We start from the raw sequence: 288,358 nt of genomic DNA on the forward strand, positions 1-288,358 counted from the left end.
GGGCAGTCCCAGTTACGTTCTATTATGTTGTTGAGCTGGATGCTGCAGTCACTGCGCCCCAGTTACGTGCCTTGGCGTTTTATCAATATTACGTCCTTATTTTTGGCATATAATCTAACGTAAAAAGAGATAGAGATTGTCAGGCACTGAGCCATTGCGCCTACAAACCCATTCCAGCGATAAACTACAACTCCCAGAAGTCTTATCTACATGGGAGGAGCCTTTTCTTTATTACTCAGCGAGACGCCACAGGAAGTGCGCGTAATCCTGTTTGTTTTGATAGTCGGGAGGATTCCTGACATCTGATTCCTTCGTTGGAGTTTCTGTTCTCTTGATCCGGCATTGGGAGGAACACTGTAATTTTGGACATCCCGCGCGGGAATATGCGCTGTCATCCCGGTACCGCGCTGAGGTAAGTGCTGATACCAAGATCTCCGATGTCATTTGTAAAAGACGCTGTAACTGGAGAAACCGCGCTGAGAGAAGCGCCGAGGTTCGGAAAGCCGCGCTTGGGTTGGAGGCGGTTCCGGACACCTTAGACTTGCTGGCAGTATTGTGTTTAAGCTACGATTAGGGGGAACAATTTAGTAACAGGACTCTGTTCCCCGGATGTTATGTATTTAACCAGCCGCGCTGAAGGAAGCGCGAGTTTCGCTGGTCTCTACGTGCCTGTCTGACTATCTCGCTGATGGCAAGCGCTATTTGAACACTTTGGAGAAAGGAGGTTTTCTTCCACATTTCCCTGGAGTATTATTTCCCTGCCATTGGTCTCTCGGAGAGCTCTCATTTCAGGAACGGACCTTGAGTTTGTTATTTTTGTGTTCTCAACACTATTCTTCTCTGAAGCAAGAGAATTAGGGGGCAATTACCCTCCGACAGTTCCTGTTTCTACATTTCATGGGGGAGGAAGCACATATTGAATGCGGATCTGATGTTAACGTGTTTGTGATAGTTTCACGGGTATGTATGGTTATGTGTCATAAGTATTTACGAGTTGGTAGATGTGTGGATGGCATTCTAATATATTCTGGTTTCTTGTTATAGGTATGCATCTATATTTGGGAGAGAAGTATCTCTGAGTTTATTGGTATACTGAATAACACGGATCTTCCCCTGGCCAGTTTGCAGGTACTAGTTAGTCCTAGTGAGATAATATGAGAGTAGCATATACGTGTCACTGTATTCTTTTGTTGCAGGTTTCCCGCTCCCCGCTGTTCCCTCCCTAATACCTTTTTTCCCTCGCCTGACTGCCTTACTACCCTGTGTTATGTTATCCAGAGTTGGGGACGTCAGGAGGTGGACCCCTTTGTGCATCATCCGGAACCTAAGGAGTGGACGTGAATATTACTGAGATGGCACAAAGAGGAGCAAAATATACAATGCTGCGCATTGAAAAACTAGAAAAACTACCCTTTACTGTGGTTGAATCACCATCTACAGACTGGTTTATCCATGACCATATTACATTACCTATCACGACTTTTCGATTCCAGTATTGCCTTGAAATACAACAGGTAGGCTGATATGATGAAATGGGTAGAGAATACATCAAGGAATCATGGGATTCCCGAACAGATTGCCTATCTGGTCACGGTGAACACCAGGGTTACTTGCTGTATGCAAGTATTATTTCCCCCAACAAGTACAGTGAGGGAGGCGCCGTTATGGCCTTCGCTGAATGTTTCCTTTATACAGTTTGATACTTTGAGCAGAATGAAAGCCATGCTTTTGCAGCAAACCGTGCCCCTAACCTCTGCCCGGGAGACCTTTGATCTTTGATCTTCAAATTGCAAGGACCTGGGCTGAGATACAGGCACTCATATGTACAAACTGCCCCTTTCATTTCACAGAAATGGTGAGTCGTATCTTTAACCCCTTCCATGCTGCCGCGATTCTGCGCCTGTGTGGCAAAATCGCAAGTAGGCAGGTTTATGACGGCCCCCAGCCGTCATCAGCACACGAGCGCCGTAGTGCATGACGGCTGAAGGCCGTCATCAGCATGCAAGGGGTTAATATGCCTGATAGGAGTGGTATTGTGCACCTATTGAAGACCATAGGGTCAGGACTGTTAACACCTTTCAGACGGTCCCGAGTTATTCCAAACTTTATACACTCCTTATTTGGAAGCGTTTTTGGAGGTCTTCTGCTGATCCTGTTATTAATAGCAGAAATCCTGATTGTTATTTTTCTGCTACGCAATGGATGACCCGATCACCAACGAGATGCCAAAAGCTCTGTTGGAGCGCAAATACTGTACAACATCTGGGCACACCTTGCCTATGGGAAGGGAACGCCTCTTGGTTCCTGTCATTTAGACCAGTCTGGATGGACTGCATCTTACCTATTCTTCGATGCCTGTTTTGCAGAGAAGAATGCTTGTTGGACCTCTGTCCGACACTTCCATCAGCTACGCAAGTGGATATGAATACAAAGCTGGACCCCATGAGGGCCCATGCTCAGCTGTCTCCCCAGCGTATTCCTATATTGGGGGCTGCATTCCTCTAGAATCGACAGGTGCCCTTTGCTCCTGCTGGGTTAAGCGTCAGCTCCTCCACAAGCACTAAGGTTTCAAGTATAGCAGAAGCTGCAGAGGCACCAGCTATTGGCAGTTCTGAATATCATCTGTGCTCCATTGACGTACTATGGGAGGGGTTACAAGAATTGTCCTCTGCTGTGGCAAGCAGCAGCAATGTTGCATCTCCCAGCCATGTGCTGAGAAAGAATTCAACTTTTTCACTTTCTTCAAAAACGAAATTTGGAACATTTCCTTGACAACAAATTGACACTGTTGCTGAAAATATATGGCTTTCGGACGCTTGTAGTGGCTCAATTTATATCAACTGACTTATTAGGCTTAAGTGACAATTCCAGTATAAAATGTTAATTTTTAGACTATTTTTAGAATGGTTTTTAAAGAAGCTCATCGATAGACCTAGTAGGTTGCTCGCATGTATTATTGCTGAATGTTCGGAAGAGGAGTGAGTGTTATGTTTCATATAGGTACCCTAATATAGGCCCAAGTAACATCGTAACCTTCACCTATATCGATTCCCCTAAACTACACAATAACGAGCCTTTAGGATTGAACCTTTACGTAATTCCAGTTCTGGGTGCAGAAGGAGGGTTTTCCCCTGAACAATAGCCTCTTATAACATCATCGATAGACTCATACATTATACATGAGTATTCATGAGGGTTCTTGGAAACCAGGCAGAAGCTACATCACCTGCATAATATTTACGTACAAGGTTCATTCCAATACGTCATCCTCAGTTCGACAATGGCCCATACACAGGACAAGGGGAAATAGGAGCCCTAGATACTTTTTGGTATAAATATAACACATCCTACTGAGGTAAGATAGATGAGATCAGGACTTCCATGCCGACACACTGATGCGAGCCACTGAGGTTCCTGCAGGCAGACACTCCAACTCACAGTGGTCTGAACATACCTTGCGGGGTGTCCAACCCGAAACCAGAACGGGGGTCCCACAGTCTATTATTTCAGGTAATGGGGTTTGACTTACCCTAGGGGGATTCTTGGCTTAAAATATACACACATGCTAGGTACACTTAGGTACATCTAGTTAGGATTACATCGTAGGAGTACGCATTTTACTGTCATGTATTTTATATGCTTGTCTGCATTCATGATTTTAGCGGTATGATAGAAATCTATCATCTTTTTACCTTCCTAGTGCTTCTAATCATTTATATCCGGTACTGTCTATTGATTGTCTCAGCACACATCTTTTACACAAGAATAACGACTTCTAAATAAATACTTATTGAAAACGTCCAACCGTTTATTCTGTCTACTTCTCTGAGAACAAGTGAGCACGAGTGACCGAGCGAAAAGTAGTACATTGTTTCCACGATCCTGAGGCATCAGGGTTATCATGTCCGATGGTTGACAGGAACTATTTCCTCCTTCGTAAGAGGAGTTTCTAGTGGCACTGCGTGCTAGCTGGACTACAGGCTAACATATCCAATAGGGGTGTCCAGAATCAGTCTGACACCAATCCTATAGTCTAGGTTATCTAAAAGCGCAAAATCTATATAGATTGTATAGGAACTACACGACAGGGGTACACTGCCCCTTTAGCATAGCACTAGTGCTACATGTGCAGCAGCGCTATCTGTATCACAGAAGAGGCCGCACAAGTGTCTGCGGCCCCCTCTGTAAAATTAATGCGCTCCAGGGGCGCAAAAAGCATGCACACTCCCTAGTCCTACTGTAGGCAAAGACAATGGGCCCCATCACATAAACGATTACCTGCTGCTGGACGAAACCCCGGCAGGGGAGTCCAGGACAATAGGTTTCCTGTCACAGGGAGGTGTAACCACCTCCCAGGCAGGCTTACGTGGGTTGGGGCTGGATGGGAGCACTCCATGAGTGCTTTGAAGTAAGCACTGGGGGCACATTTGGTGTCCCTGTGCATAGCCCAGTTCAAACTGGTTGCAGGAGTTACCAGCCCAAGCTGTGGCGCGATACTGGACACAGGAAATGTGTGTAGCCACCCCTCTTTCCAAACCCTCCCATAGGTGGGTCCCCTGAGTTAGTTCAACCCCTTCCTTGGGTGTAAGAAAGGAACCCGTGACTACAGAACTTCAGATTACATCTGGACGAAACCTTCTACAGAAATCTTGGAACTTCGACGATCTACACGACTAGATGACTGAAGAATTTCCCTTGGAGTAAAGGAGTTACTCCCCTGCTTGGCAGGCACCAAAGACGCATCTAACCTGTCTGCATCTCCGAAGCTCCAGATGGACACCTAAGTAATTGCAGCCCAGTAGTTGGATATCCATACTTCTCCGAGGCCGACCTGAGTCCCCGGCAAAGCTGAGGCCCGCAGCCCTCGTGAGTACTGTGGAACCGGAACCCCTGGACTTTGTATGTGCATCAGCTTCTCGACGTCCCTGGAGGCTGTGTATTAGGTTACTGGTAGCCCAGACCCAAGCACCTTTTCCACCGAAGATTGCTGGCCTACACTCCACGAGTGTTCCGTGAGCCGGCCCTTTGTGTTTTCACTTGAGGTACCTTTGTGATCCCTGGTCTGTTGACTGGTGGGTCTGTGAGAAGGCAACTTTGACTTTCCTTGGGTTTTCCTGATTGCTCCAGACATGCCCTGACTCTCCACACTTGGTGAGTCCCCCGGACCTTGCTAGTCCGCACCAAAGCTTATTTTCTCTTCCTGCGTGGGTTGCCGTTGCCAAGGCTTGTTGGGTCCAATTCGGGCACCGACACCGCAATACTCGACATACTTCGTGGGACAGCTCGATTCCAGATCCTGGTTGTCCACGACACCTCCTGGTCCTCGTGGCTGCAGAGTTAAGCGTCACCTCTTCAACCTGAAATCACCCGACATCAGTGGGCATTTATCTATCGTGCCCCTGTTCAATGGCTAGTGACCCAAACTCTGTCTCCTCTGCATTCAGGTTCTTCTCATCTTCGATCCAGGCTTGGATCATCCTGCACTTTCCACTTCGACGGCAGCAGCACTTTGCAACAGATCGCCATTGAAATCAACAACGATTCCCGACACCAAAAGACACCTGTGCACCAGGCTTCCCTGGGTGAGGTAACACAAGTACTCTGGTGCTCCCGCGGGTGTTGGCCCTAGAACCCCTTAAGTCTAAAGGGGTTTGCTCCAATTCCTCCCTGAAGTGTCCCAAATCTTTGAATTTCCAACCGCAACTTTCCCCATAGAAGCTAACGGCGGTTCGCGGCTGTGTTCTCACACTGCACGCGTCCCCCGTGGGTCCCCTGAGTCACTACCTTGGGTGGTTCCTTGTGGCCCCAGCGATTCTACAGGCTCTAGGCCTTGTGTCTAGTCAAGTTGTGGTTCTTATACCACTTTCCTAATATATGGTTTGATATGCCCCTAGGGCTCAACGTATATTGTGCTAATTTACTGTGATATATTAAAAGTAAGGTATGTGCTTTGACCTCTAGCCTCATAAAGAGACTAGTAGGGCGTGCTTAAAATACATATATTTTATATATATATATATATATACCTGGTGTGGTTCTCCTTTCATTTGGTCATTCAAGAGATTATAGACGGGTAAAACAAGCTGCTTTACATTCCTTCAAGACTTAGCCCGAAGGCTGCTCTCCATAGCTACCACTAGGATAGCTTTCAAATAAGGTTGTCTTTAACCTATCACCTCTAAGGGGTTGTTTGGACTGGTGCAAGGTGCCCACTATAACTAGTGGACAGCATATGCCAGGCCAACGTCTCACAATGGGTCTTGCAGATGTGCCTCAACCTACTGAGCTACCTTAAAAATTAATGTCATGACACCAAAGCTGAAAGAGAACTCAGTTCCATATCTTACACAAGAGACAAGAAATACATCTAATCTTCATGAAGCAGAGACTCGGATATTAAGAAGCAAAACCCTCTAAAGGGAAGAAGAGGTGAAGCGTGTCACACATCATTACTGCTCTCCTAGGAGCAGCATTTAAACCCTGTAGCAAATTCATTCTGGCTTGTTTGTTCTGGTGTCAAACCCTCACTCCAAGTGACCCCTCCAACCTCTGACATTTTGTATCAACAGCACATTGCATTTTGAGACATGTAGTTTGTTGCTTTTGATTAAGTGCCTTATCATCTTAGTCCAGCCTGCACACCACATGATGTTGGCTTGAAAGGCAGACTTGCTTCTGAGTGTCACTCATCTAACTGTTGTTCTTAAAGGTTCATGACAAAAACAGATTCTGCTTTTAATTCAGGATGGCCTGTGTATACAAAATAACATCTGGAAAAAATGTGTAGATACAAGATAATTCTACTTAATAGGTCTGCACAACCTGGAAATGTTTATAGAGTCACGAAAGCTACTGCAGGAGGCTGATATTTTGTTGTATGTGTGCAGGAATATAATATTATTGTACATTGTTCACAAATAAAGGATCCTGTTTGAAAATGTTGCAGTCTACATGTCCTTGCACAGAGCACATTTTGTAAATTACAATTGTGGCTTATACAGCAGGGTAGATATTTCCCAAGAAAACATATTATACATGGCAGCCTGGAATTGTGATGAATTCTTACATTTTAGGCACTGCAATTGAAATAGTTCTGTATTGTGATATATTACACCGGCCTCACCATGCTTACTTGTTACAGAAATACTATCCACAGAAAGAAGTTTTAAACACTGGCAAAGAACTATCAGCCTAATTCACTGGTGATGGAACACACAGCATTAACATTTAAGGTAAAAAGGAGAGACAAATAGAAACCCATTTAGTAAAACCAGGACACCTGGATTAATCGCAGTTTCTACTGCGTAACCAAATTGTGTGACCGCAAGCAAATATTTGCCTTCTTTGTTCCTATATGTTCTTCAATATTGCATATGAAAGCACCTTCAAATCTGTGAAATAAATAAGATCAGTGGTACAAAACCCATTGTGTTTGATTTATTAGATTATATACGTGTTTTATCCAAGTTATGTCTGAACGCAGTGCTTCTCCCAGTTCAGCCCAGGTGCGGTTTCACTGGTCGCACTGTCCTCAATCTAACTCAGTACACTGTAAGCAGAGCCCCATTGCCAAACAACGCATACATCACAGAGACCCTGAGGAACGCGGCAGCGGGCAGAAGCTCCGAACTTTGGGACACAAGTCAGTGAGGTAATACATGGACAATGATTTATTAATAATGACATGTCACAGGGCTGGCTGATTATTGGGAGACACCATCTCTGTGACCATGTGAGCAATCCTGGTGGGGTGCTGTGCAGACTGCAGAGAAGCCCTTTAAAGCTGAAATAAACATCCTAATAACTGGGTCCTTCTCAAGAGATGTATCCCATTTTATTATTTGAAAGTGTCTCTGCTTGTGCTCCTGGTCACATTGATATCACTGCAGAAGGGGAGTGGGATGGAGGGAGGGACTGAAACTCCCTGCAGCTCTCACACCAGCCTCAGCTCCGCTCCTTTCCCAGGCAGGAAGTACGGGAAGAGCCTCTCTTTGAAGGGGGCCTGCGGGAAGGTATAGAGAAGCTCCATGGAATCAGCATTGTACAGGGACAGCCGCCCCCCCTCGTAGTCCAGATACACCCCCAGCTTCACGGGCTTCTCACCAGGGGGCAGAGGGATCCGAGGGGAGGTGAGAGCTGAGTACTGACCCTTCTTCCCACGCACAGCCCAAACTCCCTCCTCAGGTGAGCACGTGAAGTCTCCCTTCCTGTTCACAGATTCTGCTACAACCCCCACATACCAAACGATCCCCTCCTGCAGCAACTGCACCTCCCAGTAATGTCTGCCGGAGGTGAACCCCTTGCTCCCCAGCACACAGTAGAAGAAGGTGAATCTCTTGGGGGTGTCGGACAGGGGCTGTGCTGTGTCCATCCATCTCACACGTCTCTGCCCCTCAGACAGGAGAAGCCGGGGATTAGCTGTGTCAGGATCCAGAGTCACCATCACTGCAGGGAAGATATTCATAATTAGAGATTTAATTACACAAGTAAAGGCTGTAATTACTGCTATCTTTTTACATATGATTAATTTAAACCACATTTGGAAGGAGCACGCTGTGCTAGAGAGCTCACTGCACTAGACTGCTCACTACACTAAAGTGTGCTTTCATCTAGAGCACATACTACATAGACAGGACATTCCACCACACTGCAAAACGCAGTACCTAACACACACACACACCTCCTCCCCAGAACATAGCTACTAGGAGAAATACTGTACAGTCACTCCAAGGTATATTGTACTAGTTAGCACACTGCATTCTATGATACAGAGTGACAGAGCTACAAGAAGGTGTACAGTACTAGTCAGTACACTGCATCAGAGAGTGACAGAGCTACTAGAAGGTGTACTGGACTACTCAATACACTGCATTAATTGGTACAGAGTGATAGAGATACTCCAAGGTATACAGTACTAATCAGTACATTGGTTCTGATTAGAAGTGCTGTGGACGAAAGACATTTGGTTGTGACGTGAAGAAAGACGAGAGCCATCTCTTGGGATGTCCTATCTCTGGTCCATGTTTGAATTGCCCCTGTCTAGTCTTAGGAATGTCTGAGATGGAATAAATATTTCTACTGCAGGTCAGTACAGCTAGAGAGAGGATCATTTTAAGGTCCCAGGCCTGAGCTAAGCTCTAGTGAAGTTAAGACTACAGTGTTGTGTAGGAGGGCTTTCACTTTTACCATAAATTAATTTAAAAATCCCAGTATTTAGAAAAAATAAAGCACCCGACATCATTTGTGTGTTAGAAAGTGGGAACAAAGCAACATTAATATTTGGATGTCTGATTATTTACAAATAGCTTGAGGCTCAGGTATCCTGTAAAAACACTACAGGGGCTGAGCCAGAATATTCTATTGAAATCCACCGCCCTGTCAAAAGCCACAATCCAAAGACACCAGATTGACTAAAGATTTAACCCCCAGATGCATCAAGCCCATATTCTGCGAATTCTAAATTGCAAAAAATACCGAATCGCAATTTAGAATTCGCAGAATGGGATGCATCAAGAAAAGCGACTAAAAAAAGCGAATCGCAATCGGCCACAATTGCCAATAGCGATTTTCGCGAAATCACATAAAAATCACAGAATCGCCCGTTTTCCATGTTAAAATTGCGAACTCGCAATTAGCGAAATCGCAAATTGCGATCTCGCTAATTGCGAGATCGCAAAAACGGGAAGTTGCATTTTGAGCACAATGATGACATCACAACCAGGAAGTAGGCAGTTCCCTCCCTCATTCAGAACACAGAGCCTGAGAGTTGAAGAAGCACAGCCCAGAGCTCCACAATACACATCCTGCAGCACCACAACAGGACACAAACAACAAATTAAAATGTCCCAGGAAGCAGCAGGGAGCAGTGCACCAGGCAGAAAGAGAAAAATAAAATTCTCTGAACAGGAATTGGAGTACCTCATCGAGGGAGTATCGAAGGACCATGACAGGCTGTTTGGCAAGGAGTCCCGGAGGGTGCCTGAGGGCGACAAGAGGCGCATTTGGCTGCGCATCCGCTCAAAGGTGAACTCAGTTGGAGTGACCCAGCGCTCCATTGATGAGCTCAAAAAGAGGTGGTACGACCTCAGAGGTCGTGCCAAAGAACGCATCGCTGAGAGGCTGGGGGAGCAACATGCCGCCGGAGGAGGAGACCCCACAGTTGCACCCAGAACTCCACTTGAAGACCTGGTGGAGGACACCCTCAATCCTGCAGCCTGCTTGGGGGTCACCCGGCTGGACTCCCCCCGACCCACCCAATAATCCCAAGGTAAGTGCCATGCAACTGCGACCCCGTCCCCTAACAATGCCCATGACTCCAGAGCTAGCCATTTGATAACCCCAGTAATGCAGTCCATGCACACCTGAAATGCCCTATTGCATTGTGGGACCTGTAGTGTTACAACAACTCCCGGATAGCCACACACAGCCAGACCTGTCAAGTGAAAGATATCCCTAAAGCCAGTCAGGGAATGTAAGCCTGCATGCATGTAGCAACATCCCATGTGCAAGATACATATCATTAATCATGCACCCATTTACATCACAGGTGCGTCAGAACAACCCAGCACTGACAGCGAGGCCCTCCACATAGAGGAGAACCCTGAGGACACCGAGGGAGAGGGCCATCCTGCCCCACGACCCGGACCATCACAAACACCAGCAGCAGTACCACCACCTCCCCATGTGGACAGGGCCGCCCCTGCAGCCACAGGAGCACATCAATCACCCCATATGACACCCATGGCAGTGGTACAGGCCACACCACCACCACCCAGGAGGCAGACACGGCGCACAGCCACTGTGCGATCTCAGTCCAGCGGACTGATGAGGCAGCAGCGCAACGTCTCAACACGCGCTGGCAGGGGGGGGGGGGAACATGTCCGAGATCCTGGGCTGGACATAGAACGCCGGATGCTTGCTGTCCACCAGAAGCAGGCACGCCACTTGGCAGGCATCCACCGGCAGCTCAATAAGACAGCGCAAAACGTGAGCCAGTTCACGGAAAGCATGCAGGTCATGACCGCAGCTGTCAGGGAGAACAACCAGATCCTGGTGTCCCAGCAGGACTTCACCCGCCGCCGCCACCGCCAGCTGCTGACCCGCCTGTCAGCATACATAAGATCCAACCATCTGATTGGAAATGCCACCTCCCAACTTTCGCGCCGCTCTCTTGCGATGCAGATACAGATGGTTCAATGCTGCCAGGATGTCGCCAGGGCCTTGGAACAAGTCACAACAGCTGTGCAGAGTCTGCAGGCGTCTGGCCATGGCCAAGCAAGTGGGGGGGATGATGCCAGTGAGGGCACTTCAAGTCACAGCAGCCTGTCCTTGCCGTTGGTAACCACACGCCGCTGCAGCACCAAGCCCACTGCAGCATCACGGGCCAATAGTGTCGTGGAGGACGTGGAGAGGCGACTGGGTGCGTCCGGCCGGAGGCGCCAGTGACTCTATGAACTCTAGCAGCAGGGCCATGCTGATTAGACAAGCACGCCTGCTTCTCTATCATGGGGCTGTATGTGGAAATACAGTTATCATGTAATTAGAAAAAAACATTGAAAGACACATTATTGTGAAAAAAACAATAGGAATTTATGTCACACGTAAATCCGAATGATGTCATTATTACATTTGTCATGCATGAGTGCAGTGTTGTGTGAGGGTTATGGGTGCACTAGAAACAGTTCATTGTGATTTGGTTGCGGCGCCTGTGTCCTTCTGCAGGATTCTCCCCGCGTGCATGATGCACATGTGCAGGTGGGCAGTTGTCCTCTTCCGACTCACTGCCAGAGATCTCCACAGGTATCCTCCGCTTGGTAGCAATGTTGTGTAGTATTGCATACACGGCCACGATGCGGCAGCAGACCTCAGGCTGGTATTTGAGGGCCACACCAGTCTTGTGTAGGATGCGCAATCGGCTCTTTAACAGTCCAAATGTCCGCTCAATGCAATTTCTAGTGCGAACGTGTGCAGCATTGTAACGCCGTTGCTGTGGTGTGGCAGGGTTGAGGTATGGGGTGAGGAGGTACTCACGGAGGCCGTAGGCGCTGCCACCTGAATGAAAGGAGCAGAGGGTGAGTGCCTGTTATGCGCAGCTACATGGTCTCGATGTACTGTTTGTTGGCATGTGTACTTACCTAGGAGGTGTCCTTCGCCAAAGTCTCCCCTGGCCAGGCGTGTGTGCATGCCGCTGTGGCGGAATATGAAGGACTCATGCGTGCTCCCCTGGTATTGTGCCACTATGTCGGTGATGATTGTCTTTGCGTTGCAGACCATCTGGATGTTCAGTGAGTAGTAGAACTTGCGGTTCCGGTACATGTATTCTGTCTCAGCGGGTGGGCAGATGTGGATGTGGGTACAGTCAATGCATCCAATTACATGGGGGCACTGTGCAATGTTGTAAAATTGTAGCTTTGTTTGATTCAAGTCCTGTTGGGAATGTAATGCAATGGTGTAGCCGGGTCAGCATGGCGTCCAGGAAACTCCCTAGGCAGCGGGACAGTGTGCTCTGGGACATCCCCCCTGCAACTGCAACTATCCCCTGGAAGCTTCCGGAGGCCAGGAGGTGCAGGCAGCACAAGACCTGGACATGGGTGGGCACGGCATTGGTCCTCCTTGTTGGGTGCTGCATCAGGGGGTCAAGGTCCCGGATGAGCTTGGTAATCATTGCCCCATTCAGCCTGTACTTCGAGTAGATTTCTTCCTCAGTCTGGCCCAGGAGTGTGAACCGCTGCCGGAAAATTCGCTCCTGGAGCCTGCGTCTGTTCCTGGCTGCAGCCTGGAGCCTTCGCCGCCTTACCACCATGTAGAGTCCTGGCATAGTGAATGTCCTCATGCTCCTACTGTGTCTACTTAAGTGTGTTTGTTCAGCCCCGCACCTGTAGCTAGTTAGAATTTTTTTTTACTTTATGGTTACCACCTGGTTTGAGTTCTCCTTAAATTGCGCGTCGCAAATAGCGATTTTGAGGTTTTTCTCTAATTGCGATTTTTCATGCATTTGGTTTGCGATTATTTTGCGACTTTGCAAATGAAATCGCAGAATCATTGGAAATTCGCTATTTCAGAATCGCAAAGGGGTTTCCAGCTTGATTCTGCGATTTTATTTGCGAAGTCGCAAAATATATTTTGCGAATTCGCAATTTGGTTGTTTTTCTTTTCATGAATTGCGGTTCATGGAATTGCGATCGCAATAGCTGTTTCGCAACGATTGCGATCGCAATTTGTGTTGATGAATCTACCTGTAAGTTTCTGCCCAACTGGTATTCCAAGTGCTATAGTACTACCACATGCAGAATTACCACATGAATTATTACAACACGCAGTAAAACCACATGCAGTATAACCATGTGCAGTATTACCACGTGCAGTATTACCACGTGCAGTATTACCACGCGCAGTATTACCACGCGCAGTATTACCACGCGCAGTATTACCACGCGCAGTATTACCACGCGCAGTATTACCACGCGCAGTATTACCACGCGCAGTATTACCACGCGCAGTAATACCATGCACAGTATTACCATGCACAGTATTATCACATGCGGTCCCACTCCACCAGATATTACCGGGGACACATTCCGCTTTAACAAAAATGTGTGTTTTCCTATCTGCACGATTGACGATTGAGGGACATTGTGAAGTTTCGCCAAATGTAATGAAGAATGTATGCCAATTCAACTGATGGTACAAATGAAAACGGACGATTCGACAGCAGAAATTTATATATTGGATAAAAGAGAAAGCCACTTCCAAGGCGAAGTCCAAGCCTTCACAAACAACTAAAAGAAAAGACCACCGGAAATAAGGAATCAAACACGCATGAAAATACTCAGTACTCGCAAGCAAGCAACAGAAAGAATGTGCACAAAAGGAGCGAGTTAATTTTATGCACAGAGGGGGTTTGGAAGCGTCAGCTTTTTCGTTGCCAGTCTACGAGGGATTCATATTGAGTGGGACTCTTGTGAGGGTGTAAAAACAAGAAATATACCCCTAGAGAGAACAAAAAAAGATTTATTTCCCCGTAACGAGTCTGCTTTTATGCTTTGAAAAACAAAAAAGTGTAAATAATCTTAGCATAGGCAGGCTGTTTATTCACAAGTTTGACTGGTGTAACCGTGTGGAAATGTTTAAAAGGATTAATGCATTGATATGGTTTTAAAGCCTTTGTTATTATTTTTGCACATATTTATGATACTGTGAGAAGAGAATTATGTTTTGAAAAATGAAATGTGTAACCTTGAATGCATCAAATTTCAAAACTGTTGCATAAAGGTGATACCCAAATTTTGCCTATGCACACACAATCATTAGTTGTTAACATTCATATAGGTACATGAGCAATGCAAAATAGTAAAACCAAAGACAACAGTATTCATAGATTCCTTTGACACCAAGTTTTCAAGAGTTTAATCGTTCCACAACCAGCCGACACGTGTTTCGACGCGTTAGGAACAGAGTGTTTGCGACTCCTCAGGGCTTACGTATAAGGCGTGAACCCGGTATAGGTCGATCCACCGGTGATATTTCCGACCCGGCGGGGCCCGTGACCATCCGTAGTCGATAAAGGATAGATAAAAACTCACAAATGTAGAAATCACAGTTTTTCTGTGTCCTTATTGTAGACTGGAAAAAGTGGATGAATAATCTGTTGATCTGTAGTCTGGGGGGGACTAAAAGTGAATAGGCGCTCTTAAAACCGAGTTTTTCAATTGTGAAACCCAGGAAACCCCCCGTCCGGCTGGAGCGTATAACTCTCAGCAAAAACCAATTAGATTAAAGCTCTTCGTGAGCTGCGTCTTGGGTCCCCGGTTCACAGTGTTCCGTGTGCTTAGACCTATACCGGGTTCACGCTGTATACGTAAGCCCTGAGGAGTCGCGAACACTCTGTTCCTAACGCGACGAAACACGTGTCGGCTGGTTGTGGAATGATTAAACTCTTGAAAACTTGGTGTCAAAGGAATCTATGAATACTGTTGTCTTTGGCTTTACTATTTTGCATTGCTCATGTACCTATATGAATGTTAACAGCTAATGATTGTGTGTGCATAGGAAACATTTGGGTATTAGTTATTTGTGTGTCTGTTCTTATAGACATACTTTTGAGCGGTCATAGGGTTTTCCCGCTCGCCAGTTGCACCACATAGATGTTTTGGAATTACACACACTTTTGCGTACACTAGAGGCAGAGCGCCCTGTTACTTCTCTGAGGACTAATTAACCCTGTGTATCTAAGTATGTTCCTTAAAGGTGATTTGAATAGATTACAATTGATAAAGTAAGGTACAATGACTGAATGTATTGTATCCTAAATCTGCTGAATAAGCAAGCAGTATTGTGAATTGGAGGCCAGGTCATTTCTATTGTGTATAAGCTTTAACAGAAATGGAACTAATTGTAGCAGGAAAACAACAAAGGGAATTTAGGAATTATCTGCAGAAATCAGTGGATCAGTACTATACTGTTGCCTTGTGTTGTGTGTGTGATTGTGTGGTATGAGTGCAGATGTGCATGATGCGGAGGGCCTAGCTGTGAGGGCACAAGGTGAGTGTAGACGGTGAGGGAAGATCTTATGAGGTGAGTGTAGGTGCATGCGCTAGGTGAGTGTAGGTGCATGCACTAGGTGAGTGTAGGTGCATGCACTAGGTGAGTGTAGGTGCATGCGCTAGGTGAGTGTAGGTACATGGGATTGGTCAGTGTAGGTGCATGCACTAGGTGAGAGAAGGTGCATGCTCTAGGGCAGTGTAGATGCTTGAACTCTGGAACATAGAGTGTGTCATGCGGTAAATACTGAGTTCTGAGGGAATTTTACATTCATTCGTTAAAATCTCAGAATTCTGCAATAACAGAGTTGCCTGCAGTTGTCAATCCTAGCAGTATCATACATTTGAGGAGTGAAATTACCGCATGTGAATTTCCCAAAAACTTAGCATGAATATTCAAGGCGGAAAAATGATTTAAACCCTGTATGCAGTGTGTTCTGGTTTGGATGTGCAGCTTCTAGCGGAAGTGATGGTGCTCGACGGAGACGCTGCTTGCAGCAGGAGCAAGCTGAGCAGAGCTATAATCAGCGAGCTGCCCGTGGCATGAGAGGCAAGTGAGGCAAATGAACGGATGTGTGTGGGAGCCATTTGGGGAAGAACCGAGGGCAACGAGGCTAGTGCCGCTGTTTCCTCCCGGCCATAGGAAAGCGGCTGGGATTTGGTTGATGCGGCTTGCGCGAACGACAAGGGCCACCCCGCCCAGCCTGTTCTGCTGTGCCCACGCCCTGCTCCGACCATATTCACCTTCACGGGATGCAGACATCAGGAGTTGCAGGATTGTCCCGGTGGCATACTATCACCTGAACCCCCCCTAGTTGGGACAAAAGCAGAAATTACAACGTGACCTATAAGGCGCAGCTAGGGACTCTTGACCCTGCTCAGTGTAGAGAGCCACCCGGCCTCTCATCAACATTGTATCCACTATGGTCACGCATCCAGGCACCCTCGGGACGGGCACGCCCCGGGTATTAAATAAAAAGGCGGAAGACCGCTCGGGGTCTTTCCGGCGTACCTCTATCCCAAGTGTCCGTGTGTTCATTGCCGTCCCTGCACGACCACGTGTGAGGCCCCGACCTCGCACACCACACTGGCGACGAGGTCGGTACCGCCCCACGCGTGCCTGGCCGCCTGCCGGAGCTGTCCGCTCCCGTTTGCTGGTGTCCGCCCTCGTCGGCTGCCTGCTCGCTGAGACCCTGGCCGCGGAGCTCGTCCGCCTGGCCGGTGCCCCTGCTCGCTGCCTCGGAAGTGCTCCCTCGAACGCTCCTGCCCACGCGCCTCCCGCCGCGGAGCGTGTTCAGCTGGCGGGAGCAGTGCCTGTCTCTGCGGGCACGTGATCGGGTGAGTGAGCTCCACCGCGGCCCTGCCTGGGCCCCCCCGCGCTGCTCGCGTTGAGGCCTGGGCGTTGAGTCTGCACTCTGGCGCGTGACGCGCGCGCTACTCCGTGTGCGCTGCCCCGGAGGGGGAGGGGTGAAGAGGAGAGACGGTGCACGTCTGCTCCAGGCCCTCAATCACGCGGCGCCTCCTGCTTCCCGCCCTGCTCCCTCAACCCAGCTGGTGGGATTAAGACCGTCTGCAGTGAGGACACGGCAACGCGTGTCACAGGACTGTTCACTGGTGACCATAATCAAGCACTGGCAAAATCAACTGCTATTTGGAAAAAAAAAAAAGTAAAAGTTTCCCTGAGGACATATTGTAAGGACACTACCTACACACACACGATCAATACATCCTTTTCACCAGGTCGCCCACAGGCACAAGGAGGATACCATCTCCTCACTCCAGTAGCCCGGTGCAGAGAACAGGAGTTTCCACATTCTAGGCGCGAAGATGTCCGACAATGAGACAGGGGGCGCGGCAGCAGCGCCTGCCACCAACGCAGCACGACCAGGCCCTGCAGGCCCTGCAGGCCCACAGCAGCACCGCAACGCCGGCCCGCAGCTAGTCAGTCATGCCCACACGGGGATGGCACCCATTCCGCCCTTCAGTGAGACGGCTGACCCAGCGACCGCGGCTCCGCGGTGGAAAGCGTGGCTAGGGCGCCTGAACCTATATTTCAAGGGAACCAGGGAAACAGATGATACGGTGAGGAGATCGCTCCTGATCCTCTATGGGGGCCCGGAAATCTATGACCTCTTTGAGTCTCTCCCGAACACCGGTGAGGAAGATGACTACGACGCGGCGGTGAATGCGCTCAATGCCCATTTTGATCCCCAAGTCAACACTGACTATGAAAAGTTTAAATTCAAACGGGCATGGCAAACTGAGGCTGAGTCAGTTGACATGTACTACGCCAGACTGCGCCGGCTGGCCAGCAGCTGCCCATTCACCGACCCGCGTGAGGAGATAAGGGACCAAATCATCGTGGGTTGTAGGTTCAAACTGCTCAGGAAGCTCATCCTCAGACAACCGGGAATCACATTGGACGCCATCCTTGTCCTCGCTTGCTCTCATGAACTGTCGGACTCAAGAGCGGATGAGATGGAGTTGGCGCTCCGCTCCCCCATGGCCCCACCGGCTACACCCAAGATGGCGCACATCAAGGAAGAAACAATAGACGCAATACAGAGGAGGCCGACTGGTGGCCGCACGCGGCAGTGGCAATCCCGGGACACCCAATGTGCTTACTGCGGTGGAGACCATGCAGCGACAGCAGTATGTAACGCAAAAGGAAAGACTTGTTCAAAGTGTGGTAGACTCAATCATTTTGCCGCAGTGTGTCAAGGAGGGAGATACAGGCCTAATGCCCCCAGGTTGCGAGGCGGGTATGGGCCTCGGTCACTGACATCAAGGGTGAGACAACTATCGCTGGAGCCGGAACACCCACCTCCAGACACGCAAGCCCAAGACAGGAGGCCGCACTATGAAGATGAGGACGACGACGCAGTATATGTGATTTCGTACGTCAGCCGGGTCTCCACAAAGAAGAGACCACCCCCCATGTGTACGATATCAGTGGAAGGCTCGGAAATCAGAGCGCTCATCGACACCGGAGCCTCGGTGAATGTAATGGACTCCGATCAGTATGAACAGATGTCGCCCCGACCTCCACTCACCCCATCAAGCGCCCGAATATACACCTACGGGGGCACGGAACCCCTGCCGCTGTGCGGAGTCATCAGCACTACTATCATCAACGGAGAGTACACCACGGAGGCACGGTTCCACATTAGCGAGGGCAAGAAAGGCACGCTTCTCAGCTGTCACACTGCCGAAGATCTGGGACTGGTTTTCTTCGCCAACCAAGTTCACCAATCACACGTCGATAACATGCTACAAGAATTCCCCGAATTGTTCAGTGGCCTCGGAAAACTCAAAGGAAAGAAAGTCAAGCTACACATAGACACTTCCATACGTCCCGTCGCCCTGAGACACAGAAGGGTACCATTCAATCTCCGACCTCAGGTGGAGGCGGAGCTCAAGAGACTTGAAGATCTAGACGTCATCGAAAAGGTATCAGGGCCGACCCCCTGGGTGTGCCCCCTGGTAGTGGCACCCAAACCTAAGCAGCCTGGCGCATCAGGCTGTGTGTCGACATGAGATTACCAAACGCCGCCGTGAAAAGGGAGCGCCACATCACGCCCACAATGGACGATATCATCGCCGACCTCAACGGGGCGAAGTGTTTCTCCAAACTGGACCTCAACGCGGGATACCACCAGTTGGAGCTTGAACAAGAAAGCCGGTATATAACACCTTTTTCTACTCACGTCGGGCTCCGACGATACAAAAGGCTGAGCTTCGGAGTCTCATCAGCGGCCGAGGTATTTCAGAACGCGATCAGAGAAGTTCTGTCGGGCCTGAGCGGAGTAATTAACCTGAGCGATGACATCCTCATTTACTCAAACACGCTGGAGGAGCACCATGCCCATCTACGTGCCACCCTACAGAGACTCCAAGAACACGGATTAACCCTCCACAGGGCGAAATGCTCATTCTATCAAGAAGCCGTCGACTTCTTTGGCTACATGTTCACGCGGGAAGGGCTCAAGATTGACTTGAAGAAGGCAGAAGCCATCCGGAACGCAAGCACACCCCGGAACCCGTCTGAAGTCAGAAGCTTCCTCGGGATGGCCACATACTGTGGCCGATTCATACCCAATCTAGCAGATCTGGCGGAGCCACTCAGAGCACTCACAAGACAGGATCAGGAGTGGGAATGGACCTGCGCGGCGAATCAAGCATTCCAGGATGTCAAGACGGGTCTTCTGGACAAGGCCACGATGGCATATTTCCAACCGCGCAGAAGAACCGAACTAGTCGTAGACGCCAGCCCTGTAGGCCTCGGTGCAGTACTGCTCCAAGAATACGGCCGGGATGAGTGGAAACCTGTGGCGTACGCTAGCAAAGCCCTCACAGACACTGAGACTCGGCACGCCCAGGTCGAGCGAGAGGCGCTAGCCATCAAGTGGGCCTGCCACCATTTTCACTTATACCTATGCGGCCAAAAGTTCACCATCGTGACTGATCACAAACCACTCCTGCCACTATTCACTGGATCCTCCAGGCTAGCTCCCCCGCGAATCGAGCGGTGGGCGGTCCAGCTACAAGGATACAACTTTACTCTGGTCTTTCGGCCGGGCGCTCACAATCCGGCGGACTATCTGTCCCGACACCCTGATGTGACAAAGAAGGCGCTCCCGCTTGCAGATGGGCAGGTCGCGGAAGAGTTCGTACACATGATATCCATGGCAGCCTGCCCAGACACGCTAACCCTGCCGGAGATAGGCGAAGCCACCAATGCTGACGAAACACTGACCCGAGTCAAGAGAGCTCTTGAAAATGGAAGTTGGACTCGATTCCTTGACGGGGTGCAAGGGCTGCGACCAGAGGTGAGCCATGCACGGCAACAAATATGGCAGATCCGCAATGAGTTGAGCGTAGGAGACAAAGGAATCGCTCTGCGAGGACATCTCATCGTCGTGCCTGCAAGCCTCCAGCAACACATGCTCACAATAGCTCACGTGGGCCACCAAGGGATGGCCAAAACGAAGGCTCGACTGCGGAACAAAGTGTGGTTTCCGGCCATGGACCGCATGGTGGACGACATGGTGCGATCATGTCATGCCTGCACCATTACCGGTTCGGATCCAGCTCCGGCCCCGATCATCACGGAAGAGGCGGCGACAACCCCATGGACTCAGCTGAGTATCGATATCGGGAGCTTCCCGGATGGCAGACACACTTTAGTGGTACTGGACTCTTTTTCAAATTTCCCAGTTGTGGAGATACTCACCTCCACAGCATTCAGGCAAGTCAAGAAAGCGCTAGATCACATTTTCGCCACGATGGGGCTCCCGGAGGAAGTGAAATCAGACAACGGGCCGCCCTTTCGAAGGAAAGAGTATCAAGCTTATCTGGAAGGGCTACGGATAAAACACCGGAAAATCACACCTTTGTGGCTGCAAGCAAATGGCGAAGTAGAACGACTCATGCGGACCCTCAACAGGGCCCTCCGCATCGCTGTGGACAATGGAAGTGATCCGGAGGCCGCTCTAGATCAATTTCTAAGTGCATACAGACAAACCCCACATAGTACCACTAAATGTGCACCCGCGCATGTTCTGTTCAAAAGAGCTCCAAGGGGGAATATTCCAACGTCCTCCACATGGACACCTGAAACAAGGGACAGCGACGCGATCCAGTCACGCAGAACTGTGACCAATCAAAAGGCGAGTGAGGTGCGACATGCAAAACGACCTAGACTGATGGAAGGAGACACCGTGGTGGTCCAAGACCGACATCCTGGTTGGAAGTTTAGAACCCCGTTTGAACCGGAAAGATGGGTAGTTGAGAGGATTCGAGGAACTATGGTGACTGCCCGCCTGGGCAGCCAGACTGTCACCCGAAATGTATCCTGCTTTAAGAAAGTGGGAACGCCCGACGGCACTCCCGCGAACACCGAGGAAGCTGTTGGAGCAGAACCTGGCTGTCCGGACGAAGAGGGACTACGGGTTGAAAGCTCGGCACCCTGCCCGAACTCCGACCGGTCGGGCAAAAACATCAGTCAACCCAACAATCCTAGAGGCACGGAACCTGAACCTACGTCCTTAGCACAGGATGCCGAAGCAACCCCGGCCGGGGCTGCTGGCTCCCCTGCCCGTCGAAACCACCGGTATCACCTACGGCCTAACCCCGGCCCAAGTCAGAGACTACGAGACTTTGTGTGGGCGTCACCCTAAATGAAAAGAAAATCATCTCTGAAGCGGACTAAATTGAAGGAGGGATGTAGAGAGCCACCCGGCCTCTCATCAACATTGTATCCACTATGGTCACGCATCCAAGCACCCTCTGGACGGGCACGCCCCGAGGTATAAAATAAAAAGGCGGAAGACCGCTCGGGGTCTTTCCGGCGTACCTCTATCCCAAGTGTCCGTGTGTTCATTGCCGTCCCTGCACGACCACGTGTGAGGCCCCGACCTCGCACACCACACTCAGGACCAGGCAGTCAAGCCAGAAGGGTTCAGTCAGGCTGAACTTTTGGTCTGGTGCGGAGGCGCAGAGGTTAACGGCTAGAGGCTAGAGGCTCATGCCCAGCATGTGAGTGGCTTGCGGACGGCAGACGGCAGAGAGTAGACACCTGCGACTGTGATAAATCTGCTACAAAAGAACTAAAGGCTCTAAGATTTCTAGGGCAGCAGGCAGTATACAGCACACACTATGCAGCAGCCTGTACTACCTCTTTGTTTATACACATCGTTTGATGTCCCTTGCTCATGTATAGGAGGGTGATTTGGGCATAACCCCTGTTTTTTTCTAGTGCAGGAAATAGTGACACACAGTGGTAGTGTCACGTCCACCGCCACAAGCAATGAGATAGTGCTTTCAGGCTTATTTCAGAATAACACAGCGCACTTTAGCTTAAATCAGTAAAAGGAGGGCAAGTGCCTGATAATATACAGTGCAAAGAGCAATCACCTGGCAACCACGGGCAGTGGACTTTGCGCGGAGAGGAGGCGGCTCAAGCGCCTGTCTAGGTTCCTGCCTTTGAGTATCCGCCAGCAGTGCGGCCAGCCGCCCTAACAGGGAGGGGAGAACAACAACAGCTCTGGTTCCTGCTTTCAGGAACCAGAGCATAACAGCATAACCAGGGGGAACAGACCCTCGGAAACCCAGTAAGGCAAGGGGAGGGGTTTGCACACAGTGCAGAGGTGGATAGCTTGGCAGGAGATATATTTTTAAAGTCTAGAACGTGTGTAAAGTCTGTAAAATCTGAAAGCAGCCAAACAGACTGAATAATCACCTGATAATTACCCCCAGGTCCCTCCTGACCTCGTCCCATTCCTTAAAATATGGAGATAACCATCTCCATGACAGAAAAAAAGAAAAGGAGCATGCTGGGATACCCTACCTGCTCCCTCCCACTGGGAGTACATAAGCAGTACCAACCCAGCATGCAGCCTGTTCTTTTTTTCTGTCTCCGACAGAATGGATGTTCGAGTGTGCTGTGGAAAAGTAAATTTTGCCATGTTCTGTGTCCCTACGTGTCATTCATCATATGTTATGTGTGCATGATTAAATATGCATATGCATTCCCCATGTTCGATTAATGACGCAATTACAGTTGTGTCCACCTCTAGTATGTCAGTTTCCAGTCCTCGTGAATACTACGAATATCAGGCCTATGTAAAGCTACGTTGCCACGTTTCTCAGTGTGCACGTTATTCTATTATAAAGTCCCCGTTTCTAGGCCTCAGAAGGGCCTGGACACCAGATTCAGCTCCTGTCTCCTGAAGCCTCGCTGAGGAGCGATACAGCCCCCACCTGTATCCTCGACCCTTCACTTACTTCCTGCCTCGCAGTGCCCGGCCCAGCCTGGCTCAGTCTCTGAGTCTGCCAAGAATATGTTATGATTCCAGTTATCAGTTCAGTCCTCCTTCTCTGCATTCCTAAGCTACTGAACTGCATCAATAGTTTCCGTCATTGTCTAGCCTTCACGTCTCCACGTTAGAGAAATACTGCATTTAATGGTCATTTCATATTCTTCATATTCTTCATCACGCACTACATGTAGAATAATGCATGGTCCAGTCTTAGAATCAAGTTAGCCTTTCCCCTCCTAACTTCTAGTTCATATCAACATGTTCTCTAAACATCAGATACTAGATAGGGTTTAGGTACATGTCGCTCCGACCCTCCAGACTTCAGTCTCTGCTCCTAGCACAGAGTTCATAGCCCCCAGCTTCTCCTAGTGATACGTCATTGCCAGTTTGCGCGCACCATCAGGTTAGAGGTCCCGGCTCCTTAGGTAGCCCCCTCCATGGTTTCCGCCCCATTCATGACATATTCTGTTACGTCTGCACCACATGTCTATGTATACGCCCAGTTACACCTACTTTTGCCTTTATCTTTCGCGACTGCTACGCGTCACACCTTCTGCTCCACCCACTGCTACGCCTACTGCAATGTAATGCTATGTGTTTGCGTTATGTATATATGCTCATGTATTGTTATTAAAAGCCAGCGCGCTCATCCCAGATCCAGCCCCAGCAGCTGCTGGGCCCTGTCATCCTATTCCCATGCAGGTTGTCCTGTTCCTGTCCTTATGCTGTATTAAACCTGCAAAACTCCTACTACCTCGAATCTTGACTCTTATTTATTGAGCTATCTGTTATGATATATGTCTAGTCAAAAATAGGGTATTATTTATTTATTTACCACAGAATGGCGCCCGAATAGGGACTTGCCCTTTCCCCACGCGTCGGTGAAGCCACGCCGACCCCCTGACCCTCTGCAGTCGTGACGGAACTCTTCTGCGCAGTGGCAGATATTTCTGCTCAAGTATCCCTCAGGCCCACGGAGGAGACGGAGGAGGCGGTCCAGCATCCAGACGAGACGGTGGAGGAACGCGGCGAGTCCCGACCAGAGCCCAAGCCAAGAGTCCAAGGTCCGAGGTATCCGGAGGTCCACCCGTAACTGAAGTCCGAAGCCCGAAGTTCGTCGTCCGTCGTCGTAGCAGTCCAGTCCAGTCCGAGGTTTCCGTTCTTGCTGCCCGGTGAGTACCGTTACTGGGGTGGTATCTAGACAGGGTCAATTTAATTGACTCTGGTCTGTGGGTTGGTGGTACACAGTCCCACAAACGAAGTGTCCACTTCGGTGGATGCGGGTCCTGACGTGTCTCTTTATGAGACCGGTAAGTTTCGTACTGTTTCAGCAGTGCATCTAGTTTCTGTTCTAGTCAGTTTCTGTTCTCGAGAAAATTTATGTGTTCTGTTCTCAGTATTTCCAGGTAGTATTCTGTTCGAACTATTATTTTAAATGTTTGTCATGTATTTCAATGTCGTGGTATGAATGGGGAATAAGTATCGTGTTCATTGTGTATTGTATTGTGTCTAGATTACAGTTCAGTCATGCCCATATTTTCCAAGTTACGTCAGTTAAAAACTAGAAAGGGTCTGCTGGAAGCAGCAGTTCCCGTCCCGCCCAGGGACAGTCCAGGTCACTTTATGTATCAGAAACATGGCATAAGTGCCATATTGTATCTAGATTTATGGGTAGAGTATACCAAACAGTTAGAAGAAAAGTATAGATGGCCCGTATCGGGTACATGGGATGCCGAGTGCATCATGCGAGTAGAAGAAGCATTATGGAAAAAGAAAGCCAGACAGTCACAGAAAGATGCCATCGAGTTATGGCGCAAAGAAGCTCATAAAAGAACTGAAAAAGAAATCAGAAAGTCAGAATTAAGTAGAGAATCCTTAGAGCGAGCCCAAGAAAAAGAATTAATCGAGATAGGTGAACAAGTCAAAACTGAACAGCGAGACAGACAGAGGAATGCCCTTATTAAGGGTATGTATCCTCTTCTTGCCGAGGACTTGCCAAAAGCGACCCCGGAGGCATCCAGTAATTTCCCGCCACCATTAGTTCCGACCAAGCTACGTCACAAACAGACCGCAGCTGATATTTTTATTTCGTCCTATTTGGACGACACAGTCCCAGAATATGCAAATCCTGTTCGCGCTCCGCCAGTCCCTGTAAATCAGGCACATCCTGCTCCTCCAGACACCGGGGCACCCCATGCAGTACCTGCTACGGTACCCCCGGTCCAGCCAGCATTTCAATTTCCCGCTCCGCCACGAAGAATATCAGTCGACGATTCTAGTCTAGGGGCCGCAGGAGGAGGTCCTCCTCAAACCCCGCCGCCACGCAAGCGTTTATCAGCACTCGAATTACATGCTCAAGCATCACAGCGTACTCCCAAGAGTAATAAGTCTGTTGCAGAAATCAGGCAAGCCCTTGGCGAATGTGCCTATGACCCAGTCCCAGGCGAGAATAATATGGTTTTATATTCAGTACGCGTAAGGAGGGTGACCGAGTATCTAGTCACCCTACCCAATATGAAAGAAGATCTAGACAGAATATATCGTTTCATCCGTACAGGGGATGATCCAGAAAGTATTAGTGATGCCATGTCTCAAAGGAAAGCTGAGATCCAGCGTATGATATTAAAGTTTTTAATTAACTGTCTAATAAGAGAACAAGATTACCCGTCTAAAGATCAGGCCGAAATGAAAATCCTGACAAAGTGGAGTGATAATATAGCCGAGGGTAAGCACAATACCATTAGTGCCATGGAGAGTATGTACAAGAAAATCCGTAGAGAAATAATAAAGATACACGAACAACGTAAAGCAGCACAAGTAAGCGAGAAAGAAAGTAACTCTGATACTGAAGAGGTAGAGGACGAGAATACCGCCAGAATAGCGTATGTAGGAAAATCTAGATTTCCAGATCGCCATTTACGCCTAGAACACAAGTCAATTTTTCATCATTCAGCACCAGAACAAGGTTCCCTAGAACAAGTGTTCCAAGCTACCGATCACATTCTGAAATCACGAATCGGTTACAGTGAATTAAGTACCATGCATGAACAGGAACTAGCCCGATCAGCAGTCCGATGGATTACTGATTCTACCACTTTTCCAGACGAAATAGTGGCACAAATGTTTCTGAAATTGCCCCCAGCCGAGCAGCGACTGGTGGGTATGTATATGATCCAGCACCTCATTACTCTGTATGAGGGTCAACACTCTGATCCAGGTCCGTTACACGATATCCTGAACGAGTTACTCCAGTATAGATGGAGAGGTCTAGGTACCGATTTAATTAGTGTCATTCTAGAGCAGCGCCACAAATATAGAACGTTCCTGAATCCGCATTTTGTTCATGTCTCACCCCCAGAAAGTAAACCATTTTACATGGAAAGACAGAACCCGTTACGAGAAGTGCATCCAGTTAAGACAGAGGATGGTGAAATGCAACGAGTGTTTGTTTACACCCCGATTACAAAGATGGAACTCCTCGAAATGAAGAAATTAATTCCCTGTCATGACAAAGATCCAGCAGGGTTCCATAGAGAATTAAAAGACATGCTCCGTATGGGAGAATACACTTACCCAGATATCATTAAAATGTTAAAGGTCCTGTTGCCCGCAGGGGTGTATGAAAAGCTAAAGGAAAAAGAATGGGAGGTGGGAGAGAAAAAGATCGATTGGGCAGTTCTAGAAGCTGAGGACAAGGCACGAGTACCAGGTACTGGTCTAGGAGAGAAATGTAAAGAATTACCAGAATTATTGATTCAAGTTTTACCCAGATTATTGACAACTAGAAAAGAAGACTGGGATGCAATCTCAGCCTGTAAACAGAAACAAGAGGACGATATTAGTGATTTTTATTCTAGGTTTGAAAAATGCTTTAGCATCAATAGTGGCCTCAAGACAAGTAGTGAGTCATACCCTCACCTTTTTGTTACTAAATTAGTCGAGAATTCAAGCCCACAAGTTAAAAATCGAGTTTTGAAAGTCGAAAGCACCTGGCAAGCTAATACTCCGTCCCAGATGCTCCAGATGCTCCAGTACCACCAGAATAGAATCAGGGAAGAGCAAGAACACGAGAGAAAACGTATGAAAGATACGAAAATGAAAGTACTAGTTGCACAATCTGTTCCTCAAGACAGTCAGAAGAGGGGTCCGAATCAAGCCAGTCATCCTGCAGCTCCCGTTAAAGGGAACTGCAATTATTGTAAACAGCCAGGTCATTTTATAAACGAGTGTGCAGTTCTGAAACACAACATAGCTACTGGTAAGACTAAAGAAAGACCACGTCCGCCTAGACGAGAACAAGTTTCACAGATTCCTCAGCCACAGAATGCACCACAGACAGTTACAGCACCGCAGCCTATTGCTGCAACACAGCACGTTACATCGCAGATGTACCAGTATGCACAGTCTGAGTATCCAGAGTACCAGCAGTATTCATGAAACAGCCTAGAGAGGGAGGTAGGCTTGCCTCTCATCGAGATACCTGTAGATCAAGAAGGTCCCTATGTTCATAGTCAAGTATTAGGGAAAGACAGAAAGTTCTTAATTGATACAGGGGCAAGTAGGACCACAATTAGTCACGCCGAAGTTCCAGGGGCTCCGCTCTCAGGCTCAAGAAATGTTTCCCTTGGATTTTCAGGAAAACCTATCGTAAATGAGATTTCAAAGCCAGTTACTCTAGAAGTAGGTCCATTGTCCCGTACTACTGATCTGTTACTTACTAAGTCATGTCCAGAAAACCTATTGGGCATTAAAACACTGAAAGAGTTAGGTGCAGTTATATGCTGTTCCCCAGAGGGAATACGATTGTTCCTACGTGACTTTAAGGGTCACTATGTATTACGAGATTTTGATTCAAGACTGTCTAATGTTCCGCAGCATTTATGGGCGCAAGGTCCAACCGATGTAGGTTACATGCAAATCACACCCTATCGTGTGACTCTCAAGCCAGGTGTAGTGTTACCACGAATCAGACAGTACAGATTGCCACCTGAGGCTGTAGCAGCCTTATCCAAAATTATTGACGAGCTCATCGCTCAAGGAGTAGTTGTAGAAACTGACTCCAATGTATGTAATTCTCCGATCATTCCAGTCATGAAACGTACTGATCCAAATGCACCCCCAGTATATCGATTAGTGATCGACCTACGAGAGCTTAATAAATGTATTATTCCGCAGTACCCAGTTGTCCCAGACATCTCTTCCCTATTGACAGCCATTGATTCCGAAGCCACGTTCTTCACTGTCATAGACCTCAAGAACGCATTTTTCAGTGTTCCTATTCATCCAGACAGCCAGTTCCTTTTCGGATTCTGTTTAAATGGAAGGAGCTATATGTTCACACGCGCTCCTCAAGGTTTCACAGAAAGTCCTAGTATTTACAGTCAAGCACTCAAGAGACAACTAGACAACATTCACATGCCAACTGACACTGCCCTGCTCCAGTATGTCGATGATCTACTGATCACAGCCCGTTCTGAACGTGCTTGCGAGCGAGCATCCCTTACAGTTTTGTATTTCCTAGCCGAGATGGGGCACAAGGTGTCCCCTTCTAAACTTCAATTCTGTGTCCAGCAAGTGGTCTACTTAGGACACTTACTGTCCAAGAGGGGTAGGCAGTTGACACCAGACCGTATCCAGTTAATAGCGAGTCTTCCTCAGCCCAAGACCCAGAAGGAGGTACGTGCCTTTATCGGCCTTACTTCTTACTGTAGACAATGGATTCCTCAGTATGCATTTCTAGCCAAGCCACTGATACAGTTAACGACACAGGAGGCAGCCGCATCGACTGTCCTCCCTTGGACATCTGAACATACACTGAGTTTCAACGAGTTAAAGAAAGCTTTATGCCAAGTGTTGTAACTACATTTACAGCAGCTTAGCTAGTTTGCATGTGTCTGTGTGTATGGAACCTTAGAGTGCATGATGACAGCGTAGAATGTTGGTATGCCTGGGACTGGAAGAGTGACAGTTGGAATGAGTGGGTGAGCTATGAAGATCAGCTCCTGGTGGGGCCATGTACCAGCTTGAATATACCTTATATCATCTTGAATTGATCCTGTAACTAGCATGAATTGATCCTGTAACAACTTAATAAATCTCTACTTGGATCTACCTCGTGACTACCATTTATACTTCATTTCATTGGCGACGATCTGGCAAAGAAACCCTGCGAAGAAACCCCTTGCTGGCTACCTGAGGTATGAGACTGTTTATATTTTAAATAAGGAACTACATAAGGAACTACTTAAGGAAACCACTTAAAGAAAATAAACCTTAAAATAGGAGAAGAACGCCCACTTGCCCCACCAGTGTCCACTACCATCAGGACAGCCTGCTTAAGCGTTTTTTTTACTCCTTACATGCATTAACTTGACTGAAGAGATTAAAATTTTTTAAAGACAAACTGTTTGACAAACTTAAGAAGAGAGACATTGTTCAAATGGGACAACCTGTTTGCCTTAAATACTGTGAGCATACTGAGCATATCTGAGGCGGCTGTTTTCACTTCATTTATAAACCATTGAAGATAATTGGTGTTAGCCTGTGCCCTCAGTTAACAGCGTTTTGTGAAAACTCTCTGAACTGTGTCTGAAATGCCCTGCTTTCATTTGTGGATCCTCAGTTAATTACAATGTCCATTACCGGACAGCTCCTGTCTTTAAAGCCTTCAATTACACATGAAAGTAAGTGCTACACCGTGAAATGTTTGCAGTATATAACTAATCCATAAGTTATTGCCTTACACAGAGGTGTTAAAGTAGACTTGTTAGCAAGAGGCGATCAGCTCAGAGGCTGTGCATGAGTGGATGAGGCTGACAATACTTATGTGTCTAAGACATCCTGTACATTTCCTCTCTTCATTTGTGACACAAGTAAATACAGTCTGAAGCCTGTGCACCTTGGAGTTAAAAACTTTGCCACAACAAATGTCAGAAAAATCGTTTTTTTGTGCCTCAACCAAGTTTGTTCTTCAACAAGAAACATGGCAAAATGCTTGTATTAGCGATGCACTAATGTGTTATGAGTACATGGTCTATGTCAGCTTGAAAAGGGATGTGCGACTTCGTTTATTCAACAGTTGCCCGTTTTAATAACCATTTGTGAGTCTCGTTGAAGAAAAGAACTACTTCATAATCCTATTTAAGCTTCTTGAAATATATATAAATATACATTTTGCCCCATCATGAGGCCTGTTCAATTTGGCAGTTGCGCTATATTTCAAATGTAAACCAGTGCTCGCGCACCTTACCTGGTCCAGGGTTACACACGGAGCACCTCAGGAGCCACTTGTGACGTCTTTCGTGCTGCTTTGGACGCTCTGCAACTGGAGCGTACCGTGAGCCATCCGGCATTCACGTCTTTTGCGTGCCTCCCTTGATCTTTGACTTGCCTCATAAGATTTCTTGACTACAGTCCTCTACATAAAGTTACGCTACATCACGTATTCGGATACTCATCAGCTTCCTGGTATCTTGATCGTCTGGGAATATTGTCTTCTACTCAGCGTTTGGATGTTTATATATTTGGCAAGCGCTTTCATTTATTATAAAATGTTATCGTGTGAAAATGGGAAAAACGAGTTTTTTTTCTTTTGGAGAAACGACTGTTATTCTTGAAACATGAACAGTTTTACTATAGTCTAAATAAGACTATACTGCCATCTAATGGATGATGTTAGTACTCATTTTATAATTCTTCATTGAATGTTCCAAAATTTCCTAGAGCTATTACTTGTTTAAATAAGGCGGTACTCTCTGTTATAATTTATACAGTTATTTAAGTATACCTGATAATTTTGTAAGGATTTATGCAGCTATTTTAATAACACTGTTTCATTTATAATGATTCTTACAGCTGTTTTAGATAAGACCATACCATTTGCGATATGTTCAGGAATTGATATAATTCTGATATATTTTTATGAAATGGCAGCAATTTCAGTAACACTGTTATATTTTAACAAGCAGCAATTTTAATAAGACGGTGCTATTTGTGATAAGTCATGCTGAAATTTATTTAAGACTGTTATACACTTATATACATTTATACAGCAATTATAATAAGACTGTATATGAGACTGTTATACGTTAGGTAATTTAAATATGACAGCTATTTAAGTAAGACTGTTATTTGTTAGATGATATATATACAGCAATTTGAATAAGACTGTTGATATATACAGCAATTTGAGTAAGACTGTGTTGTGCAGCTATTTCAATAAGACTGCTATTCGTTGAATAATTTATACAGCAATTTTAGTGAGACTGTTTTATAGGTATTACAGCAATTTCAATTAGACTGTCATACGTTCAATTATTCCTGCAGGAATTTTATTAAACCTGCAATGCCTGGAATAATTCATTCAACCCTTATTTTTGGTTGTTCACACTTTAATTGTGTGTTACACTTTAATGGTGTGTTGCGTGGTACATATTTTGTGTGAGTTGTTTATTTTTCTTTTAGACCACCTTAGTTTTGCTGACACTCCAAGTTTATATGGTTGTTTCTTTTGTCGTAGGGTTGTAGTATTTATGAGCTGGTCTCTATACTCTTTAACTAGTCTGCAGTGTGGGTTGTGCGCACATCCTTTTCACTGTTTTCACCCTACCTATGTAAACTTGGTGTCTACTCTACTTTGTACTCACCTGTACCCGTTTCATGGTGTGTTTAGTTTAGATCTGCACACGTTATTTTTGTTACTCTCTGACTTTCTCTAATTTTTTTCTTTCATGATGTTCCCTAGGGAAGGGGTGGTGTCTCGCTACGTCTTCTTGGTGGCATCCTGTTTGCATCCATTCATTTTCATCCTTCCATTCAATTTCATCCTGTTCCTAGTATGGACTTTTCCTGCCTGTCTTTATCTTTGGCTTTCTGCTCTTTTCTTTACAAATTCGTTGTAACTATTTATTTATTTGTTCTCTTTGTCTCCTTAAGGAAAGAGGATATGTTGTAACTACATTTACAGCAGCTTAGCTAGTTTGCATGTGTCTGTGTGTATGGAACCTTAGAGTGCATGATGACAGCGTAGAATGTTGGTATGCCTGGGACTGGAAGAGTGACAGTTGGAATGAGTGGGTGAGCTATGAAGATCAGCTCCTGGTGGGGCCATGTACCAGCTTGAATATACCTTATATCATCTTGAATTGATCCTGTAACTAGCATGAATTGATCCTGTAACAACTTAATAAATCTCTACTTGGATCTACCTCGTGACTACCATTTATACTTCATTTCACCAAGCTCCAGTTCTAGCCACACCGAACTACAGTAAGCCTTTTACACTTTTCGTCACAGAACGTGAAGGTACAGCATTATCTGTTCTCACACAAGATCAAGCAGGACAATACAAGCCATGTGCTTATTTTTCGAGCACATTAGATCCAGTCGCCCAGGCGTTGCCTGCGTGCCTCAAGTCAGTTGCAGCCACAGCACTAGCTATCAGACAAAGTGATTCCATAGTCTTAGGACATACCTTGACAGTACAAGTTCCACATTCCGTGGAAGTTCTTTTAAACCGAACACAAACTCAGCACTTGACAATTGCACGTTTAACAGGTTATGAATTGACACTGTTCCAGCCACACATAGAAATCAGACGCTGCAACATCCTGAATCCTGCTACACTGTTACCATCAGTTACTTCAAATCCAGCCACACATGATTGCGTGGAAGTAGTTAACATTACGACAAAGCCAAGACAAGATCTGACAGACACTCCGTTACCAGACCCCGACCTGACACTTTATGTGGATGGTTCATGTATGAGAACTAGTACAGGAGAACTAGTAGCCGCGTATGCAGTGACTACTGACACCGAAGTTATTGAGACACACCGTATTGACACTCTGTCCGCTCAAGCAGCAGAGCTAGTTGCTCTGACACAAGCCTGCATACACGCCAAGAACCTGAAAGTTAATGTTTACACAGATTCACGTTACGCATTTGGAGTTGTACACGACTTCGGAGTGCTCTGGCAGGAGAGAGGTTTCATGACTTCTCATGGAACCAAGATTCAGCATGGTCTCCTTATTCAAGCTCTGTTAGATGCCATACACTTACCGACATCCATTGCCATCATGAAGTGCAAGGCACACACGAAAGTCACTGACATTATTTCCCAGGGTAACGATCTAGCAGATCGCACAGCCAAGCTTACAGCACAGACTCCAGACATTCCAGTTAACATGACACATGCTCCAGATCCGACTACATGCATGACAGTTAAGGACCCTACTCAAGATGTCATAGATATCCAGTTACATGCTACTCCCGATGAAATTAAGAAATGGTCCGAACAAGGAGGGGTCCAGACAGATCAAGGATGGTTAACGAAGGGTAGAGCCACATGGTTTCTCCCCGACTCTATGGTTCAAGTCATTATTAATACCGCACATAGTCCAGCACATTTAGGGGAAAAAGCCATGTTAGACAGTATCCAGAACATTTGGTTCAACAAGCATTTACGAGCTGCAGCTAAGCAGAAAGTCCGTACCTGTATGATATGTTGTCAGTTTAATCCAGGTAAAAGTGTCCCGGGGGAACAAGGTGGTTTCCAGCCCCCTGACCACCCTTTTGAAGTCCTCCAGATGGATTATATTCAGATGGAGTGATGTCGAGGTTTCAAGTATGTCCTTGTAGTTGTATGCGCTTTGTCCAGGTGGACAGAAGCATATCCAGTCCCAGATTACACAGCCGCGACCACTGCCAAGCAGTTGGTTCGTGAATTCTTCCCTCGTTATGGACTCCCTAGAGTCGTATATTCTGATAACGGCCAGCCATTCTCCTCAGAGTTAATGAAGCATGTTTCCCTTTTGTTAGGGTACCAGTGGAAGTTCCATTGTGTACGCCATCCTGAAGCAGCCGGTCTCGTAGAAAGACATAATCAGACTCTAAAAATCCGAATTGCAAAAATATGTAAAGAAAAAGGTGTGGACTGGCTAGTAGCTCTGCCAGTCGCTTTATTTTATATGCGCATGGTCGCACATTCCAGATCAGGTCTGTCCCCGTATGAGGTCGTTTTCGGCCGCCCCCCTAATATGTGGGGTACTCCTAGACCCCGAAGTATTACCGATGTTTCAAGTAATATGCTGACAGATTACCTAGCTTCCTTGATGTCTGCCCTCAACTCATGTCGTTCACAGGTTGCCGCCGCATTTCCAGACAATACCGAGGTGGCACCGCATGAAATCGTTCCAGGATCCATGGTGATGGTCCGCAACTTTGACAGATCAAGTCCGCTGGAGCCTCGTTGGAAAGAGCCCCGACAGGTCCTCCTCACTACCCGTACAGCCGTGAAGTTGGAAGGACGCAAAGGCTGGGTACACCTTTCTCATGTCAAACTTTTTAATGGACTGAAACCCGCCTTAAAGAACAATTCCCAGGATTCAAAGGATTGCCAGAATATTGTTCTCAAGGACTGTCCCGCAAATGACATTGTTACAACCCCTCCCCTGTTAGAGAAAACTCCGCAGCAGGAGTATAAACAGAAACTACGGTCTAGTAAATTAAGTCAGCCAGTTTGATTGTCTAAGTCCTCCCCTAGGTGAAACGGTTAGACTGTTTCTGACATGTATAAAATAGACCCCCATAGTGAGAGAGTTAGTCAAAACTCAATCCGATGTATCGTTTTTCTATGTTTCATATTGTTTTTCAGCCTTATGATTTCCTGCACCAGTTATGCATTTTTCCTGTATTTCCTAGTTCTTCATGTAAATAAGTCTGCTAATGCTACAGTAGAACACACGTTTAGTGATCTGCCCCCTCATGAACTGTCTTACCGCCTCGCTATGCGAAATAACTCATTTATCCGCATGTTACATTACTCACACCAGACCAGCAATGCCACTAATTGTTGGGTGTGTGGTCGACTCCCCCCTTTCCAGACACCGAAGGGAGTTCTGCCACTTTTTCCTTATCCATTTTCACATAATGGTTCGTGTGGAGCATGGTCCACGTTAACGTCATCCTCAACAGATATGTCTTTTCTTAACAGTACATGTTTCCCAGACAAGCAAGGTCTCCCCCACAGAACCGGGTTAGATCTAGAAAATGAAGTGTATAATTTAGGTAATTATTCTTCGAATTTTATGGTCCTGAATGTTCAGTCTGATACTACTCCAGACTTACCTGCTATTTCAGTACTACCAGTCAAAGGCGAATTATGTGTCCGAAATAATGGTTCCGTACATGTAGGACATAGTGATTGTACTACTATTGTCAAGTATAGTGACAGTGGGAAATCTATTTTCAAAGCTTCACGTCATTCATATTTTATTTGTGGTCAAACCGCATATATTCGTCTGCCCCTCGATTGGGAGGGAACCTGTTACATTGCCTTCCTACTGCCACCAGTTTTCCTAGCCCCACCTGATTATCATAGAAATACACATCTAGTACACATTAGACATAGAAGGGAGTCCCCGATTGTCGATTATACGGAAACTGCTCTAGAACAGTATACAGATTTCAACAGAGGTTTCTTTTTCTTTATAGGACCTATCCAGAATAGTAAGCTAATCCGTAGGTTAACCAGAACCCTCGAAGCTGTAGTAAATGAGACTGCCTCTGCTCTAGGTAACTTAACTGAAGAGCAATCTGCTATGAGATTTGTCGTTTTGCAAAATCGTCTCGTCCTTGACGTCATACTGGCCGATAGGGGCGGGGCCTGTAGAGTCATCGGATCTAGTTGCTGCATTTTCATTCCAAATAACGCGCCGTCTGTCTATTCAGCTATAACCAGACTCCATAAAATTGCCCATCTGATACACCAAGATCCAGGCACCTGGACATGGTCCGGTTGGTTCTGGAATATAATTTCCGCATGGGGATGGAAAATATTGTCCTTTCTAGGTATTGCAGTAGCGATCATATTCAGCTGCTGCCTCTGTATACAATGTGGCCCTGCGATTTGCGGCATGTGTGCTACATCCTGTATTCCTAGTATAACTCCTAGTCCCAAGTCCCGTTCTAAATCCCGTTCTAAGAGAATTCGAGATGAGCAAATGATACTGTATGAAATGATAGATGGTATCATGAATATTGATGTTTCCTGATGGAAACGTAGTGACAAGGAGGGAATGTGGAAAAGTAAATTTTGCCATGTTCTGTGTCCCTACGTGTCATTCATCATATGTTATGTGTGCATGATTAAATATGCATATGCATTCCCCATGTTCGATTAATGACGCAATTACAGTTGTGTCCACCTCTAGTATGTCAGTTTCCAGTCCTCGTGAATACTACGAATATCAGGCCTATGTAAAGCTACGTTGCCACGTTTCTCAGTGTGCACGTTATTCTATTATAAAGTCCCCGTTTCTAGGCCTCAGAAGGGCCTGGACACCAGATTCAGCTCCTGTCTCCTGAAGCCTCGCTGAGGAGCGATACAGCCCCCACCTGTATCCTCGACCCTTCACTTACTTCCTGCCTCGCAGTGCCCGGCCCAGCCTGGCTCAGTCTCTGAGTCTGCCAAGAATATGTTATGATTCCAGTTATCAGTTCAGTCCTCCTTCTCTGCATTCCTAAGCTACTGAACTGCATCAATAGTTTCCGTCATTGTCTAGCCTTCACGTCTCCACGTTAGAGAAATACTGCATTTAATGGTCATTTCATATTCTTCATATTCTTCATCACGCACTACATGTAGAATAATGCATGGTCCAGTCTTAGAATCAAGTTAGCCTTTCCCCTCCTAACTTCTAGTTCATATCAACATGTACCTAAACCCTATCTAGTATCTGATGTTTAGAGAACATGTCGCTCCGACCCTCCAGACTTCAGTCTCTGCTCCTAGCACAGAGTTCATAGCCCCCAGCTTCTCCTAGTGATACGTCATTGCCAGTTTGCGCGCACCATCAGGTTAGAGGTCCCGGCTCCTTAGGTAGCCCCCTCCATGGTTTCCGCCCCATTCATGACATATTCTGTTACGTCTGCACCACATGTCTATGTATACGCCCAGTTACACCTACTTTTGCCTTTATCTTTCGCGACTGCTACGCGTCACACCTTCTGCTCCACCCACTGCTACGCCTACTGCAATGTAATGCTATGTGTTTGCGTTATGTATATATGCTCATGTATTGTTATTAAAAGCCAGCGCGCTCATCCCAGATCCAGCCCCAGCAGCTGCTGGGCCCTGTCATCCTATTCCCATGCAGGTTGTCCTGTTCCTGTCCTTATGCTGTATTAAACCTGCAAAACTCCTACTACCTCGAATCTTGACTCTTATTTATTGAGCTATCTGTTATGATATATGTCTAGTCAAAAATAGGGTATTATTTATTTATTTACCACAGTGCTGTGGTGTATTTTACTTACTGGATTCTTCTTCCGGCCGGCGCCCGCTCCTGCTGGGCTGGGGTGGCGTGCTGGTCCTTCTCTGCTTCCCCTGCCCGGCTGCCTGGCTTCGCGGGCAGGGGTGCTGCTTCCTGGTGGTCTGCCTCCCGGCCTGCCTGGCTTGCTGGGTCGCGGGGCTTCTTCCTGGCTGCTTTCCGGTTTACCGGCCCTTTGCGGCTGGTGCGCCGTCATCCCGCTGTTCTTCCGGGTCGCCTGGGCGCGTCTCCCCGAGCTTGGCCGGGTGGAAGACGCGCTGCTCCTGTGGCTTGTAGGCGAGGCGCTGGATGGATTCTGGTGCCGGCTGAGTGTGTGGGGGCCTTGTTTCGTGGTGCTGAGGCCCCCCTCTGCGGGTGAGTCCCGCTTTGCTGTGTTTTGCTTTGTTCTTCCTTCACCGCTGCCCTCGAGCCCATTTCACGTTGGGCTATGACTGTGGATGTCTGCTTTGTCCTGTTTGCGATGCGGATGTCCACGCATTTGCTGGTTTTCTTGGGGGCGTTCTTCTGAGGTCAAGGGGTCCCTGGTTCAGTCCCGGGTTTCGGCTCCGTCGAGTGGTTCCTTGATTCTCGCATGTTGAGTCTTGGAATCGGCGGACTCTGCTCCTTGTTGGGCCAGTGCTTTCTGTTTGGCCTTCTGTGTCCTCTTCTGTGTCGGCCGCTGTGCCCCGATTGCGATGGGGGTGTTTGCCTGGCTGCCGCATGTCTTCCCCAGGTGTCTTCCCCTGCTGTCGCGGTGGTGTGGTCTGCTCTTCCTGGCGCTGCTGTCCTGGAGGGCGCCTGGGCTGTTTCTTGGGGGGCGTTGAGCTGTTGGGGCGCTCCTCCTGCCCTCCGGGTGAGTACCGCGTAGCGGTCATATGTTTCTTTCTTTTTTTGTCGGGCTTTCCTGCTGTCTTTCTTTTACAGGTAGTCCTTGGCTCCCTGCCTGTGGCCAGTGTGGATCTTGCCTTGGCCACGGCGGGGCGGTCTTCTCTGCCCGGCGCTGGTGTTCTGGTGGGCGCCTGGGCGGGTTTCTTGGGGGGCGATGAGCTGTTGGGGCGCTCCTCCTGCCCTCCTGGTGTGTTCCGCGTTGCGTATATACTGTCTTTCTTTTGCAGGTTCCTCCTTGGCCGGGTCCTCGGCTCCCTGCCTGTGGCCAGTGTGGATCTTGCTGTGGCCTCGGCGGGGCGGACTTCTCTGCCCGGCGCTGGTGTTCTGGTGGGCGCCTGGACGGTCTGTTGGGGGTGGGGGGGGGAGTGCTGTTGTGTCCCTCTTCCTGCCCCCCTGGTGAGTACCTTGTATCGGTAGTCCCTGTTTCTTTCCTGTTCACTGTCCTTGTGCGCTTTGTGGCGGTTGGGGCTGTGTATGGGTGGGTTGGCCTTGCTGGACTTGGTTCCGTCTTTTGCCTACTGTTGTCCGTGCCTGGTGCTGGTGGGTGTCGTCCTCTGGGCGTCCCTGCCGGTTGTGTGGGGTGTGTGCTGTTTTCCTGCACTGTTTCCTCCGCTCCTGTCCGCATGTCGCTTGGTCTCCTGTGCTGCCTTGGCTCTTCTGTTGCTGCCTTGGTTTGCCTTCCCTGTGCCTCCTCGGCTGCTTGTGTTCTGTTGCTCGGGGCGGTGGGCTGGTGCGTTTTTCCTGTCCCCTTGGAGTCCTTTTCTCCTCCTCTTGGGTTTCGCCTTTGGGGGGGTTCTGGTGTGTTTCTCCTGTGGTGAGGGCCTCCTGCTTCGTGTGTGTTGGCCCCCTCTTTTTGGCTCTCTCGGGCGTTTTCCTGCCTGTCTTTTTTGCTGCGGGGGGGGTCCCCTGTTGCTCAGGCCCTCCTGCTCTGCCCTTGTTGCACCCCTGGTGGGTGCGCTTGTGCCCTTGGAGGGGTGTACGTTCCCTCTCGCTTCCTGCCTACGCACTGGTTCCCTGTTTTTCCTTTTTGTGTTCTGGGGACGCTTCTGTTTTCCCCTGTGTGCCTTGGGCGTGCCTCTTTGGTTGGCCTGCCCTTGTCCCTTAGTTTGGGGTTTCTCTTCCTGTTCCCCTGGCCTGTGTCCTGTTTGGGGGTTCCGGTTGGGCCTTGCCGGGCTCCTGTTCTTTCATTCTCCGGCTGCTGCGGCTCCCTGTGCTTTCTGTTCTGGGGTTCTTGCTGGCTTTCTTTTCTGTTTCCATCCGGCCTCTCCCGCTGGTGCTTGCCACTTGGCTGGATTCGTTTGCTGCTTATGCTGTGCTCTGCGGCTGTGTTGCCCTGTGTCTGTGGCTTCTGGTCCTCCTGCTGCGTGGCCGTCCCTGGTGGGGTGTCTTCCTGCTGGGGCGTGGCTCGCTTTTGCGGCCTTCTGTCCTTCGGTTCCTGGCGTTCCTGTGGGTTCGGTCCGGGTTCGTGCCTGTGGGTTTCCTGAGGTATCCGCTCCTGGTCGCCTCTTGCTTCCTCTGTGGGTGCTTTGCTTGGGCCCTGCTCGGGGCTTCTGGCTTTCGGCGGGTTTCCTGTGTCCTGCCCTTGTTTCCTTGTTGGGGGGGGGCTGTTGGGCCCTTCCTCTGTCCTAGGGGCGCCTTGTGGCTGGGTCTTTGGCTCTGCCTTCGGTGGACGCTTGTTCTTCGTGGGCCTGGCTCCTGGGCCGCTCCCTGTCTGCCGTTCCTGGCTGTGCTGTACCCTTTCCCTGCTGGTGGGTTTTGGGTGTCGGTCTCCCCGGGTGTGTGGCCTCTCTGCGCTTTCCTTTCGCCCCTTGGTTCCTGCCCTTCTGTTGGTTTGCGCGGGGTGTGTGCCTGTCTGGGTGCCGGCCCTACCTGCCTGCCTGCCTTTTTCGCTGTTGGGCGCTTTTTGCTCCCTTCGGGTGCTTTTGCTTGCCCCGTGCTCGGGGAGCCTGCCTTCTGGTGGTGTCTCCCCCTGGTTTCCGGGGGGGGGGGGGGGGGGGGTTTGGGTTTGTTGTGCCCTTCCTCTGTGCTGGTGGGTCTTGGCTTTTTTGGTGGTGTTGGCTCGGGTTTCTCCTTGCCTGCTGCCCTGTTTCCCCTCTTGTGCCCTGTCCTGTTGGCCGTGCCTTTTTCGCTCCTTGTGGGGTTTGGATGTCTGCCTCCCCTGATGTGTGGCCGGGTTTCTGCTTCCCGCCTCTCTCGTTCTGCCTTGGGTTGCGGTTGGCTTTGCTTCCGTTTTGGGGCTTTGGGGGGCCTGGCGTTGGCCCTGTGCCCCCGCGCAGGCTGTTTTCAGCCTCTGCCCTTTGCTCTCTCGTTGGTGCTGGGGGGTCCCTTCCCGCTCCCTTGTTGAGTGGTGCCCCTTGGGCTTCTTTGGGCTCCTGTCCTTTGCTTTCGGGGAGGGGTTTTTCCCCCTGTGCTCTGGTGGCCGTGGCTCTGCCTTTGTTGGTTTTGCCTTTCCGGTCCCTGCTTTGGCTTCCTGTTCGCTTTGCGTTTGGGTGCCGGGCTTCCTCTGGCTCTCTTTTCCTTGGGGGGTCTGGCTGTGGTTGGCTGTTGTGCCTTTCCTGTGCCCCTTCCTGGTTGGGGGTTCCTTTTTGCCTCTCCCTCTGGGTCCGGGTGGTGCGGTGTTGTGTGCCTCCTGGCTGGCTGGCCCGCCTGTTCTACGGCGGGTTTCTTAGGGTTGGGCTGTGGGCCTTGTTGTGGGCCTTCTGCCTTTGGGGTTCCGCCTTCGGTGGTTCCGGGGTGTGTCCCTTTTTCCTCCTGGGGGTCGGTTCCTCCTGTCCGGTTCTGGGGTTTTGGTTTCCCTGGTTCCATGTGGGGCTGTGTTGTCTTTCTTGACTGCGCCCTCGTTTTTGCCCCGGCCTTGGTCGTTTTTGGGGCGCCGGGGTTTTCTCCCGGTTGGTTGTCCGTTTCGGGGCTGCTGCTCTGCGGCGTCTCTGCGGGGGTTGGCCTTTGGTTGGTCCTGCCCTGTGGCCGGGTTCCTCTGTGGTTCCCTGTTGCTGCCCTCTTTTTGGTTCTGCTGGAGGCTTCCCCTGCTGTTTTGGGGTTTATTTATTTATTTAAGGAATTTATAGAGCGCACGGCTACCCCCGAGGGGGTGTCCCGGCGTCTAGCGACTAAAAATTCAGAAAAAAAGAACAAAAAAATAGAATTATTGAGAGGAAAATAGCCAAGTTTTCAGTTTGCGGCGAAAGATGGGTTCAGTAGGAGCAAATCTTAAATCCAAGGGGAGGTTATTCCATAGTCTGGCAGTCAGGACTCCAAAAGCTCTACCGCCCATCCTTGAGAGACGGAAACGAGGAACGATCAGAAGACGTAGACTATTAGATCGTAGAGATCTAACGGATTATGATAGGACAAGCCGTTTTTTCAGATAACCTGGACCGGAATCGTTCAGAGCTCGGAAAGCGAGGGTCAAAATCTTAAATTGGATACGACAGGCAATAGGGAGCCAGTGCAGCTTTTTGCGGTAGGATGCTACAGACTGACGATAGGGAATGTTACCAATCAGTCTCGCCGCCGCATTCTGCACAATCTGCAAACGTTCAATTTGGTACAAAGGAGCACCGGCGTAGAGACTGTTGGCATAGTCCAAATGGGACATAATTAATGCCTGGACCACAGTTCTACGAGCATCTAACGGGAGGTATGGACGAATCTTTCTAATCATACACAGTTTTGCAAAGCATGCAGAAGTAGTCTTGTTAATTTGGGGAGTGCAGGAGAGGGTATTATCAAACTGGAAACCCAAATTGCGTAATGTTAGTGCTGGGATGGGCGGGGGGGTCGAGTACTGTCGGCCACCAAAGGCTAGAGGGAATAGCAGTTTTCTGATTAAAAAACAAAACCTCCGTCTTATCAGTGTTAAGCCTGAGATGGTTGGCAGTCATCCAGGAGCATATGTTGTTCAGACACTGGCGGAAGTTGGCAAAGCAGGAGTCAGAGTGATCTTTAAATGAGAACACCAACTGAGTGTCATCAGCATAAGAGACCACCCTGACTCCCCAAGATTCTACCACCAGGGGTTGTCCCTCTGCTTTCTTCCTTCCTGTTCCTTCGGCTCCTCCGCCCTGTGCGGGATGTTCTTTTCTGCCCTTTTTCCTTTGGGCTGGTTTGGCCTGTTGATCCCTGGTTGTTGGCGGCCTGGGTCCGGGGGCTTCGCCCTTGGGGGTTTCTCGCTGGTTGTTTGCCCTTTCCTGGCTCCGTTCTCTGTTGAGGCGCGTGCGCTTCTCCTGGGCTTCCTTTGTTCGTGGTGGGGGGGCCTGGGTTTTGGCTCCTCTGCTTGCTCCCTTGGGTGCTTGGCTGTGCTTCTGTGCCTCCCTTCTGCGTGGCGGTCCCCTTCTGGCCTTTGGGGTCTTGGTTCGGGCCTGTGGGGTGTTTTTTGTTTTTTTTGGTCTGGTGCCCTTGTTGTTGGTGGGTTTCCGGAAGGCCGGGTTCTCTGCTTTGGTATTCTCCATATTTTAAGGAATAGGACGAGGTCAGGAGGGACCTGGGGGTAATGTCCTATTACTTACCGGTAATCTTCATTACTCCTGGTCCCGTTGACCTCGTCCCATTCCTTACTTCCCTCCCTCCCTCCCTTGCGGCCGGCCTTCCTGTTGTTGGCTTGTTATTTTCAGGCTGCATGCTGGGTTGGTACTGCTTATGTACTCCCAGTGGGGGAGAGCAGGTAGGGTATCCCAGCATGCTCCTTTTCATTTTTTCTGTCATGGAGATGGTTATCTCCATATTTTAAGGAATGGGACGAGGTCAACGGGACCAGGAGTAATGAAGATTACCGGTAAGTAATAGGACATCACACTACAAAGTAAACTCATAACCTAATCCACAACTAGCAAACAAATCAATATCAATTTAAATATCCATATCAATATCAATAACAATTTTGAATGTAGCAACGGAATGGATTACAGCTAAGAAAGCCTAAGCTGGCCCAGCCCGACTGATAGAAGACTGTCCATCAAGACAGCAAGGATAAAATAACTGCAAACTACTCTATTATATTCAAGAATAGAAAAGGAGGTTGGAAAGACTCAGAAAACAATTGCTACAAAAAAACAACCAAGAAGACCAAGGGAACGCTAGAAACTGCAAATAAGTTAGGCCAGATAACGGCAAGCCCGTTAATATCACTACAACATTCGTTACTTGGAAAAATGAACACCAGCAAAAAATGTATGTTTCAATAAGATCCAACAATTGCTATCTATTCAGAGGACAGGGCAAGCAGAGGGCCTCCCGAACCACTAACACCACAAAAGTTGAACACAGATCGAAAACATTCAGAAAAATTGCCAAAATATTGATAATGTGGCTGGCACGGATCAGGTCAACTGCAGTCGGCTAGTGATTTAGGCACAAGTACATGCTTCGGATTGTCCACATTCCACACCAAAATCAGCATTAAATATGGGAACATTCAAACAAGCGTCAGAAGTCGATGGCATACAGTTCGACATCCCTGATAATCCCAGTCTCCAATTGTACAATCCAACAACTCGTGGTTTCACTCAATATCGTTAACAAGTAACATATTACAGGTGTTCGAGGTCAAAACTCTGAGATCAATCAGATAAATAGATGAATAAGGCAATCAGTGATACAACACAAGGAAATTTGCAGTTAATAATTGAGATATCCAGTATGCCGGAGCAGACCACTCAAAATTAGAATTGAAAGAGGTATAACCTGGATGAAAAAGCAAAACACCTCCTGACTCAATAGACGATCAAGGTAAATCTGAAAAATGCTTGCAAACTAAGAGACAGAAGAAACGAGCCAGGAAATTCAGAAAGAACAACCAATGTACAAGAGTGATACTAACACTGGGAAAAGATGGTTTCATATCTTTGAAACAAAAAAATCACAGTCTCGAAACTCCTGAGCAAAAAGACAGATCGAGTGATGATGAATGAGAACGAGAAAACTGAAGGACAACTTATTTCATGGAACACCTTAAATCATATTTCACGAACTGATGAATCGACGGACATAATACAGACAAACCAAGAAACAGTGCAGACACAAACGCCATGAACCAAAAATAACCTACCAGAATTGAAAATTAAAAATTATTTGTCGCAACTTAAACAAGATTCAGGGATTAAAAGAAAAGCTTTGCGCAAAGGTAAAAAAAAATCCAACAACAGCACAATTGCAAAACAGGCAACATGGTAAGTCCCAAACACAATCATAGATAGCACTCAAGAAAAAACTAAAGGGAGACAGAAAGAACATAAATGCACATTGGACCTGATAGTTGCAAAACGATCAAAAGATATAATGAACATTTCGGAGCAGGACAAGTGTGGCTTTGAGGAGGTTTCCCAGCGAAGCACAGAAAAAGAAGATGCCCAGAGGGAAAAGATTGTGATAAAGGTAAACTTGAATAAAGACGGGGGAGTTGGGACAAACCACAGAGAGGTATTGCAACAATCACCCTCTACATTAACAACATCAGATATAAACCAAACAGCCAGTCTGACTCTGAATAACCATATCATATTAACACCCCACTACATTTCACAGAGACTACAAGATCTCCTCAACAGAGGAAATATATTTTGATTATTTGCCGAAATCCCTACACTAAAACATCTCACTTCGGCAGACTTTCTGTCAATTAAATTAATTCCACAAGAGGAAAGGAACCGGATGGAAAATACCCTCTCGACCTGGAGAAATGATAAAATTGTGTCCTCAATCATGAATGCCCCACAACAATTTGAAAGTTTGGGGTATTACACTTGCAAAACCTTTAAGACCATGCTATCCATCACCTCTAACACAGCCACCTAGGAGTCACAGTATAGACGAAGAAAACGCCCCAGTTTACTTAGTATTACATAATGGAATAGGAAAAATGGGTGATGCCCAAAAAAAATAAGGAGCGGGCAAAAACTACATCAGGATACAGCAACTTGGAATTGGATGGCATCTACCCTCAATGCTCCGAAAAAAGAATGACTCCCTTTACAAAGAAAAAGCGCTGGCAACAATTCAGTAAAACTATTATCCTGGAACATTGCGGGAGCAAAAAGAGAAGTACAGGACAATGCACCACCTTCAAACTAAGAATTATGAGATGATTGCGTTGCAGGGGTCCTGGTTGATTGAGCAAAAGGAAATCGCCAATTACACACATCACTATTTAAAAGCAAATTGAACACATCGATATGGGAGACCAAAAGGCGGCCTAGCAGTATACGTCTCTGCGGCTTTGAACATCAAGTCGGAACAGCTTCCCAACACTACATCAGACCTACCAGTAATTTAGATGGATCAATGGTCCAACCACCCGGCAATAACATTAATATTAATAAATGTATATATGCATCCAAATCCGAAGAAAACAGAATTACAATATGAAAAACTTCGATAATAACTGCAATTAGATTTGAGAATCCTGCTTGGGAAATCTTAACTCAAATCTAATTTATACCCTGGACGAAGATGAGCAACTGGCAACAACCAATGAGTACTGGTCAGTTCAGCGACAATCATCGTCAGCAGCAAAACGACAGGATTCGAAGGGGCGAAAGGGGATTCTTGCCTTGGAACATCTAGGCCTCAGAGTAATAAACGGCAGAACCAAAGATGATACTCCCCCATGATGGACCTACCAGGGTGTGAATACTCAATCGATAATAGACTATACAATCCTAACGCTCTCACTATTGAACTATGAGGGGAAATATATCCTTAAGTATACAGCTCGAAGGGACCACTCAAACCAGTATCTGGAACTAAAAAATAAACCTTCCAAAACATCAGTTAGCCCCTATAGAGATGGGCCACCTGACCTCAGTAAATCTGAAACGCATCCAATGGTCAGCATATACTCTTCCAGATTTAACACGGCTAGCTAAAGAGATATAAGAAATAAACACAGCTCCGGAAAATAATCGAGTAGTGAATTGGACAACTTTCACTACAAACCTACTAAAACAGGCACCTAAAATCAATTATGCATGGAACACAAGCAATAAGCACATTTCAAGCCTCTCAAAAGAAGCCTATATGCTAAGAAAAAACTAAAAAAGGCAGTCAGAAAAAACAAGACTCCCAAATTCTCAAAACACGCTTGGGATCATATTAAAAATGTTCGGAAGCTACATAAAAAGCAACTATGGAATGTTCAAAAAACGAAACGTGAGCTGTTTTGGACAAAGTTACTTTTCTGTGCGAAACAAACCAATAACAGGCTATTTTGGGGGATAGTCAATGGAACAACCAGATCAACTCGATTTATAAATAATGCATGTGTGACCGAGCAAGCATGGGTAGCTTAGTTAAATTAAACACTCAAAGATGCTATTCCACTCATCAATAGTGAGATGGACACCACCATTAGGACAGATCATAAAAAAATAACTCAGCTCTACCCTTCTATCAACAACAGCCCGGGAACAACAATCCTACGCGGCAGAAAAGGTATCTAGAATAATAAAAGAGGGGTGTAGGGATTGAGCACCTGGGCCAAACAGCATCCCGCAGACTATCTTTAGAAATGACCCTGACCATTGGGCGATTCCGTTGTCGGCGCTGTTTAAGGAGATAGGTACAACTGATATCCTTCCCAAGTGTTGGAAAGGGTTAATAATCATTCTGATCCACAAAGGGGGGATAGATCTGACCCGAGAAATTATAGGCAAATTGCACTCATTGATGTAGAAGCCAAATATTACGCATCACTAATCCTTGAAGACCTGGTAGAATGGACAGACAAAAACAGCTTGATTCCATTCAACCAAACAGGATTTCACAAAGGGTGTGGCACTACTACAAACATTCTAACCCTAGCCTTAATAGCAAAGAAGTGCAAATGCTCACAAAGAAAATTACAACTCTGTTTTATAGACTTTAAAGCAGCGTTTGACCATTTAAATCGTGACTTGTTGTGGACAAAATTAAAGAAACTGGGTCTCCCTGAAAGAATACTACGAGCCATAATACAACTGTATACAGGCACGCGAGTCCGGGTAAAAGTAGCAAACGGCACAAGACTGTTAAGGGAAATACAAACAGAAATTGGTCTAAAGCAAGGCTGTGTATTAGCTTCTCACCTACTTAATTTATTCATTGAGGACTTCTCACCAAGATTGAATCAGGTTAATTCACACCCCCGCGCCTGGGCCCATTACCTATAACGCAACTTTCATATGCGGAAGTTATAGTTCTGCTCAGTATAACAAGAGTTGGCCTACATAGAGCACTCAAAGAGTTAACCACGTTCGCTAAGGCCAATGCCGTGGAAATTAATGTTACAAAAACAATGTCAATCATGAATCGCCCTGGACATTAACAGCCAATAAAGCTGGGACAAACTGCCTTAGAGGTAGTCAGTTTGTATAAGTATCTGGAGGTATTGATAGACCATCGATTGAACTTCCAATACCAAAAACAATATCTTGAAAAAAAAGGAAATGGACTTATCTATGCAGTTTGTGCCCTTGCAAAAAAAGTACAGGGCCCATCATTCAAGCCGACAGTGACAGTGATGGCTGCCAAGCTACTCCCGACGGTAACTTATGCAAGTTTAGCTTTAAATGGCAAGTATGCAAAACTTTTAGATACTCTACAAACGAAAACGTACAAAAAAGTCTTTGGCTTCCTCAAAATGCTTCTCCGGCTCAGATACGATTGGAATTTGGTCTCATCTAACAGGAGACTGGGAGAAAATATGCAGCACTCAAAACCTGGTACAAATTATGGCTAAATCGATCCAATGTGTTACATGACGGCCGGTGGCGGGCCCAGGCAGAAGATACAGGTTCATGCTACGGTAAATTCTTGAAAATAGCATTGAAGGAAAAAAATTCAACTGAACTCTGGGCTCAGAATTCATCCCTCCAAATCTTTTGTAGGGTGATAAACACATCAGCCAAACACCACTCATTGTTAGAAGACAAAAGAGCACTAACAAAGCTGGGTGATCCTTCAATCATATACAACATTACGTCCGGCAGAATACCTAAACTCAAAGTGCCCACGTTATCTGAAACGAAAGCTAATGGCCATCAGATTTGAGGCATTACCAAGTTTGGCAGACCAACCATCATGGAAGCTCAACGGACCCAGGACATGTCATGTATGTGGTGCAGAGACGCAAGATTTTATCCATCTGATCTGTGTGTGCCCTTTTTAAAAATGTATTAGGATTCTGTTACTGAAGAAATCCTTCAACGACAGGGGCATTCAAACCTAAAGATCAGCCATTATTTCCGGTCTAGACTCAACAGATTATCAATTGAACTGTAAGATGATGACATTCTTGATGATGTATGAAAAAACAATGCACCCCAAAGAATCCCTGGACTGCACTTAGAACTTTAAGCTAACTGCACAAATGCACTTTATATTGAGTACTGATGTGATAACAATATTGCTGACAAGTTTTATGATACTTTCTATTTTAGTTTGTTTTATGTGATATGAAATTGTCTTTTAAATAATTTAAATGCTGGTTAATTACCTTAATCTAATTTTTAGGATATTGTTATGGTCCTTATTCATTTAAACAATAAAGTATAAATTTGGATTTTATTTAAAGCCTGGAAATGTTGCAGCACATATACAGAATGGAGAGAAGTACAAATCTAGAAAAATTTGGAAAAGACAAAGTTTACTGACACAAATCAAGTAACTGTACCCTGACTTGAGTACACATTACAATTAAATACTATAATATACCATAGCAAATCATACCATACTATAACTTACCATCTGATCCTGTCCCATCCCATCCCATTCCTTCTTATTCCATATCTTACCATACCATACATGCTATCTCACACCATACTACACCATTTTCATGAACAGTAACATGCAGAGCTAATAATCACAATGATATTTACCTTTATAACTCTTCACCACCACCTCTGGACACTGAATCTTCACATTATTACACCTGTAATAACACATACATCATCTTTGCATTAAAGAGCAATAACAGCTACAGGAACAAAAAGGATGAACATCACATAAGACCTGTATTTGTAATAAATCAGTATTAAGAGCTGCGCCTGCGGACCAGTGCTCAGTGTGAGTGAAGCGCAAGAGAGGTATGTTTTTACTTCTCAAGTGGCATTACGTATGCAAAATGAAGCCTCTCCTACTGCAGTTAAATAAAGCAAGGGTTTTTTTCTTGGGGCAGGAAAACGTAGCGGTAAAAGAGAAGTGCATATAAGCTGCTATTAACCTGCTGCTTGAAGGGTGTCTCAGCTCCAGATGCATAGCATTGCGGGGGCAGCTGCAGCAGCTCAGGGTGAGTGCTGAATGACTTGAGCAGCGAACAGACTAGGAAGAGGCTCTGGAGGCCCAGCAGCAATGCTTAATTTGAGCAGGTGTTTTCAGGTGCTCAACACCGGCACTTCTTTAATAGCGCCGGGGCTACAATTTCTGACCCTGCAGGTGGTGGTCTCAATATTATTTGTTCAAATTCAAACTAAAAAGAATAACATACATTGCATGGTGACTGGCTGGTAAATGTTCATAGACAGGCCAACATACGCCTGTCCAGGCAGGCATGATTGTGTATCACCACGTTAGTGATGATGTCATCACGCTGATCACAAATCCAAGAAGTCATCGAAAAACTATGGCTTGTATTCTAGTCCCCGAGTCTGCTGCACCCTGCCACTGCCTGAGCCTAAGCCTCCCATTGGATAATTGTAGCTGGGGGCTGGCTCATGACGGAGTTGAGGCAAGGAAGCTGCGAGAGCGCATTTGGAACTTGGGAGTGAGGGCTCTTGAGGAAGAATATTTAAAGTAAGTGTGGAATTCCACTTGCTGTGTAGAAAGAGTAGCATATCCTGCAGCCCTGCATTGCTGCTATCCTCAATGTGCTCGATGCGGCTGTGGACCAACACAACTTTTGTGCGCCATGGCGTCACCTGTAGAATCTGTGTTCTGCACCGCAGCATGGTAATTGCTGAGCGTGCGTGAGTCCAGTAGGCACCACAACCATACTTACCGGCATTGGCAACATTACGGCTGGGGACAATGCCTGTGCTGTAGCAGGCAGGGTCACAGCAAGCTGAGCAGTGGACACCGATGCCGTCGCCATCCCTGAACCTACTAATTACAGGCAGCACTAGCCGTGACATCACCTGCAGTGTGCGAGCAGCTGTCTGTTCCGCAATAAACCCAGTCATACCGCACTGATTAATATAGGCAAAAAAGCATTTTCATTTGGTGTACATTTAGTTTTTGCACTCTGTGTAGGTAAGAAAGTACAACATTCCATCTTCCACTTCTTTAGGAATGACAACAGGAAAACGCAAAGTTCAAAATAGCAGGGACATCTACAGGTTGACGACAGGGGTCACAGGCAGCAGCAGTGTTATAGATGAGAAAGAGCAAAACCCAAGGGGATGATGGATGGCGTGTTGAACATTGCAAGCACTCACCCCCAGTCAACTGATCTGGGTTTCATCCATCATCATTCTTTAGCTCAGGATGCTTGTTTCCGGTCCAGGGAAGACTGATTTGCATATGGCCATGTCTGAACTGGGGTGGTGGAGTGAGCTAAACAATGACTTTGTTCGCCCTAAGTTGGCAGAGTATGCCCAGACGTGGGTCCCTGGCTCTTACTTTGCCACTGGATTCAAGCTAGTCTGGCTGATGACGGCTGATTAGCCAGAAACCGGTCCCAGGATGCTTGTTTCCGGTCCACGGAAGACATGACTTGGCAGTTCGGGCTGGACTGTTCCCATGAGGCACAGGGTCAGACTGATTTGCATATGGTCATGTCTGAACTGGGGTTGGTGGATTGAGCTAAAGAATGATGATGGATTATACCCAGATCAGTTTACTGGGGGTGAGTGCTTGCAATGTTCAACACCCCGTCCATCATCCCCTTTGGTTTTGCATAGATGAGAGAGAGAGCAGGAGTAAAGAGGAAAAAGAAACAACAGGAGAGGAGAGAGATAAGAAGGAGCTAAGTAGAAGAAAAGGAGAGCAAATCAGATACAAAGAGAAAGCAGCCATGATGTGAAGAAGAGAGCATTAAGAAGAGAGAAGATAGAATGAAAGGATGTAGAGGACAGGACAGAGGAAAAAAAAGCAGACAAATGATAAAATGGAAACACAGCTAATCACTGCTAGAAGAGTGATAGTAAAGAGCCAAGATCGAGGGGAGAGAGACCAGAGAATGGATAAAAGTGAAGAGGAAAAAGGGCAGGGCTAGAATGAATAAAGGGCAAATCAGAAATACAGGGAATAAGGTAACACACCTGGTGTGACAAAGATGATAGAAAATAATTAGAGATGTGAGAGGATAGACTCTTAGAGCAAAGACTTAGGGGACAGACAACAGATCAATTCAGAAGATAGAGACTGAGGCAGTGAGAGTGTTGAAAGTGGAGCTCACCGGAGGAAGAAGTGAGCTGTGGCCTCCTTGGCAACATTTTCAGCACCTGCACTTCTTTTTTTTTTTTTAATTAAGCACTGACTGGGGGTGAGTGTTTGATTTGCTCCAACGCTCCGTCCATCATCCCCTTTGGTATCGGGGAAGAATGAGGGGCAGTCAGTGTTGCAGGCATATATATTCAGGATACACAGTTCCTGCCTGTCCAGGGTACCAGGTATGATGACGTACCTCCCTACAGGGTCCGTTAGGTGGTGGAGATGTTAGAAGGGGACCCCGGGGGCCACCCATATGAGGGATCCCCGTGCATATGCCAAATAGCAGGTGGTGTAACATTGCTCTCTCCATGTCCAACGCAAACTGGGCAGTGAGTCACACCATACATGTGTCTCCTGCAGGCATGCAATTGCTACCTCATCTCAGATAAGCGAACACAAATCTGCATTTCTCAAACTGCACTATACTCTTGTCAATTCATGTGATCAATTTTGTTACGGAGAGGGCCATGAATTGAGATACTTCCCCTGCATCTTCTCTCCCTCCAGTCTTGGATCTGCTGTCACCCAGTGGGACCTTTTCCGCAATGCCATTCCTGCGGTTTGACATGGGAGTGACAGGATCCTGTCAGGGCCTGTGCCGGTCACCCAGTCACTCGATCCACACTATGTGACAAGGGGAGCCGGGGGGCGCACTGCTGCTTCAGGAAGCTGCCCTTGAGCCTCTAGGCGATCTGCCAGCAGTCAGATACCGGGTCCAGTCTCACTGTCTCCGCCCAGCCAGTCCCCACTCTTCGTCTAGGGGGCCAAGTCATCCAATACTCCAACAGGCGGGTAGTGGTGGGATCGGGACCCCACACATGATCAGCCCAGATTCAGCGATCAAGGTAACATGAATCTCCAAGATGGTGCCTCTGCCTCACCAGGTCACAGCCGCACTGGGGCTCAATCTATACCCCGGGTAGTCGTATCTGCCACTAAAGAACCCCGAAGCAAGTCTCGCCTATCCCTGGCGAGTACTCCGTTGGTTCTGAGAGGAAAGGCCGCTGGGTGTCTCAGGATAATGACAGATTCAGAGTTAGTCAGCAGGAGCACCGGCAAAGATGTCTACCTGGCCATCTTACTAGGCCACGCCCCAGCCCATACCTCTTTCTGCCCCGTGGGGAGATTCAAAGTTCTTACCTCTTGGCAACATGGGTCGGGTTGCCCTTTGAGGCATTGGGCCTAGTCCCTACCCACTCGTTGGTGGAAGATCGAAGGTGTTTTCCTCCCATCTTCCCCTAGCAGGTGGTTAAAAGCTCACTAGACCACCAGGAATTATATTTGGGGGGCAGAGCGGCCCCCATGGCAATGGGTAAAGTTCCCCGCATACCCACAGGCCCAAAAGTCGTTCTGCCCCCATGGGGGCATATTGAATGTTTTTATGTCCAATCTGCCTGGGGGAGGTGAGGGGGCAGAAATCCCACTAGACAACAGGGAGGATTTTTGGGGGGAGAAATGTTGGGATTGGCCGGCCTAGGCATTGAGCCTATCCCCACTCCTCAAATGAACTGCAACAGTCTTCCTGTCCAACCCAGGGAGCAGGTGAGAGGTATTTAGCTCCAATCCGCTCCATTGGGAAGGGCAGAAAGACCACTAGACACCAGGGAGCTTTCATATTGCTACAAGGTATGATGGTGGCCGGCCCACCCACCCATTCATTGTGCCTAGTCTCCACCTCTAATATGACCCCAACAGTCTTTCTGCCCCCTTGGGTACTAAAGCATCTCCATCTTTTTGACAAGAAAGGGAATTTTGATTTTGACAGACAGTTGTCAAGCAATGGTCATAGAAAGCAGATCATGTTTCAACAACCACAGATGCCCTGCCAAAGACTCAGAGCTGCCGACGATGCTTGGTCCATCTTCCTAAGGGCAGAATCTTCACAAAAACAAGAATGTGAAGAGTGGTCTCTGGTGGCCTGTGCCAGGAAGGCATCGACAGACATGAAACACTGCTACTCTCAGATGAAACGGGAGGCCATCGTCATCCATTGGGGATTCAGACATTCTCCACCTGCATGAACTATAAGCCACTTGATCCGTTGTGTCAGGGGTTGGCCTCCAATCCTCTCCCCAGGATTGAAAAGTGGATCCACCAGCTACAGGAGGATACTTTCTCAGTATTTTATCCACCAGGATCAAACAACCATGAGATTATTAGTCGAGACACCCAGGTTTGCAACCAATGAAGCAGAGGCATGTGCTTTGGACTCAGTGGAGTAGGTCATAATAGGTGATGGAATGATCATGTCCCTTCCGAATGTCCCTGGAAGACATTGTGACGGCCATGAACACCAACAATTACCTCCAGCTTGCTATCCAAGCCAACCAGACAAGCAAATAAACAAAACTCAGTGATAACCTTTCAACCACACTTCTCACATGTTAACACCATTATATAATGTACGGAATTACCTGATCTTCAGAAGGCTGCCTCCTTCAAGACAATCAGATTGTGATTTTGCAAGCATTGGTGATGCAAGAGTGCAACTGGTCCATGTGAACCAGCAAGAGATTGTGAGGTGACATGAAACAGGTCTTTCTTTTGTAGGTTTCAAAGCTCTTTTACCTTCCCAAAGAGTCTAGGCTCTGGGAAGGGGACAAGGATCTTGACATTGGCAACTGGTTTGAGAGGTCCCCATGATGCAGTGATCACCTGAATCCTGTCCCACAGCCAGGAGTTCCCCTGGCCCACAGTGTTCAGGCACCTGTTGCCGCTGAGGGCAGAGGAGAAGTGAACGAAATGGACCTGAACAATAAGATGACTGGGACCCCAAGACAACCAAATATACCGCCATCAAAAGTGCGATAAAAAAACAGGTTCGCCTCTGCTCTCGTACCTCAGACCTGAAGTCACTGGAAATCAGAGGGTTCCATGAAACCCAAAGTCTTCCACATACAGACCACAAGTCTAAACTCCATCTTACACAATCAGTGGGAAGACAAGCGCTACAAAGGATCATAGCGTTCAGGTTACATTCTCTCCCCCTTAAAGAACTTTATCCCTCAAAGTCGTTAAGGACGGGGCACCCGGAGTGTCGGCTATGCAAATATAAACAGGAGAGTTTGGCCCACATTTTACTTTGTTGCCCGGCCTTGGGCTTGGAGCGTAGACTGTACCTCAAGCCAATTTTATTACAACAAGGGATCAGAACAGTAAAGGAGGCTGTGCAACATCTGTACACACTGGAAACAGTGAAACACATGGCCACGTTTGGCAAATTTATTCAACAGACTCGACGGAAATTGATGGACTCTTCCAGCTAAATAATCAGGCCAGTTCTTGGACTGAGGTATTAGCCTGTCGAGACTGTTATGAGCAGGGAAGAGTGCGGGCTGAGAACAAACGGAATAATGATTTCTAGATTGTAATGACTCTTCTGTTAACATAGCCTATGGTTTTAACTACTTAATCTTTTATAATAATGGACTGTGTTCTCTTGTCCTATTTTAATGGTTTTGAGTAACCAGAAATACAATGTATTCATTCATTCATTCATTCAATAAGATGAGTGCCTCTCAGATGCGATCTGCTAAACACTGGTGCCATTTCCAGGTGAATCCAGTCCCTTCTCAGGCTATGATCTGCTACCTGGATTTACCCAAGATACAGATGATAGCACACACCAGTGCCTTCTTCGCTTCTTCTAGAGATAACCTACTTGGGGTATCAGTATTAACCTCGGACACACCCGTCCGTAAGTTCGCTCCCCTGCCAGCCCTCCAACCGGCAGGATGATTTGCCCAATACGGACCTTTATCCGCAACTACTCCAGTCCGCAGCCGGTTTTGAAAGGCCACTGGTCTGGCGTACCGTCTTGCCTACTCTTGAAAAACCTCAGCCGCGAAGAGTCACATCCCCCACACAGTGTGACGAAACACGTGTTGGCTGGTTTACTTTCATTTGTACTGATCAAGTGTGAATTATAAACATATTCTATTAGCAACCCTGGATTTCGACCTTCATTATGTTTTTTGCACGATCTTTAATTGACACTCTGGGTTCTAACACTAGAACCTGATATTTGATACGTGTGCACAGGAATTTGACTCATTGTATGGTGTGGGACTTGTCTTTCACCTATGCTGGTGTTGTTTCTTGCCTGGGTTTGTTGCCTCTGACCTGTTGGCACCGTGTATCTGAATTGCTTGACTACCTACAATCGCACCTGCTGGAGCGCCATCACTTCCTGTCCCTTAAGTCAAACCCAATCTCTTTATTTACACCTTCTCAGGCTATATAGACCATTTGAAACTATAGTCAGACAACGCTGGACTGGTGTTGCGGTTTGTTGTTAAAGTTTTGTAGGAATGTAATACTTATGGTGCAAATGTCTGTTGGCGGTACCATGGTTTAGGCGCTTTCAGATGCCTGTGGTCACCCTTGAATCTGGACCCTTTTGTTCAGTCCGGGGGGACATTGTTGATAAAATAAAAACTGCATGTATACTTGTATCTTATATACGTTCCATTCCAGTGCCACAATGCAACACAAGAACATCCATTGGGCTTCTCTCCAGAGGTTAGAGCAAGAAGTGTTGCACCTGGTGTGCGCCAAATACCCTTCCAGGTTGCAAGTAGTACAGGCTCACTGCAGCTTCCCAAAGCTTTTGCGTTACACAGAAGTAAAGTAGACCATGTGGCCGTGCAGTTATAATTACACTTGCACTCAAGAATGTTATGTTAGGATAAAAAAAATTCTTAAGCGTACGGCTGTCCCCAGAAGGGGGCTTCCCGGGGCTGGTCACAGGTAAGACGACAGCAGAAGAGGAAGGCACGCTAGGCTAAGGAGGAGAACAACCAGGTGATTAGTTGCTTCTGAAAACCTAAGTGCTTTAGAATCTTTCTTAGCAAAGAAAGCAAAGAGTTCCATAAGGCTGGGGCAAGGACACAAAAAGAACCTCTGCCCATTCAGGACAGATTTAAATCTGCTGAGCGCAAGTCTTTCAGAGCAGCAAGACTTGGAATCTCACTTCCCTACTAAAATCTCAAGGAGACACACTCACTCTATATTTTAAATCTAGCTCACATATAAATGTTGGTTAGTAGTAGACACTTTTTTTCTCATACACCGCTTGATCTTCCTTACTGTGCACCTTTTTGGGCAACAACACCCAAACATTCAGGCCGCACATTCCTTCTGAAACTGACTGGAACCTCAGTGTTGAAACCACGTGCAATTTTCTTGTTTTGTCCACCGCCATCTTGGATTACTTCATTAGGTGATCTAGAGGTTGTGTATCGATTATGCTACACAACCGAATCCATCATTGAAACATATGATGTCTAATTAAGCTCTGTTAATAATAAATTAGCACAACTAGCCAGTAAACAAGCAGTACATATGTGTATGTCACCTCAAGGTGAAAGTTTGCAAACTTATTTACAGGTTTATGGATTGAAATGATGCCCATGGAGGGATCCCTCAGGAATGGAGACACTCCACAGGAAAGTGAGATGTGAGGAGAAGTCTTTGCAGGTGAGGGAAATTAAGCTGAGATGGCTGGAGTCAGCCCCTCCCCCCACATCCCAAAGGAATGGAGACCTGTGTGGACAGACACCCTGGCCAATGGTGGGGCCGCGATGCAATAGTTGTAAAGAAATGTCTATCTTATTTCAGAATTGAAAAAATAGAATAAATTGATGCCCCGACCTATACCCCATGTTTCAATGATATACGACATCTGACTGATGAAGCTGGGTCACTGATGTTTATTGTTTGAATCTGTGTTGCTACCAAAAAATGATAATCAAAGACCTTGAAATAAAGAATCGAAATGGGGCTTCAGAAAACACAAGGAGGTCTCTGTGAACTTGAAGAAGGATGTGGTGCCTGGAATGAGTGGTCAGTGACCTGGGCAGAGGTTTGAGGGTTGAACTGAGGCTTTTAAAGACTCAAGAGGATGCTACGGGCTGGAGGGAGGTCACAGCAGACTGGAGAGAGATTTCTTAGGACTAGGAGCAGATCTGAGGATTACAATGAGGTTTATGAGAACTGGACGAGAAATCTTTTTATTGGAGGGAATTTACTAAAGAATGAGGCCTGAGTATGGCTTCAATGAAATTTGAATGAGGTTTGGAAGCACTGAAGGGATGTTTTGAAGATGGGCATCATAGTTAGGAAACCTTGAATGAGTTTTTGCACAACTCCAAATTGAGAAAAACCCGAGGGGAAGTTTCCAGACTGTGCTTGAGTTTTCTGTGTGTTCAGGGTACTTGTCTGAGGACTTCAGGTAAGTTTTATAGATACAAATATGTTTTGTGAGGACAGCAGCTAATTTCTGTAGCAATTATTTCAAGACTCAATGGATTTTTATGACGGCTCACAGAGATTTATGAACATTTACGAGATTTTCCTGATGACACAAGGGAGTTCTCCAATGAATTAAGTTTTCAGGGGAATCAAAGGTATTAAGGACTTAAGTTTTATTTGAGGATGCAAAGTGATTTTAAGAGGATACAAAGTTTTCTAGCACTTTGTGTGAGCTCAGTAGTGGCATTCACACTGCAGCAGTGAGACCTGCTCCTTACACACCGAGAGGAGGATAATAAACCAGCCTTACCTGCTCAGGGTGCTCCTGACATCCTGCAAAACAGAGAAACAAACGCAAAGAAGTCAGTTTTCACAGGAGATGTTATAGTTATGGCAGTAATATTAGGAGTAAAACTCTTCTATCTATCTATGGTTACAAAACAGTGACTGGGGTTACATAACACATGACTAAACACGGAATGTGATATTCTGAATGAGGTCACATGACAGCAGGAACTGATATTCTGAATGGTAATAACATAGCACAGTGTAATTCTGCATGGTGTCACAAAACACAGCACATTCTGATATTCTGAATGGAATCACCTGACACATTTTATGATGTTCTCATACATCACATTTTATGATGTTCTCATACATCACATTGAGGGATTATCATGGGTCGCAGCTGCGACTCCTGGCTTGCCACTTGTGACCCCTGGCACCTTTTTGTGCGACACCTGGCTTCAGAGGTAAGTAACAAAATCAATGCCAAGAACAAACAAACAGCTAGCCCTTTAGGGAGTCAGGCTCTGCCTTTGTTTACTGTCAATCTTTTATTACACTAATAGTGAATAATAGCTTAGTGGAAGTGAGGTTAAGTATGTTGGAGTCACAGTAAAAATTAGTGAGAGTAAGCTAGACTGAGTGAGAATAAATGAGTACTAGTAAGAATGAATGATTGAATGTAGTTGAGGAATGTAAGTAAATGTGAGTGAAAATGTGATGTTATGCTTGCTAGTCGCCATTGGCCCTTACATACTGAAGATAATTCGTGGCTTATAGTGGGACCCATGGAACAATTCTTCCGCTGTCATTTCGGAGACAATTAACAGGCACCTGTGAAAAATACTGGCACTGGCATGCTGGAAGAAATTCTTGGCATAATGGGAACCCATTAAAAAATACTGGCAAAGTGGAGAGAATTGTTGGAATGGGGGCAACCATGGCAAAATGCTGGCACTAGCTCATTGGAGATGCTTCTTAGCATAAGGGAGGAAAACCATGGCATACAGGAGGGGCAACCGCGACAAACTTATAGCCACGATTTACTAGTTGTAATTTGACCAAAGGGTTATCCAAGGTATGTGATGGCATTAATTGCAAAATACTGACACTGGGATTCTCTAGGTAATATGTGGCATAAAGGGACAGACATTGCATATAAGTGGCACCCCTGACAAAATGTAGGCCCTGGCACAATAGAGGTGATTTTTGACCTACAGGGGCATCCATAGCACATTACAAAAACAATGGGCTGAACCCCTTCAGAGGGTCAGGCTTCATTGGCTTGATGCACCTTGAAGGTACTGGAATATAAATGAGTGTCCTTTCAGAACCGCAGGCTTTTTAACATATTTATTTGAAAATTGTGTGTTTGAATACACTATTTGCTTTCATTTTTAAAAACAATAGTAAGTGGGAGAATGCTCCCCAGCCCCTCCCCCAAGTCTACGTGAAGAAATCTGGCTCACTAAGATTCAGGGTAAGTATTACATCCTACCACTTTCAAAGATCAGGTCACCACCCTAATATAGATTGTTACTAAAATGGTCATCGGTCTGTGTTGTGTAATACTTACAATGCAGTTATTACAGAACTTCAGTGATGTTAATTATCTTAATTTCTTCAGAGTTAAGGTCGTGTGACAACTTCTGGGAGACATTTAGGGTCAAAGGTCAAATGATATCACTTCCTGGGATGTCATTAAGGTTAAGGAGTGTGTGATGTCACTTCCACTACTGTTGGCGTTTTGGTGAATCAACGTCCTTGATCACATGACACAGCAGTGAGTAATATGAATGAGTTCACATGGCACAATCTGTAATATTCTGAATGGGGTCACATGACATCACATTGTCTGTTATATTCTAATCTGTGTCACATGACTCAGCACCTGACAAACTTCACATAATATTACAAATCATGAACTACTTCCACCCGCAGAGGAAACATTTTACAAGACCTACCTGTGATATCACCCACACTGAGAGCACAGCTGGAGTGACAAATGGACATTGGTTTCTACCCATGAACACTCTGTATGTCGCGCTTTGAATACAGGTATCTGGACCTCTGCAGTGACGTGAACCTTCCTAATTGAGTCTTATCCACTATAATCTTTCTTACAATGGATGTACTAGCTGTAATCTGTAGCGCCTGGACACCTACGGAGAGAGTACATGTTACATGAATGCCACATGTGGGGGTTAAGGTGAGCATGGAGTGTGTGTCTCTTGTGATTTAATGTATGGGGACAGGACTCCATTTTGGATCCTGTGTGTGAATAGTACATATGATGGAGGATGGAGGGATCCTGCCAGATAGGGAGGTAGATTGTGGAAGCCTTCCTGAGGTCTATGAAGTGGACCAGACGTCTGTGAAAGGAAAGGAATGAGGGAGACAAATGATGCTCTGAAGGACATTTGCTGCCCACTTCCTGCATCCTTCATCCCCAGTAGAGGTAATGCAGTTCTGTGCAGCAGATGCGTAGGAAGGCGTCTCTTCTGAGCCTTCGTCTCAGATTCCCCTGTCAAGGCACAACCAACTTCACTCTCAATTCCTGCCAAGACTGACTGACAAAGACTTTAACCCTACCAGTCAGTGGTAATAAATAACATTTCAGAATTGCCTGAAACCAGCTCCAGAGGAGGAGCTCTTGAATTTTAATCTACATCTAAAAAACACTATGACAAATATTAGTGAGAAACCCAGGTCACTTTGCCAAGATTCTCTTTGACCAGTGTCAAGACCCACAACGCACTGATGGAGATACATATATTAGTTCCAGAGCCAGGATACTTGACTGCCGCTACCTTACAGGTGAGGGAAACCTAGAAAGGACTCCTGCAAGGAGAGCTGTAGGCTGCCTATAGAAAAGAGGAGCTATCTGCTGGAGAGAGGTGGTTAGTGAAATGCAACCCCCAAGTGAGAAGCCGGCCTTGAGAAGCCATCAGCCCTTCTAATTAATGAGTAAGGAGCGGTGCAAAGGACTTGGGTCCTAACCTTGCTGAAGGAGCTGGATCTACCTTGGTGGAAGAGACCAACTCACTGAGAAGAAGGTACCAGTGGTGTAACGAAACTTGAGGGGGCCCCCCTGAAAAGCACATGGAGGCCCCCCCAGCAGGCCGACCCACCACATACCACTTTGCCCCATCGACAAAAATAAGCAGTCACCTAAAGCTGTATTTTCAGCACTTATCTGTGCATACTTCGAACAGCATATATAAATAGAAAGCACTTTTATTGTGTTCTAGGGCTATCTGAATGAGGAAATCCATGACAGATAATTAAAGGGAACAAAGACAGAAAAGTCACATTACAAATGAATACATACGTTTTTTATTTATAACCCTATTTAGTGCCAAGACAAGGTCTTTCCAGGCTCTGCTGCGCTGAACGTTCCGCGCTGGTGCAGAACGTTCTATTGCGCGGGCGGGGTCGCGACGTTCAACGGACGTGGCCAGCACTACCGATGTAGTGCACGCGACGTCCGTTGAACGTGGCCAGCACTCCAGGGGTTAAACACAAGGCTGGCATTTTTCTTTTGGCAACCCTACTTTATATTCCTTTTCATGAAATGCATTCTCACACTACAGCTGTAAATGTAAATTTCAAATGCAATGAATAGGCAGAGTGGGGGCCCAGTGGGTACTGGAACCAGAAAAAACTAAGCCTCGGTAACCAGGTTACAAAGGTATGTTGACAGTGCACCTCAGATCGAGCGTACAGCTGACTGTTGTGGTGCACTGTAGCACCCAACAACACTTTTTGATAATGCACATCACACGCAGACATGTAATAGCGCACGCTGGGTAGAGCTTATATAGCACATAGCTCTGAAATACCATATAGCTGGATGGCACTCAGCTCCAAAGAGCATTGTATGTAGTTTAAAACACACGCAAGCATCAAACAGAACGCACTGGACAGACCTTGCAAACCCCACATAGCGCAGATATACTATATAGCTGGCTGCAATGTGGCCATGAAGAGCACATTTTAATAGCATGGAACACACACAACCGTCCAACACAACACATTAAATAGAAAATTTACATCTAACTAAGCACAGACATGGCATTTGGGCCGTAGGCCATATTTTCCACAGATGCAGTATATAAACATAAATAACGTAACATAACATGTAATTGCTGCACCTGTAGTAGTGTAGCTCTATCTATAACTTGGTGATCAGAATGTGCTACAACAAATAGGATTATGCTGGGCTGGTAATCAGGCGAGAGGGCCAACCGATCTTTACTATTGAGAGGCTCAGAAGTGCACCATTTAATTTATGAGGCAGGCCGCCTTGCCGAAGGAGTGATATGAGGCAACCGGTGGACCCATGCTGCAGCTGCACACTACAACTACTGAGCTGAAGGCCCGAACTCTACACCACTCACTGTTGGCCAATTACTCAAAACCAATGCACTCTAAGCCACTGCACTCTATGCCACTCTACTCTTCACCACTGTACTTTATGCCACTTCATTCTAGGCCACTCTAATCCACTCTAGAACACTCCACTTTACGATACTCTAATCCACTCTATGCCAATCTGCGACACTACTCCACTCTACGATCCTGTATGCTACTCTCTATATGCCATTTCATGCCATTTTACTCCACTATATTCTACACTACACTCCAGTCTACCCCACTCCTTTACTCTATGCCACTACACTCCATGCCACTCTATGCTACTCCGCTCTACGACACTTCTCCATTCTATGCCATTTCATTCTACAGCAATCTACTCCGCTCCACACCAATCTACTCTATAACACTGCACTCCACTCTACGCAACACACTCTATGCCACTTCACTCTGCTCTACACCACTTCACAACACTCTATGCCACTCCACTCTATGAAACTCTACTTCAATCTACAATACTCAACTATATGACACTCTAATACACTCTACAACCTTCCAATCTGCGAGACTCTACTACCTCTATGACAATCCACAAAACTATGCCAGTCCACCCTATGCAACTCCATGACACTCCACTCAACTCTACTCTACACCACTCCATGACTCTACGCCACTCCATAACTGCCCACTCTACTCCACGACACTGTGCTTGACGACACTCCAGCAGAAAAGCAACTTGCGCCTTGTCTGTCTAAATGCCCCTCCCATGCTGTGTTACAAATGGGGAAGGGTCAAATGTGAACACATAATCTAATTAATCGAATCATTGGCTTAGTGATTTCTCATCAGGCAGTGCTGTCACCCCATTACCATTGGTGTGATCAAAGGGTATGCTATGTGTTTCTAAATTATCCCTACTGAATAAATATAAGCAACTGATAATGAGCCCTTAAATATCCATTCTGCTGTTAAAAATGAAATATCGAATCCAATGCTTAATTTGAACCTGTGGTTTCCGGTGCTCAGCACCAGAACTAAATTGTCAGCACCTGCACGTATGCCCACCTGCCCCTTGGCAGAGCAGGTGGCTGAAATAGGGATGACCATAACAGCAGCCGGCCATTAATTCAATATACGTTAACAATGATTAATAACTGCCACGCAAGCCATTCTTCGAGCTTTGGAGGCCGGGAATAGTATGAATTGTAATACCTGCAAAAGAGTGAGGGCTAGTAGTTGTCTTGGTACTGTCATTGGCAGCAACAATGGATAGTTTAAGTTGAGGTAGCCTTATGGCAAGGGCCCTGACACCTAATTGCTTACAAATTAAGCACCACATGTGAACCTTAACTATACGGGGCCAGGTGAGACCAAGCAGTACAGGAAGGCATACACCTGAAAACACACACTGCGCTGTACCCCAAATTTTGGGGAAAAGGCCACCTCGCACATTATAACTTCTTCATGATACTAAATAGTACCTGTAAACAAGTTCGTATTGCTTTATTCGTAGAATGACTTCCTGCTCTTTGTGTCCTCTAATTACTAATCAGGGATAATTGACTCAGATGTAGAAGCCCATGTAGAAGCCCTGTGAAAATGCTTTCCATTTGCATTTGCTGTTTGAAGTATGTGCAGATAATGCGGTCTTACTCCTCTAAGGTTTAAATCGGGGGTGGGGGTGTAGTCGCATGGGCTCCCTCCAAGTAAGCTGTCAGCCACAGAAAAATGCCTCGCCAGCCACAGGAAAACGCCTCGCAATGTGTTTCCTTTTAACTTCCTTATTTTCTCACCAAAACCCTCTCTTGCAATGAAAAACATTTAAAAACTTGCGAAGATTATTCCTTCACCAAACCATGAGTCTCTATGCTGTGGCCGAGCTTCTATCGGCTTTAATCTGAGAACAGAAGACAATCTAAAGGTGCGCTAGTGGCAACCAGCAGGTAATGATCATGCCCGAACACAAACAATGATAACAATGCATTATAGACAAAAGGGAAAACCTTTTAAACCAATGAAATTATGGGTTGGGTAATTACCCATAACAGCATGGTTAGCATTGGCATTAATTAAATGAAGGCTACACCAGTCCGTCCTGGGCCGCACGGTCCCTCTCAGCCGCCTCACACCTCAAGCACATTTTAAATTGAGCAAAGTGGCATGAGAATGACCAGCCGCACCATAGTATGCTCCACCCGAAGGGTAAAGACCATGCAGACGCGGCCGCACACCAGTCACCCCCAGTGGAAATCGCACATCTAATTGTCACTATTTCCAGAATTATGCGCCGTAATTTTTGCAAAGTGCTCTGCTAAAATAGAGTATAAACATAGCTGCCAAGTTTTCAGATTGCTTATGTGTGACATTTTCATAATTTTTGTGAAATTATGAGTGACATTCAATGACTATGAGTGACACTTTCTCGCGAGCAAAATCAGGCAATGAAGATTGGGAAACATTTAAGTATCAGCAATTACACCCATTTGAGCAGCGAGAAACTCTAAAATCTTAAAATTGATGCAAAGCACCAGTCCACAATGTAGTTTTCTTGAATTTCGTGGTTCTTATTTATACAACAGCACACTTTCCTTTCTGAGGCACTGCACAATGTTCAGCTTGTTCATTTCTGATGCGCACAGTCTGTCGTAGCTGCCAAGTTTTGCGATTGCTTATGTGTAACATTTCAATGGTTTCAATATAGTTATGAGTAACATTCAGCTGCCAAATATATGACACGTAGAGTGACACTTTCTCTCCATTAAAACCATGGAATGAAATGCATTGAAAGAGTGGAATATCAGACATTACAATATTTTGAAGAATGAGAAGCTCTAAAGATATCTTGAAACTAATAGAAAGCTCCTGAAATGGAATCTCACTAACCTACAACCTCTTTATAAGATGACCACACTGTAAAACAATTGCGGAAAAGCCTTTCATGGCAATGAGGACACATTAGAAGGAAGTTTGCAGGGGGCTGTGAGCCACTAGCTTAGCCTGACAAGACATCAATAGTGGATCAACACTATGTAGCAGGCACCTAGTAAATTTTGGAGGCCAGTCCCTCTGAAAATATGCTGAGATTAAGAAAAGCATGCCTCGGGCTCTCAGTACAATATGGTTAAAAAATGGAATGATGGCTTAGTAGGGTAATATGGGATGAAGAGCTGCAGACGGTCCAGTCCTGAGTTATCAGAGAGCTCACTTAGGATCTGTCAGTCAGACTGGAAAAGAGACACCCCCCACTCCAGGGCATCACTGGGACAGGAAATAAACCCTGGCCGTAGACTAAAAGTGCCCCCATTTAACAAACTAGAAAATTAAAATTGGCCCACCTTTGCAAATCAAAGCAGTTTTGAACTTGTCAAGACACGCTCTATAGTTTTTTGCAATGTATAGAAAAGAGTGCATGCATCTAGGCTTGCTGCAAGTAATCTTTGTTACATCACGAGGGAAATCAACAGTAATACCTGGTGCACTAGCCACAAACAGCCAAATGAAATTGGCCCACACACTGACTGGTCATATGATCTATCCTTCGGGGCCTGGTAGATGGTGCCTCAAGGAAAAAGAAAGCTGGTGCCCGCTAGCTCCACTGATTATCAAGATAGAGGCTCCCTCATTTAAGCTGCGGGCAAGGTTTGGTAATTACATGAGGGAGATAAACAGTAAAACCTTACGCTGCACAGCAGACCTAATAGGCCCTGAAACAGTCAAAGCTGGCGCAAACAAAATACTGGATACTACACAGACTACACTGGACACCAGCGGAACTAGAAACAGTGGGGGCGAGCGAAAGCACCGCCAAACACAAGGCAGCAAATCACACGGCTAGGAAGACATGTGGGAAGCCCTTGATCACCACCTGAAGCAGTAACCCCCCCCCCCTTTCCCTTCTCTCTTCTTTCTTCTCTCTCCGGCTCCACCAAGCCAATAGTACACATTGTCGGAATTGCCAAGAAATAAGACAAACGTTTTGGTTTTTTGTATATGTAAAATTTATTTTCAATAAAATATTTTGAAATAAAAAAAGAAAATCAGCACATATGAGGACCTGTGACAGTGACATGCATACTTTGGAAAAGCACTGCACTTGCAAAAGGCACACCAAAAAAAACAAATGGAGCAGCCAAAAGTCAACACTATAAAATCTTCCTTCCAAGAAAACATCCTCCCCTCTTTAAATTGGGTGCCGCCTCTTGTGCGCACGTGAATCAGCGCACTGCATGTAGACTTAGTTCCATGCACCCAAAAGACGGCCCATTTAGTCCGAATCACTTTTGCAGAAATGTGGCCTATACAATTATGCATCCCTCAGAATCGGCTGTTATTATTGGTGCAGAAAACAATTATGCTCAATTTTAACATCGCTATTCGAAGGCACAGTCTGTTATTTCCTAGCCAAGTGGATTCTCTGCACACTACGTGTAGATTATTACCTGCCCATCAATTGGCAAGGTACGTAATTGTGCCTAAGTAACATGAGGCTTAACCAAAAATAAAACACACAAGATGATGGACGGAATGTTGCACAATGGCAAAACATTCACCCCCAGTCACAGATCTGGGTTTAACCCATCGTTATTTTGCTCACCAAGCCACCCTAGTTCAGACATGGCCATATGCAAATCAGTCTTGACCCTGTGCCTCATGGGAACAGTCCAGCCCGAACTGCCAAGCCATGTCTTCCCTGAACTGGAGGCACAGGGTCAAGACTGATTTGCATATGGCCATGTCTGAACTGGGGTGGCTTGGTGAGCAAAATAACGATGGATTAAACCCAGATCTGTGACTGGGGGTGAATGTTTTGCCATTGCGCAACATTCCGTCCATCATCTTGTGTGGTTTGCTTAACCAAAAATGACATTGCCATGAAGTAAGTTTTAAGTGAGACATAATAGCTGCAGCCCTCTGGGCACTATGATACAAACCAGCAGGAGGTGTGAACTGCTTGGCTCATGCGTTCACACTATAGATATAATAATAGCATTAAATCTAAGACAATTGAAGCTCACCTGGCCTCGATGGACCAAGTCTTCCGGGGCCAGGCTTTGTTACGGTGCCAGCTATTCCACAAGAATGTGGCTGACTGTCTGGCAGCATGGTTGCTGGCCTTTGTATCTCACCAGCGCTGAGCATGAGTGTCCGTTGCAGCATAATAGTAGCAGCTGCAGCGGCTCCATGGGCAGGAGGACATCGGTCTCCAGAGTGACTACTAGACCAACGGCCTCGATAAGAAGCCTCCAAGTAGCCTGGTCCGGTCAGTCACAGCAGGGCACCATGATGAGAGGATAGGCGGTGGTGGGAGTATTGGCGGCTTCAAAAACGAAACTAACTTTCAAACATAACTTCTGCACCGCCCAGGATATGACTTAATTTTCTGGCTCGGGTGGAAAATGAACAATGTTGCAAACGCCCCAGTGACAGTGCAGCTGAGCCAGCCTGGCCGGTCGGAGCGCCCGGAGCCACCTCCTGGCAGATGATGGTGTATATTAAACACCAGAGCAGTGCAGTAGTTGCACTGCATAGTGAAGTAAGTAGTTGCTGGCTGCGAAGGGGGCCCTGGGCTGCGGGGGCCTGTGTTATGCCCCTGAGAAGTACTGGAAGTGTGCCCAGGAGGAGGAGGTATGAGTAGAAGAGGTACTGGAAGTGTGTCCAGGAGGAGGAGGTATGAGTAGAAGAGGTACTGGAAGTGTGCCAGGAGGAGGTACGAGCAGAAGAGGTAAGAGAAGAATGCCCTGCAGGAAGAAGAATGAACAGAACGGATACTAAAAGAGTGTTCTTCGGAAAAAGGAGGTACGAAGAGGTGGATTACTAGAACAATACCCTGACGGAGTAGTTAGGAGCCAAATGGGTAATAGGAGAGGGCCCTGCAGGAGGAGGTACAGGCAGAAGGAGAACTAGAAGAGAGCCTGCAGGAGGAGGTACAGGCAGAAGGAGAACTAGAAAAGTGCATGTAAATGGAATCCACCTAGGAAATTTAATCACAGCTGCCAAGGAAGGACAAAGAACTGTGACCACCTCTTGAGAAGTGATTGGCTTTTAAAGGATCTGCTTGTGTGAACCTCCCACCAATTACTGTATTTATTCATCCCAGAATGGAGTGAGCTGTTGGAGTGAAGAGGTTGAGATGGGAGACCCTATATAAAACTTTAAAGAATAACCAGACATCAGCAAAGGATTTCGAATACTGGAATACTGGACTCTTTATGATAATTCGCCTATGGCCGACATTTGGCATGGCTAAATGACAAGTTCATATCAGTATAAAGATTCAAGCATACTGTTTAGAGGGTGACACCAGGGTCACAGCTGGCAAATGGAAAGTGTCCTAATTAGAAATAGAGAATAACTCTAAAGAGTATGTAAACTATTAAATAACTAATTGGGAAGGATTTAGGGTTCTATGTTTACAACTGTGAAACACATGTTGACTGTAGAGGCTAAATTGATTCATAGCAAATATCTACACATTGATGACCACTCTCAGAGGACCATCATTTGTGATATAATACTCTGTGACATCAGAGCTATGAGGAAGAGCCGAACATGGGACTACTATTGTAATTCATGACCATAAATGGTTGAATGGGATTCAGAATGTGCCAATGATGAATATCTTTCTAATAAACATTGAATGTATTATATATTAGAAACCTTATTGTTTGTTATTCACGTTTCTCTGAAATTCTACCATCTTTGAAGGAACTGCTCCCCACAGCTGTGTATTGTCTGTTGCTGGGTTCTCCAACCTTTCCTGTAATAAGAGCCACTTATGACCAAAGAAAAGCACCCGAGATACTATTATTTGTGTTGCAATAGTGACCACGTCAGACAAGATTACAGAAGTGGTCGTCCCATGTACGATTACCAGCAATTTGAAATGCCTCTGCATGAGTAGTACATGACAGCCATAGATAGGTGCAATCCCCCTACCATGGTAATAATAATAATAATATTTCTCTCCAAAGCTGCATGATTTATCACTCAAATAACAGCTTTAAAAAAAATATATATTTCTTTTTATGAAACATTTTCGACATATAACACAGCAATTACAGTCAGGCCAATGACTACATCATTTTACATTAGTGACATTGAGGTTGCAACTACAATCAGGATTAACACGTTAAACAACTCAAGGGGATTCGAGAGTGTCAGTAGCAATCTGTCGATGTGGTGGGGCGCAAATATCACCTCTATATTGGTTCCATGTTCTCAACACCTTACTCCATTTCCCGGGTCATCCTCTGGCAACATATACCGACTTTCTCTATACATACTCCAGTCTAGATCCTCCTCCCATTTCTCTAGTTGGGGCAGTTGGAGTGCTCCCCACAGCTGTGCAATATTCCTTTTAGCGATCATGTATGCCAGGGTAACCCACAGCGTGGTATTAGTGTTCAGATCTGTGGGTTCCCAAACATTGAGGATACACCTTCGCGCCTCTGGTTGCAAGCTCACACCCAGCACTTCCCGCAGGGTCTCGTGTATGCGCCTCCAATATGCCCGTATGTATTGACAGACCCATAGTATGCTGAAGAAAGTCCCTGTCTCCCCACCCCCTCTTTTACACTCCGCACTCTCTATCTTCTCCATCTGGACCAGTCAAGGACCTGTCACGTATACTCTATGGAGTATTTTAAGTTGTATTAACCTCAATCTGGCCGGGATTGCTACCTCGCGAGGGGATGATATCACCACCTGCCAGTCCTCTTCATCAAGTTCCAACCCATCACCTTTCCATTTCCCCTTAAGGGCCTGCAGTGGGTCTGCCATGTTATTTATTAGCTTCTTGTATTTGAGGGAGATGGCCTTTTCGTGAGGTGACCATCTAGTATTCTATCCTCCAGAGGGGAGGCTTCCAAGAGCGTGGTATTTCTCGGTATCTGGTTAAGTAGGGCATGTCGTACCTGGAGATATCTAAAGTATTCAGTATCTGCCAAACCATATTGTTTTTTCTTTGAGGCAAAGGAAAGGACCGTACCCTCCCCCCAGATGTCTTTTCTTTGTGATCCCAATGATGTCCCACTTATCAAACCCCTAAAATGACAGAGGTTCCCCAATTTCTCAGACCCCCACAGCGAAGTGGCCAGAGTAAACTTATTTTCACAGTGCATATTCCGGTTAACTGCATGCCATACCTGGACGGCGTGAGCCGTGGGTCCTGTCAGGGGAAATCTACGAGGCTTGGCGTACAGAAGTCTGTTGTAGTCGCCTCCGGGGAGCAGCCACCTGTCCATTACATACCCTGGATAATCGGGTGGCAATAGATCCCATGATAAATAGCCGCGAGTTTGGAACGCCTAATAATATTTCCGGAGGTCGGGAAGGCTGATCCCCCCCCGTCGTACCAATAGAGAAACAGTTTTGAAAACGCTATACGAGGTCTACCCTCCCAAAGGAGTTGCCTTTGGAGGCTCTCCACCTCTTTGAAATAAGACGCCTATACCGGGTCCATTGCATTTTGGAGCACTTTTAAAAATCGGGGTAAGCCATAATTTTAAAGAGGACCGCTTTTCCCAAGAGAGACAGGGGAAGGAATCTCCAGTGCGTTACGTCTCTCTTAAAGCGTTGCATGGGTGGATCCAAATTTTGAGTGAATCGGAGCCTGGAATCCGTCACATGGATGCCAAGATATCGGAAGCCTTCGGGCGCAATTTGTATTGGGCAGTTCGACGGTATTTTGGTGGGGTCCCCGTGGATGACATAAATCACTGACTTGGACCAATTTACTGTAAACCCTGAGTATCTCCTAAATATAGCCAATATGTCCAGGAGACCGATCAACGATGTCCTGGGGGAAGTCACGTATAAAAGGATATCATCCGCATACAGAGATATCTTATCTTCCCACTCAAGCAACCGCCTCATTCCACGGATTACTTGGTCCTTTCTAATCCAGGCCACCAAGGGTCCAGGGCCAATGCAAAAAGAAGCGTGACAGGGGACATCCCTGTCGTGACCCTCTCTTAAGCTGAAAATCTGCGGATTTATGGTTTTTAACCACCACTCGGGCCATAGGGCCAGTGTACAAAAGACGAATCCAGCCTATAAGTTCCGGGCCAAACCCTAATTTATGTAATACTGCAAATAAGTAGGGCCACTCGACCATGTCAAACGCCATGGTGGCGTCTAACGATATCACCGCTGCCGGTTCCTGTATGGTGGGAGATCTGCTGAGCACTCCGTGCAGTCTACGCAGGTTAAGGGCCGGGTTTTGGTGAGGCTTAAAGCCCAACTGATCAGGGTGTACCAGGGTGTTGATGACTTTAATCAGGTGTGTAGCCAGCAACTTCGCTAGGACCTTGGGTTCTACATTCAATGAAGAGAGATCGGCTTGTATGAGGCACAGCTGGTCTTGGGTTTGCCCTCCTTATATATTACCACTATGTTGGCGACTCGTTGGTCATATGGTAGTATTCCTTTATCTTTACTTTCGAGCCACATAGCGCGGATATGGGGCACTAGCTTATTTGGGGTCAATTTGTATAGTTCAATGGGAATACCATTAGGTCCTGTTGCTTTCCCAGAATTTATCCCCCTAATTGCCTGGCCACCTCATCATCTGTAAGTGGGAATCCAAGTTTTGGACGTGTTCATCCGAGAGCGTGGGTAACCCTATGTCTCTGAGTAGCACGTCATTCTCATCCTCGGTGTATCTTCCTGCCGAGCTATATACCCCTTGATAGTAGGCCGCGAAAGCATCTGCAATTTCTTGCGGATCAGTTGTGGGATTAGAGTTTACTCCGTGTACTTCAGTCACCAACCGCGACGCCCACTCCCTCTTGTCTAGCCACGCAATAAGTTTTTCTGCTTTGTCCCCATTCTCAAAAATCCTACTTTGGACCTCCCTACTCTGTGCCCTGGCCCTATCCCTGGCAATACTGTTGAACTCATCTTGCCTTAGCTTTAGGAGGTGGAGCCTTTCAGGGGTCACTGTGTGGGCCAACTCTTCTTCCAGCCTCATCACCTACTCTTCCGCTTTCTCAAGGTCAGCCTGCTTTTCTTTCTTTTTCCCTGCAATCAGGTAGAGGGTTTCTCCTCGGATGACTGTTTTGTAGGCCTCCCACAGGGTTTGTGTGGAGTCCACTGTGCCCTCATTATCTCGAAAGTAGTTATCTGTGACTTTGACAATATTTTTCCTAGTAGGCGGGTCCTTGAAGTACCAGGGGTTGAGAAGGGCCAACCTACCAACACTCCTCTATTCTAGTCCTATTTTTAGCCACACTGGAGAATGGTCTGATATGCCCCGACCTAAGTGCCTGACTTACCGGATAGTCTGAGCCTGTATCGCCGGGACGAGGACACAGTCTATGCGAGAGAGACTGTCATGGATGCTTGACACATGGGTGTACTGTGCCCTAACTGGGTAATGTGTCCTCCACACGTCCACCAGCCCCATCGTCTCTATGAAATTCTTCAACCAGCTTTGAGCGGGCTTAAGTGTGCGCGGGGGGTGTCGGTCAAGCTCCCCTGACACTACTGCGTTGAAGTCCCCCCCAGTATCAAATGGCCTAGTGGGAATGAAAGAAAAATGGTGCTTATATCTTTGAAAGTGTCGGTCTGCAGGCCTGGTGGAACATAGACTGACAGGAATGTGGCTGTCCTCCCTTTCCATTGGCCCGACACCCCAAAGTATCTACATCTCTTATCTGCCCATGTCGCTTGTATAGTGAAGGGAAATTAGTTTGATCAATATGCCAACTCCTCGAGATCCCGAGGTGAATCCTGCATGAGCCACTAATTTATACCCTCCTCTATGCAAAGCCATACATTTGTCCCCCACTAAGCGTGTTTCCTTTAGGAGGATTACATCTGGGTCACGTCTCCTGATAAGTTGGTTGACCATGCCCCTTTTAATCTTGTCCCCCAAGCCATTCACATTCCAAGAAAGCACTCTGAACCCTAACTCGTGTTCAGTGCACATCAATGCCTCTCCTGCAGGGACGTAACCAAGCGACCAACTGCCACTGCGTATGAGAGGCTAGCCCTGCGCTGCTGTTAATCAGTGTCGAAAAGAACAAATAAACAAATACAACAAACTTCGATCCACAACTCAATACAATCCCTGCCCCCCTCCCAGCCTCCCTGCACACGGCGTACGCCCATCCCTAACTAGCAGAGTGCTTGTCGCCCTACACACAATACTACAAAGCTACTAAATGTAGTAAAAGGGGAGGATGTCGGCTTCCACCCCTCCAACCCCATATTCAATAAACACAATTGTCAGTCTGAGCTTGCAAGACTATGCACAGTTCTGAGCACTCCGGGAAGATCTTACTAGACCGTCGGCCGAGCGTCACCCCAATACCTGACAGTGTGAAAACCGCCCATGCGGTTATACCCGGAGTTAGTCCTGTTCTTCGGCTGCTTCCTCACCATCCTGACCTCGAGTCTCAGGGCCATCGGGGGACGGCTATCGATCCAGTCGGATACAACATCTGGGTTATCAAAAAAACATGCCCTTCCCCCCGCTTCCACCAACAGACGTGCCGGGAACATCATGGCATACTTGTATCCCCTCTCTCACAGATTTTTGTTGGCCGCTAGAAAATTCTGCCGTTGCTGCTGCACCAGTTGAGTAAAGTCTAGGAAGAAAGAGAGCGTGGCATTTTCATACCGTAGAGGTCCTCCCTGACGGGCCGCCTGCAGGATAGCGTCTCTGTCCCTGAAGTTCAGCACCCTGGCAATCATGGGGCGAGGGGGCGGTCCAGGTCTCAGTCGTCCGTCCGGAACTCTGTGCGCACGCTCAATAGTGAAGAACTTTCCGATCCCTTTGGGCTTGAGGTGTTGGAGGATTAATTCTTCCACAAACAGGTCAGAGGCTGGGCCTTCAGATTTGTCAGGCACCCCTAAGATGCGGATATTGTTGCACCGAGCCCTCCCTTCATATTCATCCAGCTTACGCTCCACTAGGCCGCGGGACGATTTGAGTGCACTCTCTTCCTGCTGTAGCTGCGCCACATCATCCACCAAACTAGCAGTCTTGATGTCCCGAGATTTAACCTTTTCATTAACTTTAGTGAGGTCTGATCATATGAGGTTAACCTCTATCAAGACAGGGTCAAGTTTAGTGTCCAGAGCCTCCAATTGTTGCCCAAGAGAGGATTTAATTCCTGCTATTGCCGCCATGACATGCGACGTCAAGTCCGTCCCAGTTTCCGCTGAGTCTCCTCCGCCCACTGCGCCGCACCCCGAGTCGGTCTTACTATATTCACCGGAGGAGGGGGTGGCAAAAGGGAACCAACCACAGCCCGTTTCTTTTCACATTGGCGCTTCCCCAGTGCAATATTCCTACTGGCCTGGGCCTCTTTACACTAGTCCACACGTTGCCCGAGGCCCCTAGAGCCGTCCAGAGGCCCCAGCATGGTATCCCGGTACACTGCCCCCGATCTGTCTCCTGGCTTTTTCACCCCTGCTCGCATTGGCAACGGCCGGGGGGGAGGAATTAGAACATTTCAATTGAGAGCTCCTCAGATCACTGATATATAGTTTTAGTTAAGTTTATCCACAGTCTGCAACGTGTGACTCTTTCCCCTCCCTTAATTCTCCTCTTTTAGAATGATCCTCTCTTTTCCACCGTTGTTGCTGTTGCTGTTGTCATTGGAGAAAATCATCTGCCTGATCCATTGAACTCAGTCCATGAAGACCACCATCCACCAGAATCTAATTTGGAATGCTGAACCAAGCCTCGTTTCCACTTGCCCCCGGTCCCCTCCCGGGGCACAGCACACCGGCACCTCAGGCTCTCCCCAGCCTCTTATTTCACTGCAGCGCCTCCAATGGGCTCCAGCTCACGCCCGGTCGCCTCCAGACAATAGCGCGAGGAGGGGCCATACCCCAACACAGTCGCCACTGCACACCCGCCCGCGCTCGCCTCCTCTGCCTCTTTCCGATGCTGTTTCTCATGGGCAGACCCGACCGGCCACTTCCTGTCTGGGCCCCCGCTGTTGCCGCACTTCGCGGCGGCTGCCTTCACACTCCTGGAGACAGCTGATAGGGTTTATAGTAATTACAGATACCCAGACGCTCTACCTAGAATCAACGTTACAATTCGTAGGAGAATGATGTCTATGATGTGGTGCGTGAAGAGCGAACGGAGTAACCCTAAACCGTTCCAAGAAAATCTAACAGACTTCCGCTAATGAGACAAGAGCAAAACTCTCGCAACCACAAAGCAGTGTGAATAAACAGTACAACAATAGTTTCAATAAAGTAGAACACAACAACAGATCTTCATATTCTTAAAGTTTTCCAGGACGTTTATTGGATCCACATTCAGCCGACACGTGTTTCGTCGTGTTCCCAAAAGTTGAGTCAACACGACTCTTCAGGGCTGGTAAATAGACCCAGGCATCTATGGGTCGATGCCACACGTAGGTAAATCGAGCGAATAATCCAAATCAAAGATTGACCAGTAGTCAGTCTCTATTCAATGCAAAAAGCCCTGGTTCCGGGTTCCAAGTGAATTGTGTATCGATTCTTGCGACGGAAGCGCTCAGTAAAGCGCATATGATACGAACAAACAAGGGAGACAAGACACGTGTAAGTGTCTATCTCTACCGGGAGGGGATCCCAATGCGACAGTAGCGGATGAGTTCCTGTTTCGTAACTGCAACACGAGTGTGCACTGTGATGCGGGATCCCTCCTCTGTGTATTCCCGGTCGCCGTGTTACCAGCCCTGAAGAGTCGTGTTGACTCAACTTTTGGGAACACGACGAAACACGTGTCGGCTGAATGTGGATCCAATAAACGTCCTGGAAAACTTTAAGAATATGAAGATCTGTTGTTGTGTTCTACTTTATTGAAACTATTGTTGTACTGTTTATTCACACTGCTTTGTGGTTGCGAGAGTTTTGCTCTTGCCTTCACACTCCTGTCCCCTGCTTCAGGCCCGGAGTAGGCCCGGAACTGCACTGACTGTATCCCCGGTTTGCGGCATCATCGGGGAGGCAGACCTGGCTCCCGGTGCACCGCGCACCTCCAGCGAGCTATTGCCACGTTCATTTGGCAGGATGTAAGTCAGGATAATAAGGCCGGGGAAAGGTCCCGGTGCCGCCCAGAGCTCACGCAGCCATCTTGATCAGGCGCGTAGCTCCTCCCCCTCAAATAACAGCTTTAAATATATTTTGGAAATCCATTTTTCCTCTAAACATCAGTTCATGAGTTCTGAAACAAAATACATCTTCATTTAAAATAATTGCTTCAGAATTTTAGTACACATAAAAAAAAAATATAAAACGTAAATCCGTATTTGTAAAGCGCAAACTACTCCCCTTATGGGTCTCAAGGCGCTGGGGGACGTCCTGGAAGTTAAGTGAGCTATTGCCCAGAGCCACATGGTGCTGAGCTAGACTGCCACCGGAGCCGGGGATCGAACCGTGAACCCTGTGCTCCAAAGTCAGCTGCCCTGGCCGCTGTACCACACCTCACCACATATATTAATTGAACCAAGCAAAAACATCTCAGTTATAGGCTGGGCTACACACATGAGAGCTACTTGCAGGTAGCTGTAGAGCTTCCAGTAGCTCACAAGCTACTTGTTGGAGAACCCTGGTTTATTGAAATTATAGATCAGTAGGTTTACTGACTTAGTGGGTGGTAGCACGCACAGAACCAGTATTATCATATAAATCAAACGCATAGGACCCTTTGAGGTTCATCAAAAGGTCGTGGGCCATCGTCCTAGATTGACACAAGAGGTTCATCAACAGCGCATGAGTCATCTTCCTGCAAATACAAGAGAAGTTACATCAGAGGTTCAAGGGAGAGCATCCTAAAATGAGATGCGAGGTCATATCAATGGGTCAGGGTCCACCATTCTAGCAGGAGGCAAGAGTGGTCCGCTCTTGTAAGAAGGATGAGCCTCCCTTGGATTGTAGGTCTTACTTATCCCATTTAATTTCTCAAAACTGACACAAAACTATAAGCTAAACCTTTAGCTACGTGTGTGATGGTGGGTTTGATTCCCACCATCAAGCAAGCCCGTCTGCGCCCGTCCCTGACCAACACCAGGAACCTTGGACCCACAACCTCACCCCGCTACAATAACGCTGCCCTCCTCGCACTCAACCCCGGAAGACTAAGAGACTGCCAACAGGCCTCGCCGACCTCGACCCATGGCCAATTCTCCTGCCACCACTGCCGTCAGACTTTCCTCCACACCCCGACTCCTGAAACCACTGACACCAGCTCCGACAACACCCTAAGATGCATCGTCCTCAACGTGCGCTCCTTACACTAACACGCCACAGAAATCTGGAACGTACTCGACTCTCTCTCGCCCGACATAGCCTTCTTCACGGAGACCTGGACCAACGCCGCCTCCGCCCCGGACATCAACACGCCATCCCGGACAGACACAAGATCCAGAGGAAGGACCGTCCCAACCACAGGGGAGGGGCGTCGCCATCACCCACAAGAGCACCCTCTGCCTCATCTACAGACCCCCCAGCCACCAGACACCCTTCGCCACCACCATCACTGACTTTATCGCACCCCACGCCATAGCATCCATGAACTACATACTCATCAGAGACCTCAACTTCCACCTCGACAACCCCAGCGACCCCAACTCAACCACCCTCCAGGACAACCTCACCGACATCGGACTCAACCAATTCGTCACCACACCCACACTCGGAGCAGGACACACCCTCGACCCCATCTTCGCTGCAGGCAACAGCGTCCGCTTTAACCACACAACGCAACCACCATGGACCGACCACAACTGCGTGCACTTCGCAGTCGACAAACCCAAGGCACCGAAACCACACCCACGCCCACCGCACAGAAACTCCGCCCACCGCAAAGGAACTGGAGCAAGGTCACCGACGAGTAACTAAACTCCACCCTGACCCGAGACGACCCCTCCTGGGCATCTGACGCAAACACTGCAGCCAGAAGACTCCACACCTGGATCTCCAACTGAGCGGACCAGCTCGCCCGCTACGCAACTCCGGCAAACAACGCCCCAGGAAAGCCACCTGGTTCACCACCAATCTCGAAGAAGCAAGACGCACCTGCAGATTCCTGAAGAAGACCTGGAGGAACACCAAGGCAACCGACAACTACTCTGCCTACAAGGACGCCATGACAGACTACCACAAACAAATCAGAACAACCAAAAGGAACTTCATCCACAACAAAATCCTCACCAACTCCAAGGAACTCTTCACTGTCATTCAGGAATTCACCAACCCATGCAGCGAAGCCACAGACATACCTTGTCCCAAGACCTCTGCGACAAGCTTGGGACCTACTTCCACCTTAAGATCAGAACACTCTACGACAACTTCGTCGACCACCCGCAAGACGCCACAACCAGCCCCACGCCGCACAGAGGCAACAGCCAGCCCACCATCACCGACTGGACTCCAATCACGACCGGGGACACCACCACAACCATGAAAGGAATCCATTCAGGCACCCCCACCAATCCCTGCCCCCCGCACATCTACCACAGAGCCACAGACTACAACGGACCATCAACTCCACCTTCAAAACAGGCACTTTCCCAGACAGCTGGAAGCATGCAGAAGTCAGTCCCCTGCTCAAGAAGCCTACGGCGGAACCCACCAACCTCAAGAACTACCGGATCATCTTGCTCCTCCCCTCCGCAGCCAAGGTAGCAGAGAAAGCAGTCAACAGGGAACTGACATGGTTCATCGAAGGAGAACGCTGTCCTCGACCCATCCCATTCCAGATTCCGGAGCAACCACAGCACCGAGACCGCCCTACTCGCCGCAACAGACGACACCCGCACACCCTCCTGGACCAAGGCCACTCCGCAGCCCTCATGCTCCTCAACCTGTCTGCAGCTTTCGACACTGTCTCTCACCGCACTCAAGTCTCCAGACTACACGAAGCTGGCATACGCGGAACCGCCCTGGGTTGGATCTGATTGTTTCTCACTGGAAGAAGACAAAGGATCAGACTGCCCCCTGACTGCCCCCTTCCTCTCCACCCCCACGGAAATCACCTGCGGAGTCCCTCAGGGGTCATCACTGAGCCCAACCCTCTTCAACATCTATGGCCCCCCCTCCCAGCCATTGTCCAACAACACGACCTCAACATCGTATCCTATGCTGGCGACAACCAGCTCATCCTCTCCCTCACCAGAGACCCCCACCATTGCAAAACTGAACTTCCAGAAAGGAATGCAAGACGTCGCAGTCTGGATGACCAACAGCTGCCTAAAACTCAATGCCGAGAAGACAGAAGTCCTCGTCCTCAGAACCACCCCTTCAGCATGGGGCAACATCTGGTGGACCACCACCCTCGGAAGCCCACCTACATCCTCAGACACACCAAAAACCGAGGCATCGTACTCGACTCATCGCTCACCATGAACCGACAGGTCAACGCCGTCACCTCCAGCTGCTTCACCACCCTCCGCATCCTTTGAAAGACCTTCAAATGGATCCCTCCGGAATCAAGGAAGATAGTCACCCACTCACTAATCACGAGCAGACTGGACTATGGAAATGCTCTCTATGCCGGCATCAACAAATCCCTTCTCCGCAAACTTCAGACTATACAGAACACCACAGCCAGACTTGTCCTCTGCATCCCTCGGAACGAACACATCAGCCAACACCTGCAGAGACTACACTGGCTCCCCGTGGAGGAGAGAATCACCTTCAAAATCCTCACTCATGCCCACAAATGCCTACACAACAACGGACCCAAATATCTCAACAACACAATACATTTTCACGTACCCTAAAGAAACCTCTGATCTGCCTACCTCGCACTGGCCAAAACCTTTTGCATCCACAGAGCCAGAGCAGGCGGAGGATTGATCTCCCATATTACAGCCAGAACCTGGAATGAGCTACCTGCAGATATCAGACTCGGCCCCAACATTAACACCTTCAGGAAGACCCTCAGGACACTTGTATCAGAAGAAAAGAAATCACTTTAGAACAGAAATGTTTTCAACCTTAGGGCAGAGGATGTGGTCTGATGGCTAGAGCGGTCGACCTCGACGCTGGAAAACCGGGTTCAAGTCTCAGCAGGGGCGCTCAACATCCTGTGATGCTGGGCAAATCTCCCCGTGCCTAACAATAAATGAATCTGTCCGTCTGTAATGCAACTGGTGCTCATGTAAAGCGCTTTGATACCTTTGGGTCAAGTTTGCGCTATTTAAAACTCAGGCAAAAAAAATACCTTCTTTGAAAAGGAAGAATTTGGTCTCTTTCCAATTCTCTAAGATGTTGGCTCGTGTTATGCTTCACATTTTTATCCAGCTTTTTCAAACATTTTGCTCCTTGATCTCCATATGGTAATTACTGTCACTAGAATGGCTTCATCTGTTGCATTAACTTGTATATAACACTGTAAGAGGTCACTGTAGATTCCACTGTTTGTATATTGAATTGGGCTTCCAGCATCAAGTTGGACAATGTAAATTATCCATGTCTATATATTGAGTGCGGCTGTCAGAGTGCATGGGGTCACAGTGCATTGACCCTGGCAAGAGATCATGTGTGTGCCGCTCTTACATTTAATGGGGCACACAAAATATGAATATTTCACTTCCTTCTTTTGTTTAATTTCCCAAACAGTATCTCACCTTCAGGAGTTCCCATGATGACGCCTCACACTTCTTTTGTATCTCCATTATAAGGGCATTGAGAGAGGTAATTTGATTGTCAAGTTTGGAGATATTTGCATTTTCTACCATGGTAATTTTCTTCTCCATCTCCTTCAGTCTCTCGTGCAGTGTTTGCTCATTTTCCTTTAGGAGCTGCCTCAGTTTTTCAAACTCAGATTCAATTTTCTTCTTCTCAGTTCTTAGCTTGTTCTGTCATAAGTAAAGAAAAACTGGTTAAATATTAAAACATTTACACCACATCTTCAACAGAGCCGCCGACACCATCGCACCCATGCTCCGCCACACCATCAATCGCTCCCTGGCGACCGCCTCGTTCCCCGACGACTGGAAACACGCCGAGTTGAACCCCCTCCTAAAGAAACCCTCAGCGGACCCCACCGACCTCAAAAACTACAGACCCATCTCCCTGCTCCCGTTCCCAGCGAAAGTCATCGAGAAAGCCGTCAACAGCCAACTCGCCACATTCATTGAAGAACACAACATCCTCGACTCCTCCCAATCCGGCTTCAGAAAAAACCACAGTACGGAAACCGCCCTCCTCGCCGCAACAGACGACATCCGCACCCTACAGGACAAAGGAGAAAGAGTAGCCCTCATCCTCCTCGACCTATCAGCGGCATTCGACACAGTCTCCCACCGCACCCTAATACGCAGACTCTACGACGCAGGCATCCAGGACAAGGCCCTCGACTGGATCTGCTCCTTCCTCTCCGGCAGGACGCAGCGGGTCAGACTCCCCCCTTTCCCCTCGGACCCCCCACACCTACCACCTGCGGAGTCCCCCAGGGCTCCTCCCTCAGCCCGACGCTCTTCAACATCTACATGGCTCCACTTGCCCCCATCCTCAGAACCTTCGGACTCAACATCGGGTCATACGCAGACGACACCCAGCTCATCCTCTCCCTATCCAACGAGCCCAACACTTCCAGACGCAACTTTCGAGAAGGCATGGAAGCCGTCGCCAAATGGATGAAAAACAGCTGCCTACAACTAAACACCAACAAAACATAAGTACTCATCATGGGCCCAAATCCCGACGCCTGGAGCGACACCTGGTGGCCCACCGCCCCCGGAAACCCGCCAACCCCCACAGACCACGCACGCAAACTGGGAATCATCCTGGACTCCGAGCTCAAAATGGACCGCCAGATCAACTCTGTCTCATCTTCCTGCTTCCACACCCTCCGCCTCCTTCGTAAGACCTTCAAATGGATCCCCCTCGAACACCGAAAGACAGTCACTCACACCCTGGTCACCAGCAGACTCGACTACACCAACGCACTCTACGCCGGAATAAACAAAAACCTCATCCGCAAGCTACAGAACATCCAGAACGCCGCCGCAAGACTGGTCCTCAACCTGCCAAAACACTGCCACATCTCCCAGCACATGCGCACACTCCACTGGCTCCCTGTCGAGGCTAGAATCACCTTTAAGATGCTCACCCACGCACACAAGGCCCTCCACGGCACCGGACCAGCATACCTGAACAGCCGACTCAAATTCTACGCAACCCAAAGGACCCTACGATCAGCCCAGCTCTCCTACGCCGTGGTCCCCCGCACCAGAAAGACCAGATCGGGAGGCCGCTCCTTCTCCTTCCTCGCGGCCAAAGCATGGAACGCCCTTCCGCTCCACCTCAGATAGACAATATCGCTCCCCATCTTCGCAAGAAACCTCAAAACCTGGCTCTTCGACAGACCCCCTCCTTGATGGAATGGAACCTGCACCCCCCCCACCCCTAGCGCCTTGAGACCCTTACGGGTGAGTAGTCGCGCTTTAACAAACCCCTGATTGATTGATTGATTGACAACATCCTTAGAGTGGGAGTCCAGGGGGAGGGTGGATGGGTTGATAGTTTCTTTCAAAAATGAGACCGCTAGTATGCTTTTCCTAATTTCTGAACTGCAGCCTCTTTCTACCTTCCCTTTACCAACTTCCTTCTTTCTCACACTCCTGCACTCCCCTTCCCCCATTCACCCTGTGAACTGTAGAGAGGTCAGATTATGTGAAGCTGCAGAGTAGCTCAATCCATGGAGAAAGCACAAGGAAGGAAACCCACCGCATGCAGAGACAGTCACAGACCTAGAGACAGGCTGAGTGGAGAAACTGGCTGAAGTCAAGTGTGAGTGGTTGTGACTGACAAGATAGAATGTAAAAGAAGTGGGGCCCGGAAGTTTCAGCATTTGGGATGAAAGACACAAGATATGTTCAATGCAGGATGTCCTGCAGGATGCCCCTGTCCTGCCAGGACAATGGATGTGTTCGTCCAGAATGATAAGTTGAGAGCGTATACTACAATGGCTGACATTCAGAGTGATGGGGAATCCCTAATTGGGTAATTTCATGTTTAAAAACATAAAGGAAGTATGTGTATTCTGTTACAAAATGGAGAATTACCAGATAAATCAATGTTACTCCACCAGTTTCTGCAGGTAACTTAGCGATCCGTATTGAATATGAGTGAGGAGGTTGTTTAGACATCTTGTTCTATCCTAAGATAGGAGGCTGTGGGTTATCAGATGATGTATATCACACCATGGCTTAGAGTAGGAGCCTGTGTGTTATCGGGTGGGGTATGTCACATGGTGGCTTAGACCAGGAGCCGGTGTGTTATCAGGTGCAGCATATCACACTGTACCTTAGAGCAGGAGCCTGTGTACAGTCAGGTGAAGTATGAGGCACCGTAGCTTAGAGCGGGAGCTTTTGTGTTATCAGGTGCGGTATGTCACACTGTGGCTTAGAGCAGAAGCCTGTGTGTTGCCAGGTGAGGTATGACAGACTGTAGCTTAGATCAGGTGCTGTGTGTTATAAGGTGAGGTATGTCTCGTCTTAGCAAGAATAGGAGGGTTTCAACAGTGGAAAAAGGTGCGTCTCTCTTGTGTCACTAAGAATGACCGGAAATTTTGTGGAGTCAGTTATGTCTCTACTGCTGGTAGAGGGTTGTGCTACTGTAGGTGTCACTAGTTTACAGGTAGAAGGTTGTGCTCCAGTGATGTAACACCAGTCCTGGTAGTGTTGTGCTCATGTATTGTGTCACTAGTCCTTGCAAAGGGTTGCACCTCTTAGCTCTCTCCTTGGTAGAGGGTTGTGTCCTTGCATCACCGGTGCTAATAAGGAATGTGTTCCTGTGTTGTGTGAAACTGCAATATTATAGCTTCCCGAAACCCAAAACAGAACCTGTTCAGTGACCTGGAGAGGCATGCCAAGCATGCCCTCATAACCGAGATCATGCTACTTCCCATGTCCTGAGTTAGCCACCTAAAGGTGTGGTGGCAGTGTATAAAGTTTATTGGATCATTAGTTATGACCTGACCTCTTTCCTGTGTCCAATGAGAGTGCAGTCTACTGTATTGAATTGGTGTGAGCCCCAGACCCTAGCACTAACCTTCAGTATGCATGTCCAGTGCATGTAGGTACGGTAGATGTATACCACATGTGTGGTGCTAGAAATCTGTGTATAGTGAGAGTCTTAGTATTGGGGCCAGTGGCATCCATCATGTCTGACCCTCTGGTTTAGCATGGTACAAGGTGGAGGATGGATACAGCTTCCAATGACAATGGAAGTGTGTTGTCTGCATTCCTGTGGCTTGAGGGTAGAGATCCAGACACTAAAGTGAGTGAGGATGGGACAGGATTTTCTCTGAAAATTAAGCTTAAGTCCTTGTCAGCAAAGGACTGCTGATTAGTTCATCCTGCGCACTGGCATTTAGTTGAAGGTAATGGTGATGGGTGGATAAGCATTTTCTGATCTTAGGACAGGAATTTTCTTGGTAGAACCTGTCCTTTCATCTGTCCCCTATTAAGGCTTCAGGAAGGCTGATGATAGTCAGGTGAACAGATCTCACACTTCATTGAACCCCTGTTTTGGGTACCTCTGCTGAAGAAAGCATCACTTCTGCCTACTGTGATTGTCATCACCTTGTACAAAGGCTGTGTCTGAGAGACAGCCAAAAAATGACATTTGAAAGAGAATCTAACTAAACCAGTTTCAAAGCTTCAGAGAGCGGATCTGATTCCATGTCTGCAAAGTGAGTTCAAGAAGGTAGGAACCAATTCACCCCACTGTGTTCAAATTCCAAGTTCTTCTTGACCAAGGTCGGGAGAGCTTGTATGGTACTTGGTTTGCTGTGCGGCCAGGGCTGGTGTCTGCATAACATCAGTCTCCCAGAGGTGAGGCAACATCACCTGAAGTGTCATAAGCCACCTACCTGGATCCCAGATGTTTCATATGGGGCGGCGGCAGTAGTTCCAGAATCTTCACGAGACTTGCCCTCGGTTTACAGGAGGAGACACTGCTCCAGTGGCAAATCCCAGTGGGAAGGGGATTGGGATGGAGAGAGTGTGTAGACTCAACTCACACCGGTCTGATGAATGGTACCGGCAGATATGGTACCTATAAACAAACAAATAATAAGGCTTTAGTCTAATATTAATTCTATCTCTTAAGGTATCACCTCACGAAAGCTTTCCAAATCTCATCCACCTTTAGTTTTGTTGTTGTCTTGTTTTCATTTAGATTGTCCGTAGAGGCTCCTTTATCAACATTTTCGAAACTGTAGGTAGTATGATTTCAACATTAAACGCAAAAGCAAATTTGGATTGGGTGAGCTTCACCCAAGTCCTCTCTGGCAGAGCCCTGCCAACAGTATGTACAAGTTAAACAAAAACACTGGTTATCTTTGTTTGAAGCACGAGGTTGCAACTGAGCTCAGCACCTAGCAAAATCAACTCTGTTAATGAGTCTCTCCTTTTCTTCTTGTTCTTTTTTCCATCCAGGTGCAAGACTAATGTAGGACTTTGTTTGTGGTAAGGTCGAAGCTGGAGGATCAAAGGAGATGCTGGCAAGACAGAGTCCTGGAAGTCGGAAAAGAGGTAAGTGGCAGACGAAGAGGCTAAGCGAAGGGGAGGAGTGTGGACGGTCTTTAAATAAAATTGCTTTAGAACGTTCATAAAGGTCACATTCTAATTGTGTGTAACAAGGAGCCGGTGAAGATAATTAACTTGATGAGGCTTTTTTCTAGAGGGTGTTTTAGAATGTTCACAAACGTTGCATTCTAATTGCTTATAGCAAGAAACAGGTGCAGAGGATTAATTTGATGAGGCTGTCTTCTAGAAGGTGTTTTAGAATGTTTACAAAGGTCGCATTCTAATTGCTTATAGGAAGGAACAGGTGCAGATGATTAATTTGTTGAGGCTGTCTTCTATCACCAAGCATCTGACTGCAATTGTCCTGGAAGCCCACAACTGTCAAAGACAAGTGGCGCCGTGGAGACCTGACGAACTGATTAGCGCTAGCAGTCCTTTGCTCGAATGAGGCTGCCCCACAGCTCCGCATAACTGAAGCCTGTGCTACAGGAGCGGGTACTGCGAGCACACCACCACTGAGTAGTTACAGCAGGGCAGAGAAATCTGCAATCTGAGCAATATAGTTTTTACCAGTGTGAACTCTTTGAAGCAAAGGCCACTGAACTGATATACACAGTAGTCAGTGGGGTTACTCAGAGTCTGTGCTTGATTAACACCTATGCCCATATCATACCACCGGGGACCATAGTCATTAGAACTCCTACTGAGGGTAGAGGCTAACAGAGAACTGCTGCACTATTCTGGGGATCGAAAATTGAAACTGCAATTGTATCGTTATTGAACTGGGTGGTATTTTTTTATGTCAGTTTAAAAGATTTTCTTTCTTACTCTAAATTAAGTACTGGGCTAGACATAACATTATTGTGTCTGTGGAGTGACTTTTGAGTTCTGAGTGTTAGCCCTGCCATCTCTACCTCCGTCAGAAGCCTTTGGAGGCTCGACCTCGCTATCCTGGTAGTCAAGTGCAGAAAGGAACGTCCTTGGCCCATTTTGTAGTCATAGTAGTACATCATCCCCCTCCCTGGCGCTTCTTTCCCTACACCAGGGCACTCAGCCACTCCTTTGCAGCACCCAGAACAGAGTCCTTACTCCCTAGGCTGTACCTCCGAGGAGGAAACAATAATACCCCCAGTGTCTCTAAACCATCAATACAAAATGCGAGATGAAACAATCACTGACGTAAAAAAGAGGACCCTTAGAGACTACTTTAAGAAATGTGGAACTACAGTCCCAGCACTAATTAACCCCAGCGAAACGCTGTCCTTATCAGCACAGTCATTTCAAACATGCTTCAGAGCAGACCCTGCACCAATCAAAGCGCAGGCCATGATCAATGAGCAGCCTCACAACCAGGTCACCAGTACACTTTCAGATGGCCATCTTAAAGGGGATGAACTTTCTACCCCAGTAAAATACAGGTCAAGATTAGTCACCCAGGAGGGAGACATGCCTCATCTTCCGTTACCAGTTCCTCAACCAAACAAGGAACAAAGCTCCCTGCCAATAACCATCTCAAACATCGATTCTCCCATAAGTCTGGGGTCACCCTCTGAGCAGGAAATTAATCCCTATACTAACAACATAGGTATTCCTGGAAACAAGAACATTTTTAGCCTTCAAGCTGCACAGTACACCAGGATTTCACCAGGAAACATTAAACTACTTACTCCAAAGACGCCTCCTGTCTCGGCTCACCACAAGCCCCTTGAAATAAAGTCAGGAGAGCCTAATGATCGCTCCCTCTTGGATTTATCCTCCTTCAAGACAGAATTCAATAGGACAGCAGACACGATCAAAGATCACGATTTAGCAGCGACCAAGCCCATTACTTGCTCGCCCCAGCTTCTGCAAACCCTACAATCTACAGTGACTGCATTAAACTATCATTCAGATAAACTTGATCTACAAGTCGACCTTCTAAATACATTAGCAGTATATATGGCAGGGGTAGACAACAAATTGGAAGGCTTGAACACCTTAATTACAAAAGCACAATCTAACGTTAACGTGGCTCAAGCGATATGCTGCTGCTCGCCAATAATAGTCTGTCCTCTCTTCCTCAGTTTCTCACATTGGCCCAGACAGAAATTAGGAAATTACCAATTCAAATTGGACGGGGATTGAGGCAAAGACCGATTGCACCTATCCGATTCACAGAACTAACTTAAGACAAAATCCTAAACTTACTACCATTTTGGTATTCACAGAAGGCACTTACTCATGTTGGTATTCAGAGAAGGCACTTACTTATTTCGGTATTTACAGAAGTTAGGAGTCCTAACTAGGATTTTTCTCAGTTTAGGAGTCCTAAAGTTAGGAGTCCTAACTTTACTATTCCTAAACTAAGAAAAATCCTAACTTTAAGACTTTTGGTATTCACAGAAAGTATTTAGGAGTCCTAAAGTTAGGAGTCCTAACTTTACTACTCCTAAACTAAGAAAAATCCTAACTTTAAGCCTTTCGGTATTCACAGAAGGCATTTAGGAGTCCGAAAGTTGGGACTCCTACCTTCTGTGAATACCGAAATGAGTAAGTGCTTTCTGTGAATACCAAAATGAGTAAGTGCCTTCTGTGAATACCAAAATGGTAGTAAGTTTAGGATTTTGTCTTAAGTTAGTTCTGTGAATCGGGCCCGTAGTTTCTATTCAAATGCACAAGGTACTAGGGAGACCGGAGATTTAATACCCCTAAATCTCCAGAGATACGCAGTATCTCTAAATTCCATATATAATACAGTGGTCCAGCACACTTAATTCAGGTTTGTGAATCAAATATCAAAATCAAGAATGGAAATTCAGCAGAATTAATCTTTTCAAATCCATTATTGAGGACTTCTTTATTTTTTTTTGTCAGACCATGGCTACGGTCTTTTATCTTGTCTGAAAAAAAGAAGTCATTAATAATGGATTTGAAAAGATTAATTCTGCTGAGTTTCCATTCTTGATTTTGATATTTGATTCACAAATGCTTAAGTTATATCAGTTACTTTTGTCAAACTTTGACCTGAATTAAGTGTGCTGGACCACTGTGTTATATTAGGAAATTACCATTAGGCCCGCAAGACCAACCACACCCTTTACTTTCACATTCAACCGATTTAACCTTTCAGACAGCCAAAGAGCACAGAAAAAAAAGCAACAAAGGATACAAGGATCCAACAGTTAACGTTGACAGTCGACTGACCGACGCTCAAGCAGCTGTACTGCTTTCAGACAATCAAGTGGCACCCATAGAGTATGAAATCTTCCAAAAAGCCAAACCGGACAACAAGAACCAAACTGCTTTAAAAATAGAACCACAGATTACATCAGAAATAACGCCAAATTCCGATATCGTGGATGCTGGCTTAGGGATGGAAATAACGAATAAATCACCTCAAAACCAACATTATAGAAAAAGGGGGGAAGAAAAAGACTACGGAAAAAACGTTATTAACTCCTTCCACGCTGATGACGGAACCACTTCGTCATCAGCCGCGGTAGCGCTGTGCTGATGACTGAGCGGTTCCGTCATGGCCCGCCCGACGCGCCTGCGCGGCGCCGATTTTGCGCCTGCGCGGCGCCGATTTTGTGCCTGCGCGGCGCGTTCTATTGAGCGGCCGGGACCATGACGGAACCGCTCAGTCATGAGCACAGCTCAACCGAGGCTGGTGACGGAGCGGTTCCGTCACCAGCATGGGCGCGCGGCACCCCCACCCCCTTAACGCTGCGGTGGAATAGCCGCCGCAGCGAAGGTGTTATGCGCAGTACAGTGATTCAAAATATGATAAGTGGTTTCCCCACAACTAAAAAAAGCAACACACGACTTGGCTTGTCAGCAACCTCTGACAGCAACCTCTTTCTGTCACAACAATCATCTCCATAAACAATAGTAGAGCGGATTGACAAGGCCATACCATCGTAAAGAGCACAGGGGGGGAGGTCTCAGTGAAGACCTTAAAAACTCTTGACCTTAGACGAGCTGGATAAGGTTACTGAGTGAAAATTGTCGCTGCACACTCTAAAGACCGGATTAAAAGCCTCGATAATCTCCATTCACACAGAGAACACACCTAAGGAGAAACAAAAAAGGGATAGATAACTCCATATCCATACATACACACACCCACAGAGGGACACACTCATAAGGATGCAGAGAATAATTTGCAAACTCACACACAGCACAGACTCATAGAGACACACATCCATACATATATATATACTTCCACACAGATGCATATAAAATATCACAGATGTATAACTCCAGACTTATGCAGACACAAACTCACAGGTGCACTTATATATCTGCACACTCACAAATGCCACCAGACCTTGTGTTATACAAACCCATAGCAGGCATTCACATATGTAGGTACAAGCTCACAGACAATAAATCCAGACTAAAGCATACAAAACCCTCAAACACACATTCACATTGATACGGACATTCATTTGCATACTCTGTGGCTCAAAATCTATATATGCGAATGCAGACATACACAAGCAGTAGTCCAAGCCCAAAAACTAGACATATATAGAGATGCGCAGACAAGCATGCACTCCCAAAGATAACTCCAGGGCTGTCCATACATGAACACATACTTACACATGTGCACCTAAGCATGAACATACACACACGCACATATACACACATACACGCTGGTACATACTTAAAGCCAGATAATGCCACCCCACTGCACACATACTCTAACACACACTGTATGAGTATGTAAGTACAACCTTCATGTCTGAAGAGTAATTCTTAATTTTATGTTTTTTTAGGATGACTCCTTGGCCGATTTCAGCCCCAAAATCCAAGTGCAGTGACTCCGGTTAATATATTTATTTGGTGGGGACCATGACGCAGTCTGTGTGGTGACTCATCAACCTCTGTGTGTCGTGAACTTTAAGAGGCCACACAAACACATGGGCACAGACATATACAAACACGCAGATACACAGCACTGCAGCCACTCACCCTCAAGGCTTTATATTGTTTCTCTTCCTTGACTTTAGACTTCAGAATATATTCCTCCTCTTTTTTCAGAAGACACAGCCACTCTTGAAGTTTTACCTGCAGAGATGGAAGTGCAAGAAATAAGTATAGATCTGTAAAGTGTAGTCTTAATCACACAAAATAGTCACTACAGTACCTGACACACGTGCCCAGACTGGATGTACCAATCATACATTATTATTGTAAGTACCACCACACAAAAAGGGGCAAGATACACAGAATGTAAAAATCACCTTCACTAAAAGGTGTATTTTAACATTCTGAGTTCAGGCATACTACATTTGTTATATTGCAAGGCTACCTGTCACCATAGGCTAGAATGAGCAGTTTGATTATAACACCTTATAATCCTAACTGACCCAGGGAACATGGTAGAAAAATGTATGTTGTATGCCTGAACTCAGAATGATAAAATACATCTTTTAGTGAAGTTGGTTTTAACATTCCGTGTTTGAAAATACCACTTTTAGAAAGTTGGTATTTTCTTGCCTAGCCATCCAAGACTGCCTCTGCTAGGTTGTGTATTCCTTGTCTGGTTTGTGAGTGACAGAGGCTGGGGGCTCCAGGAGACAGGGTAAGTCAGCACAGGGCTGAATAGACCTATCTGCAATTAGAGTGGTGGGAGGAGTTGCACCTGGGCCTGAATAGGGCTGTGCCTGACTTCCACAATGCTGGCTCCACCTCCTGTGGTGTGTCCGATGACCCTGGCCCACACTGTCAAAGGAAATAAGGAATCCTGTAAACAAAGTGCTCCAGGACTGCATAGAATTGGTTTGGACTAGGTACAGACACTCTCTGCCTTCAGAGACAAAGGATTTTGGTGTATAAAAAGGGGGACCCAGACCCCAGAACTTTAGATCACTTCTGGGAATCAAGACAAACCTTTGCTGAGGAGAAGAACCAGGAAGCTGACGGAGGAGACTACCCCTGTGCTGTGTGTTTGGGGGTTGGCCTGCAGTGGTTACTTCATTGCCAAAGAAAGGAGAAGAGGACTGAGTGTCCTTTTAATCAACTTGAGGAAGAGTCTCCAAGGGCCTGAACTTTAGCTTGCCTCCTGCCTGAAGTCTCAGGATACAAGACTTCACCAACCAGATCCCCCTGAATTCCCTTGCTAGGAATTGAAGTGCCTACTGTTGTGCTGGGCCTTCTGAGAGACTGCGTGTCGCTGGAAGCTCGACTCAATGACGAGAAGCATGTCGCCGCCGCAGCAGTTGCCGTCGCATCGCCAAGGAAGAGTGCCGCTGCTGTCAGCGTCTCATCACCGAAGCGCGTCGCTTCACCAGAGAAGCATGCCGCCACCGCAGAGGTCGCCGTTGCATCACCGAAGAAGCGTGTCACAGGGCCAGTCGCGGCTCAGAAGATCATCGAGACGCCGCACAGCCGTTGGGTGTGCACGCATTGCATCAACGTTGTCACATTGTAACCAAGACGCCATTTTGTCGCATCGCACCGGAGAAGAGTATCGCATCGAGGTGCTATCCTGTCGCATCGTACCGGAGAGCAGTAAGAACCGGATGCATCACCTCCCCACACAGTAAGGAAGCGAGCATCAACTCCACTGCACAGTAGTAAGAAACCGACGCATCCACACCCCTGAGTGTAAGGAACCGACACATCGCCTTCCCTGTGACCCTTTTGTTTATTCTGCGTTACGCATCCAAGGATACATTAAGATAACTGAGCTATTTTCAATTATTTTAAAGTTTATTTTTGTTTTCAGTATTGTAGATTTTTGTTGTTTGGTCTTGTGTTAAGTCTATATAAAAATACTTATTTTTATAATACAACCTGTGTGGTGTCCATCTGTAGTGTTGTCACTGTATTACTGTATGTGTTCACAAATGCTTTATACACTGCCTCTGAGATACGCCTGCCTGTTCGTGCCAAGCTACCAAGGGGGGGAGCAGGGGTTATTTTAGGTGTATCCCCTTACCCTGACTCTCGCTCTCAGAGGTCGCTCCCACTCGCTCCTCCTCGAGCCCTACCCCACAGAGAGTATACTGCTGCACAGCGCCTGCCTTCTCCCCTGCATAGCGCTCCTGCATAGCGCTTGGTATCGTTTTTCGTTTTTCTGTCTGTTAAGAATTGTAATTAACTTTTAACTAATAGTGTACTGCTGCACAGCGCCTGCCTTCTCCCCTGCATAGCGCTCCTGTATAGCGCTTGGTATCGTTTTTCGTTTTTCTTCCTGTTAAGAATTGTAATTAACTTTTAACTAATAGCGTTTTTCCTGCGCTATAATTTATATTGTTGTTCTGATCAGTGCTCCTGATATCTGGCAACTTTAGCGCGGGGACTGCTGAAATCGCGCTACCCCACCGCCATTTTGCTGTTGTTGTTTGTTTACCTGCCCCAGTGTCTCCTCCCCGCTCCCGCCTCCCAAGCTGACCCTCCCACGCTCCGCCCCCCCACTATCCATTTATGGACAGATGCACCCACGCGCAGCGTCCACGCGCTACGGACACGCCGAAGGTGCGCCAAAGGTAAGCCCGTCTACGCCCGTCCGCGCCTGGACCGCGCCCAGCGCCAGACCCCCTGGCCCCCGCATTGACCAGCCCTCCCGCATTACCTACGATGCCACCACCCTCCTAGCCCTTAACCCCGGCCGCTCTCCCAACTGCGTCCAAGCCGCTCCTGGACACACCCATGGACCTTTCTCATGCTACTCCTGCAAATTCATCGGCACCGACAACAACTCCGCTACGACCACACCACAGATTCCCGACCCCAACCACCTACAATGCATCTTGCTCAACACCCGATCGGTCCACAGGCACGCCATTGACCTATGGAATCTACTAGACACCATCTCTCCGGACGTCGCCTTCCTAACAGAAACATGGATGAACGCCTCCTCCGCCCCAGACATCACCATTGCCATCCCAGAAGATTATAAGATCATACGCAAGGACCGTACCGGCCACACAGGAGGAGGAATCGCTATCGTCCATAAGAAATCCATCCACATCTCAACCAGCTCAGACGTCAATCTCGCCAACTCTGAACACCTTCACTTCCAGATCCACATCGACCCCAAGACCACACTCAGAGGCACCCTCCTTTACAGGCCACCAGGACCCCGCGCACAATTTAGTGAAGACATCACGGACTTCATCACTCCACACGCGCTCCCCTCCGAGGACTACATCCTTCTGGGAGACCTCAATTTTCACCTTGAAAAGAACAACGACTGCAACTCCACCACCCTTTTGGACAACCTCGCCAACCTCGGACTTAAACAACTGGTCACTTCCCCCACCCATATCGCAGGTCACACCCTCGACCCTATCTTCACCTCCAGCAATCATGTCTCCTTCAGCCACACTACGGCTCTCCTCTGGACTGACCACAGCTGCGTTCACTTTACCTACAACAAGCCCAAACCCAACAACCACCCCCTACCAACTCTGCAAAGAAACTGGAACAAAATCACCATCGACCAGATCTCCTCATCGCTTCTTCTAAACCCCCCAGCTCACTCCTCAAACCCCGACCAAGCCGCCACCAACCTCACCCTATGGTTATCCAACAGCGCCGACATCCTAGCACCACTGAAAAAACGACAAAGCAAACTTGGCAGCAAGAAGGCCTCATGGTTCAACGATGATCTTAAGAAATCCAAGAAACTCTGCCGCTCCCTTGAGAAGGCCTGGAAAAAAGACCCAACCACCAGCACCAAGGACGCCTTCAAAAACGCCACCCGCATACACCACCAACTGATCCGAAAGGCCAAGAAAACCGCCTTCAAGGACCGACTAGATAACAACGCCCACAACAGCAAGGAACTTTTCAACATCGTCAAGGAATTTACCAATCCCTCGGCCAACTCTAACGACATCACCCCCTCTCAAGCCCTCTGCGACTCCCTAGCTTCATTCTTCCACAACAAAATTGCAGACATCCACAACAGCTTCGACAACCAACCCGGAGACCAACCCACCCAACCATCTGCTGGACCTTCACCCCCCTCGAACATCCTTAATGACTGGAACCCAATCTCCACTGAGGACACCATCCGCCTGATGAACTCCATCCACTCAGGATCCCCCACAGACCCTTGCCCTCATCACATCTTCAACAAAGCAGACTCCATCATAGCACCGCACCTCCGAGACGTCATCAACTGCTCCTTCAACTCCGCCACCTTCCCGGAAAGCTGGAAAAACGCTGAACTCAGCGTCCTTCTGAAAAAACCCACAGCGGACCCCACTGAACTCAAAAATTACCGCCCCATCTCGCTCCTTCCATTCCCGGCCAAAGTCATCGAAAAAGCTGTCAACAACCAGCTCGCCGCCTTCCTCGAAGCCAACAAATCCCTCGACTCCTCACAGTCCGGCTTCCGAGCAAAACACAGCACTGAGACCGCCCTCATCGCAGCAACAGACGACATTCGAACTCTACTGGACAATGGAGACACAGTCGCCCTCATCCTCCTCGACCTCTCCGCAGCCTTCGACACAGTCTGCCATAGCACCCTTCTACAGCGCCTCAGAAACATCGGAATCCAAGGAAAAGCACTAGAATGGATCACCTCGTTCCTCACCGGAAGAACCCAGAGAGTCCGCCTTCCACCATTCAAGTCAGAGGCCACTGAAGTCATCTGCGGCGTACCACAAGGATCTTCACTCAGCCCCACCCTCTTCAACGTGTACATGAGCCCCCTCGCGGTCATCGCACGCCAACACAACCTCAACATCATCTCCTACGCGGATGACACTCAACTGATCCTATCACTCACCAATGACCCTAGCACCGCCAAAACTAACCTACACGAAGGAATGAAAGAAGTAGCCGAATGGATGAAACACAGCCGTCTGAAACTGAACTCAGATAAAACAGAAGTCCTCATCTTAGGTACCTCCCCCTCCGCATGGGACGACTCTTGGTGGCCAGAAGCCCTTGGAAAAGCACCCATCCCGACAGACCACGCACGGAACCTGGGCGTCATCCTGGATTCCTCACTTTCAATGAACAGACAAGTTAACGCCGTCTCCTCATCCTGCTTCAACATTCTTCGCATGCTCAAAAAAACATTTCGTTGGATCCCCACCGAAACTAGGAAAACGGTCACCCACGCTCTGGTCACGAGCCGACTGGACTATGGAAACACCCTCTACGCCGGGACTACCGCTAAACTCCAGAAAAAACTCCAACGAATCCAAAACGCCTCAGCCAGGCTCATATTAGACATCCCGCGTAAAGAACATATCTCTGGTCACCTGAAAAACCTCCACTGGCTTCCCGTCAATAAGAGGATCACTTTCCGGCTCCTAACCCACGCACACAAAGCACTCTATGAAATCGGACCAGAATGCCTCAACACACGACTGTCCTTCTACACCCCCTCCTGCCAGCTACGATCATCCAACCAAGCCCTTGCCACTGTACCTCGCATCAACAAAACCACCATGGGAGGTAGATCCTTCTCCTACCTGGCAGCTAAAACCTGGAACTCACTTCCCACTTACCTTCGCCTTACCCAGAACCACCTAGCATTCAGAAAGCAACTTAAAACGTGGATATTCGACAAGTAATTCCCCACCCCCCCTCAAGCGCCTTGAGACCCTCTGGGTATGTAGTGCGCTATACAAATTCTCTGACTTGACTTGACTTGACTTGACTAGACACAAGGGTCCCTATTTGGTCAAAGGTACCTACCTCTGCCAACTAGAGACCCATAAATCTAACAGCGACTACGAAGGAAAGTTGTTTTATTGCTTCTTTGGATCTGGAGGGAATGTGTGCAATTATAGAACGTGAATGGAGAGAAGAAATGGCTTCTGATGAAAATCGTTATGGGGTGTGTTGCTAGGGGGTGGCCTAATGAAAGGTCACTTTCTAATTTGTGTCAGCCATTCTAGAAAGTGTCTGATGAACTTTCAGTGGGTGATGGTCTCCTTCTCAGGGGTGATAACCTTTGTGGTTAAGGTTTAGGTTCATAAAGATTGCTGATGAGGGACACATTGGAACCACATTCACACAAAAAAGGCTGAGGCAAACTTTGTAGTGGTTTTCTATGGATAGGGAGGTAGAATCTTTTGTGGGCAAATGTGCGATATGCCTAACCTCCGAGAAGGGGTTGGTTGTGAAGAAGCCTCCTATGCAGCCCATTGAATATCCAGTGAGAGCCTGGGAGAAAAATTGGTGTTGACTTGGTAGGTCCATTCAATAAGTTGCAGGGGCAGTATCGTTTTGCATTGGCAGCGGTTAATGTATACTCGAAGTGGCCAGAGGTTAAGTTTGTGCCTGAACCCAATGCCAGAGCAGTCACTGATTTCTTCAGGGTAATTTTTCTCAGGGAAGGTTACTCTAGGTTTATGCTTTTGGAAAATAGGGTTCAATTTGTTAATGAAGAGGTTTCTCAAAGCCGGTGATGTCAAGCATTTGAAGACATCTTTATATCATCCCCAACCCAGTGGCCAGGTAGAATCCATGAAACCAGTATTAATCCATTGTGATTAGTGGGCAGTTAACAACAGGCATGAAGTGGTTAATGCAGTAAGGTCTATGTTGTGGTTTTACTGAATCACTCCACATTCTACTACCAAAGTCTCAACTTTTGAAATGCTGAGGGGCAGGAAGCCTGCAACCAAGGTATGCCCGAGTTAGAGGAGCAAGTGGGTAAAGTTTTGCGTGAATGTTGGTGTTTGTGATGCAAGGGCAAGGACGAATGTGGAAAAAGCCAAGTGGAGATAAAAAGAAAATGTTGACCGTCGTAATTGTGTCAAAATGATTAAGTTCACAAATCTAGTCCCAATGATAAGGAGCTCTCCCATATCAAAACACACTCTGCTCCGCTCTACCTAGGACTGGAATTGCATCCTCCCTCTCGCAATGCTGGAAACTGCACTAACTCATTCACACAGAGCTTGTTCAGAATGGAAATGAAATTTGACTCCTTGGTGAATGACATAGCAAACCTAAGACTGGACATTTCAAGACAGGCTAAGTTTCTGGCTATCTCACCCCAGAGAGTTCTAAGTGACCTCCACACACAGGCTCTCCTACCACAGCCTCCAAACACATCGTCTGGCCCTACACTCACTTATGTCATCTATCCAACAGACCCCATCGTGCCCTCCGCACCCTATCTGATCTCGAAGCCGCTGCTCTCAGTAAATCCTACCTTACTATGTTCCCAAACCCCCGTCCACAATCCCAGTAATTGTGAGCTCAAATAAAATCCCCTTAACAATCAACGAGCACAGACCATCAGCTCAATTCACCACCATTCCAACACTACCTTCCTCTAAGAAAGGCCCTGCCCTCTCTCTTGCATGCTCCTCAACCGTAGATCAGCAGCCAAACACGCTACTGACATCACGGAATCTATTCTCAGGGAAGAAATAGATATTGCTTTCCTCAGGGAATCCTGGCTAAATGAACACGCCTCGCCTATATTTGACCTGCTAACCTCTCCCGGGTACCACATCATTAGACAGGACAGACCTAAAAGATCTGGTGGAGGTATAGCCATAATTCACAAAATAGGAATACAACTCTCCACATTAAGTAAAACAGATTACTAATCCTTCGAATACCTTGGGGCTAAAACTTATAAGAAAAGGCTCCCCTCCTAGCAAATTCCACACCATCTACCACCCTCCTGGTGATCCAACCCTCTTCGCAGAAGAGTTATCTGACCTAATTACTCGGTTCTCCTTAACTGACATGAAGAATGCGTTCCTGGACAATTTCAATATTCATTGGAACAACCTAGAAGACACCTTGGTCCGACTACGTACGAACCTCCTTGAAATTAATGACCTATATCAACTCTGTAATAAACCAACACACATCAAAGGCTACACTCTAGATGCGATTATTACTAAAAATGACCAGATCTCTATCAGCTCCATCTCACCTATTGACTGGTCAGACCACCATCTAATTCTTTTCACTATCAATACACCAGTCAAACCTCTGCTAGATGTTCCTAACAAACCTAAGCAGTCAACCAGAAATATCAAACAAACCCCAATTCTTAAACTTGAATCTAATATGCATGAACAACTACAATGTCCCCCCTCTCGTACACCGCTGAAGACCTCACTACATACTACAATGCATCGATTTTGGATGTTCTTGATAAAATGGCCCTACCTAAACTAAAAGAACTGAGTTCAATAGAAATCTAAATTGTGGTTTAATTCTGAGCTAAACAGCGAATGAAGAATACTCAGATAAGCTGAAAGGACATGGAGACAAGACCCCTTGACAAAGCACCTAGCAATACTTAGAACTACTAAGCTCTCATACTGTAGTGTAGTTCCTATATTCCCAATAGGCTCTGCGCATTGGAATAATATATCCTATAGTTTAGACATAGGACTAAGGTTTACTAGGTCTCTATCGAATACATTAGACTTAATTGTGAGTGCCAGCTAGCTCAGAGGTCACTAGAAACTTTTTTGAATTCACAAGAAGGGATTCGTTTCTGCCAACCGCATAAACATGACAACTTTGTTTCCCCAAGATAAAACTAATCATCAGAGTTGTGGAAACAATAGATAGATATTTCACTCAGTCAATTGTGCATGCTTCGTTTCACCAGAGGTGCAGAGAAATAGAGAGACAGGAGTTTTCAATAAAAAGGTTTTATTGAACAGTCTTCTTTCTCAAGCATAAGAAATGAACTGCTACAATCGTAAAACTGGTTGTAAAATATAATGCATACAGTATAAAGAGTAGAATAAAATAATACTGTAAGAGCATTGTATGGTTCCTAAACCATAGATACATACATAAATAACAGAGGCTAAAAGTACTCAACTGGTGCTTCTAAAATAAGCCTATCCCGATGTACCTAACCTAAGCTTAATACGAGGGAAGAGGTAAGTGAGGTGTAGCGTAAATGTAGTATTCTTTTGCCAAGAATCTGTCCAAGATTTCTCTTGGGGTCTAATCAGCTCCGTACCTTAGTTTGGAATGAAGGAGGTCAGGCTCAGGACTCGATTTCCCAGTAACCCGCAAGGGTAGCCTGGAAACACTGGAGCTGGATTTCTCGGCAAGAGAAAAGACAGCGTCTCTCTCAGTGTGTCTGCTGGAGGGTCGGCTTCCTTCGGCCCTTGCTGTAGCAGGATGCGGCGGGCAAGTAGATAGTCGAATTGCTCCAAACCACTGTGTGTTAGCTAAGGCAAGTGTGGGCATATTTATACCTTAAAGTTGTCGAGTTTGACGTAAAGGTGGATATATTAATGTAATTAAAGACTCTCGGTTCTTTGAAAACTCCATGAGTTCTTGGACAAGTCAGTTCTCGAGCAAGGGAAAGTCCCTAGCTGCTGAAGACGAGTTTTCCAAGAAATCGTTGTAGATTTTCGGAACTAGTGGAAGTAGCCCTGCCGTATTTGGACTGCATGAGCTATGTCTAAATATGGTTATGATTCTTATGCCTATATAAGGACTGTGGGCCATATGTAGGTAGGTGTTTTGCAATCGCAAACCCAGAAATTTGCAGAATCCTGGGTGTTTGCGAATGCAAAAGTGTGTGATGCGATGTAGGTAAGTAATGTGCAATGCAAAATAGCTAATCGCAGAATTTTCGATTACCAATTTAGCGTGTAATGGATTCTGCGAATAAAATTCGCAATCTGCGTCACAATAATTGCAAAAATCGCAAACACTGTCATGCAAAAGTGCGAATTCGCAATTTGCTATGTAGATAAAAATCGCAAATAGCGAATTTACGAAATTCGCTTTTTTGCACTTCTCTAATACCACCAACTCAGACCAGGTGGTAATCAGATGCAACCTATTTAAACTGGCCCATAATGCAACAGTGGCTTCTCACAATGGCTGGGCTTTATGTAATAGCCAGGAGGCTGCGTATCCGAGAGGCTGAAGAGAGAAGGAGACGCCAGGAGAGGATCTACAGGACACGCATCACCCTCTTCCAACGCACTGAGGAGGACATCCATGTGCACTACAGGCTGCATCCAGAAAGTATCCTGGAGCTGATAGAGGAGCTGACACCCATGCTGGAGCACCCCACATACAGGGCCCACACCATTCCCACACACATACAGGTGTTGTGCTCACTGCACCTCCTAGCGTCAGGGAGTTTTCAGGGGGTAATAGCCGCTGTAGGAGAGGTGTCCCAGAGTGCACTTTCGTGCTTTTTCCACGCTTTCCTCAATGCTATGATTCAGAGGATGCATCACCACATCAAATTCCCAGAGACACAGCAGGAACTGGACCAAACAAAATTGCTTAATTCCCCCGGGTGATTGGCTGCGTAGACGGAACACATGTCGCACTGTCCCCCCCATCACACAATGAGTATGTTTTTAGAAACAGAAAATCATACCATTCTTTAAACATCCAGGAAGTCTGCAATGCTAAACATGTAATCACAGATATAGTAGAAAAATTACCAGGAAGCACTCATGATTCCTTCATTTTTCGACACTGTGGTTAACATCGCAGACTCACAAATGGAGAGTTTTTGAGAGGGATACCTGCTAGGTAATTATACCACACACAAACAGTAGTATAAACTGTCTGAACTTGCAGTATCTCACTAAACATCAACATACTTTATCCCTGCAGGAGACAGTGCATATGCTGTGCGGGTCTACATCCTCACACTCTACCTCAATCCAAACACAGCTGCTGAGCGGAGGTAAAACACTGCCCACAGAGCCACAAGAGCCACCATTGAGAGGACCTTTGGAATCCTCAAAAGCAGTTTCCGGTGCAGCCATAAGAGTGGAGGTACCCTACAGTACAGCCCGGAGACGTGTTGCAAGATTGTGGTGGCCTGCACAATGCTACACAACATCGCTACCAAGAAGGGCACCCCAGTGGGTCTGACAGATTCAGACACATCAGATGAGGAGGATCTAGCTCCCCAACGCAGACGTGCAGGTGGAGCCGGGGCAGCTTCCGGGCGCTTGAGACGTGATGACATCACACAGAACTACTTCTAGGTGAGAAAATAGACCACAATGACCAATGTTGATGAAAAGAAAATAGGTTTATTTCCTTAACTGCAGGATGTGAAAAGTCACACAGTGTGACTGTAACTTTTTAAGTAGCACATGTATTTGTCCTCACAGTGCCATCATGATAGTGAGTTAGGTAGTCCTCATAGCATGTGTTGTCTCAGAACATGCCATTGATGCATGCCGCCCCTTTACCTCTGGCGTGCACGCCCTGATGCCTCTCCTTCAGCCTGTGCACTTGCCTCGCTGTTGTCATCCACAGCTATGCCCTGACGCCCACTCCTACGCCTTTCAGCAGGAATAGGTGGAGTCGGTGTGCTCCTGCTGGATTGCCCATCTGTGTCCAGGCTCCCTGGTGTTCCTATTCCCCCAGTGACAACAGCCCGCAGTTGGTCTAGTGCATGTGTCACCTGCACCAAGCCCCTGGCAACGTCCTGGCAGCAGTGTGCCATCTCATGTTGCATGCTTATGCTTCTCCGTGCTAGCATGGATATTGCTGTGGATTGCCGGCTGACAGCCCTAGTGAACTGGTCCAGGCGGGTGAGTAGCCGATGTTGTTCCCTGCGCAGGGCCTGCCTATCCCTTCTGTTTTCCCTCAGATTTGCCTCCGAAGCTTGTGCAATTGCTGTCACCCCAAGTCTTAGCTCAGACATGTGGCGGTTGTGTTGTGCTAGCTGGCGCTGGATTGACATAATTCCTTTACTTTGCAGGCGCTGCACACGCAACATGTTACCCTCCAGCCCTGCAAATACCGAGTCTGTACCCAAGGAGGCATTGCTGGTGTTTGCCCGTGCCCTCTGTCTTTCACCACTGCCAGTTGTGTTTGGTGCGCAGGATTGTGTTGTGCCCTGCCTTGGGTTTTGTGTTTCTGCAGCCTGTGTGTCTTCTTCAACATCCGTAGACTCGGATGCCATTGGTGTTAGTGCAGGAACAATTCTGCGCCGTTTGGTTGGTGCTGATGGTGTGTCCTATGTGGCAACCTGCCTCTTCTGCCCTGCCCGCTCCTCATCTGTTGCTGTCTCCCCCACTGCAGCCACTGTGTGCTGTGTTGTAGGTCCAGCTGCAAAAAAAAACAGCACACATAAGTTGTGTCATTTTTTTTTCCCATTACAATAAAGCTCGATACTACAAATGACATGACTCCTTGTCTATTTTGCACATTGCTAGCATGACTGTTCCCTATGTACCTTTTGTATCCAAGTTACAGTGCATAGGACTACATTTCCCATAATGCAATACTGGGTGACCCTCAAAAAATGGACCGGATTCCTATTCATGCATGGGTATTTTGGGGCATGAGTGGGATGGGTATGTTTTGGGGATATTGGCATGCATCTTACCTTCTCTGGTGTCTCTGTTGTCAGAGCTGTCAAGGTCAGCCACGCCCGTCACTGCCTCAGGTATGAGTGTGCCCTCCACCAACTCCTCCAGGGGCGTCGGATCTGGTGCAGTGGAGGTCCCACCTCCAGTTGCCTTTGCCTCTGCCAATCTGGTGGCCACACTCTCCTTTGATTTCTGCCTCATGTCGTACCACCTCTTCCTTAAGTCCTCGGTGGTACGGTGGGTTACGCCTATGGCATTTACCTTCTCTTGGATGTCAGTCCATATTTTTCTCTTCCTGGCCTCAGGAACATGGAGTGAGGCTTTCCCAAACAGGAGGTCATGTTGCCTCACTACCTCCTCAGTCAATACCTCAAGCTCCCTCTCTCAGAACGTTTGCTTCCTCTTCCTGCTGTGTTCCACAGGCTGCTTGTCCCCACCCTGGGATTCCATTTCAGCTATTAGTTGCAGAGACAAAAACACATTCCCTCCTCACTGTCTCTCAGGCAGCAACTGACTCAGGAACAGGTGCAGGCAATCGGGTGCAGCATGGGCAGTCACACTTCCTGGTTGTGGTGTCATAATTCTGCACCTGAATTGCTTTTTCCCGTTTTTGCGATTCTTTATTAGCGAATTCGCTAATAAAGAATCGCTATTTGAGTAATCGCACAATGATTCTGCGACTATTTGGTAATCGCTATTTAATAGCGATTTTTTATCTACATCCCGTTTTGCGATTCTGAAAGTGCGATTCACAGAAAATCGCATTTTCAGAATCGCAAAAATGGATTTACCTACATATGCTCCTTAGTGATTTATACCTATATAAGGGCATGAATATGGAAATTTACAATAGTGTCCTAAAATGGTTTACAACAATACAAGAAACATATCTTCAGAGAAAAAGCTTTTTCTTCCGCAGCCAATTGAACCGTGCAAAAAAGAAAATCGACCCAGGGAGCTCTTTACCATTGTTAAACGTCTACCCTTGTCTTCACCCCCTCATGTTATAATCGCCACTAATGAATGTTGTGAAGAAATTGCTGGCTTCTTCTCTGACAAAGTCACCAAAATTGAGCAATCCTTCTTACAAGTCTCCAAACTTCCCACCATCCTCATCACCCACATCAACCCACCTCCGCTCATGGCAGCTCAACCTCCAGATCCCATTATTGATCAAACTACCCCTAAAAGGTACTAACGGCCACCTTAGTCACTCCAAACTGAAAAATAACGCCAACTGAGCTGACTTCAAACCCTTGACTGAAACGGAAGTCTTCAATATAATCATAAATTTAAAGCCATCAGCACACACCATGGACCCCGTCCCATCGACAATGGTCAAGAATCTCAACCACATCATTGCCCCGTTCTGGACTCTAATCATCAACTCTTCTCTCACCACGGACTGTGTACCGAACTGTCTTCAACTAGGACAAATCATTCCCATTCCCAAAAATCCCAGGGCTGATCCTATTGTTCTCAACAACCTGAGACCTATCTCCAATCGCCAGTTCCTAGCCAAAACGTTGGAAAAATGTGTCTTACAACAACTTAATCATCATATACGGAAATTCACCCTCCTCGACATCATCCAATCCAGGTTCAGGAAAGGCTGTAGTACTGACACTTCCATGCTCAATATATCTGATGACATCCACAGATCCTTAGATGAGGGAGACGCTTGCTTACTTACACTACTTGACCAATCAGCAGCTTTCGATACCGTTAATCACCCAACCCTACTTGAATCACTGATGTTTTACTTTGGTATCAATTACACAGTCTTAAAATGGTTCACATCCCACCTACAACACCGTTCACAACAAATCAAAATCAATTTAGGTCTATCAAAACCCACACAGGTCACCCTTATTGTGCCGCAGGGCTCAATTCGCTCCCCCTCCTTTTTTAAACTGTTCATGGAACCCCTTACGGTCATCTTGAAGCAATCAGGGGTCAAATATCACCTATATGCTGATGACACTCAACTTTACTACAAAATCAAATCACCCAGTGACATTTGACATCTCAACGTCACACTGAACAAGATGCAATCTTGGTTTACTCTAATCACTTAAAACTAAACCCCAACAAAACAGAAATAATTCAATACTCCCCCAAAAGCAACCACTTTCCGATCCACGAATGGCTCAGAGACCTGAACACTTGAAATTGCTCTCTCATTTTATGCAAATCCACAAACTCCCTTTGCTTCTTCCTGGACAACAACATGTCAATAAAGGAGCACATCAAAACGTTGGCCAAAGGAGCGCTTTATGCATTAAAACACCTCAAGAAAATTAAACCATTCATTCCCGCCGATGATTTCAAGATTGTGGTGCAATTTCTGGTCCTCTCCAAACTGCACTATGGCAAGCCATTCTCACTGGGACGCCAAAAACTCACCTTGCCCCACTTAGATCAGTTCTAAACATGGCAGCCTGGCTCATTACTGATCTCAAATGGTTTGAACATATCACTCCTTCCCTGAAGAACCTCAACTGGATTCCCATAGAAGGAAGATCTATTTACAAGACTGCTTGTATCATCCACAAAGCGCTTCACTCACATGCACCCAACTATATAGAAAACAAGCTTACTAAAGCAGGAATTTCTAGATCCTTGAGAAGCTCCAATGCACTTTTGCTCCTAACTCCCAATCTAAAAAAACACATCTACAAAGTCTTGCTCTTTTTCTGGAAATGCACCCAGCATATGGAACTCTCTGCCTAGTGATCTGCGATTCAACCCTCCTCTTCTTGCTTCAAAAGACACCTGAAACTTCTCCTCCTCAACAAATACTTTCATTCTTAGACTACTGATCTTAGTTATTATCTTGTGCACAGGACTAGACACTATATCATCGTCGGCTGTTTGTTTGTTTCTTTGTTTGCTTATGATGTCTATTGATCCTCTCAAATTGTTCTCTTGTTTTAGTTTTGTTATCGTGCTTTGATTTGTACTATTATCTATTGAGTCTTGCTTCATATGTTATCACATTTGTGATTTACTATATTCGTTCACGATAATGTAAAGCGCTCAAATACCTTCGGGTCTAGCTAGCACTATATTAAACGTATAAGCAACTAATAAAAGTGAGTGTTAATGACAGTGTGTTTATTAAAAAAGGGGATATGTTAAGAAGGATGGCAGTAAGTTTGATAGATATTGTGTGGTAGATAAGGTTTGTGGTAGTGAGGTGAGAGTTTCTGGTACAACTTGGTGGAGTGTAGCAATGGTGGTTTAATCCTCACCAGGTTTGGGATTGGAGAACGTGAAGGAGAAGCATCTTAGTAATAGGTTGTGTTCGGAGAAAGTAAATGGGGCTAAACGAGAGGGTCAGGTGCAGCAAGTGGCTGAGGCGCCTGAAGTTTGTGAGTTGGAGAAGGCAGTTGTGGAACCTGGTGTGTGCAGCAGCAACCGTTTAAAACGTATTCCTTTGAGGCTCAGGCAATAAACAGGGGTTCATGATCTGATTGTCAATGATATTGTAAGTATGTTCCTGTCTGCTTCTTTATTTCTTTTTATGTAATTGGGAGAAGAAATGTGCATCACTGTTGGTATTTGGTCTTCTTGAAATTACTATTTTTGTTTTCATTTTTTGTTTATTTTGGTTTCTTAGGATGGTTCTTTATGTTGGGAGGGCTGGACTGTTTTATGCTACTGTTGTGTTTAAGGGGAAAAGTAAAATGTGGTGTCCTAGACATTCGTTTCTGGTTCTAGCCAGAACCAGAGCATGTAGAAATGTAGAGTTTTGTGTGGGATTCGATGTGTAGAGATTCTATGTCAGTTGCTGAGACGTGATAATGGTGTGTCATGCTTTGCGGGCGGTTCTGTATTACCAATAAACTTCACAGTGGTTTCTCACCTGGTGTGGACGTATTCCCGGCTGATTACAACACACTTACTGCTACTTGACATTGTGCACACTTTATGCCTAAATCATAGCAATATTTAGACTTGCCACTAAAGAAGAAACTTTGTCGTAGAGACATTATCAACCATTTAGAACAACACAGAACCAAGGCAAAATATCTAAACTAACAAGTTTTATAAGTGCAATAACATTATATGCAGCCCTGGCACAGCCACAATCCAAGTAGTCGACAACACCCTACTTCACAACTACAAGACTCTGACCTCCTGCCCTGGACCTCTCTGCAGCATTCGACACAGGCGACCAGCTGGCTCTGATCAACACTCTGAAAAACCCTATTGGCTTTTGAGACGCTGTCTTGAAATGGTTCACATCCTTCCTCACCAAACTGGCAACAGTTTATGCAAATAGGTTCTACCATATCACAAAAATGTAGTGCCTCCGGCAAGGTACCTTAGGGCTCCATACTTTCTCCCATCATCTTTAACCTCTACATGAGATCTCTCTGATCCATTCTTACTAACAGCAGCATCAAAATCCATCAATATGCAGATGATACCAACACTACCTTAAATATCCTCACCCAATGGCATTCTCATATTCTGCCCTTATCTCATTCAGTCTTGGATGTCAACTAAAGTATTAAAGTTAAACACTACAAAGACTAAATTCTTCGTGTAATCCACCAGCTCAGAACATCCACTGATTTAAGCCTGGGTCTCCAACTTAAACCTATCGGTCTTTACCCCACCTTCAACACAGACTTCTCATTAAAGCAACACATTGAATGAATGAAATGAAATGAAAAATGACACAAATATATTGTTCAGTTACTAAAAACTTACAATTAAAACAACATTATACAATTCTGCTTACATTTCATACATTATTAAGACCACATAATTAAAAGAAACTTTCCATCAATGTATAAAACCAAATACAAATAAAACCATCCTCATAATCCACAGTAAAGCAATTTCTTCTCCACTATTTCTATAAACTTCAAAAGTCTACCTGTGAATTGCAAGCTTTCTCCTTGTAAACTGGCTATGACTGCTTGTCGGCATGTTTGTATAATTTGACTATTAAAGTCCGACCTTAACAGCCTCCTACGTTCCTCTATTAGTGCAGGGCAGCTACAGATGATATGACAAATGTCTTCCCTCTTGTAATAACAGAGGTGACACACTTCTCACTACTCATCAATTTTCATGTAGGGGCGTCTCCAAGAAATTGGCTATTTCCAAATCGGAGATTCATCAGCTTCAGCTTTGCCCTTTGGCTATTTGAGTCTCCTAAATATCTTTGGGGTTTTAGCATACCGTACGAAGCAATAACTGTCCATGCATGGGAACTCTTTGCCAGTACCGCTTTATCCCATAAAGATGACAATTTTTTGCTGCACCCATTTATAACTTTATTAAAAGCCACCTGTGAAAGAGGTAAGGCCCATAGTTGTTCCGCATTGAACGTACCTATCGCCAGTTTGAAATATTCATGGGCCTGCTTGTGTTTATTATCACATATTGCCTCCCAAACCACTGTCATAAGCGAGGAATTATTATCCCTTCTAATTTTGTGGCAGAATTTTAAATCAGCTCCTAAGCTATTTAGGTTCTGTCGTTTAAGTCCGAACTCAAGTCGGATTTGTGCCGGTAAAGAATGTCGCGGATGATTAAACAGGTGTCGGTAGGTCCCTGTCACTAGCTTATCTATGGTGTTGTCAGCACAACCTCTTAATGTCTCTACTCCATATGCAAGAGTTGGCACATGTTTAACTGACATAATTTGTAATAGTTGGTTAAGGGGAAGCCCTTTTAAGTAATTCTGAAGTTTGGAAAATGCAGCAATTAATTAGTTGTTTCTTCTCTGTAGTGCAGCACACTGTTTTTTACCCGTGCCCCTAGCATCTATTATAACACCCAGATATCTATATTCAGTGACCGATTCTATTACAGTCCCCTCCATTCTCAATTTTGGTCTTACAGCCAACCCTCTAGTCACCAGCATTGTTTTTGTCTTTTTTAAGTTAATCTTTAGGCCATGAGTGGAGGCGTACTGTGCACTTTCATTAATTAATCTCTGTAGACCCACCTTGGTATAGCTTATTAAAACAATATCATCAGCATAAAGTAAAGGTGAAACATTAAAACCTGCAACAGTCGGAGAGTGAGAATTATTTTCACTAAGCCTTGATGAAATCCCAGCTAAATACAAGTTAAATAAGGTTGGCGCCAAAACACACCCATGCTTAAGCCCGTCCCTTATCACCATTTGTTTGGATAAAACTGTGCCTTGGCCCAACCTTACTCTCGTCCAAGTATTAGTATATAGCAATTGTATCGCTCTCAACAAACTCGGTGAGATTCCCATTTTCGTTAACTTGTTCCAAAGAATATTTCTGGGCACTGTGTCAAAAGCTGAGCAAAAATCAATAAAAAATAAGTAAAGGTTCATCTTACGGCTTCTGGCCATTTCCATTATAAGAACTAGCATTTGAATATTAATAATCGTCCCCATGCCTTTAATAAACCCTGTTTGGTTTTTTGGGAGTAAATTACTGGCAGCAACCCAGTCCGTGAGTTCTGTTAGCAGACACTTAGCAAAAAACATTGTTTCGCAATCCATTAAAGCTAGAAGTCTATAGTTAGGAGGATCCGAGACTTGACCAGCTTTGTAAATCGGAGCCAAAATTGAGCCCCTCCATTTGTCTAGGACTTCTTCCTTCCATAAAACATTATTGAACAAGTTTGACAAGTTCCTTGCCCAATATTGTGGATTTTCTTTAAATAGTGCTTGAGGGAGGCCATTTGGCCCTGGTGCACTACTCCGTCTGCTGGAACTTATAATTGTTTCCACTGTTGTCCACTGGATCATTTGCTGGGTGTTTTTCCTTTCATTATCATGGACCCTTGTATTTTCCACTGAATTTACTTCTGTTGGCTTTATCATATTTCGGGTGTAACCTGTCATTGATCCCAAATGCTTCTCCCGGACTTCTTCCGATATATTTGACATCAGTTGTTGTTGTTTCCCACCATTGGCTTGATTGACCAGTCTCCAAAATTCACGTGCATCTTTACGTTTTGCTGCATAATTAATTTTACACCAGAACAGATCAAGCTCAGTTTATGTTTGTATCCATACTTCTTTTTTATAGAGTGACCTCAGTTTTGGTAATATCGGTAACATGGTTGATTTCTAAGGACCCTCAGCGCATTGTTCAATTTCCTTTTCGCTATCTTAAGTTGAACAGTCATTTTTTTGGGAAAAGATGCAGCCGATGTTACCATGCCTTTTGAACGCACAGCATTTTTCTCCACTAGATTAGTTATGAACTGCTCCCAGAGGTTCAATGGGTTTTGATCTATTCTATTTAACTCTTCCTCCCACTCGTCTCTTGCATGCTGTTCGATCTTTTGTATATTATTTTCAGTCCAGTTTATCCTTCTATAGGTCAGACCCATGGGTTCCCCTAACTCATGGGCGCTTTGTTCGTGTCGGGTAATATGAAGATTGAGGCTGATCATTTGTGGTTGGTGATCACTTTCCAGTCTATTTCCCACATTATAGCTTATTATTGATTGGTATAATGGGAGAGACACTAAAGTGTAATCAATAACAGCTTTGGATTGCGCCGTAAAATGGGTCGCCTGAGCTGGGATGTCCAGATCCACTCAGCGATTCAAAACTCGAAGGCCATGATGCTCCAGGTTTATCACTGTATCTTTACCCATTTTGTCTATTCGTTGTTTAGTTGCATCAATTGCCTGGATATGCCAAATGAATGACAAAGAATAACAAGAACGCTTGATTCCAATGTCCTCTCTTCAAGAAGTTGTTTCTCCTGCATGATGACTTCAGAACAAACGTACAAGGCCTCTCCCATGGGGAAGAGGCAAGGCCCTGTTCAACTGTCTCCCCAATACAACCCTAGCATACAAACAGCTGTGCAGCTCATCAAGGGCTTGAAGAAATCCAACCTCCACATTAAGGGACCTAAACTGGCTCCCCCTTCCAGCCTAGATCATCATCAAGATCATTTGCATCACTTATAGAGCGCTCAAAAATAAGACCCCAGCAAACAAATAAACTATACATGTTCTAGGCTCAACATCAGACCAGGAGAGTGGATATCAACTTGATACAAATAATTGTTATAAGAAAAAACTAGAAGGCAAGCCTTCTTTGTTTATGCTTCCAGGATTGGCAAAGCTTCCCTTTTGACATGGCATCAGGTCCAATTGAGGAAAATGCTGAAGACCCATCTCTTCAATGAGCACTATCCCTGACTTGACAGCCCAACTTTGTTATGTTATGTTATGTTATTGGCTTTTTGTATAGCGTGTGAATCACCCGGGGGCATCTCAGCGCTTGTACCTGGGGGAGGACCTCTAGAGGGATGGAAAAGGTAGTTCTCAGGAGAGAAGTGACATTAGAACAAGAAGGTTTTCAGTTGTTTCCGGAAGGATTGGAGAGATGTTGAGTTCCGTAGCATCTCCGGTAACGAGTTCCAATATTTAGGGGCGACATGTGAGAAGGCCCTACCTCCCGTGCGACTCAGACGAATACGGGGGACCCTAAGGAGGGCCTGAGAGTTAGATCTGAGGTTATGACCTCAGACGTTGACCTTCCCCTAACAATTGTATTTTCCCAGGGGCCATCCCCTCGGTTTACACTCTGTATCCAGGCTCTAAGTAGTGCCTGTATATATTAAGACTGTCAGTACCAGTAACTGATGTCCAGATTGTAAATTCTAACCACACATATCCATATTGTTCTTAAATATGTTACATCTCGACACCCTTTGATTGACTTTATGATTTATAGGGCGCAGCGAAACATCCCTAAGGGGATCTCTTGGCGCCTGAGTAGCAGCCAACATATGAAAAAGCGATTCTTAGAACATCCAGGTTTTAAGCAGTTTCTTGAAGAGTGCCAGATTAGGACAGGCTTGGATCTCATCCAGGAGACTGTTCCAATGGACCGGGGGCTAGGTGAGAAAAAGCACAACCACCCATTTTAGCTTTCTTGATTCTCCGTGTGCAGAGGAATTTCCGGTAGCTCGATCTCAGATGACGCACGGGACTGTACAGCTCTAGTTTCTTCTTAAGGTAGGCAGGGCCCGTCCCCTGAAGAGATTTAAACACAGTACAAAGGAGCTTAAAGACTGATCTTTTCCTAATAGGAAGCCAATGCAGTTGACACAGTAGGGGTAATGACGGGGTACGTGCAGGTTTGTTGAGAGCAAGACGGGCTGCTGTATTTTGGACTACCTGCAACCTTGATAATTGATCTTCCCTAATTCTAACTAGTAGTGGGTTTCCATAGTCTAGTCTGCTGACCAGAAGCGCCTGTATAAGGGTTTTTCTGGCCATGAGGGGAATCCAAGAGAAGATTTTTCTCAACAATCGCATTATTCCGAAGCAGGTGCCCGAGATAGGTGTCACATGCTCCTCCATGGAAAGTTTATCATCAATTATGATGCCCAAGTTCTTTGCCCGCCTTTTTGGTGTTGGAGCTTCCCCGAGTTCTACCGGCCACCATTCAGGGGTTCACAGCTCCTCAGCTTTACCAAACAACAAGATCTCAGTTTTATTGGAATTGGCCTGAAGGAAGTTCTTACTCATCCATGTGGCTATTTTTAGCAAACAGTTTTTGAACTTTGCTCTGGTCACTGCGGAGTCCGACTCTAAGGAGTCTATCACTTGAGTGTCGTCTGCATACGAGATCGTCTCGAACCCGCAGGATCTAATAATGGTGGCCAGCAGAGCCACATTGATATTGAACAAGGTAGGACTTAAAATTGATCCTTGAGGGACCCCCTTGTCCACTAAGGTGGTCTGAGACACAAAAGTGTCCAAATGGACACATTGTGTTCTGCCGGTCAGAAAACTTTGCTGCCATTTTAAGGCCATTCCTCTGACACAAATCTCTCGTAGCTTATCCAAAAGGATTACCTCAACTGAATAAGAATAACTGGACCTCGTCCTATACAGGGGCCAGCCACAAACATGGTCTGTTCATTTTAGGAGTTTTATATAGTGCAAACGTAACCCGAAGGTATCAGAGCGCTTTACATGAGCACCAGTTGAGTTACATAAGGAAACATTAATTTTTGTTAGGCAAAGGGATATTAAGTGATTTGCCCAGAATCACAGGATGTTGAGCGTCATTAGGCCACATCCTAGCCCCTCTCTGTGAAAGAACAGACAAACACATAAATTATCAGTCTAGGCCACATCCTAGCCCCTCTCTGTGAAAGAACAGACAAACACATAAATGATCACAGTCTAGGACAGAAAAAAGACACAGAAAGAGTGCAGACACCAACCCCAGTCAGGGTCTGCAACAGAGAACAGACAACCAAAACAAAAGATTGGGCACCAAACGTTTACACAGTCTGTGACAGAGAACAGTCACAGGAAGAGTGCAGGCACCAACCCCAGGCAGGGTCTGTCACAGAGAACAGTCACAGGAAGAGTGCAGACACCAACCCCAGGCAGGGTCTGTGACAGAGAACTGACAGACACAGCAAGAGAGCAACCTGCCTCATAAAGGGTCTGTGACTGAAAAAACAGACAGCCGGTGCGAGAGAGCAGACATGAGCCCCATACATGGTTTTCCACAGAGAACAGTCACATCAAGACAATCGGTACCAACCTCATACAGGGTCTGTGAATAAGAACAGACAGCAGACACCATTAGAGTAGAAGACATAAAATAGGAAGCAAGAGAGAGAGTGTAGACATCAAGTGCTTTCATGGCTGTAACAGAGCAGGTTCCAGACATTTACAAGGTCTGAAGCAGGAATCAGACACAAGCCTTACGGATCAGAAACAGAAAACAGGCAACACACTCTTAAAGGGTCTGTGACAAGAAACCAGCCAGGACGAGACAGAAGACACCACAGGGTCCGCAGCAGGAAACAAGCACCAACCTCATGCAGGGCTGCAGCTGGGAACAGGCAGGATTAGTGAGAGAGCAGGCAACATGCTGATGCAGAGTCTGCAACAAGGAACAGGCAGCCAGGAGAGCAGGCACTGACCCCAAGCAAGGAGTACGACAGCAGTCAGATTGAGACCGTGAACAGTAGGGTCAAAGGTTTCGGCGCAGTGTCCATGTCACAACCTGCTTCCGTTTTACTATCCTGGCCCGGGATATCTTCTCGTGCAGGAGACCCGGACCGCGAGACCCCTGACAAGAGCCTTACATCTGGTGTGTTGCTCTCCAGCAGAGTACAGGATTGATGTCCACCCAGAGAAGTTTGGCTTTTAACTCGAGTGGGTCCCCTTCATGACCAGCCATGATGAGTATAGTAGTGGGGTAGATGTTGCCTCAAACTCAGATTGGAGAGTGACTGACCCTACCTTCTGACTCTGTGTAGTTTGTCATCTCTGGGCTCCATCTGTATGTTTGTGCAGCATACATGTTGTGACACAGATGTGTACAGTGCTGTATTACAATTAAAAGGGCCTCACGGTGCTGTCAGGCTCAGGCACCTTCAGGCCCAGGTCTATAGGATGCAGGGCTTGGGACCATGTGAGGTGAGGTTGCCATGTGCAGCGATGGGGGGCTCGGTGTGTGTGAAGCACTTTCTGTTGTAGCCTGAATCAGATTCTTAGTTGTAGTCAGCGCCTACAGCCCCCCTTCTCTTTGTAGCCTCCCCACCATTCCCTGCTCCTCACACCCCCCACTGCCCCCACCCTCCATTGGAATGTTTTTAAGGCCAAGTGCAACGTTTGCCTTGAATATCTACCCCGATGGAAGGGGGGATTGTGTGTGGTTCACTCTCAAGTTCACTGGTTCCCTCCAAAGGTCTGGGGCTAACTATGAATCTTATTGGACAGTTGGATTGGAGCGAACTATCTTAGGACAGGATATAAACTGCCCCTTCTAACTTTATGGAGCTCTGCACAGCACTGAAGAGAACGCTGAAGACCAGAGACGGGAATGATGGCCGTCTCCCTTCTACCGGAGGCGCTCGACCCCAGGACCGAGGAAGGACCTCTACTGAAGAGAACGCTGAAGACCAGAGGGTGGAATGATGGCCGTCTCCCTTCTACAGGACGGTACAAAAGAGGGTGGTGATGGACGGAGCATCTGAACCAATCAAACACTCACACCCAGTCAACAGATCAGGGTTTGATCCATCACCGTTCTTTGGCCCACTCTGCCACCCCAGTTCAGACAACAGGAGGCACTGGACCACCAGGACCCACAGTACCGAGGAAGGACCTCTACTGAAGAGAACGCTGAAGACCAGAGACGGGAATGATGGCCGTCTCCCTTCTACAGGAGGCGCTAGACCTCCAGGACCGGGGCAGGAACTCTGTAGCTTCTGAGGAAGGACCCAGGAGGTGGACTGCCTTAGAGGAGAGGACTTGTCTCGATCACCCCGAGCCCAGTCCTGTGCTCAGCATCTTAAAGTGAGGAGGTCTGAGACTCTGAGCTTCCCAAGACCAGGAGCCTGTGTTCGCAGCCCAGCCAGACAGGCATTCATCCTGTGGGGGGTCCCCAAAGCCGGCGAGCTTCATGCAGCCACAGCTACAGGAGATCTTTACTCTGTGCCCAATGACGATGTAAGTCTAGCGCCTGGAGCCTGCACTTCCCTTTGTGTCTGTTGAACTAAAACCTGCACACGTCATGACCTGGTCAGCGAAAGTGCCCTGCATTGCTGCACCTCCTCTGCTGTGTTTGATGACCGTGTGAGTGAGTGTGCTACACCCAGCACTGTCACATCAAGTCTTCTGACACCTACAACTCACACTACAGTGCCACACGGATCTTTTGAGTATAGCGCAAGGTACCAAAACACCCACACATGTACCTTCTGATCTTCTGCAGCCACCTCTGTGCACGGCCTACGATCCCAGCGCTTTAGCAGACACACTGTGCTATTTTGCAGTTTCCTAAATAGGCCTCTCAGAGTGTATTCACTCATGATCCTACGGAGATGGTCCAAGCCCCCTTACCCAGCCGCACGGCTAAAAATCTTGGAGTGAGGTGGGACAATAGCCTGTCCTTTACCTCGCATATTCAACAAGTCGCCGGCTGTTGCTTGAGTAAGCTGAGGAACCTCCGTAAGATCCTAAGACTCCTCCCGGAGAGTTGCCGGAAAACTGTAATCCATGCCACTGTTACATCTAGGCTGGATACGCCAACGGACTCTACCTGGGCCTACCAAAATACCTGACCCATATACTTCAGGGGGTCCAAAATGCGGCTGCGAGACTGCTGCTGCGAATCCCGTTCAAGCAGTCAGTCTCTCCGCATCTGCGATCACTGCACTGGCTTCCAGTTGCCAGCAGAATCAAATTTAAGGCCCTCACGCTGGCTTTCAGATCTCTGTTTGGCATCTGCCCGGAGTACCTGAAATGCCGACTCCCGAGATACGCGCGCGTGCTGCGCTCCAACTGCCGCGTTCAATTGGTTGTCCAACGTACTAGAAAGGCTCGATTAGGAGGCCGAACTTTTTCGGCAAATGTTACAACATTATGGAACGCCCTACCCCCAGCAATCCAGCAAGCCCCCTCCGAACTATGCTTCAAGAAGCTACTAAAGACGTGGCTCTTCACTCAACCTCGCTGAACTCTCTCACTTCTTCCCCCCAGGTCACCTGTGTTCTCCTAGCGCCGGGACACCTCTTAGCGAGGTAGCTGTTCGCACTTTACAAAATGCTGTATTATTATCCCTAAACACCAGCAAAAATACCTTGTCATGTTCAGCAGATTCTCTAAGGACACTTAACACCCCTAAATATACCTTGTATCCTCTTTAAGACTTAACGAGTGCATGCACTTATGAATCGTGAACGCCAACACATATACCCTGTGCGGATCTTACAGAAGGTTACCACTAGTGAGTCGCAAGCATCTACACACATACCTTGTGTTCCCCTCTTCCTCTGTGGAACTTAGTGTCTTCACTTGTGACTCGTGAACTCCCACATACACTCCTCGCCCAGACTTCTATTTTGGGCCCACAGGTGCATTTATGATCCATAAACATCCTCACACATACCTAGAGCTCTTTAGCAGCCTCCTCTATGGACTCTCAGTGTGTCTTGTGATTCCCTGAACACCCACAGACATACCCTGTTCTCTTCTACACAAGTAGGATGACCCGGTGGACTCCATGCCACCGGGACACAACATTTCCATTTACAGGCTATTTGATGACATCTTACTGCATTCTGGGAGTTGTAGTCTTCGTTCACTTTACTGGACCCTGTTGCTTCAACACACCAGATAATACAAATTATATGTAAAACGCAAAATCCAGGAATGGAAAAGTGGTGCCCCAGTGACATGGAGCAATCTGGCCACCTTAATAAAAGGGTGACTTGTGATCTCTGAACGACCACAGACGTACCTTGTGCTCCTCTGCAGCCTCTTCTACAGGACTTGCTGAGTGAGTTTTATGCTCCTTGGACTCCCGGCAGACCCAGCATAGCATCCTCTGATCCTCTGCACAGAACAGCAGCTGTGCCTGGTTATGTTTCTCACACAGATTCTCCTCCGGGGGCCTCACGGGGGGCAGGTGAAGCTGTTTTGCAATTTCCACCATGTTCCCCAGTTGCCTGTTTGGTCTGAGGTTTTTCCCAGGAGAAACATGTCTGCACTGTGGACAGGGGAAGTTTTCATCTCTTCCCTCCCAGGTCAGAGTGATGCAGGAGCGGCAGAAGTTGTGTCCACAATCAATCATCATCACTGGGTCAATAAAATATTCTAAACAGATGGAACACGTGGCCTCTTCCTGGAGATTCCCGAGCTGAGCTGCTGCCGCCATGATTCAGAAATGCAGGAAGGAAGTAAAAGTACTCTTCAGTTTCCCTCTCTCTGTGCGTCTGGCCCTCTCTGTGTGCAGTGGGTGTGTCTGCAGTGGGTGTGTCTGTGCGTCTTCCCCCCTCTGTGTGCAGTGGGTGTGTCTGTGCGTCCGTCCCTCTCTGTGTGCAGTGGGTGTGTCTGCAGTGGGTGTGTCTGTGCGTCTTCCCCCCTCTGTGTGCAGTGGGTGTGTCTGTGCGTCCGTCCCTCTCTGTGTGCAGTGGGTGTGTCTGCAGTGGGTGTGTCTGTGCGTCTTCCCCCCTCTGTGTGCAGTGGGTGTGTCTGTGCGTCCGTCCCTCTCTGTGTGCAGTGGGTGTGTCTGTGCGTCTGTCCCCCTCTGTGTGCAGTGGGTGTGTCTGTGCGTCTTCCCCCCTCTGTCTGCAGTGGGTGTGTCTGTGCGTCCGTCCCTCTCTGTGTGCAGTGGGTGTGTCTGCAGTGGGTGTGTCTGTGCGTCTTCCCCCCTCTGTGTGCAGTGGGTGTGTCTGTGCGTCCGTCCCTCTCTGTGTGCAGTGGGTGTGTCTGTGCGTCCGTCCCTCTCTGTGTGCAGTGGGTGTGTCTGTGCGTCTTCCCCCCTCTGTGTGCAGTGGGTGTGTCTGTGCGTCCGTCCCTCTCTGTGTGCAGTGGGTGTGTCTGTGCGTCTGTCCCCCTCTGTGTGCAGTTGGTGTGTCTTTGCGTCTGCCCCTCTCTGTGTGCAGTGGGTGTGTCTGTGCGTCTTCCCCCCTCTGTGTGCAGTGGGTGTGTCTGTGCGTCTTCCCCCCTCTGTGTGCAGTGGGTGTGTCTGTGCGTCCGTCCCTCTCTGTGTGCAGTGGGTGTGTCTGTGCGTCTGTCCCCCTCTGTGTGCAGTTGGTGTGTCTTTGCGTCTGCCCCTCTCTGTGTGCAGTGGGTGTGTCTGTGCGTCTTCCCCCCTCTGTGTGAAGTGGGTGTGTCTTTGCGTCTGTCCTCATTTCATTCCGGAAAATACATGCAACAAAACACGGCTTGGCAGTGTGTGTGCACACAGTCTCTGCGTTAAGGGGGACTTGTCCTGTAACAATTCTTACAATGTGCAGGACGCAAATGAACTCAGTAAAAATGTTTGTTTCCTAAAAAAACAGTAGGGTTTCTTTCTCCTGGACTTTTTCTTCCACTTTTCCTTTTAGCTCCTCATTGTCACTGCTTTACCCGCATTACAGTGTTATTTATTATGTTTTTTCTTCCTTCGGGCTGAATTTTCTTCTTTTATCCTTAGCCCCTTGTGCCTATTTCCTTAATTTTCAGTCCACTCGTTCATTTTTTTATTCGACATTTTCTTATTCTGCTCGTGTATTTTCCCTTTGTTAATGTTTATCTTAAAGTCTTCCTCCTTCGTTTTCTGTTTCTAGCAATTGAGAACACAACTTTAAGCAATAAATTACAGGCGTGTTTGAGAGGTTATACACATTTCCAGCATCAGCCAATGGGAGCCAGTAGGCTGTCAACCAATCCTCGCCTGGGCTATCTCAGCAGCAACCAGTGGAAACAAGCATTCTGTCGACCAATCGGAGTCTGCGCTGTCCTCTGCAGCAACCAATGAAAACAAGCATTCTGTCGACCAATGCGAGTCTGCAGTGTCCTCAGCAACAACCAATGGAAACAAGCAGGCTGCCAGCAAATCAGAGTCTGCCCCAAACTTTAAAGGAAGAGAACCGAACTTTATTGGAATTTTTGCATTTCTGAATCATGGCGGCAGCAGCTCAGCTCGGGAGCCTCAAGGAAGAGGCCACTTGTTCCGTTTGTTTGGAATACTTTAAGGATCCGGTGATGATCGATTGTGGACACAACTTCTGCCGCTCCTGCATCACTCAGAGCTGGGAGGGAAGAGATGGAAACTTCCCCTGTCCAGAATGCAGAGCAGCATCTGCTGAGAAAAACCTCCGACACAACAGGCAATTGGGGAACATGGTGGAAATGTTAAAACAGCTTCACCCGTCCCCAGAGAAGCCCCAGGGGGAGAATCTATGTGAAAAACATGAAGAGAACCCGAGCCTGTTTTGTGCAGAGGATCAGAGGATGAAATGTTTGGTCTGCTGTGAGCATAAAACACACTCAGCAAGTGCTGAAGAGGAGGCTGCAGAGAAGTGCAAGGTATCTCTGTGGACATTCAGGGAGTGCAAAGTCAAAATATGAGGAACCAGCAGGGGAGAATAAGGGGGGAGAACAAGGGGGGGACTTGGGTGGGGGAGGGGTGTGTGTTTTTTTTCTATAAACACAAGTGAAGAGCACAAGGTGTGTCTGTGGAAATTTATAGGTCACTTGGTGAGCCACATCAAGGGGCAGCCGTAGAGCAGCTGTGTGTGCAGATGCTTCGAGGTCACCCTGTGTGTCCCATTGAAGAGGCTGCAGCAGAGCACAAGGAATGTTTGTGCATTTCGACGGGTCACACGGCACCGTTTAGGTTCATATAGCAGGTCTGCTGGCGGGCATTATGTATGTGTGTCGATGTTTACTTCTCATAATGCACCCTCTGGTCCAGAAGAGAAACCTGTAAACGCTATACTCCGGATTCAGTGTGGCGGTGCAGTGTGTAGTACATGAGCTCAAACATTCGGTGTCAGAAGACTTAATGCAACAATGCAGGGTGTCGCACATGGGCTGCTGTGGTCATCAGACACACCTTAAGAGGTGCAGCAATGCAAGGTGTGGCGCGCGCACACAGTCATAGGGTCTGGCAATCAGCAGAACGGATGCAGTATTTCAGAGTGTGACACACAAGCTCACATGGTCATGGTGCACAGCAGAAGAGGTGCAGACATTTAGGGTGTAGCACACTGGCTTACATTGTCCTCAGACACAGCAGAAGATGTAGCACAGAGGCTCATGTGGTCATCGAGCAAGACCAATGAGGTGCAGCAACACAGGTTTTGGCCCACGCAGTCATATGGTTTCGGTACACAGCAGAAGAGGTGCAGTGATGAATGTGCACAGGTTCACTTGGTCCTTGGTGACGGCAGCAGATGTGTAGCAATGCAGGGTGCAGCACAGCAGCTCAGATGCATCAGAAGTGTTGCAGGCGAAGAGATGCAGCAATGCACTGTCTAGCACACAGGCTCAAGTGCTCATCGGTGCACCTGACTCACCAGCAATGGAGGGTTCTTCAGACACAAAAGGCAGTACAGGGTCCAGGCGCGGCAGACTTGGATCTTCTGAATTGGGCCCAGAGTCGAGTTGTCCTGTAGTATTTTCTGCCAGAAGTATGCTGACTTTGGGGACCCTTCCCAAAATAAATTAAACGTCAGGCTGGGCACTGATTACAGACTCCTCGCCTTGGAAAGCTCAGAGTCTCTGACATTCTTACTTCAAGTTGCTGCACACTGAACTTGGGGTCTGGGAGTTCAGCGAAAGTCCTCCTCGCAAGCAGTCCATCTCCTGTGGCCTTCAGTGGCAGGATTGAGTTTCTTCTTCAGTCCTTGGGGTCTAGCACTTACCCGTTAAGATACAGCGAAGATTCTTTTTTTGGTTGTTTTTTGTTGCAGAGTTTTATATAGCGCGAACTAGACCCGAACCGAATCAGGTATCAGAGCGCTTTACATATTTTTCCAGTTAAGTTACATTTTTACATTTTCCAGTTACTTTCATTTTTAGGCTTTTTTTCTTTTTTTTCTTGTCTCTGTCCTTTGACTTTCTCGTCAACGGTGTGCAGAACTCCTTAGAGTTAAGAGTAGCACCTATATATGTGCAGGAGACCATTCATATTTGAACCCAGATGTTTGGAGGGAGCAAGTGGAATTTATAGTGAACCACAAATGATCTCTCCTTCCATCAGGATAGATATTCACGCTAAAATGTTGTTCTTGGCCCTAAAACATTTTATGGAGAGGGGGTAAATGGAGGAGCAGTGAATGCCATGTGCAAAGAGAAGAAAGTCATTAGTCACTGACTACAAGTAAGAATCTGAAACACTCTACAAAACAAGGGTATCCTACTCTTCCTGTTCTCAGCCTGACTGCTGATTTCCTGCCATAGACCCTGCTTGGGTTTAGTGCTTGCTCTCCTGACTTGGCTTTTTGTGGACTCTGCCTCTGCATGTTTCCATGCATGGCGGATGGTTGACTGCGTCAGCATGTGTAACGCAGGGCTGGGTACAGGGCTTAGTCCACGGGCAAACCTTGTGCCCAAACCCTTGTTTCTGGTCCAGGGAGGACCTGGCTTGGCAGTTCGGGCTGGACTGTTCCCATGAGGCACAGGTCTAAACTGGGGTGGCATAGTGAGCAAAAGAATGATGGATTTAACCCATATCTCTTGACCGGGGGTGAATGTTTTGATTTGTTCCTTACACCATCCATCATTTGTGTCTTTTGCAAACCCTGCGTGTGACCAGACCTGTGCACAGTGGTCTTCCATGTGCCTCATGAGGTTGGCGACAGGGCCTGGCCACTTCACACGGCCATTGACCAACCATTCATTTTATGGGGTTAGCTGCAGGGACTGGCAGACCCCCCCCCCCCATTACCTCTACTAGTAACTCAGCCATTACCTCCTTTATCCTTCATAGCCCTCAACCATTACCTCCTTTACTGCTACCTCCTCCATAACAATAACAAATGCCTGAACTCCCTTTATTGCTGCAGCCTCTGAACTCTAAACACTGCCTACCTCATTCTTTACCTGTCCCTAAACCTTAAAAAATCCTAAACCCCCCCCCTTACCGCTATTCACTCCTGACCATGTGTGGGTTAGCTCCTGCTTTCTTGTGTATTTCTGTTCTCTTTGGCAGACCCTATATAGATCTGGCTCCTGCTCTCTTGTGGATTTCTGTTCTCTGTGGCAGACCCTGTATAGATTTGCTTCCTGCTCTCTTGTTGTCTGTTCTCTGTGGCAGACCCTGTATAGATCTGGCCCCCAGTCTCTCACTGTCTGTTTTCTGTTGCAGACCCTGTATAGATCTGGCTCCAGCTCTCTCGCTGTCTGTTCTCTGGGGCAGACCCTGTATAGTTCTGGCTCCAGCTCTCTTTCCGTCTGCTCCATGTGGCAGACCCTGTAGATCTGGCTAGTGTTCTCTTATTGTCTGTTCTCTATGGCAGACCCTGTATAGATCTGGCTCCAGCTCTCTCGCTGTCTGTTCTCTGGGGCAGACCCTGTATAGTTCTGGCTCCAGCTCTCTAGTTGTCTGTTCTGTCTTTTTTAAAATTTATTTTCTTCTTGCAATTTATTGTCTCCAATCTGGTGATAGCCAAGCTCCTGGTCTAACGTTGTTCCCTAAACTAGTTTGTTTGCCAGGTAAGCTGGCGTCATGTTCTTGAGTGCATTAGAACTGATGCAGTTGGTCTTGAATTTGACTTAGGCGGGGAGGAGGAACCAGTGTAGGTCTTTTAATGTGGAGGTGATAACGATTCAATTTCTTCAAGGCCTTGGTGGGCCGTGCTACTTCGTGTATGTTACCTTTAATAGGTGCTGGTTTTGGATTGGGTAGACAATTGAGAAGGGTCTTGGCTCCATCCACATGTGAGAGGACTCGAACGGTTGTTCTGAAGTCATCTTCCAACTTCACTTTTTTCAAGATAGACTAGAAACCCAGCTTTCTTGGTCATGTTTGCAATGTGTTCCTTGAGTGACGCACAGGATTTGATTCTGTGTATATCGTTGGGTGAGGTTATCTTTAGGTAACGCCGAGTGTCCTCTGCATACTGAAGGACCTTGAAGCTGCTGTCTGTAAGGATGGATCTGAGAGATCCCACGTAGAGGTAAAAAAATATGGGGGAGCCCAGAGGTACTCTGCAGGTGACATGGAATTTCTGTGATCTTGTGGGACCTAGTTACATGAACTTGCACCACTTGGTGGGGTAGGATGTGAACCATTTCAAGATATTGACTGAAAATCCCATGCAAGTTACTCACAATATTGATCATAGTTGGATGTTTTTTTGGGGGTTATATTTTATAACCTTTACTTATTTAAAGTTGAATATTTTACAAGAACATGCTATGGGTAGGCACAAGATTGTCGCATGCGTGCCACCCATTACGATACAGGATAAGCAAACAAAGCGAGAGTAAAGGAGGGCTTATTAATAATTAAAATTGGACTAGATTAGGGAAGATGGTACACGTATGTGGTACAGGGTAAGTGCATAGATGTCATCTTCCACCTGTTGTAGGAGAGGTGTGATCACATCCTCGATGTGAGGGTAAACTAGGTGCAGTGCGTTTACCTTCCTATGCAGTGAGAGTGGGCACTGTAAAGGGTAGTTGCAGGGCGAGGGACAGGGTGGGGTAAAAGAGCGCTTGAATCCTGGCAAGTGTCTGGAAGCCTCTAGTAGCACATACAGTACCCATGAGCCTGCAGGTGCCTGTTCAGGTCAGTATAGTAGGAGCTCAGTGCCTCGGTCAGTGAGAGTGTGGCGCAGGCTGGGGGAGAGTGCGGGAAGTAGATTCCAACACTTCAGTAATGAAAGGACTCCAGACCTCCTCATAGATATGTAATTGGTCATTCAAAGTTGAAGTGATTTTCTCGTATCCCCCTATGCGATCTAGTTCAAGGAGCCATTCTTTCTACGGGGGAGGGAGGACTGCCTACAATGACATAATATGGAGAGTTTGTCCGTCGCGACTGACGTGGCTCGCCATCTGAGGTCATGAGAGATCGTGCCAGGGAGGTCTGAAAAATCATGGGGAAAAGCAAGATGTGCTGAAGGAGTAATCCGGATGCTATTTTACTGTTGTAGGTACCCCCAAACTTGAGACCAGTATGGGGCCCTTCTGGGGCGTTCTTGCCATTGAGGAGGAGGGCTTTGTCATCTACTTGGAGTGTGGTTGTCTCAGTGATGCAGTCTGGCCTGAAGACAGTGTTTGTTTTGTGGAAGTTTACTCTAGCTTAAGTGCTTCTATAACTGTTCCCTTCAAAGATTTCCTCTACAAATGGAAGGTAATAATAGGGCGGACGTTGGTGAGGTCTACTGGATCCCGGGATGGTTTCTTTAGCAAGGGAAAGATCTGATCTGCCCTAAGAGTGTTTGTGAGCTTTCCTTGAGTGAGGAAAATGTGTGGTGGAAGGGGGTAGGAGTTCTCCTTTGATCCTTTGAGCAGATGATGGATGAAGGAAAGAAGGTTGATTAGAATTATTGGATAATATGCGGTAATCGATTGAAGCCATTCTATTTGGTGGTGAGGAAATGGATGATGGTTGGAAGGCGTGGAAGTGATAACAATGTTCCATCTGATTTTGTCAGATGGTGTTGACTGATGCAGGGACTGTGAGTTCTGGGAGAGGGTTGGTTGAATGTCTGACAGGCTTGAAGAGAGCTTTGCTTCTCTTGGTTCCCTCACTGATGGTGGCTTTGTAATAAATGATTTTGCTGTTATGATGAAGCCTCTGCAGGTAGAGTTAGTGTTTTCATTCAGATGAGGTCATCCAGTAGTTTGAACATCGCCTGTTTTCGTATGGCGCACTTGTTTTCATCAAGGTCTGACATCTGTGGTGGTCTAAAGTGTTCTACAATATTTTCCGGATGGGTGTCTTTGATAAAATGGAAGGTTATTTTTCCTCTTTTCAGTTGTGGTTGATGCTGAGGTGTACAATATTGAATGGTGAAGGGGGTGGCAAGGTGCTCAGTGCAGTCGAGGTCTGTAGGAGTCCAGCAGCAGATATGAGGAGATGCTGATCGAATGAGTTCTTGTGTGTGGTCTTTGGACGAGGGAGTGAACCAGGCTTTAGTGATCCTAGGTTGTGATGGATGAAGACATCCGTGATGACTGAAGGGGGTATAACTGCACAGTGTGAATTGATGAGCATCAACTGAGTATGAGGTTATGATACAAACCCAGCCTGAACGGTTTGATTACGAAATTCACATAGTGTACCTTATTTCATGATTAGAGTCCCCAATGGTCTCTGCTTATTATTGGTATGGCGGTACAAAAGGGAGTGGTGATGGACGGAGCATCTGAACCAATCAAACACTCACACCCAGTCAACAGATCTGGGTTTAATCCATCACCGTTCTTTAGCCCACTCTGCCACCCCAGTTCAGACATGGCCATATACAAATCAGTCCGACCCTGTGCCTCATGGGAACAGTCCAGCCCGAACTGCCAAGCCATATTATTGGTATGGCAGCATAAATGATTATTTCCCTTCTAAAAACCTGTTAGATTAGCTGCTTTCACTTTTTTAAAAATGTATTGATTTTATAACCAAATTTCCAACAATACACTAACATACCAGACACTGCCTTATGTTACTGTATCAGCCTCCACTAGTCTCCCATCTCTGAGACATTCCAGTGTGGCAACTTTTCCTTGTTTCCCCTCCAGGCAGATGATGCACTACAGCTGTAGGTCCAGTTTGCCTCCAGCCTGGCTCACTTATAGTGCTTGACTAGTTCACGTTAAAACCAAATCCTGCTTGTGGAAGCGACCATCACCCACCCAAGTCTATGAGCCGCGTGGTCTTGGTCCTGACACGTTGGGGCCTCAGCTCCATCACACACCCCAGTCTATGAGCCGCGTGGTCTTGGTCCTGACACGTTGGGGCCTCAGCTCCATCACACACCCCAGTCTATGAGCCGCGTGGTCTTGGTCCTGACACGTTGGGGCCTCCGCTCCATCAGCCTCCCGCATTGCTCGAGTCGTTGTAGCTCATCTAGCTGTAGCTGTGTCACAGGTCATGGGGAGATGCACGGAGTTTTACGAGTAGTAGTACTAGCGAGACAAACCTGATTCTTGCAGGTAGTTGCTTGGTTTATCCTAAAAGGACAGTTTCAGAGGTTGGGGTTACTTGTACGTCTTTCATTGCAGACATCAAAGATCTTCACCAAATATACTGCAATTTGGGAACAGTGTCAGCCAAGGTGGAGGAAATCTGCATTCGGTGCAGAGCAGCGTACAGTTGGGTATAGCCGCTGCACCATTTTTGTCTTGTTTAAGTGGGGTTCTATAGGCTTGATGCAAACATTTAAAGTGAAGTAGTCTTAGTGGACCATTTGTGAGTTTGTTTAAAGCAATAGAGCCGTTCTTGCTCAGAGATTGTGTGGCCCAGGGTTGTTTCCCATTTAGCTTTAGCGGTTGGGACCATCGACGATGCGTTTGCTGGGTGTTGTAGCGTATAATTTACTTGTCAAGTGAGCATTGGCTTTGTACGTTAAGAGTAATAAGAGTGCCTGCAAGCTCTTGTTTTCTGTGGAAAGAATGAGTAGTTGCTTTACAAATGGCTTCCATGTGTATGTAGGTTTATTTCACTGCCAGTGTAGGTTGTTTCCGTCCGTCGACGGTAGCCAAGTCTATATAGGTGCAATCGGGGAATACATCTCCTATCTTAGTTATCCCCCCCCTTATTCTGTTGAGGGTCTGCCTGTCAGCGGTGAGTGAGTAAAGCGGGTGGTGGGTCGGTTACTGTTCTGGGTCATATAGCTCAGGGTAGGCTGAGTGTTTTTTGATGTCCTTCCAGGCCAGTCATGCACTCTTGACTGAGTTCATTTCAGTACGCCCACGTCGAGGTGCCCTTCTAATCAGAACACTCCAGGGTATTGATGTGCTGTGTCTCACTCAATTGCTAAGTGGGCCATATATGGCAGTGGTGCATCCAGTGGTGTGTGTTGTGCCTGTGCACAGTACAGCTCAAAGTCTGGTGCTGCTAATCCCCCATGTCATACGGCAAATTGAGTGTTTGTCAGTTTATTCTGGGCTGACCTCCCGCCCAGGCAAGGAATGTAGATACTTTCACTAGGTGCTTTGAAAATGTCACTTGGACCAGGTTTATTTTTTTAAAGTAGATCCACAACTAAATGTTATTATGGGTTTTTGCATAAAATGCTAATGTCTTTATCGAGTAGAAGTATCTGCCAGTGATGAAGCTAGTTTACCTGGAGCAGGAATTCAGACCTAGTCCTTTCAGATATGAAAAGGTCCAAATAAGTGGCACCCTTTTGTGTCCTTGGTTGTGATACTTGGGACTGGTGCTTAGAATCGTGATATGTGTGACTGGTACTTACAATGTGGATATGTTTGGGTGGTTCTCACATTAATGACTGGTACATTCAGTCAGGGCACGTGTGTTAGGTTCTGTAGTGCCTCTTTTCTGTACGTAAGACTGCACTCTACAGATCTACACTCATTTCTTGCACTCTCATCTGCAGGTAAAACTTCAAGAGTGGCTGCGTCTTCTGAAGAAAGAGGAGGAATATATTCTGGAGTCTAAAGTGAAGGAAGAGGAACACTATAAAACCATGAGGGTGAGTGGCTGCAGTCAGCGCTGTGTCTCTGTATTTGTATTTGCCCATATACTTGTGTGTACCTGTTAAAAATAGGGGTCTCTAGTTGGCAAGGACTTGCACCTGAATTTATTGGCTTTGAGTTTGTGCTTCCACATGTAAATGTCTGTGCGTTGGCATATCACAAGGTCTTATGGTATTTGTGAGTGTGCAAATACATGTGTGCACCTAAATAAGTGTGTGACTTAGTAAGCATGCATGGGTCTGTATGAGTGGGTGCCTCTGGGTTTGTGTATGCATAAAGTGAAGAGATCTATCTGTGAGTGTGTGCATCTATGTGCACATGCTTGTGTGCATCTGTATGAATGTGTACCTGTCAGTGGGGTTCATATGTATGGTTCAGGATTTATCTATCCATTCATTGGTCTGAGCACACCTGGTGTAAGGCCCTTCCTAAACCAAAGTGTTAACATTTTAATCATTCTAAGAAGGTGCACAGAGCACTCAACAAAATGCACACAGCTATAGACCTCTAGGGTTTTTTCCAATAAGGTAAATACATTTTTATTTTTTTTAATACAATGAGACCTACATTTATTCATATGCTGTATTCCCAATGCATTTCGGGTTGTTAACCCTTCATCAGGGGAACTGCAAAAATAACATATGTTTACACAATCTAACCATTGACAGACCAGGAACCGTGTGTTCATTGCACGTGCTTATACATGCGAATTTCAAACCTTTATTAAACGAGGGATGTAATTAGTGTGTTCTCCACCGACATTAAAACATGAATGATAACCCCATGTTCATAGAGAGGTATTGAACAATTAGCCAGATGCAACTATGTGAGATAATGTGTTCACCTATTGTCACGAGTGTCTCATATGCAACCCAATACCAAAAAAAGTGACAAAAGGAAAAACCGTCACCTTCAACTCTGTGTGCTGTGCAAAAAAACCTAGTTACTAAATCTTGCACGCACCGGAAGAATTGATAAAGACGATCGTACAGAGTACTGGATTCAGGATATGTGCTAGCCCATTAGAAAAGTACGAACTTACTATTAAAACCAAGAATACCACAACTACAATATTCAACTCTCAAAACCCAATGGGTTACTTACAGAAGTGTTAATGTATTTCAACAACTACCACAATGACACACAGTTGAATATCATAAGAAACGATTCTCTCCAAAATTACATATCACGTTAACATAACATTTCATTCCTTTCATTGAGTCCCTTTGGTAGTGCTGTCTGTAATTGTTTGATCCAAAAGTTTTCCCTCTGAGCTAACAATTTGTGTATGTCTTTGTTTGGTGTGGGGTGAGTCTTTCTAAGATGGTAAAACTAAGTTGTGGTATGATGTTTCATGTCTACCCAGTGCGCTGCTAAACATGAGTTTATGTTCATCGTCCTTATGTTTTTTATCTTCAATTATCCTGATTCTGGATTTTTCCTGGTATTTTCCCCATGTATATTAAGCCACACGGGCATTTGATTGCATAAATAAGTGTCTCAGAATTGCAATCCGAAAAAATATTTCGACTTCATCGTTCTACGGGTGTGTGGATGGGTATATGTATTCCCTACAATGAAATTGCTGCATTGACTGCAATTGAAACATTTTCTCATGCCTGAATAGGTATTATCAGTTGATGCCAATTTTTTATTTGGAAATTTCTTTTAGGTTTTTGGACCGAGACCGTGCAAACAACGGTTTTGCTGTAAACGGGTCCCAGAATTCACGTTCCTGTTCCAATACCTCCCATCTCTGAAGTATGATACGTTTGATGGCTGGGGATTTCGTAGAGCGCTTTAACACGCACACCTCTTTGTTGAGAGGATTTTTGGGACTGTTCCATGCCATGATATTCCATATACATCTCTGAAGCGCAGAACATTGAATAGAGTTCATCCAGATCAGCAATTCATAACCTGTCGTTTGGGGACCCTTTGAGGTCCGCTACACCTACCTTATTTATTTGTTCAGTGTTTTCTATAGTGCGAACAAGACCCAAAAATTGGGTGTCGGAGCGCTTTACATAACCACCCCTTTCATAATCAGCAGATATTCAATTCTTTAACAAGTGTATAAACTTATTCAATAATATTGGCAAATGCTAACCCTTACCCAACCCACAACATATTGAACAATAAAAGAAATCACTAGGATATAGTAAAACATTCCATAACTTAATTAGGTATCCAAATACGACCGCTCCAGATATCCTAGATATCTTCATTGGTTATATTATTGCTACTCTAAACAAATATACATCGATCGAGGTACTTGTCTATAGACAGCCTCCCTGTAGGCGGTTAAGGGACTAATTGTCTTTAGCCTATCTGAGCATAGCTATTATAGTTCCATCAAAGAAGGGTAAGTTAGTTTATGCAATGACCAGTTTCTTTGATCTGCTATCAACAGGACTTAATCCAACTTACAGTAGTTTACTTGAACAGCTGACTGTAGCGGGTCGATGGGTTGTCTGCTGAACTTAGAATAGTCTTAGTGTAGCCTGATGTTTGTTATGGGAGAAATTGACCCATCAGAAAGGACGTAGTTTCCTTTTGTAATCATGGACCATATGTGATTATTTTAATATTAGGTGAGAGCTAATTCCAAATCCTTGGTGCAGCTCCTGTGAACACTCTTATCGTATGATCTCTTCTTACGGAAGAATGTTGGTTTTAGTAAAATATCTTTAGATCCCCTGGCAGGTCTACTGCCTCCCAACAACGTGATTTTCTGGGCCAGGTAATGTAGAGCTTTGTGGTGTATTGCCTTGTGTGTGATACATGAAATCTTGAGCTTTATGCTTGCCTCGTACGGTAGCAAATTGAGCGCTTTCAGATGTGGAGTTATGTGGTAAAATCTTTTTGATCCAGGAAGAAGTCTGGCTGCTGTATTGAGACCTGCTTTTAGGGGAACTGTAGAGATCTTAGGAAGCCCTGAAAGGGTCGCACATCTGTACTCCATTCTTGATATGACCAGTGCCTGGACTGCCAATTTGAGATCATCTGATTCGATGAACGGATTCAATATTTTGAGGTAACTCAGATAGAAACAAGCGTTTTTTGCCATTGTGTTGATGTGTGTTTGCATTTTTAGTTCTTTATCCAGAGTGATTCCAAGATTTTTGGTTGAGTTTACTAGAATCGGGGCAACCGTTTAGTGCAGTGATCCTCTTGGTCCATTCCTTAATCCTGGCTGCACTTTTAGGAGGGGAGAGTAAGCATAGCATCATCTACTATATGTAGGCTTGTTGTTTCCGTGCTGTGATCTGATCTGAACCCTGATTGGTAGTCATTTAGTAGCTTAAATTCAGTAATATGTTGATTTTAGCTGTTGAGCACATTTTTCTAGTGCTTTAGCTAGTAAGGGATGGTTGTTACCGGCCTAAAGTTGTTTGGATCCGAAGGGTTCTCTGCAGGTTTTTTAAGAGAGTGATGACCTGTCCAGTTTTGAGACGATTGGGAATGATCCTTGGGCTAGTGATTCATTAATTATCTTAGTCCAATAGGGGACGACCATGTGGTTGAATGAGGGCCAGCATTTAGCAGGAAGAGGGTCATTTTATTGGGTTTCAAGTTTAGTAAGGTTTTTGTAATGTCATGTTGGTCATCCTGTGTGTCAGTGATAACGTTTAAAGGTGTCATTTCCATAAACGTCATAGTACTTGAAAAACTCTTTTGCAATTTTCGTGTAGTGATTTTACTAATGCACACTTCATTATTTAGTGGTTGTTACCTCACTTGTCGCTATACCTCCTGATAGTATTGACAGCTGAGTGCCCGTTCATTGATGTAAGACACTGTGTACCTGATCAGAGCTCTGCACTCCAGACTCAGGGTTTTTGCACAGCCAGACCTCATTTGAACAGCTCGGAGAGAGGTGGATGGTCTCCAATCTTGTAAGGTGAGGTTGTTTGCATCTGATGTCCTGGGGTCTGTTCTACTGTGGCTCTGCAAAGTGGGCCAAAGACATCCCTTTCTGCCCTTGACTCAGGATAGCGAGATCGAGCAGTCAAATGCTTTTCATCAAGACAGAGGGCGGGGCATTCACTCAGAACTCAGCAGCCAACCAACACAATAATGTTGAGTCTAGCTCATTACTTAATTTTAGTTAGGAAGAAAGATCTTTGAGTTCACAGAAAATTAAAATATCAAAAAGTTCAATAAAGTCACAATTACGTGGTTACATTGTACAATCTCCAGAAAGACACAACCCCCTCCTCTGGTGCCCTTTTCCCTCTCTAGGAGTTTTAATGTCTACGGTCCACGGGATGTCATACGGGAGTAGGCCTTATTCGAGGACAAAGGTGCACTTGCTCTAGATCACCATATGTGTAAATGTATGTAAATGTATTTGAGCTTGTAAAGCACACTGCTACCCGTCCGTAGGTTTCCTGGCACTGTATAACTCTGGGGAACCCGTCCTGGCTTTCCCTGTGGGATGGTCCCTGCTGGGAGTCCCCAAGGTGGAGCCAGGCATCCCCAGAATTGATGGGGCCGTTGTGGAGATGAGGCAAGCTAATGCCCAGAGTTGCAGAGTGGAACCCCTGATTAGAGTAGGCACCGAGGAGAGAATTATCGAGTCCACTGACCCAAGTCCACGACCCAGCCGCGTCAGGAATTGAACCCTGGTCCCGGGCCGACTTCTGCTTCCGGGTCTGCCGCCTCTAACCAGTGAGCCACACCACTCCACTACCGGCTCATGTGCAGAACATTTCAGTCTCTTTTGCCTCAGAGTTCACACAGACAAATTGCTCGGATTGCTGATTTCTCTCTGCCTCTTTGGTGGAGTTATGGCTTTGATGGCATTGGCGGGCATGCTCGGCGGACCGGTTCCTTTAGCAGCGGCTTCAGTTAAGTGAAGCTGTGGTGGCAGCCTCACTCGGGTCAAGGATTGCTGGCAATGATCAGTTCAGCAGTCCTGCACCGCTACACTAGTCTGTGACAGTGGTGGCCCCCAGGCCAGTTGCAGACGAGTGCTCGTTCATAGCAGTTACCACCTCAGGGCAGGGTCTTCAGTGAATGGCTGTCGCTGACAGTTGCAGCCTGCCAGGCTAGATCCATGCTTTCACATCAAATGTTGATGACAGTCCTTTTTGGGTCAGTTCTGACGTCAGGCAGCAGCAAGCACATATCAGGGCATCAGACAACACAATGTTGATTTTCCTTTAAATGGTTTGGCACAGGACACAATGGAAACTGCTCAGGGAGACTGGAAGACCCCACACAACACAGATGTTTCCTGGCTGTTCTCTGAATGGCAGTCCGCTTTCTCTGGGTGTTTCTCATGCTGGAAATATGCTGCATGAGAATCACCCTGGAGAGGTTGTACTGCTGCAGTGCCTGGCACTCTTTCCCTCTCTCGCCGGGCTGGCCTCTAGGTGTGAGGCGCTTCAGCTGTATTCTCAAGAAGAGCAGACTTCAGGTGATGTCCCCTCTCATCTGAGAGACTGTCTGTTATGCAGACTCCATCCATCGGCACACAGCAGTCCTCTGAGTACTATTTATAGCATCCCTTGGTCAAGACGAACTTGGAGTTGAAATAAAAGTGTGTGGGGGGTTGAGTCCTACTTTTATTATACTCATTTTACAGAGAGGGGGTGCAGATCCGCTCTCCAAGGCTTTGGAACTGGTTTGGTTTAATTCTCTTGACTGTTTCTGGATGTCCCTCAGACGCAGCCTTTGCACAAGGTGATGGCACTCAAAGGAGTATGCATTGATGCTGCCTTTAGCAGGAGTGTCCAAAAGAAGGGCACAAGGAAGTGTAGGAGTAGGGTCTGCTATCCTATGGTCACCCCAAATTTTTGCTTTTTGCTTCACTGGTTTATGACTTAATGTGGCTGTGGGCCTGCTAATCAGACCCACAGCCTGCTGTTCTCTCTCTAAATTAATACCAATGCACATTAGGTGCAGTACGAAATTGGAACTGGTTCACCTTATTGGCCCCTGTAACAGTGTACCCAGGGCATAGGTGCTTCCAAGGCCTACCAGGGGCTGCAGCACGTATTGTGCCACCCCTGGCCTGGCCTCCATATTTGACACAACTGGCTGATCACTCAGCTGGGGTAAGTCGGTGTAACCACCCCTTACTTAGGTATAGTATGCATATGCCTAACCTAAAATGAACACATGTTCCTATCAGCCACTCCTATGGAAGGCCTCATCAATCCTGGAGGCAGAGTGCTTGGAAATATGTGAGATGGTGCTCTAGCATGAGCTGAGCCTGTCTGCAGCTTTCGGAACCTTGTCCTTTAGCTGTTCCATGATACTGCCATACCATATACTCTTAAGTGCATTATAATCCTCGCGGTTAAATGCTATCTTTGGTTTGGCTTTATCGAAACATGTCGAGTAAGGTGTTGTACGAATTGGAATACTACCCCCTCGCCAGTTCTCGCGATGGGGGTAGCAATCCACCCTTCTAGAGGGACACGACATGTACCTAACCTGAAACCCGGGTAAAGTTAAACCGAGCCTCAGCATCACAAAATGGATGCTGCCACCACAGACACAAGTCAGACCTCCTGGTGCTGGGAGTCCTTCCAGCGAGGGTGGCTTGGACAAAGGGTTTCCTGCCTTGGGAGGTGCTAGCACCACCCCAGACAGGATTTTGTGTATTGGGTAGGACAGGGCTGAATAGAATCAGACATGCCTGGGGCACACAATGTGTCCCTGTGCATAGGCCAGTTCAAACCGGTGCTGGGGCTTTCCAGCCCCAGTCCTGGTGCGAAACTGGACAAAGGAAAGGGGGTGTAACCACCCCCCTTCCTGGTCCCACCCAGAGGAGGGACCTAGTAGGTGATCCGGCCCCCAGATTTGGAATAAGAGTAGGAGCTGTGTCCTGAGACTTCAGATCATCCTGAACTCGACTTGAAACTAAGAAGAAAACTGGACTTCGACATTCTGCTGCACAGCAGACTGAAGAGAATCTCCCTTGTGGCCAAGGAGTGACCACCCTGTGAATACAGGCACCAACCAGCAACTCGACGTCTGCTTTGCCGCCGCCTCCTGCCGGAGCCGGAGCCCAGAGCCTGACGAGACCCAGACTCCCAGACATCTCAGAACCCGATCCACAGTCCCTAACAAGAAGAGACCCGTGGAGGCACCGAGAGACATGGGACCGGACATCTTGGAAGACCCCCGAAGAGCTGACTGCGCAGCACCCGAGGCACCCTCAATGCTGTGCTTTGGGGTTTGAGAAGCCCCAACACAGAGCAGCATTTGCACCAAAGATCAGCCCCCCAGCATCTCCACGATCTGAGTGGGGCCCTTTTGCACTATGCCACTCGACGCGCCATCCCGGCCACTTGCCACGTGGCTAGCGGCCATCTTGGCGACGAAACCTACGGTTTACACTGCTGGTCTGGTTGCTCCAGACTGGCCTTGCTCCCCTGAAAAGGAGCACCCGCTCTGACCTTGCTGGTCTGAGTGAGAAGCTTGCATCAATTCCTGCGTGACTTGCTTTTGCCAAGGCCTGTTTGCTCCAATCAAGTTGCTGACACCGCCATCAGCGAGAGCCATCGTGGGACCACTCGTGATCGACTCCTGGACGTCCTTGACCTCTTCGTGTCCACGTGGCTGCAGAGACAATCTTCCCTTCATCACTTGTTTGCACCCGACATTGCCTGGTTCCTTCCTGGTTCCACGGTAGTCACTGGCTAGTGACTTTGAACATTGTCCCCTCTGCTTTCAGGTCTTCACCTCTTCAGATCCACCCTTGGATCCACCGGAACTCTTCTCGTCGACCCGCCTGCAGCATCTTCAGCTCCAAGCACCATCGACCTGCGTGATGAAACCCGACACTACTTCGCACCTGTGCACCCGCTTCCTGTGGGTGAGGTAACTCAGCAACGCCGGTGTTCCCACACTGGTATACACCTCTAGTGCCTGTGTCTAAAGTTTTATCCTTGTAGGTCCAGCGGAAGGTTCCTTAAACACTAACTTTGTAACTTTTACGCACCATCGACATTGCATTGGTGCATGCGTGCACTTTAAGCACTGCACCAGAGTCCCGCGGGCCTTTCCCGACTTCATCACTGCTAGTCCCGAACAGCTCCAGCGATTCTCCAGGCCCTAGGCCTCTTCACTTTCCCCATAGTGGTTCTAATGCACTATTTTAGTATATGGTTTAGGTGGCCCCTAGGGCTCATCCATATTTGTGCAACTTTTGTGTATTTAAACTGTGTTTTGGTTTAACACATTTGCTTCTGTGCTCATAAAGAGTATAGGGGATATTTGTAGTAAATAAATATATATATATTTTCAATAGCTATCTGTGTGGTGTCCTTTCATTTGGTATTCAAGGGGATTGTGTATGGTAAAACAGCTTGCTTCACATGCCTTTACAGAGTTTAGCCTAAGACTGCTTAGTCCATGCTACCCCTAGGATAGCTTGTCTATAAGGATGACTTTACAACCTCCACCAGAAGGGTTGCTTGGCATGGTACAAGGTGATCACTAGAACTAGTGAGCATCATATACCAGGCCAACTTCTCACAGGAAGTGTGAGATCTCTTCACCTGGCTGTCATCAGCAGTCCTGAAGCAGTGATGAGGGACAGACAAAAGGACAGGACATTTCCAGAATCCTCCTCTACACCTAACAGAAACTGCTGTCCTCTGTCAATTCTACCATCTACTAAAGGGCAGTGCTTGGAAAGAACTCATTAGCAGCCCTCTGCTAAGGACTGAACAGAATTTCTAAGGGTACCTGTATATTAGTGACGCAGTATAGGAATATAACATTTCCCCTGTATACTAGTGACATATTACAGGAGCACAACCCTCCACCTGTATACTAGTGACATATTACAGGAGCACAACCCTCCACCTGTATACTAGTGACACAGCACAGGAGCACACCCCTCTACCTGTATACTAAAGACACAGCACAGGAGCATAACCCTCACCCTGTATACTAGTGACACGACACAAGTGCACCCCTCTACCTGTATACTTGTGATGCACCACAGGACCCAATCCCTCCAGCTTTATACTAGTGATGTATATAGGTTATAGGTGCACAACGATGTACCTGTATGCTAGTGACACAGTACAGGAGCACAACCTTCTACCTGTGTACTAGCGATGCAGCACAGGAGCACAGCCCTTTACCTGTATATTAGTGACTGCACTAGAGCTCAACCTTCTATCTGTAACTAGTGACACTACACAGGAGCACAACCCTTTACCTGTATACTAGTGACACAGTACAGGAGCACAACCCTCTACCAGTATACTAGTGACACTGTACAGGGGCACAACCCTTTACCTGTATACTAGTGACCCAGTACAGGAGCACAACCCTCTACCAGTATACTAGTGACACTGTACAGGAGCACAACCCTTTACCTGTATACTAGTGAAACCGCACAGGGGAACAAACCTCTACCAGGAGTGGAGACGTAACAAACTCTACAGCATTTGAGTCCAGCTCTTCATGGTGACAACAAAGAGAAATACCTCTCAACAGCTGATACCCTCCTATTCCTGCTGCAGTGAAATGTATTTCACCTGAAAACTCACACCCTCCTGTCCTAGGATAGGCTGAGATGTCTGACCAACCTCCTCGCCCATCACCTATAGGAAATTGTGATCTACCTGCAGACACTGATGCAGTAACTGATATATATATATATATAATAATTCTCAATTGCACAGCAGCACAATTGATGTCCGGTCTAATTTTAAATGTGAAATTACCCACATAATCACTCTGAATGAGGGATATAATAGGTTAATGTCACATTGTATTCTGCACAGCCAGTGTCCTGGCTCCACCTCTTTTACATGCTCATGTGTCGGTCACATACACTCACACTTGACTTCAGCCAGTCTCTCACGAATGTATGACGTTACAACAAATTCCGTTGCAACGCATGCCTTTACCACGCATGCGTTACAACGGAATTCGTTTTCCACGCATCACCTTTACCTCGAATATTCCTTTACCACGCATACATTTACAACGTTTTTCGTTGTAAATGTATGCATGGCGAGGGCATACTCTTGATAAAGGTTAAAACTCTCCCCTTACATGCCCCCAGCCTCACTCCTTATATTTACCCCTGCCCTTAACCCTATATATATATATATATATAAAAACGTTGTAAATGTATGCGTGGTAAAAGATTTCGTGGAAACGGCTTCGTTGTAGAGGCCGTTTCCCGTCTCTCCCCTCAGTCTGTCCCTGGGTCTTTGACTGTCTCTGCCTGCGGTGAGTTCCCTCTCTTGTGTTTTCTCCATGGAGGGAACTTTCTTGCTGCTTTACAAATTCTGACCTCTCTATGGTTTGTGAGGGGTCTGTGGGGAGAGGGCAGGAGTGTGAGGACGGACGGCAGATGGTAGAAGGAGGATACTTAGTCTGCTGTTCACAAATGAGGAAAAGCACTTTAGTTTTTGAAGTTTGAAAGAACCTGAGCCCCACCCCCCACGATTCTCACCCAAAGGATGGCAGCGCTAGTAGGAAGCTCCATAATATCTAACCAGCTTTTCTTTGCTCCTGACAGGACAAGTTAAGAACTGAGAAGCGGAAAATTAGATCGGAGTTTGAAAAACTGCGGCAACTCCTGAAGGAAAAAGAGCAAACCTTGCACAGGAGACTGCAGGAGATGGAGAAGCAAATCACCATGGTAGAAAATGCAAACATCACCAAACTGTCCAATCAAATCACCTCTCTCAATGATCTAATAACAGAGATAGAACAGAAGTGTGAGGAGCCAGCGTGGGAACTTGTGAAGGTGAGACACAGTTTGATATATACAAGGATAAGAAGAAATATTCATAATTTGCATGCAGCAATAAATGTGTGCGGGTCATTGCACAGTGACCCCATGCACTCTGACAGCCGCTATCAACATACAGACTGTGATCCCAAAGCAATATATAAACACTGCAAAATAGTGACTTCCTACAGTGTCACATAAATGTCTATAACAATTTTTAATTTGCCTTTCATGTTTTATGTGTTACATCACATTTATACACAGCGGCAAATTTCCCTCCCCCCCCCCTCTTTCCATATAAACTATTATTACAGTTTCATTTTAGCAGGTGTATGCCTGATGCCTGCAGGTTTTTAATGCTTTCTTTGTCATTTTCTTTCTGTAATACATGGAATTCATAACCAATGTTTTTTATTTCTGTTATTGGTTTTAAAGTAATTTTAGATAAGGCTTTTTTTCAGCTTTTCCATCATCAGAAACTTTCAGTTACCTCCCTCAGCTTTGCATTGTCTATTTCTTATTTAAGCCTGTGTGTTTGCATACAATTGCTGTAATGTCTGTCTACAGGCGTACGTTTTAGGTCGAGCCTCGCAGTGCGCATGCGCTGCACTGCAAGACATGGTGTATTCTGTACATGGGCTCCAAGCTGGCCCATCGCTTGTCATTGGTTGTTCTGGTTCCCTTTTTAAATTCCTTACTTTTGAATGGTAAATCGTGCCCATCTGTCTCCTTTTGGTGTCGTTCCCTTCCAAAGTGACTGGCCCTGTTACTGGGCTCATTTCATTTCAGTCCATTTCAGTTTTTCACGCACTGTTTTTCCCAATTGCCTGCCTCGTGTTCTGGAAATGTTGCAAGCACAAGAAGCTGACCAGTGTTACTGCTTTCCCCTCCCACCCACCTTTTCTCTGTGTTCTCCCCTTCGCACCTTAGCTTTCTCTTACGATCTACAGATTCTGGGTCACTGAAGATTGCGTTGAGCGCTCACAAAGTTAGAATGTTAGAAATTTGACTTTACTTGCTAGCTCTCTTTCACCTAGTCTTTCATTTTTAGCATTGTATTTCGCTTGCTCAGGGCTCCGTTGCTCCGTTTTTGGAAAAGGGGCTGTAAATCTTGTTCTTTATCTGGTCACAAATGTGGCAGCTGTGTCTCTGCTCCAAGTGGTAATACCCCTTTCTTAGTCCCCTATGCAGTGCTGCAGCTGTGTCTCTGTTCCCTGTGGTAATTGCTCTTTCTTAGTCCTCTTGGCAGTTCTGCAGCTGCTTCTCTGGTCACAGTGGTAATTCCTCATTCTGCATCCTGTAGTCAGTGCTGCAGCTACTTCTCTAGTCCTAGTGGTAGTTCCTCATTCTCAGTCCTCTAGCCAGTGCTGCAGCTGCGTCTTCTTTTCCCTGTGAGAATTCCTCCGTCTAAGTCCGCTAGGTAATGCTGCAGCTACCTCTCTGTTCCCAGTGGTAATTCCTCATTCTTAGTCCTCTGGACTGTGCTGAAGCTCCTTCTTTGGTCCTGAGAGTAGTTCCTCCATTCTAAGTCATCTAGACAGTGTTACAGCTGGGTCTCTGTTCCCAGTTATAGTTCCCCAATCATAGTCCTCTAGGCAGATCTGCAGCTGCGTCTCTGTTCCTAGTGGAAATTCCTCATTCTTAGTTCTCTAGCCAGTGCTTCTTCTCTGGTCCCAGAGGTAGTTCCTCTTTCTTAGTACTCTCACATACGGTGGTGGGAGCGCTTTAGGAAAGCTCCAGTTACATTACACCAGGTCAGGTTAACATTTTTGTTTTTAGGTGCGCAGACTTTAAGTGATGTCGACGCCATCCTTGTTTAATCATTGTTTCCTCTCTACCCAACAAATAGGAACATTTTGTTGTTGGTGCTACATCTAGTGCTTCCATACCCAGGGGCTGGGACAGATGGCTTGCTGGAAAATGGATGGTGCGAGCAATATTTTCAATGGGAAACTCTGGAGAAGGGTGCTTGGTGAATAAAGACCTGGGGAAGGAGAGATGTGACGTCTCTGCCATTGGAAAGTAGTTCACTGCTTTTTTAGGTCTCGCCTACGCAGCACGCCTGTGATGACTTTGTGTCCTTTCTGAGAAGGTTGGTTAATGGTGCAGCCACCTCGGCAAAGCATGGTATGAACCGGCGGTAGTACCTTACCAGACCTAGGAAGGCCCGGAGATCTCTTTTAGTAGCGGGAAAAGGAACTGTAGCTATCGCTCATACTTTCTCGCTTTGAGGAGCTATGGTACCCTCCCCCAGTACATATCCCAGGTAGTTCACACTATGAAATGCTGCTCTCGATTTTTTGGCATTGATGTGGAGTCGCGCTCTACGTAGCGCTGTGAGGATGGTTTGCAGATGAAGCAAATGTTCCTCCCAGCCATGGCTATAAATGACGATGTCGTCCAGGTAGGCTGAGCTGAACGAGATGTAGGGCTGTAAGACCCTGTTCATGAGGCGTTGAAATGTCGCCGGGGCCCCATGGAGTCCAAAGGGAAGGACCGTGAACTCATAGGCACCATCGTCCGTCACGAAGGCGTTTTTCTTCCTGTCCTCCTCACGAAGAGGCACCTGCCAATACCCCTTCGTGAGGTCGATGGTCGTGATGTATCTGGCGTTGCCTATTTTCTCTATTAAATCGTCCACACGAGGGATAGGGTAGGTATCAAAGTGAGACACCGCGTTCAAGGCCCGGAAGTCCATACAGAAGCGTTTGGACCTGTCTGGTTTGGGTATCATCACTATTGGGGACGACCAATGGCTCTGGGAGGGTCGGATTACGCCTAATCTAAGCATGTCTTGGACTTCCCTTCGGACTGCTTCTTTTCTGGCTGCTGGTATCCTATAAGGCCGTTGTTTTACCACTTTCCCCGGAAGGGTCTCTATGCGGTGTTCGGCTAGGTTAGTCCTCCCTGGTATGTCAGAAGACGTCGCCGAAGGCCTTCAGGGCGTCTGCCAACTCTGTCTTCTCCTGGGAGGTCAACCCCTGGTTGACTACCAGTTGATCCAAGGTCGAGGTGTTTGGGAAGCTTGTCGGACCGACAAAATGACCCGCTCTTGGTAAGGGTCCCAGCCATTCTTTCAACATATTAATGTGGTGCGTTTGTGTTTTAGTGGGCGACAGGCGTAACCTGTAGGTAGTTTGACCGATGGCTTCAGTAATCTGGAACAGGCCTTGCCACTCATTTTTGGTTTTGTTACTTATGGTTGGTAACAACACGAGAGCCCACTTTCCGACGGCGATTTTTCTCAGCTTCTTTCCTTTGTCATATGTCTTTTTATACCTCTCGTGTTGGTGTTCCATGTTGGAGTATGCTAGTTTTCGTAGCTTTCCCAGTTTGGTTCTCAGCTGAGTGGTATATTCCAACATGCTCTTCTGTTCTTGGAATTCCTCATTTTCCCACATTTCCCCCCGTGATTTCCAGGAGGGACCGTGGCATTCTTCCATATAAGAGCTCTAAGGATGAACATCCCAGGCTACTTTGTTTCTGAGCCCGTATAACATACAGGGCGATAGGCAGAAGTCTGTCCCAGGTAGGTCCTTCAGCTGTCAGCATTTGTTTTAGTGTTAGCTTGAGGGTCTGGTTGTACCTTTCAACAAGGCCATCTGTTTGGGGGTGGTACACCGAGGTCTTTAGATGCTTGATGTCTAGAGAGGCACACACTTCTTTCATCAGTTTCGATGTAAAGGGGGGGGGGGGTCCCCTGATCCGTCAGCACCTCTTTGGGGAACCCCACGCGAGAAAACAGCTCTACAAACTTCTAGGCGATGGCTGATGTTGTGGTGGTTCGCAAAGGAAAGGCTTCCACAAACCGGGTCGCGTAGTCGACTATCACGAGGGCATACAGGTTCCGCTGCCCGACTTCGGCAAGAGACCAATTATGTCCATGCCGACCCGTTCGAACGGGACTCCTATGATGGGCATCTTCTGTAGAGGCGCAGCGGTTGGTCGGTGGGTGTTTCTTCTTTGGCATACTTCACATTTGGCACAGAAGTCTTGTACGTCTCGATAGATTCCAGGCCAAAAAAAAATGCCGAAATATACTGTCCATGGTTTTTTCCTTGCCTGCATGGCCGGCCGTCAAATGGGCGTGAGCGAAGAAGAGTACCTGTTCCCGAAAGAATCGGGGCACCAACAGTTGTAGCTCTCCATCTTGCCTGGCCTGGCGGTATAGCAATTCGTTCCTAATCAAGAAGCGGGGTACGTCTGTGGGTTGAGTCCATCCGGGGCGTGTGCGTTTTCCCAGGCGTGGAATAGGGTCCTATCTTCTCCTTGAGCAAAGCGAAAACTCCTATCAATAACCCATGGTTCGGGGGACAGGTATGTGGGTAGGCTCCCCCTCTGTACCGGTCGGGAAAGGGTCTCCCTAAAGAGGGAAAGGAATTCGGGGTTGTCTGTCCCCAGGATCATGTCCTCTGGCAGGGAATCCACCACCCCTACCCGGACCATACAGGGATCTCTATCTGGTAGGGTTATGGTAATGGAGGCCACAGGGTAGGGCTTCACATCCCCGCACACACCGTATATATACACTGGACTCTGGGGGTTCATCTGTTCGGGATTGACAAAGCGCGTCTGGATTACTGATTGTCTGCACCAAGAATCTAACAAGGCCCTTACCCTGTAACCATTCATCCTCATACTCACATAGAATGTGCTGCCCATTTCCGCTGAGTACATCACGGTTTTCGGGAGGTAACCGACCTCCATGGGCTCCTCTTGTGTCTTGCTTTTGGAGCACATTCTCGCTATGTGACCCCACTCACCGCACTCGAAGCACTGAGGACCTTTATTCAGGGGAGACATCATTCCCGTAGGCCGAAATAGTCTGGGAACCTCGGTCCCGGCTTTGTGTCTCTTGTCCACCTTTGTGGGATGTATGGGTTTGAGGGCCTTCTCATGCTCCCAAGGGGTTGTCTTAGGCTGGGCTCGAGCATATTGTGAGGCCATTTCTATGGCTTTTTCGACGGAAATCCCCACGTGTTGACGCAGCCAGCGTTGGGTGGCATAGGGCAATGCCTCCATAAATTGCTCTAAGTACACTTTATTCAGAATGTCCTCTTTGCTGCACAGGTCCGGTCGCAGCCACTTATCTGCGGCCATCTTTAATCTAAAGAAAAGTGTCTTCGGGTTCTCCCCTTGAACCCCTCTTTCCTTTCTAAAGCGAACGCGATAGGCCTCTTGATCCAGACCTAAATGATCCAGGATGACCATCTTAATGGTCGCATAGGGGGTAGTACCTAGGGGGTTAGAGGCCTGATCAGCTGATTGGGCTTCTGCTGTGAGGAGGGGAGCTAAAAAGAACGGCCATTTCTCTTCGGGCCAGCTCATTGCACGGGCGGCCCTTTCAAAGTTTAAAAGGAAGGCGTCCGGGTCTTCGCCATGCACATTTTTGGAGGGCCATACCGGTGGGATGGGGGCTGTGCAGGCGCACCTCGCCGGGGATGGTCAGGGTGAGAGGCGTCACATTCCTAAGGCTTTCCAGCTGGGCCGTTATGGTTGTTGTGAACAGTTCACGGTCTGCCTGTGCTAAGGTAAGTTGGCTTTCCACAACCCATTCCAACTTTTCTTGGCCTTTGATTATGTGCTCGATCAGGGCCTCCATCTTTTTGGTACAGACGGATGGTGGAGGGGATCCCACTTCTGACACCAGTTGTCCCGAGGGGGTCGGGACGTGCGGGGTTTCGGCTACTGGGCTGGGACTGACTGGAGGTGTCGGGGTAAAGAGAAACACTGGCGCCTTGAGTAAAGGTTTCAGGGAAGGCTTTATTGGTATATATGTCTTTTTCATCAAGGGGGTTGCTCGTTCTCTCGTATGCACTGCAGGGTCCAAAGGAAAAGTAGCTTGCTCCAGCTTGGCTATTCCTGGTAAGAGGACAGGGGCTGTCGTGCTCCGGAAGGGGACGTCTCTCCGCTCCGTTTTCCTCTCCGGTACCGAAAATAAAGGAAACTTGAGTCGGATAATTGCTTGGTTCAGGGAACACTCTTAAGGGCCGGGAGTGAGGGAAACCAATTGTGATAAGGTGCACACTTCTAAAACAAAGGGTGTGGTAGGAGTGCACGTGAACGGACAGGGTACTTTACAAAGGGCTGTACAATATCTATACACGGGGCTGACTCCTCCGCCCGACCCAACCCACTACCCGGCCCCGTACCTCTTGTAGCCACGCTCCTCCCGTGGGAACGTGGCGGGGCAAAGCGTAGAAATGTTGGCCTCCTGGCGTGTCGCTCCCAGTCTCTTTCGGTTCTGGATAGCGCCGTCCGTCTTCCTCGTTGTCAGCTACCTCCAGGGAAACGCCGTCCGTCTCGTCTCTCCTACTTGCTCCTTTTGACGTGGTGACACTGTCGAGGGGCGGGGCCTCTTCTTGGTCCGGGGTCTTAAAGGGGCCAAACGAGTTGTCATCCGGCCAGCCCGACTCAGGTTCCTTGGTCCAAGGACAAGGTGGTAGCTGTGTTTGAAAGGGGCAAGGTGAGAGGGGGGTGGCGGACCACCAGTCCGTTGGGATAGTCATATTCGGTCCGCACGCCCCATCACACAAACATATATTCCTAAATCACACTGTATGACCCAGTGTGTAGTAATTGTATATCTCTTCAATCCCTGCCAGCACAGCACCCATAATAATATGCTGCATGGCTAAACAATTATAAGGTCCTAAAGGCGAGACCTATTGGCCTTGCCAATGTTTTTTTTTTATATGTATTTTCTTTTGTTGGGGAGGTTGCAACACACCAAGCAATTCTAGTGACCTTGATATAAGGAGGCCAAGGAGCAAAATGTGATAAAACAAGATAAAAATATTTAACATAATTAGAGGCAAAATCTTTGTCACTTGTCTCAGAAGTTTGAAAACATTTCTGTTCAACAGAGCTTACTTTTCTCCTAGTGAAGGTGGCTACATATTGTTGCCTGCACCAATCTCCTGTTAGGGTGAACAGTGAGCTTGGTATTTAGAATAGGTAACTGTAAACTCACTGGTATTTTATGTGGCCCCAGATTAAGGTAGAGATTGCTGCATAAAAAACAAGGATTGGTAAATGCATAGGTTTCACCTATGATTATTAATTTTTTGTTGTAAGATTTAGCTTGGTGAACAGGTGTGAAACTGATATGGTAAACTAATACTTGAATGGGGTGACCTAAATGACGGGCACTATGTTACGAGGTGAGTGAAAGGGATAAATGAAGATAAAATCAAAAAGGAAAGCATGAGCGAAGGAGGTACTGAGGAAGCAAGCAAGAAGATAAGTTGGGATTTAGTAAAAAAAAGAAATAGAGGGTCAGTGAGCAAGTAAAACACAAAAGCGAAAAGAAATGAGTGAAATCTGGGTACTGAAAAACAAAGAGCGGAAATGTGGAGTTTGATGAATCAAAGGTATAGGATGTTCTGATCACAGCCCCAAGAGGGACCAGAAGATTTTTTTTTTTCAAAAACCTTTATTGGCTTATTCAGCATTACCAGAATACAATTTTGCATCAAATCTGAGCATCGTACACATTAGGCCATTTGCGGAGTACTTCAAAAATAGGGAAAACCAATCGGACAGAAGCATTGTCTTGTACAACACAGCAATAGCACTGTTGAATAATACATAGCTGTACATTGTGGTGACCGCACTGCAGAGGAAAGAGCAGGTTCTACTGAGTAGAGATGGGGACAGGGAAGGAAGTGGCTACTGACCTGCGGCCGCTGCGGGTGGAGTGCCGGCGGGGAATGCAGGAGAGGCAGCCTGGCTCGGATGTGATCGGGTGTGAAGGTACGTTACTATGGGGCCCCATATATCGGGTGGGCGAGATCTAGCAGGCATGATGTCCCCGAATTCAGATAGTAGGCTCTGACATCTCGAAGCTCCTTCGAGCCAGTGGGAGAACTTAGGTGCCAGCCTATGCTCCCAGCACATGGACACACTGTGCCACGCAAGGACGGGCAGCATTGCGACCAGACGGCGAGAGGCATCCGGGCAAAACTTAACAAAGCCCAGCAGGTATAATGGTGGGTCGGGCTGGACCGGTGCGGAGGTGATCTCAGAGAGGGCGGCACAGACCTCCCGCCAGAAATCCGACACCTTTTGTCATAACCAAGCAAGATGAGAAAAATCCACTTCAGGGACAGAGCAACGCAAACACCTATCGTTAGGGATAAGTCCCAATTTATGAAGCTGAACGGTGGTGCGGTATAGCCTGTGCAAGTATTTGAAGTGTATAAGCAGGAGGCGATTGTTGGGAGATCGTTTCTTCGTCTGATTGCAGCAATAGAGCCAGTCGGCTTGGGAAATGTCCATATCAAGACCCCACGCCACCCGGGCGCGATCAGTGGAGATGGAGGAGGTCGACAGCGTAAGGGTGTATAATTTGGTCACCAGCTTACGGAGGGTGGGGGAGGAATATATGAAGTCAAGAGTGGGAATCTAAGGTGGAGATTGGGGGCACGTGGGATGTAACTCTCTACAGATAGGCCGCAGCTGATAAAAGAGCAATTTGTCCATTGGACAAGAGGTAGCAGGAAGAGAATAGAAGGTGTTTCTGGGTTAGAGATCCACCAGTGTCTCCAGCCACAGGCGGGCGGCGTGTTTGGACATGCCAGATGGTTGAAGGGAAGGCATGGGTGACGTACAATCGGCATAGTATTAGCCGATAACATCGGAGCGTTAGAAAGACAACGCAGTCCCAACCAGGACCAGCGTAAGGTCTCGAAAGTGTCCACTTCAGCTTGTGGGCGACTAGCCGGGCGAACAGGGTGGTGTTCAGCGGCCAAGGGGGGTAGCAAGGTCAGGTGAAGGGCTTGGTGGCATCAGTAAGAGGGAACAACACTGACTTACTCCAGTTCACCTGTATGCCGCAGAATCCACCAAACCGTATTATCTTGCTCACAAGGGGACTGAGGTTTTCTTGGGGGTGGCCGACATACAATGTAATATCATCCGCATACATGGAGACCAAGAGGACACGGGCCGAGAAGCTGATGCCCTTCTGAGTGTGGTGTTGCCGGAGTCTGACAGCGAGAGGCTCCATCGTAAATGCGAAGAGCATAGTGGAGAGCAGGCACCCCTGCCGGGTACTGCATTTGATCAGAATGGGATCAGAAATGTGTCCGTTGATCCGAAGGCGGGTCGAAGGGCGAGTGTAGAGGAATAGAATCTTACGAATAAAGATGTTGCTGAAGCCGAGGCGCGTTAGGAGATGGAATAAAAAGGGCCACTCCAGGGTGTCTAATGCCCTGGTGGCATTGAGAAGAGCAGCCACTGGAGGGAGGCTAGGATTAATCTGATGGAGGACAAAGAATATGGGCCGGAGGTTATGGGATGTGGCGTGGCCTGGAATGAAACCGGACTGGTCAGGAAGGGCGATGAGGGGCATGAGGAGGAGAAGAGGGGAGGCTATCATCTTTGAGAAAATGTTATTGTCCGTATTAATTAGAGAAAGGGGGCGGTAGGAATCGTGGTAATCAGAAGGTTTGTCAGGCTTAAGAAGAAGCGTTATCATTGCCTCAAGAAGCGATGGCGGGAGGAGGCCATTTTCAAAGGAGTCATTGTACATGGCGGCCAGATGCGGCACCAGGAGCGGAGCAAAAGTCTTCTAGAACAAAGCTGGGAGGCCGTCTAAGCCAGGGGCCTTAACACTAGGCAAACTATTAATCACAGCGAATATTTCTTCTTTAGAGAAGGGCTCATCTAGAAATTTACGATGATAGTCTTCGAGCCAAACAAGTGCGAGGGTGCAAAATATTGGTTGGAGTACTCATGCAAAGGGGTGGTGGAGCCCGCGGTGTAGAGTTGTGTGTGTAATAATCCATAAAGTGCATCTTAATTTCCTCAGGGGAGGTGGTTCTAGCGGGGCAGCCATACGGAAGCGCAGCGACATACAATGCAGCATGGGGGGACGAAGGAGGTTGGCCAGGGTCTTGCAAGGCAGATCGCCCTCACCAAAGCAGCGAGCCCAGGCCTCTCTGCCAAAGAAGGAGAGTTCCTGGTCGCCTCCTCAGCTAATTCTGAGTGTTTTTCATGCAGGCGAGCAAGAGTCTCCGAGCTGGGGTGGATGGCATGGCATGAGTAGAGTCCAGAGCCTTTATCTCCAATTTTAGTTTATCTAAAGTGGAGCGAAGAACTACAGATTGTTTAGAAATACACTTGCCGCGAATCACAGCCTTGAAACCCTCCCACAAAGTGGATGGCGAGTCTACAGAGCCGATATTTAAGTCAAAATAGTTAGATATTGCGGTTTGAGTTGCGGAGAGCATTCTGGGGGAGCTGCCAGGTAAAGGCCCGCTGTGGAAAGTGAGGAAGGCGAAGACTAAGCTGGACTGGTGCGTGATCGGAAAGAGTGTGCACAATATTATTAATGGAAGTTAGCCAGGTGAGGACGTCGGGAGAGGTGATCCAAAGATCAATACGGGACCAGCAGCCACGAGCACCGGTGTCACAATTTCACAAGAGTGGGGGCCAGAGCGATCCAGGACTGCAGAAAAAGTCATGTTAAACCCCCCCCCCCCCCCCCCAGAGAAGTGCCGCAGGGCCCAAAGACGAGATACGGTGCCATATATGAGTAAAGAAATCAGGATCGTCCATGTGAGGGCCGTACACAGCCGCAATCGTCAAAGGTTGGGACAGTAGGGAGCCATGCAAAATACCGTACCATCCATCAGGGTCAGTGAGTACCTGAGTTGTATGCCACGGAAGCCCCCTTCATATCAAAAGGGACACTCCCGGGGAATAGAAAGAGGAGTGCGATTCTCCCCGGTATCGAGACTAAAGTCTAGCAGAAGTCGCAGGTAACAGGTGGGTTTCTTGTAAAAGGCAAATATCCATTTTGTGCCGGAGTAGGTGGGAGTGTATAAGCTGGGCCTTGCGGTAGTCATTGAGACCGCAGATATTCCAGGTCCAACATATGGTGTCAGTCATACTTTGTTAATACAAGGAAGACTGGGGCGCAAGGCAGCGAGTACAGTCAGTGGCCGAAAACTGGTGTTAATAACGAGACAAGCATACTTGTAGAGAGAAGGGATGGAGCAATCGCATGGAGTATGAAAAAGAGGCAGCAAGTACCTGCAAGTATGAATGGCAGAGCAATGGGGATGGAGCATGAGCAGGCGAGAGAGGGGAGGCAGGCGGTGCCAGACCAGAGAGCACCAACCTAAGGAGGAGCGAGGTGCATTGTTCAAGAGCAGTGCAGTAAGCAAGCCTAGCAGTGATCTGATGCATACTGAAGAAGACAAAAAATGAAGACATAAAAACAATAACGCCTCTGAAAGGAACAAGGCAACCCAGAACCCCCCCCCCCCCACCCCAACCCAAACAAACCCACCACACAAAATGAAGTGTGGAAACCTAAATCTTGCAGAGTGAGAACAGAAAAATTGCAATCGACCACAAAAGTGCCTCAAAAGGAGGATGCATCAACCCATTGCCCACCCCTCCCTCCACCCACACCAACCACCTAAACCGGTCAAGCAACCACCCACATCCACCCCAGGGAACCACAACTAGGAAGGGAAAAGTCAATAACAGAGGTGGGAATCATCCCGCTGGGGAATGGCAGCGTCACGGAACTTTAGTATTTTTGCAATGGTTGGACAAGCAGGTAGTCCAGGGGCAGGCCGAGGGAGCGGTGTGCTCTCTCCATGATGAAGACCTGGGAAAGCGCATCCCCAAACAGTTCTCGCAATAGCAGCTCTACATAGTCTTCCATCTTCGATATTTGGTGAACTCTGGCACCCCGATAATGCAGAGGTTACTCGTACGAGAGCGGGCCTCCAAATCTTCCTTCTTGGAGCGGATTAGTTCAAGGATTTTGTCCATTTGGAGTAATTTTTTGCCATCTTGGGTAGAACACTCTAGACTCGACGTGAAGCAGGCGATTATCATGTGAGTCCACCCTGGTCTTGACCACGTCCAGGCGGGAGGTTAACTGTTCAAGCTGGGTGGTCGATCCCGGACACCGCCGACTTGACCTCCAACATTATCGCTTTGAGGTCATTGTGACGTGCGGCGGCCATTTCCATGGGGCCAGGCAGGTCTCCCCTGTCGACAGTAGCGCCCTCCTGGCGTGTCTGTCTCTGTTGTTCGAAAGTGAGCTAGGGCTGTTTAGGGTCAGCCTTACCCATGGCGACTGCCAGATATAAGGAGCGTCATGGGGGTATCCAGCGAGTGGAGAGTAGACCGCGTCAAGCACAGTAGCAGAGTGGTCAGGGAATCGTTGCTACCGGAGAAAGGGCCGGGAGGAGAGATCAGCAGCAGAGTCCCACACTCCGCTATGTTGGTCAAGGTGTAAAGTGCGGCCAGAGAGGACAGGAGAAGTCTGGATGCAAGGGGGGGCGAACGACCCCCCCCCCCTCACCCCCCCCCCCCCCCCCCCCCCCCACGAGGCCAATGCCCAACAGGCACAAAGCCTAGGCCGTGTGTGCAACAGGGAAGGCCACAGCTCTGAGCCCTGCAGGTGGCGCATGAGCCCCCAGCCGTGCCGCAGTGACCCTCCCAGGTAGGACGCACGATCACAGGCTCCGGGCACAGTATAGGAGGTAGGTGGGGCATGGCAGAAGGACCTCCGTGCCAAGAGGCAGTAGGCTGAAGTTGCGGTCAGATGCTGGAACCGCGGCAGTCCCAGGCCCACAGAAAGGCAATGGGCCGAAGCAAAGAAAAGCTCCCTGTGGAAAGGAAAGGTCGGGGTGGTGCACTGAGGCAGCGGAAGCAGAGCAACCGCGCAGGTGGTGCAGGGATGCGGCAGAGGAGGCAGCTCGCAGTGGTGCAGCACAGAAAGCAGCAGAAGGGTCGGGGTTCAGCCTGAGACCCAGGCCGCCGCCGGACTGCAAAGGAAGCAAGTCGGAGCTGAGGTGAGTGGTAGGCCGGGAAAGGCAAGATGGCGTAGCCTCCGGTCGTGAGCCTCCGCAGCAGGTCTCAATGGGCAGCTGGTGGACGCCCAGGCGGGAGGAATAGAGGCAGGGCAGCCGAAGGCACAGCGGCAGCAGAAGGCACAGTGGCAGCAGATGGGCACAGCCGGGAGTGAGGAGGTCGCTAACTGGGGGAAGCAGCCCGCAGCGGGTAGACGTGGAAAACGCGCCGCCCGCTTCACCCGGCCCAATAGAGCAGAGGCCAAAAATCACGGCGGGCGCCCTTTCAAGGATATGCCATGGCCAGGTGGCAGGGCAAGCGCGGTGCCAAGCCCGCCGCAGTTGTGGCCGCAGCGTGAGTTGAACGTCCAGCCTCCAGGCCGTGCGGAGTAGGCAGCGCAGGTCAGGCCCAGCTGAGCGAGCAGGAACCAGGCCCGGGACCCCGGAGGTGCTGCAACCAAGCACAGCCCCGTCGTAGGGTCTCGCTAGAATGCTCTAAAAAGCAAAGATTTCAGTAGCCGAATCATAGACTTTAATATCAGCTTAGTTTTAATGGCTATATTAACAATGAAGAAATAGAACTCCTTGTCAATATTGATATTGCAAGATTTATTTGCAAGTATAGTTAGGTGGGCCCTTGTAGGTAAGCTCTGGCTATAGGGCACATTTATGCTATCGACACTTTCACAATATCCTGGTATAGTCTGCTTTCAATGTTGAGGACACCACCCATCTATTCCAATATGCAGGTTAGTTCTTCCTGCAGTGTTGCGTCCATGCCATTAATGCCTACCAGTATAAAGGTCAGTTCAGCCTACGGTGTTGCATGCACGCCAGTAACCCATCCTGGTGTGAAGGTCAGTTCAGCCTACGGTGATGCATATATGTCAGGAGCCCATCCTAATCTACAGGTAAGGTCTGCTAAGAGTATTTCTGCAAGGCACCAATGGATTCATAATATACCGACAAGTGCTGCTGAGAATGCCTTATGTGTGCTAGTGATGGATTCATTATGTACTGACAGGTGCTATAGAGACTGCTGTATGTCTGCTAGTGATGGATTCATAATATACTTACAAGCGCAGCCGAGACTGCTGTATGTCTGCTAGTGATTCAGAAAAGGGGGTGGTGATGAACAGAGTGTCTGAATTAAGCAGACCACTCTTACCCAGTCCAAAGATCAGGGCTTGATCCATCACTGTTTTTTAGCTCACTGCACCATCCCAGCTCAGAACCTGGCTACATGCAAATTAGTCTGTTCCTGTCCCAGTGCATGATGGGAACAGGGCAAACCAAACTACCAAGCCAATTCTTATACTGGGAAGGAAACAAGCTTCTGGGGATCTTTTGACTGGGTATGAGTGTTCTGTTTAATTCAGATGCTCTGTCCATCACCACCCCCTTTACTGAATCGTTTTGGCCACTATAGGAGTGGCAGGGTATGCTCAGACATGAGTCCCTTGCTCACTGCACCATCAGGATTCAAGCAAGCCGGGCCGAAGACTGCTGCAATGCCAGAAACCGGTCCCCGGAAGCTTTTTTCCTTTCCAGTAAAGAATTGGCTTGGTAGTTTGGTCTGCCCTGTTCCCATGATGCACTGGGCCAGGGACAGACTAATTTGCATATAGCCAGGTTCTGAGCTGGGATGGTGTAGTGAGCTAAAAAATGGTGATGGATCAAGCCCTGATCTTTTGACTGGGTATGAGTGTTCTGTTTAATTCAGATGCTCTGTCCATCACCACCCCCTTTACTGAATCGTATGTCTGCTAGTGATTTATTTATTGTATTTATTTATAAAGTTTTATATAGCGCGAACGTGACCCACGAGGGTATCGGAGCGCTGTACAATAAAAGAACATAAGTGATTGAGGTGGTACACACACACACATTCAAATGAGTCAATTTGTACAATAGACATATTAAGTATAAGCATAACAAACATAGAGGACCGTGATTCTACAGGACGTTGTACAATAGACAGTTAATGACCGTTGGGTGATTGTGCTAGCAAACATACATATTATAACTTCTAACGATTCAAAGTAGATATAAAATGTGTAGTTGACCAGAAGGACCCACTGCCAACTAAGCTTTAGACTGTATACATTTATTGAGCAAAAAGGGCTGTGATATAAGTCTTACATACAGTAGACTCGACCAATCCAACAGATATAGGCAGTGATAATAGGATCTTAAAGATGATTTGGTGACATCCTATAATTAAAACTTAGGACAAGAATTTGTTTTAGTCTTTTTACTTCCTTTTTGAATGCAGTAAAGGAAGCAATTCCAAGTACTAGTGGAGGTAAGGAGTTCCAAATCTTCAGAGCAATCCCTGAGAAAGCTCTACAGCCAGTACTCCTCTTATGGAAGGAAAGTGCTCGCACTTCGTAGTTGTCTGCAGCCTCCCGACCTATCCAGCTTTAGAGCCAAGTAACTGGGTGTGTAGTTGTGAATTGCTTTGAGCGTCATGCACGCCACTTTAAGGTGTATTCTTGCCTCGTAAGGAAGCCAATTCAGTGCTTTCAAGGTTGGTGAGATGTGACTGTTTCTTTTGGTTCCGGATACCAGGATTCATAATATACTTACAAGTGCAGCCGAGACTGCTGTATGTCTGCTAGTGATGGAGTCCCAATATACCGACAAGTGCTGCTGAGACTGTCCTATGTGTGCTAGTGATGGATTCATAATATACCGACTAGTGCAGACAAGAGTGCTCTTTCTATTGATGGATTCATAATATACCTGCAACTGCTGCTGAGAATGCCCCATGTGTGCTAGTGATGGATTCATAATATACCTGCAACTGCTGCTGAGAATGCCCAATGTTTGCTAGTGGTGGATTCATAATATACTTACAAGCGCAGCTGAAACTGCTGTATGTCGGCTAGTAACGGATTCATAATATACTTACAAGCGCAGCTGAGACTGCTGTATGTTTGCTAGTGACTGATTCATAATGTACCAGCAAGTGCTGCTGAGACTGTCCTATGTGTGCTAGTGATGGATTCATAATATACCGACTAGTGCAGACGAGAGTGCTCTAGGTCTTCTATTGATGGATTCATAATATACCTGCAACTGCTGCTGAGATTGCCCTATGTGTGCTAGTGATGGATTCATAATACACCAACAAGTGCTGCTGAGACTGTCCTATGTGTGCTAGAGATGGGTTCATAATATACCGACTAGTGCAGGCGAGAGTGCTCTAGGTATGCTAGTGATGGATTCATGATATACCTGCAACTGCTGCTGAGAATGCCCTATGTGTGCTAGTGATGGTTCATAATACACTTACAAGGGCAGCTGAGACTGCTGTATGTCTGCTAGAGATGGATTCATAATATAACTGCTGCTGAGACTGCTCTATGTCTGGTAGTGATGGATTCATAATATACCTGCAACTGCTGCTTAGAATGCTCTAGCTCTGCTAGTGATGGATTCATAATATGCTTACAAGCGTAGCCGAGACTGCTGTATGTCTGCTAGTGATGGATTCATATTATACGAATAAGCGCAGCAGAAACTGCTGTATGTCTGCTAGTGATGGATTCATAATATACCTACAAGCGCAGCGGAGACTGCTGTATGTCTGCTTGTGATGGATTCATAATATATCGACAAATGCTGCTGAGACTGCTGTATGTCTGCTAGTGATGGATTCATAATATACTCGTAAGCGCAGCCGAGACTGCTGTATGTCTGCTAGTGATGGATTCATAATATACCTGCAACTGCTGCTGGGAATTCCCTATGTGTGCTAGTGGTGGATTCATAATATACAAACAAGTGCTGCTGAGAATGCCCTATGTGTGCTAGCTAGTGATGGATTCATTATATACTGACAGGTGCTATAGAGACTGCTCTATGTCTGCTAGTGATGGATTCATAGTATTCTTACGAGTGCAGCCGAGACTGCTGTATGTCTGCTAGTGATGGATTCATATTATACTTACAAGCGCAGCAGAAACTACTGTATGTCTGCTAGTGATGGATTCATAATATACTTACAAGCGCAGCCGAGACTGCTGTATGTCTGCTAGTGATTTATTTATTGTATTTATTTATAAAGTTTTATATAGCGCGGACGTGACCCACGAGGGTATCGGAGCGCTGTACAATAAAAGAACATAAGTGATTGAGGTGGTACACACACACACATTCAAATGAGTCCATTTGTACAATAGACATATTAAGTATAAGCATAACAAACATAGAGGACCATGATTCTACAGGACGTTGTACAATAGACAGTTAATGACCGTTGGGTGATTGTGCTAGCAAACATACATATTATAACTTCTAACGATTCAAAGTAGATATAAAATGTGTAGTTGACCAGAAGGACCCACTGCCAACTAAGCTTTAGACTATACATTTATTGAGCAAAAAGGGCTGTGATATAAGTCTTACATACAGTAGACTCGACCAATCCAACAGATATAGGCAGTGATAATAGGATCTTAAAGATGATTTGGTGACATCCTATAATTAAAACTTAGGACAAGAATTTGTTTATTAGTCTTTTTACTTCCTTTTTGAACGCAGTAAAGGAAGCAATTCCAAGTACTAGTGGAGGTAAGGAGTTCCAAATCTTCGGAGCAATCCCTGAGAGCTCTACAGCCAGTACTCCTTATGGAAGGAAAGTGCTCGCACTTCGTAGTTGTCTGCAGCCTCCCGACCTATCCAGCTTTAGCGCCAAGTAACTCGGTGTGTAGTTGTGAATTGCTTTGAGCGTCATGCACGCCACTTTAAGGTGTATTCTTGCCTCGTAAGGAAGCCAATTCAGTGCTTTCAAGGTTGGTGAGATGTGACTGTTTCTTTTGGTTCCGGATACCAGGATTCATAATATACTTACAAGTGCAGCCGAGACTGCTGTATGTCTGCTAGTGATGGAGTCCCAATATACCGACAAGTGCTGCTTAGAATGCTCTGTCTGCTAGTGATGGATTCATAATATACCAACAAGTGCTGCTGAGACTGTCCTATGTGTGCTAGTGATGGATTCATAATATACCGACTAGTGCAGACAAGAGTGCTCTTTCTATTGATGGATTCATAATATACCTGCAACTGCTGCTGAGAATGCCCCATGTGTGCTAGTGATGGATTCATAATATACCTGCAACTGCTGCTGAGAATGCCCAATGTTTGCTAGTGGTGGATTCATAATATACTTACAAGCGCAGCTGAAACTGCTGTATGTCGGCTAGTAATGGATTCATAATATACTTACAAGCGCAGCTGAGACTGCTGTATTTTTGCTAGTGACGGATTCATAATATACCTGCAACTGCTGCTGAGAATGCCCGATGTGTGCTAGTGATGGATTCATAATGTACCAACAAGTGCTGCTGAGACTGTCCTATGTGTGCTAGTGATGGATTCAGAATATACCAACTAGTGCAGACGAGAGTGCTCTAGGTCTTCTATTGATGGATTCATAATATACCTCCAACTGCTGCTGAGATTGCCCTATGTGTGCTAGTGATGGATTCATAATATACTTACAAGTGCAGGCGAGACTGCTGTATGTCTGCTAGTGATGGATTCACATTATACTTGCAAGCGCAGCCGAAACTGCTGTATGTCTGCTAGTAACGGATTCATAATATACCTGCAACTGCTGCTGAGAATGCCCTATGTGTGCTAGTGATGGATTCATAATATACCGACTAGTGCACACGAGAGTGCTCTGATTTCTATTGATGGATTCATAATATACCTGCAACTGCTGCTGAGAATGTCCTATGTGTGCTAGTGATGGATTCATAATATACTTACAAGCACAGTCGCGACTGCTCAATGTCTGCTAGTGCTGGATACATATTATACTTACAAGTGCAGCCAAGACTGCTCCTAGGGCAGACGAAAGTACTCTAGGTCTTCTATTGATGGATTCATAATATACCTGCAACTGCTGCTGAAAATGCCCTATGTGTGCTAGTGATGGATTCATATTATACTTAAAAGCGCAGCAGAAACTGCTGTATGTCTGCTAGTGATGGATTCATAATATACCTACAAGCGCAGCCGAGACTGCTGTATGCCTGCTAGTGATGGATTCATAATATACTTACAAGCGCAGCCGAGACTGCTGTATGTCTGCTAGTGATGGATTCATAATATACTTTCAAGCGCAGCCGAGACTGCTGTATGTCTGCTAGTGATGGATTCATAATATACCTGCAACTGCTGCTGAGAATTCCCTGTGTGCTAGAGATGGATTCATAATATACTTACAAGCGCAGCCGAGACTGCTGTATGTCTGCTAGTGATGGATTCATAATATACTTTCAAGCGCAGCCGAGACTGCTGTATGTCTGCTAGTGATGGATTTATAATATACCTGCAACTGCTGCTGAGAATTCCCTGTGTGCTAGAGATGGATTCATAATATACATGCAACTGCTGCTGAGACTGCCCTATGTGTGCTAGTGATGGATTCATATTATACTTAAAAGCGCAGCAGAAACTGCTGTATGTCTGCTAGTGATGGATTCATAATCTACCTACAAGCGCAGCCGAGACTGCTGTATGCCTGCTAGTGATGGATTCATAATATACTTACAAGTGCAGCTGAGACTGCTGAATGTCTGCTAGTGATGGATTAATAATATACTTACAAGTGCAGCTGAGACTGCTGAATGTCTGCTAGTGCAGAAGAATGTGCACAAGAGGCAGAGTTAGGAACACAAGAGACATCATGAGTGGTCAGTTAGAGCCTGGTTTAGCCTCAGCCCCAGGGGCATCCAACTGACGTCATAAACCACTGGCGTCCCAGGGTGCGCAAACTATTGATACCCCAAGCGCACCCCCTCGCTCGCTTCACTCTGAAGGCAGCGGTGGGCTAGCAAGGCTCCCTCCCAGAGGTGATGCAAGCCCAAAGCTCTCAGCTCAGTAATGTACAAAATAACAGATATAGAGGACATGTAAAGTTACATATATGTACAGAATAGACAAAACTGTGTACCAAATAGCATGTTAATGGTGGGAATACCAATATACACTCCCTCCTCCCTGAATAACCCGGGTGCAGATCAGTTAACCTGAATATTTTTCATAGGGAGGTACACGCCCTATCAATCAATCACATCTCGAGGTGCCCACTGGCAATCTGCATGATCTCAAGCCCTGGGATATAAAACTATCAATACTCCCATATGGGCCAACCTCGCCACATATGGTTTTTCACAATGAACACTGTGGCCTACAAATGGCGGCAGCTGCACGGCTGTGCCGCTGGCGCGCCGAAGGCACGCCTAAGGCATGCCCGTCTGCGCCCGTCCACGCCTGGACCGCACCTAGCGCCAGAACACCTGGACCCCGCAAACGCAACAACACCAGACTCCATTATGACGCCAGCAGCCTCCACGCACTCGACGCCGGCTGAAACCACACCTGCTTGCAGGCCACCCCAAAACGGACCCATGGACCTTTCTCCTGCCGCACCTGCAGCTTCACCTGTGACAGAACCGCCAAACCTCCAAGGACTGGACCCAACCACCTCCGCTACATACTCCTCAACACCCACTCCGCACGCAAACACGCCATCGAGCTCTGGGATCTGATCGACACCTCCGCTCCAGACGTGGCCTACCTGACCGAGACCTGGTGGAACGACTCCTCGGCACCCGACATCGCCATAGCCATCCCGGACCGCTACAAGATCACCCGCAGGGATTGCACCAACGAAACCGCAGGAGGAATAGCCATCGTCCACAAGTCCACCCTCAAGGTCACCACCCACGCAGACGACTCCCTCCACACCGCCGAACACCTGCACTTCCGAATCTACACCGACCCCAACACCACCCTCAGAGGAACACTCCTCTACAGACCCCCCAGGCTCAGTTCAGCGACTCCATCGCCGACCTCGCCAGCACCCACGCACTCGCCTCCACGGACTACATCCTCCTCGGGGACCTGAACTTCCACCTTCAGCAACAACTCCGCCAACTCCGCCACCCTGATCACCAACCTCTGCCTCAAACAACTTGTCACCGCATCCACCCACGCCGCCGGCCACACGCTGGACCCCGTCTTCTCTGCAGGCACCCACGTCGCCTTCGACCACACCACCGAGCTCCACTGGACCTACCACCGCTGCACTAATTTCACCTTCAAGAAACCAACCACGCACCATTGCAACCAACAGCTGCCTCACTGCTGCTGGAGCAAAGTCACCGAAGACCGGCTAATCACCACCCTCGACCAGAACCCACCCACCGACCCCACCAACCCAGACACCGCAGCCCGCAACCTCCAACAATGGATCGACGACTGCGCCAACACCCTCGCCCCGCTCAAGAAACCCTCTAACAGCCATGCCAGCAAGAGAGCCACCTGGTTCACCAACGAGCTCCAGACCTCCAAACGCGCATGCCAGAAAATGGAGAAAATATGGCTCCACGAACGCACACCAGACAACCTTGCAGCCCACAAGGACGCCACCCGCAGACATCACCACCTCATTAGATTAGCCAAGAGATCCTCCTTCAAAGACCGCTTGTATAACAACGCACACGACCGCAAAGAGCTCTTCAGCATCGTAAAGGAACTCTGCAACCCAACGCCAACTACCTCCCGCCCTCACAAGAACTGTGCGACTCGCTGACCATCTCCTTCCACTGCAAGATCGCTGACATCCACGACAGCTTCAACATCCCAACCGCCCCGACTCCACCTCTCCTACAAACACCACCAGCACCATCCGCCTGACCTCCTGGTCCAACATCAACGACGATGAGACTCGAAAGGTCATGAACTCCATCCACTCAGGATCTCAGTCAGACCCGTGCCCACACCACGTATTCAACAAAGCAGACGCAGCCATCGCACTCCAACTACGGAAGGTCATCAACCTCTCCTTCGAAACAGCGACATTCCCGGAAAGCTGGGGGAACGGCAAAATCAGCGCCCTCCTCAAGAAGCCCAAGGCGGACCCCAAGAACTTCCGGCCCATCTCTCTGCTCCCGTTCCTGGCAAAGGTCATCGAGAAAATTGGCCCAACACCTGGAAGACGACAACATCTTGGACCCGTCCCAGTCCGGATTCAGACGAAACCACAGCACCGAGACAGCCCTCATCGCCGCCACAGACTACATCAGGCGCCAACTAGACAACGGCGAAACATCAGCCCTCATCCTCCTGGCCCTCTCGGCTGCCGTCGACATGGTCTGCCATTGCACTCTAAAGACATGCCTCCTAGAAGCTGGAATCCAAGAGAAGGCCCTTGACTGGACCACGTCCTTCCTCTCCGGCAGAACCCAGAGCGTCCGCCTTCCACCCTTCCGATCCGAAGCCACTGACCTCATCTGCGGCGTCCCTCAGGGCTCATCCCTCAGCCCGACGCTGTTCAACATCTACATGGCCCCCCTCACACAAGTGGCCTGCCAGCACGACCTCAACATCATCTCCTACCCCGATGACACCCAGCTCATCCTCTCCGTCACCCAGGACCCACACCGCCAATACCAACCTCCACGAGGGAATGAAGGCCGTCGCCAACTGGATGAGGAGCAACCGTCTGAAACTGAACTCGGACAAGACGGTGGTACTAATCCTCGGACCCACCCCCTCAGCCTGGGACATTTCTGGTGGCCAACCATACTGGGAACAGCACCGACACCCAGCGACCATGCACGCAACCTAGGATTCATCCTCGATTCCTCCCTCTCCATGGCTACGCAGGTCAACGTCGTCTCCTCCTCCTGCTACAACACCCTCCGCATGCTCCGCAGGATCTACAAGTGGATCTCGACCGAAACAAGAAGAACGGTGACACATGCCCTCGTCAGCAGCAGACTGGACTACGGCAACACACTCTACACAGGAATCCCAGCCAAACCCCTACAACACCTACAGCGCAACCAAAACTCCTCCGCCCGACTAATCGTCCATGTCCCCCGCCCCAGCCACATCACCTCTCACCCGAGACCTACACTGGCTCCCCTTTGACAAGAGGATCACCTTCAAGCTCCTCACCCACTCACACAAAGCACTCCACAACGCCGGTCCAGCCTACCTTAACAGACTCCGCTTCTACACCCCCACGCGCCAGCTCTGCTCCGCCAGCCTCGCCTTTGCCACTGTCCCCCCGCATCCAACGAACAACCTCCGGCAGCAGATCCTTCTCCTACCTCACTGCCAAGACCTGGAACACCCTCCCCATCCACCTACGACAGACCCAAGACCTATTCACCTTCAGAAGACTCCTCAAGACCTGGCTCTTCGAGCAGTAGCAGCACCCCCTCCCCTCAGCGCCTTGGGACCCTCACTGGTAAGTAGCGCGCTCCCCAAGTACTGTGATTGATTGATTGATTGATAAAGGCCTACTGCCTTTCATAAGAACATTCCAGATATTTAACTAAAACCTACAGGCATTGTAATTAACATTAGGGTGTCTTTTAAGAAGACGTGCACATTTTCAAGCAGGCGTAAAACCGCGATAAAACATGAGTGAAAAAGGTTTTCCCGGAGAACCAACAAACTCGTTAATTAGACTTAATGTATCTTGTTACTGATGGCAAGATCCCTGGGTGACTCTTTGTTTTTACCAGGGTGCCTGGTGACCCTCCCGAGCATCAGGCCAGCTCCCCCCGGGGCCTTAAAGGTTAGACCCACAACAATGGTTGTATGCAGGTTCCACCCAGGCACCTGCCTTTTCTCCTCTGGGGTGTGTGTGCCAGGGAGTGTCTCCCTGCTGTGGGTAGTCTGGAGCACGTGTCTTCCTCTTTGCTGCTGTCCGGGTGAGTTAGAGACTGGCGGGAGCTTCACACAAGCAGGAGTTGCAAAAGTGCAAAACTGCACATGCAGTTTTTCGGGCATTCTGTGCCACAGAGTGGCCCCTGCATTAGAGGCAGTGACAGCCCTGTCTTCTTCCTGGATAGTTGTGATCGCCTTTCCTAGACTGCTTCCTCCCCACCCTGCCTTAATATATCGGCATCTCCATTGGTGGTCGATGGGGGAGCCTTCGGGTCGGATCTCACTGTGGCTTCCTGGGATCACAGTAGATCCTTGCCTGGGAAGCCTGGCTTGTCCTGTGCTCCTAATATGACTCAAGACTCTGGGAGGGTCTGTTGAGATTCAGCCACCTGGCTCATCCTTGCTGATGCAAAATACATGGCACTGCATTTTAGAAACCCTGGTGGTTGTTCGCTCAAACCAGGAGGCTCAATCAAAGTATCTGAAAGGTATTCTGACAGAGCTGTGCAGTCCTGATAAAGGTTTGCATGCAGCAAGGGAGGGTATGGAAACCAAGGTATCTTATCCCGGGGAGGCTTTGTTTAAAGGCCTACCACATCAGAAGGTGGAGGGGCTTTGCCAAACTTGAGGGGCTCAGTTTATATAGCAAAACACCCAATGTTAGCCAGGAAAAGCCAGCACATCAACCCCCTTCCCAAGTTCTCCTTGAGCTATTATCTTTCCCAGCAGTACAGAGGAATAAAAAGAATGCAGACCACTAGAACTAGGGGTGGGCAGAGGAGAGAGTGGTAGAATGAAGGTAAGAAAAGAGTGCCCGCAACTAAAGGGTGACTTGGCCCAACCTGGCCACAGGGCAGACTCTCCGCCTGGCGGTACAACAGGAACCTCAGATCTTCCTTCTCAGGAAGAATCAAAAACACACGGTCAGCTGGGAGCCCCCAGCCAACAAAAGCTTGTGCTTCTGCACGTAAAGCCATCCCAGTGCCTGGCGGGGAGATGGAACCCATGGTACCAGGAGCCAGAATGAAGAGTATATTGACTGCTGTCACTGTACTAAGTTCGAGCCGAGGCCCCATGTCCTGTTGTGGATGTCATTCGTCGTGGAAAATAAGCTAGAAAATGACACCCCCTGAATCGCTCTAAAATCCTTAACATCTTTTAGCAAATTCCTTCGCTTTCTGGGATATCCTCTGATCGAGCCTCTGTGGGGTTCCAGGTCTGGTAGCAAGGGAGGTAACTATCAAGAGTGGTTTCTCCTTGCCTTGCATCCCTCTTTTTGTAGCAAAAGCAGAGGGTGAACTCTCCAACGCTGGCTTAGAGGTCAGATGTTCTATAGGTGAGAAGCCCAAGATGTTCGACTGGTTCAAACGGCTCCACTTTTGAAAGTCTGCATGGCGGGCTGGCTCAGATTCTAGCTCCTCCCCGGGATAGGGTGTGGCCAGCTGGCATGAAAGTAATGCAAGATAGACAGGCCCCCAAGAATTTGAGGGTGCTAGTCCCAAATGACAGATCAATAGACCAGGAGGTGGTCCCAGAATGGGAGCAGGAAATATATTTGCCCCTGATGCAGCTCCCCCCATACATAGGAATGGGAGGTCTGGCCAAGTGGGCCATAGAGGGAGGAATCCTCTCCGGATCCGAGAATCCTGTGATGGAACATTCACAGGTCTGAGCGTCTTAGAGCGGTGACCTGGCAAAAAGAATCTAACCCTATCGTGTGCTGTTCCTTCAGAAGTCTTAGTTGAGAGAGGATAAAACGCTGAGAGTCTTTGTAGTTATGTACAGTAAAGGCTCTAGACGAGGGGAGGGTAGAGCCTCCACAGGGGTATTAACCCATATGTCTACCAAGGTGATGATAAAACATTGGAGGTTATTAATTTGTTTAGTGGTATGCAGCTCTCTGCTGTTAAACCTGGTTTGAACAATAATGCTTGTCGCTGTTTTATACTAATAAATGTATATATTCATAGAGAACTATACCGCAGAGAGAATGATTGGCTGGAGCCCTTTGATCAATGTTTGCAGGGATTACTGGGAACATTTCTGAAGCAGTAATAAGGCTGGCTGGGAATTTTAATGCTCTTTTGTATCCTGGCCTGGTGGACATTCAGATGAAAGACTTACTGGACTGTTGTCATATTCCTCCAGCATCCTATCCGTCTGGCTCAGCAAAGTGAGAGGCGTAGGCTTTGAGCCATTGGCTGCTGGTAATGGCCTGGTCTCTGATTGGTCATTTTAAAAATGACAGCCCAGCAGCTGCAACGTTTCGGCAGGGTCATTTGGAGGGGCCAGTTGACCATATGCTCTTCCCTGCCCTGCAGTGCGATTTCTATTTAGACTTTAAAGTAGCAAAATAGGGGGGGAGCGATCATTGTGTCACTTCAGCAGTTTATATTTTCAGGAGTTAGTGGCGGTGGAGAAGGTGCTACATCTGGGGATATCTTTTCCAAAGAGACTTCCAACTTGCCTTTACCCAGACTATACAATTTTTACCAACAAATCAAGTAGCAGAAAGCATTGAGGTTTTCTTGGTGAGCCAAGAAAAAAAATCTTGTGGTTTTATCGAGATCTTGGTTAATATGTTGGCCTGCATACGTGTAAATGTGAGAAGGGGGGTCACGCGTACCCTGCCATATTAACGAGAAGGGCTCGTTCGATTTTTGCTTGTCAGCAAATGAAACGCCTGGTGAGAGACAGCTAAACAAGTTAGGTTACGTCAAGATGGTAATTTTAAACTGGAGCTTCAAAGGCTAAAGAGTCAATACAAGCAATTGAATAAAGGCAAAAATGCCCCCTTCTAACATAGCAAATGGGATAATATATTGAAGGTAAACAAATCTTGTGGCTTACCTGGGGGGGCCCCCACATGTATGATTGTTCAGAATGTCTGGGTAGCACATTTGGGTGATTTGTATGGTAGGCCTCCTCTTACATTCAATCCTAAATATAAGAATCTACTCTCCTCCTGGTTTTCTGTGAAGGAAGTAAGGGTGGTAATTGATCGTATTAAGCTGTCAAAAGCCGCAGGTCCTGATAGTATCCCGGCAGTGTTCATTGAGTCCAATAGCGACTGATGGGCAAGGGTGTTCTCCCTTTTATTACGTTGGCTAGCTTCAGCTAGCCACCACGTTTTCCCCATTATGGAGGGATTTAATAGGGAAACCCGTTTTTAAAAAGGGTAATGGTTCTGACCCCTTACATTTGAGACTCATCCGCCATTTGGATCCTTCGGTGAAGGTCTTCTCAAAAATCCTACTTGCATGGTTGGATGACTGGGCATATGAACATAAGATCGTACCGCTCGAGCAAGGTATATTTCGGGAGGGCCACTCGACCACTGACCATTGTTGTGCTCACTGGGCCATCATTCGTAAGGCCCTTGAAGTGAACTAAAGGCTATGTTGCTGGTTTATTGACTTCTGGACAGCCTTTCACACAGAAGCCCTGGGACTCCTGGAGAAAACTAGACTCCTGGAAGCTCCCGACTGACCTTTTTAGTGCACTAAAAGCTCTACAAGGGCACAAGCTGAGCTGGATAAATCTGGAAGGTTATCCCTAAAAAATCACAATACAGAAAGGCCTCCGGCAAGGGTGTCTGACCCCACTTACTTTTTAGTTGATCTCTTGCAGACCTGTTGGCAGCTATAAGTCTTTCAAATTAATTTCCCCCCAAAGTTGGGAAGCAGGATATCCCTTGTCTGCTGCATGTAGACGACTTGGATCTGCTAGATTATACCCCGACCGGTCTGCAGAGAAAGCTGGATTCTCTGGCAGCCCATAGCAGGTAGTACTCATTGAAAATTGATTTGGAGAAAACCAAGGTGCTGGTCTTTGGGGAAAAAAGTGATTAACTTTAAATGGTATCTGAATGCCCGAAATGTGGAAGTAGGGAATTCTTATAAATCTTCTTATGTCCTTTTAATAGGAGCTTAACATGGGACATACATATGGGGGTGCGTCAAGCAACGTTCAGTTCAGTGTTGTCAGATTGAACTGGAAATGTGGAGGTTTGGCCCTCACTCCCCTAATGAAGGCTTACGAAGGAAAAATCCCCCGCTGTGGCTGCATGGAGCAGAGGTACTTGCCCTTGACCCCTCTTGTGATTGGAACTTCTGTGCAGGGGGCAGTACTCAGGAGGCTCTTGTTGCTGCCTTCAGAAACCATGGTTCAGTGGATAAGGAGAGAATTGAATCTGGGTTCATGGAATCTGTTGAACTCCCACGTCCAGATATTTTTCCACAGGCAAAACTAGCTTTGAGAGATTCTGTGGGAAGGTCAGTTTCTTTAGACCTGGACTATCTAAGAGGAAAGTCTTCAATCAGCTTCTCATTAAATACCCTTGGCCAGGACATGGTCTTCCCCTATTTGGCCCAGATTCCGAAACAACATTTTAAAAGTCCGAGTGGGGCGTAACCCCTTCTTTTCATCCCGTACCTGGTGCAATGTGATTAGGAATGGTAATGGATTTTTTACATGTCGTCTGAATGTAAAATGCTTCTTGTCTCGTTTACTTAAGGACTGTGTTTTTTTAATTGCTGCTCCTATTACTTTTTTAATAACCTTGTAACACATGAAAGGCTGGAGACAATGGCACTGTTGTCCAAAATGCGTTCTCTCGATGTGCCAGTGGGAATTGCAAGTTTTATACTGACAGTCAAAAAGAGTTTTAAGGATGGGTGGACAGTTTCAGGTTGGCCAGTGGATGTCCTAAGGCAATTTTAGAATGTACGGTTGTTTTATTGTTTTAGAATGTTTTATGAATAATTGTCCTAATAAACTTTGTATTACCTCTTCGTAACCCCTCTGCTTGCATCTCCTCCTGCAGGGCACTCTTCCAGTACCCCTTCTGCTCATACCTTCTACTGCAGGGCATTCGTCTAGTACCCCTTATGCTCGTACCATCTCCTGTATGGCAGTCGCTTAGTACCCTGTCTGCTCTTGCCTCCTGCGTTTGACAGTCTTTTAGTACTCCTTCTGCCCGTGCCGCCATTCTTAGGGCACTTTCCTGTTCGTACCTGCTCCTGCAGGGCACTCGTCTAGTACCTCTTCTACTCCGTAAGCTGGACTCTTGTGCCGCGGTAGATGCAGTATCTCCACCAGATTATGACCCGCTTTCCTTGCACTGCTTCCCAGTCAACCCGCATCTCTGCTGAGAACCCCACAAGGCAGACTTCACCCTGGAAGGGGGGGATGTACTTCTCAGTGGTTGGGATATCACCTAGAAGAGCAACATCTTTTATGGGTGGGAATCAATCATATCTTGTAATGTTATATAAAATTCACCATGTATAGGGGTCATGCGACACGGATTAGAATATAACCGACATACGGGTCATGTGACCCCATTTACAATATCTCAGACTGTGTCATGTGGGCTCATTCAGAAAATCGTAGACTGTGCTGGTTTGTGATCCTTTTCAGAATATTATGTGTAAACGTTATCTTTGACTTTTAGAGTATCAGACTGTGCCATGTTTGAACAAAGAGAGACCAGAACGATTGTGATATAGTTTTCACCGAACTCTGTATAGTTCCCTTAGTCGGAAAGTATGCTCAATCTTAGGATCAATAGTTCAAAGTGATCATAAAATTAACAACTGCAAAAGTGTGAGAGGAGCATACCAAAACATTACACCTTTTTATGTCCAATAGGATAATTTTTCACAAAAGGAGAAATAAGGGTTATAACCGTATCGCAGCTCATGAAACAGTCGTTCTTTTATTCTCTTCTCTTGAACTTTAAAATCAAGGGCATTGACACATCTAAGGACACAGCCAACGCATTTCGTCCCTGAACATAGGGGCCTTTCCAGGGCTGTTGTAGAACATATATATATATATATATATATATATATATATATATATATATATATATATTTTAGACAAATCTAACAAAATAAATACACGGATTACAGCAAGAGCAACAGAAAATAACCATACAGACAATAAAAGATGCAATGAATTCTAAAACATTTAGAAGGTTTTCCTGTATACAAACATAAATCTCATTGTCTCAAATGGTAAAATGTCAATATGATATAACAACCTTCCTGTGGTATTCAATCATGTCTTCATAATGATTCCAAAACATCATAGCATGTTTATACACAACAATATTTATTGAGTGTAAGAGATTGAATGTCTGCGCTTCATTGTGTTATGCAGACACCCTGTATTTGCCAATATCCTCCATGTTTATGTTAACATTCTGTCATTGTCCCGTATTTCAACTTAACACCAATTGGTCTAGTTTCCACTGAGTCAGCACATCACCAGCAAAGGCTTCATCCATATATATGTTGAAGAGTTTAGGAACGGCTACTTGGACAATGTGAAACAAAATGGATTTCACGGTTACGTACAGTGGACCAGGGACTAAATAAAGAACTTGAATTTCACCACTTTATCTGAATAAGTTTGAGTGCGTATACTTCCTAAATGTTTATATTCTTGTAGCCATACACTCTTGTCAAATGGCATTTAGGCTGTTCCATTTCATTCAACAGTATGTAATTATTATCGTACGATCAATAGTCTTTCAAATCTTCTTGGTAGCTACCCAATACCTTTAGGCAGTTTAAGTAGCTTTCTGTTAATTCTGCTGTAGAGACATTGTCCCCGCCTTACATCTCCATATGCTGACTTTTCTTCTTTGTCACCTTCTGGTAATAATCATGTCTGGATGACTTGAAAATTCATGCCAGCTGACTCATTATGTTAGTTACATTTAGTATTTCGGACATAATATGGGCTTTGTGTTTGTGTATCGAAACATCTTCTAAATGTTTTAGAATTCATGTTGGCTTTTGTTGTCTATATGATTTTCTGTTGCTGTTATTGTAATCTGAGAATGCTATTTGTTAGATTAGTCTAAAGTGTTTATTTGTTTTACCATAGCCCTGAAGAAGAAGTCTCTATGTTCAGGGATGAAATGTGTTTGCTGTTTCCTTATAAGTGTCTGTGTCCTTGAGTTTAAAGTTCAAGAAAAGTGAAAAAAAGCTGAATTTTCTGAAAGAGCTGTTTCATGAGCTGCTATACTGTTATAACCCTTACTTCTCCTTTTGTGAAACATTATCCTATTGGATATAAAAGACTGTGTAATGTGAAGTCATTCATATCACCCACTGCTGTGTCATGTGACCATGTTGAAAACATCATACAATGCGTGACACGACCCCATTCATATTATCAGACTGTGTTATGGTTTGTGATTCCCATTAAGGATATCAGTTTCTGCTATGTAATAGGATGTCACCATGTTCAGAATGTCACGTTCTGTGCTTAGTCATGTGATCCCACACCCTATGCTGTGTCACGTTTCCTCATTCACAATATTACAGACTGTGCTATTACACGACTCCAGTCACATGATTACAGGCAGAACAGGAATAGCACCTTAATGTCTTCTAACTATAGATTGACGTGTTTCCCTCCTAAAAATACTGCCACATTTTAACCTCTTCTGTGGAATCTGATTTCCCTGTGTTTGTTTCTCTGTTTTGCAGGATGCCAGAAGCACCCTGAGCAGGTAAGGCTGTTTTTTTATCCTCTGCTCTGTGTGTAAGGAGCAGGTCTCCCTGCTGCATTGTGAATGCCACTACTGAGCTCAAAGAAAGTGTTAGTGTCGGATCTCCATAAAATAAGTTTGTGTCTGAAAAATTCTTTTGATTCCCTTAAACTTCCTTAATTTTCCAAAATCCTTCTGAGTCCTCAGGAAACTTTACTGAGCCCTGAAATAATTGCTACAATAATAAACTTCTGACCTCACAAATCTTGTAAACCTACCTGAAGTCCTCAGAAAAGTGCCTTGATCGCACAAAACCTCAAGTACTCTGGTGGCTCCTGTGTGCCCTGGCACTCTGGTGGCTCCTGTGTGCCCTGGCACTCTGGTGGCTCCTGTGTGCCCTGGCACTCTGGTGGCTCCTGTGTGCCCTGGCACTCTGGTGGCTCCTGTGTGCCCTGGCACTCTGGTGGCTCCTGTGTGCCCTGGCACTCTGTTGGCTCCTGTGTGCCCTGGCACTCTGTTGGCTCCTGTGTGCCCTGGCACTCTGTTGGCTCCTGTGTGCCCTGGCACTCTGTTGGCTCCTGTGTGCCCTGGCGCTCTGTTGGCTCCTGTGTGCCCTGGCACTCTGTTGGCTCCTGTGTGCCCTGGCGCTCTGTTGGCTCCTGTGTGCCCTGGCGCTCTGTTGGCTCCTGTGTGCCCTGGCGCTCTGTTGGCTCCTGTGTGCCCTGGCGCTCTGGTTGGTGGCTCCTGTGTGCCCTGGCGCTCTGGTTGGTGGCTCCTGTGTGCCCTGGCGCTCTGGTTGGTGGCTCCTTTGTGCCCTGGCGCTCTGGTTGGTGGCTCCTGTGTGCCCTGGCGCTCTGGTTGGTGGCTCCTGTGTGCCATGGCGCTCTGGTTGGTGGCTCCTGTGTGCCCTGGCGCTCTGGTTGGTGGCTCCTGTGTGCCCTGGCGCTCTGGTTGGTGGCTCCTGTGTGCCCTGGCGCTCTGGTTGGTGGCTCCTGTGTGCCCTGGCGCTCTGGTTGGTGGCTCCAGTGTGCCCTGGCGCTCTGGTTGGTGGCTCCTGTGTGCCCTGGTGCTCTGGTTGGTGGCTCCTGTGTGCCCTGGTGCTCTGGTTGGTGGCTCCTGTGTGCCCTGGTGCTCTGGTTGGTGGCTCCTGTGTGCCCTGGCGCTCTGGTTGGTGGCTGGTCCGGGCCATCTGATCGGAAGCCGACCCGGGTTAATTGGTCTGTGTATCGGGGACCAGATGGCTGGCAGGTCAGCTGCGGCAGCTATCTCTCTATCTTGTTTCTACTCTTCGGTTCGATCAGCCCTTTCATTTGTAGTTTAGTAGTTGAGGGAAAATGGCTCCGTGGATTGGCCCAGAGGGTCCAGGGGAGCTTAAACCACTTCAGCTAACCAATGATGGCTTCTAGGGAGGCAGATACCACCATTGGGTTTCCAGGGGGAACAACTGGAATCTGAAAGAAACAGGTTAGTATTAGATTCCTTACCTTAGAATATCCCCAGGCGTCAGTCTGGATCCGGAAACTTTTGCGTAGCAGTACCCCTGCGCGTCGGTAGGCGTCGTCTGCAGGCGTCCCCTGCGGCTCCGCGGCGTCGTGCGCCGTGATGACGTCGCTGGAGTATATAGACGCCGCCTCCGCGCGCTGACGTCAGTTCTTCTTTTTTCCGCGCCAGTTAACGCAGATCCGAAGAGCAGTACTCCGGTCTTTTGACCTAGTTTTGTTAACTTTAACTCTTCTTCAAGGTGCCGGTAGGATGCCCGGGTTTAAGAGTTGCGACGGGTGCGACCGAATGATGTCGGTCACCGACCACCATCGACTCTGCCTCCGGTGTCTGGGCGCGGACCACGACGTCGAGTCTTGCGTCGACTGCCGGGCCTTGACAGGTAAAGCTAGACTGGAGCGGTCCCGCAAGCTGCTCGAACTCAGAGTGTCGGCCCCGCGTCGAGAGCGGTCCCGGTCCGGTCGGAGGTCGAGGGAGCGATCGCGGAGCCGCCATGAGCGCTCCGGGAGTCGCCACCATTTCTCCGGTTCATCAGGTAAGCGTCACAAGAGGTCGGGGCGTCATCATCGTACCCCCGACTCCCCCCCGACGCCCGCATGATGCGGCCGGGGGTTCGGGTGGCCCCACCCGGGTCGCCGACGCCGTCTGCCCCATACCCGTCGGTCCCTGGGGAAGGCGCGTCGCGCGAGGAGATTGAGGCGTTCCTCATGGCTATGAGGGCGATGTCTCCTCCGGCGGGGCCTACGGCGCCTGCGGGCCCGTCTGTCCCGTCTGGGAGCCCGAGCGGTTCGGGTGCACCTGCCCCGACGCCGCCGAGTGCTCCGGCGCCGCCGGCGGCTCCGGCCCCGGCGCCGCTGGGCCCTTCAGGGTCGTCGCCGGCTGGTCCTCCGGCCTCCCCGGCGCCGATTCCATTGGGGCAACCCGTGGTGCCGCCTCCGCGCGGCGCCGTGACTCCGCCGTCGGTTCCGGCCGGCGTCTGGTCCCCGGCGCCGCGCGGCGCCACCCCCGATCCCTCTCTGACTCCTGACGCGGAGTCGGACCGGCGTCGTCCGACGCAGAGTCCGGCGCCGTTGGGGCCCATTGGCTCCGAGGAGCCGGTTTACATCGTCGACTCGTCCTATGGCGATGAGGACGAATATGGAGAGGGTTGGGAGGGGTCTGAGGACCCTTTGTCATGAGCCTGCCAGTATGACGTGGACTGGGTAGGTGACTTAGGTGAGGCCAGTGGTCTGGACGAGTCGCCCAACCCTGGGTTTGTCTCGCCTTCCCCTGTGGCGTCGGAGGCGGGGACTGCCTATTCGGTGGTCCTGATGAGGGCTGCGAAGGCTTTGCGCCTTGAGCTCCCCGTCGCTAAGGTGAAACCTAACATCCTCACCGAAGTATTTAAGCCGCAGTCGTGCCCACAGGAGCCTCTGCTGCCATTTAATGAGGCCCTGACGGATGTCCTTTTGGGCACCTGGTCCAGGCCCGCTTCCGGTGCACCGGTTGACCGGAACGTTGCCAGGCGTCACCGTCCGTGTTCGGACGACCCTGCCTTACTTTCCACCCATCCCTCCCCGGAGAGTCTGGTGATCCAGGCCTCCACTTCCCAGTCCGCATTCCCGTCGGCTCCGCCCAATCGGGAATCGAAGCGATATGACCAATTTGGCAAGAAGGTCTTTTCGTCTTTGAGTGCTGGACTGCGGTCTTGTAATACCGCATGCCTCTTGGGCCGCTACACCCACTCTCTGTGGGACACGGTTGCGGAGTGTCTGCCGCAGTGCCCGCAGGAGGTGCGGGACAAGCTCAACCAGGCCTTGGTTGAAGGCCGGGACGCGGCGAGGTATTCCATTAGGTGTGGTCTTGACACGACCGACTCGCTGGGACGGGCTATGTCCACGACGGTGGCGATTCGTCGCCATGCTTGGCTGAGATCCGCCAACTTCTCGCCGGATGTCCAGACTGCCCTCATGGACATGCCTTTCGATGGCAGTCGCCTGTTCGGTGACAAGGCGGACAACGCGCTTGAGCGCTTCAAGGACTCCAGGGTCACGGCCAAGTCCTTGGGTCTTTCGACCCAGCGCCAGCAGCAGGGTTCGTTTCGCCCCTTTCGTGGCCAAGGAAGGGGCGGTCCCACGCGTGCTGCCAGCCACGCGCCGCAGAACGCTCCCCAGCGCGGTGGCGGCCGTGGTTTCCGCCGTGGTGGCGGTAGAGGGCAGCGGCGAGGTCAGTCCACACCTCCCCCCGCTGCAGCCTCCAAATCTTCCTAGTCCGAGCTTTCGGGCCCATGTGACGCCAGTGGGTGGCAGGGTTCATCATCACCACTCCCACTGGCGCACGATTACATCGGACAGGTGGGTGCTGCAGCTCGTCCGAAGGGGCTACTCCCTCCCCTTCGAGTCCACTCCTCCAGCCATGCCACCGCAGAACCACCGTGTGTCGGGGGACCACTTGACACTTCTGCAGGAGGAAGTTACGGCCCTCTTGGCCAAGGGGGCCATCGAGCGCGTTCCTGGGCCAGAAGTAGGGTGTGGTTGCTACTCCCACTACTTTCTGGTGCCCAAGAAGGACAAAGGGGGCCTTCGTCCTATCTTGGACCTACGGGACGTCAACGGCTTCCTCCGGAAGGAGAAGTTCAAGATGTTGACTTTGGCTCAGGTCTTGGCTGCTCTAGACCCACAAGACTGGATGGTAGCGTTGGACTTGCAGGATGCGTATTTTCACATCCCTGTCCTGCCGGCCCACCGGCGTTACCTGCGGTTCACGGTAGGCCACGAGCACTTTCAGTTTATCGTGCTCCCATTCGGCCTTACCAGCGCCCCACGGGTGTTCACGAAAGTGATGGCGGTGGTCGCAGCTCATCTGCGCCGGTTAGGGGTTTCAGTCTTCCCTTACCTCGACGACTGGTTGTTGAAGGCGGGCTCGCCCCAAACAGTCGTCCACCACCTTCAGATGACGGCAGACCTCCTGCACGGGCTGGGGTTTTCCATCAATGTGCCGAAATCACACCTGTGTCCCTCTCAAAAGCTCCTTTTCATCGGAGCGGTTCTCGACTCGGCGCAGTTTCGGGTTTATCCTCCGGAACGGCGGGTCCGGGATATTCAGGCTCTAATTCCCATCTTCCAGCCGTTGTCCCGGATTTCGGTCAGGTTGACGCTGCGGCTTCTGGGGCTGATGGCCTCCTGCATCCTTCTGGTGCATCACGCCAGGTGGCGGATGCGGGCTCTGCAGTGGGACCTGAAGTTTCAGTGGGCCCAGCATCAGGGCAACCTGTCCGACCATGTCCTGACCTCGGAGGGCACTGCGAGACAGTTGCAGTGGTGGCTTACGGACCGCGATTGGGTCAGAGGCAGATCCCTCTCCCTTCCCCAACCGGAGCACGTGGTTGTGACGGACGTGTCCCTCCAGGGCTGGGGTGGCCACTTGGGAGAGGCGGAGATCAGAGGCATCTGGTCTCCGGCGGAGTCCCGGCTCCATATCAACATGTTGGAGCTGCGGGCGATTCGCCTAGCACTGAAGGCATTCCTCCCCTTTGTCAACGGGAGTGTAGTGCAGGTGTTCACGGACAACACCACCGCCATGTGGTACTGCAACAAACAGGGCGGTGTGGGGTCGTGGACCCTTTGCCAGGAGGCTCTGCGCCTCTGGCAATGGCTGGAACGTCAGGGCGTGACTCTGACGGTTCAACACCTGGCAGGTTCTCTGAACGCCAGGGCGGACGAACTCAGCCGTCGGTGCTCGGTGGATCACGAATGGCGTCTGAACTCGGACGTGGCGAACGGCCTCTTTCAGCAATGGGGAGAGCCTTGGTTAGATCTATTCGCCACAGAAGAGAACGCGCAATGTCATCAGTTCTGCGAGTTGGAGTTTCCAAGACGGCACTCGCTCGGCAACGCCTTTCGGCGCGAGTGGAGCTGCGGTCTGTTGTACGCCTTTCCGCCTATACCACTTCTGCCCAGAGTGCTGAAGAAGATCAGGCGCGACCGGGCCCAAGTTATCCTTGTGGCTCCGGACTGGGCTCGAAGATACTGGTATCCCGAGCTACTCAGCATGTCAGTCGGTCCCTCGATCCGCCTGCCCCTTCAGGAGGACCTTCTGTCGCGGCAGCAGGGGACGGTCCTCCACCCGAACCTGCCCAGCCTCCACCTCCATGCGTGGAGATTGAGCGGCGACAGTTGAGGCCATTCGACTTGCCTCCTGAAGTCTGTGATGTGATTCTGGCAGCCAGGCGTCCCTCCACAAAGTCGGTATACGCCTGCCGGTGGAAAAGTTTTGTGGCATGGTGCACAGCAAAGGCTGTGGATCCCCTTTCTGCCCATCTTTCCGAGGTTCTCCTCTTCCTTCTTTCTCTTGCCCAGCAGGGCTCTGCTCTGGGCACTATCAAGGGCTACCTTTCTGCCCTTTCCGCCTTCTTAAGGCTACCTGATCAGCCATCCTTATTCAAGTCCCCTATTGTGCTGAGATTCTTGAAAGGCATCACGCACATGTATCCTCCTGTTCCGTTCGTGATGCCTCAGTGGGACTTGAACCTCGTTCTGACATTCTTGATGTGCGCTCCCTTTGAGCCGCTTCATTCCTGTCCTCTCCGTCTTCTCACTTTAAAGACGGCCTTCCTGGTTGCCATCACCTCTGCCAGGAGAGTGAGTGAGCTCCAGGCTCTTTCTGTTAAACCTCCTTTCTTGTCCGTCCATCCTGACAAGGTGGTTCTTAGGACTAGGCCTTCTTTCCTGCCCAAAGTAGTTTCTGCTTTTCACATCGGGCAGTCCATCACCTTACCCTCCTTCTTCCCGCCTCCGCATCCTTCAAAGGATGAAGAGCGGCTCCATCGTCTGGACCCAAAACGTGCGCTTTCATTTTACATGGATCGCACACGCCAGTTCCGGGTGGATGACCAACTGTTTGTTGGCTACGTGGGTGAGAAGAAGGGAAGGGCGGTACAGAAACTAACCATCTCTCGGTGGGTCGTCCTGTGCATCAAAGCATGCTACTCTTTGGCTCGGAAGGAGCCTCCTGTTGGGCTGAGGGCCCATTCCACTCGGGCCACGGCGGCTACTACTGCCCTGGGCCGGGGAGTCCCTTTGCGGGACATTTGCCAGGCGGCTACGTGGGCCTCGCTGCACACCTTTGCGAGGCACTACTGCCTGGACAGTCAAGTCCGGAGGGATGGCTTCTTTGGCCGTTCGGTCCTCCAGGACTTTCTGGTGTAGGTTTGTATTGGTTCGCAGACCCACCACCGGGGTTGGTATTGCTGGGGTATCTATTCTAAGGTAAGGAATCTAATACTAACCTGTTTCTTTCAGATGAACAAGTTACTTACCTTCGGTAACGATATATCTGTAAGAAACAGTAGTTAGTATTAGATTCCTTACCGCCCCACCCGTCCTCCCCGTTCTGCGAACTGATACCTAGGGTTAAGGTCATCCCTTTCAGGGCCCTAGTTTCAAATGGCACCAGTGTTAGTTCTCACATGGCTCTGCGTGTTCTGGCGCGGAAAAGCTGTGTGCAAAGAACTGACGTCAGCGCGCGGAGGCGGCGTCTATATACTCCAGCGACGTCATCACGACGCCGACGACGCGGAGCCGCAGGGGACGCCTGCAGACGACGCCTACCGACGCGCAGGGGTACTGCTACGCAAAAGTTTCCGGATCCAGACTGACGCCTGGGGATATTCTAAGGTAAGGAATCTAATACTAACTACTGTTTCTTACAGATATATCGTTACCGAAGGTAAGTAACTTGTTCTTCAAGTTCAGGCAGGGACAGGGTACGATCCGCCCTCATTGTTGATGTGTGGACACACTTTTTGTATAAAAATACACGTTTCATACAAACCAGGCCGACTGAATGTCAACATGAAGTGTGTGTTTGTATAGTGTGTGTGTGTGTTTGTGTGTGTGTGTGTGTGTGTAAGCGATAGGCTTAAGGCTTACAAGATTAAATACTGTTTAAGTCCATTGCTAACTAATTTGTTCTTGATCGCTAATTTTTATTCTAAAACTCCATTTTGACATTTTTCGCGTAAATAAGGCAGACCAGGTAATTTTCTCAGGTCTGGGTGCTGTGACGAGGCCAACTCGCCTTGTGCAGATCACACTTGAAAGGAAGTAAAAGATTTGCTTGCCTTCCAACCAGTTCAGCAAAGAGGCATTGTTAGTGTACAGAAGTAGCCATATATGAGCTTAGCAGGTTTGTCCCCTCTACTCTCCACAGGGAATCATTGTGAGCGGTATGGCCTGATTTAAGGTTTGATGGGCAGGGGAGTGTCTGTCGGGATGAAGGAGGACATTACCTCCGCATCCCAGCAGTGCTCAGCCTGTCAAATTTTGAGATGACCGCCTTTTCTTTCTCTGACTGTAACTCTATCTTTCTTCCTCACTCTCTCCCTCCCTCTCAATCACCATCCCTTTCTCGTCCAAAATGTCTGAAAATGGCCGACCATTTGAATCGGTATATGGAGGAAATATAGATTAATAATTTGAAAAAGCAGGTTTACCTGCGAAACGCGTCGAGAGAAAGCCTTCTATATTAAAAACGCTGTGCAAACTCTAAAGTGGCCCGGACTTCTTTCTTGTATGGAGGAGAGTGTTTGGCTGAAAATACAGGGACTCGCTATCCCGTCCGAGGCCCGCCATTGAAAGCGGCAAGAATCTAAAGCGACTTTTTGTTTGGTTTGTGTATATATATATATATATATATATATATATATATATATATATATATATATATATATACGACAAGAAATAACGCAACACAGAAGTATATCCATCTTACACGGATGTCAAAAGTGGATGGAGAATAATCAATAGCGGTGGTTCCTTTCAATGTACAGAGATGACCACTGGGACGCGGATACATTTTTTGAGGGGTTTGTGTTCCAAAGTTCCAGAGCAGTGATGATGGAGTTTGCAGTAACAGAGGTTGTGTAGTAATCCATGCACGGTTCTAGAGAAATTATAACAAGATTTACAGATAATAAAGGAACTTTATTGCGTGATTAAAAGGAAAATCATTGCAAATACAGAATCTTAAAGTTTGTAAAAGATACATTTAAAATACGTTTAAAAAGGGGAGACTGATTTAAGTTAAATCCAATGTGGATCGGGACAGCCGATGGAGCTTGCCAGAACTTTAAGCCAACAACAGATCACTGGCTTTTGGCCCCTCGCAGAGTTTTTTTTCTGCGTGGTCCATGAACCTTACCAAGGCACAGTTTAATTTGGTGTTCCTGGGATCAAAGCAGGCCAGAGCTGCTGCTCTGCACGATCTAATCATGTTTGTGTTCCAAAGGTGCTTCAGAAGGAACCGTCTTTCATTCAGCAGTTTTGGACAAAGACATAAGATGTGCGTGATGTCTTCTTTGTGATTCCCGCAGAGTCGACAAAGTTCTCGTCCATGATCTCTTTTCCATTTTGGGAAATGGGCCAACAAATTGATTACTCCCAGTCTCAATTTTAGGAATTTTGATTTAGTTTGTGCAGTAAAAGATACGGTTAAATACTGCTGTGGAATCAAGAGAACATAGGATTGCAGAGTCAACCACCCATGACTTCTTTTTGCCAGCCGTGCCTTATCTTCCACAATTTACAACTTTTTCGTGCTTAGTTCCGCTAGCCGTTTGAATTCCATTTGGCTTACATGCATGCTCCAAAGTTCATTTAGGTATAAGGTTATTAGGCCTTTTTTCCAATTGTCGTTCCCTGCTCGCCATGAGTTCGTGTCGAGACTAGCCCAAAGGTGGTGTGCTAGACTGCCTGGTCCGAGCCGGTCGCCCCACCTGCCGCGTGGCCCATCCTGAGTGTGCCCGGTCCCCGTTTGCCGCCGCCACTGCCACTGCCAGTAATTGTATCTGCCTCACTATTTGTATTACGCGTCCACTGTTGTGCCCCTGATTGTTTTTTGTGCTCTATCGCTGTTTTTCTCCCGCTGTTCCACCCCGCTCCCCGCCGCTGCTCCCCCGTGGCCCCACCCCCGTTTCCTTCAGCTTCACCGCACCGCTCCCCTCCCCACTCGCCACCCCCGCTCCCGCCTCCCAGCTGCTCCTCCCTCGCTCCGCCCCCCCACTCTCTATTTATGGCAGAGTCCGCACGTACGCGCAGCGTTCACGCGCAGCTGCGCGCCGAAGGCGTGCCAAAGGCAAGCCCGTCTGCGCCCGTCAGCGCCTGGACCGCGCCCAGCACCAGGACCCCTAGTCCCCGCCGATGCAAGACCACCCGACGGACCTATGAAGCCTGCCGATTCACCTGCCTCCGAACCTGCACCGCACCTGCCAAGCCGAGCACCAGCAACAACCACCTCAAGTGCATCCTGCTCAACATCCGCTCCATCCACAGACACGCCGTGGAACTCTGGAACCTCCGTGGAACTCTGGAACCTCCTTGACACAACTTCACCAGACGTCGCCTTCCTCACGGAAACCTGGATGAACGCCTCCTCAGCCCCCGACATCGCCATCGCCATCCCGGACGGATACAAGATCACCCGGAACGACCCCGTCAACCAGACTGGAGGAGGCATCGCCATCGTACACAAGAACACCATCCGCATCACGACCAACTCCGACGACACCCTCACCGCCGCCAAACACCTCCTCTTCCAGATACACACTGACCCCAAGACGACCCTCAGAGGCCCCCTCAGAGGCACCCTCATTTACAGACCCCCGGGACCACACACACAATTCAGCGAAGACTTCGCCGACTTCATCAGCCCGCACGCCCTCCCCTCCGCCGACTACATCCTCCTAGGGGACCTCAACTTCCACCTGGAGAACAACAACGACACCAACACCACCACCCTACTGGAAAACCTTGCCAACCTCGGACTCAATCAACTGGTGAACACCCCCACCCACTACGCCGGCCACACGCTTGACCCCGTCTTCTCCTCCAGCAAGCGCATCTCCTTCAGCCACTCACCGGACTTCATTGGACAGACCACAGCTGCGTCCACTCAGCTTCAGAAGAACCACGACCCACCACCACTCGCAACAGGTTCCTCGCAGGAGCTGTAACAAGATCCCCGCCAACCAGCTCACCACCTCCCTCAGCCAGAACCCTCCCGCCAGCACAACGGACCCCAACGAAGCAGCCAGCAACCTCACACAGTGGATCACCAACTGCGCTGACAACCTCGCACCACTGAAGACCCCTCCCAGCAGACCCGGCAGCAAGAAAGCCTCCTGGTTCACTGACTAACTCAAGAACTCCAAGAAGAACTGCCGTACCCTCGAGAGCCTGGAGCAACAACCAGACCACAGACAACATGACTGCCCTCAAGCACGCCACCCGCAAACACCACCAGCTGATCCGCACCACCAAGAAGACAGCATTCAAGGAACGACTGGACAGCAACGCCCACAACAGCAAGTAACTCTTCAGCATAGTCCAAGAGCTCTCCAACCCCAGCGCTGGAAACGACATCACTCCCTCGCAAGACCTCTGCGACTCACTCGCCTCGTTCTTTCACAGCAAGATCGCCGACATACACAACAGCTTCGGCGCACAGACCACGCACTCAATCACCGAGCCAACGCCCCCCACCACCACCCTCCGCGCCTGGACCCCGGTCAGCACCAAAGACACCACCCGCGTGATGAACACCATCCACTCCGGATCACCAACCGACCCCTGTCCCCACCACGTCTTCAACAAAGCCGACTCCATCATCGCACCCCAACTCCGGGACATCATCAACACCTCCTTCAAGACCGCCACCTTCCCGGAGAGCTGGAAGCACGCCGAGCTCAGCGCCCTCCTGAAGAAACCAACAGCGGACCCCACCGACTTCAAGAACTACCGTTCCCATCTCGCTCCTCCCTTTTCCTGCCAAGGTCATCGAGGACCGTCAACAGACAGCTTGTTGCCTTCCTCGAGACGAACGGATCCCTCGACCACTCTCAGTCCGGCTTCCGAACCAACCACAGCACCGAGACCGCCCTCATCGCAGCCACAGACGACATCAGATCCCTGCTCGACAACGGGGAAACCGCGGCCCTCATCCTCCTGGACCTCTCCGCAGCGTTGGACACTGTCTGCCACTGCACCCTAGTGCAGCGCCTCAACATCGGAATCCAAGAGAAGGCACTGGAGTGGATCATCTCGTTCCTCACCGGAAGAACCCAGAGGGTCCGCCTCCCCCCGTTCAGATCCAAGGCCACCAAAGTCATCTGCGGCGTACCACAAGGATCATCACTCAGCCCCACCCTCTTCAATGTCTACATGAGCCCCCTCGCAGCCATCGCACGCCAACCCAACCTCAACATCATCTCCTATGCCGACGACACCCAGCTGATCCTCTCCCTCACCAACGACCCCGCCACCGCCAGAACCAGCCTACACGAAGGGATGAAAGACGTCGCTGAGTGGATGAACAGCCGCCTGAAACTGAACTCTGACAAGACAGAAGTCCTCATTCTCGGATCATCGCCCTCCACCTGGGACGACTCCTGGTGGCCCCCTGCCCTGGGCACCGCTCCCAAGCCAACGGACCACGCACGCAACCTGGGCTTCATCCTGGACTCCTCCCTCTCGATGACCAGACAAGTCAACGCCGTCTTGTCGTCGTGATTCAGTGACTTCGTTTTTTTGTAAGTCTGACATTAGCCACATATTAAAATCGCCAGATAAGAGTATTTCTTGATTGAGGGGACCTGTTTTCACTCTTAGTACTGTTGCAGTCACTTCTTCTGCAAATGATTGTCTTGATGCTGAGTTTGGGCGAACGTACGCATTCATTAGGATCAGAGACCAATGCTGGCCTTTTCTAGAAGTATAAGAAATTCCCACACACTGGAGGCAGTATGACGAGCCTGAAAGGTCCCAGGAGGCGACTGCATTTTTTAGATAGCTAGGCCCCCACTCCCTCTTCCTGAGCGGTTCAGTGTTTGTGCAGGAATGTGGTGAATTTTAAAGCCTTCTATTTGCTGTGGTTCAAAGAGCCATGTCTCCTGTAATAATAATATATCAAATTCCCTAAAGTAGGAGATTATAGATTTATCCTCCAGTTTTTGTCAAACCGTTAGTGTTCCATGAACAGATCTTAAGAGGAGGAGTTTCTTGACCATGTTCCGTGTGGGGCTGTCATCGTAAAAGTCGAGTAGTGTTCAAAGTGCCTGCCAACCATGACCATGTGCTGACCTCTTCCCGTACCCTAGGTGGTGAGGTCCCATCGTCTCTTGTTATCCTTGGTTTTGGGTTGATGGTGGGGGTTTTGTTGCGTGCACCCCTAAGTACTGAATACACCGCTCCGCTCCTCGCACGTCTGTTATCCTCACTATTATTTGCCTGTAGAACGTGGGGGTAACCCACCTCCCTACCGGGTTGTATCAGTATACCCCATTGCTTAAAGGTGTCAGCTTGCCCTAAAATGATGTTCATTACCTCCACTGAATTCCAGGTGACCTTTGTAGTTTCATTTGTGTCCTTGACACGGTGCAACAAATTCTATCGAAGTGATGTCTCGAAGTAATGACATTTGACAGTCCTGTTGCACGAATCAACTTTAGGATGTTCCCACGATTGAGGTCATCATGTCTATCTTTGGACTTGTATTCCGGGTAAAAGAAAGTGGAAAGGGGATCGCCACTCGTCAATGTTATGAGCGGCCAAGATTTACAGTGGTTCCCCTGGATTCCGGTGCTGACCAACTCTTATAGGAGGACTGGGAGGAGGGTCTCTAGACAGGGTCTAGCTTGTTGTACCCATCATATGAGCTCTTGAGTTCTGGTTCTAGAGTATTCCTCCTCTGCCTTCTAGCACTTCTGCCCCTCTATCTATTTCTGATCGCAGTGTTCTTTTGCACTGTGCAGTCACTGTTTGTTGCTCTTTCAGTACCTGGTTGTCACTGCCTTTAGCGTTAGTGTTATGTGTTCTGTATGTTCTGAGCAGTTCCTGAACTTATCGACACGAGGAAACACTGCAACCGCTATCTCCGATATTTAGTCCTCAGATCAGTGGGTGGAGGGTAATTTTGTTTTTACATTATCACTGTTTTTAAAAAACCTATCGCCCTGAACACCTACCTGATTAATTGTATACTCTTGCGCCCCGGTCCACCGCAGCCCTGTGGCTGATTGTTGTGGAGGGCATAGACGAGAGTTAGGACCGGAATCACTCACTTCCGGTAGCGCGCCATTTTGGTCGGCGCTCTAGCTGTTCTACGCCCCCTGTCACCTATTTATGTCCAACATGGCGTGCGAGCGCAGCGGACGCGCTGAAGGCGCTCCAAAGGCAAGCCCGTCTTGCGCCCGTCCACACCAGTATGTCGCCTCTCGCCAGAAACGCTGGCCATAAACCGTCAGGAAGCTACATTTATTCTAGAGAGGCCTTATTAAACCTGTGCCCTACATCTCACCATTGCAATACTCCCCGATTTCATCCTATCAGTGGCCCCATCAACTGCGCGTGTGGCACGTTTGTACTCTCCAAACCTGTGCCTCTTCCCGTTTCTTCGGACACGCCCCCTCAACATCGGCTAAAAATACTGCAGTTGAATGTAAGGTCACTAGTCAAACACCACGCTGAAATCTACGATCTTATCATTGATGAAACCCCTGATATATCTTTTTTGACCGAGACATGGCTTAGCGACGACCTGACGGCCGTTTCTAATCTGGCCCTTCCCCCCCGAATATTCGATTTCTTTGGTGAATAGAGCGGCTAGGGGAGGCGGCATTGCTGTGATTACCAGGTCTTGCTATACCTGTCTCCTCAATAAGGTTAATATGGAGGGAGGTGAATGCACCTGTTTTAGCATTTCTGTGAACACCCATTTCTCCCTTTCTGGCCTATTGATATATAGGCCTCCCGGACCTGCCACCAGTTTTAAAAACGCTCTTTTAGAGATAGTTGGAACACTGGCTGTGGAGTCGGCCAATTTTAGCATTTTTGGCGACTTAAATCTCCATTTTGACCTGGACCATGACCAGACTATTCGCACTTTGCTTGCTGACTTAGCCGCATTCCAGCGTCATCAATTAGTTGCAAGCGCTACACACAGAGAGGGGGCACCTATTAGATCCCATTTTTACGAACATCGAGGCTGCTACAGTAACTACCCCCACCCCTATAGCCTGGTCTGACCATCTTCTAGTCAAAATGGTCATCCCCACATTAATACCATCACGTAACAACATCCAACGCTCTGTATATAAACGACCTTGGCGCAAGCTTCGACTCGAAGATTTCCACGCACTTTTAAGAGCCGACCCTTTAGGCCCATTTAGAAATGTTGAGACAGGCTATGAGTCATTCTGCGCCTGGATCACCCCGGCTCTCGACTCTCTGATCCCGGCAACCTGGACTAAGGGCCTCACGCAGGAGTCTAGCCCCTGGTATAATGACACCCTGACTCGACTTAAGAAGGCATGTAAAAGACATGAGCGAAGGTGGAGGAAAGATTATGATCCTGGAAAAAAAGCCTATCTGGCTGAACTTAAAGCATATCACAGAGCCGTGTGTAGGACACGAGCGGAGTACTATGCTTCTGATATTAAATCAAGCCCCAACCCCTCTAAATTCATTTTTAAAGTCCTTAAAGATCTCAGTTCCCAGAAACCCCCGCCGTCTATACCTACTTTAGAGCTCCACTGTGAAGAGAGCCTCCTCTTCGTGGAGAAAATCTGGGAAATTTATCAATCCTTTCCTCCCAGGACTACCTTCTGTCCACCTATTTCCACTAGACCAGACCCAGTCTCCAACTTGAGAGTTATCCCAGAGATCTCCTCCGTGGAACTTAGCAGGCAGACCGTGAAAATTAAATCCGTCTCTCCGGCAGACCCACTCAAGCCTGCTCAGTTCATAGAATCCTTCTTGCTTTGTATGACACCGCTGCACCAGCTAATCAATGCCTCTTTCTCATCTGCCATTGTTCCGGCAAAATGGAAACCTAGCTTAGACCCTATGAAGCCTGAACATTTCAGGCCCATTTCTCTCCTCCCCTGGGTAGCGAAGGTTGCGGAAGCTCATGTTAACATCACACTCACCAACTTTCTGCGTTCCAATAACATTCTAGACGCGACGCAACGCAACAGGCTTCCCCGCAGGTCATAGTACCGAGGCTGCTCTTCTGGCTATGACGGAACACCTGCGGACCACTCTTGACCATGGTCAAACGGCGGCACTGATCCTGCTGGATCTCAGTGCCGCCTTTGACACGGTTTCTCACAAGATTTTGCTCCACCGTCTCAGAGGCCGGGATCACGGACCTGGCCCTTGTTTGGTTCAGATCCTTTTTGACAGAGGACCTTCCGCGTCTCCACCCCCCCCCCTTCTCATCCAAGGCGCATCTTTTTGAGCAGGGCATCCCCCAAGGCTCGGCATTGAGCCCCACATTGTTCAATCTCTGTTCAGCCACTTGCTGCTGTCGCCAGGCAATGGGACCTCACTATCGTCTCATATGCGGATGACACGCAGTTAGTTGTTGCTCTAACTGAGGGATCGACCCCAAATGTCTCCAGGTTTAAAAGCGGCCTCACAGCCGTGGCAGACTGGATGACCTCAAACAAGACAGAAGTGCTGCTGGTCGGTAAGAGGATTGACTTATGGGGCTATCACTGGTGGCCCAAGGCTTTGGGTAAAGCCCCTGAGCCAAAGAGAGAAGTCAAGAACTTGGGGATGTGGTTGGATTCCTCTCTTAGTTTCTGCCTCCACACAGAAAAAGTCACTGCCACATGCTTTGGCATCCTACGAGGTCTCAAACCTATTTTAAAGTTCTTTGACGCATGTACTAGACAGTTGATAGTCCAATCCACTGTTCTGTCACGATTGGACTACGCTAGCTCCTTGCTTTTGGGAGCCAATCAAGCCGAGATTATGCAGATGCAGCGCATCAAAAATGCGGCTGCGAGAGCCTTGCTTGGCCTTCCCCGGTTTTGTTCCATCACTGACACCATCCGGAGGCTACACTGGCTCCCGATAGTTCAGCGAATTCAGTTTAAAACATTGTCTTTCTTTTAAAATTCTAAAACTTACCACTCCCAAAATGCTCTGTAACCTTTTGACCTCGTATGTCCCAACACCTGCACTATGCTCTGCGGAACAACACTTGGTCAGTGTACCCCGGGTCCAATGCTGCTGAGCGGGAGGACGTTCCTTCCGCTATTTGGCAGCAAAGTTGTGGAACTCACTACCAGCACACATACGAGAACTCGAAGGTCTGCTGGTTTTTAGGAGGGCAATTAAGACCCACCTTTTTCCCCTAAAGTAAGCTTCCGGACATTGTCTTACTGAGCCTCATTGCTGTCAGTTGTTTGTGAGCTGCTAGAACAGCCGGGATGCCCCTTTGCTGGGGCAGCTGAGCGCTATATAAGTCATTATAACATAACATGACCACTCTGTGTTCGGTTCTTGCCTCTTGCCTCTTGCCTCTTGCCTCTTGCCTCTTGCCTCTTGCCTCTTGCCTCTTGCCTCTTGCCTCTTGCCTCTTGCCTCTTGCCTCTTGCCTCTTGCCTCTTGCCTCTTGCCTCTTGCCTCTTGCCTCTTGCCTCTTGCCCAATCACTTACATCACTAGACTATGGAGTCCGTCAGTGACCATAGTGGTCCTACGCGCAATAATACACCAGACACTACAGGAACCATTATGAAAAAGAGATGACCGACGAATTAGCCAAGAAATTGGCTAAAAAGCTGCTTTTTTTAGGTTGTGTCTAAAGCACAAATGTGAAGGGACAGAGCTAAGATGTAATGAAAGAACATTCCAGAGCTGTGGGGCAAAACAGGAAAAGCACAACCACCTTTACAACTTTTTCTAAATGTGGGAATAATTCAGAATTTTTAGGTGAATGGAGGAGAGACCGATATGAATGAGCGAACAAATATTTCCATAAAGCGGAAGCGCGACCACAAGGGTATTAGGGGTGGTACCTTGTTATGTTTGATGGAATATGCAGAGCACTATGAAGGTGATGCTGGCTTGAAAGGGAAATCTAGGACGAGGCCTCAAAGAGGGGTAACTTGACAATGATCGGGTGATATGTGGGATGCTTGGTTTTGAATTGCTTGAGATCTCTGCAGCAGATTTGATTGCAATAGTTCAGTCTGAAGCCAGTCAGTGTAGATCTTGCTGTGCAGTGACTGCAGACACCACAGAAAGTCAGATGGAGGTAAAAGCAGATTCTTGAGCATCCATCTGTATTAAGGCACTTGTATGGAATCCCAAGCATTTTACCGAGAACCAAATTGGAAGATCACGGAGAAAAGTGCAAAAGAGATGAGCATTTGCCAGTGATCAGAAAGTCTGATTTGCCGTTGTCTGGTGGCCCATGCATTATCGAAAGTAATTGGTTCTTGCCACACCGACCACTAAATCTAATCAACATTTGTGTACCATCAGTTCACATGTAATTATAATTCTGTGATATTGGATAAGGGTAGCCAGGAATCTACCAGACACACAGATGATCTAAAGATTGACAGAAAAGGGCCTAGAGATTCTTCTTTGGATTCACCGTCCCACCTATACTGGCTTCATGAAGTTGGTGAATCAGTAGATAATGGTGAACAGCGTCGAATGTCGCTGATGTAGTAAAGTCACGTCATTGACACTGTCGACAGCCGCAGCCATTCTAAGGTGATCAGCACTGCAAGGATAACCACTCTGGTGCTTCTGTTTGAGTGAAATGTGTCACCTCAGGTGTTATTAGATTCTAAAAAAATGCAGAATATTGCTTTGTTGCAGAGGATTCAATCATATTGCCAACTGCCGGTTAAAAAGACTGAATAAAAGTTAAAAGTATTTAGGAGGATCTAGCCCAGGGTTAGCTGACCATAGAGGGAGAAAGTATCCTAATTTGAAAGCTGCTTGGGCCATGACTTGTATAAGTGATTGATTGAAAATGTTGAGTAGTAGGTGTTCAGTTGTAGTTTTTGGAGGAGGAGAAATCCACTAAGTCATTGCATAGTTTTTGAGAAATTTTGAGAGTCATGATTCTACGCAAATTCTGAGATAAAGTTAAATAATTATTCATTTGTATTTTAGTTGTCAAAATTCAAGTGTTTTAATTACCTTTTTATGAAAATGGCAAAGGTTTACAATGGCGTGGATTGAGTGTGGCAGTGTTGTGGTTGGGTGGTAGTCGGAATACACATTACCCCAATCAATAAGTCATTTATCAAGTCTGTAGAACAACCCCCACCTGGAGCAGATGTAACCTGTTAGCCCTGTTCTCACTGAGCTAGCCATTGTGCTTAAAAAACCCACACCTCTTGGCATTCCGGGGCCTCTCTTGATGCACCCTGATCTCACTGAACTATCCGCCTTAGAGCCCCCACATCCGGTCATAAAATATGAGAGGCACTTTTGGATATCGTTGGAGCTTTGCCTGTTGTGTATAAGCAGTGACTCCCACTCTTAAGACCTGTGTTTGAAGTAAGATTCAGTATTAAGCGATGTTCATCCTTTGTTCCTGTAGTTGGCATTGCTCTTTAATTTAAAGATGATTTGTGTGTTACAGGTGCAACAAATTGAGGATTCAGTGCCCAGAGGTGGTGAAGAGCTATGAAGGTAAACATCATTGTGTTGATTATTTGTGTTTGTTGCTGTTCATGAATTATGTTATTTGTTACTTGAATGTAAATTTACCTTCAAAAAAATGAGACAAGAGGCACAACAAGCAAAGTTGTTTAATTAAACGCAGCGGCCGAGAGATCAGGCAACAGTTGTGTTCTGAAAACTGTTTCAAAGCACATTGGTTTCGGCCGTCATTTTATACTTCACATTAAGCATCATAAAATGATTTATGCATTTCTTTGGTGACCATAATTTAGGCCTAATCATGGTCCTATAAATGAGGGGTTTGATAAGAAGCGCTGGCCGGCCTTGTCCTTGCGTGAATATACCGGAGCGCCAGTGGGTACGTTTCCAGATGTCCGGCATGAAGAGCGCATGATCCCTGCGTGTAAAAATACGTGCTGTGCTCTGATAGGCTGTGTGTTTCTAACTTAGTGTGGCATCTGACTTTGTGGTGTTTTTGCGAATGCCCGCCCCTCTGGCCAAACGCGTTTTATTGGGGCCAATCTCCTGAAACAATTGTGGTGTTGCTGCCTACCTGTGGGATCAATCTGGGCTTTTTTTTTTTTTTTTTTTATTAAATAACAAAGCGAGAGAGTAAGGGATTTTACACTTTATCAATGTGAGTTTGAGAACTCCTGGTCCCCAGAATTACTTACAAAAACAATAAAGGAGTATCCACTCAAAAATAGAGAGAACGTAAAAATGTGTTCCTCTGGATAGGGGCTAGGGTGCTCAGTTCAGCACCATGTGCCTCAGCCTGTTTTTGGATAATACATATCCTTTTAGAAGACCCCTCACTCACCAACCTAGTTGGTGACATGCTTCATCATTGGGGTCCCACCCCATAGGCCGAGTGCCTATAGGGTGTGCTGCGACACCTGATTACAGTGGAGCTGGTTCGTTTTTTTCTTTTATATGTACAAGACGATCAAACAAGTGGTTTAAAAAGGGCCAACACTACTCACTGCAAGTAATTTATTCTTGAGTGCTTGAACCCTTAATTAAAAACGTGTTGCACCTATGCCTAATTAGGTAGGCTTCGGTGATATAATTAGTGTTTGATAAAAATAGCTAAGTGTGCTATGTGAAGTGTGGTAAATAATAAAATTTAAAAGGGTCTACATGTTTCAACCATCATATCATTAATTGGTTTTCGTCAGGACCATGTGACTGAACTGGGTGGTCCACACACGCTAAGGTGCGTCCTGCCCTAGTCCAGATTAGAGTGCACAAATTGTGGACTCGTGTAAAATAAGTGCTTATTCTTTTGTTCAAAGAAAAAACCTGTAAAAACAGGGAAGCAAAAGACAAACAGGACGGGGTCACATACTAGGGTAGACAATACATATACATCACATTTAACATATATAGCCATACCAAGTCAATAGTAGATGTTAATCCTGGGTTGGAACAGAGGGATTCATCTATTTTATTTACATTGCTACAGTGCTATAACAGGACTGTGGCTGGTCGCTACTCGGATAATGCCAAAGAAGTGGTGTCGACCTAGTTCTGGCATTTTTGTGAATAGCTTGTGAAAAAATAATAATAATCGGCGTGCTATGAGTGAGTGATCTCTACTTGTGATCACGAAGTGAACGGCTGCTGGAATATGTGGGCAGTCGTGACGTCGCTTTTGGTGAATTGCGACTGGTATTGTTTTTAGCTTACGCTTCTTTGCGGTATTGCCGCTTCATGGGCACCTGCACTTCCAAGACGGCAAGAGTCCGTCTCCTTCAAATCGTTATGTAGAAAGGAGGGAGAAAGGGAAAGGGAAAAATATGCCCGGTTATAGTTGTTGTGATCAATTGAATTTGTAGCCTTGCCCGTCGGCTTACCAAATCAAAAATACGAGGAACCTCTTGTTCCCGCATTAAAACGGTTGCGCATCACTTACTTGCTGCTTCTGTTCATCAGGCGGTAAACCTACTTGGTTCCGGCTGGTGGTGCCCCGAGGAGTAACCGGTTCTCACTGTGCTTACCGGTAAAGTATCGTTTGGAGCGCTTCCTGGTTGGGCGTGGCCGTATCACGTGGGGTAGTCACGTGACTCCGCCTTGGCCAACCAGGGAGCTCCGAGGGCGGCGCTTTCAGTTGGTGTCATCTGTATCTGGCAGACGTAGTCAGAGGGTGTCTCTTGTTTACGTTGCCATAGAAACCAATCGTTTACATGATCGATCGTTTCGTTGTAGTTTTTCGAAGGAAATTCCTACACTATTAGGGCTTAAATGGGGGTAGCTTCATAGCCAGTGCAAAAGAGAGGGGCAACTCGTAACGGACCTGCGAACAGAGTCAGGAATTCGACTATATTAACAGTATATTTATGAAGTCTTCATTTAATGCGATGTTCTGTGCAAATTTCGGTACATCATGATATTTCTTGTGAATAGTGAATATTTGAGGCTCCGTAGGAACTGCAGTGAACTGGCTGATTATAAGAACCAGGCAGAGGATCTCACAAAAAACTGCAGAACCGGGGGTACCCAAAAAAGATTCTCCAGAAGAGCCAAAAACGTGCGCGGAACCAACCACGCTCTGGTCTCTTAGAACATACAAACAAAGCAGCTGGAGAAATACCCCTGACATGTGTTACTACCTATAACACCATCTCCAATGATGTCTCCCGAATAATAAGGAAACACTGGAATATCTTAAATACTGGCAACCTGGAATGGGAAAAACCCTTGTTCAGCTTCAAAAGGGCGCAGAGTATAAAGGACAGGGTGGTCAACACAAGACCAATAAAGACAAACCCCGAAAGGGAGACACAAACAACGCTATGGGATTTACCAAGAGTGACAGGCCACTTCAGATGTGGTACCTGTAGTGTCTGCCCCTTCACGAAGAACACAAAAACGTTGCAATTGGAACCAAATAAAACCTGGACTATCAGGAGTCATACAAATTGCAACAGTGAGAATGTTGTTTATATGCTGACATGCCCGTGTAATCTAAGATACGTGGGTATGACGAGCCGAAAAATAAAACTCCGGATAGGAGAACATAGAAGCACTATCAGGTGCCAAAAAACTAACACAAGACTAACTGAGCATTTTCTTGCAAAAGGCCATACACCAGATGACTTAGAATGGACCATCATTGAGCAAGTCAAGCCAGGTACGAATCTGACTAAAAGACTATTTGAAAAAGAGCAAAGATGGGTGTACAGACTGTCTACCCACAAGTCGGGTTTGAATGATAACATCCCGTGGAATAGTGTATTGGCATGATTCACTATTCACAAGAAATATCATGATGTACCGAAATTTGCACAGAACATCGCATTAAATGAAGACTTCATAAATATACTGTTAATATAGTCGAATTCCTGACTCTGTTCGCAGGTCCGTTACGAGTTGCCCCTCTCTTTTGCACTGGCTATGAAGCTACCCCCATTTAAGCCCTAATAGTGTAGGAATTTCCTTCGAAAAACTACAACGAAACGATCGATCATGTAAACGATTGGTTTCTATGGCAACGTAAACAAGAGACACCCTCTGACTACGTCTGCCAGATACAGATGACACCAACTGAAAGCGCCGCCCTCGGAGCTCCCTGGTTGGCCAAGGCGGAGTCACGTGACTACCCCACGGGATACGGCCACGCCCAACCAGGAAGCGCTCCAAACGATACTTTACCGGTAAGCACAGTGAGAACCGGTTACTCCTCGGGGCACCACCAGCCGGAACCAAGTAGGTTTACCGCCTGATGAACAGAAGCAGCAAGTAAGTGATGCGCAACCGTTTTAATGCGGGAACAAGAGGTTCCTCGTATTTTTGATTTGGTAAGCCGACGGGCAAGGCTACAAATTCAATTGATCACAACAACTATAACCGGGCATATTTTTCCCTTTCCCTTTCTCCCTCCTTTCTACATAACGATTTGAAGGAGACGGACTCTTGCCGTCTTGGAAGTGCAGGTGCCCATGAAGCGGCAATACCGCAAAGAAGCGTAAGCTAAAAACAATACCAGTCGCAATTCACCAAAAGCGACGTCACGACTGCCCACATATTCCAGCAGCCGTTCACTTCGTGATCACAAGTAGAGATCACTCACTCATAGCACGCCGATTATTATTATTTTTTCACAAGCTATTCACAAAAATGCCAGAACTAGGTCGACACCACTTCTTTGGCATTATCCGAGTAGCGACCAGCCACAGTCCTGTTATAGCACTGTAGCAATGTAAATAAAATAGATGAATCCCTCTGTTCCAACCCAGGATTAACATCTACTATTGACTTGGTATGGCTATATATGTTAAATGTGATGTATATGTATTGTCTACCCTAGTATGTGACCCCGTCCTGTTTGTCTTTTGCTTCCCTGTTTTTACAGGTTTTTTCTTTGAACAAAAGAATAAGCACTTATTTTACACGAGTCCACAATTTGTGCACTCTAATCTGGACTAGGGCAGGACGCACCTTAGCGTGTGTGGACCACCCAGTTCAGTCACATGGTCCTGACGAAAACCAATTAATGATATGATGGTTGAAACATGTAGACCCTTTTAAATTTTATTATTTACCACACTTCACATAGCACACTTAGCTATTTTTATCAAACACTAATTATATCACCGAAGCCTACCTAATTAGGCATAGGTGCAACACGTTTTTAATTAAGGGTTCAATCAATCTGGGCTTTCCTATGCATGCATTCTGTCTATAGGTTATGTGCCCTCACTGCACCTTAGATCTGTCAATTATTTGCTTCAGGGCTAGGTGGTAGGGCCTGCCTAACCACGTATTTCTGACTCTGGATTGAGGGGGGGGGGGGATCACATTGGTTAAATTAAACCATGGAATGCAAGTTTGTTTTTATAGGTACATGTATCATGGTGTACATCGACATCGTAATATCCAATATTAACATAGGGTTTTATGCTTGCCACTATAACAAAACATCAGCGTATGATCACAGACATGACAAACTGTTGATCAGTTAAACCGAGTCACAAGAAAAAAGGTTAAAAATGAAGAAAAGGGTGCAGGGTAGAAACACCCTGACCCCTTAGACCTGCTCAGGGTGTCCCACAGGGACTCCAGAGGCCAAAAAAGCATTTTTATTTCAAAAATCGTCGGGATTCGGCTGAGTTTGCGAATCCCGCCCAAAAAACCAAAGCGTGGGCTCGAGCGCTTCGTTTTCTAGAGGCCCTCGGGTGGGCCAGGTCCTGGGGGCAATGCACAATTATCGTGCGGGGGCATGCGGGGACCACCACAGCCCCGGGGACCACCACCACCTCCCCGGGGTACAATTAATAATGTGTGGGGCATGTGGCCCCCTCGCAGCCCCAGCGACCGCCACCTCCCCGGGGGGATCCTTTATTATGGACGGGGGAGCCTCGCAGGCTCGCCCCGGGGCCAGCCAGCTCCCCGCGGCGATCCTTTATTATGGGAGGGGGCCTCACGGGGACCATAACCTCCCCCGGGGCTTTAAACACTAAGGGAGGGGGGGGTCGATCGGCCCCAATCCTTGGGCCCTCCTTGGCCCTGGGGACTGCCACCCCCCAGGGCCGGCTCCAGCAACGTCCTGCAGTGCCCACTCCCAGGACATTGCAGTTTGCAATGGCATGACAGGAGCACTGCTCCCGCCCTATCATTGCAAACTTCTGCTCTCGCTTCCTGGAAGCGAAGCAGAATTGCTTTTGGACAAGGGGAGCTGCATGTTTGCAACTCCCCTTGTCCAAAAGCAGTGCCGGCTCCCGCAGGAGGTGAGGAGCCGGCAGGGACCGCGGCCCCCCCTCCGTTTTGTTATTAGTTAAAAAATAAGGCCGGGCCCCTGGGATGGGGAACCTTGCAGCCAAAAATTGGCCTCAGGAGGGGGGCCATGCGGCCCCCATCCTCCAAAATGTTTAAAAGAACAGCTAGCCAGGCCCGGGGGATGGGGTCCCTGGGGCCAAGAGAGGCCCAGGGAACAGGGGCCACGCAGCCACCCCGTCAAAAAATGCATTTTTGTTGGGTCCCGGGGGATGGGGTCCTTGTGCCGTAATCGGCCTCAGGATGGGGAACTCACACTCCCTCCTTTTCAATAAAAAAACGAAATGGCTCGAGTCCTGGGGGATGGGGTCCACTGAGCCCAAAAGGCACAAGAGAAAAATAAATAAATAAATGGTAAGTCCCCGGAGGTCTGCCCCCTCCCTGCATGACTCTGCAAATGCACCTCCTGGCACGCTCTGCGTTGGGGGATTAAGTCCCCGTTGCTTCTGAGGGTCCCTGGGGACTAACTAGGCCACCAGGGACCTCCAGTAAGACTCACACAGTGGGATTGCTGAGAGGTGGTATGAAGCCACGCCCCTTTTTACATCACTCTGCAAAAGCACCTCTTGGCACACTGCTGGTGGGGTGATGAGGTACCCTTGTGTCCTAAGGACCGCAGGACTAAAGTGGACTATAACCCCCAAGCAGCTCTGCGCCAGGAGGTGTGTGTTTGCAGAGTGGTGTAAAAATGGGGTGTGGCCTCTCACCACTCAGCAATCCAGTGGTGTGGGGCTTACTAGAGGTAACGAGTGCTAGTTGGCCCTCAGGGACCCTCAGGAGGCATGGGAACTTCATTCCCCAACCAAGAGCATGTCAGGAGGTGCTTTTGCAGAGTGGTGGAGAAAAGGGGCATGGCCTGTGTCCAACTCGCAGCAATCCCACTGTGTGGGGCTTACTGGAGGTAACTGGTAGGCTAGTTGGCCCCTAAGGACCCCCACAAGTGAAGGGGACTTTAATCCTCATCCAAGAGTGCGCCAGAGAGCGCGTTTGCAGAGTGGTGGTGAAAAGGGGGTGTGACCTGCTATGAGAACTTACCAATCCTGCTGTGTGGGACTTACTGGAGGTAATGGGAGGGGTAGTTGGCCCCCAAGGATGTCCTTGGGGCCAACTACCTCCCCTAGTACCTCCAATAAGTCCCACACAGTGCGATTGCTAAGACGTCTTTGGAGGCAAGGTGCCCCTTTCTCCACCACTCCACCGTCCAAGTCTCCAGCAGCGTCTCCCCTTTTCTTTATTCCGAAGGCCAACGGAGAGCTGCGCGCCTGTGTGGACTACAGGGCCCTCAACGCCATCACTATCAAGAACCGCTACCCATTGCCGCTCATCAATGTACTGCTGGAGTAGGTAAGGACCGCCAAGATTTACACCAAGCTTGACCTCAAGGGGGCGTATCACCTGGTTTACATGAGGAGCTGGGACGAATGGAGGACGGCTTTCAAGACGTGTTACGGTCTGTTCGAGTACCTGGTGATGCCCTTTGGGGTCTGTAACGCCCCTGCTGCGTTCCAGTATTTCCTGAACGATGTGCTTCTGGAGATCTTGGACGTCTATGTAGTGGTGTACATAGACGAAATCCTGATATATTCGGATACGGTGGATGCCCACATAGAACATGTGTCAAATGTTCTGAAGATCCTACAGGACAACAAGCTGTTTTTGCAAACTTTGCAAGTGTGATTTCCACGTCACGACGGTGGAGTTTCTAGGAGTGATGTTGAGTCCGGATAGGCAGGAGATGGCAGAGAGGAAGGTAACAGCGGTGAGGGATTGGCCTGCTCCGCAGAGCGTCTGGGATGTCCAGTGCTTCCTTGGCTTTGTCAACTTTTATAGGAGGTTAATTGACGGATTCTCTGGTCTTGTTGCTCCATCACACAACTGCTGCGCAAGTCTCAACCATTCCTTTGGACCTCTGAAGCCCAGGCTGCATTCCTGCAGTTGAAGCGGGCTTTCATAACGGCTCCTGTCCTTGCACACCCGGATCCGGAACAACCGTTCATAGTGGAGGCGGACGCCTCGGCAGTGGCTCTAGGGGCCGTTTTGTCTCAGAAACATGCATCCACAGATGTCCTACACCCGGTGGCCTTCATGTCACGGAAGCTGAACGATGCGGAGAGAAACTACCACATCGCAGAAAAGGAGCTTCTAGCCATAAAAGAGGCGTTCACGGACTGGAGACATCTGTTGATGGAGGCGAGGCATGTGGTGATGGTGTTCACGGACCACCGGAACCTCCAGTTCATAACCGCAGCTAGGCTCCTCTCTCCCTGCCAGCTGCGATGGATGCTCTTCTTCTCTGGTTTCCATTTCAACATCACATACAGACCGGGTGCTGAGAACAGAAAGGCAGACGCTCTTTCACGTCAATCAGACCCCTCATCGCAACCCTCCTCGATCGGTCCCATCATCCCCCCGGCTAAGGTGTTAGGGGCTATACAACCGAACACGTTTCTACGAGGAATCCAGAGGGGCCTCCAGTCCTTTGCTTGGACGGCCTGGTTGCGTAGACACAGGGAGTGGCAGGTGAAGGATGGTATTCCCGTTAGAGGACAACAGCTGTTGGTTCCCACCTTGCGACTTCGGAGGCAAGCTTTTCGTTTGTGTCAAGATGCACCCACTATTGAGTACCTCACCAGACAGTTCTGGTGGCCTTCCCTGAGAGCAGACGCTATGGAATGGGTCAAGGCATGTAACACCTGCGCCTCCATGAAATCCGATCATCGCCGCCCAAAGGGACTACTGCAACCCCTTCCAATGCCCTTGAGGCCTTGGGAAAACATTTCGTTAGGCTTCATAGTGGGGCTGCCGTCGGATCAGGGCTGCACCACGATCCTGGTGGCAGTGGACTATCTTACGAAGATGGGGCATTTCGTGGCTTGTAGGCAAGTGCCTTCGGCTTGCTAACTGGCCAAACTGCTGTTGGTGCATGTGGTGAGGTTGCATGGGCTGCCAAACGTGATAGTATCCGACAGGGGTTCACAATTCACGGCCTGGATCGTGAAGGCGTGGTGTTCTTCCCTCCATGTCCACACCGCGCTGTCCACAAGCTACAATCCACAGACTGATGGCCAAACCGAGCGTCTCAACCAGTCCCTCAAGCAATACCTGCGATGTTTCATAGACCAGGGCACAGAGGAGTGGGTGGACCACTTGTGGCTTGCCGAGGTTGCATACAATAACGCCACACACAGCTCAAAGGCATCCCCTTTATACGGTAACTATGGGCATCACCCGCGGTTTCTCCCGTTCCTGCATCCGAACCAAAACCACAGTCCACCAGAGGCAACACGGAGGGTGGCTCACATCAAGGGATCCCTGCTGCGCCTGCGAAAGAACCTGGTCCGTGCCAAGGAGGCATACAAAGCGTCCACCGATAAGCGCCGGGGCCGCTGTATCGGGTTGGGGACCACGTCTGGGTGTCAACCAGGAATCTGCGCTTCCATAAACACAGCGTGTTCCGCCCACGGTTCATGGGTCCATACCGCATCATGGAATGCGTCCGCCCGCTGAACATGCGACTACACCTGCCATCTCATATGCGCATCCATCCAGTGTTCCATGTCTCTCTGCTCAAGCCGGCGACTACACTCAGGCGGAAGCCCCCACGCCCGGTGGTGGTGGACGTGGAGGAGGAATACAAAGTGGAAGGAATACGGGACTCTAAGTGGCACAGAGGACAGTTGTGGTATTTAGTGGCGTGGAAGGGCTATGGCCCTGAAGAGCAATCGTGGGAACCGGCTTCAGGGGTGCACGCTCCACATCTCGTGGCCTCATTCCACAGTAAGCACCCATGCGAAGGCAGGCCCGGTGCTGGGCCTTTGATGGGAGGTGGATGTACTCTCAGGACCGCACCCAGAGACCACCCCCCGTACCTGGAAATATGGCCGGAAGAAGAAGAAACCGAACGACGTCCATGGCAGCCGCCTTCCGAGCCTGTAACCTACGCGCGGCAGCGCATGGCGCAGGTATGACGTCTCTGCCACGCCACAGGAACTACGATGCCCAGCGGGCCGTGCGCGATGCATGACCAGGTCGTTGGCCGTTCACGGCATATATGGCGGCCGCCAGTTAGCAGCAGTGTCGGATATTGCCGGACGAAATCTGCACTAAGCTTACCTCGGGAGAAACGCGAGGCTGGCGTTTGTCTCCCTTTCGTTACTGCTGGATCTTCTGAGCCTTAAGGAACGTTTCTCAGACAGCAGAGCGTCGGTCGTCCGCCCTGCTTCATTTTTGATTCAGTGATTGCCAGCTGCCACAGAGGGAACAGGAACCATCGGCGGGGGCCTTGGGAAGCCCTCCTGAGCAGGCAAGCCCCTGAAAAGTGCAAAAGTGTTAAAAGCGGTGACGTAACCACTGGTGTAGTAACCCCGCAGCATACACACTTACCCTGCCGCAGCAAGCGGAACTCGAGCGGCATTTTCGGCCGCTGCTTTGCACGGTGTCCTCCGTTGGTGAGCTACCAGGACAGGGGCTCTTGCGGAGGACGGTTGGTCCCTACGGTTCGCTCTGCATTGTCGGCCGAGAGGGGTTCCGCCTGGAGTTGCTGAACCGCGAAGGGTATCGTTGACTTTTACATTATTGTTCATTTTCCTGGATGTGTAAACTTTCCTTTGGTACCGCATTAAAACCGCATAACAGTACTTGATCACATTGTTGTCTGGGCATTTGTATTGTCTTTAGTTTGAGTCGGGGATAACATTCTGGTCTTGGCCTCTGTCCCACTTCCACAGGAACTCCGCAGCCAGGCAGTGGTTGGTACACTACACGCATTCCTCAGTGGCTCTTCTCGCTGGCGTCCGGTCGACCCCGAGGACCAAGAGGTTCACACTCTGCACCCTTATTTCCTCTTGCTGCACCTCTGTTGCTTCTTTCTGCACCTCTTTTGCTTTCTGCACTTCTCTGGCCTCTTTCTGCACCTCTGCTGCTTATTTCTGCACTTCTCTTGCCTCTTTCTTCACTCCTCTTGCCTGTTTCTGCACCCCTCTTGCCTCTTTCTGCAACTGTTAGTTCTTTTTGCACTGCTCTTGCTTCTGTCTGCTTATTTCTTGCACATTTCTGCACCCCTCTTGCCTCTTTCTGCACCTCTCTAGCCTCTGTCTGCACCACTGTTGCCTTTTTCTGCACCTCTTTTGCCTCTTTCTGCACCTCTTTTGCTTATTTTGGCACTTCTCTTGCCTCTTTCTGCACCCTTCTTGCCTCTTTCTGCACCCTTCTTGCCTCTTTCTGCACCCCTCTTGCCTCTTTCTGCACTGCTCTTGCTTCTGTCTGCTTATTTCTTACATATTTCTGTGCCCCTCTTGCCTCTTTCTGCACCTCTGTTGGTTCTTTCTGCACCTCTCTTGCCCCTATCTGCTCCCCTGTTCCCTTTTTCTGCACTTTTCTTGCCTCTTTCTGCACCTCTTTTGCTTCCTTCTGCACTTCTCTTGCTTCCGCACTTCTCTTGCCTCTTTCTGCATGCCTCTTTCTGCACCCCTCTTGCCTCTTTCTGCATCTTCGTTGGTTCTTTCTGCACCCCTCTGGCCTCTATCTGCACCCCTGTTCCCTTTTCTGCACCTCTTTTGCCTGTTTCAGCAATTTTCTTGCCTTTTTCTGTACCTCTTTCGCTTACTTCTGTACTTCTCTTGCTTCCTACTGCACTTCTCTTGCTCCTTTCTGCACCCCTCTCACCTCTTTCTGCGCCTCTTTTGCTTGTTCTGTACTTTTGCCTTTTTTATACCCCTTTTGCCTCCTTCTGCACTTATGATTTTGCACTGCTCTTGCTTCTTTCTGCACCACTCTTGCAAATGTCAACACCCTCTTGCCTCTTTTTGCGCCCCTCTTGCCTCCTTCTGCACCTCTGTTGGTTCTTTCTGTACTTCACTTGCAGAAAAAGGCAAAAGAGGTGCAGAAAGAAGCAAGTGAAGTACAGAAGGTACCAACAGAGGTGCAGAAAGAAGCAAGAGCGGTGCAGAAAGAAGCAAAAGAGGTACAGAAAGAAGCAAGAGCAGTGCAGAAAGAACCTGCAGAAGGAAGCATGAGGGGTGCCGAAAGACGTATGCCAAAAGAGACCATAGGTGTGCCAAAAGAGACGAGAGGGGTGCCGAAATTTACAAGTGCAAGAGCAGTGCAAAAAGAACCAACAGAGGTGCAGAAACAGACAAGAGGGTTGGAGAAAGAGGTAAGAGTAGTGCAGAAAGAAGCAACAGAGGTGCACTGGGAGGCAAGAGAACTACAGAAAGAGGAACGAGTTGCAGAAACAGGCAAGAGGTGCAGAAAAGGGGAACATGGGTACAGAAAGAGGCAAGAGGTGCAAGAAGAGGGAAGAAGGGTTCAGAAAGAGGCAAGAGAAGTGTAGAAAGAAGCAACAGAGGTGCAGAAGGAGGCAAGAGAAGTGCAAAAAGAGGAGAGAGTTGCAGAAAAAGGCAAAAGAGGTACAGAAAGAACCAACTCTTTTGCCTCTTTCTGTGCTTCTCTTGCCTCTTTCTGCACCCCTCTTGCCTCTTTCTGCACCCCTCTTGCCTCTTTCTGCACCCCTGTTCCCTCTTTCTGCACCCCTGTTCCCTCTTTCTGCACCCCTGTTCCCTCTTTCTGCGCCACGGTTCCCTCTTTCTGTACCTCTTTTGCCAGTTTCTGCAACTCTCTTGCTTCTTTCTGAACTTTTCTTACCTCTTTCTGTACTCAAATGGGAAGTGCAAGCTGTTGAGTTTAAAGGTCTGCTTGCTCTCGTGACCGAGGTATATGTCTACTTGTACGTGTATTTTTACATGTGGTATACATCTGAAGATGGTAGGTTAAAAGCGGTTAACTTCTCCTATAGGTGGTCAATCAATCAAACAAGCTTTATTCGATTGAACATATAAATCATGAAAGCACAATGTTATCACACCTGATTCTAAAAATCAAATCATATTGATATTACATAGTTCTAAAGAATGTGGAATCCGCAATTAAAAAACAGGTTCATATCTCACACTATTTTCTGAATCACATTTACAAATACCTTACTAGAAACTGCTAAAAATGTCAAAATATAAGAATTATAATAAAATAAATTGTGCGTAAAAACCAGGTTCATATTCGTTAGTGGTTTTCTAAATGTAATCACACATTTCAAATACAATGCTAGTGAGCTAGTAAACACTATATAATTTAAAAGCTGCAATGTAATGAAAGCTGGGTGACATTCTCTAAGGCCCAAAGTCTTTAATATGGGAACAATCCATCTTTTTCTGGGAACTACATAACATTTTCAAAATAAGAGTGTGCAATGTAGACTGCTGGGACAAGTCGTCGCATGGGCATTGTCCGAGAGTTTTTGACCAGTCATTCATGACAGGTAAACTAGTAAGTCTGTGTAAAATTCCCAGCTGAAAACGAGTCAGCAGCATCCGGTCATAACTCCTGCTTACATACACAAGATATGGTTGTGTGCCATAGCATGACATTAATAGATGGTTTTCCATGACAGAGGGCTTAACAATTTAATTTGAGAGTCTAATTGACTACAGATGCGTTAAGCACTCAGCCTTTAGTGTTTTTCTCTGGATTAATGGGATGCTACCTGGGTCAGTGAAATATTCAGTGTAACCAATGTCTGCCATAAGCCTAATTTAATTTAACCCAGCAATACATGGGCCCCTATTGAGCTTTAAGCAGTCATTAATGATATCCCGGTTAAGACTTGTGTATGTTGTAGCCCAGATTTTATGCCATAATAAAATTGTCTCAATTTTGATTAGGTCGGAGATATACGATAACCCAAGCTCTGCATGGCAGATATAGGTAGCCGTACTGTTGGGGACTGCCAACAAATATCTGACAAAGGCATTCTCGACCAGCTGCAGGGGCTGGGAGTCAACCTATCCCCAGATGCCCGGGCCGTACATGGCAGTTGTAAGACACTTGGCCTTGTAAATTTGTATTAGTTCCACAACAGACCTTCTGCCTTGTTTGCTAGCAAAGTTGGTGAGGGCAGCGGTAGCTTTGGAAAATAACATTTTCCTAGCTTGAACTGTGTGTGTCCATGTCCCTCTATAATCAAAAAGAATGCCCAGGTATGGAAATCTATTGGTACACTCAACCTTGGCATTATTAATAAAAATATCATGGCATTTAGTACTATTTGATCCACATTTCATTATGAACTTCACTTGCAACCCCAAATTTTGCATATATGTGGCAAAGCTGGTCACTACTCTTTGGAACCCAATTTGCGTACGCGCCATTAAGACTACGTTATCTGCGTACAGTAACGCCGGAATTGGCCGTGTATCAGTAAGTGGAAGATCCACGCATTGACTGATTAAAAATTGGCATAGGCTGTTAATAAACAAAGTAAAAAGGTGGTCAAATCTTCTCAGTTCTGCTCTGTCATTTAGTTGCACAGGCAAACTTGTCTTATGTATATATGTTATAGAGCCCCTCAAATATACTATTGAATACACGTGCCCTGTATTGTGAGCAGAAAGAAATGCGTACACCTTTTTGTACACAAATACAGAGTATGCTGTTTGAAACACAGGTATTCAAGTATTTGTATGTTTATTTTCACTTAACATGTCGCTAGGTAAAAGCATAGACACGCATGCATACCTTCACAAACTTGGTCAGACTTAAAACAGTGATGCTTAGGATTGCTGTTTTATATTTGGTAGGCCTAACATTCTGAGCAGTCAATTAATAGTGAACCTTCAAGAGAAACAAAGAGGGTTAAGACATCTGGGGAGAAGCATGTGTGATTAGGCTACTTTGTATGAGTCTATTGTAAGGTACAGTCAAAGTACGCCTGTTTCTGCACCTCTGTTGGTTCTTTCTGTACATCTCTTGCTTGTTTCTGTACCTTTCTGCCTCTTTCTGGACTTCTGTTGCCTTTCTGTATTTCTCTTGCTTATTTCTGCTCCTTTCTTCCACTTTCTGCACATGTCCTGCCTATATAGGCATAGTTAGAAATTCACATTTAAAAACCCTTTGCAATTCACTGAAAAAAACACAGATTTCAGGGACGTTAGTTAGTTGGACATTTCCAACATTGCTGAGTTAGTCGGCCGTTAGAGTTAGCTGAGGTAACTATAACTCGTGCCCCTGCGATGCACTTCTGATGACGTCACATATTACATCACTCACGACATGGTCAGTAACATCACTGATGACATCTCAAATGACATCACTGATAACATCATCCACTTAGTATCGGATGCTCCTCCTCACAGCCTAATATAACCTTTGATACACTCACTCTAAAATACACACTACCATTCTTCAAACCTTAGACACACCAACACCAGTTAGTACATACCCGTTTCACTGATTGATACTCAGTCACTCATCAATACAGGCACAAATATATGCATACACCCATACAGACACACACACCACCACTGACCCATAGAGTTACTCACACATCTAGTCAGTCATGCAAATAATCAATCCACTCCCATTTACTCACCTATAGTTATACACACACTACCTCACTTCTTCATACAGATTCTAACACATTCTTACTCTCTTATACAATCAGTGACACAAGCACACACTCATCCATACAGCCACTCACACAATCACTCACTCTCACATATAGTCACTATTACACTGCAACGCTCACATATACTGCCTTTCACACATGTAGTTACTCACACATGTACCACTGAGACATCCTTTAACTCACCAACACAGCCATTACACAACCTCGCCCACCCATACAGCCCCTCGTAGACTCATTCATGAATCCATACACCCTGTGAATCACCCACTCACACATCCATGCAGGGAGTCACACTCCCCACCCACACAGACTCTGGCACCCATACAGGTACTCAGACAACCAATCATTAACCCATATAGACACTCCTGTAGCTACTCACCAACGCATGCAGCCACTTACACACCAACTGACCGACTGATAGACATTCACACAGATTAGTAATTCACCCCTGCATGCACCAACTGACCGACTGATAGACATTCACACAGATTAGTAATTCACCCCTGCATGCACTAAGACATGTTTAATCACTCACTTGTACAGTCAGTCATGCACCCACTAAATCATCCATTCAGACACTCCTACCCCAATCATTCTTCAATACACTTTGGCAAATGAATATATAACATACTGTGATGGGTTGGGAACAGGAGACTCCTAGTCACTGAATAGGTCCACTCCAATATGACTTAAATTAGGTTTTATTTTTCTGTACACACTTCTTTCTACAGACGCCAGGGTAAACTGATAATGTCAGCAATGGAGTCAAAAAGAAACAAAAGTACTGCTAACCGAGGAACAAGTCTTATAGATGCTCTTCCTGGGTTCAGTCTGTGAATAGGTCGGGATCTCCCTCTTGTCCTCCTGGCTTAGCGGTACTTTACAGGTTCCCCGTCTTCCCATTCTCCGGATTTATGGGCGTTGTGTAGGGTGAAGAGCCAAAGGAACGAAAACAACACGAAAGAGAAAAAATAAACTCGAGTCAGGCTTCTGCAGCTTCAGACTCGTTTGAAATCAGGGAAAGGGTGTGCAGACACAGTAGTGCGGTATTCGATGTGCACACAGGGTGGGCTTGTGCTCGTGAGGTGGAGGGGTTCTAACTAGGAGGGTGGGTTGTGCCCCAGTGGAATATTCCTGGGGCGCTCGGCACTCATACATCCTCTCTTCCTCTCCGCCCGACCCAGCCCGCCACTTGACTGCGTACCTGTGAAAGCCACACTCCTCCGGGAGTGTGGCTAGGTGAGAAGCGATATCGTTGGCCTACAGTCAATTCTTCCAGCTCAGTCTGGTTCCACCTCAGGCGCTCCCCAGCTTCTCGGCGTCCTTGTCTCTCCCTCGTCCTCGTGGGCCGTTCTCCTTCCTCCCGTCTCGTCACTAATGCGGGCGCGCCTTCTTCCCCTTAATTTCGGCTTTTCCCATTTTTCCTCTGTTCCGATTGGTGGCGCCCATGCCGCTTCATCAATGGGGGCGTGGCTGTCTTCCGGCCTCATCTCCTTAAAGGAGTATGTCCCGGTATCCGGGGACTCCTCGTACCAGATTCCCTCAGTATCCGTATTCCACTTCTCGGGCTGAAACAAAACGAGGGCAGAATCTTTAGTAGGTGAAGACCACCACTCTTTATTTTCCTCGGTCTCTGAGTTAGTTTCCAACGGGGCGGGGAGTCTGCCCCGTTACACATACCTAAACTTTTTAGAAACAGTCACTGGATGATGTCATCAGTGATGTGATTTGTGATGTCACTGACCATGTCATGAGTGATGTATTATGAGACATCATCAGCAGTGCATTGCGGGGGGCAAGAGTTCTAGTTAGCTCAGCTAACTATACCAGCCGAATTTCTCTGGTTTTGTAGGAGTGAAATGTCCGACTAACTATAACGTCCATGAAACCTGTTCTTTTTTTTCAGTAAAAAAAGAAATAAAATATATATATTCCCCCCGCCCCCTGCAGCGGTCTGACTCCCCGCTTGTCGAAGATTCAGCATGGAGGACCCAGTGTCAGCTTGGAAGGAATTGTCCTCTGATTTGCAGGGGGAAGAAAGGGTCTTGTATACTAGAGTGGTCACTCCAGGGTTTCTTCTAGAAATTATGTTTTGAAAACAATCATAACTGTTTTTCCAAACAATGCGATCATACACAGAGGGCCTGTTGGCCAAGGATGAAAAAAAGCGTGACCTTTATACAGAAAAATGTATGCAGTGCCTGAGGACCTGTTTATGTATGTCAGGTACAGGGATTATGATAGAATACTATGAGCCTGGTTTCGAAGAGACAAAGTCTAGGTAAAAGGTTACCTGTTCAGAACCGTTATTGTAGTGTGGATGGGACAATGTATGTAAAAAGGTGCATAAATGGCAGGACTAGCCTAAAAGACATGACACCCGGTGAACAGAGTTCCTTGATCTTGGTGGCAACAGTGATGCGTCTGGTCCGAAGATGAAGCGCAAAAGCAGAGAGACGTCAGTCCGAGTGAGTTGCGCATATTTCTCCACGCAGTCGAAGGATGTGTCGATCTCTCCACACTGCTGCAGCAACAATGCACGGTTCCGAGTGTCTGTTTCTGCAGGCGTTGCGTTTGTTCCTCTGCAGCGGCACATACTTTAAATTAGATTTTTACAAATTCCACATCTTTGATCTGTGACAGCCCTCAACAGCTTGTTTGGTCGGATTATGCCATTATCCATTTTCAGATTCCTCCTCTAAATAGGTCCTAGAATGGTCAGTAGCACAGACATTAGGACCTACAGACAGTGGATGAAGATTTCACCTGTTTCTTTTCCTGAGAATGTAGGAAGGTGTGATCCTTCTGCATGGTTACCCCCACTATTGTATCTGGTGCTGTGATGGTTTCTGACTAGTCTGACTGGGATCCTGCTTACCAGGACCCCAGTCTCAGTGCTTTCCTCCTTAAATTGACTATGGTGAGTACTTGGGTTTATCTCAGATTGGCTACTGGTGTACCATTATAAGTCCCTAGTATATGTTCCTAAGGTACCCAGGGCATAGGTACACCAGGGGTCTCCCATGGGCTGCTGCATGTATTATGCCACCCATGAGAGAACACTCCAGTTGTGACTATGGGCCTGCCATTGCAGCCTGTGTAAGCTGGTGCTAGCACCCCTTACGACAGATAAAGGTTTCCCTATAGGTGAGGTCACTGCACTTAAAACCTATTAGTCACCCCTAAGGCAGGCCTTTCAATCCTGAAGGTAGGCTCTAAGTGTGAGGGTGCCCTACAACCTTCGGAGTCCATTCCTCCGGGTTGTAAGTGCATCAGCCATTACGATACATAGAGTGGCCATGCGTCATTACGCGATGACCATCTCTAAACTGTCTGTAACGATCCCTGTCATGTTTGTTATCAAACATGTGGGGGGTATAATTTCATGCACTGTAAAGCTCCTCCGGGAGGCCCTCACTGCTCCCGGTACCAATCTTCCAGAACCGTACAGTAAGCTAGGGCTGCTACCGACCTGAGGCATGTTTCTGCCCTCCTGCTGCTGAGCCAAGCTCAAGCAGGGGAAGGTAGGACAATTGATATCCTGTCACGGAGAGGTGTGACCACCTCCCAGAGAGGGTTTAGTGTATTGGGACAGGGTGGGAGCACTTGCCAGTCAGTCTGCTTGAGTGGCATATTTGGTGCACTCCTTACATAGTCCCGTTCAAGCCAGCTCGGGGAGCCGTTGGTTCCCGCTCTGGCATGAAACTTGCCAATGACATGGGAGTATCCTCCCCACTGTTCGACCCTTCCTCTGGGAGGGAACCCTGAATCGTCCCAACCCAGGGTACTTAAGGGCTTACCTGTAGGTGGGTCCCTAGATTCGTCATGGGGTTCGATTCAGATCAAGCTTTGCGTCTTCTTCAACCATCTGGACATCCTGACCTAGTCGTGCAGACCACGTCGGATTGACCGCATCAGACTTCGCCTTGGAACTGAGACTGCAACCGGAAAGACTTGATCTCTTTATTCCGCTAGCCTGCTTCCCCGTCAGTGTCCGTGCTCCATACAGGCCCCTTCCAGGTCCTGTGGACATCCAAAGATACCCGAAGGAATCTCCCGTGGAGTGAAGGAGTCACTCCCCTGCATCCGCATGCACCGCGACACAGCTTACCGATTGCTGATACTGGTCTTTCACTAGTTTGGGGTGATGGTCCTAAATCTTCCTTGAGGCTTGCACTTTCTTTAACCCGAGTCTGCAGCCAGTATCCCTCATCGACATGACTGGAACAGCCTCCGTGTGCACCGCATCCGCTGGTCGTTGCTAAAGCTGGGTGAATCTTGTCTGCAGAGTTCTTCGGGGCCTGTCGAAGGGTCTTCAACTTCAGTGGGCTTCCCTGCTTGCTCTGGGCCTACCCTAATTCACTTTAACTTAGTGAGGCTCCTGGACCTTGCTGGTCCCAACACCGTGCCTTGTCTTGTTCTGCTATGCTTTGTCATGGCCTGATGTTGCTCCTTCCGGACACCGGACCCATGGATTTCGACATCCGATGTGGGACAGCTTGTTCATCATTCCTCGTTGTCCTGTGTCGCCTGGTCCGAGCAGCTGCAGAAACAAGGGCACCGTCAACTTCCCTGCTACCATCGACATTGGTGGGCACACAACTTCCTTGCCCCTGGTCACTCCTGAGTGACCTGGACTCTGTCCCCTCTGCTTGCAGGTTCTACACTTCCTGAATCCAGGCTTGGATTCTGTCGGACACTTTCCCCTTCTTCGTCAGCGGCATTTTCCTGAGGTCCTCCATTGAACTTGACGGCGGTTTCCGACGCCACTTCGCACCCATGCACATGGCATTCCCTAGTGTAGGTATCCTGGTTCCTAGGGTTTCCACGGGTGGCGTGGCTCTCCAACCTTAAGTCTTTCACGGTGTTCCTTCAGGGTCCAATGGAAAGGATTTTCTTAAAAATTGCAACCTCGACGTGTCCATTGACTTGTATTGAACAGTCATGTTCCCATTCTGCACAAGGCCTCCAGGGGGGTTCCTAGTTACTTACCTCGAGTGGTTGCTCGCGTCCGCAGCACTTCTACGTCTTCTGGGTATAGTCTTGACTCGAGTCGTGGTTCCCATACCACTATTTTAACATATGGTTTGGCAGGGCTATCGGATTACCATAACTCACTAACTCTTGCTATCGACAAGTTGGCGCCCTTCAGATCTTGTGCAAAAAAACCAACCAGGAGCTCAAGCCCCCTGGCTCACTTCTGAACTGTGAGCGGAAAAGGCTTCAAGTTGGAAAGACGGCGGCACACACAGGATCTAGGCATCAAGAAATTGTACAGGACTGCCCTGACCAATTATCATAATACTAAAATAGCCAGGGCATTTTATATATCTGACCCAATCACTATAGCTGGTAACTCCTCCAAAGAATTATTTAAAGTCTTAAACTCATTTGTTAACCCACAGACTTGTACTCAAAGTATACAGGCATCTCAAGCTCTATGTGATTCTTTAGCCAATCATTTTGAGGGAAAAAATCTAAAAGATCTAAGAACTTTTCCAATTCAAGAAATTGAATAAGTGAAGAATCAGATGCAGACCGCTCTAGTGCCAACTGCACTCAGCCTGGAGCATTTTACTATCTTTGCAACAGAAACGATCCAGACTGACTTGCTTTTGTGAAATCTGGATCTCATTTGTATATCCGTCCACCTAAGATAGTAGCCTCTCTATCTAAAGTACTTACGCCTGCTGCCTGCAGTCTGTTTAATTTATCAATAACAAGTGGAAAAATCCCCTCCGCTTGGAAAGAGGCTCAGGGGGATTCCTATCCCAAAAAAAACCAAATTGGGCGCCAAATGACTTAACTAACTATTGTCCTATTTCGCTTTGCCCTTTATTAGGTAAGCTTTTGGAAGGTCTGATAAACCTGCAACTCATAGATTTAGAAGCAAACCAGCTTTTTGATTTCTCGTTATCAGTGTTCGGCCATTCCATATTACTGAGACCACTTTAGTGGCATTCTCTGACCAAATAAGGTGTTCTTTAGACGCCAATTGCCCCATTATGTTAGTATTACTGGTCTTGTTGGCAGCATTCAACACTGTATCTCTCGCTTGCTCCAAAGACTTAGGGATTGTGGTATTTGCAGCTCAGCCCTACAATGGTTTGAGGACTTCCTCACCAACAGAACGAAGACCATTAACTTAGGCTCTTTCAGATTGTACTGTACTACTTGACAAAGGTTTGCCTCGGGCTCTTATCTTAGCCCTACTTTATTTAATATCTCTGTGCACCCCGGGCAAAGATACTAAAATCACATTGGTTGGACCTGTACCCTTATATGGTTGACATGTGGCTACTGCTTTCCTTTGACTGTGAGTCAAGCACATTTAAAGAACGCTTTGGAACTGGCTGGAGAGCGGTTGCTGCCTGGATGACTAAAACTGTCTCAATCTTAATACTAGCAAAACAGAGCTTATGCTGTTTCGGGGGTCTCTATATATAGGCTCCATACTGGTGGCCATCTGATTTTGGTGAAGCCCCCACAGAAAAATTAGTGTAAAAAACCTAGGGACGTACTTTGATAGATCCCACGCTATGAAAGAACAGGTTTGCCATACCACAGGGTTGTGCTTTAAGTTGTTACGCTCGCTAAGGTGCGCTTTTCCTCTTTTTCCTCTTTTTCCGCTTTCTACAAGGAAAAACTTTGTCCAGGCCTTAGTTGTAAGGGCTCCCGGGAAAGGGGCCTTGTTATCTATCTTCGAAGCTTATCTTTACTTATTTATTTCTTTATTTCTTTATAGAGCGCAACATTTATCCCAGGGGATATCACGGCGCTAAGGATTACTGTGATAATTGGGTCCATGGAGTTTGGTGAATCAGATATCATTTTTTGGGAAAAAGGTGTGTTTTGAGTTTTCTCCTGAAGATTTTATAGTCTTTGGTCAGCCTGAGTTAGACTGGGAGCTTGTTCCAGTGTCATCCGGCCAGATAGGAGAAAGTACGGCCTCCCGTTCTGGATTTATTTATTTTGTTTTGGCAAGGGCGAGGTGTTGCGATCTTAGTGGTCTGCGGGGTTATAGAACTGTATTTTATTCTGAAGGATCATGGGGCCTGTATCATGAAGTGTCCTGTGGGCGTGTCCGAGGAGTTTGAAACGGGCTCTTTGATGCATGGGCAGCCAGTGGAGTTGTTTTAGGCACTCTTTTGCTGAGCTACATCTGCCTTTGTTGCATACTAGTTTAGCTGCAGCATTCTGCACCACCTGCAGTCGTTTGAATAGGTAGTCTGGCATGCCCACAAAAAGGGCATTGCCATAGTCCAGTCTGCTAACTAGCAGGGCCTGTGTGACTGATTTCCTGATTTTAGAATCCCTAAATCTTTATTTGATGCATGTGGGCCTTGATTTCTTCAAGTTTAAGAAATGCAAATAGCGATTTTTGACTAGATCTGTATTTGTGAAAACTTGATGCATCCCATTATGCGATTTCTTAATTGCGCTTCCTCCAATATAGAATCCGTATTACCGATTCTGTATTTTATGAAGCGCTAAAATTGCGAAAAATAATATTTTGTGCGAATTTGCTTCATGCATCAGAACTAGCTATTTTGCAATCGGAAACAGCATTTTTTTTTACTGATTCACAATGTTTCCAGTTGCAAATTATCTTGATGCATGTGGGCCACAGTGTACTGTCTAGTAGTCTTCTGGCTAGTGAGCCGTGCTGTCTGGTTCACTGTACCATCCATTACAGTGGGGCTGTTACGTGTAGTTTGCTGCTTAGTGCTGTGTGCAGTTTAATGCAGTCTGCTGTCTTGTACAGTGTATCGGGTAGAGCAGTGTTTCACCTAGTACAGTATTATGGCTAGTGCAGTGTGAGGACTAATGCACTGTGGATTCTAGAGCATATAGACTGCTATCTAGTACTGTGTGCTCCCTACTTACTGCACTATACCATCAAGTACTGTAGGGTCACTGGTGTTGTACACTGTCAAGTGCAGTTCACTGTGTCTAGCATAGAAATTGTGTCTATTGCAAATTGTCCTTCCAGGTACAGTGTGCTCTCTCATGCATAGGGCGGTATAGTGCAGCATGCAATTTAGTAGTGAGTTGGCTAGTAGAATGTACTGACTAGTTCAATGTACCTTCTAGTTGCTGTCTGTTACACTGTACCATCTAGTGCACTGTGCTCTCTAGGCTTGTGGGACAGCTAGAACTGTGCACTATCTAGTGCAGTGTTGTGTCGATTACAATATTTCGTTTAGTACAATGTACCAAATAGTGTGATGTGTTGTCTAGTGCAAATGCTGTCTTGTAAAGCACTGACTAATGCAGTGTGCTTAATTATATTGTCTGCCCTCAATTACAGTTCTCTCTGGGGAAGTTTGCCATGTAGTATGGTGCAGAGTCTAGTGCAATGTGTTTTGTAATATCACTCTACTGTGTATGACAGGTTAATGTCTAATAAAGTGTTCTGTTGAGTTTGTGGTGATACTGAGTACAGTGTTGGCATTAGTGTAATGCTTGGTGCATTACGCAGCATAGTACACTGTGCTTTTTAGAGCAGTCTGCTGTCTTATACAGTGTGCCATGTGTGCTTTTTAAAGAAGTGTCTGCCCGGTTCTTGAAATGTAAAAATTAAACTGTAGTTACTTACTATACTTTAGTGCCTGTCTGCTCTCCCATTATGAATAATGCAATCCTCTGAGAAGTATCCATGATCTTCGTTTCACATTACAGAAGTGCTGGCGCTATCCTTTGACTTTATAGAAGTGCTAGTGCTCATCCTTTCACATTAAAGAAGTGCTGGTGCTCTTCCTTCCATACTAAAAAATGCCTGGTGCTCTTCCTTTCACATTGTGGAAGTGCTGGTGCTCTTCCTTTCACATTAAAGTAGTGCTGGTGCTTTTCCTTTCACATTAAAGTAGTGCTGGTGCTCTTCCTTTCACATTAAAGTAGTGCTGGTGCTCTTCCTTTCACATTAAAGTAGTGCTGGTGCTCTTCCTTTCACATTAAAGTAGTGCTGGTGCTCTTCCTTTCACATTAAAGTAGTGATGGTGCTCTTCCTTTCACATTACAGAAGTGCAGGTACACAGTTCATGACAGTAACGGCCCATTTAAACCTCTGGTTCATTTGAATAGTGTGTGTGTTCTAGTACAGTGTGTCAACTAGTATAGTGCGCCATCTAGTGCTGTTTAGTATTTAGTACAGTGTTCTTTCAAGTGTAGTGTATACAGTACTAGCTAATGCATTGTGCTATCTAGCTCTGTTTGGCCTAATACGGTAGGTGGTATGTGCAGTGCACTGTCTAGTACAATGTGCAGTCTGTTACTATGTTGTGTCTGGTGTAATATGCTGTGTAGTGTGTGTTGTAGTAAAGTGGACTTTGTGTTGCAGTGTGCTTTACGGTTTAGGATCCTCTCTAGTGCATTGTGCTGTTAAAGCAATGTGCTACCTACGGTTGTGTGCTCTCGAGTGCAGTGTGCTGTCTAGTGGGCTGTGTAGGCTAGTATAGAGCTCTTTCTAGTACAGTGTACATCCCAGGACGGTAAACGGTCTAATCCACTGTGAAAGTTAGGGCAGTGCACTGTTTAGTACGGCCTTCCATTCCTCTAGCTAGTACAGTGCGTTGTCTAATTGAATGGACCATGTAGTGCAATGTAGTACAGTGTTTTGTCTACTGCTGTGTGCTGCCCAAATATGTGGAATCATGTAGAATACGTCATGTGTGGTGTAGTATGCTTCATGTGGGTAGTGTGGTGTAGGGCATCATGCGTCCTGTCTGGTAGTGTGGTATAGTGTAGTGTGTGTCATGTGGGGTTATGTGGAGTAGTGTAGCATGCTTCAAATGTGGTATTGTGGTGTAGTAGTATATGTTGTATGTGGTAGTGTGTTGTAATGTAGTATGTCCCATTTATGATGTGGTGTAGTGTACTTTGGTCCATGTATTGTGTAATGCAGTATAGTATGCGTTGTGTGGTAGTGTGGAGTAGTGTAGTATTCTTCATGTATGGCACTCCGCTATAGTGTGTCATGTGCGGTAGTTTGGTGAAGTGTTGCATGCTTTGTGTGGTAGTTTGGTGTAGAGTAGGAAGTGTCAGGTATGCTAGTGCTGTGTAGTATTCATCATCTGTGATACTGTGGTGTGCCATGCTTCATATGTGATAGTGTGGCATAATGTATAAAACTAACGCTTTAAGCTACTACCCAGGTTGTGATCGCCACTGTTCTGTCCCATCTGGACTATGCGAATGCCATCTACTTGGGTCTCCCAAGCTATCTACTCAAGCGTCTCCAGATGGTACAGAACTATGCTGCTAGGATAATCTTGAAGCAACCAAGGTGGCAGGCAGCGACCCCCCCCTTCTCATTAAATTGCACTGGCTCCCGATCATACAACGCTGTACCTTCAAAGCAGGTTGTATGATTTTTAAATCACTGCATGGCAGAAGCCCTAAATTCATCAATCAACTGATCACCAGATATGTTCCCTCCCGCAACCTTCGTTCACTCCACCTAGGCCTTCTTCAGACCCCCCCTTTCAAACTTAAATGCTCTGGCGGACGTAGGTTTGCAACACTTGCCCCCTGCTTATGGAACACCTTTCCACTGGAAATCCGGTTCTGCCAAGATCTTCTACCTTTTCGGAAAGCACTGAAGACCTGGCTTTTCAGACAGGCGTTTTAATCTTCTTCTCTCACCTACGTTGTGTTACTGTCAAACTTAGCGCCAAGAAACTAATCAGTGTTAGTGCGCTCAATAAATGACTTAATAACATAACAATGTAGTATACCACATGGTACATGGTAGTGTGTAGTAGAATGTCCTGTCTATGTAGCGCAGTGTGCTCTTTGGTGTAGTGTGTGCTCTAAATGAATGCACACATTAGTGTAGGGAGCATTCTTGGGATGTGCACTATCTAGCACAGTGTGCTCATTCCAGGTGTGGTTTAGATTAATCCTATAAAAACAATGTAGTAATTACAGCCTGTATTTGTGTCATTAATTCTCTAATTTTGAATTTCTTCTCTGCAGTGATGGTGACTCTGGATCCTGACACAGCTCATCCGCGGCTCCTCCTGTCTGAGGGGTGGAGACGTGTGAGAGGCAAAGGCACAACACAGACCCTGGTGGACACCCCCAAGAGATTCATGTGCTGGCCCTGTGTGCTGGGGAGCGAGGGGTTCACCTCCGGCAGACATTACTGGAAGGTGCAGCTGCTTCAGGAGGGGGAAGCATGGATTTTAGGGGTCGCAGTAGAGTCTGTGAACAGGAAGGGATTCGTCACATGGTCACCTGAAGAGGGAGTCTGGGCTCTACAGTGTTGGAAGGGTCACTACAAGGCTCTCACCTCCCCTCCGACCTCTCTGTCCCCTCGTGAGAAGCCCCTGAAGCTGGGCTTGTATCTGGACTATGAGGGGGGATGGATGTCCCTGTACAATGCTAACTCCTGGGAGCTTCTCCACACCTTCCCGCAGGCCCGCTTCACAGAGCGGCTCTTCCCATGCTTCTACCTCTGGGGAAGGGCTGAGGTGATGCTAGTGTGAGATGTAGTGTTCAAGATGCCCTCCCATCAACCCCCAACACCCAGCAGCAGAGCAGAGGCAGAAGTAGCGGCTGCAGCCCCCGCCATTCACCATACCCCACCCACAGACTTCAAACATGAGGCTGTTTCTGGCCATAAGCGTGAGTGAGGCTGGTGTATGTGGTACAGTTGCCAATCTACGGCTGGCACGAATAGGAGCCAATTCTCCAAAAGCACTTTTGAGAACCTTAAAATATGAACATATCGCTGATGTCTTTCTCTGTAAAAGACTGCAACCCTACTCAGCGTTGCTGACCCTCTACCTTCACCCCCTCCTGTATTGAGTCAAAGTAAACAAACTTACTGTGAGATGGCGGGCGCTTCCCAGGCACAGACAAGAGCTCCAAGTCTGATTATAAGATCTAGACAGGAGACAACAAGCAGATGGGATGTTGGACACAAGTCAGAGCTGCAAGGCATAAATCACTGTCACGCTTCATTCCAGGTTTCTGATGAGTAAATGATGGTTTAGCCTGAGGCATCCTCGTGAAATGCCCAGGTGTATTTGATGTGGACAGAAGGGCTTTCTACAAAACCTATTCAGAAACAGATGTGCGTTGAGGGATGTGACCTTGTGCAATCTTTGCCCCTCTCTTCCTGACTCACAGGAAGGTTCTGGACAGAACTCATTCAGATATAGATGTGCATGGAGAGGTATGATCTTGTATGCCCTCTTTCCTGTCACCGGCCTCCAGCTTCACTACTGTGGATGGAGACTGGTAGACCTCTTTCTATAAGCACCACAGTGAGGACCCATTCACCCTTCTCCTTCTTAAAGCAAGAGTGCAAATTGTCAGGAACCATCATCACAGGAGTCAGTGATCGAATGTCATACTGCAGTGCAGAGTGAGGCTTGTGAAAAAGCGTGCGCCATCATCACAAGAGCCAACGATTGAATGTCATACTGCAGTGCAGAGTGAGGCTTGTGAAAAGGGGCTCACCCTTCTCATCATAACCTGAATACTGTGATTAATGTGATGCTGCCATGCACAGGGAAGCTCGAGCGGTTCACCATCCTCATTCTTATCACTAGCGTGCAGAGTGATTTAATGTGATGCTGTAGGCATAGTGAGGCTCTTGCAAGTCAATGCTCTTCTCTCTGCCCCTCCCCCAGTCTCCCTTGTTACTCCCAATCTTCTCCATTCTTTACTGCCATTGTTTTCCCATCGCGTCCCTTCTCTCTCTCTCTATATCGTCCATTTCTTTCTACTACCACTTTCTTATCTCCCTCCTGTCGCTACCATTGAGCTGCTCTGTCCTGTGACTGCCCTTCTCTATCATGTGATGACTTTCCTGTCTCTCCCCCTCTTTGCTCCGTGTTGACTCATTTCCTGTCCTTTCTTCTCATCCATCACTGGTGCGGTACCTCTGGTCATCGTTCATTCTCTCTATATCTAGCTCTGTCTCATTCTCTTCCTCTTGCTGCCATTATCTTTCCTCCACTCCATCACTCCTGTCCTCTATTCCAGCAGGGGGCTCTGGGTACCAGACTGAGTGCCTTATTCTCCCACCTCCCTGTTTTCTGCCTTTGCCTCAAAGCCAGTTAAGTCTATACCTCAGACACTGGCGAAGATTCAGTGTTGTGGACATAGTCACTTGCTCCGTTTTCTTTTTCCCTTTCCTCTTTCTTCACAGGATACTGGATAGCTGGTCTGAGCACCAAGGTGATGTTTACACTTCTGTCTACAGGGTCTATCTTGCGCACCCTTCTCTAAGGAAGTAGAGCATGTAACTAAAAGATGTGTTCATTTTAGATTCTAATAGCAAATATATATATATTTTTCAGTTTATTTCTGTCACTTCTTTGATTCTCTTCTAACCTGGTTATGTTCACAGTTTTGACATTTCATGTGTATTTATTGATCATTGTATCTGACTAAGTAGGTACTGTTAGAGGCCCTGATGATGCAACTTTGTCATGAAAAATGTTTTCAGACATTTTACTTTGTTGATTAAGAATAAAGAATTTTTCTAAAAAAAAAAAGAACCCTTATGGAATATCCTGCGTTATTTGTTAGACCTATTGATGGTTCCTCTCACACGCCCCCACCGCAACCCCCACTTCCTCCCTGATTATCCCTGTTGTCATTCTGAATTGATTTTAGGATCCCTAGAGCCCTGGATAGTTATGGAGCAGGTTGTGGGTAGGACTTGTCGTCTTGCTTCATGACCAGCCTAGCTCTGCCCTCCCCCAGGCTCATTGGTGGGTGAGGGGCAGGATGTAAGGACTGCGGGGGTGCTGGAATTCTTACCCTGTTGCCCTCTCATAGGAATGCATGGGGATCTGAGTGTCCATGGTAGTTCCTGATGTGAGAGGAGTGCAGGGGCGATTTTAGTATGTGCAAACACGTGAGAAATAATGCTGCGCAATGGTGTGCGCAGATTTATTGGGACTAGTGGAGGAGTGCCACTTTTAGAAGTTGGCATTTCTGTGTGCTGTGAGATGTGAATTGCCTGTCTGGCATGTGAGTGACAGGGGCTGGCTGGTGTGCCTGGCTCCAGGAGTCAGGATGGGTCTGCCCGGTGGTGAATAGGGAGATCTGCATGTAGATGGGAGGGAGGAGTTGCGCCTGGGACCTGAATAGGGCTGTGCCTTCCCTCCACAATGTTGGCTCCACCTTCTGTGGTGTCTGATTTCCCTGGTCTGTGAATAGGGAGAGGGGCTGAGCAAAACAAAGGGCTCCAGAACCAGTTGTAACTTGTTCTCCCCTTGCCCTACAGTTTTAGGCAAAGGAAATCTGTGTATAAAAAGGGGCTGTGACCCCATGAAAAAGGTTCTCTTGTTCCTGACTTGAGGGGGGCATGCTGCTGGGTGCCAGGAGGAACCGCCACTGGGGACTGCCTCCCTGCTGGAGGGCCCTGTGAGCTGGCCCCTGGGCCCAGCCATTCCCCCCCCCCTCATTCTGAAAGACTTTCCCTGGACTTTGGGGACTTGGTGCTAAAGCACCTGGGAAGCTCTAAATATTAATTTCTAAGGGGTGCTTTACTGGGGTGCCTAGAATTTAGAATTTTAGAATTTGTTTATTGTACAGTTAATAAAAACTCACAATATTAAACAATAGATAAAAAGTCGTTGACTGCTTAAAAAAGAAAAAAAGGTTTTACAAAAAGGTGTTGCACATTGATAAAATCACAAGAGTCTATAGTAAATTGGGGAGTCTTTTTCCTGTTGGTCATGGCCTTAATGCTTGTTGTTCTTATGGTTGTAAGGCTGTTGGAGAAGTCGCTGTTCTCCTGATATGATTAATTGTTGCACCCAACTGTCTTCATTTAGTCTTGTGAGTGATTTCATATTTTATTATGATTGCCGTGGCTTTGGTACTTGTGGGCCTTATAGTTTTAAGGCCATTAGGGAAGTCTGCTATTCTCCTGATGCGGTTGGGTTATTCCACCCAAGTGTTATTTCGTTTAGTTTTTTGGCCACTATTTCGAAGTATTTGACTGATCTACAGTTTAACTGGGTCTCTTCAGGGTTGAAACATAGCATCACTGCTTGCCTGCAGGTTTTTACGCCCTTCTGGTTCCATATGGGCCGAAGCATGGAACGCCTTATGTCCACAAGAGCTTTGCAAATACAAATGATGTGTATAAGATCCTTCTTCGCAGATTGGCAAAGGCGACATGCGTTTGATGGATTAGGCCTTTTCCATGGTGCCAGATGACGTGCTATGGGTATGTTGCCTAAGCGCATGTTTAGGAACTTATTTTTTGTGTGAGGCCCGTTGATAGATACTCTTGTGGCTTTGTGGTTCTGTAGCCTTCAAGCACAACCCATCCGTGCGCTCTCTTGGTTAGGGTGGCTCTGTCCTCAAGTGAGGAGACCAGTTTGATGACTTTCGACACTGCTTTTTTAAAGGTCCCAAAATCCGTTCTAGTTTCCCAGAGCGTTTTTAGTCCTAGGCTCTCCAGTGAGTTAGTTAGGTAGGCCCTTGCAGGTGAGATTTCTTTGGCGGTAAGCTCAATCCATAGGTTGGCGTTTAAGGATCCTTGCTCGGCGTCTTTAATTTTACGCCAGCTTTTTATATATTGGCCTTTCCTCTCCACAGATTGTTTCTGCAGTCCAAATTCGAGACGAATTTGTGCAGGCGAAGAGTTTTTAGGGAGGTGGAAGATTGCCCTATATGCGCGACTGATAGTATTGTCTAAAGTACTTGCATCTTTACCTCGCATTGATTCGCTGCCGTAGGAGAGCATAGGCTGTAGGCGAGCTTTTATTACCTGTAAGAGTGGCGCTAATGTCCTGTTAGGGAGAGCTTTCTGCAGGGGCCTTGTTGATGATTGGAAAGTCATGCCCTTCCGGCGAATGGCCTCTAGTTGTTGCTTGAAGGAGCCATTGCCCTCTATTATGACTCCTAGGTATTTATATGAAGTCACCAGTTCTAATCTTTGATTGTCCAGGAACCATGCGGGTTTCCGTTTTTTGTTGTGGTTCATTGGCATGACTTTGGTTTTGTTCATATTGATTGTTAAAGAATTTGCTTTAGAAAATGCGTTAGTTCTGTCCAGTAGGTTTTGGAGGCCAATAGGAGACCGGCTGATGAGGACCAGGTCATCTGCGTAAAGCAGATTTGAGAGCGTAATATTTCCTAACCGAGGTGCGTGTGATGTAACTGTCTTTAGCTCCTCGGGAAGGTCCGCAAGGAAGAGATTGAACAACGTTGGGGCTAGGGCGCAGCCCTGTTTTAGTCCTTTGCTGGTCTTTATTTTTCTTGATAGATGTGTGCCAGATCCCAGTTTTATTTGGACCCAAGTGTCGGTATGTAACATTACCAGCTGCTGTAGGAGGGGGCCTGGGATTCCCCAAGAGCTCAGCTTCCGCCATAGTTTGTGCCGATCTACATGGTCGAATGCGGCGCTGTAATCAATGTAGCACACGAACAGGGAGCTTTTTGCCGTTTTTGCTGCGTCGAACAATAGGGTTAACGCCATGATATTTGTTAGGGTACCCTGGCCCCTCCGGAAGCCCGTCTGTGTAGCTGGAATGATGTTCTTTTTTGTTGCCCATGTTGTTAGATCCTTCAGGATGAGGCCTGCATAGTACTTAGCCTCTACATCTATCAGGGCAATCAGACGGTAGCTGCTTGGATCGATCCTAGCGCCTTTTTTGTATTTATTTATTTTCGATTCTTGTATAGCGCAGGAATTCGATCTCTGAAGAGATCTCCGCGCTTTGTTCTTTCTGAAAACAGAAACTAGACAGTAAGATCTGGGTAACAGTGCGGAGTACCAATGCTGGGCTACTGAATGGAAAATAGGTGCGTCTTCAGGCATTTCCTAAATGCAGGCAGATTGGAATTTAGCCTAAGAGTGAGAGGCAAGGAGTTCCAGAGAGTAGGGCCTTTATATGATAGGGCTCGGCCTCCCTGTCTCTCTTTTGATCCTGGGGATCTGGAGCAAGGCTTGGTTTTCTGAGCGTAGGGTTCGACCTGGTTGATAGGGTTTAAAGATTTCTGTTAGATATCAGGGGCCAGTTCCGAACAAGCATTTGTGAATAGTACAGCAGATCTTAAATTTCACTCTCTGGGCTTATTATCGAGCCACTCCAAGATGTTGGTATTTTTCCTGTTTCCCTTACTTCATTGAATACTGGAGTCAAGGTAATGCTCCAAAAAGCTGGGTCCTGTTTGTATAGTATCGGAGGGATCCCGTTTGGTCCTGGAGCCCCCTCAAGTTTTCCCTTGGAGATTTGTTTAAGGATAGTGTCTGCTGTTTCCTGACCTGATGGTTAATTCTCGGTTATTCTAGGCTCAACTATCATAGGACTGGCTTCGTCCTCTGTTGGGGTGTGGGACCCGGTTGTTTTCTTTTTGGGCGCTTGGTTTGCTTTTTTGGTAGGTGTGACAGTTTTGTCCAATTGGTGGAGAGCTCCCTCTTCCGAATCAACCCCTTTGGCTTTCTTCATTGCAGGGTAGCTTGTGTTAAAGTGAATTGTTAAGTAGTTAGCCCAGTCGGATTCCGGTATTTCAGAGTTGATACCGTTGTGGTCTGGCTGTTGAAGCCTATGAATGGTCTTCCAAAAGCTAGAGCTGTTCTGCTTTGAATTATGTAGAATTTTAGCCCAAAGTTCTTCGTTCAATTGCCTTTTCCTTTCCCAAGTTTTCTTTTGTAACAATGCTTTTGACCTGCGAAGCTGCAGTTGAATTTCCGTGTTATTTGGATCTTGGCGGAGTTGCCTGAGGGTCTTTTTTATTTCAAGCTTGATGTTTTTTGTTTCTGCTGTTACTTTGCCAAGCGTGAACCTTGTGGTATTCCCTTTTTGAGTTTTCTTCCCTGTGGCATGTTTTTCTCCTAGTGCCGCTGTAAAGTCTTCCCAGAGAACAAGGGGATTGTCGATTGTATTGGATATTTCCTGTATTATTGTTTTTGCACTGATTGCTAGTGTTTCCATATCCGTGGTCTTACATCGTAATCGCTTGTAGTTAGCGGTATATTCTGTACACATGCTTCTTATTTCTGCTGCTTGGTTCTTTCAGGTCAGGGCTAGGTGAGCTTCTAGCGGCAAATGGTCGCTCTGAGCTCTGTCTCCTATCTTAAATGCTTGTAGTGTCGTACAGCGGGAGTGTAACTAGCATGAAGTCTAGGTAGGATGAAGTGGTTGACGAGTGGTATGTTGGTGCTGGAGGAATATCCTCTTGTAATTGTCCATTGAGAACACGCAAGTTCAATTGCTCTAGAGCTTTTACTAGCTGTGAAGCAGTGTTGCTATGTTTGACTCTGGGGGTCGATTGATTGAGTTGGGATTTTCCATACTGTGTCCATTTCCTGTGTCATGTCGTCGGTTGCCGGTTCACCAAATAGGTGGAGGTTGAAATAGCCTGCCAGTAGTATGTTGTCCGTTTCCCCATCCTCCATGAGTCTTGTTAACTCTTGAACTAGTTCATTTGACCCAGTCAGCTTATTCTTAGGGTGGATATATGTGTTTACGACGAGTGACTGATGGCTTCCTTGGTTATTATCAGTTGTGAGTGATATTGCCTGTATTGCATTTGGTGGGGTAATATTTATGCTTGATGGTTTGATTTCTCCTATAACTGATATTGATGCGAAGATTACCAGGCCGCCAGAGCAGCGGCCGTACTGTGATTCTTTGCGGCCCGGATGTGTCCAGGCTGTATATCCTTGTAGGGCTATGTCGTTGGGCTCCCATGTTTCCTGGAGGAGAATCAAGTCAAAGGATTGCAAGTAGTTCAGTATTTCGGGGTCCTCCAGTTTGTCGGCTAGTCCGTTAATATTCCAACTGCAAATATTGAGTTTGTTTTTGAAGGAAGCCGCAGTTTTGGTGGCTGAAACTGACTTTGTTTGTCAATGTTGCTTCCTGTTATTGTGCGGGTTATTGTTTCTTTACATGGAGCTGTTTGTTGAAACATTGGGTTTTTGCGATTTCGCCAGGTATTTTTCCCATCCTGGGGAGTAGCTTCATGCTCCTTTAAGTATTGACTTAACCGGTGGGGGTCGTTCTTCCTTCCTTTATTCGAGTAGCGGGGTAGGATAAGCTGGTTTTATTTCTGGTTCAAGCTGGATTCCCCACTGGGAGAAGCTGGATGCATTCTCCATGATTGATTTTGCTACCTCCCTGGTTTTCCACGTGGCCCTTGTTATCTCGTTCCCTTGTGGGTGTGTTGCTGGGTGGAATTCAATTAAAAGCAAGTCCGAGGTGTTTATAGGTTTTAGTTTGTCTATTGAGTTGATTAACTTTAATATATTGCCCCTATTTAGGATGTCTACTCTTCCCTTGGATTTATATTCGGGAATGAAAAAGATTGTTTCTGTGTCTATTTCCCTTGGGGGCAACATTTTCTGGTGGGGCTGTTCCTTGGTTGCGCGTGTTCCCTCTGAGAGTTTGGTGTTCTGTTCGTTTGATTTGCACTTTGAGATATCCCACTGAGATTGATCGCTAGAATGCGTGACTTCGGTGATTGCGTTGCTTGAAGTCTGAAAGTTTGCTTTACTAGATGTCGTCTTCGTCTTCTTGCAAGTGCACGGTGTTATAGAATTGTTCAGTGTCACGTCGTCTGGTGGAATTTGGCTCGTCCCGATCTTCTTTTTCTTCCTCAGAGTTTAGATTCTTTGCCCTTGAGTGGCCATCCGGTTGCCCTGGTGCTGGCTCTATTCGGTGTCGGCCTGTTAACTCGTTTCTGCTTGCAGACTGTTTTCTCACTGGTGGGTTTATTGGGCCCACGCTGGAGGTGTTGGTTCCTAATCCTTCTGTTGACATTCCCGTTGAGGGCAATGGAGTTTCTGGTTTCAGTGAAAGGGGGTTGTCATTCCTTTGAAGCTTGCCAGTCTCCAGTGGCCATGTGCCTTCCGGTGCTGTGGAATTCCGATTTTCTCCTAGGCAGTCCTCGTTGACCTTTCTGTTGCGCCCCTTCCTTTTTTGCTTACGACGAGCCCGTGCATTCTGCGGGCTACCTGGTTCTTTAGTTTGTCCTGTTGTGAGTGTTCTGAATGGTCTTTTCTGCTGTGGGGGTGACAATTTGGGTTTGACCCCCCGGCGAGTTGAGTTTTTGCATATCGTCAATTTTTTCTAGGGGTCCTGCCTTTGTTGGAGATGGCTTCGTCACATTTGATTTTTGGTCGGGCCTCTCCAAACTGACTTCCGCTTGGGGGGGTTTTATGGTGTTTAGTTTTATTTCATCCAAAAGGTTGCTCAGCATCATAGGTAATGATGATAACTTGTCGATTATTAACGAGCAGGTACAGCTAGTTCTGTCTATTTCGGTTAATTTGACTGACTCTTGTCCTCTTTTTATGAGTCCATTGAGGTCTGCCAATTTCCTATCTATCCCCATTGTGGCCTCTGCTAGGCTTTGCAGGACAGATAGTTGTAAGTCCAACTTATCAGATTGATACTGTAGAGCCGTTGAAGATAGCTGTATTGTATTGAGAAGAGTGACCCAAAAAGTATTGACTGGGTCCGTAGTCCTCTCTGAAAGCGGATGTAAGCTTTCTTCACTGATATTGTTTGTGGGCTGCCTGCCGTTATATGCTGCCTCCAGGTCAATCCATTCTTTCGAGGTCAGGAAAGTCATATCCTTAGTTGGTGAGGAAATTTCGTGATCTAGTTTTAGCTCTAGGTAGTCTGAAGACCTTATGTTGCTGTGAGGCTTTGGTTCTATGGTTACGTGGATGTTTTGAACTTGGTGGTCTTCGATTTCTCGGATTTTTTCCTCCTCTGGTGTTGCATCTTGAGTGGGTAGGGAGTAGGTTGTTATTGCTAGCTGGTGATGCGGGTTGCTTCTGGGGGACCCTGAGTTCCCGTCATGCCCTTTTGCTTGGTTGTTCGATACAGCGGGTGACTGTGGTGGGCTTATTAGTTGAATTTCCTCTGAGCATCCCGCTTGTGGAAGTGCCTGGCTGATGCGGCCTTCTTTTGACGGTGTCCTAATGTATTGTTGTGCCAGGTTGCCCCTGTTGTCTGCTCCATGTCCAGTTGAGTTCGTTATTTAATTTGGCATTGGTGCCGTGTGGATTTCCGCTGTAGTATGGCTAGTTGTTGCGGGGCAGGCGTTGGACTCACTGGCCAGTTGCAGAGGGGATTGGAGACCAGTAATGGAATCGTTTGAAGAATAGATTGCATTCCCTGGGTTTTTTAGGAAATTGAATTTAGTATAGATTTTTGGCTGAAAGTTGTATTTTGTTTCACTTTGTTGTCCTGACAGTTTAATTAATTGTTGATTATTTTTCCTTTTGTGGCTTCTGCGCCTCCCTTTTCTTGGGGATGGGCTATTTTTTGTTTTGTGGTCTCCGGTCTTTTCAGATGTTGTGGCGGGACTGTCCTCTGCTCCTAATCTTGCACCTTCTGCTAGCCCATCAGGTGGGCTAATGCTGGATCCTTCGTCAGCTCCTTCCAGCGAGGTTTCGTACCCTATTGGGTTTCCGGATGCCTTTATTCGACAGGGGGTCAGCTTGGTCGGCTTGGTCAGCTTGGTCGTTCCAGGGGGCACTGGACTTGTGGATGTACTTGTGTTTTTCCGTTTATTAGGCTGAGTCACTGGAGGTCTTCTTTCCCTTCCAGACCTCATGGCGGGCCGCCTGCACCCTGTTCCCTCCGCCGTCAGCTATCTGGCGGCCGGTGCCAACCCTCGCCGACCCCACAACAGCGGACCTGCTGAGGAGGTGCTCCACTGGCAAGGCAGATAGTGCACCGCTGCGCTTTGCGGTCACGCCACGCTGCCTCTCGGCCGCTCTTCGGAGCCGAAGGGTTGGTGCGGTGTTAGGGATTGGCGGCTCCTGCCGCGTGATCGCTCACGTACACTCTCCAAGGGTGTAGGTAGTACTTGGCAGTATAGGCAGTGTAAGTAGTGTAGGCGGCTCCTGCGGTTTCTGCCGGTATACCTGCCGGTGTGCCTGCTGGGACGCTGAGTTTTATGCGGGCTGTATTGTTGCTGTATTGTTGCTCGGTTGTTACGGTTCTTCCGTACGGAGGGCTGCTAAATGCTTGGGGTGCCAAGAGGAGCATCGCTTCTGGTTTTCGTCTGCAGCACGAAGCTGCGATCCTTCTTGAGGGGGAATCCCCGGCGCGGAGATTCCTGGCAACTCTGCTTATTTACGGCGCGGGAGCCTACACCGCATTGCCTGCAGAATTTGTGAGAAAGCGGGATTCCCCCGCGTATCTGCTGTTTTTTATCCCTAGCGGTGCCTACCCCACCAGGGACTTTGTGCCGATTTTGAAACCCCTAGCGGGTGCCCACCCCACCAGGGACTTTGCCGTGCTTTTGAAACCCCTAGCGGGTGCCCACCCGGCCAGGGACCTTGTTGCCGGTTTTATACCCCTAGTGAGTGCCCACCCCGCCAGGGACTTGGTGCTTCTGAATGGGAGCCTACCCCGTATTGCCTCCAACCTCGAGGAAATCACCGCCGAGACCCGGATGTGGAGCATGAGACCGGAAGTCAGGCAGCCCTCGTCGAGACCGAGGCGGGGCCTGACCAGGAAGCCGACGGGAGCCTACCCCACGCTCCTGTACATGCCACAACTACTGTAGTGGTCTACCTGCAGAAGCGTAGGGGTCCCGAGGCACATTGCCATGCCTGCCCCCACCGCAGAGGAAGACATGGTACTACCGGAGCCTCCCCGAGAGAGGAGAAGCTCCACAGTACCGCCGCAAGACAAGAGGAGTATTGCAGTGGCTGGCAGGGCTCCTGTGTGGAGAGGAGAGCCCTGCGTGCAGCTACAGAGGACACCCGGGAGGCATTGGAGCAGAGTGCCGGTATCCCAGCCCCGGTGAGTAGGGCCAAGGCCGTCCTCTTTTTCTGAGTTGTCGCTTGTGCCAGTCCGGGCACAGAATTACGGTCTCTGTACTGAGCAGCCTCTGCCTCCTAGGGGGCTGCTCCAACGGGGGCAAAGTTTGAATTCTCCTTTTGAGTCCCAGAACGGGACTCCAACATTGGGGGGCAAGTGTTTCCAGGAGTCTCCCGAGTGGGGCTCCCATAGTGGTGCCTGCGCTGATTTGCTTGGGGGCATTTGCTTGACAGAGTCCCAGAGGGGGGCTCACCAGGCACGAGGAGTGCCAGTATTCATTGGGCCAGTTACATTTTTCACTAGCTGCCCCACCTGGCAGAGGGCAGTGGCTACATTGCGCAAACTAGTGACTAAGTCCTAGAGAGGGGCTGAGGAGGCACACTGGTGCCAAGTCTCATTTTTCAGCTGCCCAGCAATTAGTGGGCAGCTGCCACATTTAGGTCCCAACTCTTGCGCACCTTTGCTTTCGCTGCTTAGACAGCGCGCCCTGGCTATTGTAGGACAAAGGGCATTTGAGCCCCATGGAAGGCCAGTTGCCCTAGGGTCAGTACCTAATGTGATTCTTGCGCAAGGTGATTGGTGATTTGGGATCATGATGGTAATTACAAGATGCCTAATGCAATGTATACCCCTATAGGTGTTTAATGATTAGGAGGTTGTTTTGCCTAGTATCATTTATGCTAGTAAGTTTGTTTCACTGTGTGACCGATGCCTAAGGTGATTAGTATTGTGTCGTGTGTTTTTAACTTTTGCCAGTGGTTACTGGTTGTGCTCTACAATTATTATTTTATGCTTCAGTTATTCTATGCGTACATCTACTATTTCTACCAAGTGCAGATTCTGACACTGACCCAATTGGCCCTGTCAGGTGTATATAATACCCTGTAGAAACTGCCCAGTGCCAGTTGGCACAGTGTATATGTGTGATTATTATCTAATGTGTTTATGGTAATACAAAGGCTATTTTTATATATAACCTTGTGTGGAGTTCCTTTTTGTGGTGTGCCTAGTGTGTTGCTGCTGTGTGTGTATGTTACGCAAACGCTTTACACATTGCCTCTGGGATAAGCCTGACTGCTCATGCCAAGCTACCAAGGGGTTGAGCAGGGGTTATCTTGGCGTGTAACTCCTTTGCCCGGACTGGAGTGGTGGTCGCTGCCTGGCTTCGGCGCAAGCCTTAGCCAACCAGAGATCCCATTTCTAACACTGATGTTAATGAAAAGTGCTCCACTACCTTCAATTACGAAGTGCACAAAAAAATCAGACAGAATCGCAGTGTTCGGCTGGTTTAGAGTAGTGAACATGAGGAAATACATTGCATCAGGAACCATATTTTAAGGTCTACTTCTGCCATGGACACTGAGGGGCAGGCAGACCTTGATGACATCAAGACTCCACAAGACTGCTGTGAAGAGAATTCACGTTAAGCAACAATGGTGCATAGATACACTTTACAGGTGAATGCGTAAAAAGTAAGAAAGTGTCTTGATGGGAGAAATTTGAAGAAATAGAGCCCACCTTATGAAATGAGAAGCAACAAGGTGAAATACAAACAGTTCAATCATTGCGCACAGGAGAATCGTGACTATGCAATTACAGTAGAATACAGGTACTTTAGACGCTCTAACATGCTCTGTAGTAATGCATACCTGATTCAGTTGGCTTGATTTTCCAGCTATAAACTCCAATGCCGAATGACCACACATGGTGTAATTGCCCACACACCTATTACCCAAACGTGCAGAAAATAAACCACGTGTGCCAAACAATAGCGTATATCTGAAGTGCTGATTGGAACATTTGTGCACAGCCGCTAACAGCACATTAAAAGGCAGAGCACCACCACTCACTAGAACGAAACAGACTACAATGGGGGTTTAAAGCAGTGACGTGGCCCGAGATTATTTGTGGATTGGGCCAGCACAGGTAGGTGCGATGGATCAGGCAGGGAAGGACGGGAGGTGGTGGTGGAAATGAGAAGCAGCAACAAAGGGAAAAGCAGTGACGGGGAGGGGGTGATCTGTGGATGGGGCAGGCAGGTGGGCAAAAATAGACGGAGCTGGTAAAAGCATGAGTACTGTGTAGACGGCTGAATGAAAGAGAAGAGAGAGCTGTTTTTTTTGTGACATACAGACATTTTAAATTGGAGGGGTTCCATCTACTCAGGAATGTGCTGTTAGGAGACCGGTTAATAAAAATGTATCTGAAAAATGCTTGTCATGGTTCCAGTGCATAGCCAAATGTTTACAATTCAGATGAAAAGGGCAATTAATTCTTGTTTTGTGCCTGCCGTTGGTTTAGCCTCTGTCCAGTGGTGTTTTACGAAAGTAATGAGGGCAGTTGTAGGTTACTTAAGATAAAGAGGAGTTTGTCTAATAATTTATCTAGATGATATTTTGATGAGTTAATATTTAGAGGTATTAATGTCCCAGTTGAACGTGATAAAGCTTTTAATTTCTTTTGTTTTGTAATAAATCAGGACAAGTCAACGTTTGAACAAAAACCTACAACAGGACATGCAAAGAGAGAGTCCAATAACTTTTACTATAAGTTCAGTTGTTGTGCTGCTCATTCACGTCAGACACATTAGTACTTGCTTCTTTTCTTTTAAAGTAACAGAGGAGCTATAATGAGATACCCAAACTTAATTCTATTTATTCCTTAAAAAAATCTCAAACTTCACCCCAGCCAACGTGTTTGGTCCTAAGCAAGGACTTCATCAGGGCTGTGAACAGATATTTGCAAACAATTAATACATATTAAGGAAACATGCAGGCATCCTCACAACATTCTGTATACATGTTCACATTAAATACATACAGTGGCTCCTAACATATTAAATGCACAATTTTTAAAACAATGACACACCCAATACATCAATACCTAAACAGTACTTGCTATCCCACCAAAAATTCACAAATATTTGTTATCCAAAAAATGTTCTTACTGGTAAAACATCTGTTTTAGATAACATCATATCTGTTTTTGAACATCAAAAATACAAAGCAATAATTCAACAAGAAAGACCTGTGTCCCCTTGTTGTGATGTTATTTCACATCTTTCTTTACTTCTTTCCTGCTGTTCAGCCTAGTTGTGTATGGAATGTTATGACTTCATAGAATGTTGGGTGCATCATCTTGGTCAGTTGGTGTCAGCAGGCTGAGCAGTAAGGATACTGCTCCTGGTGGGGCGTACTTTGTGCCTAGTTATCATCTTGGCTCTACTTAAAGCGTCCTGTAACTTAAATAAACTTACAACTTGGAACTTACAACCTGGCTTCCTGTAAATACTCATTCTTCAACACCCCTCTTGTACATATTCGTCATGAATGTGCTGATCTAAGTGTGATCAATACCTATTGAGCCATAGTGCCAAATTGATAAATATCATGCCTTGCTCACTTATAATATTTGTTTGGGGATACTTCACAGGGCATTACTTAGTATACAGGTAGAAAACAGTGCAGGGGAAGAGATCGCCCAAGTTCCCTACTGCGGGAAAAGATATCAATAACCATTTATATTTAATCACTTCCATTAAATATGTACTATATATCATCCTATCATTTTGTATCTCCACCTAATTACCCCCAAACGAAAGGAGAATGTTTGCTTTTATTTGTCATGTACAAAATACACTTATTAGTCACATTGAAGAATCCCGTATTCGTTTAATGCTTTGAACATGTAACATGCCATACTAGTGGGAAGGCTTAATGTCCACACCCACATGGGTTCTGCAACTGAAATAAAATTTCAAAAACAAAATCTGTAAAAGAATAAAATGTCCAGTAGTAATAAAAATCTATTAACTTTTTTTTTTTAAATTTAAAGTCAATCTAATATCATTCCCCTACATACCACAATAAGTGTGGAGGACTTTAAGTAGCCCTTGCTATTTAGCCCCTGTACTCTTCAAACACAAATCCATAGTCGTACAAGTTGGGACAAACCTAATATTGCACTCCTCCCATATATACAATATATTTATCTGGTCATCCCATAATTCCAGGTTTAAATAATGAGCCATATAGAATCATACAACAATACGTTTTATTCTAATATCCAGGCAGAGTTATCCACCCCCACCCAAAAAAAAGACTGTGGCAATTAAATATAAACTAAAATATTAAACCAGGAAAAACCAAACCTCCCAGTCTTTAAAAATTCAAAAGTAGCTAATTTACTAATCCTCACTTGTGTCCCCAAAACAAACCCCACAAAGTAGCACAATGAACAGCAAAGTCTTCTTCTGCTTCAGCTGATGGGGGAGGGGGGGCTGGGAGGCTGTATAGTATTAATCAACCAATCAATACTTGTACAAATGTAAAATGACCAATCCATCTTTACCTTTCTAAAATAGCCCTACATTGGTTAACTTGAGCCTAAGCAGAAATGCCAGCGGGCAGGCCGGCGCTCCAATGCTGTGCTCCATGTACTAATAATACACAACACCGTGGGAGAGGTGTGGCACAGGGGCCAGAGTGGGTGACTCCTGCTCGTGGTGCGGTCCCCGCAGCTCCGCACCATGCGACTCTGGGCAATAGCTCACTTAATCTTCCTAAAGGCCTCCAGCGCCTTGACACCCTAAGGGGTGATATGTTTGCGTTTTACAAATATATGGCTCATTAACCACCATATAGTTCATGATGTCATCCTCCCACTACATTGGTATAATAACAAGTACCAATCAGTAGGAAAGTAATGGCCAATGTTATAGCCCTGGGCATAGGATGTCATCTTTCAAGCTACGTATCACTATTAGAAACCGCATTATGACTTTCTATACCTCGTTACATGTGTCTGTGCATCCCTGCGGACCAGAAAGGAGCAGGTGCTGTCATTTACCATTCGAGCAAAAATCACCCAATGACAGTAACTGGCTTATTCGTCCTTCATTATCCTGTGTCCTCAAGTACTCATGAAATGTTTAGAGCGCGTATGTACCCAGAGGTGTCAGAGCGCTTTCAGTTAGAACGAAGTACATTACATAAGGAATTCAGAGTAATGTGATAGTCATTGACATTCTGTAAATTTACTCGTTGTGAGTTACAGATAAACAATTCTCTAAAGATTACATTTTAAGAAAAGTTGGAGTAATTAGGGTTTAACCAATGCATATTTCATATTTCCAGAGCGTGTCTTCCCGCCCTTCGTTGGGTAGGGGTTCTCACGGTGCTCGTTCAGCCAGGCATGGTGGGCGGACCACAAGGGGGCCCGCATTTTGAAAGGAAGGGCCCGTTATACAAGTCTGAATTAGCATATTAATAAAGCGGTCTGTGTCGCACTACAGGGTCCCCACATCCCTGCGGACCAGAAAGGAACAAGCGCTGCGGCGTTTACAATTGGAGTAAAAATCAGCTAATCATAGGAAGTGGCTTATCCCACCATCGTCCTGTTCCCCCAAGCACCCCTGTAAAGCTGAATGAATCTTAAACGGGTCAGAATAGGGGTGGCGTATTTCCAGCTTTGCTATTGTAAAAAACTACATTTTTTCCAATCCCGTCGGATACACTTTGTAAAAGACAAATGTTTTCACCCTTTCTATTGGATCATAAAACCCTCTAATCACAAACAAGGGTTGTTTCTTGCACCAGCATCCGGTTTGACCGTGTATTCCGGAAGGACTTGCTGCACAGTGAGCTGAACCAAATCAGGTCCATACTTAAAAGTATTTAAAAAGTAAAGAGCCGAATAGCAGCGCTCCAAATCACTCCCAGGCATCCGCCAAAGTGTTGCAATCACACATAGAACACAATCTAGAGGACAAATGCTTGTATTGTTTTTACTGGCTAGCCCAATCACAACACGGGTTGCTTGTACTACAAACATCCGGTTTCCTCGAGCACTCCGGAAATGCTGCCTACATCTTTGGCGGACCAGAATGGGGCCTTTATTTCGATTAGTACAATTGGCCAATGAGGTATCCAATAATAGCACTGTTTATATTTTAAAATTATTTGGAGGCACCTGCCGAAGTGTTTACACTCACGTTCAGTACAAACCGCTGTGCCCGAAATGTTACTCATATAATAAAAAATATTCATTATGCTGAAGCACGGTCGACACTACTCCTTTCACTGCATAACTGTGAAGAGCGAATTCTTGGCCACCCTGAAACAATTAGATTTTTAACATTGAGAAGAACTGAATCCTCAGAGCAACTATGCTTCCATTCAGTCTCTGATATACAAAAAGGTGAAAGGACCAACTCTTCTATGGATGCTACAACACACTCAACGTCATCAACGGGATCATCATCAACATCATTTTCAAGTAAAGTCTTGAAAGGGCATCAGCACGCAAATTATTGCCACCTGAAATGTGTCTAATAGTGAAATTGTACTCATGTAGTCTAGACAAAATACGAACTAACCTAGAGGAAGCCTTGCCTGTACCATTACCATTGAGAAGATGAAGTAAGGGCTTGTGATCACTGAGGAGAATAAAGTGAGAGCCCCATATAAATGTTTTGAATTTTTCAATTGCCCAAGAACAGGCAAGGGCTTCTCTTTCAATAGTGCTATAGTGAGACTCAGCTACATTTAAAGCTCTTGACGCAAAACCTATAGTATTCTCCCTACAAGAGTCTCTTTGAGTTAACACTGCACCTAAACCCTTTTGACTTGCGTCAACAGCAATGGTACATTCTAAACTTGGATTGAATGATGATAGTGCAGGTGCTTCAACAATAACCTTTTTAACAGTGTCAAAAGCCTTGTTAGCTTCTTCAGACCAAATGAATTTGATATCTTTCTTGAGTAAGGTGCGGAGAGGTTGGACAAACTGAGAATAATTTTGGATGAATCGTGAATAGTACTCAGCAAGTCCAAGAAATGACCTTAGGGCATCCTTATCTTTAGGGACAGCAACATTGGAAATAGCTTTGGTTAAACAAATCTTTGGTTTAATACCATATGCAGAAATACTATGGCCCAAGTAGTCAAGTTCTTTTACCATGAATATGCATTTCTTAACACTCAGAGTTATGCCAACTTCCTGAAAGCGAGACAAAACTTTCCTTAACACTTTAAGATGCTCTGATCTATTTTTTGAATGGATCAGGACATCATCCTGATAGGCTTGTACATTGGGGATGTCATGCAAAATTGTGTCCATGAATTTTTGGAAGACACTGGCGGCAGAAGCCAAACCAAAAGGGAGTCTGAGATATTTAAATGCCCCGAAAGGGGTTATGAAGGTTGTTAACTCAGAGGAGGACCTCGAGAGAGGAATCTGATGGTAAGCACTCTTGAGGTCTAAAAGTGAGAAAATTTTTGATTCTGAAATACCTGTCAACAATTCTTGAATTTTAGGTAAGGGATGGCAATCCACAATGATGTTTTGATTAAGGGAGCGTAAATCCGTACATAAACGAATAGAGGAATCCTTTTTCTTAACGACAACAATAGGACTAACCCATAAAGAAGAATTGGTGGGAACAATAATGCCTTCTGAAACTAAATTGTCTAGAACTTTTTTAAGGTCATCTCTTACATTCAAAGGAACATTCCTCAGTTTATGACAGACAGGAATGGCATTGGGTTTCAATCTGATCAGATGCTCAAAATCTTTGATGTAGCCTACGGAATCTTTGAAAACTTCTGGAAATTCAGATATTAAACTCTGAATCTCCAAGTTTTCTTCATGAACTACATTAAAAATTGAGGTTTCATTGATTTGGACTGGTGTGTCAGAACCAGGAACCAATTTCAAACCCATTCTAGCCAAATCTTGCCATCCGACAATAAGTTTTCCATCAATGGCAATGTATACTTTTGTATTAGTAAATCTACCTAAACATTCAATTCTTGAAATAAAATATCCTAACATGTCAATACGTTTCTTATTATAGGCTTTGGGAATGATGTCAAGAGGAGATAAAGTTACATTCTTGCTCCAGATTTCATCAAATAAGGTATTAGAGATGATGGTAACAGGTGCCCCTGAATCTGCCATCATGTCTAATTCTACACCATCAACTATTACACAGCAAGTGGGGTCTTTGACAAGTGTAGTGTCTAGATCAAGCTCAACTAAATCAATGGAGAGAATTTTCCTTTCAGGAATTGACAGGTTAGAATCAACATTTTGAGTAGAGTTAATGTGAAGATCATCAAATGGAGATTGCAAGACAGACATTTCAATGTTGGAAACATTTACATTAGGGTCTTCAACAGAAGAAAGATTATTGATTCTAACACCTTTCCTGTTTCTGCAAACAATATTAAAGTGGCCAATTTTGCTACAAAAAGTACATTTTTTACCCAACGCAGGACATGTGGGGCTGTTACTAAGGTGGCTTTTTGATCCACATCTAAAGCAATAAGAATTAAATTTCTTTTGAAAAGGTTTAAATGATGAGTTTTTTTGAAGAACAGCATTAATTTGTACATCCTTTTCATGTTGAAGAGAATTTCCATCGGTGATGCATCTGGAAGAAACAATCGACCTTTCTACACTTTTGGCCATATCCAACACTTCATTTAACGTGGGGTCACGACAACTTAAAATCCTTTCTTGAATTTTTTTTGTGATAGCAGTTGTAGACAAACTGGTCTCTTAAAACAGTATCTAGATATGCTCCAAAATTGCATTCCGCAGCCAAATTTCTTAAAACAGAGATGAAGTCTTCCACAGACTCATCTTGATGTTGTTTCCTTTTCATGAAGTTGAAACGCTCCATCATAACACTTGGCTGATCAATAAATTTTTTATTCAATCTTGAAATTGCATCTGTGAAAACATTCCATCCTTCTCCATCTCCTGATGGAGGTACAGACAATGGAAGATTGTTGAAAATTTCTTTTCCTGCAGTACCCAGATGGCTATATAAAATGGCCAGCTTCCTTTTTGCAGAGTATTCATCTGCTCCAATGGCCACTAAGTAATTTTCAAAACTTATGAACCATAACTTCCATGACTCTTTAGGTTTACCAGGATTGGGTAAAAAATGGTTCAAATAAACAATTTGTTGACTAGTGGCCATGATAAAGTAATTAAAACAGGAAGCTTTTAAATTTCTTGTGAAATAGTAATAACAGTATGTAACATGTAGTTAAAACGAAATGCAGGAAGTCTTTTAACTTGTAAATATAAAACAAATACTTTTTTTTTTTTTTTAAATGCAGAAAGTCTTTTCTTTTGTAAATATGAAGCAAATACCTTTTGAATTAGGTGTGCGCGCTGTTTAAAAGTAACTTGAGGGTCACTGGTTGAAGGAAATCAACTTTAAAATCACTCGTTACAGCGTTGTTATAGAGACGAGTGAATAAACCTGGCTGTCTGGGCGTGAGCGTAATGACGTTGAAGACGATGTCGTACGTGTAGTTGGCCGCTAGACAAATCAAACGCTGGTATCCCAAAACTGTGAAAAGAGAAGAAATGTCTCACGGCTCAGCGCAGTGCCACAGGATGACGAGGATTCCAGGAATGCAGTAGCAGATCAAAATCGAGGTTAGCGCGGTGCACACAAAAATTGAAGGTATTTGAGAAGGATGCGCAAAAATGGTGAAATGCTGGTAAAATCGCCGGAGTTGCCGAGATGCTTGTCGCCAATATGTGAAGAGCGATTGATACAGGAAGCAGACGGTGAAAGTATTAAGAAATACTTTATTTAAGTAATATACAGCAGAACACAGGAGCGCAGCCTGTTCAAGTTAAGTCCAGGGAACAACTGACACAAACCACTAAACATAAACTGTATACAGGATTGACTCGAGGGGACGCACTTTTGAAGAGAAACATTCTCTTCAAGAGTGCGTGCACAATGATGGAACACTGAGCGGATGCTAAAACATGAGCGCGCCGTAGCGTGCTATGTTGACAATCAAATAAAGAACTTACGTGTACTTTACAATAACGCACAGCAACATACATAAGGGAGTGACGTAGCCAGGGAAATAGCATAAGCCCTACTTTAAAGCACATCCAGATTCTATGGCAGTCCACGGAGGCTCAAATAATGCTTCTCTAACTTTACTGACACAAACAGCAGCAAAGAGTTAACTTTAAACGAGCATGACCCGGAAGAACAGCCCCCTCCAGGTATGCACCAATAGCATTACAGTAAACCATACATAATGTCCCAGTGACGTAAGCACTTCCTCTTTCTTTGCTGCTGCAGCAGCGAGATGTGTTTTTACATTCCTTTAATACATTATTGATGTTTACTATGTATTTGCTGTAGCGCGCTGCGCCTTACTCGTCAGACGCGACCTGTGTTTCTTAACTGCCGGTTTTGCCTTTCCGTCCTGCTTTAACGGACGGGGTGTTTTCCGACTGCGCACTTCATTGTGAGCGCGTCGTGCTCTCTCGCGCATGCATTATTCTATGTGACTTGCTTGAAGTTGAGGCTTCGGTGCCCCTTCGGTTCCTTGTGTTGTGGGCTTGTGGCGAGGGAGCGGAGTTGCGCACTTCGGTGCGTCCAGGGACCAGGCTTTGTGTTAGCCCCGCCTTCGCGTGTCTGCGCATGCGCAAACAGCCGGTGACTGGATTTCTTCACCGGCTCTTCGCGCATTAACTCACGCTGTGCCTGAGATATCCCTGGCTCCAATATAACGCTGACTGGAGCGTTTTCCAGACATAGTGCTTGGCATTAGGGGAATTGATTTGGGCTTGCTCCTGCCACTTTTGAATTAATTATTTTACACCCAGTTTCAGTGTTTTTTCCAATATTTTTCTGTCTGTGATCTTTCAGCCCTTGGGTTCTTCCCCCCCCAATTTGAACTCCTTCAACCCTCCTATTATAATAATGGCGTACTACGCTGAGGAGGAAGATAAGTGGGTAGATTTTAATGAGTATGATGAGTATGTGGAGCCATACAACGACAATATGGAGGAGCAGTTTTCTGAAACCCGGGATACCCACGACCGGGGGTCTATGAATAAGGCGCTTCTCAAGGCGCTAAAGCCTTTAGCGAAGTCTCTGACTTCAAAGAAACGAAAGTCTAAGTCTAAAAGCACCTCTTCAACTTCTTCTCGTGCTTCGGCGGAAGCCTTGTTAACAGCTGCTAAGAGTGTGTTGCTAGACCATGGTTCCTTGGTTGATAAAAAGGCAAAACAGGATTCTACGACAAGTTCCTCTTCTACTACTTCAGATTCTGATGATTCCGATTCACCTAAGAAGAAGGTAAAAAAGACAAAACATACCTTCTATGATGCTCAGGCTGAGGTTCAACCGAAGAATTTATTGTTCAATCCACAGAATTTAATACATCCACGGTCCACAGAACGGCAACCCTGTATGGAAGTTGCGCATTATGTCCAGAATAATATCCGTCAAGGCTTTGAAAATCAGGTCAGGGCTACACTTAGATCTGAGTGCCCTCGACCTTCCTTACTTGGTAAAGTTACGGATACACCAGATTTGGATCCAAATATGGCAACGTTTATGCGTAAATTTGCAAAGGACCCAAAAAAGGGTTTAGATAGAGCCTGGAAAGGTTGCCAGGATAAACTTTTAGATATTTCTGGCCCTCTGACCAAGATTTTGGATGCCGCGGTGGTGGCTAAAGATAAAGGTACACCTCTCGACCCTTCGGATGTCATGGAATGGGCACAACGTGCCATGTGCTTTTTGGGGAATGCAAATGTGGCTTTGTCTACCGAGAGGAGACGTTCATTTTTGATGCGGATAGATCCGCAATTAGCAGAGATGGCTACCACAGAGCCAGGTTCCCTGGCCAATGGCATGCTTTTTGGTGAGGACTTTGTCAGAAAAATGGGAAAATATGTAGCGACTTTCTCTGCTCTGGATAAAGCGCAAGCTAATATTAAGAAAGTATTCCATACTGGTGTTTTTTCCAGGGCCGGCCGCTTTAGAGGTCGCGGTTCCGGCCGTGGAGGACAACAGACCTCTAGAGGTTCTGAGCAAAGGGGCAGAGGCTCTACCCAAAGGTCCAAATTCTACCCCTCCAAAAGTAGAGGCGACGGAGGCCGTGGTCAGCGAGGCAGTTATCGGGGTCAGCAGTACCAGTCAGGAGACTCCTCATATTCAGGTACCCATTTTACATTTCGGGGATCACATGGTGGGAGGTCGTCTGTCTCAATTCTTTCCCAGATGGGAGGCCCTGTCTTCGGATCCTTGGATCCTTCAAACTGTTCAGGGTTTCCAGATAGAGTTTTATTCCACTCCTTCTCAGACGATGCTTCCTTGTCCACTAAGTTTTTCCCCCATAGAGATGAGTTTCATCGACGAGGAGATTCAGTCTTTGTTGCTCAAAGGGGCTATTGTGCACACAACGCTGCATCCACACGGTTTTGTGAGCACGGTTTTCCTTGTGCCCAAGAAAGATCTGGGTTTCCGGCTTGTTCTCAATCTAAAAGACTTCAACGTGAGCGTAGTGTATCGCCACTTCAAAATGGAGGGCATTCATCTCTTACGAGACATGTTGTTGAGTCATGATTGGATGGTTCGGCTAGACCTGAAGGATGCTTACCTGACGGTGGCCATTTTTCCTCCTCATCGTCGTTTTTTCCAGTTTCAGTGGCGCAATCAATGGTTCGAGTTTACGGCCATGCCCTTCGGGCTGTCGTCCGCTCCATGGTGTTTCACGAAACTCATGCGACCAGTGGTGCAGTGGTTAAGAGAGAGAGGTGTGAGACTCATTATTTATCTGGACGACATTCTGAATATGGGTCAGTCTGTCGAGATAGTACAGTTGCACCTGTCTTGGACTATAACTCTCCTTCAGGAGTTGGGTTTCCTCCTCAATGTTCCCAAGTCTCTACTAATTCCCTCTCAGGTGATCGTATTCTTGGGTTTTCAGGTCAATTCGGTGACGTCTCAACTTCTCTTGCCTCTCAAGAAGAGGTCTGCTATCAAGAAGGAATTGAGGAGAGCACTTGCCTCTCCGACAATATCGTTGAGGACATTAGCCCGCCTTGTAGGACTGTTGGCAGCATCCATTCAAGCGATATTTCCAGGTCCCCTTCATTACAGGGTTTTACAGAGGTTGAAGATCTTACATCTTCGCAAGGGGCTGCATTATGCGGAACAGATTGCACTCTCTCAGGAGGCGCGTCTGGAAATGAATTGGTGGTTACAACACATGGATGCTTGGAATGGCAAGGCCATTTTTGCGGCAATCCCGGACGCCATCACAGAGTCCGACGCCAGTCGTTGGGGCTGGGGGGCTCGGTGCGGGAATGTGGAAACCGGTGGTCGGTGGTCCCAGGAGGAACTACGTCTGCACATCAATTGCCTGGAGCTCCTTGCGGGCTCTTTTGCTATTCGGACACTCTCTCCTCAGAAGGCAAGTTGTTGTATTCTTCTGCGCATGGACAATGTGTCAGCGGTACGCTACATCAATCGTCTGGGGGGGTACCAGATCCCGTCTTCTAGTGGAAATAGCCAAGGATATTTGGCATTTTTGTCTAGACCATCACATTTCTGTGACAGCGGAGTACATTCCAGGTTCCCTGAATGTGGTAGCGGACTGGAATTCCAGATTCCTACGGGACTCAAGCGACTGGAAACTGCATCCGTGTGTGTTCCACGCTCTGAACTCCAAATGGGGCCTGTGTGTTCTGGATCTCTTTGCCTCTCGACTCAACAGGCAACTTCCCCTGTTTTACAGTTGGCGTCCGGATCCGTTAGCGATCAGTTCGGACGCCTTCCTTCAATCATGGATGACGGGCATTCTATATGCATTTCCACCGTTCGTAATGATTCCGAGATTATTGGCCCACACTCGTCGACAGAGGGCGGAAATAATCCTTGTCTCACCTTGTTGGAAAGCTCAAGCGTGGTTTCCAGGAGCAATGATTTTGTCATGTGCTCCTCCAATTCGGATCAAGCCCTTTCCGGAATTATTGACCAATCCTGTCGGTCTTCTTCATCCGTTGATCATGCAGGGCCAATTGTCTCTCATGGCATGGAGACTTTCCGGCGACGTTGGCAAGTGCCGGGAGTTTCGCAAGACGCTCTCTTTTTCCTCTCCCAATCATGGGCACCTTCCACTCACAAACGTTATGAGTCCGCTTGGCGGCGATGGGTGCGTTGGTGTGGTCAACAACAGAGTGATCCTTTGGGATCCAGTATCTCTGTAATTGTCAATTTTTTGTCCGAATTAGCCAAATCTGGTATGGCTTTCAGGACAGTAAATAATTTTAGATCTGCTCTTTCAGCAGGTCATCCTCATATTGATGGTAAACCAGTAGGTGAACACCCTTTGGTTTGTAAAATTCTTCGAGGTATCAGGTTGGTAAATCCTCCGCAACCCAAATATCATACCTTATGGGATGTTTCTATTGTGCTCAGATTCTTGCAGTCTTGGCCAGCTAATGATGGTTTGTCGCGCAAACAATTATCGGCCAAATTGACTTTGTTACTGTGTCTTATATCTTGTAGGCGTGTATCTGATGTGCGTGCACTGGATTTAGCAGGCAGAGTATTTACCCCCTCCGGAGTTTCTTTTACCATTTCTCGTCGTACAAAGACAAATTCAAGATGTGTTTCTTATCCTGCCTTTCCACATCATAGTAAACTTTGTGTGGTGCAATGTTTGAAGGTCTATGAAGACTGTACTAGAGAATTCAGAAATGACGTGGCAGGTCAATTGTTAATTTCTCTTCAGAGACCTTTCCGCCCAGTCTCTTCAGCTACTCTAGCCAGGTGGGTTACTTGGCTTTTGGCTTTGGCTGGCATAGATTCCTCTGTTTTTGGTGCTCATTCTGTTCGAGGATCCATGGCTTCTAAGGCCCTTCTCACTGGGTCTAGGTTACAAGATATCATGACTGCGGCAGATTGGTCATCTGAGTCCATTTTCAAGACCTTTTACCACAAACCTATTGTGGATATTGCGTCAGTAATTGTGGAGCAACTTTAAACTAGCATTATTTGAGCCTCCGTGGACTGCCATAGAATGAAAAATTGTCTAGCATTCGCGACAAATAATTTTCAATTCTATTAAGGACACGGAGGCGAGAATAATCCCACCCAGGATGTTTTATTATATTCAGTGTATTTTGTTTACAACTGTTTTATATTGAATGCATTGTTTGATGCTTTGCTTAAATTCTTGTTTTTTCCCCACCCATTTCTATTTTGTGACTGTTTTATTTTCAGTCCGACATGGGTATTATGGCTATGTTTTCTTTTTTCAGGTGATCAAAACATCCAATCATGATGATTCAGCTATCCTGATGTTGTTTACCAGTCCTCTGCGTTCCTGGAGGTTTCCTGATGTGTTCCATTCTAGTTCCTTTGGATCTGAATTCTTTTACTTATGGACTTTGCAAAGAAAGAGGAAGTGCTTACGTCACTGGGACATTATGTATGGTTTACTGTAATGCTATTGGTGCATACCTGGAGGGGGCTGTTCTTCCGGGTCATGCTCGTTTAAAGTTAACTCTTTGCTGCTGTTTGTGTCAGTAAAGTTAGAGAAGCATTATTCTCGCCTCCGTGTCCTTAATAGAATTGAAAATTATTTGTCGCGAATGCTAGACAATTTTTCATTGTGTGGAACGAACTTCCTGTTGAAGATTCGGAGTTGAGTGAGGGGGGTCTCTCCCCAATTAATTTTTTGATTTGGATTAGTTTGTTTATATACAGTATACATTTTCAAACAATATGTCCAAAATGCTTCACTTGGGAGGGATCTCAGAAAATAACCTGAAAAATAAATACTGAGATCGGCCTTTCCTGTGGGGTTGTTACCCTCAAGAAAAACATGGGGCCAAATAATATTTTAACGGTGGAATTTCTCTGACAGTCTTGCTAAAATAACATTGGTGTGCACTTTGATAGAGGCTGCATCAGTGTTTCTCATTCTTTTAGTATCCTCTTTTACTTCTACTGCGCACAACAAGTTGTTCAAACTGGAGGAGACAAAACGGAGACAACAGCGCAGAAAACTTGGTCAGTATATTTTTCCCTACATCCAAGACCAACAAGGCTTTGTACACATGTTTTGGGAAAAGGCTTTTATAAAGCAAAACTGTGGGGCATATCCTCAAGGACTTATCGCCGAGGTAGCACCACTTTATCGCAGCCAAAGCGGCGATAAATTTATCGTCACAAGCTGGTGCTAACAGTCGATATCGCCAGTTTCCCTGTGATAGCAGCCGCAAAAAACATTGCCACAGATGACACCGGCAACTAACACTAATGATATGCAAAGTAGGCGTTCCCGTGCAAAAAGCCGAAACAACACTACTTCGCTACTTTCTCAATGACCAGCCAGATCAGCAATAAGATCCAATGAATTTCAAAGCTTTGTCCAATTGGTCGCACACTGCTTGTCCTACCAGCGTGTTGCCCCAAAGCATTGTGGTCCATGAAGTAAGCATCAGTGGGTGTGCCTCTGCCAGAGTCTTGAGCAAAAATCACTGTCGCGTTGGCCATCCCTGGACACGTGTTTCGAGGTTACCTCTCGTCAGCAGGGAATAGGCATGTATGTAGGGGTGCTGCGTAGGCTGCCAAAAAAGATTCTCAGGTCCGGTACCGCTCGTGGCACGCAGGTGCGTAACCCGGGCTCGTCAGCCCCACCAGCTCAAGGGAGCCTGAATATTAAAGAAAGTCCAATTGGTCGCACACTGCTTGTCCTACCAGCGTGTTGCCCCAAAGCATTGTGGTCCATGAAGTAAGCATTAGCGGGTGCGCCTCTGCCAGAGTCTTGAGCAAAAATCACTGTCGAGTGGGCCATCCCTGGACACGTGTTTCGAGGTTGTTACCTCTCGTCAGCAGCGAATAGGCATGTATGTAGGGGTGCTGCGTAGGCTGCCAAAAAATATTCTCAGGTCCGGTACCGCTCGTGGCACGCAGGTGCGTAACCCGGGCTCGTCAGCCCCCCAGCTCAAGGGAGCCTGAATATAAAAGAAGACCAATTGGACTTCCTTTTATATTCAGGCTCCCTTGAGCTGGTGGGGCTGACGAGCCCTGGTTACGCACCTGCGTGCCACGAGTGGTACCGAACCTGAGAATATTTTTTGGCAGCCTACGCAGCGCCCCTACATATATGCCTATTCCCTACTGGTGAGAGGTAACAACCTCGAAACACGAGTCCAGGGATGGCCAACGCAACAGTGATTTTTGCTCAAGACCCTGGCATAGGCGCACCCGCTGATGCTTACTTCATGGACCACAATGCTTTGGGGTAACACGCTGATAGGACAAGCAGTGTGCGACCAATTGGACTTTCTTTTATATTCAGGCTCCCTTGTAGCTGGTGGGGCTGACGAGCCCTGGTTACGCACCTGCGTGCCACGAGTGGTACCGAACCTGAGAATATTTTTTGGCAGCCTACGCAGCGCCCCCACATGTATGCCTATTCCCTGCTGACGAGAGGTAACAACCTCGAAACACGTGTCCAGGGATGGCCAACGTGTTAGAAAGGTGATCCCGGGGGAGGCAGAAGATGACTGACTGACCACCCCTAGGTCCACCCCTCCTTCTGGAAGTGGCCGAGCGTTGTCGAGAGGCCTCCTGGGTGAGGTTCCTCTCCTATAATCGTACAGCAGAGCAGGCACACCACTACAAATGGACACCACACAAGAGGATCAGTTCTTAGGCTTTATCGGTAATAAAGGTTGATTATCTTCGGCAATATATACAAGCGGATCGAGGGATCCATAAAGTCTCGTAAACAGGGAATAGGGTAGCGGGACAGTCTCAGTACTGGTTGGGCGTAGGGATACCCTGCGCACAGCTCTCAATCCTCGAGCTGGGGGGTTCCGAAAGGTCGAGCCGCGGCAGCGCCAGCAGGACTCGAAAGATGGTTTTGACGAAGTTGGGCCGCGGCAGCGCCAGCAGGCTTCGAGGTAGTTTTGGCGAGGATGGGCCGCGGCAGCGCCAGCAGGCTCCAAAGATGGTTTCAACGAAGATGGGCCGCGGCAGCGCCAGCAGGCTCCCAAGTGGGTTTCAGCAAAGATGGGCCGCGGTAGCGCCAGCAGGCTCCCAAGATGGTTGCAGCAAAGACGGGCCGCGGCAGCGCCAGCAGGCTCCCAAGATGGTTTCAGCAAAGATGGGCCGCGGCAGCGCCAGCAGGACTCCAACACGGGGCTTCAAGGTTCAGGGTAGCGAGTTCTTCTCGGGGTCAGCCGCGACAGCGTCAGCAGGGCTCTCGACTCCAGGATACAACTGGCGTCCTAATCCAGGGCTAGCCCAGATATAGGACTGGAGTCCTTTGATGTCCGGACCCTCGCGCCTGGGGGTCAGAGGGGCCGGGATGGTGGTGTCCAGACACCCAGCAGGGGGGTGGAGCCAGCGCCCAGGGAGGCCGGAGGACGATCGATACCAGGCGTCCGGGGACGGCTGGAGGGCTATCGAAACTCCCCGCCTTTTGGATCCGTTGAGTGGCCACTCTACCACCTGGGGGGATCTTGGTGCCTCGATGTCGGGGCTTCGCTGGGGTCGTGGCCGAGGCCACGTGCTCGGGACGTGATGGGCCCAAGATGGCGTCGGGCCTGACATGGTGGTCCGGCGTGGTAGCCGGATCTGCAGAGTTGGGGCGCGTAGGGTTCGCCGTGCACCAGGGGGGAGAGCCGGGGGTTGCCAGGGTGGCGGCTCTTGTCGAGAGTTCGTGTAGGGTAGCGCCAAGGGGGCGACAGCGGATCGACGGAGGGCCGATGTCGTCCTGGGCCCGCCATGCGGGAGGGGTAGGACCACGCCATGAACCCGGGTCCAACACATGTCCCCTCCAGCTGAAGGCAGGGGAGAGTCCCCCATCTTCTTGGGGGTTCTCCTCGCCGAGGCGGAAGAAACGGGACAGGCCATCAGCATTGGCGTGGTCGTTGCCAGGGCGATGCTCCACAGTGAAGTCCATCCCTTGGAGGGAGATGGACCATCGCAACAGCTTCGGGTTCTCGCCCCGCATCTGCATCAGCCACCGCAGGGGCCGGTGGTCGGTCTGTACCCAGAAGTGGGTGCCGAAGAGGTAGGGCCTGAGCTTCTTTAGGGCCCACACGACGGCGAAGGCTTCTCTCTCGATGGTGCTCCATCGTTGTTCTCTAGCCAGCAGGCGCCGACTGATGAAGGCCACAGGAAGGTCGACTCCCTCAGGGTTAACTTGTGATAGGACCACCCCGATGCCGTGCTCCGAGGCGTCGGTTTGGACCACAAACTCTCGGCTGTAGTCAGGGGCCTGGAGCACAGGGGTGGTGCATATGGCAGTCTTCAGAGTCTCAAAGGCTGTTTGGCACTCGGGGTCCAGTGCACCTTCTGTGGTAGTTTTTTGGAGGTCAGTTCAGTGAGGGGCCCCACAATGCTCCCATAGTCTTTGATGAAGCGCCGGTAATATCCCGTAAGCCCCAGGAAGGCTCTGACTGCTGTCTGGGTGACCGGGGTTCCCAGGCCTGGATGGCGTCAATCTTTGGTTGGAGGGGAGCCACCTGGCCGCTCCCCACTTGGTGTCCCAGATAGGCCAAGGGTCCGTGACCTATCTGGCACTTGCTGGCCTTAATTGTCAGTCCGGCCCGTCGGAGGGCCGTCAGGACCTCCCAAAGGTGCGTCAGGTGCTCGTCCCAGTGGAGGCTGTACACCGCAATATCATCCAGATATGCTTCAATGAACTCTTCTAGCCCCGCCAGCACTCTATTCACTAGTCTCTGGAAGGTGGCCGGGGCGTTTTTCATGCCGAAGGGCATCACTTTGAAATGGAAGTGGCCATCGGGGGTCGAGAAGGCAGATCGCTCTTGGGCACCAGGGGTGAGGCCGATCTGCCAATACCCGGCCATGAGGTCGAAGGTGCTGAGGTACCTGGCGGCCCCCAGGCGATCGATCAGTTCATCCGCCCGGGGGATGGGATGGGCGTCAGTCCTGGTGACTGCATTCAACCCCCGGTAGTCGACACAAAACCGGAGTTCCGGGGGGGCGCCGGGGGCGGCGGCTTTAGGGACCAAGACAACGGGACTGGCCCAGGGACTGTCTGAGGGTTCGACCACCCCCAGGGCTAGCATCTTGGCAACTTCGGACTGGATGCAGGCCCGAACTCTGTCGGGAACTCGGAAAGCCCGTGTCGCACAGGCGGGCTGTCCCCGGTGTTGACATCGTGGACACACCACCGGTTGACCCCGGGAGTGAGTGAAAACAGGTCCGCAAATTGTCCCACCAGCTTTCGGCAGTCCTGGTGCTGTTCTGGGGTCAGGGCGGAGGAGAGGGTGACCCCCTCGACGGAGCCGTCCTTCTCGGCGGGGCTCAGGAGGTCCGGTAGGGGCTCGGAGTCGTTTTCAGCTCCGTCATCTGTAGCCAACAGCAGGCTCAGCTCCGTGCGGGCAAAGTGAGGCTTGAGCCGGTTGGCGTGTAGAACCCGGAGGGGGTTCCGGGGGGACTCCATGTCCACCAGGTAGGTGACGGGGCTCTTGCGCTCCACCACTTTGAAGGGCCCCGTCCATTTGTCCTGGAGGGCACAAGGTTCGACCGGGGACTTGACCCAGACCTGCTGGCCCGGCTCGAACTCGATGGACGAGGCGTTCTGGTCATACCAGCGTTTCATTTCCTCCTGGCTGGCCTCAAGGTTGGCCTCGGCAAGTTCCCGGAACCTCCGAGTTTGGTTGCGGAGGGTCAGGAGGTACCGGTAGACATCCGGTGGAGCATCTCAGACAGCCGTCTCCCAGCCTTCTTTGACCAGGCTGAGGGGGACCTCGGACGGGGTGTCCGTATAATAGTTCAAATGGGCTGAACCCCAGGGACTTCTGGGGCACCTCCCGATAGGCATACAGGAGACAGGGCAGTAGGACGTCCCATTTGCTTCGAAGTGGATCTTCTAGGCCCTTGATCATCCCCTTGAGTGTTCGGTTAAACCGCTCTACAAGTCCATTCCCTTTGGGGTGATATGGGGTGGTGAACTTATGTGACCCCGCACTGTTGCCACAGGGACCGCATGTATTTGGATATAAAGTTTGTGCCCCGATCACTCACAACCTCTCGGGGGAAGCCGACTCTGGAGAAGATCTCCATTAGCGCTCGGCCCACCACGGGGGCCGTTATGGTCCGGAGGGGGATGGCTTCTGGATAGCGGGTGGCATGGTCCACCAGGACAAGGATGAAGCGGTGTCCCTGAGAGGTGCAGGGGTCCAGGGGCCCCACTATGTCGATTCCCACTCGCTCGAAGGGGGTTGTTACCACGGGAAAGGGTTGGAGCGGGGCCTTGACTTTCCCCCCGCTCTTCCTGCTGGCTTGACAGGTCGGACAGGTTCTGCAGTGATTGCTCACATCGTTGCGCATTTTTGGCAAGTAAAAATGGGTCACCAGGCGGCTGTAGGTTTTGTCCTGCCCCAGGTGCCCGGCGAGGGGCACGTCGTGTGCCAGGTTTAAGAGGAAGTCTCTGAATCGTAGGGGGACCACCAGCACTCAGCTGGCCCCCAGTTCAGCAATTTTCTGCTCGCTGTATAGGAGATCGTGGTCCCAATAGACCCAGTGGGACCCCGATGGGTCTCCGGCGGCTTGAGTGGCGGCTTGTTGTCGGATTCCCTCGAGGGAGGGACACGTTTTCTGTTCTTGCCGGAACTGTTCTCGGGTGGGGCCACCTTCTTGGCGCCATTGGGCTAGTTCTGGAAGGTGGCCGAGCTCGGTGATGTCTTCATGGCTGGCCCCTTAGGGGCCTGGCTCTGGGTCGGCATCCGCGGGGACGGCAGGCGGCGGAGGTGCGGGCCACTCCAGTTCTTCAGGCGGGGTATCTTTGTTCTGGGCAGTGGCCTGGGCGGCCATGGATTGGGTGGTCGCACAGACCCACTCGGGCAGGCCTAGCATCCCCAGATGCTCTCTCCGCTCGACGTGTGCCCAGGGGGAACTTTCCAGTTCGTTCCCGAGGAGGCAGTCCACAGGGGCATCGTCCCGGACAGTCACTTTCAGCATGCGCGACACCCCTCCCCACTCGATGGGAATACGTGCCATCTGGCACAAGCTCTCGGAGTTGTCCGCCGACCGTACTGGGCACAGGACGTTGGGCAAGATCTGTTCGGGGGCCACCAAATGGCAGCGGACCGCCGTCACGCTGGCTCCAGTGTCACGGAGGGCTTCGGCCCGGCGTCCATTAATGGTGACCCATTGGCGGTACTTTTGTGTGTTTCCTGGGATCGGGGCTCGGGGGGGATCATGTCTCTTTCACCCAGGCACACCAAGGACATAGCGGCGGGCTCCCACTCGGCCTGCTCGGGGTCGTCGTCCTCTTCCTCGCCTCTTTCTTCGCCCAGGGCGGCGGCCGCGATCTGGCGGTTTGGAGGACCGGTGGTGCCGGGTCGTTGGTTCATCGGGCAGAGGGGGTCATTAGCATAGTGACCAGGCCACTGGCATCTGTGGCAGGTACCGTTTGGGCGAGGCCCCGGTCGTGCTGGGGAGGCCCCCCTTCGGGCCAGGTATGGTGAAGTGGAGGTTGAGGGTGGCCCCGTGGGGGCGTCTCGGCCCCTGTTTTGGCCCCACCGGCCGCCTCGCGGGTGGTGGTTACCCGGGGAACCTCGGCCGTGGTCTCCCATCGGGCTCCGGGGGACCTGGGTGCTCACCCATCGATCGGCCTCGACAGCGAGTTTCCGTGGCTCTGTCAGTTTGCTGTCGAGGAGATGCTGCCGGAGTTTGACGAAACAGTTGTTGGAAAGGTGTTCCCATACAATGAGGTTGAACAACTGCTCGTAGGTGGTGCCCTGGCTGCCTTTGATCCACCCCTCTAGGGCTCTACTATAAAAGTTTACGTACTCCACCCATATGGTACCGGGGAGTTTTTTACAGTCTCGGAATCGCTGCCGGTACATTTCGGGGGGTGAGTCCGTAGCGAGTGAGGAGGGCGGCTTTCATGTGTTCGTACGAGGTCATCTCGGCATCGGGGAGCTCTAGCAGGGCATCCCTCCCTTCGTTGATGAATTTCCCCCACAAGCCGGCACCCTAATCCTTGAGGGGTACTCGATGGGCGGTCATGGCTACTTCATATGCTTTGAACCACTGTTGGATGTCGTCGTTTTTATAGTACTCTTTGACGACATCCTTGGGGATGTGAACTTTCGTGTCCACAGGTGGGGCCGAGTTCCCTCTCCCGGGGGCGCTGGCCTCACCAGTTTTTGCCTTGATTTCAAGTTCCTTAAGGCCACGTTCGTGCTCGAACGTGAGTTTCTTCTCTTCGAGGTCTCTCTGCCTCCGTTTCTCCTCCAGGTCTCCTTCCAGCCGTAGTTGCTCAAGGGCTATTTTTCTTTCTGCTAGCTGCAGTTCTCCGTCCAGCCGGAGTCGGGCGAGCTCCAATTCATGGAGCCGGTTCCTCTCTCGTTCTCGGGCGTCTTCGTGGGAGAGGCCCGTGTCTGTTTGTGGGTCTTTCCCTCGCTGGGGTTGCGTCGGTCTCCGGGGGTCCGTTCGGGGGTCATCTTCGTTCTGGGGTGGCGTCGCTCCTGCCTCCACCCATGTTTGCAGGGCCGACTTGAAATCTTCTTTGGTGCTTAAGCCGGTGGTAGCGATGCCCAGGTCCTTGCAGAATTGCTTCAATTCCTTATGACTGTACTCTTCCATTTTTTCCTTCTGGAACTCTGTGGTCGGTCCAGTTTCTTTGGTAGTCATAGTCGCGGTGTGTTTCTGTCGGTAGTGGTTGAGTCACTCTCTGTACGATTTTGCGTTGGTTCGGATCCCACCGCCTGCCACCAATGTTAGAAAGGTGATCCCGGGGGAGGCAGAAGATGTCTGACTGACCACCCCTAGGTCCAACCCTCCTTCTGGAAGTGGCCGAGCGTTGTCGAGAGGCCTCCTGGGTGAGGTTCCTCTCCTATAATCGGACAGCAGAGCAGGCACACCACTACAAATGGACACCACACAAGAGGATCAGTTCTTAGGCTTTATCGGTAATAAAGGTTGATTATCTTCGGCAATATATACAAGCGGATCGAGGGATCCGTAAAGTCTCGTAAACAGGGAATAGGGTAGCGGGACAGTCTCAGTACTGGTTGGGCGTAGGGATACCCTGCGCACAGGCTCTCAATCCTCGAGCTGGGGGGGCTCCGAAAGGTCGAGCCGCGGCAGCGCCAGCAGGACTCGAAAGATGGTTTTGACGGAGTTGGGCCGCGGCAGCAGGCTTTGAGGTAGTTTCGGCGAGGATGGGCCGCGGCAGCGCCAGCAGGCTCCAAAGATGGTTTCAACGAAGATGGGCCGCGGCAGCGCCAGCAGGCTCCCAAGAGGGTTTCAGCAAAGATGGGCCGCGGCAGCGCCAGCAGGCTCCCAAAATGGTTGCAGCAAAGATGGGCCGCGGCAGCGCCAGCAGGCTCCCAAGATGGTTTCAGCAAAGATGGGCCACGGCAGCGCCAGCAGGACTACAACACGGGGTTTCAAGGTTTAGGGTAGCGAGTTCTTCTCGGGGTCAGCCGCGACAGCGTCAGCAGGGCTCTCGACTCCAGGATACAACTGGCGTCCTAATCCAGGGCTAGCCCAGATATAGGACTGGAGTCCTTTGATGTCCGGACCCTCACGCCTGGGGGTCAGAGGGGCCGCGATGGTGGTGTCCAGACACCCAGCAGGGGGTGGAGCCAGCGCCCAGGGAGGCCGGAGGACGATCGATACCAGGCGTCCGGGGATGGCTGGAGGGCCATCGAAACTCCCCGCCTTTTGGATCCGTCGAGTGACCACTCTACCACCTGGGGGGATCTTGGTGCCTCGATGTCGGGGCTTCGCTGGGGTCGTGGCCGAGGACGTGATGGGCCCAAGATGGCGTCGGGCCTGACATGGTGGTCCGGCGTGGTAGCCGGATCTTCAGAGTTGGGGCGCGTAGGGTTCGCCGTGTACCAGGGGGGAGAGCCGGGGGTTGCCAGGGTGGCGGCTCTTGTCGAGAGTTCGTGTAGGGTAGCGCCAAGGGGGCGACAGCAGATCGACGGAGGGCCGATGTCGTCCTGGGCCCGCTATGCGGGAGGGGTAGGACCACGCCATGAGGCCGGGTCCAACACAACGCGACAGTGATTTTTGCTCAAGACCCTGGCATAGGCGCACCCGCTAATGCTTACTTCATGGACCACAATGCTTTGGGGTAACACGCTGATAGGACAAGCAGTGTGCGACCAATTGGACTTTCTTTTATATTCAGGCTCCCTTGAGCTGGTGGGGCTGACGAGCCCTGGTTACGCACCTGCGTGCCACGAGTGGTACCGAACCTGAGAATATTTTTTGGCAGCCTACGCAGCGCCCCTACATATATGCCTATTCCCTGCTGACGAGAGGTAACCACCTCGAAACACGTGTCCAGGGATGGCCAACGCGACAGTGATTTTTGCTCAAGACCCTGGCATAGGCGCACCCGCTGATGCTTACTTCATGGACCACAATGCTTTGGGGTAACAGGCTGATAGGACAAGCAGTGTGCGACCAATTGGACTTTCAATTTCAAAGCTTTATTCGACAGCATGTCATAAAAGCAAAACATACATCACATCCCAAAGCATTATAAATAGTACATAACAAATACAATATTTAAAAAGTTATTAAATCTATATTGCTGTCGGTTACAGGATAAAACATTTTTAGAAGTATTTTTATGTCAGTTAAGATAATACATAAAATCATGACCATTCTTATGTTTTTAGATGTCTTAGAGTTCATTAGCTAGCTTCTAGAGACTGTAAAGTGCGATTGCGTATGGTCCAAGCCCACCTTAAAAATGTAGCCACAGCAATCGCTATACAGGGTGAACAGTCTGACTCTAGTATCCTTATAGCCTCGATGTACCTCCGGGTGCCCAAGTTGGTAAAGGTTGGTTTTAGCCACTTACGATGAGGGATTATATAAAGGCGGCATACAAACAATATATGGGCTATGTTCTCAGTTGAATCTTTACAATTGTGACATTTATCATCCTGGGTTACTGACCATTTATAGCTGAAAGCTTTTACAGGGAGGGTCCCGATTCTAAACTGAAAATATAATTTACGGTCAAACGGACCCTCTATGATATCCCAATAAGCCTCACAAAGTGGGCGAAGTTTAAATTCAAGGAAGCGGCCTGTTAGATTGGTATTTACACTAGTACTATGAGAGGACATCCAGATAATTTCCCAATACTTTTTTTTCAGATTTGTTTTTGTTGGAAACCTTGAAATGTCTGAGTCTTCCCATAGGTGGCCAAGTTCCAGCTTTGTTAATAGTCCCCTTATCTCTTTAAGCCATGGGATAGTATGGAAGCGATCTGCCCTAATAATATCCTTTAGTGCATGGGAATAGTGGGCTAGTTCTGGAGTTGTCCAGATTCGTCTCCAATATAATAGAGGCTGTAACCGTGCTATGTCCTCAATATTTTTCCTGCCAAGATCATATAAGAGCGGAACAGTAGGAGTACTTTGGGGGACCCCAACTAAACAGCGTAGAAATGTATTCTCCGCCTTTGTTAGTTGGTTCAAATAGGTAAATCCCCAAAGTTCTGAACCATACAAAGTGGCACTTATAACCTTCATATTGTAGATCTCTAAGGCAGGTGTGATTGGCTTGGTAAAAGAAGCTTTATGCTTAGAGGATAAGGCACCCGCAAGCTGGTGAAATTTTAAAACAGCCATGTCGGTGTGACTTTTCCAGCCCATATTACTCTGGAGAGATATTCCTAAATACGTAAATGCCTCTACCTGCTCTAATGGAGTTTCATTTAAATAAATTTTACCTTTGAAGGTTTTCCGCTGGTTGAGGGACATGAACTTGGTTTTTGAGGTATTTATCTCAAGTCCACGCAGTTGACAAAACTCTCCAAAAGCATTCACAGCCTTCTGGAGCCCACTTGGGGTCCGGGAAACAATCAACGTATCGTCCGCGAACATGAGGACAGGTACGCAAGCCCCGGCTAAAACGGGAGCATCAGTGAGGGAACGGCTAAGATGTTCCACTATGCCGTTGATGTATAATGAAAACAGCGTGGGGGCCAGAACACACCCCTGCCGAACACCACACGCGACAGGGAATGAGTCGGTCACCTCACCCTGTGCCCCCCATCTAATTCTGGCATAGTTGTTCTCATGTAGTCGAACGAGGAAAGTCAATAGTTCCGGAGACATGCCTGTTTCAGCGATAACCCTCCAGAGTTTGGAGCGGGGGACTAAATCTAAAGCCGATTTCAGGTCTACAAAGACTGCGTAGAGTGTCCCATTGGTTAAGGCAACATTCCTCCAATATAGTGATATAAAGTAAAAGACCTGGTCAATTGAGCTGGTGCATGGCCGAAAGCCAGCTTGATATGGGGACAAGATATTGTATTCTTCTATCCATATTTGCAATTTATTTTGCACTAAACGACCTATAGGTTTTTGGGCTGAGTCTATAAGACTGATAGGTCTATAATTGCTGAGTAGAGATTTGTCACCTTTTTTAAAAAACTGAATTATTTCAGCGCCTTTCCATGAAGATGGAATTGACGCACCCCTAGCCTCAGAGTTAGCTAAAAACTCAAAGTACTGGCACCAAGACGATCTATCACTTAGAAACACGTCAGCTGGGATGCCGTCCATGCCTGGAGCTCTCCCCCCCCCCCCCCCGTCACGCAGTCTAACGCTGTGCTGACATTTTTAATCGTGAAAAGCTGACTTTGATAAAAAATAGTTGGGGGTAGCAGGCACTCTCTTCTACTGGGTTACGAGCATACTGTGGTCTAAAAAAGTTTACCCATTGTTGTTTGGCAACATTGTTTTGGGGGGGGGGTTTGGCTACACCTCCTCTATCCAACTTAATAATGGCCCAAAATCAGTCCTTTGCAGGCTGATTTCAGATCACGCCACTGATCCTCATCCCACTGCGTTTTTGCTGCTTTCTGAACTTGCCTATATATCTCCCTTGCCTCTCTCACTCCTGTTGGATTCCTAGATCTTATTTCTGTGCTCAGGTTTTGGCGGGCTAATTTACAAGCATTATTATACCACCCCACCTTGGGTTGCTTTTTGTTTCCCTTGTCTGGTTTTATTGTCTTCCTAAAGATAAATTGGAGTTTTGTAAAAAAAAGTGGATATGTGCCTCAAGCATTATTTGGGGAAAATCATGCTTGCTGATGTGAGAGTTAAGATTAGCCACTTATTCAACAACCATATTTTTAAGGATCTCCAATTTCTCAGGGTTCTCGATGAATCTGCCCCATTTAATGTGGCTGTAAGAACTCGGACCGCCAGTTCTCCTGGGGGGTAGCATGGCTCGAGCAGGAAGGCAGCCAGGGCTTGCATGTAAAGCAGCTACTTAACACACACATCCAATGAAACACTCAGTGGCGCAATAATGGAGACCACACCAGTAGTTGTATTTGAAAAATCAAGATCTTTTATATAGGCTTTCAATTAGAGCAATGCATTGGTAATTCATTAGCACTTCAGATAAGCATTTCATTAAACAGTTGCAGTAAGACTTTTCATTAAAATAATAACCAGCTCATCTAAGCAGTGAAACATTAAATAACCCCGCCTGTCGCATCAAACTCTTCGGCAGGCAAAGGGGTAATTTTATAAACCTGGAGGATCCTACAAGAAGCGACTATAGTATTGTGTTAAGTAACACATCAAACCTCTCATGGACGCTTTTCCTAGAAAGTAATAAAACATTTCCGCAAGTACTTTTCAGTCTAACAAAGAACTTCAAAGAACACAGCCTTTAGTAACCTTCCACAAGCTTCTCTTCTTGTGAATACAGATCGGTTTGCGACCCAGATCAGATCATCAGAATACTATGGAAGTCCACCTCTGCAAGAAAATTCAGTACAGTGAAGTGACTCTTCCTTTCATTAACAGGCTTGTAAATATGGTACACTATGAACATTTCAGGCTTGTAATTATGGTGCACTATGAATAAGTCAGGCTTGTAAATATGCAGGCAAAACGACATAGTGGGGAAAGTGTCTGACCCTCCAGCCTCCAAATATTTGAGGCACATTCAGAAGGGGGCCAACAGGGCCCAGTCTCAGTTAACCCCGGGGGAGGGGCAACCTCGGGCCTCACTCGGCCTACCGCCCTCCTCCCCAGGGGGTTACCTCTCTTCTTCGGCCCTCCGGGGCCCTTGTGGAGATGCTGCTGCAGGCGAGAGGGGCTTCGTCCCTCCCGGAGCCTCACTTGCCCCAGCGCGGTGCAGGTACTGCGTTAGGGCACCAGCGGCGAGGCAGGTCGAGCGCTCGAGGCTCACTGTGGTGTTCATGCGCGGCTCGCGGGACACAGCGGAGGGGGCTCCTCAGGTCCTCCGCCCCCTCCACAGCGAGCTGGTGCTTCTCCGGGTGCCGGGCCTCGGGAGAAGGGGCTGGTTCTGGGCAGCCAATGGCTGTGCGGCTTGGGCGGGGGCGCGGCCGATGACGCGGCGGCGCTCCCGCTCACGTGACAGGGGACAGGCAGGCTTCGGGCCCAGTGCGGCCTGAGGAACTGGATGCGGCGGCCCTCTCCTGGCACCGGCGGCCGCCGAGGGGGTCAATGACAGCGCTGAACACAGCGCGGAGGCAGGCGGCCACGGAACAGGCCGAAAACGCCTAAGAAGCGTCGCGTGGGCGGCGCTTACGCCGCAAGGACAGGGGTGGGTCTCCTCAGGCGGCCAGGTACAGCGCTTGGCGGCGCATCTCATTGCTAGGCACCGGCAGGGAAGGGAGGCAATTTCGATGATCCCTGACAGGGCAGGCAGCCTCAAGTACAGTGCTGACCAGGGGGAGCAGGATAGGCGCCTCCCACACAGTTTAGCCGGGACTGCAGGCAGGATGGGTGGCAAAAATAGTTCAGTCAAGAGGAGACTAGGGGGCAAGGTGGGCCCACGGCAGGCAGGGGGTGCGCAGGGCAGCCCAGTCCAGTACCTGGTCGATCACCCAGCAGTCTTTGGTCACAGGAAAGCGGTCTTCTTGGCGCTTGGATGGTTGTGCGCCCTTAGTGGTTTGTTTCTTGAAGTGGAAGAGGGGGGGGTGAGTTGAAGGCTTGAAGAGTTTCTCCTCAGTCACTGCAGAGGACCCTGGGGTTCCCTACCACTGGGCCAGATCAGGGGGCTAGCTTTGGACACCTCACCCAGCTTAAGAGGCAGCACCTAGATCCTGTCACTCCCAGTAGCATAGGTTCCTCACTAGGCCCTCCCGCCTAAAACTCCTGCGTGGGTTCCCCAGGTCAGTGATGCCCCAACTGACTAGAAAAAGTTCCCTCCCTTGCTTATATATGCCCAGGTCAGGTGACCACTCTCTAAGGCGGGAAAAGTCAGGTCCGCCTTCCTTCTGGAAGGTTCCAGGAGCTTCCCCACTCTAACTATGTACAGGGGCTGGGTGGCTGGCATTGCAACGTTGTTTGGGGCTCCAGCCTGCTCCTGGCAACTAGGGTGCTACACTAAAAAGACCACGCTGCAGTAGCAGGGGCCAGTGGCAGCCATGTTGAAAGTAGAGAGCACCTGCACCCTAACACAGATTAGCTATGACAAGGTGCCCGAAGACCTAAGGGCCAACAAAAAGAAGGTGGGAAAAAATGAGGCAAGGGCAAAAAATCACAGGGAAAGACCACCCTAGGGCTGACCGGTCTAACAGTGGCGCATATTATTAGAGGCAACAATATCTAAAGTAACTTTCCCTCGCCTCGGGGTCAGTTCTCTAGTCCCCTTATGAGCTTGAAATACCATACAAAGTGGGTTGTGATCACTTTCCATCCTAGGTTTAACAATCATGTCTATCAGACAGTGCCATCCTCTTATATCCACCAGGAATCTATACGACTGGAATGCCTACCATTATCAAAGGTATTTTCTCCCTGGCGGTCAGACGAGGTTCGCCCATTTGCAGCTCTAAGCCCTCTCGCTAAGCATAAGGCCTTAAGCTGTATGGCTACGGCTGTCCATCTTCTTACGGCAGGTATTTCAAGCTGAGGGACGCCCCATTTACTGTCCTCATCAGCAGCAAGAAACTGATCCTCTTGTCCAAGAGGTTCAAAGGTTGTATTAAAATCACCACCTACAATAATAGACCGCTGTATTGGGAGGGCCTCAAGCTGGTGATCAAGAGCAGAGATTACCTCGGATGTTTGTCCCCCTACCGTCCCCCTTGCATAAATGTTGTAAAAATATCCACCCCATGACCATATGCCCATATAATTTTCACTGACAAGATGTCATTCGATGGGGAACTAATTTGTTGCACCTTACAACATAAGGATTGACGGACCCAAATTATCAAACCCCCTGTTGGTCGACCTTTAGATTTCTTGGTAGCAGGAGCTTGAAAATTAAGGAACCCCAGGCAAAAAACTGGAACCATCGACCAGGATTCCTGAAAAAGGATGATGTCATACTGGTCAGTGAACCTACACCATTCTGGAGATGTTATTTTGTTGCCAATTCCAGCGAGGTTCCATGAAAGAAAAGCCAGCCCTGCCTCACCTTGTGAGATACAGGATGGATCCTGCGAGATCATAGCTCCTAGAGTCACGCCCTCAATCACTGGTTGATGTTCTATACTAGTGGTCATGTGGCAGTGCATCTCTGGAGAGGACCCATCTATTCCAGGGTAATCACGTTCCCCGGTTGGGTTTAAGCAAGTTACTTGTCCAAGATCCCTGGACTCTAAGGGCAGCCCTTTAGGGTGGGATCTTTCCAATGAGTTTATTTGAGGTGTAGCGACCTTGTTGTTGTGTGCCTTACCCTGATCCTTAGGACCGTACATTCTACCAAACTCTACTACTTTCATAGCCACAGTTCTTTCTGCACTCTGGAGTCAATCACATTCATCCAAGTCGGTCAAAACCCCAAACCGATTTTTCAAGCTAATACCTCCGTCCCTAGTTTGAACACCCCTCCCCAATGTACTTAATACAGGAAACCACTTCGGCCATGGTCTACTGAAGCTCGCTACACTCCATCTCCTATTGTATAAAAATTCGAGCATTAGTGGGATCATGGCAGAGTCCCTTTGTTGTGGGGGAAATACATTTGCTAATACATTAGGCAGTACCTCAGGACTTGAGAAGTTCAAGGCTATACAGCCTCCCTTGAATTTTTTTGGGTGGTCCCCAAGCAAGGATACCCTTCTTGCCATAATAATTTCCCCTGCTAGCTGCTGTTTGCCCCAGGGAGATATCCTTATATATTTCGTCAGCCAATACAGCGCTTTGTCAATTAAAGAGATTGTTGTTTCCACCTGTCCAGGGGCCAAAGGGGGGGAGTTTGCCAGGACTAGAATAAGGGGAGAAGCTTCCACAACAAGTTGAAATGAGTCGCGCTTTTGGCGTGGTTCTGTGCATGTTGTTAAAGGATCATCTGTTATTACAGCCTGGCTATCATTGCCGGCAGGGGGCTGGATAGGGGGGGGGGGGGAGGGGGGTTCCGTACAACATTCTCACTGTCACCTACCCCTCACCCAGGGGGAACCTCCTGGGTGTCACAGTTACTTGTTACTAGGGCTGACCACTTCCTCCACTCTCTTATTAAGGAGTCCTCCTAGTCTATTAACATCTGTGGTAAGCTGATCAATTTTAGCCACAAGGGGCCTCATTTATGAAAAGTGACGCATCGCTGCGTGAAAACAGCGATGCGTCACTTTTCACTGCTCTCTCCCTGCGACATGATTGATGCGTCATATTTATAATATGACGCATCATGTCGCCAAGAGTTACAGATACGTCAGTATTTCTGACGTATCTGTAGGTGCAGAAGTGACGCATTGCTGGAGTGTGTCACAAAAGTGACGCAACTCCAGCAATGCTTCCTTTCACATGGGGAAAGCCCCATGAGAAAGGGCTTGCGTCAGTCTTACGCCTGCTGTGAGGCAGGCACAAGATTTTGACGCAACAGCATCCTAAAAGTAACGCAGTGAAATCTCATAGATTTCACTGCGTCACTATTACGAGGCTTTTTGCGGGTGAACGCCCCCCTCTGCATACATTATACCTGACGCAGGTATAATGTAGCGCAGGGGTTTACAAAGTGACGCATCTGCTTAGATGCGTCACTTTGTAAATAGTGCGCATCAGGAGGCTTGTTTTACGCCGCCGATGCGTCACAAAAAGTGACGCATCGGAAGCGCAAAACTCACGCAAGGCCTCATAAATGAGGCCCAAGAGGTTTAATGATTCCCTTGATCTTCAAGTCAATCATACTTACTAGGTTTTTAATTTGTTCGGCCTCCAATTTAACAGTATCTCCTTTCACCAAGGTCTCATCATCCTTATCTGAGTTTTTAGGTGGAGAAACTACTCTTTTTCTAACAGAACGTGACCCCCCACGTTTGGTCTGAGCTTTCCTACATGCTCTGACCGCTCTAGGCACAGGTGTCAGTGGGTGCTGTACCGTGGTATCTAAGGACACTTCTAGGTCAACTATGGGGAGAGTGTTTTGCTCAGGCGTATCACTAACAGAGATGTCAAAATTATTGATACCTCTGCTATCATCCTGCACCAGTAGAACTGATGAAGGTTGCGCAGTAGGTGGTGTAGAGGAACAACTTATCCCTAGCGACTGCCGCCTCTCACTGTTAATTTTACTCACAACCTTCACTAGATAGTTATCCAAAGTGTTAGGCACCAGGGGAGCCTTTTGTTTAGACATACTTAACAATAACAATAAAAAAAAAAAAAATAACCGAACTAAAGCCTTTCAGAATTGCACAGAATAAAACAAACCGCATATAATTGGCACCAAGTTTTTAAAATAAACACAATATGTGTATGCACAATTAAATGATTTCTGGTCTCACTGTGTAAGGGTCGCTGAGGCCCAGCAGCATATGTAAATCAGGGTCCCTGGCCCAGCCCAGCCCAGCCCAGTCACGTCCTGTCCCGGACTGTCACAGACTGTCCGCCCTTTGTCCGGACTTCGTCCCGCGCTGCGTCCCGCGCTGCGTCCCGCGCTGTGTGGCCCAGTTGTAATTATAATAGCCGGTGTGTTTGGGCGGAGCTCTGTGCAGGTGAACGACCGCACGGACTCCTGGTCCTCGGAGTCCCGTGCGATACTGCCAAAGTGTCCCCGCAGGTGTTAGCGGCCTCTCGCTGCCCTCCGCGTCACTCCCCACAAGAAAGAAGGCTGCTCTACTGGCGTTGGCTTTTAACAGCGAAGCGGGACCCGCGCAAGCGGGTCCGGCGAGGGGTTATGAGGGCCGGTGTGTTTGGGGCGGAGCTCTGCGCAGGTGAACGACCGCATGGACTCCTGGTCCTCGGAGTTCTGTGCGATACTGCCAAAGTGTCCCCGCAGGTGTTGGTGGCCTCTCGCTGCCCTCCGCGTCACTCCCCACAAGAAAGAAGGCTGCTCTGCTGGGGTTGGCTTCTAACAGAGAAGCGGGACCCGCACTGGCGGGTCCAGCGAGGGGTTATGAGGGCCGGTGTGTTTGGGGCGGAGCTCTGCGCAGGTGAACGACAGCACGGACTCCTAGTCCTCGGAGTCCCGTGCGATACTGCCAAAGTGTCCCCGCAGGTGTTGGCGTCCTCTCGCTACCCTCCGCAAGAAAGAAGGCTGCTCTGCTGGCGTTGGCTTCTAACAGCGAAGGGACAAACTGGAGGAGACAAAACGGAGACAACAGCGCAGAAAACTTGGACAGTATATTTTTCCCTCCATCCAAGACCAACAAGGCTTTGTACACAAGTTTTGGGAAAGGCTTTTATATAGCAAAACTGTGGGGCATATTCTCAAGGACTTATCGCCGATTTAGCACCACTTTATCGCAGCCAAAGCGGCGATAAATTTATCGCCCTATTCACAAGCTGGTGCTAACAGCTGATATCGCCAGTATTCCTGTGATAGCAGCCGCAAAAAACATTGCTACAGATGACACCGGCAACTAACGCTAATGATATGCAAAGTAGGCGTTTCCCGATCAAACAGCCGAAACAACACTACTTCGCTACTTTCTCAATGACCAGCCAGATCGGCAATAAGATCCTAAAACATGCGATAAGGCTCGTTAGCAGCAGGAATTTAACACCTGCTCTTTCCTGGTGTTAAATCGGACGACAACCTGCACCATAAAAGGTAGACCAGTCCAGAGCCACACCTGAAGAACAACAGATGCCATGGAGCTACTGATAATGCAGCTCGGACACACAAGAGGGCCACAACACCTACCACCACCACTCTAGGACCCCCCCCCCCCCCCCCCCACCACACCTTCCCCTCCCTGGGCTCTACCCCGGGCCCCCTCCCTCCCTCCGAACTAAGATATTTTACATCAACTTTACAAAATCATGAACAAAACAATTCAGCTGATGTCGCAAAATTACAACAATTAACATTCATGTGTGTCAGAAAAAAGGAGAATCATTCATTCATCTTTGAATTTCCAAACAGAATATTTCATTCAAATGTAACTTAAAACAACTATTTGGAAGAGTAATGGTGGGTCTTTTCTGGACAATCTAAGTCACAGCCAGAAAGACAAAATTCAAGATAAGAAGGTGTGTCATGCACTCATCAAAGGACAGAGAGAAAGAGAGAGAAAGAGAAAGAGGGAGGGAGAGAAAGAGAGCGAGAAAGAAAGTGAGAGAAAGAAAGAGGGAGAGAGAGAGAAAAAGAGAGAGAGAGAGAGAAAGAGACAGAGATTGTAATAGGAGTGCAAGGCCGCTGGGGCTCTTGGCTCATTCATGCGAACTGTTGTGTGTGTATCGCTATTGGTGCACCATAAGCTCAAGGCCTAGACTCAATTGCAGCGTGAAGGCCACATCGCATTTCCAGAATGCAAGCAGTAGTCAGACTAACATTAGGGATGAAAGCTCCTTTGTCTCAATACATAAGGCGGAAGGACATCTGCACCTCCGACCTTAGTCTTGCATGCGGCTTGCACCCCCTGAGAGTGATACCATAGTAGGTGATGGCGACTCCCACACTACGCACAATACGCTAATGAAAGACCAACATATCCACACCCACACACAGAAGTCTGTGCTTGAGGTACCCTTGCACGGAATGCCCTTGACACTTAAGTAAAAAACAACCCATACCTCCAAACGTTGCACACACACACGACTCATTGCTCGGAGCTGTGGTATATCATCCACATAACTGCCACAGGTCAGAAGAGTGCCAGTTCTACGAGAGCCACCAACGCAATGGCAGAACATGCCAGGAACATGCACAACCCCTGTCAAGTGGAACTGTACCGTGCACATATGCTGCATTTGTTAGGGGCACTGCCACTGGCTGTTTTGCCCATCAGTTACCCTCTGAGCTTCCGTCTTGCGTACGTCACCTGGATCCAACCCTGGTTCCATTGTCGATCATGCATATTTGAGTGGCCCATGGATATCTCGCACAACTGTAGCTGAACTGGATTATTATGTGTGTGCACCCCCTGTTGGCCCACGACCAGGAGTGTAACCGTGATACCCGTTCATGGGATGCCTTGATATTTGGTGTATGTGCTGGCAGTTGGGCATGGGAGATTGCACAAATCCTCGTGTGCAGTCACCACATCGAAGAGCTCTCCTATTGGGATGTGTTGCGAATTGGTGAAACGGTGTTGACGGAGCACATCTGTCCGGACCAGTTAATGGATTGGCTCACCCTCTTGTTCTTTGAAGTCCACAACGAAGTACTTTTGGAACTGATTGCCCACAAAGCTGCACTCACATTCATGGACGGGTAACTACGTTCCTGCAAACAAAACTGATTGTACGGCAAAGCCAAAGGGGATGATGGACGGAGTGTTGAACATTGCAAGCACTCACCCCCCAGTCAACTGATCTGGGTTTAATCATCATTCTTTAGTTCACTCCGCCACCCCAGTTCAGACATGGCAATATGCAAATCAGTCTGACCCTGTGCCTCATGGGAACAGTCCAGCCCGAACTGCCAAGCCATGTCTTCCCTGGACCGGAAACAAGCATTCTGTGACCAGGGGGGCGTGGCTAGCAGCCGATGAAGACGGTCGCAGCCTAGCGAGGCTCCCGACCCTCCGCCCGGCGATCCGCCAATAATCCTACTTAAGACCCGGAATCCCCGCGTAAACCGAGTAGATCCCGAGTGCAACGCTTGTGCCTGCTCCGGTTCGAGTGACGAGCCGGTGGGTCTCCCATAATGGGCGCCAAACACTGTGGAGTGCCAGGACCGCCGGGACGCAAGATGGCGGCGTTCAGGTAGTCGGACGCCGAGCTGCAGCGAGGGCTCCGTCCCCGGCGCCTGGCTGAGCTGCAGAGGTGGAGCTGCGAGTCACCGCTGTGGAGACTGGAGTCAACAGACGCGCTGCCGGACCCTGCCAGCAGCGCGACCGGTGAGGAGCGCTGACTGTAAGAAGACCCGGCGAGGCTCCGCCCCACCCAGGAAGCCGAAAATCTAAACCCCGGCTTTGGGGCCTGCTATCCCGACGGGAGCGACTTCGGCCCTGAAGCCCAGCTAGACACGAGGAGCAGGTCTGTGGGAGGCCTGAATATGGGCGGTGGCTGGCCATCAACAATCCACCGGCCCGACTGCCGGGCGGGTGACAAGAGACGCTGTGGACGGGCGGCGGTGGCAGTACTCCGCCTCTGCAGGGAGCTGTAGTCGGCGCCCCGGGTTGGGGGCCTACCTTGTCGGTGACTGCGGCTCCGACCCCGTCGTTGGCCCACCTGTGGAGACGGAGCTAAAAAGGACTGGGACACGCACTGGGGCCAACCGGCGCGCCGCCGGCCCCCCTCATCCGGGGCGGCCGACGCGGCGCCCTGTGCGAGGGCGACCCTACGAAGGCCCTCCCCCGTCAGGGGGCTGCAATCGACTCCCCGGCTTTGGGGCCCAGCGCCCATACGTGGATTGGAGGGCGGCTAGGGGCCCCGATTACCTGCCTAAGCGGCGAGTTTCCACTGTGTCTGGCCCCGGAGGAGTAGTGAAGCTCACTACGCGCAATCCCAGTCACTAGGCACTCTGCGACTGTTACCAGGAACGAACAACCCGAAGGCGGCTGGAGTAGGACCCGAGGAAGCGGCTTGTCTGGGGAAGAACAGGGACCTCCACGAGGGCGGCTGGGGACCTGCCTCGTCCGCCGAACTGCACTAAACGGGGGGCCCCGGTTGGTCTCGCTGCAGCGGTCCCAGGGGTGAGATTGGGATCCGAGGGCAGGGCATTTCGCACTGGGCGAGGCACCACAAACAGACGGCCCTCGATTAGCGGGCATCACCGGAGGATAAGGAGAAGGAGACCCCTGGTTGGCACTCGGCGGACGGCCCATTGCGGAAGGCGCCGCTAACCCCTGAATATCCCAAGGAGCCCAGCTCGACAACACAGGAGCAAAATGGGAAAGCCCAGAGGCACTAAAGGGGACGGGAGCCCTGCCACGGAGACGCCTGAGGACGCCACACGGTCCACAACGGAACTGCCACAAATGCAGGACAGGATCCTGGAGGCTATAGCTGCCACGAAAGATGCCTTACACCACGACATTGCGCAGGTGTCGGCTGGGCTGGGGCTCCTGCGGGCTGACCACGCGAAATTGACAGACAGAGTCAAGGGAACGGAGGCCACCCTAAAAGACATCGTGCCAGCACAGAAGTCGATGGACGGGAAGCTCACGGAGGCGCTGGACTGTATTCAAACCCTGGAAAGGAGAAAAAACTGAGGGTACGGACATGGTGGGCTACTTGCACGAATGGCTAAAGTTGGTGGTGGCCCCAGAAGGTCTTTCTCCGTTCTTCACTCTGGAGCGGGCGCACCGAGTGCCGTCAAGACCCCTGAAACGGGTCTCCTGCCTCGCCCAGTGGTCATCAAACTACTTCACTACAAGGACAGGGACTGGCTGTTGCAGCGGGCTAGGGATGCAGGCCCATTTCAAGTGAACAACAGCAAAGTCACGCTGTTCCCGGACTACACATTCGAGACCCAAAAAATGCGCGCCTCCTTCCTTTCTATCAAAAAAGAACTGCGCAGGGAAGGCATACACTACTCGCTGCTGTTCCCGGCCCGACTCCGTGTAGGAGTAGACAAGAATGCCCTGTTCTTCCCAACGGCAGCAGAGGCATGGACCTGGTGGGATACCTACAAAGCAGGCACGGATGGTGCTCGGTTCAGGGCTGAGGAGGAGCACCAGGAACAATCGGTCAGGCGCTCACGACGACACCGAGGGAGCGGACAGGGCTCCAAAAGGCCGATGAACTCCAAAACAGCGGACGAACGTAGAGCAGCGCTGCAGGCGGTAAAAGAAGTATCGGGTTCTGCGCTGATCCAATCGGAGAAGGAATCGGGCTCGGAGGGCCAGGGCACGGACACTGAACTATCAGAGCTGGGCGGGGCCAGGGGCCCGAAGGTCACACCACAGACGTCAGGGGAAATCATCGGGAGCTGAATCCTCGACATGTTACCTGGCAGGGGTGAAGACGGCTAGAGCGACTACAGAGAACTCTGGAGCAGGCCGCCGTAAGACTGAAATGTTGTGAGTCATGATGCATATTGCGGGGCGGGGGAATGGGGACGGCTTTTGAAGGTTCCAGAGGTTAGCGAACGCACCCCATGGGCCCATAAGGCCCCCGTAGTATTGACTACGAATTAGAAGATTTGAGAGCACGTTTGCTCGATAGTTTGGATGGGAGCGACTCTTTTGCAGTTAGGTCCTGTTCTGGGGGAGGGGGGGCCTGGAGTGGTTGGGGTGTCTCCAGGAGTAGTTTGGGGAGGGAGGGGGAGACTGTTGGGGATGGGTAGGGATGGGGTCAAGTCTGTGGTCCGGTTGCAACTTACTGGAGATCTACGTCACACACAATGGGACAATGGCTAATGTAGGATCATTAAAATGTGTGTCCTGGAATGTGCGGGGCTTAAATACGATGGCGAGGGGACAAAAAATCCACTCTTACTTAGTCCGTAGGGGAGTGCATATAGCATTCCTGCAAGAGACCCATTTAACCAAGAAGGAAGGAATAGCGCTCCAGCGTAGATGGAGGGGCCACCTATTCTATACCACGTACTCTGCTTTTGCTAGGGGAGTGTTAATTTGGGTGAGAGCGGGTATCCCTCTCCAGGTAACTAGGCACATAGAAGACCTGGAAGGGAGGTATGTAGCGGTTGAGGGACTACTTAGAGGCCGACACATAGTGCTCAGTAGCATCTACGCGCCGAACGTGGATCAAGCAACATATTTTGCCAGGCTTTCAAGGGTACTAGCCAGCTACTTTACAGGTCCTGTACTGATGGGAGGGGACTTCAACTCCATAGAAGATACTACGCTAGATAGATCACACCCACCACTACACGCTTCCCCAGTACACCGGTTGGCGAAGTGCAGAACTGAATGGCAGGGAAAATGGGACCTAACAGACAGCTGGCGCACACAACACCCAACAGAGTGGGATTACTCATTCTACTCCAGCCTACACGACCTACACGTTCACCTAGATACCTTTCTCTGCTCTCCAACGGTACTCGCAGCGGTGGCCCGGACTGAATATTTAGCACGCACAATATCTGACCATAATCCATTACTCCTGACGCTAGATTGGATGACTGAGCCCTCGAAAATCCCAACATGGCGGCTACGGCCGGACACATTGGATGACCCGCCCTTCCGCGTAGAGCTGGGAGATCGGATCACCCAATATTTTGAGGAGAACGAGGGTACCACCTCATCCAGAGCTATAGAATGGGACGCATTTAAAATAGTAGTGAGGGGACACAGCATAGGGAAATTTGCAGGAGTCCGCAAGTCATTGGTGGGAGACTTAGATAAGGCTGAACGTACACTGAGGGAAGTGGAACTAGAACGCCCTAACCACCCTGAATTGCAAGGGAAAGTATGTGAGGCGCGGGAGGCAGTGGCAGTAGAGGTGGAGCGCCTTCGCAGCTTTGATTATAAGACATACTTGACGAAGACTCTGGCTGACGGGGACAAAACTGGAACACTCTTGGCCTGGCTAGCAAACCCCAATAGGAGTAGCCAGCCGATACTAGCCTTACAGGGGGATGGTGGTCACAACCATACCACACAATCAGAAATATTGGACTGTTTCAGGTCATATTACGAGAGGTTGTATAGCACTGAGCTAGGGAACCAAACTGAAGCAATGGACGCTTTCCTGAGCGATTTGCAGCTCCCGCAACTAGAGCAAGTACAGGCTGACACCCTGGGTGGCCCAATAGACTTGGTCGAAATAAGAGGAGATATAAAGCGAATGGCGCGTAACAAAACACCAGGGATGGATGGGCTGCCCATTGAATTCTACGGGAGATACCTAGATCAACTGGCCCGAGACTTCAAGTGATCTACAATGAAGCCAGGGAAGAGGGCAGACTTCCCCGTTCAATGCGCGAAGCCATAATGATCCCTTTATTAAAACCGCGAAGGGAGAGTACAGACCCTGCATCCTATAGGCCGTTATCCATGTTGACGACTGACTACAAAATCTTAAGCACGGTGCTGGCCGCCAGACTGTTAACCCATATGCAAGACCTAGTCCATAAAGACCAATCAGGTTTTATACCCACTAGAAACACGACACACAACGTCCGTAGACTACTCAGGCTAGTGGATGACCCACCGCCAGATGCGAGAGCCCCCCTAGTATTGGCGGTCGACATAGAGAAGGCCTTCGACAGCCTAGAATGGAACTACCTGTACAGGGTGATGCAGGGGTTTGGCCTAGGTGAGGGATACATAAAGTGGACGAAGGTGCTCTACTCTTCAGCGAAAGCTAGAGTGAGGGTCGGACCCTTGGTATCAGACCAATACGAGGTGACTCGGGGAACCAGACAGGGGTGTGCACTTTCTCCCCTGCTGTTTGCGCTTGCGGTGGAACCTCTTGCAGCTATGGCTAGAAGGGGTGAACATTACAACGGGTTAGTCTTCAGAGGGGCCCATCATTACATTTCCTTATATGCAGACGACCTCCTCCTCTTCTTAGACAATGCAGAGGAAGCTGTGGAGGGCGCTGAGAGACTACTGGCGCGCTTTGGCGAGATATCAGGACTGCGGGTCAATTGGACGAAAACCTGTCTCTTCCCTCTACGGAGGGGGGAGGAGTGCCCATCACCTCACCCGAACCTTAGATGGGAACCCCACTGTCTGAGTTACCTGGGAGTGCACATATACCATGAACCGGCGGACCTCCTAGACGGTAACGTAGGTCGCTGCATTCGCGCATTGCGGGGTAGTATGTCCTTCTGGGCCACCCTGCCCCTATCAATGGCGGGCCGGGTTGCACTTCTAAAAATGGTGGCCCTACCGCGACTCTTATATTTCTTTCGGACCCTCCCCGTATGGATACCCGGAGCGCTATTCCAACAATTGAGATCGATGTTGGTGTCCTTTTTATGGGGAACGGGTAGACGCAGGATTACACTGGCGACGCTAACCCGCCCTAAGGATCAGGGTGGCCTGGCTGTCCCGGATTTTGAGCTCTACTACTTGGCAGCTCAACTGCAATTCTTCACACAAGAAATAGCGAGAGTGTACCGCGGCCCGGAGCAGGAGAGGGAGAATGGCACCCCTCGCCACGTCCTGGCGTATATAACCCTGCAACAAAGATTACTGCTAAGAGGGCTATCCCAGGAGGAGCGGACCCTTCGATTATGTTGGAACCGCTCGCAAAAGCGAGCTGGACCCGGTCACAGGTATGCACCCGAAATCCCGCTGGGCATGGTGACGGCACTCCCGCATGGTGGGGACTGGTTGAGGCTACGTCTCTGGGAAGAGGCGGGGTTACAGATGATAGGGGATCTATATGAGGACGGGGTATTATCCCCATACCAGGCCTTGCAGGAGCGGTATGACCTCCCGAGGGGTGACTACTTACTACACGCGGCGGTGGTGAGAGCCATACAAGCGCACTGGGGGGAGGGCCTGATAGAACCCGCGACGACACTAGCGTGCCAATACACAATGATGGCTGCAGGAACGTTTAAAGCAGTTATATGCCTCTATCGCAGAATGCACACGGAAACCCTACTACCACTTACACCACTAAAGAATAAATGGGAGGCAGACCTACAATTAGAAATCCCGGACACGACATGGTCCCAGCTGGTGCGAAGAGCCAGGAAGAGCACCAGGAACGCGCGTTTCCAACTGATACACCTCTATATCCTCCACAGGGCTTACCTCACCCCGAGTAAAATAGCAACGTACTTTCACGTGGAAGACGCAGCATGCCCCAGATGTAACCAAGTAAGGGCAGACCTAGTACACATGCTAAGGAGTTGCCCCTGCTTACAAGACTATTGGAGGGAAATAGGGGACACCCTGAATGCAGTAGCGGAAAGGGAACTACAGTATGACAGTGCGGTCACCATTTTACATTGGTTCCCTCATACGCGCAAAAACAAACTATCAAGTAAATTCATAGACCTGGGCCTACTCACAGCGAAGATAGAGCTGACCAAGGGGTGGAAGTCGATGGTGGGGCCAACACATAGGCGATGGATAAATGAATTCTTGAAATGGGCGACAGCGGAGAGCACGATAAGATACCAACTGGCCCACCGTAGCTCAGACGAGAAGGCGCAGGATGCAGCAATGGCATGGGAAATCCTAGTACAGGCACTGAGGGATAGCGCAGTGGAGGAGGAGGGGGAGGAGGAGATGGAGGGCATGGCAGCTCCAGCAGCGACGGTCATAGCCCCAGCACCACCGCAGGACACACACACACAGTAAACCACGGAAGCTCCGAAATCCCACAATATGGGCACACATGCTTGCACCGGGCACAGACACCGGGGGGGGAGGGTAGGGGAGATAAGCACAGGGGGACCCCGCAGTGGAACATGCACGTCCTTCATAGACCAGCAGTGAGACACGAAACACAAAAACGATAAAAGCAGAGGGTGGAGGGCCTTCTATGTTGACTACAGCGGACGGCCCAGTCAAGTTAGCAACGTATAACAGAGTTACGCCGCCCTGCCTCCGGGATGTGGGCTGAATGGCTGTGACGAAACATCTGGAATGCGATGGGGGAACAGCGACTCTGTATTATGAGATCCTAAATACGGCACTGTATATTGTACATAACCCTGCAATAAAAAATGTTTAACAAAAAAAAATAAAAAAAATTCTGGGACCAGTTTCTGGCTAATCAGCCGTCATCAGCCAGGCTAGCTTGAATCCAGTGGCAAAGTGAGCAAGGGACCCACGTCTGGCCATAACCTGCCAACTTAGGGCGAACAAAGCAAAACCAATGGGGATGATGGACCGAGTGTTGAACATTGCAAGCATTCACCTCCAGTCAACTGATCTGGGTTTAATCCATCATCATTCTTTAGCTCACTCGCCACCCCAGTTCAGACATGGCCATATGCAAATAAGTCTGACCCTGTGCCTCATGGGAACAGTCCAGCCTGAACTGCCAAGCCATGACTTCCATGGACCGGAAACAAGCACTCTGGGACCGGTTTCTAGCTAATCAGCCATCATCAGCCAGGCAAGCTTGAATCCAGTGGCAAAGTGAGCAAGGCACCCACATCTGGGCATACCTTGCCAACTTAGGGAGAACAAAGCGATGCCAAAAGGGATCATGGCTGGAGCACTTGAGTAAATCAAACACTCTCCCCCAGTCACAGATCTGGGTTTAATCCATTGTTACTTTGCTTACCACGCAACCCCAGTTCAGACATGGCCATATGCAAATCAACCTCATGGGAACAGTCCAGCCCGAACTGCCAAGCCATGACTTCCCTGGACCGGAATCAAGCATCCTAGGACCGGTTTCGGGGTTTCACCCCTCTTCAGCCAGGATAGCTTGACTCCAGTGGCGTAGTGAGCACGGGACCCACTTCTGGGCATACCCTTCCCACATAGGGTGAACAGCAAAACACACAAGATGATGGATGAAATGTTGCACATTGGCAAAACATTCACCCCCAGTCACAGATCTGGGTTTAAACCATTGTTATTTTGCTCACCACGCCACCCCATTTCAGACATTGCCATATGCAAATCAGTCTTGACCCTGTGCCTCATGGGAACAGTCCAGCCCGAACTGCCAAGCCATGTCTTCCCTGGACCGGAATCAAGCACCCTAGTGTAGGAAGGTGGAATCTGACTATATGGTTGCGCCCACTTTTTTCCTGGTATTTTGCTGATTTTTCGACTTAGTTGGGCTGGGACCCTGCAAATCAGGGCCCTAGTATATCTGCTTTCTCTGTAAAATGAACTCCATGTACTTTAGGTACATACCAGATTGGGTATTGGGTCACCTTTGTGAGTCCCTGTATAGAGTACCATAGGTACCCAGGGCATAGGGGCATCCAAGGCCTACCAAGGGCTGCAGCATGTATTATGCCACCGTTGGCTGGCCCTCCAAACTGACACCACAGGTCTGTTCACACAGCTTAGGTAAGGTGGTGTAATCACCCCTTACTTAGATATAGTATCCCTATATCTACCAATATATATACATATATATATATATATATATATATATATATATATATATATATATATATATATATATATATATATATATATATATATATATATATATATATATATATATATATATATATATATATATATATATATATATATATTTCCAAGATGTGCTGCCGACGGGGACCCCCGACCCTGCAGGGCGGTCATGGCAAAAATACGGGAGACAGCAATTCCCGCAATCTTACATCCAACCAAGAAATGCGCCACATCCCGGTTCCTGGACAAAGATGCTTTATTTCAATTAGCGCAGGTAATCACGTGTCAGAGGCACCTGACGCGTTTCGGCAAATAGCCTTTCTCGAAGGTGTGTCCTCTCATGTGCAATGTCCCAGTATAATGCTTGATTACACGCACCGTCGTTGGCCACACTCAAACTCCCAAGATGCAGTTCGTGAGACAGCGTCGGGTCGGGGGTCCCCGTCGGCAGCACATCTTGGAAAATTTAAATTGGGGGACATGACCCGCTCTCCCGAACACAAGCCTAAGGAATGCCGGCGATTCATGTGTTTCGGGATGAGAAAGGGAGCAGAGCGAGGCTCATTGCCTTGTCAAGCAGGTCCTGGACTCCGCGCTGATTTTAAATTGTGTGGCAAGAGCGTGCTTTGGATGTGCTCCAGTTCTTTTACCCCCGCAGTGCCATACTCACCTGGTAACATCAAAACTTTGAGACAGTCAAAAACAAACATCACGAAGATTGCACGATAAAGACGCTGTCTCACGAACTGCATCTTGGGAGTTTGAGTGTGGCCAACGACGGTGCGTGTAATCAAGCATTATACTGGGACATTGCACATGAGAGGACACACCTTCGAGAAAGGCTATTTGCCGAAACGCGTCAGGTGCCTCTGACACGTGATTACCTGCGCTAATTGAAATAAAGCATCTTTGTCCAGGAACCGGGTTGTGGCGCATTTCTTGGTTGGATATATATATATATATGTGTATATATATATATATATATATATATATATATATATATATATATATGAAAAAGAAAGTTCCTCCTCAGCTTGCTCTGCGCTCGCAGACACCGCCTCCACGCCAGCAAAGAATATGGACCCGACCAGCAGAGTCAGCAAGATGGTATTTATTTTAAAACCAAAAACAGAACCAGCGACGCGTTTCGGGCCAGAAGCCCTTGGTCACGCTGCAACATGTTTAGGATCATTATGCTATTTTGTACGTTTATGCAGTGATGTTGACGCCGCCCCCTGGTGGCGTCCACCATGATCACGTGACATATAATAAACAGTGAGAACACACTATCGCTAATATACTTGTCTATTTGCTGGCAAGTTTACAGAAGGTTGTTACTGGTTAAATCCAATATATATATATATATATATAGACACATATGCACCTATAAGCCACTCCTATGGTAGGCCTCGACAATCCTGGAGGCAGAGTGCTTGGTTTCATGTGAGAGGGTGCCCTAGCCTGAGCTGAGCCCCTCTGCAGCTTTCAGAACCATCTCCTTATAGCTATTCTAAGATATAGCCATACCATATACTCTTAAGTGCATTATAATCCTTGCGGTTAATGCGAACTTTGGTTTGGCTTTATCAAAACATGTCGTGTAAGGTGTCAAACACTTTGGAATACTACCCCCCGCCAGTTCTGGCGGCGGGGGTAGCATTCCACCCTTCTAGAGGGACAAGACATGTTGTCAATGTGAAACCGGTTAAATGTAACCAGAACCCCAGCATCACAAAATGGATGCTGCTGCCACAGACACAAGTCTGACCTCCTGCTGCTGGACGAAACACCGGCAGAGGAGGCTTGGACAATAGGTTTCCTGTCCAGGGAGGTGCCAGCACCTCCCCAGACAGGCTTTAGTGTATTGGGGGCAGGGAGGGCTGCATTGAGAAATGCTTTTCCAGAAACTGCCTGGGGCACACCAAGTGCTCCATGCATAGCCCGGTTCAAACCAGTTGCTGGGGCACTCCAGCCCTGCTCTGGCGCGAAACTGGACAAAGGGAAAGGGGTGTAACCACCCCTTTCTCAGGTCCACCCATAGGTGGACCTGGCCAGGTAGCCCAGCCCCCAATCTTAGTATAAGCATAGGAGCTGTGTCCCTAGGACTTTAGATTACCCTGGACGAATCTTTTGAAGACATATCCCGGACGTTCGACGTTCCATTCTAACTGGAAGATGGAAGACATCTCCCTTGTGGTCAAGGAGTGACCAACCTGTGCACACAGGCACCATCAGCAACTTTGCCGGTCTGCATTTTGAAGCCTCCCACCAGATCCCGAAGAATCTGCGACACGGGACATGGACTTCCAAACATCACGGACCTTGACCCACATCCACAGCAAAGCTGAGACTCGTGATGGGCACAAGAGACATGGGACCGGAACTCCTGGACATCCTGCATTTTGCTAACTGCTCGACTCCCGAGGTACCCTTGCAGTTGTGCATTGGGGTAAGAGAAGCCCCAGCCCCAAGCTCCCTTTGCACCGAAGCACAGCCCCTTCACTCCACGAGTGTCCCGTGGGCCCCAGTTTTGCATTTGAGCTTGACGCGTCTTCCCCGTTCCTTGCCCGTTGGCTAGTGAGCCCCCTGAAACTTTCTTTTCAACTTTACTTGCTGGCCTGGTTGCTCCAGGCTTGCTCTGGCTTCCCTGTGAAGGAGAAGCGCTACAGACTTTGCTGGTCTGCAACAGAGCCCATCTTGACATCCTGCGTGGGTTGTGGTTGCCAAGGTTTGTTGGGTTCAATCCGTATACCAATGCTGCAGTCAACTAGATCCATCATGGGACAACTCGAATCCAGCGCCCGGTCATCGTCGATGCCTACTGGACCTCGTGGCTGAAGAGACAAACTCACCTTCTTCACCTTCAAGCACCTGACAACGCTTGGTTCCTTCCTGGTACCTTCCTGGTCACTGTCTAGTGACCCAGACTCTGTCCCCTCTGCTTTCAGGTTCTTCAGATCTCCGATCCACCCTTGGATCCATCCGGATACTTTTCCTCTGCTTGCCTGCAGCACTTCTTTGCAGCTCTCCATTGAAAACGACGACGTACTCCGACATCGAAAGGCACCTATGCACCTGGCTTCCCTGGGTGAGGTAACACGAGTACTCTGGTGCTCCCGTGGGTCTTGACTCTCTAAGTGTTCTAGTCTAAAGGGGTTTTGTCGTAGTCCACCCGAAAGTGTCCCTAAACTGTAACTTTGTAACTTCTTCATTCCCATAGAAAGTCAATGGTAACCCGCGGCTGTGTTTAGACACTGCACGCGTCCCCCGTGGGCCTCCTACTTCCTAACCTTTGGTTTTTTTAGAGTAGCCCCAGCGATTCCACAGGCCCCAGGCCTGCTTTCTAACCCTCACGTGGTTCTTATACCACTATTTTAGTATATGGTTCGTGTGGCCCCTTAGGCATTACTGTATATTGTGCAACTTATCGTATGCTAATTAAGAATCTTGTAATGTACTTTTACCCCTGACCTCATAAAGAGTGCAGAGGGGTTGTGTTTAGAATAAATACATATATATTTGATATATACCTTGTCTGGTGTCCTTTCATTTGGTATTCAAGGGATTATACATGGTAAAACAACTTGCTTCACATGCTCTCTGAAATCTTAGCATATTGACTGCTGGTCCATGCTACCAATAGGATAGCTTTCTATAAGGTTGACTTTACAACCACCATCAATAAGGGTCGATTAGACTGGTGCAAGGTGTCCACTAGAACTAGTGGACATCATATGCCAGGCTAACTTCTCACACCTAGGACCAGTTTCAGGGTTTCACCCCTTTTCAGCCAGGATAGCTTGACTCCAGTGGCGTAGTGAGCACGGGACCCATGTCTGGGCATACCCTTCCTACATAGGGCGAACAGCAAAACACACAAGGTAATGGATGGAATGATGCACATTAGCAAAACATTCACCCCCAGTCACAGATCTGGGTTTAATCCATCAATATTTTGCTCACCACGCCACCCAGTTCAGACATGGCCATATGCAAATCAGACTTGTCCCTGTGCCTCATAGCAACAGTCCAGCCCAAACTGCCAAGCCAGTGGTGCCCGCGCTGATTTGCTTGGGGGGCATTTGCTTGACAGAGTCCCAGTGGGGGGCTCACCAGGCACGAGGAGTGCCAGTATTCATTGGGCCAGTTCCATTTTTCACTAGCTGCCCCACCTGGCAGAGGGCAGCTGCTACATTGGGCAAACTAGTGACTAAGTCCTAGAGAGGGCCTGAGGAGGCACGCTGGTGCCAGGCCTCATTTTTCAGCTGCCAACAATTAGTAGGCAGCTGCCACATTTAGGCCCAAACTCTTGCGCACCTTTGTTTTCGCTGCCTAGACAGTGTGCCCTGACTATTGTAGGACAAAGGGCATTTGAGCCCCATGGAAGGCCAGTTGGCCTGGGGTCAGTACCTAATGGGATTCTTGTGCAATGTGATTGGTGATTTGTGATTATGATGGTAATTACATGATGCCTAATGCGATGTATACATAATATATTCATGCACCCTGTTTTATACCCCTATAGGTGTTTTATGATTAGGAGGTTGTTTTGCCTACTATGGTTTATGCTAGTAAGTTTATGTTTCACCGTGTGACCTATGCCTAAGGTGATTAGTATTGCGTAGTGTGTTCCTAACTTTTACCAGTGGTTACTGGTTGTGCTCTAAAATTATTATTTTATGTTTCAGTTATTCTATGTGTTACAGCTACTATTTCTACTAAGTGCTGATTCTGACAGTGGCCCAATTGGCCCTGTCAGGTGTATATAATCCCCAGTAGATACTGCCCAGTGCCAGCTGGCACAGTGTATATGTGTGATTACGATCTAATCTTCAGCCGAGCCAACATGTTTGGTCCTAAGCAAGGACTTCATCAGGGCTGTGAACAGATATTTGCAAACATTGATATACATATTAAGGAAACATGCAGGCTTCCTCACAACATTCTGCAGTCATGTTCACATTCGTATTAAATACATACAGTGGCTCCTAACATATTAAATACACAATTTAAAACAATGACACACCCGATACATCAATACCTAAACATGACTTGCTATCCCACCAAAAATGCACAAATATATGTTATCCAAAACATTTTATTACTGGTAAAACAGCTGTTTTAGATAACATCATATCTGTTTTTGAACATCAAAAATACAAAGCAATAATTCAACAAGAATGACCTGTGTCCCCTTGTTGTGATGTTATTTCACATCTTTCTTCTTTCTTTACTCCTTTCCTGCTGTTCAGCCTAGTTGTGAATGGAATGTTATGACTTCAAAGAATGTTGGGTGCATGATCTTGGTCAGTTGGTGTCAGCAGGCTGAGCAGTAAGGATACTGCTCCTGGTGGGGCGTACTTTGTGCCTAGTTATCATCTTGGCTCTATTTAAAGCTTCCTGTAACTGGAATTTAAATAAAGTTACAACTTGGAACTTACAACCTGGCTCCCTCTTGAACATATTTGTCATGAATGTGCTGATCTAAGTGTGATCAATACCTATTGAGCCATAGTGCCAAATTGATAATTATCATGCCTTGCTCACTTATAATATTTGTTTGAGGATCCTTCACCGGGCATTACTTAGTATACAGGTAGAAAACAGTGCAGGGGAAGAGATCGCCCAAGTTCCCTACTGCTGGAAAAGATATCTATAACCATTTATATTTAATCACTTCCATTAAATACGTACTATATATCATCCTATCATTTTGTATCTCCACCTTATTACCCCAAAACGAAAGGAGAATGTTAGCTTTTATTTGTCATGTACGAAATGCACTTATTACTCACATTGAAGAATCCCTTATTCCTTTAATGCTTTGAACATGTAAAAGGGCATATAAGTGGGAAGGCTTAATGTCCACACTCACATGGGTTCTGCAACTGAAATAAAATTGCAAAAACAAAATCTGTATAAGAATAAAATGTCTAGTAGTAATAAAAATCTATTTTTACTTGTTTTTTAAAAGTCAATCTAATATCATTCCCCTACATAACGCAATAAGAGCGGAGGACTTAAAGTAGCCCCTGTACTCTTCAAACACAAATCCATAGTCGTACAAGTTGGGTCAAACCTAATATTGCACTCCTCCCATATATACAATATATTATCTGATCATCCCATAATTCCAGGTTTAAATAATGAGCCATATAGAATCATACAACAATACGTCGTATTCTAATATCCAGGCAGAGTTATACACCCCCACCCAAAAAAAGACAGTGGTCAATTAAATATAAACTAAAATATTAAACCAGGAAAAACCAAACCTCCCACTCTTTAAAAATCCAAAAGTAGCTAACTTACTAATCCTCACTTGTGTCCCCAAAACAAACCCCACAAAGTAGCACAATGAACAGCAAAGTCTTCTTCTGCTCCAGCTGATGGGGGAGGGGGGCTGGGAGGCTTTATAGTATTAATCAACCAATCAAACTTGTACAAATTTAAAATAACCAATCCATCAATACCTTTCTAAAATAGCCCTACATTGGTTAACTTGAGCCTAAGCAGAAATGCCAGCGGGCAGGCCGGCGCTCCAATTTTGTGTTCCATGTACTAATAATACACAACACTGTGGGAGAGGTGTGGCACAGGGGCCAGAGTGGCTGACTCCTAATCGCGGGCTCGTGGTGCGATCCCTGGCAGCTCAGCTCAGCACCATGCGACTCTGGGCAATAGCTCACTTAATTTTCCTAATGGCCTCCAGCGCCTTGAAACCTTAAGGGGTGATATGTTTGCGTTTTACATATATATGGCTCATTAATCACCATATAGTTCATGATGTCATCCTCCCACTACATTGGTATAATAACAAGTACCAATCAGTAGGAAAGTAATGGCCAATGTTATAGCCCTGTCAAATTACATAAAAGAGGAGGTAGATCTGCCCGTGTTTGATCAAATATCGGCTCAATTAGAGTCCGGAATTTTCAATAGTCACCCATTTAGTCACTCACCAATAGATCAAGGCCAGATACAGTTTGGACAGAGGCAATTTAATAGAAAAAGTGTCATTTTTATTCTTATTTACTTCATAAATCTTTATATATAGCACAATTATACAAGGTCATTTTTTAGACAATTTTCATGATAGTAAGATAAAAACATATATATACACACAACCCATCATACCTTCCAGCATTCAAACTTCGACAATTTCAAACATCGCACCCAATCATGCTCAAACAAAACTCATTCATACATTCTGCTCAGATGAGATTAAAGACAATTTGCTCTGAGATCATCCTGAATATTTATCTCAGCCATAGGCCGGGGATAGATGGAAAAATGTTCAGGGTAGATGGTTTCAACGCCGACGCGCGTTTCGGTGCCGGGCCCCGAGAAAGGCCGCACCTTCGTCAGGGCAGGGAAAAGGAAGGAGGGGTTGTACTCAACAGTAGAATTAAAACTTCTGATATCCAGGCACTCTGTAGAAAAAACACATCTTTTAGTATAGTGTTTAGCCCCCATTTCAAATAACATTCTCTAGTACTATATTCAGTGCTAATCGCCACATTACTAGTCACAGTGAGAATTCACAAATAGTCATAGTGAGAATTCACAGGTATGAGAGACACTCATTGGTTATCCTCATCATCTTTCTTTTTTTACAACAATTTTCAGACTGTCAATACATGGGGGAGCTAGAACCTTGATGTCTCATTACAATGGCAGTATCCAATATAGGGGGCATTGGTGAGCTCGAGAAAATGGGTGACAGAACAAGATAGGACTAATAAGCAAACCAAGATTAGTAGGTATTCAGGAAATCTTCATTACCCATACAGTGGACCCTCACACACACGCTAATTCAGCTAATACATTTATTTTATACAATAAGAATAGCTCCTATGAGCGTTCATTCATTCATCTATTTTTAGTGTGTTAGAGATTAAACACACTTGCGTACTCCATCACAAATGGCCTGGCTATTAAGGCACTAAGTCTTTAAGCATATTACTCAACCCAAAAAAGCATCTAGAGCGCTACCTGACATTTAAGTAAATATCCGTGAGAGGTGTGCCATACTGGCATCTTTCTGAGCTACAAGGCATATAGCATTTGTTTACATAACGTGAAGACATTACCTGACGTTCAAATACACCTCAGCGTATAGAGTGCTGTAGAAAAAATGACGACCAGTCTTTTTCGATAATTTACACGTTTTCAGCGCCTTCATGAGGTCCTATACAAAAATAAATATCATTTCTCAAAGTCATGTTTGTCACATATAAGCCCGCTACTCTCTAGGGTTTAATAGCTCCCTCCTTACCTACATAAATATTTTAGTGGGCGAGAAGCGTGGTATGCAGACAGGTTAGGATCAATGCTCGCGTTCTGCCTGAAAAACAGAGAGACGAGTTAAACCCTCCTTCTTTTCCATAGCCGGGATAGAAAACATGACTGGGGGTCAGGGGTTACCTGCTAGAGAGTGTTTAGCCTTGTGAATGATGACATAGATTTTCTTACGATGGATCAAGGAGCGCTGGCGATAAGCAGCTCACAGTACGTCTCCGCGTTTAGTTAGAAATGCAGCCCGGGCGGCGATTTCACCAGGAGGTGCCGTCAGGCTCTGTCGGAAAGAGTGTACACATAGAAGTAAGCTTTTAAGCTACACGCCGTCGCGTAGATACGTGCATACAGATAGTTAAAAAAGACAGAGGGGCAGTTCACTACAGTCCGGAGTAGGCATTGTTATAGCCCTGGGCATAGGATGTCCTCTTTCAAGCTACGGGTCACTGAAGAAGTCGGGATCCGACTATTAGAAACCGCATTATGACTGTCTATATCTCGTTACATGTGTCTGTGCATCCCTGCGGACCAGCTGTCGCATTTACCATTCGAGCAAAAATCACCCAATCACAGTAACAGGCTTATTCTTCCTTCATTGTCCTGTGTACTCATGAAATGTTTAGAGCACGTATGTACCCAGAGGTGTCAGAGCGCTTTCAATTAGAACGAAGGACATTACATAAGGAATGAAAAATTGTCTAGCAGTCGCGACAAAGAATTTTCAATTCTATTAAGGACACGGAGGCGAGGATTATGCTTCTCTTATCTTTACTGACAAAAACAGCAGCCAATGAACTTTAAACTTGCATGACCCCGGAAGGACAACCCCCTCCATCAGTCTGCACCAATCACTGTCCAGTCCAACACATAACACTCCTTGTAAAACCGGAACCTTCCTCTTTCTTTGCGACGTCCTCCGCAGTCCAACCAAGACCGGAAACCAGCGTGGCAACTATCGCATCCTCTTGTCCGAAGGGGAACACTTCTCCTCCTCCGCTGAAACCAACTCAGCCCGCAGAAATCTTTTCTCAGGTCTGCTTGTGCTGATCACCTGAAATGAAAATACATGTTGTAATGGCTATTCCAACAATAAGGAATACAACAAGCCATAAACGTCATTCGGGTGGGAAAAATACATCACATCTTCAAATCTCCATACAAAGTACATCACTGTCAACCCGGGTGGGATAATCCTCGCCTCCGTGTCCTTAATAGAATTGAAAATTCTTTGTCGCGACTGCTAGACAATTTTTCATTCTATGTCAGTCCACGGAGGCTCCAATTATGCTAGTTTAAACTTTCTCCACCACCGAGGCCACATCCACAATAGGTTTATGATAAAATGATTTAACAGTAGATTCAGATGACCAATCAGCCGCAGTCATGATGTCTTGAAGTCGAGAACCGGCACCAAAGGATTTTGAGGCCATAGCCCCTTTAACAGAATGTGCTCCAAATCTGGAGGAATCAGTACCCGCCAGACTCAACAACCAGGATACCCACCTGGCCAGAGTAGCATTGGCGACTGGGCGGAAAGGTCTCTGTAGGGAAATCAACAATTGACCAAAATCGTTCCTAAACTCTCTAGTACAATCCTCATATACCTTTAAACACTTTACTACACACAATTTACTGTGGTGAGGAAATGCAGGATAGGAAATACATTTTGAGTGTGTCTTAGTTCGCTTCGAAATTGTAAAGGAAACCCCCGTGGGAGTAAATACTCTACCTGACAAATCCAGTGCTCGAATGTCCGATACTCTTCTGCAGGAAATCAAACATAGCAAAATCGTAAGTTTCGCTGAGAGCTGCTTCCTAGACAGACCCTCATTAGCCGGCCAAGCCGATAAAAAACGCAAGATAACGGAAACGTCCCAAAGTTCAGTAACTTGGGTTGAGGAGGGTTCACCAGCCGGATCCCCCTGACAACCTTACACACCAGTGGATGTTCCCCAACAGGTTTACCATCCACATGCGGATGTCCCGCCGAAATAGCTGATCGGAAAGTATTCACCGATCTGTATGCCAAGCCCGACTGTGCCAAATCTGCCAAGAAATTCAAAATCATAGAGATATCTGATCCCACTGGATCTCCCTGCCGTTCGTTACACCAACTAACCCAACGTCTCCAAGCTGACTCATACCGCTTGTGGGTGGAAGGTGCCCATGCCTGTGACAAGAAAAAGAGAGTGTCCTGAGAAACTCCCGGCACTTGCCAGCGTCTCTGGAAAGTCTCCACGCCATGAGAGACAACTGATCCAGAAGGACCAGCGGATGTTGAAGGCCCACTGGGTCCGTAAGAAGGTCTGGAAACAACGAGATTCGCACTGGTGATGCGCATGCAAGACTCATCGTGACCGGAAACCACGCCTGAGTTTTCCAACACGGGGAGATCAAAATCACCTCCGCCTTCTGCCTCAGAATCTGAGCCAGAACCCTCGGGATCATGATGAACGGAGGAAACGCATAAAGAATGCCCGTCGTCCATGATTGAAGAAAGGCATCCGAGCTGATCGCCAACGGGTCTGGACGCCAACTGTAGAATAGGGGCAACTGTCTGTTGAGCCGTGAGGCAAACAGATCTATCGCACACGGACCCCATAAGTGGTCCAAAGCCCTGAAAATCCTGGGATGCAACCTCCAATCGCTGGCATCGCTCAAATATCGAGAGTTCCAATCCGCTGTCACGTTGACAGATCCCGGAATGTACTCTGCCGTCACCGAGATTTGATGGTCCAGGCAATAATGCCAAAAGTCCTTGGCTATCTCCGCCAGGAGTCGAGACCTGGTGCCTCCGAGGCGATTTATATACCGTACCGCGGACACATTGTCCATGCGTAGGAGAATGCAGCAAGAGATCCTATGAGGGGATAGAGTGCGCACCGCAAAGGAATCCGCCAGGAGTTCCAGGCAATTGATGTGGAGATTCAATTCTTCGCGGGACCAGCGGCCCCCGGTCTCCACAGAGCCGCAACGGGCTCCCCAGCCCCATCGGCTCGCATCCGACTCTATCACCACTTCTGGGGTGACAGCAAAGATGGCTCTGCCGTTCCAGGCCTCCATATGCTCCAACCACCAGTTCATCTCCGTGCGAGCGTCCGTCGACAGGGAAACCTGTTGGCGTAAGTCACATCCTTGCGTAGATGCAATGCCTTCAATCGTTGCATAGCTCTGTAATGCAAGGGACCTGGAAAGATCGCCTGGATGGACGATGCCAACAGCCCCACCAGACGTGCTAAGGTCCTCAAGGAAATTGTCGGAGATACAAGCGCTTTCCTCAATTCCTTCTTGATCGTCACCCTCTTCTTGAGCGGTAAGAGCAATTGAGCCTTCACTGAGTCGACCTGGAACCCCAGGAATTCCATAACCTGTGAAGGTGTCAGAATGGACTTATGCAAATTCAAAAGGAAGCCTAGTTCCTGAAGGAGGTGAACCGTCCATGACAGATGGAGGGAAACAACCTCCGGCGAGCATCCCAAAATCAGGATGTAGTCTAGATAAATGATCAGCCTTACGCCCCTCTCCCTTAAGCACTGAACTATTGGTTTCATCAGTTTGGTGAAACACCACGGAGCGGACGAGAGGCCAAAGGGCATGGCGGCAAACTCGAACCACTTGTTGCGCCACTGAAATTGAAGAAAGCGTCGATGCGGTGGAAAAATGGGCACCGTCAGGTATGCGTCTTTTAAATCCAGACGTACCATCCAATCCTGTTCTAACAGAATGTCGTGCAGTAGGTGTATGCCTTCCATTTTGAAGTGCCGATACACAACCCATGCGTTGAAATCTGAGATTTAAAACCAGGCGAAAGCCCTGGTCTTTCTTGGGAACCATGAAGACGGTGCTCGCAAAGTCCTGAACGTGTGGCAAAGTCTCCACTACTGCTCCCTTTCTGAGCAAAGCCAGCACCTCTGCGTCTATGAAACTCTGTTCTTGTAGGGAAAAATGCAGTGGCGCGGGCCCTTGACGCTGCGCGGGGGAGGCATAAAACTCTATGTGGTAACCTTGGAAGGTTTGTAACACCCAGGGATCGGTTGTTAGCTCCCGCCACTTGTGAACAAATAAGGCCAGTCTGCCTCCCACCATGTGTTCTGTTGAGGAAACTTTCACCGATCATAGTGGTCAGGATATGGCTACCGAGGGTGGTCAAAGATTGTTTGTAGACAAATTCATACATAATTTACTTCCTGAACTGTGTAATAAAGTGAAAGATTCAGAGAGTGCTTGGGCTGTCACTACGTCAGCACAAATTTTAGCCACAGCCCAGTACTATGAAAATAGGCGCAAAGACGAGCTAGATAAGGCAGACAAAGTTCTTCTCCAGCAGGCCTATCCGCCTCGTATGGCTAGTCAGCCCAATTATCAGCAACAACAGCAGTATTCGAGAAACGCGCAAGGAAACGAGTTTTCCCATCAGCGTCTTCCGTATGGCCCGAATCAATGTGCGTATTGCAAGGAAGAAGGTCACTTCAAAGGTAATTGTACGGCTCTTGCGCGACGCTTAAACGACGTTTCAGGTGTAAGGGGAAGAGGTGTTCAACATGCCCCTAGAGGTAGGGGCCGTGGAAATCTCACCCAGAATACAACTTCTTTTCCGCCTCAGAATTCCATGAACAGCTTTGACCAACAGAATAATGCATCGTCTAGGTCAGCTCAGTACTATGCTGACGACTATTACACCGAACACGAAAATGAGGGTAATGATTGCTAGGACAGCCATGGACAAAGAGAGGGAGTTGTTTCAGTTCCAGTAGATCAGAATGGACTTTATGTCGAGGTGATTGCCTCAGGAGTGTCAGAGCCATTTCTGCTGGATACTGGTGCTACAAAAAGTTCTATTATGCACTCGAAACTTCCTGGCGCACCTTTGTCTGGCGAAATGAATGTCTCAGTAGGTTTCTCTGGCGCCCCTGTTAGAAACCAGATCTCCAGTCCTATATCCCTTTCTGTTGGCCCATGCGAATTAGAAGCACCCCTCATTCTTACAACAGGTTGCGGTGAAAATTTGTTAGGTTTGGATTTGCTAAAAAGGTTATATGCGACTTTGTACTGTCCCCCCTTGAGAGTACAACTTACTTTAGGTAAGAAAGTCATTTCTCCAATGTATTTGTCAAAGGAAAATATTCCAACTGAATTGTCATCACTTCCTGATATACTTTGGGCTAATGGTTCTAATGATGTCGGTCGTTTGGAGATAGCACCGTGTGTCATAACTTTGAAAGCCAACGTTAGGTTGCCACGTATTCCCCAATACAAAATATCTAGCGAATGCGAAAAGGCGTTGTTGACGATCGTTTATGACCTGATCGATAAAAATGTAATCGAAGAGACAACAGGTAATGTTTGTAACAGTCCAGTTTTGCCCGTCTTAAAACGTACTGATCCTTCACAACCGCCTGTGTACAGGTTCGTGATCGACCTCAGAGAAGTGAATAAGGTAGTTATCCCGCAGTTTCCAGTTGTCCCCGACATTACTGCGTTATTGACAATAGTTCCAGCTCCAGCAGCTTGGTTCTCGGTGATTGACCTGAAGAGCGCTTTCTTCTGCATCCCGATTGCTGAGGAGAGTAGAGACATTTTTGGCTTCAATTTAGGAGGATGAAGCTTCCGCTTCAAGTGCGCTCCTCAAGGCTACTGCGAAAGCCCATCAATATTCAGTCAGGCTCTGAAAACACAACTGGACACGATTATTCTACCAGATGGTTCAACTTTGATTCAGTATGTAGACGATCTCCTGATCGCTGCAGACACTGAAGAAATTTGCAAGAAAGCTACGGTATCATTATTACGTCACTTATGTGACATGAAGCACAAAGTCTCTCTTTCCAAACTACAATTTTGCCGACAAGAGGTAACCTACCTAGGTCACATCTTGTCGAAGGAGGGAAGGAGACTGACACCAGAAAGAATACAGGCAATTGCAGAACTGAGTGCCCCAAGGACACAGAGAGAGGTTTGAGCCTTCTTGGGCATTACATCGTACTGTAGACAATGGATACTGAATTTCTCACTACTAGCTAAACCCTTGCTGGCGCTACTCTGCAAAGACACGCCCAATCCTATGCCCTGGTCTGAAGATTGCCAAACGAGTTTCCTCGAGTTGCGTGATGCATTATGTTCGGCTCCTGTGTTGGGAAACCCCAACTACAGTAAGCCTTTTACATTATATGTCCATGAGAAGGAAGGTTGTGCATTATCAGTCTTAACACAACACTTTGGGAACAAACAGCGCCCATGCGCGTATTTTTCGGCAACTCTGGATCCTGTGGCTAAGGCACTACCAAGTTGTCTGAGGGCCACCGCCGCAGCAGCTGTCTGCATTCGACAGTCCGCTGGATTAGTCATGAATAATACTCTGATCGTTATGGTTCCGCATGCAGTAGACATTTTGCTAAACAGGACGAAGACACAACATCTCACTAGCGCTCGACTATCCAGTTACGAACTTACACTGCTAGCAAGTCACATCCACATAAAGAGGTGTGATACACTCAACCCCGCTACGCTATTACCCATCCCGACAGAAACAGGCAAAATTGATAACCATGACTGCTGCTTTAGGACAGAAGAAGAGACAAAAGGGAGAGTAGACTTACAGGACACTCCCCTTCCTGAATGCAATGATACTTTATGGGTTGATGGTTCATGTTTCAAGTTGCCAAATGGTGATACGACTGCAGCCTATGCCGTAACGACATTACACACCATTGTAGAGACCGCGCGTATTTCCCACAATTCTGCACAAGCCGCAGAACTAATTGCACTCACCAGAGCATGTGTGTTAGAGAAAGGAAAGCGAGTGAATGTGTACACTGACAGCCAATACGCCTTTGGTGTGGCTCACAGTTTTGGGAGATTGTGGCGTGAACGTGGGTTCCTTACGTCACATGGTGCAAAGATACAACATGGTCAGCTAGTTAATGAGCTCCTCGAGTCACTGACCTTGCCACTACAAGTCGCCATTATGAAATGCAGTGCACACAAAAAGATTCAGGATGATGTTGGCCGCGGGAATGCATTTGCAGACGAGGTTGCGAAAGAGACTGCAAGGAACACGATGAGTCGGATGTATGTTGTAGGTCCCGCTAGATGGATTACTGATGTAGGAATGTGTGAGGACACCATTGAAAGTGTGAAATCTATACAAGCCGAGGCGACTGAGAAAGAGGTGAATGAATGGAGAGAAAGTACAGGTAGATTAGATGCGAATGGTTGTTGGGTCGAATTGTCGGAACACCAGCGATGGCTATTACCTAACGCATATGTACTTGCAGTAGTAACAATGGCTCATGGAATTGCACACATCAGTTCGAGAGGAATATGTAAACTATTGGCCCCAGTATGGCAGAATAGTAATATCCCAAAATATGCAGAGAATGTGGTCAGAAACTGTATGGTGTGTTTGAAGTACAATCCCGGTAGGGGAACCCCAACTCCAGCTGGTCATTTTGCAGAGTTGTCTCCTGAATTATTCTGTTGTCCTCGGTAGTTTCCTTTCTGTCCTCTGCCACGACCTCCTCGATTACGGGAGGGATAGAAATTGGGACGCTGGTAACCTCTGCCTCGTTGCTCACCTCCAAGTGAGGTCTGATTATAACCTCGGCCAGACCCTCGACCTCGCTGAAGTCCGGCCCTGTCAAAAACACCGGTGTGAAGCACCTTTTTTATCGTAGTCTGCGCCTTGTCAAGCGCGGAGAAAG

At 47.8% G+C, this 288,358-nt stretch overlaps 2 protein-coding genes and 1 long non-coding RNA gene across 3 annotated transcripts; 2 read left to right on the forward strand and 1 right to left on the reverse strand.

Annotated features, from left to right (window-relative positions):
• Window positions 1–6,930: 6,930 nt before the first annotated feature.
• Window positions 6,931–118,389, reverse strand: LOC144754222 (E3 ubiquitin-protein ligase TRIM39-like). Its single transcript, XM_078641809.1, has 6 exons — window positions 117,870–118,389; window positions 91,314–91,409; window positions 81,447–81,677; window positions 58,517–58,539; window positions 49,404–49,456; window positions 6,931–8,445 (listed from the first exon to the last, which is right to left on the reverse strand). Exons 1-6 carry the CDS (start codon window positions 118,284–118,286, stop codon window positions 7,934–7,936), a joined length of 1,332 nt encoding a protein of 443 aa, XP_078497935.1. The 5' UTR covers window positions 118,287–118,389; the 3' UTR covers window positions 6,931–7,933.
• Window positions 118,390–120,019: 1,630 nt separating this feature from the next.
• On the forward strand, window positions 120,020–217,963 carry LOC144754226 (E3 ubiquitin-protein ligase TRIM39-like). Its single transcript, XM_078641816.1, has 6 exons — window positions 120,020–120,424; window positions 128,410–128,505; window positions 139,017–139,247; window positions 170,266–170,288; window positions 189,197–189,246; window positions 215,447–217,963. The coding sequence occupies exons 1-6, from the start codon at window positions 120,020–120,022 to the stop codon at window positions 215,956–215,958; spliced, it is 1,317 nt and encodes a 438-aa protein (XP_078497942.1). The 3' UTR covers window positions 215,959–217,963.
• A 21,165-nt stretch (window positions 217,964–239,128) lies between these two features.
• Window positions 239,129–242,630, forward strand: LOC144752990 (uncharacterized). The gene is made up of 2 exons (XR_013594163.1): window positions 239,129–239,234; window positions 242,344–242,630. It is a non-coding gene; the product is annotated as an uncharacterized LOC144752990 (long non-coding RNA).
• The last annotated feature ends 45,728 nt before the right edge of the window (window positions 242,631–288,358 follow it).

Source organism: Lissotriton helveticus, chromosome 5_1 (assembly GCF_964261635.1).
Source record: "Lissotriton helveticus chromosome 5_1, aLisHel1.1, whole genome shotgun sequence".
Classification (NCBI taxonomy): domain Eukaryota; kingdom Metazoa; phylum Chordata; class Amphibia; order Caudata; family Salamandridae; genus Lissotriton; species Lissotriton helveticus.

What these genes read in the sequence shown, in the direction of transcription:
- LOC144754222 (XM_078641809.1), bottom strand. Translation starts at nt 118,286, where the DNA reads ATGGCGGCAGCAGCTCAGCTCGGGAATCTCCAGGAAGAGGCCACGTGT. An exon ending in AACAATATAAAGCCTTGAGG is followed by an intron (nt 81,678 to 91,313) that starts GTGAGTGGCTGC and finishes TACTTATGACAG; the next exon opens with AACAAGCTAAGAACTGAGAA. An exon ending in CATCATGGGAACTCCTGAAG is followed by an intron (nt 58,540 to 81,446) that starts GTGAGATACTGT and finishes TCTGTTTTGCAG; the next exon opens with GATGTCAGGAGCACCCTGAG.
- LOC144754226 (XM_078641816.1), top strand. Translation starts at nt 120,020, where the DNA reads ATGGCGGCAGCAGCTCAGCTCGGGAGCCTCAAGGAAGAGGCCACTTGT. An exon ending in AGGCTGCAGAGAAGTGCAAG is followed by an intron (nt 120,425 to 128,409) that starts GTATCTCTGTGG and finishes TCTCATCTGCAG; the next exon opens with GTAAAACTTCAAGAGTGGCT. An exon ending in GCCAGAAGCACCCTGAGCAG is followed by an intron (nt 170,289 to 189,196) that starts GTAAGGCTGTTT and finishes TGTGTGTTACAG; the next exon opens with GTGCAACAAATTGAGGATTC.